Source organism: Schistocerca cancellata, chromosome 3 (assembly GCF_023864275.1).
Source record: "Schistocerca cancellata isolate TAMUIC-IGC-003103 chromosome 3, iqSchCanc2.1, whole genome shotgun sequence".
Classification (NCBI taxonomy): Eukaryota; Metazoa; Arthropoda; class Insecta; order Orthoptera; family Acrididae; genus Schistocerca; species Schistocerca cancellata.
In genome coordinates, this window is record NC_064628.1 from 384,324,926 (window position 1) to 384,613,283 (window position 288,358).

A 288,358-nucleotide genomic window follows, 5' to 3' on the forward strand; every position below is an offset into this window, starting at 1 on the left:
CGCTTGGGGCCGGAAAGTCATATGGTAAAGTTCCAAAGCATTTTGAGATACTTCGCATTCTTCAGTACGGTTTGCGTCAGTAGTAAACTAAATAACTGTCAAAAATCTTAGCTATACACGATACTCTTGATTTTCTAACGCGCATATTGTGTATACTGACCCTAGTGTATGAACACATCCCCAACGCGAACATGCGCTTAACTCGAAAAACCGTTCATGAATACGGAAAAAGAGTCCACACGTCTTGGTATCGAGTACTTCCATCTCGACAGTGGTACGTTTTTACTCATAAGTCTTCAACTGATATAGCAGATGTATCGAATGACTCTACTTATATTGCGTTTTTATTGTTTACCCAAAGGTTTGGTCGCATAACTCAGCTCCAATACTTTCAACAACTGAACGCGCGAGAAGCAACATACTAACAGTTCAACGAGCGGTGTGCGTGCAGGCAACAGAGTGCTGCACGAAAATATTTGCGACGTTTCGCCAACTTGACAACGTTCTATTCGCGGTTCGTTAACGTGGAACCCATTTGTTCTCAGGATTCGACTTACTAGACCTATTTCATAATGATTAAAACAGTGTACGTTAAAGGAATACCGTATTAACAGACAGAAAGGTGCCTACCAAAAGTGAAACTTGGCATTTTTGATAAACTAGATAATGATGAAGTGAGGTGGAAAATACGTTTCAAAAATTTGGAGTCTTAGGAAAATACTTCAAACCATGAAAAGCATTTAAGAAAACGCCCCACCACAATAACAAGGCAAAATTATTTTTCTTATGAATATAAGTAATGAACTTTTGTTAGCAAAAATACACGAGTGGAAAGAGGGCGTAAATGTATTTTTCAGATAATAGAGTTCCAAAAATTATGATATTAAAAATATGGACTGTACTAAATATAGCACAGGATAGCATAAATATAGCATAGCTAAATGTAGCACACCTGTGTGACTACTATGGGCTAATTCTTTAAGAGCAATGGAGAGAGATAAAAGTTTCATTCCCCTAGTTGTATAATCTATCCAACGAGTACGTGATACTTCATAGCAGCATCTGTGCACTTCAGGCGTTTATTTTCAAAGCCAGGCAACAAGTTGTCAGAATCACGCAATAGTTATCAGCTAAACGACTGGATAAAATGCTGTTTTTGTGTAACTGTACACAGGAAAGTTGCGAAGCTTACGTATGACATAGTTTATTTATTTTTCGGTCCTATTCACATCTTTTTTTCTGATAATGTTACGTACAATCGTATTTCAGGGTTGAATTCTGCTGGGGATACTTTCATTTAGGTGTGTGAGTGTCTATGGAGGACTGGCGGCCCATTCTTCCTCAACAGCCGAATCCAGAGAAGGTAGTGATGTTGGTCGATAATATATGGAAGGTGCTTCGAACCATTCTCAAATAGTATCTGTGCAAGATCCATATCGTACAGCAGCTTGAACCACAGAACGCACAACGACATGTTGACTTCGCTCTCCACATCCTCGCAGGGATTGAAGTTGACGAGGCCTGACCCTGTACCATCGTATGGACAGACGAAACCCATTTTTCTCTGACGGGCGAGGTGAACACACAGAATTGCCGAGTGTTGGGATCTTCACTTCCAGTCAATGTGTATGAAGTTCCTGTGCGCACTGAACGTGTCACCGTTTGGTGTGGCTTCACGGCTACGTTCATCATTAGCTCATTGTTTTTTGAACAGGCTGGAGCTCAGGGACCAAACGCGAGTAGTGTGATTGGCTAGCGTTATTGTGATACGCTTCGCCAGCATGTCATAGCCGCCCTATAGGCGAGAGACGCATTGGACTCAACAGTTTTCATGCAAGATGGGGTCCCACCGCACATCGGTCGTGAAGCTCACTTGCTTCTGTGAAACACATTTGGAAACGATTGAATTATCAGCCGATAGTTTCTAAATGCTTGGTCGGCGCCATCACCTGATTTCACTCCCTGTGATCTCTGGTTGTGGGGCTAGATGAAGGACAGGATTTACCAGAGGAATATTCACACATATGCTGGTCTGAAGCGCAGCATATCAAGAGAGGTGGCCAGCATACATAAGTAAATGCTTCGTTCTGTTGTGCAGAATGCAATCCTGAGCTTTCAGACTCTTCTGGACTGAGCCTCGTTTGTAGCTGTAATGGTACCGATAAGTAATGCTATGATGTACCGCAGCAGCACATTAAAAGTGTTTCAATTGAATTGATTCTGCATTATTTCTCTTCCCCATGTCCTTGACATTAATGCTACCAAGTTTGGTCCTTATACGGTAATTAGTTTCCGTGTTATAAGATGTTAAATAGGGAAAGTTTAATTATAATCACCTGGTAATACGGAATTGAGCACCAGATGCCACGAGAAGCGTATAGCCAGTATACTTGTCACTAGGCAAGCAGTAATGGCGAAATGGGTCAAACAGGAGAACTCAACGACTTCGAACGTGGACTAGCCACTGAATGTCGCCTGGCAACAAATCTATCAGACATTTCAACCTTTCTAAAGGTGCCTAAGTCGACTTTTGGCGACATGACTGAAGTTGAAACGCGAAGAAACACCTCAAGACCTCAATTACTAACGGACGGAGACTGTCGAAAATTGCTGAGGGTGGTTGCAAAAAATTTTATATCATCAGCAGAAGGAATCGCTAGTGTGTTCCAAAGTGCTGCCATCAATCCAACTAGAATAATGACTGTGCGTTGGGAGTTAAAGTGAACGGAATACATTGGTCGTGCAGCTCGTCATAAGCCACACGTTTCTGTGGTCAGTAGTGCTGGGCGACGCTTGAGGTGGCCTAAAGTGCGATGCCATTAGAAAGTGGATGGCCTGAAACGAGCGATTTGAGCCGATGAATCGCGCTATACCATGTAGCAGTGCGAGGGAAGGGTCTGGATTTGGCGAATGTCTTGAGAATGTTGCCTGCAATGAATTGTGGTTCCAACGGAGGAGGTGTTGTTACGGCCTGGAAGTGTTTTTCGTGGTTGGATGTGATCTTATCGCGCTTGTTGTTGTTGTGGTCTTCAGTCCGAAGACTGGTTTGATGCTGCTCTCCATACTACTCTATCCTGTGCAAGCCTCTTCATCTCCGAGTAACTACTGCAACCTACATCCCTCTGAATCTGCTTACAGTATTCATCTCTTGGTCTCCCTCTACGATTTTTACCCTCCACTCTTCCCTCCAATACTAAAATGGTGATCCCTTGATGCCTCAGAACGTGTCCTACCAACCTATCCCTTCTTCTAGTCAACTTGTGCAACAAATTACGATTCTCCCCAATTCTGTTGAGTACCTCCTCATTAGTTACTTGATCTACCCATCTAATCTTCAGCGTTCCTCTGTAGCACCACATTTCAAAATCTTCTATTCTCTTCTTGTCTAAACTGTTTATTGAGCATGTTTCACATCCATTCTTGGGTACACTCCATAAAAATGCTTTCAGAACAGACAGTAACTTAAATCTATACCCGGCATTGATAAATATCTCTTCTTCAGAAATGCTTTCCTTGCTATCGCCAACCTACATTTTATATCCTCTCTACTTCGACCCTCCTTAGTTATTTTGCTGCCCAAATAGCAAGACTCATCTACTATTTTAAGTGTCTCATTTCCTAATCTAATTCTCTAAGCATCGCCTGATTCATTGGACTACATACCATTATCCTCGTTTTGCTGTTGTTGATGTTCATCTTATATCCTTCTTTCAAGACACTGTCCATTCCATTCAACTGTTCTTCCAGGTCCAATGTCATTGGCGAACCTCAAGGTTTTTATTGCTTCTCCTTGGATTTTAATTCCTACTCCAAATTTTTCATTGGTTTCCTTTACTGCTTGTTCAGTGTAAAGATTGAGAAACACCGGGGATAGGCTATAACCTATCGCGCTTATGGAAGGCTACATGCGGAAGGACATAAACACATTTTAAATAGTTGTGCAGTGCGTACAGTAGAGGAACAATTAGAGGACGATGATTGTTTGCATCAGCATGAGAATGCACTGCGTCATAAAGCAGCGTCCAAGAGACAGTTGTTTGTGGATAATAACGTTCCTGAAATGGACTGGCCTGGCTAATGAACGCAGCGGAACTCCTGTATGGCCGACCGGTGTGGCCGAGCGGTTCTAGGCGCTTCAGTCTGGAAACGCGCATCCGCTACGATCGCAGGTTCGAATCCTGCCTCGGGCATGGATGTGTGTGATGGGCATGGATGTGTGTGATGTCCTTAGGTTGGTTAGGTTTAAGTAGTTCTACGTTCTAGGGGACTGATGACCCTAGATGTTAAGTCCCATAGTCCTCAGGGCCATTTGAGCCATTTTGAACTCCTGTGGGATGAGTTAGAACGTTGACTTCGTTACAGATATCATCGATCAACATCACTACCTGCACAGCACGCGCTATGCCTGACGATCGGGAACTGAATGCAGCGCTGCCTGTCATTGCAACAGCGATTTCATCAACCACCTGTGGTGCAACCAATCGACGCCCAGTTCTCCAGTTGATTTGAACTTCTTCGTCGTGCTCCGCACAGCAGGTGGAGGAAGAGCACCCTTCCGTAATCCTTTCCGCCGGTGATATTCTCGAAGTGCAGCTGCAGCATTACTGTTGTTTTGATAACAGAGCTTCAACAATAATGCCCTGCTCCTTTCGTCCAAGTTCATGTTGAGACGTCAACAAGTGTGACTGGCCAGGTGCGTGAGACTATGTATCACGACGACTGATCACTGCACCTAGTGGCCATAGTTGCAACTGGACGGTGGCGCTGTGACGCATGGAAATCATGAGCCATACTCTGAACATTAATGCTGCAAATCTGGTACTCATACAGTAATTAGTTTCCATGTTATAACGTGTTAGATAGGGAAAGTTTAATTATAACCACCCGGTACAGGGGCTGTCAGGACACTTTTGTCAGATAGTGTATGTTACTAAACAGCTAATACGGTTGAAGAGTGACATCACTCTGTAGTGTGCTGGGAACGCTAGGGCATGAGTGAGTGGTGGTGAGAGCCCGTGGGGCACAGGACAAACATTGCTAAAGTTTCAAAAAACTTTATTGGTCTTGGTACATGGCGTATTCAGGTGGGCGCTCTCTCCTTGCTGACCCTGGCTGGAGCCGATTAACAGGCTTCCTCCTGGTGCTGCTGGGATGCCACCTCGTGCTCGTGAGGCCGGCAGCCTCTGTAGGCCACGGCCGCCAACCTCAGCGGCGCTTCGTGTTGTGTTGCGATAGTGCCCAACTCTGGAGACGGCCACGTGCAGAGCTAGGGCCATTCCCAGAATGGAGCACCATCGCAGCACTCTGAGGAGACTGATGAGCTGCTTCCCTGGCGTCGTGTAGACCCGGCGTTCCCTCACCCCCCCTGACCCTGCCCCCTTCTCGTCACCGAGACGGTACTCGAAGACGGCTGTGCCTGGGGTACGGCTCGCTGATGGCCGGCATTATGGTGATGAATCCCACTAAGAAGCTAGCGTCGGAGTCGGCGGGGCAGCAGATCGGTAGGTCGGAGACGCCAACTCCCGTGAAGGACCTAGAAAGAACGCCTTTAGTGTGAGGTCGCAAATTCGATCTTTAGTAACGCACATTTGAAACTTGTTGTGACTTGGCAAGACAGCCAAGCCACTATGATTGGTAGCCGAAAGGCACGCGTAAGCTCACGCAGGCTGGCGTGAGGTCTGGAACATTTAAGGAAGTTAGACTTTAGCAAAAAAGGTCGTAGCTGTTGGAATACTTAACTTTAATCCATAATTGGTGAACATCGGTCTGACGGTACATGCATCACAAGATAAATAGCAAATGATAATGGCGCCTTGCTAGGTCGCAGCAAATGACGTTGCTGAAGGCTATACTAACTATCGTCTCGGCAAATGAGAGCGTAATTTGTCAGTGAACCATCGCTAGCAAAGTCGGCTGTACAACTGGAGCGAGTGCTAGGAAGTCTCTCTAGACCTGCCGTGTGGCGGCGCTCGGTCTGCAATCACTGATAGTGGCGACACGCGGGTCCGACGTATACTAACGGACCGAGGCCGATTTAAAGGCTACCACCTAGCAAGTGTGGTGTCTGGCGGTGACACCACAAAACTGCTGTGTTAACAGTTATGACAGGGAAAATATTAGCTGCTGATGACTTACCATGTGCTTCAGGAGAACGACAGAAAATGAGTGTCTGGAAGGTGCAGAGACTCATTTACTCAGCTGTCTTGATGTCCTGCCCATTTTCGAAGCTAATGGTCTAACCGTACGAGAATTCTCTTTCTCGAAGACAAATATGTTTTTACTTTTATGGCGATTTGTCCACTAGTAAATTTCTCGCTCACTAAGACAGCTATCACCATACCTCAGCTGCAGTCTTCACAGCTTCACTCACTTCAAATACAGAAAACGGATAACTCCTGTCATTTCTGCCTCGGCGCATATGGACGACAGAGCACATACATGAAATGCTCCGAAATCACTATACACACAGTTATTCCCTGAACTAGCGCAGATGCTCCTCAAGAACAACAATGAGATTAAGGTGCGTCTTTGTTGAGTCCGTGCTGCCAACATACGAGACAGGAAAAAAATGCCATTACTAACTGACGTGCCCTCGTAGATGCACACTACTGAACATTAAAATTGCTACACCACGAATATGACGTGCTACAGACGCGGAATTTAACCGACAGGAAGAAGATGCTGTGATATGCAAATAATTAGCTTTCCAGAACATTCACACAAGGTTGGTGCCGGTGGCGACACCTACAACGTGCTTACACGAGGAAAGTTTCCAACCGATTACTTATACACAAATAGCAGTTGACCGGCGTTGCCTGGTGAAACGTTGTTATGATGCCTCATGTAAGGAGGAGAAATGCGTTCCATCACGTTTCCTACTTCGATAAAGGTCCTATTGTAGCCTATCGCGCTTGCGGTTTATCGTATCGCTACATGCTATTCGCGTTGGTCGAGATCCAATTACTGTTAGCAGAATATGGAATCGGTGGGTTCAGGAGGGTAATACGTAACGCCGTGCTGGATCCCAACGGTCTCGTATCACTAGCAGTCGAGATGACAGGCATCTTATCCGCATAGCTGTAACGGATCGTGCAGCCACGTCTCGAACCCTGACTCAACAGATGGGGACGTTTGCAAGACAACAACCATCTGCACGAACAGTTCGACGACGTTTGCAGCTTCATGGGCTATCAGCTCGGAAACCATGGCTGCGGTTACCCGTGACGCTGCATCACAGACAGGAGCGCCTGCGGTAGTGTACTCAACGACGAACCTGGGTGCACGAATGGGAAAACGTCATTTTTTCGGATGAATCCAGGTTCTGTTTACATCATCATGATAGTCGCATCCGTGTTTGACGACATCGCGGTGAAAGCACATTGGAAGCGTGTATTCGTCATCGCCATACTGGCGTCTCACCCGACGTGAAGGTATGGGGTGCCATTGGTTATACATCTCGGTCACCTGTTCGCATTGATGGCACTTTCAACAGTGGACGTTACGTTTCAGATGTGTTACGACCCATGGCTCTACCCTTCATTCGATCCCTGCTAAACCCTACATTTCAGCAGGATAATGCACGACCGCATGTTGCAGATCCTGTACAGGCCTTTCTGGATACAGAAAATGTTCGACTGCTGCCTTGACTAGCACATTCTCCAGATCTCTCACCAATTGAAAACGTCTGGCCAATGGTGACCGAGCAACTGGTTCGTCACAATACGGCAGTCACTACTCTTGATGAACTGTGGTATTGTGTTCAAGCTGCATGGGCAGCTGTACCTGTACATGACATCCAAGCTCTGTTTGACTCAATGCCCAGGCGTATCAAGGCCGTTATTACGGGCAGAGGTGGTTGTTCTGGGTACTGATTTCTCAGGATCTATGCACCCAAATTGCCTGAAAATGTAATCACATGCCACTTCTAGTAAAATATATTTGTCCAATGAATACCCGTTTATCGTCTTCATTTCTTCTTGGTGTAGCAATTTTAATGGCCAGTAGTGCATTAAAAAGATTCAGTGGTTCTGTGAAGGTGTCCACACAAAACTACGGCAAATACACTGACGAAAAAATAATCACAACACCCAGAAGGAGTTTTGCGACATAAACGAAACTTCGTAGGCGTGTCTCTATATCTGAAAGATGATGTTTATTCAAATTTCGCGCCAGTTGCGTAAGAATGGCCTGGTAGTACCACTAGCGGGATACAAATGAGGTTTGCTTTAAATACACGCTGTAACGGTCGTGAGCGTCAGTTACCTTTGAGACTGGCCGTGTTGAGTTGAGATTAGTCAAGAATGCCTTTAAGGCGACACAGACGCCAGTATCAACACCTCACTGAGTTTAAACGAGGTCGTGTAGCAGGGCTACGAGAATCTGGACGTTCCTTCTGCGATATTGCAGAAAGACTTGGCAGAAATGTAGCCATCCTACATGACTGCTGGCATCGGTGGTCACGAGAATGTAACGTCGCAAGAGGACCGGGCTCTGGACGGCCACGTGGCACTTCCGAGAGGGAAGACCATCGTGTTCGGAGTATGGGTCTGGCGCATCGTACTGCATCTGCAGCAGTAATCTTAGCAGCAGTTGGCACCACAATGACACAACGAAATGTTACAAATCGGTTACTGCAAGAAGCCACATGCCCTGTAGGATGTACTCCACTGACCTCAAACCACCGCCGTCTGCAACTTCAGCATTTTCAAACGAGACCTCATTGGAAGGCAGGGAAGAGGTCTGTTGTGTTTTGTAATGAAAGCTACCTGTGCCAGTGAATCCCAAGTGTTGCTTTAAGGAGACCAACTGAGGGCCTTCAGTCAAGCTGCCTGCGTGCTAGACAAACTAGGCCTACGTCTGGTATTATGGTCTTGGGTCCGATTTCGTATGACACCAGAAGCACTCTCGTGGTCATCCCATGCACCCTGTTTGCAAATTTGTAAGTAAATGTGGTGATTTGACCTGCTGTGCTGCCATTCATGAACAGCATTCCAGAGGGTGTTTTCCAACTGGATAACGCTCGCCCACACACTGCTGTAGGAACCCAACATGCTCTGCAGTGTCGACATGTTGCCTTTGCCTGCTCGATCATCAGATCCGTCTCCAATCGAGCACTTATGAGACTTCACTGGGTGAGAACTCGAGCGTCACCCACAAACAACTTTAACCGTCCCTGTACTGACCGACCAAGTGCAGCAGGTATGGAACATCAAGTGCAACAGGCATGGATTTCCATCCACAAGCACATCCGGCCATTCATGAACAGCATTCCAGAGGGTGTCTTCCAACTGGATAACGCTCGCCCACATACCGCTGTAGTAACCTGTTGTGTACATAGTTCCGCGTAGTCAGCGTGTACACAACTTACCCACTAGAGCGCGCCCCGCTAAGCACAACAGCGCAGGCGCAGCGCTCATCTGTCTCCACACTACGAGATGGCGCTGCAATAGAGACGGACCAAATTCTGCTTCCGCCGATCCGCGTATTAATATGTAACGTAGCCAATGAGATTGCTGCTAACGTAGAACCTTTTCTCCTCACGGATCACACTCGTGCAGTGGTGCATGAACACACGAGGTATTATAACGAGTGTACAGACCTCCGATTAGTCAGTCTGCATTTGTCTGCACCAGTCTGCATTTGTCTGTACCAGTCTGTACGAGTTCTACATTTGTCTGTACCAGTCTATAGTCAAGTTTCAGTCTGCGCCTAATAAGATTACCATATTCCTGTACATAGCCATGAAGATAAATTTATAGACACTTTTGCCAAGTATCAGAGATATATGTGAGAATAAGATTAACGTACCAATACCAAAGGAACTTCAGATTGTCAATTGTAAATAGCATCCAGAACCAAGTTAAGTAATTTTTATGCTTGTTATTATTTTAATAAATGTGTGTGATAATTAATCAAGTTCTGTTTAATGTTGGTCACCGTCAATCTGCTACTCTAAGCGTGCAAGTGGCATTTCTATCTTCTGACCTAACAGCAGAAGATACACACGCCACGATAAGACCACGAGACATATTGCTGACACTCGCCTACTTCGTTAGAGCGACAAGTCAAATAATCTGATGGTGTGTGTACCGAAGGTCTTACAGTACGCTCACCACATAACCCAACATGCTCTGCAGAGTGTCGACATGTTTCCTTTGCCTGCTCGATCACCAGATCGGTCTCCAATCGAGCACATATGAGACACCACTGGATGACAACTGCAGTATCACCCACAAACAGCTTTAACCGTTCCTGTACTGACCGACCAAGTGCAACAGGCATGGAACCCCATCCCACAAACTCACACCCAGTACTTTTACAACACAATGCATGCACGCTTTCATGCTTACAATCAACGTTCTGACGGTTACACCGGTTATTAATATACCAGCATTTCACATTTCCATGGCTTTTCGCTCTTACAATAACGTGTGATCAAGCAATGTTAAATGACTTAAATATGTTACCTAGACAAATGTACTCCAAAAAGTTCATTACTTTACATTAACTGTTTTTTGGTGTGTGAGCAAGCGCAGCGTTCGTTCGCAGTGGCCGCGAATGAGCGCAGACAAGCCATGCCCGGGCTGACCTCGAGCTCCGCGTCGGAATGAGAAGGCCTTTGGCGGCGACTGTTATCTGTTTCCGGTGGTACAAAACTCGCCGGAAGCGGAACTATAAACACTGTTCACTGGCGGGGCGACCTTTGTACACCAGGCTATTTCTCACCAGCAGCATTACTACTAGATAAAATGCGGCATACGTAATTGGAGACAAGGCGCACATCGTAAATAGCAGTGTAACGTAAAATGCACCCGGGGCTCGTGGCAATAAAACTGAATTTGCATTACTTCTTAAAACGTCTACTTCTATTCGTTATTTTAATAACACATTACGCAACTGATAACTTATGTCCTGATTGAGAATAAGATTTTAATAATATAATTTTTCACCTTTCTTATAAGACCTATGTTATGTTATGCTATGTTAATCGGGGACCTAGAAACGACGGAGAGGCTCCGTCCCCGCCGCAGCCGCAGTGGTCTGCAACCCCACGACGACTACCGCAGTCCACTTCACCCCTCCGCCGCCCCACACCGAACCCAGGGTTATTGTGCGGTTCGGCCCACTATGGACCCCCCAGGGAACGTCTCACACCAGACGTGTGTAACCCCTATGTTTGCGTGGTAGAGTAATGGTGGTGTACGCGTACGTGGAGAACTTGTTTGTGCAGCAATCACCGACATAGTGTAGCTGAGGCGGAATAAGGGGAACCAGACCGCATTTGTCGAGGCAGATGGAAAACCGCCTAAAAACCATCCAAAGACTGGCCGGCTCACCGGACGTGGACACAAATCCGTCGGGCGGATTCGTGCCGGGGGCCGGCGCTCCTTCCCGCACGGCCAACCGGGCGGCCCTCTATGAGATCTAAGTGTGCAGCCGACGGTTCCATGGCGCATCCGTCACGCGCGCGTTTATGGATGTTCCGATATAAGTAAATACTCGATGCTTTTGTTTCGATACCGAGCACTCTTAGAATCGAGTCATTCTTTCGATACTTACTCGGTATCGAAAGAAAAGTAGATTTTATGCGATATCCGAGTAGTCCATCCGGCCTGTACATCTGCATTTTTTCATTTCATTAATTTATAAAATTAACGAATATGAATAATATTAATTAGCGATATCTTACGTGATTCTGAACGTAAATGCTGTTAGCAGGTTGCCTCTGCCGGCACTGTGGCCTAGTCTACCATCTATCAAAAATGTGCGACGAAGCTAAGCTGATTTTGTGTGTCTTTCTTGACATGTCACTGTTGCTTCATTTATTAGGCCATGTTGTGAAACAGGTATGCCTCGTCATATTTTAAGCGTATGTTTTCACATCTGTGAAAGTAATATATTTTCATTATGACAGATTTTGTTGTTTTAAGATGTAAACCGTCCACTAGCTGTATTCTTTTCCCTTGTTTTGCTGCAGGTCTAAGGATTGTCACTATAGACCGAAACCGGTAGTCTAAGGACCAAAATATTTTGGAAATTTGTGGTAAGGTCTTATGGGACCAAACTGCTGAGGTCATTGGTCCCTAAGCTTACGCACTACTTAATATAACGTAAACTAACTTACGCTAAGGACAACACACACATCCATGCCCGAGGGAGGACTCGAACATCCGACGGGGGGAGCCGCGCGGACCATGACAAGGCGACTTACACCGCGCGGCTACCCCGCGAGCCAAAACGTTTTGTGGTCATTGATGGAAATAAAATAAATTTATTCTATGGTTCTTTCTATTCCTGTGATTTATCACTTTATGGTACAACAATGGATTCGTTCACCTGCTTAGCAGGATTACGTTAGATACACATGGAGGTGACAAAAGTTATGGGATAGCGATATGCACATATACAGATGGCGGTAGTATTGCGTACACAGGGTATAAAAGGACAGTGCATTGGAGAAGCTGTCATATGTATTCAGGTGATTCATGTGAAAGTGTTGATCCACAGTGTCAAGAATGTGCAGAGAATACCAATTTTCAGGCATTCTCTCTCACCACAGACAACACATTGGCCAACCGCATTGGCGAACGCCCTTCACTTAACGACAGAGAGCAGCGGCGTTTGCAAGCGCCGCAAAATTTGGCGTTAACGGGCTATGGCAGCAGACGACCGCCTCGAGTGCCTTTGCTAACAGCACCATATCGCCTGCAGCGCCTCTTCTAGGATCGTGACAATAGGGGTTGGACCCTAGACGACTGTAAAACCGTGGCTTCATCAGATGAGTCCCGATTTCATTTGGTAAGAGCTGATAGTATTGTGCGCACACCCCACGAAACGAGGGACCAAACTTGTCAACCTGGTCGTGGCTCTATAATGGTGTAGGCTATGTTTACATGGAATAGGCTGGTTCCTCCGGTCAAACTGAACCCATTATTGACTGAATGTTCGGCTACTTGGAGACCAGTTTGCAGCCGTTTATGGACTTCTTAACAATGCGCCATGTCACTGGGCCATAAATGTTCACGAGTGGTTTGAAGAAAATCTGGACAATTCGAGCGAATGGTATGGCCACCCAGTTCGCCCGACATGAATCCCATCGAATATTTTTGGGACATAATCGAGAAGTCAGTTCGTGCACAAAATCCTGCATCGGCAACACTTCCGCAATTATGGGCAGCTATAGAGCTCAATATTTCTGCAGGGGTCTTCCAACGACTTGTTGAGTCCATACCACGTCGAGTTGCTGAACTGCGCTGTGCAAAAAGAGGCTCGACACGATATTAAAAGGTATTCCATGACTTTTGTCACCTCATTGCATTTAAGGTAATGGTCAACTGCCAGCCGCTGCAGCAATCACTGACGCTCTGCAGATGGACCTGCGTTTCGCTGCAGGTCTCTGGCATTAAAACTTACACGTGCAAACAATAACATTCTGAATAACATTATCTGCGGACACCCTCAGTATTTTCCAACGTTAGCTACCAGATCATTTATACAAGTCATCCACGGACATCCTCAGGAGTTTCCAGTGTTATCTGCCATATCATTTACACAGGGTGAGTCACCAAGGACAGGCTACCTAAATAAACTAACCACTTTTAGTGATAGAAGAAAATCTTTCAAACAAAAGCTGCTTAGCGTCAAGGGGGCCATGGTATAGTGTTCATTTTTTTTTTTTTTTTGTATGTGGAAGGGTAAAGAAGATATGATACTCAGCTTTGTCATTTTAAATGGACTGGAATGTTTTATTATTTACCTTTAAATAATACTTTTGACGACACGTACGACACATTAGGTCGTATAGCAATTATCTTACACCAGATCATGCTGTGGATCTTTTACAAGCGCATTTGCAAACGCATACGATGAGACTTTGATGAAATATACAGTAAGCAATTTAATGGCATCAAATGGCTCTGAGCACTATGGGACTTAACATCTGTGGTCATCAGTCCCCTAGAACTTAGAACTACTTAAACCTAACTAACCTAAGGACATCACACACATCCATGCTCGAGGCAGGATTCGAACCTGCGACCATAGCAGTCGCGCGGTTCCGGACTGAGCGCCTAGAACCGCTAGACCACCGCGGCCGGCAATGGCATCAGAGAAGGTTGTCACAACACGTATTCAAAATGCTTTCCACTAGCAGTCACACGTACTGTTTAACGATTGGATGTGAACAATACTGCACGTTGAATTTCGTCCGAGTTGATACCAGAAGAAGCTCGTGTAGAACGGTCTTTTATGACTTCACCCGTGGTTGGAATTTCGTTGTAAATTCGTTGTTTCAATTTCGCCCACGAGTGACAATTCGGAGCCCTTACGTCTGGCGAATGTAATGTTATAACAGTACTTTGCGGGCAGGCGTGTCAATTAACATCATATTAATTAAAATCGGGGATAAATAGACTTTATTTTGGAAGAATTAAAATAGGGGAAAGTAATGAAACTTTAATAACTGCACAGTATTACTAAGAAGCAATATAATGAAAAGTAATAAAAAGCAAAGTAGCAAAGACCAAGCGGGACAAAAAGATATAGGGGCGCGTTTGTTTTTTAATACATATAAAAGAACATGTAACACATTATTGAGCTTGCTACCTTCAGTTATCGCGATCGGGCTAGTCGATGAAAAAGTAGTACGCAACTGCGAAATTCGTTGAGGAGATTATTTAAAGACTCTTCAAGCACGTTTAAAATACATTACGTGTGACGAAGTGATCAGAGACGTTTATTGTCGGGTGAAGTGGAAATGATTCCGACAATATAATTCGAATTTTGTGTTAGCTAGGAAAAATACTCTTGGGAAACTATTATGGTTGTGGAACCCACGAAAGTTGTACGCAATGGAAAGCTATAGATTACGTAATTCTGCATTTTATAAAATTGTGAAACGCGAGTGCGCGGAACATTAAGAGAATCTTATCCTTGGACGGTTGCTGGGGTAACTGATACAAACAACGCGCCAGCATAAAAATAGTTCGCTTATTAACTACCAGATATTAATTAACGGGGACCTAAAATACTAAAAACAGTGCATACACCGTTAAATTGAACACTGCGTGTGAAAGACAATCACATCGAACATTTCGAGAACGAAGAATAGACATTTAAGTGCCGAATTAATAGCCTGGGTCGTGTCGATATTTGGACATTATATGACACGCGTTATTCAGAACACGATATCGCCCATTTTAATACTAAAAAGAAGGATAGGCTCATCACCCCCAATCCCGATTCATATTTCATATTTAGTTAGTGAAAAGAAATGTGTTAATAAACAAACTACATTTCAATTTTATCCACGATTTTGGCTTCATTACGTAGTCTTGACTACATGATAAACAATATCTGTGGAAATTGTATACAACGTATCGTCATAATATTTAGCCAACCAATATTGGGGGACACCAAAAAATGTAAATGCATGAAATTGTTCTTACAGCGGATGTATAATGTGTAGTGCGACGTACTATATTGAGAAACTGAACATCCATTACGTACTTGCATGTTTATCTGCGAAAATGGTCCTTGTCGGTACATCAGCATAGAGTTCGAATAGAATCGCTGGAACATCGCAAACCATTCAGATTAACCGAACATCTAAAAACGCATAATGCTGGTATCACCAGGATGTGTTCTTTCTCCTCACCCCCGTGGCAGTAATTGAATTAAGAGTCAGCCGGGAATAACATTTAAATCAATTGACGACCAGTGAGCTAGCGTCACGAATTTTCAAACGTCTACTGCCATGTATGAAGGCGTGTGACATCATGAGTGCTAACGTCGATCGAGGGGTGTCGTCGTGATCGTATTGAATGGCATTGAGCGGTCACAATGTGCAGGTCATTTTGTGCTGATGGACCGACCAATCCAACGACCTACAGGTCTATTGTTCAGAACCTCTGTAAGTCTCAGCGCAAAATGTGCGGGAGATTGATCGTGTTGGTATCACCCGACATGACTTCCATTAAAACTCACAAATAATTGGACTGTTCTTCCTCATATATCCTACAGCCAGGATCTCGCACCTTCCGACCTCCATCTGTCTTACCCAGTGAATGAAGTGGAATTTGTTGATGCAGCAAGACGTTGGTTCCGACGTCGACCAATAGCGTGTTCTGTGGTGTCACCGCCAGACACCACACTTGCTAGGTGGTAGCCTTTAAATCGGCCGCGGTCCGTTAGTATACGTCGGACCCGCGTGTCGCCACTATCAGTGATTGCAGACCGAGCACCGCCACACGGCAGGTCTAGAGAGACTTCCTAGCACTCGCCCCAGTTGTACAGCCAACTTTGCTAGCGATGGTACACTGACAAAATACGCTCTCATTTGCCGAGACGATAGTTAGCATAGCCTTCAGCTACGTCATTTGCTACGACCTAGCAAGGCGCCATTGCCAGTTACTATTGAGATTATGAATAATGTACCATCAAGAGCGATGTTCACCATTTATGGATTAAAGTTAAGTATTCCAGCAGCAACGTACGTTTTTTGCTAAAGTCTAATTTCCTTGTCCTGTTCCAGACCTCACGCCAGCCTGCGTGGGCTAAAACGCGTGCCTTTCGGCTTCCTCTAGTAGTACCGGGTTGGCTCTCTTGCCAACCCACAACATGTTCCATGCAGGCACACAGAGCCCTTCATTTAGGTGGCGTAAGGCCGTCGGACTGAACGGAACTTACGTTGAAAAACAGGGTTTCGCAGCCAAAAGAGTGGGGAATCATATGGCGTATTGGAATCCTGAATAAAACCAGCTTTCAGAAAAAAGTACGTTGCATTAGTTATTTAACGCCCCTCGTATTCTAAGTTCAAGCATTATAACACACCGGGAACAAATTAGTCTTCTCAGTGGGTATCATCACGACTTCCGAAAACATCGATCGCTGTAAACTGAAGTAGCGCTCTTCATACATGATTGGCTTTATCACATTGGCACGGATTCTGTAGTAGGTATACCAAGTGTCAGGCTAGTTAGTAGGATACTGCATAATCTATACACTGTCTAAAAAAAAACAGATTACATACTAATCACTTGCAGGCACATGACAGAATACCGTTCAAGTGTATAGATTCCATATATAGCCGGACTAACAGGCGATACGAATTGCCACAGACTTGTTTGGTCGGCTAAGGACAGACACTCGAAGAAAATACGACGTACAATTAGCGAGAATCTGCTTAGAAAAGTTCAATACATATCTGCAGGAACTATGCATATATTTTTCATCTCACTACGTGCCTCTGCCGTAGAGCTGGTGAAGATAGAAAACGGATAACAGCTCGCTGCTCTTTCCACGCTCTATCTGTGAATGGAGAGACAAGAAACCATACAATGTTGTTGTTGTGGTCCTCAAAACAAAGACTGGTCTGATGCAGCTCTCCATGCTACTCTATCGTGTGCAAGCCTCTTCATCTCCGAGTAACTACTGCAACCTACATCCTTCTGAATCTGCTTAGTGTATTCATCTCTTGGTCTCCCTCTACGATTTTTACCCTCCTTGCTTTCCTCCAGTACCAAATTGGTAATCCCTTGATGCCTCACAATGTGTCCTACCAACCGATCCCTTCTTTTGGTCAGGCTGTAACACAAATTTCTTTTCTCCCCAATTCTATGCAGTACGTCCTCATTAGTGACGTGATCTATCCATCCAGCCTTCAGTATTCTTCTGTAGCATCACATTTCAAAAGCTTTCATTCGTTTCTTGTCTAAACTGTTTATCGTCCATGATTCACTTACATACATGGCTAAACTCCATACAAATTCTTTCAGAAAGGACTTCCTGACACTTAAATCTATACTCGATGTTAACAAATTTCTCTTCTTCAGAAACGCTTTTCTTGCCATTGCCAGTCTACCTTTTATATCCTCTCTACTTCACCCATCATCAGTTATTTTGCTTCCCAAAACTCATCTACTATTTTAAGTGTTCATTTCCTAATCAAATTCCCTCAGCATCACCTGATTTAATTCGACTGCATTCCATTATCCTCGCTTTGCTTTTATTGATGTTCATCTTATATCCTCCTTTCAAGACACTGCCCATTCTGTTCAACTGCCCCTCCAAGTCCTTTGCTGTCTCCAAATTTTTCTTTTGTTTCCTTTACTGCTTGTTCAATATACAGATTGAATAACATCGGGTACAGTCTACAACCGTGTCTCACTCCCTTCTCAACCACTGCTTCCCTTTCACGCCCTTCGGCTCTTATAACTGCCATCTGGTTTCTGTACAAATTGTTAATAGCCTTAGAATTTGAAAGAGAGTATTCCAGTCAACATTGTCAAAAGCTTTCTGTAAGTCTACGAATACTATAAACGTAGGTTTGTCTTTCCTTAACCTATTTTGTATGAGAAGTCGTAGGGTCAGTATTGCTTCGCGCGTTCCTACATTTCTCCAGAATCCAAACTGATCTTCCACGAGGTCGGCTTTTACGAATTTTTCATTCTTCTGTCTGCTATATGGTGCAATAACCTACGCCATACACTTGACAGTGAGTAGCAGGGTGTAGATGTAGATGTAGTTGTAGACGTACTATACTGTGTTCAGTTTTTATCAACATACAGCTGCTGCCCTTCTGCTTCTTGTAAACATCCTTTTTACTACATTTGACATTTCATTCCCCGTCCCCATCGTGAAACTACAGATGTCTGACGTCGACAATCACAGTAAAACTTAAAAAGAGCATACGACGATTCAGCAAATTACGGTACTGATATGAAGCGACGTATGAATGAGTAGCATGCATCCGTTATTGTGAGATGCGGGGGAAGTAAAGATGGAACGATTTAAATCCCAACTAGGACGGGAAAAAAACACCCGAAGGCAGAGCTCCTGACAAATGCGGCAGCTGGCCTCGCAGGGGGAGGACGGCGATATGGGGCAGCTTGTAAGCTGAGAAGTGGACTCATGCTAGTCTCGGAATGGCCACGGGAGGAGGAGAGGGTGGGAGAGAGGGGTGGGGGTGCCCGGAGCAGGTGGCTGGTTTTTGTGTGGCACCTTATCTGGACGTCGGCGGGAAAAACGCCTAATTAAGCTTATTTACGCCGGTCGGCCCTCCATCGCAGCAGACAGTTTATGACGGGCTGCGCCGGGGTAGATATCGGCTGCGACTTACTGCTGGGATAATGGCGGGCCATCGCAGCCCCCTTGTATACTGCTAACGACTAGGCCAGCAGCCTTAATAACAGCCAGTCGGTAAGGAAAGCGGAGGGGGGCGGCCAGATGCTGCAAGACCCAGTACAGCGTCTCACATCGGCACACGGCACTTAATAAAGAACAAGACGACACAATGGATGTGCGGCTACAGCAGAATCGGCGAAAGACCGTCCGAGACAGTTGCAGCGGCTGTGTCGTCTACTTCAGCCCCTCGTAACACGACTTTGTGCACGTTTCTATGACAGCGCCCCTGTGTTGTTGCAGCTCTATAGACTATAATTGTTTTCTCCTTTAGCCGTTTCCGCTTCCTAGCTGAAAACAGCCAGCTGTGAGGTATTTTCTTACGGCGACTCCGCTACAGTTCTACAGGCAGCGGACTACGCATACCGTTCAAGTTGATAAATGACTACGTAGATTTTATCTAACCAGCTCTTGTGATCTACAGAAACTCAAAAATCGGGCTCACTACCAATATCAAGAATTTCTTAGACTACCTTCAGCATATTCGTGCACTTTGCTTTCTTCCATGCTGGTTTGATGAGAAACAAAACTGAGCTGCTCCTCATAGACAACAACGATAACTTTTCCTTCTGCGGTATTTACTGATGTAAAATATTTATACTCGGTAGATTTAGAAGCTCATACACAACTGCTGAATGAGATTTTCACTCTGCAGCGGAGTGTGCACTGATATCAAACCCTGTCAGATTAAATATATGTGCCTGACCGGGACTCGAACTCGGGTCCTTTGCCTTTCGCGGGCAAGTGCTCTACCATCAAAATGCCTAATTAAGATGGTAGAGCACATGCCCGTGCAGGCAAAGGTCCCGAGTTCGAGTCTCGGTCTGACACACAGTTTTAATTTGCCAGGAAGTTTCATTTCAGCGCACACTCCGCTGCAGAGTGAAAATCTCATTCTGGAAACATTCCCCAGGCTGTGGCTAAGCCATGTCTCCGCAATAACCTTTCTTTCAGGAGTGCTAGTTCTGCAAGGTTCGCAGGAGAGCTTCTGTAAAGTGTGGAACGTAGGAGGAGAGCTACTGGCAGAAGTAAAGCTGTGAGGACGGGACGTGAGTCGTGCTTGGGTAGCTCAGTTGGTAGAGCACTTACCTGCGAAAGGCAAAGGTCCCGAGTTCGAGTCCCGGTCCGGCACCCAGTTGCTATATGGTACAAGGACATGAGTTCCTAGATAACAGAATGCATCATGTTATTCTCAATGGAGAGAAGTCTTCCGAAGTAAGAGTGATTTCAGGTGTGCCGTAGGGGAGCGTCGTATGACCATTGCTATTCACAATATATATAAGTGACCTTGTGGATAACATCGGAAGTTCATTGAGGCTTTTTGCGGATGATGCTGTAGAATATCGAGAGGTTGTAACAATGGAAAATTGTACTGAAATGCAGGAGGATCTGCAGCGAATTGACGCACGGCGCAGGGAATGGCAATTGAATCTCAATGTAGACAAGTGTAATGTGCTGCGAATACACAGAAAGAAAGATACTTTATCATTTAGCTACAATATAGCAGGTCAGCAACTGGAAGCAGTTAATTCCATAAATTATCTGGGGCCAGGCATTAGGAGTAATTTAAAATGGAATGCTCATATAAAATTAATCGTCGGTAAAGCCGATGCCAGACTGAGATTCACTGGAAGAATCCTAAGGAAATGCAGTCCGAAAACAAGTGAAGTAGGTTACAGTACACTTGTTCGCCCACTGCTTGAATACTGCTCACCGGTGTGGGATCCGTACCAGATAGGGTTGATAGAAGAGATAGAGGAGGTCCAACGGAGAGCAGCGCGCTTCGTTACAGGATCATTTAGCAATCACCAAAGCATTACAGAGATGATAGATAAACTCCAGTGGAAGACTCTGCAAGAGAGACGCTCAGTAGCTCGGTACGGGCTTGTTTGAAGTTTCGAGAACATACCTTCACCGAGGAGTCAAGCAGTATATTGCCCCCTCCTACGTATATCTCGCGAAGACACCATGAGGATAAAATCAGAGAGAGTAGAGCCCACACAGAGGCATGCCGACAATCTTTCTTTCCGCGAACAATACGAGACTGGAATAGAAGGGAGAACCGATAGAGGTACTCAAGGTACCCTCCGCCACACGCAATCAGGTGGCTTGCGGAGTATGGATGTAGATGTAGATGATAAGAACATTTACATTCGATCAAATCGAGACCCGCAGTCTTACAAATCCAGGTGTACATGAGAAATGGTACTGTTTACATATCCAGCTGACGAATTGTTTATAGGTACATTAACTACCTCGTCAGTCAACGAGTTTCATAGTTCTACAACAGGCGCAAAGAGGCGCATGACATTCTCGTTTTCAAGAAGGGTCACCTAACAAACGATTATAGACGGTCCAGTCGCATTAATGTGATATCCGCCCATGTTCGACGTCTGCGTGCAATAACCAGACTCGGACGGCAGATGGCAACACTAGCAATGGGGGAGGGAGTGGTGGATAAAGCATTTCGGGGGACCGCGGAAAACAGTCGTTGTCATAATGCGAAAACGCAACGTTTTATCTATCGATCAAAAAGACATGATCACTGGCATTTCCGAGACCGCTAAGTTCGTATATTGTTAGCGTGAAGCCGTGGTTAAAGTACGGGGTGTTCAAAAAGTCTCCGCAGTGCCGTACGATTGTTAGCCGCGAGTGCCGTTTGATTGTTCGCCTCCTTGGGTTACTTCCCTTGAAGTGGGGGACACTTTCAACATTTAATGTGAAAATTTTGTAAGTAAAAATGAATATTCAATAAATAAATAACTTGTATTTCACTGAGTTTCATTTCGGTATATACACTGCGGCATACGGCACGCGCGGCTAACAACCAAACGGCACTGCGGAGAGACTTTTTGAACAGCCCGGATATTATGCATGGCAAAATTGCGCTATCCAAAACCGACGTCGAGGCAAATGTGTTGCACCACGGCAATAGATGACAGGGGTGAACGAAGGCTGCGGAGATGTGCAGCTGTTGGGCAACTGACCGCACAGGTGAGCCAAGGGGCTACCAACAATGTCTCCTCAACGACCGTTCGACGAACGTTGCTACGTATGGGGATGAGCAGGAGGCTCCTCATTCAGGTACCCATGCTGACTGCTGTTCACCGACGATGCAGGCCGGAATTTGCACACCGAAACAGCAACATGGTGTCCCCTGAGAGGCGAAAGGTGACGTTTCCGGATGAATCACGTTTTATATCATCAGCGTTAAAAATCTGAAAGTAACGGCCCTGCAACAATCGTCAGGCAGGAATAGGGAACGTTATGATCTGGGAAATATTTCCGTGGTATTCCCCGAGTGATCTCGTAATTCTGGAGGGCACTACGGGTCACCACAAGTACTCTACTGGCCATTAAAATTGCTACACCACGAAGATGGCGTGCTACAGAAGCCAAATTTCACAGAAAGGAAGAAGATGCTGTGATATGCTAATGATTAGCCTTTCAGAGCATTCACACAAGGTTGCCGCCGGTGGCGACACCTACAACGTGCTGACATGAAGAAAGTTTCCAACCGATTTCTCATACACAAACAGCAGCTGACCGGCATTGCCTGGTGCAATGTTGTTGTGATGAATCGCGTAAGGAGGAGAAATGCGTACCATCAGGTTTCGGACTTTTATAAAGGTCGGATTGTAGCCTATCGCGATTGCAGTTGGTCGTATCGCGACATTGCTGCTCGCGTTGGTCGAGATCCAATGACTGTTAGCATAATATGGAATCGGTGGGTTCAGGAGGGTAACACGGAACACCGTGCTGGATCCCAACGGCCTCGTATCACTAGCAGTCGAGATGACAGGCATCTTATCCGCAAGGCTGTAACGGATCGTGCAGCCACGTCTCGATCCCTGAGTCAACAGATGGGGACGTTTGCAAGACAACAACCATCTGCATGAACAGTTCGACGACGTTTGCAGAACCATGGACTATCAGCTCGGAGACCGTGGCTGCGGTTATCCTTGACGCTGCATCACAGACAGGAGCGCCTGCGATGGTATACTCAACGACGAACCTGGGTGCACGAATGGCAAAATGTCATTTTTTCTAGTGAATCCAGGTTCTGTTTACAGCATCATGATGGTCGCATCCGTGTTTGGCGACATCGCGGTGAACGCACATTGGAAGCGTGTATTCGTCATCGCCATACTGGCGTATCACCCGGCGTGATAGTATGGGGTGCCGTTGGTTACACGTCTCGATCACCTCTTGTTCGGTCACCTGTTCGCATTGACGGCACTTTGAACAGCGGACGTTACATTTCAGATGTGTTACGACCCGTGGCTCTACCCTTCATCTGATCCCTGCGTAACCCTACATTTCAGCAGGATAATGCACGACCGCATGTTGCAGATCCTGTACGGGCCTTTCTGGATACAGAAAATGTTCGACTGCTGCCCTGGCCATCACATTCTCCAGAATGAAAACGTCTGGTCAATGGTGGCCGAGCAACTGGCTCGTCGCAATACGCCAGTCACTACTCTTGATGAACTGTGGTATCGTGCTGAAGCTGCATGGGCAGCTGTACCCGTACACGCCATCCAAGCTCTGTTTGACTCAATGCCCAGGCGTATCAAGGCCGTTATTACGGCCAGAGATGGTTGTTCTGGGTATTGATTTCTCAGGATCTATGCACCCAGATTGCCTGAAAATGTAATCACATGTCAGTTCTAGTATAAAATATTTGTCCAATGAATACCCGTCTATCATCTGCATTTCTTCTTGGTGTGGCAATTTTAATGGCCAGTAGTGTATGTATCTATCCTTGGTGACCATATCCACCCCTACATGCACTTTTTTTTCCCTCGGCACGATGGCATCTACCAGCACGAATTTTCAGTGTGTCACACAGCTCGTAGTGTACGTGCGTTGTTCTACCAGCAGCAGAATGAGTTTATCGTCCTTCCCTATTTCCGAATTTAAACCTAATCGAGTATTTGTCAGACCACCTCGATCGGTGTGTTCGCGCCATGGATCCTCAACCAAGAAATCCAGCGCAGCTGTCCACATCACTGGAATCGCCATGGCTCCACATCCCTGTCGGTACCTCACTCTCTTCGCCTTCCGCTGTGGCCGAGCGGTTCTAGGCGCAACAGTCCGGAATCGCGCTGCTGCTACAATCGCAGGTTCGAATCCTGTCTCGGGCATGGTAGTGTGTGATGTCCTTAGGTTAGTCAGGTTTAAGTAGTTCTAAGTCTAGGGGACGGATGACCACAGATGTTAAGTCTCATAGTACTCAGAGCCATTTGAACCATTTTTGAATTTTGACTCTCTTCCTGCACGTCTCTCAGCGGTCCGCACTGCGAAAGGAGGTTAAAAATGGTTCAAATGGTTCTAAGCACTATGGGACTTAACATCTGATGCCATCAGTCCCCTAGACTTTGAAATAGTTGAACCTAACTAACCTAAGGACATCACACACATCCATGCCCGAGGCAGGATTCGAACCTGCGACCGTAGCCGCAGCGCGGTTCCGGACTGAAGCGTCTAGAACCGCGCGGCCACAGGGGCCGGCGCGAAAGGAGGTTATTCATGCTTTTGACAGGAAGTCACATTAAGCTGACTGGACTGTGTAGTTTTATATTTCTGATGCCAGTACGTCGTTAAATTATACAACACGCTCACACATCATGACTTTACGGTAACAATGCTCCACTCTGGAACTATATCAATTAATGGAGCTCCTCTTACCAATGTAGGCAGGTCTAGGTTTCCGACTACAGAGTGACAGTTACTTGAATGATAATGTGTCAGCAAGAATCAAAGCGACCTGCATGCCATACAGATATGTTGTAAGTAGGCTGTTTAGGTTTTTATATTGGTAACGCCACGTATCGCTCTGTATGAAAATCACTGGCTGTGCTGTGTGCAGTCTGTGGCTGGTTGGCATTGTTGAAATATTCGCTATTGTAGTGGTGGGCAGTTGGATGTGAACAGCGCGTAGCGTTGCGCAGTTGGAGGTGAGCCGCCAGCAGTGGTGGATGTGGGGAGAGAGATGGCAGAATTTTAAGAGCGGACGATCTGGACGTGTGTCCGCCAGAGAGAGTAAATTTGTAATACTGGATATCATGAACTGATATATATATTATGACTTTTTAACACTATTACGGTAAATACATTGTTTGTTCTCTATCAAAATCTTTCATTTCCAAACTATGCCTATCGGTAGTTAGAGCCTCCAGTAGATAGAATCTTTTATTCAGCTGGCTGTATTGGCGCACGCTGTATTGCAGTAGTTTGAGTAACGAAGATTTTTGTGAGGGAAGTGATTCATGAAAGGTATAGGTTATTGTTAGCCGGGGCCATTCTTTTGTAGGGATTTTTGAAAGTCAGATTGTGTTGCGCTAAAAATATTGTGTGTCAGTTTAAGCACAGTCATTTATAATTTTTCTAAGGGGACGTTTCAATGTCACTGGTATTCTTTGTGATAAGAAGTTGCCTATCCACCAAAAATCAAAAACAGGCCACATAATGATAAGACCAGATGAATTATATGGCACCTAGGAATGCTTAGCAACCACTACATGTTATGGTAATGCGGATACTGAGAAGATCATTAGACATGTCCTTGCTCAAACATATTAGAAATGCGACGATCCGACAACTAGCTGGAGTTGTTCCAGCCAATGAGAAGTGCAAGAATGGAGACTTCAGTGGTACAGACACATCAATCGGGCACCACCTACTTCACTCACCAGCTCAACCTGTCATCTCAATGTCGAAGGCCAGTGACAATGTGGAAAATTACAGTGGCTAGGCACTAAACACAGATCTAAGATTAAGTAGCCTAGATCCACAGGAAGCGTTAGAGCGTAAGAAATGAGGTGCATTCACACAAAAAAGTGGACCCCTTTCCAACGGGACGTTGCTAAGAAGAAGAAGATAGCCCGCTCTATAGAAATCTGTATGGATTCCAAAACACAGATCTTGCGAAGCTCAGCTCGTACTGTTCGTCCATGATATCTACAGGGCAGTACATAACGGCGTCCAGGATGTGCTATATTCCTTGACTGCGGGAAGGCACTCAATACTGTGGCGCTTGAAGAACAAAACGTTATAAAATTAACTTCGAGAGTTCACCAAAGGAATGTTATAGGACCTTTTGTGTTTACGATATACATAAATGTTGAAGAGAATACGTTGGGAGCCCAATGAGGCCGTTTGCTGACGATACAGTTGTTTATAAGAAGGCTGCAGCGCCAGAAAACTTCAGCGCAATGCACTAAGAGCTACAGCGTATCGACGGGGCAGGGACCATCAGCTGACCCACAACGTAAACAAACGTAACACATTATGCATGGACAGGTGGATGGATACATTACTGTTCAATTACACTCCTGGCACAAACTCATTGGAAATAGAAATAATCGTAAAATACACTGAAGCGCCAAAGAAACTGGTGTAGACGTGCGTATTCAAATACAGAGATATGTAAACAGGCAGAATGCGGCGCTGCCGTCAGTAGCGCCTATATAAAACAAGTGTCTGGCGCAGTTGTTAGATCGGTTACTGCTGATACAATGGCAGGTTATCAAGATACAAGTAACTTTGAACGTGGTGTTACAGTCGGCGCACGAGCGATGGGTCACAGCATCTCCGAGGTAGTGATGAAGTGGGGATATCCCCGTACGACCATTTCACGAGTGTACCGTGAACATCAGGAATCCGGTAAAACATCAAATCTCCGACATCGCTGCGGCCGGAAAAAGATCCTGTAAGAATGGGGCCAACGACGACCGAAGAGAATCTTTCAACGAGACGGACTACCGCAAATTTCTGCAGATTTCAATGCTGGCCATCAACAAGTTTCAGCGTGAGAATCATTCAACGAAACGTTATCGATATGGTCTCTCGGAGCCGAAGGCCCACTCGTGTACCTTAATCTAATCTTTACGCCTCGCCTGGGCCCGTCGACACCGGCATTGGACTGCTGATGACTGGCAACATGATACCTGGTCGGACGAGTCTCGTTTCAAATTGTATCAATCGGATGGACGTCTCCGGGTATAAAGACAACCTCATCAGTCCGTGGACCCTGCATGTCAGCAGGGGACTGTTAAAGCTGGTAGAGGCTCTGTAATGATGTGGGGTGTGTGCAGCTGGAGTGATATGGGACCCCTGATACGTCTAGATACGACTCTGACATGTGACACGTACGCAAGCATCCTGTCTGATCACCTGCATCCGTTCATGACCATTGTGCATTCCGACGGATTTGGGCAATTCCAGCAGGACAACGCGTCACCCCACATGTCCAGAATTGCTACAGAGTGGCACCAGGAAAACTCTTCTTAGTTTAAACACTTCCGCTGGCCACCAAACTCCCCATACATGAACATTATTAAGCATATCTGGGATGCCTTGCAACGTGCTGTTGAGAAGAGATCTCCACACCCTCGTACTCTTCCGAATTTACGGAAAGCCCTGCAGGATTCATGGCGCCAATTCCCTCCAGGACTATTTCAGACATTACTCGAGTCCATGCCATGTCGCGTTGCGGAGCTTCTGCGTGGTCGCGGGTGCCCTGCACTATATTAGGTAGGTGCACCAGTTTCTTTGGCTCTTCAAAGTATCTAAGAGTAACCATCCGCATCTAAAGAGGAACAACCACATACAATTAGTTCTAGAAAAAGGAGATTCCAGGGTGAAATTCACTGGAAGAACCGTAAGCAAATGCAATACATCGATGAAAGAAGTGTCCTACAAAACACTAGTTTGAGCAAAAAAACTTACCTACAACGTAAACAAACGTAACACATTGTGCATGAGCAGGTGGAGGAGCCCGTTATTGTTCGATCACATTACTGCCATAAGCTCTGTGGAAATAATTATAAGCGTAAAATAGAAGAGTGACCGTCCGAATCTAAACAGGGACAACGACACAGAATTAGCTGTAGAAAAAGCAGATTCCAGGCTGAAAATCATTGGAGGAAGCACCCTGCAAAACACTGGATCGACCTATTCTCGATCATTCGTCGCCACTCTGGGTCCGTAATCAGGTAGGATTAATAGAGAAGAAACGAAGAGCCAAAGACGTCGGGGACTGATTGAGTAGATGCGAGAACGTTACGGAGATGCATAATTAACACCATTGGTAGGCGCTACAGGAGAGGCTCTTTGCATCATGGAGAGGTTTAGTGTTACCTTTCCGAGAGCATACGTTCCACGAAGCCGCGAGCAAAACAGAGGGTAAGAATAAGTCTCTTTGTGATTACAAGAAATTATTCCTAAGGAACTATACCGAATGCAGCTATGCCGTTTTCTGCAAAGGGTACCTTAACTCATATTTTTATGGATATAATTCCACATATTACGCGGTGTTTTGCCAATGGTCACTCACTCGTGAAGTTCTTCTGCGTATGTGCTCTGACAGCATCTGATATCTTTTCTCCCTCTCTCTTGTTACAGGCAGCGTAAAATTTAGGACTGCTACTGTCACAATGACAGGGGAAAGTGAAATGTGTTTTGCGTTTTCTTGAAACACGGTCGCCTACCACATTACAGTCACAGTTCCGAAGCGCTTACGGTCGAGATCCGACAGAAGTGTAGAGCATCAAAGGACAGTATAGAAAGTTTAAACAGACTGGCAGTGTCGGTGGCAGGGCAAGAAGCGTCACGCCTAGCATGAGTGACGACACCGTTGATACCGTGCAGACAGCATTCCACGGCAGGCCGCGGGAATAGACGCGTCGTGTTTCCAGAGTAAGAGGCATATCCCAGACCACTGTGGTGAAAATTTTACACAAACCGCTGCATTTTGAGATGTTTATATTCTCCCACCTCCGCGTTGCAAATGTTTTGAGAGAAATGACCAGTCGATGCACTGTTGTTTTCACGTCAGTTCTACCAACATTGAGAGTTGTTTAGTTCTCGGGGTTTTGTAAAATTCCTGGATTCATGTCTCGTCGCTGTGCAGCCTATGAAAAAGATTGCGGAAGACTCCCAAATAAATTCCCAAGTACAGTGCAGTTTTAACACCAATATATTTCTAGGACTCTGGTGTCCGAGCCTGGTGAACTGTACCGGTTGCATCACATGTACCCAAAGTTGACATCAAACGACACAGTGTCCACAACAATCAACAAACGATGTGAGCATACAATACATTTGCTCGCAACCCTAGCCAAAAAACGAGTGCCCCAAGGCGCCTGCGTGACCTCTTTTATACTTTTGTTAACAATTACCTACAATGAAAATTACAATTTTATGTAAAATCACAATCACAACTTAAACCGAATATGAGATACACATTGCTAAAAATTTACAATCTCAATGCTGAACAAGGTGAACCTATTTTCAACTTAGTTACGAGTTAATATAACATTTTCTGACTAATTATGTTACAGGTAACAATTACATTTCTAAATTTGTTTATAACAAATCAACTAGTGCCTGAATTTTAGTGCTAACATACACTCCTGGAAATGGAAAAAAGAACACATTGACACCGGTGTGTCAGACCCACCATACTTGCTCCGGACACTGCGAGAGGGCTGTACAAGCAATGATCACACGCACGGCACAGCGGACACACCAGGAACCGCGGTGTTGGCCGTCGAATGGCGCTAGCTGCGCAGCATTTGTGCACCGCCGCCGTCAGTGTCAGCCAGTTTGCCGTGGCATACGGAGCTCCATCGCAGTCTTTAACACTGGTAGCATGCCGCGACAGCGTGGACGTGAACCGTATGTGCAGTTGACGGACTTTGAGCGAGGGCGTATAGTGGGCATGCGGGAGGCTGGGTGGACGTACCGCCGAATTGCTCAACACGTGGGGCGTGAGGTCTCCACAGTACATCGATGTTGTCGCCAGTGGTCGGCGGAAGGTGCACGTGCCCGTCGACCTGGGACCGGACCGCAGCGACGCACGGATGCACGCCAAGACCGTAGGATCCTACGCAGTGCCGTAGGGGACCGCACCGCCACTTCCCAGCAAATTAGGGACACTGTTGCTCCTGGGGTATCGGCGAGGACCATTCGCAACCGTCTCCATGAAGCTGGGCTACGGTCCCGCACACCGTTAGGCCGTCTTCCGCTCACGCCCCAACATCGTGCAGCCCGCCTCCAGTGGTGTCGCGACAGGCGTGAATGGAGGGACGAATGGAGACGTGTCGTCTTCAGCGATGAGAGTCGCTTCTGCCTTGGTGCCAATGATGGTCGTATGCGTGTTTGGCGCCGTGCAGGTGAGCGCCACAATCAGGACTGCATACGACCGAGGCACACAGGGCCAACACCCAGCATCATGGTGTGGGGAGCGATCTCCTACACTGGCCGTACACCACTGGTGATCGTCGAGGGGACACTGAATAGTGCACGGTACATCCTAACCGTCATCGAACCCATCGTTCTACCACTCCTAGACCGGTAAGGGAACTTGCTGTTCCAACAGGACAATGCACGTCCGCATGTATCCCGTGCCACCCAACGTGCTCTAGAAGGTGTAAGTCAACTACCCTGGCCAGCAAGATCTCCGGATCTGTCCCCCATTTAGCATGTTTGGGACTGGATGAAGCGTCGTCTCACGCGGTCTGCACGTCCAGCACGAACGCTGGTCCAACTGAGGCGCCAGGTGGAAATGGCATGGCAAGCCGTTCCACAGGACTACATCCAGCATCTCTACGATCGTCTCCATGGGAGAATAGCAGCCTGCATTGCTGCGAAAGGTGGATATACACTGTACTAGTGCCGACATTGTGCATGCTCTGTTGCCTGTGTCTATGTGCCTGTGGTTCTGTCAGTGTGATCATGTGATGTATCTGACCCCAGGAATGTGTCAATAAAGTTTCCCCTTCCTGGGACAATGAATTCACGGTGTTCTTATTTCAATTTCCAGGAGTGTATATCGGAGATTCAATTAACATGCTTTATTTATATGTTCTATTTAAGTTGCTGTAGTAATTTTATACTGATAGGTTTACTGGTACGTCCTGACCATGTGCTACATTTCTTTCGATTAGTTAGAGTATTAATTTCACATTTATATTGTGTTTCTCACATAAGAGCAATGTTAATCAGCAAAGCATCGTTTTCGAATTATATGTATACTGAAATAGTGGTTATTTTTGTATGTAATTTGGAAACAGGTCACTTTACAATTGGACAATTAGGACTGGTGTTTATCTTTAATGCTCACCGAGGGGTTCTGATAGGTAGCAATGTAGCAATGAGATACAGTAATATTTCAATTTCCATCCATACAAACTGCAGCTCCTGTAAGCTTTGGAGCCAAGTGCTAGACCCATACGTGCTGAGTTTGCTAGCAACATACTGGGAAAAAAACGATGCAGACTTTGACTTCCTGAACAGGTAGTACTTGAATAATGATAAGAAAACCAGTAGCTGTATTTGAATCTACTCTCGTTTCTTCTTTTTAATACATGCTACCAGTTTCGACACCTCATAGTGTCATCTTCAGGTCCCGAGCGTAACCTGCCATCCACAATCATTTTCTACCATGCTGGACTTGTTGTTACCACGGAATGTACGGAATCCAGTTAATTTTGGCCCGCTGCATACGATTCTGTTCATTGGTCATGAAAACAGTTGTGGGTGGTAGGTTACGTTCGCGGCCTGAAGATGACACCATGTGGTGTCGAAACTAGTAGCATGCATTAAAAAGAATAAACGACGGTGGATTCAAATACAGCCGCTGTTTTTGTTATCATTATTCAAGTACTACGTGTCTCGCTGCAGTCCCACTTTTCTTCGTGGATTACCAAGTCCTGAACATTTTTTTTTTTCAATGAAGCAAGTTCTCACATAGCTAGCAAAGTAAAGAGGCGTAATGTCCGGATCTGAGGGCCAGAGAATCCACATACCACGGTACGACAGATTAGGGACAGTACGAAAGCAAATCTGTGGCGTGGCTAATTCACAACACAATTCCTAGATCGTTCTTTTCACTGAGAGTAATATCAAGGCAAAACTTTAGCACAGGAAATGTTGGAATTTTACGTTGAACCTCATTCACAGGAATTTCAACCATGGGTAGAGTTAACCCACAATGTGGGTTATTTGTTCGTCATTTGTCGAATGAAACGTTTTCGGACAAATGGATCACCAGAGACGGTCCAGCATTATGGCCACCTCGTTCACCATGCATATCCCTCTTGACTTTTTTGTGGGGTCACGTTAAGGATAAAGTGTTCCAGCTCAACAGTTCCTGAAGAGCAAACTCTTACCGCGGGAATACGAGATGCTGTACATGCGGTGGCGCGAGAGATGCTGGCAAAGACACGGATAGAAATTGAGTATCGCCTAGACGTTCTACGGGAAACAAACAGGGCACATGCGGAAGTGTATCCACAAAAAACTATTAGTAAAGCTGCCGTTTGTTACTAACCGCATAGCTATACATAAAATAGTTCCTTAGAAATACGAGGATGGTTTGATAAGTCTGGTAAATTTCTACGAAAGAATGGAAATTTTTTTTGCGCCTTCATGGTTGGTAAGCCTGGTTATTCTAACGACCCTATAAAGAATTTCAAGAATGGACAGCGAACATTTCAGTGTTGACAGCAATCTGAACTAGTCAGTGTGTCGACTACTGAAAATGGATAAAATCGGGTTTCATGCTGGTATTAAACATTTTCATTTGAAGGGTTGGACTGCCGCACAGATCAAAACAGAATTGGATGAAGTTCACACAAACTCTGCACCATCATTGAAGACCACTTACTTTTGGATTAAAAAATATAAACGTGATCGGACAAGCATAGAAGACGAAGCGAGCTCCTGCCGTCCAATTTGGACCACCACAAACGAAATCCCTGACAAAATCCATAATATATTAATCCGAGACCACCGAATAAAGAAATTCGTGAGATTGGTGAGACTGTAGGCATCTCAACTGAGCGAGTGCATAACATCCTGCACGGATAATTGGTATGAAAAAGCTATGTGCGAGGTGGGTGCCACGATTGTTCATAGTCGACAAAAGCGCATCTGGCACAACAGTTGTACACAATGCTTGTGCTTGGCTATGTTTAATCGCAAGCCGCAACAATTTTTGTGCCGATTTATGGCTTTTGATGAAACCTGGATCCATCATTGCACACCACAGTTAAAACGGCAGTCTGAACAATGGACAAAGACTCGTAAATATGCACCGAAGAAGGAATGACCGTTTCGTCAGCTGATAAAGTGATAGCCACTATTTTTTGGGATTCCTAAATAATAATCCTCATAGATTACTTGGAAAAGAGCAAAACCATAACTGGACCCTATTATGCTCCATTGTTGGATCATTTTAAACTTGCGTTGGCTGAAAAAAGACCATAATTGACATGCAAAACAGTTTTCTTTCGCCAGGATAGTGCACCATCCCACACATCATCGATAACAATGGCGAATGTGCATGAATTTGGCTTTGAATCGGTACCTTATCCATTCTTTTCACAAGACTTCAAGTGACTTCTTCCGGTTCCGTAACTTGAAACAATGGCTTGATTGAAGAAATTTTCATCAAATGGGGAATTAAAGGATGCAGCTAACAAGAATTTTGCAGAGTTTGATACAACCAATTTTTCAGAAGGGATGAAAAAGCTGAAAGATAGCTGGACAAAGCGTATGTTCTTCAAAGCAGGCTATGTCGCGATGTATGGTGACGGTTTACGAAGCAAACCACACTTATCAAACCGTCATCACAAGTGTTTGCAATCAGTGAAAGACTCTATGCTCACACTGTATTACTTCTTCCCACATATATCGCGTGAAATGACGACGACGGAAAAAATCAAAGAAATTTCTGCTCGTCTGGAGTCATACCAACAGCAGTTCTACAGGGCACTGATTCAAATAAAAAAGGCAAAACAAGTAGTCGGATGCCATACAAGTAACTGATCTCAATGAGGAACATCTAAACGACGAAACTATGAAGGACTTGGTAAAGGACTAAATTTTTCACCCACTCCATTTAATAATCCACTAGAAAATTATAGCAGCCCTATGTGATTCGATGCAGCTTCACTCCCGAGAGAAATGACAGAACGGGTTTGCCATGGAAACTCTATAGCCTAACGTCTCCAAAAAGAGTGTCACTTAAGAGAGCCACGGGAGGACTGGAAAACGGTTGACGGTTGACAGGGGCTTCGCTACAATCACAATGTCTCGGGTGTATCATAAAAAAAAGATTTTCGATCTGTTGAATGATGTTACCTAAAGACAAAGAGAAGTCAACACCACTAGTAAAACTGACAAGAAAATGTCTGTCCTAGGTGCTGCATGATTACCAATTAATGTCTTAGAACAGGAACACACGAAGAGCTTAGCCAGAACAGCTGTGTGGGCTTCCTGAGGGTACACGAGGAAGGCATCCTCGTCGCCAAACAAAAGACGTCGATTGAAACCCTGTTAATGGTAATAAAATATTCGTGTCCGTTATTCAACGTAACATTTTTGTTTGACCTTAACTGGCAGCTGCCGTATTTTATTGAGAAAAGAGTGCGAAATACAGAATGAACGTCGGCGTAGGGAAGTAGTCTGAGGCTGGAGGAACTAAAAAGCAATATGCAACACACAAGGCTTTTACACTACTGCGTCACATGTTTACTTGCACATTAACAGAAATGACAGCTGAAGCTAAGAATGTAAGTTTTTATTTCTGTGTATGTTAACATTTCTATTTTGAGCTGAGATTTGCATGTAACTACTTTTTGTTTTTGGGAATTTCAGTGCGCCAGACAAAATGACGAAAAGTAAATGACTGTGTGATTTATACCACAGGGGCGTTCAATTAAGTAATTCAACACTTTTTTCTGAAAGCAGGTTGATTTCATTCAGGATTCCAATATACCATATTACTCCCAACTCATTTTTCAACATAATCTCCGTTCAATACAACGGCCTTAGGCCACCGTATAGGGAGAGCCTGTATGCCCGCATATTACCACTCTACTGCTCGACGGCGGAACCAACGATTGATGCATCAGTAACCTCCCATCATCAACGTACTGCTTCCCGCGGAGCACCTGTTTCATTGCGCCAAACAGATGGAAGTCGGAAGGAGCGAGGTATGGGGTATAGGGATGATAAGGTTTCGCGAGCTCCTCTTGGATGCTCAGAGTTGTGCGGTACCTTGTGTTGTCATGGAGAAGTTCGTTTGCACTTTTGTGGCGACAAACACGCTGAAGTCATTTCTTCAGTTTCATGAGGGTAGCACAATACACTTCAGAATTAATCGTTGCACCGTGAGAGAGGAAATCAAACAAAATAACCCCTTCAGTGTTCCAGAAAACCGTCGCCATGACTTCACTGACTGAGGATGCGGCTAAGCACTTTTTCTTCGGTGGAGAGGTGTAAGGCGTCAGTTCAAGGATTGCCGTTCTGTTTCCGGTTCGAAGTGATGAACTCGTGTTTCATCGTCTGTGACGATGTTAAAAAAAAAATTGTCACGATTAGCCTCGTAACATCAAGCAATTCCGCATAGATAGTCCTTCGTTGCTCTTTATGGTCTTCTGTTAAGCGCCGAGGAACCCAACGCCACATACCTTTGAGTGCCCCGAATGGTTGATGACTGTGTCAGCAGTACCAACAGAGACGTCGAGTTGTGCAACGAGACGTTCGATTGTTTTCTATTGATCACTTCGAATGAGAGTGTCCGCACGTTCCAACAATGCAGAAGTCACAGACTTGCGCGGCCGGCCGGCACGCAGGAGATCCGACAGGTTTGTGCGACCTTACTTCAATGATGACAGACGCCTTGCCCAACGACTCACCGTGCTTTTGTTCAATACCATGTCTCCGTAGACATTCTGCAAGCGGCTATGAATATCTGCGACGCTCTGGTTTTCCGCAAAAAGAAACTCACAGGCAGCTCTTGCTTGGAACTCATCTTCGTTACAGACGCCATTTTGAAGGCTGTGTACAGCGCCGCCACCTATCGGAGCTTCAAGAAACTATGTAGGCCGAAGCTGGAAATTCCGCATTTTTAAACCGAAACTAGCCGAGGAAAAAATGTTGCATTACTTACTGAACGCACTCGTGATGTACAGTAATAATTTACGTGTACCAGTCCAAAAATGGATAAATGTTTTATAAATTCGATAGAAAAAACAATACAGCAGACGCCGAGGTTCTTCAGTTCTCATTTTCATACTTACAGGCACGTCGTAATCAACGGTGTGTGTGTGTGTGTGTGTGTGTGTGTGTGTGTGTGTGGTTTGGGAACTTATGGGCGACCAACGGCGAGGTTATCAGTGCCCTGACATCGATGAAAACAAACGAATGTGGATAAGAACGAAAACTGTCCTGCACGCATGCACACAAAACGACCACACAATGACTATCGCACAGGCACTCTCCCATGCATTAAAACCAATGTGGAGGCAAGATAGCTAATCAAGAAATTAAAACAGAGGGAAAACAAAACACAAAATAGCTAAAAGAACAGCACAGGGAAATGAGACTGGCTGACCACTTACGAAAAGATTTGGGTGAGCCAGCCACCCCATTGACACATTAAAAATATCTCCCCAAAATCTTGTTAAAAATGTGGGACAAATCACAGAACTTTAAAACCCGAACCACATTCGTTTGAGTATTGCATAAAATAGACTGCAGATCAGCCGGCAAATCCGCTGCAGTCCGCTGGTCAGCAAATAAAATGCAGTCTAATAAAATGTGGGGCCCCGTGATCTGCACGCCACAAGCACCACACATCGGCGGGTCCTCTCGCCGGAGTAAAAATCCATACGTCATAGGGCTGTGGCCTATGCGAAGACGAGTAAGGATGACCTCGTCCTGTCGACGTAGCTGGAAGGAAGTACGCCACGGCCGAGTTGTGGGCTTGATCACAAGGAGCTTGTTGTCGGTCACTTCTAGCCACTTACGTTCCCAACGACACAGGGCTTTATACCTCAACAGCGATGTGAGGGCATGCAGTGGGGTAGCACACTGAAAGACCTGACGGTCACAACACGCCTCCTTGGCTGCTCGATCAGCCCTTTCATTCCCCAGGATTCCCGTGTGCCCTGGTACCCAGCAGAAACACACCTGCTTCCCCAGTCGACGTAGTTGGAGGAGGGCGTCGTGGATAGTCAGGGTTCCTTTATCTGCTGGAGACAAACGCTGGAGAGAGTCTGCTCCAGTGCCCGCAAGATGGCATATAATTCTGCGTCAAAGATGGTAAATTCGGGAGGCACTTTGACCTTGAAGACACGAACCGGAAAGACAACAGAGCAACCAACAGTCACCCTGCTTAGACCCATCCGTAATAACAGCTACATAGTCGTGATGCTCAGATAAAACGGCAGAAAAGACCCGATTAAAAACGGAAGCAGGAATGCTATCTCTCCTTCCACTTACCTTAAGGCGCACACGAGCGACGGATCGCAGCGATCCCCTCGTGTGCGATGTCGCCTGCTATCGGTCGCTCGCCTCGAACACTCCATCTACGAGCGCATTGCCAAGCAATTTTAACCAGTATTACGTACGCCACTGGGTCGAGATGTTTTGCTGCATTAAAGGGCCTGATATGTTTAACAGTGGTGGTAGTTGATCTCTGTATCACCATGAATAAATAAAACGGGAATTGCAATTTATTAAACTTGTTTTGAAACGATATTCTTGGGAACAGTAAGTTACAGAGTATACAGAATATACTACTTTTTTCGCTGACACCAAGTGGGTTGTGTTCATCTTGCTAGTGTACTAATACAATTCGTTTTTCGTTTATTAGTCTTGAATTCGTATTATAGTCATTGGTCCTATAGCTCATCCCGAAGTAGTTACTGTACACAATTTGTTTTGCAATCTAAATGTGTCTATAGAAATGTTGTCAATAGCAGCACTGCTGATTATCACAACTCCCGTTACAAATTATTATGTGGAACAACAAGGGACTTGAGTATAGCAGTATAACAGATCTGATTTAAACATTTAAATTAAAATGTACACTTAACGTTACGGTATCTGTAAGTCATTCTGTTTAGAAATTAAAAACTTTAATGATACGTGTACATAAAACAGATGGCAGTTATAAAAGTCGAGGGGCTTGAAAGGGAAGCAGTGGTTGGGAAGGGAGTGAGACAGGGTCGTAGCTTATCCCCGATGTTATTCAATCTGTATATTGAGCAAGCAGTAAAGGAAACAAAAGAAAAATTCGGAGTAGGAATTAAAATCCATGGAGAAGAAATAAAAACTTTGAGATTTGCCGATGACATTGTAATTCTGTCAGGGAGAGAAAAGGACTTGGAAGAGCAGTTGAACGGAATGGACAGTGTCTTGAAAGGAGGATATAAGATGAACGTCAACAAAAGCAAAACGAGGATAATGAAATGTAGTCGAATTAATTCGGGTTATGCTGAGGGAATTAGATTAGGTAATGAGACACTTAAAGTAGTAATGAGTTTTCCTATATGGGCCGGCCGGGTTGGCCGCGCGGTTCTAGGAGCTACAGTCTGGAAACGCGCGACCGCTACGGTCGCAGGTTCGAACCCTGCCTCGGGCATGGATGTGTGTGAGGTCCTTAGGTTAGTTAGGTTTAAGTAGTTCTGAGTTCTAGGGGACTGATGACCTCTGAAGTTAAGTCCCATAGTGCTCAGAGCCATTTGAACCATTTCCTATATGGGGAGCAAAATAATTGATGATGGTCGAAGTAGAGAGGATATAAAATGTAGGCTGGCAATGTCAAGGAATGCGTTTCTGAAGAAGAGAAATTTGTTAAAATCGAGTATGGATTAAAGTGTCAGGAAGTCGTTTCTGAAAGTATTTGTATGGAGTGTAGCCATGTATGGAAGTGAAACATGGACGATAAATAGTTTGGACAAGAAGAGAATAGAAGCTTTCAAAATGTGGTACTACAGAAGAATGCTGAAGATTAGATGGATAGATCACATAACTAATGAGGAGGTATTGAACAGAATTGGGGAGAAGAGAAATTTGTGGCACAACTTGACTGGAAGAAGGGATTGATTGGTAGGACATGTTCTGAGGCATCAAGGGATCACCACTTTAGTATTGGAGGGCAGCGTGGAGCATAAAAATCGTAGAGGGAGACCAATAGATGAATACACTAAGCAGATTCAGAAGGATGTAGATTGCAATAGGTACTGGAAGATGAAGGAGCTTGCACAGCATAGAGTAGCATGGAGACTTGCATCAAACCAGACTCTGGACTGAAGACCACAACAACAACAACAACAATGATACATGTAATTGTTTCATAAATAACTCAAAATCATCAGATGTAACCCAGTGTATTGCAACAATTACTATAAACTTCCCATCAGTTCTACTTCTTCAGCACAAGATTGAAAATGATCACTGCAAAATCGGGGTATAATTTTTGTATTTTTTAATATAAATGGCAAGTCCGGCCTCCATAATTTTAACGATAAGGTTTTACTAAATGTAGGCAAAGCGAAACGGAACAAAACCACACTTACTTATTAGAGAAACGAGTCGCATTGCAACACATTACTGCTGACCAGTAAGGCAGCGATATTGCGTGCACGAAGAGCACTCGATCCATCAGACTGCATGGAATTTTGACCGATCACTGCGATTTGCCAACATGCATGCAATCGCCCGTCGCTGCGAGCCGTCGCTTGTGGGTGGGGCCCTTAATACGTCATTGATTCGAACAACGAATAGAACAATCAACATGCTCGTTAAGCACCTAAACAACATTTCACAGACTTTCTCTTACAGTGGTGCATAGGTTATGAACAAACATGAAAATGCTACTATGTAACTGTCTTCGGAGATTTCTTTATTATGTATTACAGTATTTCGGAAATGATCTTGTACCTTTAGTTATTTAGAAAGAAAAATGCATTACATATGGAGCGAATGTTGGCTACGTCTGTAGACCATAGATGAGATAGACACCGTGTGATGTCGTTATAAAAAAAAAAAAAAAAAAAAATATCATAATCAGCTGACGGGTGCATAGCGTTTACCGGTAACTTACTGAGTAAATATTAATTTTTCTTCATTGCAGTGTTTTTCAGTCATGATTTTATCATTGCAATGGTAAAGCTTTGTGTAGCGTATGGTTGCACAGAAAACTGTGTGGTAGGACACAGCTTTTCTTTCCACAGTTACATTTCTTTTAAAAATTCAGAAACATTCTAACGTGTTTTTCCAAATTACAGGCTGAAACTAAGGAGCGATATCGCTACCAAGCTGATACGAATGATCATTTAATTTAAGAATGTTTATTTGTATATAAATGATGCGAATTTATTTATGAAGGTGCTACATATCGGTCTTGTAAAAATACGAGCGAAAATGTACTGAATAGAAAAAACATTGACTTCCTTTCTGCTGCCAACATTATGAACTTCGTTTTACGTTACAACCAACACTGGTAACAGTTTTCTCATTGATGAAGTGCGAAAGGATGTTTCAACCTTTACATTGAAAAGGAAAATATTTTAAGCCAAAGGAGTATGTTTCAAAATTACCAAAATACTGCTAACAAGTTTTTCGAAATACAGTCACTGACTTATAGTTATACGCAGTAAAGATTAATTTACAGTTGTTGAAAAGAAAAACGCCTTTCACATGCTGAATGTTAAGTTATTTTTATTTATCTCGTGCATTTAGACGCGTTTCACCTTAGCTTCAAGGATCTTCAGTGGGCATCCTGAAATATTACATGGTTTTGTCGTTTGCATATACAGGTTCGCACTTATAGGTTACAGATTTTAAAAAGTTCGTTCAGCGTTTTATAATAAAATGGAGAAGTACTTACGCATCAGCGTCTTATTCATTATTGTTAAACCATACAGCCTTCTCTCACGTGGTAAACTGGTTGGAAGTTCGCCGGCCGCGGTGGTCTAGCGGTTCTAGGCGCTCAGTCCGGAAGCGCGCGACTGCTACGGTCGCAGGTTCGAATCCTGCCTCGGGCATGGATGTGTGTGATGTCCTTAGGTTAGTTAGGTTTAAGTAGTTCTAAGTTCTAGGGGACTGATGACCACAGATGTTAAGTCCCATAGTGCTCAGAGCCATTTGAACCATTTGATTTGGTTGGAAGGTGCCTTTCCCTTTAGCTAATTTTTTCAGCGTTCAGCAAAACACCTGCCATTTGCTGTGGGTATAATGTCATTTGTTTCGGTAAGTGTTGCCAACTTTCCGTGGTCTTGCTTTCAACTGATTATTCTTTTATGACTATATGTGTGGTGACGTAAGTTCACACACAACAGAACAACAATGACACAAAGGATTAACCAAAACAAGATTCAAGATGGTATACAATGACCTACAAGCATAAACTCACACATAAAATAACAAACAATTTCAAAAGACAAAGCAAAAACATAGCATTAAAAACAGACAGTTCAATCCAAAAGTACATTCCAAAAATAACAGAAGACACAGACATCTACCGGAAAGCAGGAATATACCAACTACAATACTATAGATGTGATGGAAGATATGTACGACAAACCAGCAGAACAGTCGACACCTGGAACAAAGAACACAGCAAAGTATGGAAATATGGAAAAAGCCACTCAACTTCCGCAGAAAATTTGAGAAAATTGTTAGAATAAATAATGAAAGGCACCACCTAACCTTCCAAGAAAATTACTACATATACAAAACAAAGACTGAAAGGAAGATACTACTAAATGGCCAAGTGAATATGACTAAGTACTCTCTGTTTACAATGGCTGATGTTAAAATAGACATTAATCCCAATAGATCTTTCACAAATCCCATCCATTTCTCTCCCAAGAATATCAGTGTATGCGAAAAAAATTAAATTAAAAAGTAGACACACACACCCATCCACCCACACACACACACACACACACACACACACACACACACACAAACACACCTCCTATCACCACACATATAGTCACAAAAAAACAAAAGCAAAACCTGACAAAGTTGGCAACACTTACAGAAACAGATGACACTATACGGTACACACAGAAAATGGCAGTTGAATTTCTGTAGCAGAAAAAGATGACCAAAAGGAAAAGTGCAAACTTTCACCCAATTTGCCACCTTAGAGAAAGCTGTGTGGCTTAAAAATAATGAATTAGACCTTGATGTCTAAGTACTTCTCTATTTTATTATAGGAAACCTCAACGAACTGTTTTAAATCTATAACCTATAACTGCAAACGATTACCCGTATGTGTAAACGAAAAAAATCAGTTAATATTTCAGACACCCACCGAATATGCCTTGAAACTAAGGTGAAACGCGTCTGCGTGCTCAAGATCAACAAAAAATCTTAACGTGCAGATACAAAAGGTGTTTCTCTTTTGAAGAACTTTAAATTATACAGGGTGAGTCACCTAACATTATCGCTGGATATATTTCGTAAACCACATCAAATACTGACGAATCGATTCCACAGACCGAACGTGAGGAGAGGGGCTAGTGTAATTGTTTAATACAAACCATAAAAAAATGCACGGAAGTATGTTTTTTAACACAAACCTACGTTTTTTTAAATGGAACCCCGTTAGTTTAGTTAGGCACATCAGAATATATAAACAAATACGTAATCAGTGCCGTTTGTTGCATTCTAAAATGTTAATTACATCCTGAGATATTGTAACCTAAAGTTGACGCTTGAGCTTGAGCACCACTCCTCCGCTGTTCGATCGTGTGTATCGGAGAGCACCGAATTACGTAGGGATCCAAAGGGAACGGTGATGGACCTTAGGTACAGAAGAGACTGGAACAGCACATTACGTCCACATGTTAACACCTTTTTATTGGTCTTTTTCACTGACGCACATGTACATTACCATGAGGGGTGAGGTACACGTACACACTTGGTTTCCGTTTTCAATTACGGAGTGGAATAGAGTGTGTCCCGACATGTCAGGCCAATAGATGTTCAATATGGTGGCCATCATTTGCTGCACACAATTGCAATCTCTGGCGTAATGAATGTCGTACACGCCGCAGTACATCTGGTGTAATGTCGCCGCAGGCTGCCACAATACGTTGTTTCATATCCTCTGGGGTTGTAGGCACATCACGGTACACATTCTCCTTTAACGTACCCCACAGAAAGAAGTGCAGAGGTGTAAGATCAGGAGAACGGGCTGGCCAATTTATGCGTCCTTCACGTCCTATGAAACGCCCGTCGAACATCCTGTCAAGGGTCAGCCTAGTATTAATTGCGGAATGTGCAGGTGCACGCGTTTCCAGTGGGACATTTTCGAGCAACGTTGGCAGATCCTTCTGTAGAAACGCGATGTATGTTGCAGCTGTCGGAGGTTTCAAGCGTCAACTTTAAGTTACAATATCTCCGGATGTAATTAACATTTTACAATGCAACAAACGGCACTGATTACGTATCTGTTTATATGTTCAGATGTGCTAACAAAACTGACGTGGTTCCATTTAAAAAATCTAGGTTTGTGTTAAAAAACATACTTCCGTGCATTTTTGTATGGTTTGTACTAAACAATTACACTAGCCCCTCTCCTCACGTTCGGTCTGTGGAATCGGTTCGTCAGTATTTGATGTGGTTTACGAAATATATCCAGCGGTAACGTTAGGTGACTCACCCTGTATACAGCTGCTGCGAAACTGACCAGCACAAGAAACGTGCAGTAAAGGTTGTTCACCCAAATGTTTCGGGGTCGGAAAAAAAGAAGTTTAAGTCAGACGGCATACTCGTATTATAAACTTTTATTTTTCCTCCGTATCTAGCACTTCAGGAGAAAAAAGAGAAAACTGCCATTTCAGAGAGTTATGGAAGAAGAGTCGTCTGTAACGGATAATGAAATATCATACGCATTTTATCTATGCTTCAATACATACGACTGTAACGGAAGTTGTCATTTGTTTAAACATACAGCTTGATTGAATACGAAATTACGTTTAACTCAAGACTGGTTCACTTTGGATAAAAGTATGATGATCACCAAAACAAGCTTTGTTAAATATGATCTGCTATTATAAGAACGTTGAAGTCAGGATACTGAGGGCAAAACGTCAGCAGCACACTGTTTTGTATATATTTTTAGCAGTTAGTAGTCAGATTGAATCAAGAGTAATTTTCGATACTAGAAATCGGCTTTGACTCGTGATCTGTGACAATGCCTGCTACTGCGCCACTTCTTTGTGCATATTTTGAGTTTGCATTTGTGTCGCATTTGTAGTTTTCACATTTTGGCTGAGTTCGAAGCAAATTACTCTTTAATCTGCCGTGTATGAGGAAAGGTACAATAGTTCTCGCTTCTGTGGTAATTCTAAGATTTCGTAGAGCTGTCAGTTCTTTTTATTGTGAAATGTGGAGGTAGTCGCCAGTCCGAAAACTGTGCCTGACACTGCTGATAGTTTCGAAAATAGCGGGAGTATTGATCTTGGAATTCTGGATGTGCGTTTCACTACTCTGTAACTGAACGAGGAGAGCAGAAATCTGTTGGCCGTCATTAGCAGCTTGAAAATGTATGTCATGTAGCAATAAAAACTTCCGTTTACGTCTGATACATAGACATGTTCGTAGACACCACTTGAGTTGTCTAAAGTCTATATTGAGATACTAGCTACGATTATTTTATTACAAATGTTTTTTGTTTAGCTTGTGTACATTTTTTCTTGCAATGTACACGTTGTGCATAAAAAAACCGTCTGTTTCATTGCTTTCACATTCATTGGCTTCAGCAAACTATCGTCTTCCAAATAGACCTCATGCTACGGTACATATTAGTTTATATGTAAACTGAAGGAGGAGAGGGGAAGGGGGAGAAAGGATTACTGATGTCAGCTGCATCGGGACATTACGCGGAATCAGCGGCGACAAGTGAAAATACGCACCGGACCAGAATCCACACTCGGGATCTGCTGCTTACGGGACAGATGCGTTAATCACTGCGCCCTCCACGACACAGTTTTATCGCAACAACGTGGACTATCTCGACACGCCTCACGGCCGACCCTCACTACCATCGAGCGCCACCTACGCGCAGCCGCTGTCCACTTCCTCCATACCGCTACTTTGAGATTCCCGCAGGAGATCGGACGTACTTGTCCCTCCGTACTGAAGAAGGTGGATACATTGCCCGTCTAGGCGAAATAATTATAGCAATGCGTGGTGTCTGCTCTTCCGGACATGTCCGAAAGAACAGATACCACGCATTCATATAAACATACACTACTGGCCATTCAAATTGCTATACCACAAATGATACACGGGTATTCATTGGACAAATATATTATACTAGAACTGACATGTGATTGCATTTTCACGCAGTTTGGATGCATAGATCCTGAGAAATCAGTACCCAGAACAACCACTTATGGCCGTAATAATGGCCTTGATACGCCTGGGCATTGAGTCAAACAGAGCTTGGAGGGCGTGTACAGGTACAGCTGCCCATGCAGCTTCAACATGATACCACAGTTCATCAAGAGTAGTGACTGGCGTATTGTGACGAGCCAATTGCTCGGCCACCATTGACCAGACGTTTTCAATTGGTGAGGGATCTGGAGAATGTGCTGGCCAGGGCAGCAGTCGAAAATTTTTTGTATCCAGAAAGGCCCGTACAGGACCTGCAACATGCGATCGTGCATTATCCTGCTGAAATGTAGGGTTTCGCAGGGATCAAATGAAGGGTAGAGCCACGGGTCGTAATACATTTGAAATGTAACGTCCACTGTACAAAGTGGCGTCAATGCGAACAGTTGACCGAGACGCGTAACCAATGGCACCCCATACCATCACGCCGGGTGATACGCCAGTATGGCGATGACGAATACACGCTTCCAATGTGCGTTCACTGCGATGTCGCCAAACACGGATGCGTCCATCATGATGCTGTAAACAGAACCTCGATTCATCCGAAAAAATCACGTTTTACCATTCGTGCACCCAGGTTCGTCGTTGAGTACACCATCGCAGGCGCTCCTGTCTGTGATGCAGCGTCAAGGGTAACCGCAGCCATGGTCTCCGAGATGATGGTCTATGCTGCTGCAAACGTCGTCGAACTGTTAGTGCAGATAGTTGTTGTCTTGCAAACGTCCCCATCTGTTGACTCAGGGATCGAGACGTGGCTGCACGATCCGTTACAGCCATGCGGATACGATGCCTGCCATCTCGACTGCTAGTGATACGAGGCCGTTGGGATCCAGCACGGCGTTCCTTATTACCCTCCTGAACCCACCGATTCCACATTCTGCTAACAGGCATTGGATCTCGACCAACGCGAATAGCATGTCGCGATACGATAAACGGCAATCGCGACAGGCTACAATCCGACCTTTATCAAAGCCGGAAACGTGATGGTAGGCATTTCTCCTCCTAACACGAGGCATCACAATAACGTTTCACCGGGCAAAGCCAGTCAACTGCTGTTTGTGTATGAGAAATCGGTTGGAAACTTTCCTCATGTCAGCACGTTGTATGTGTCGCCACCGGCGCCAACCTTGTGTGAATGCTCTGAAAAGCTAATCATTTGAATATCGCAGCATCTTCTTCCTGTCGGTTAAATTTCGCGTCTGTAGCACGTCATCTTCGTGGTGTAGCAATTTTAATGGCCAGTAATGTATTAGTCACCACATCCGTTAATAAAAAAGTTAACCTCATGTTAAAGTTATCGTTAACTCGTAACTGTAAGCTTTACGTTGTGGATGTAACGAAATGAGCAAGTGAATAAAACATATTACGGTTGCTTCAATAAAAATGCCAGTTGCTGCAATGCCAAAAGACTCCCCAATGCTTCTCTGTCGTATTCTTTTAATCGGATTACTGCTTCTGGCTCCGCTGTCGATATCTGAATCCTCAAGATTGATATTCTTCTTGGTTTTCGACGACCGGACCCTGCCTTTACTGTTTCTTCAAACTGTACATACCGCGATTCATGTGCTCTTATGTGATGTTACAAACAATATTAAACAGCCAACAGCTATTTATTCTCACTAGCACTCAATTGTTCATATCAATCGCGTGCATCCTGCGTAGCCACACACCTACATGACTAGAACTTGTCAAACAGGTTTCAGCGCGCGAGTCATTTTTGCCAGAAATGATAGGTATCTAATTAAAGATTATGTAGTCAGAGAAAAGTAACGTTTATTAAAATTAACTTGAGAGTTAATTAAGGATTAACGTATTTACGGTCTTGTACCCGACTACGGCGTTTGCGCTACCGACCACTATGGGACTTAACATCTGAGGTCATCAGTCCCCCAGAACTTATAACTACTTAAACCTAACTAACCTAAGGACATCATACACATCCATGTCCGAGACAGGATTCGAACCTGCGACAGTAGCGGTCGCGCGGTTCCAGACTGAAGCGCCTAGAACCGCTCGGCCACACCTGCCTGCCGAATTTTGAAACGTCACTCATCTCTCGGTTGTTGAAACCAATGGTCGACTTCAATCGTGACTGGAAAAACACGGACAGTCAGTACCACTTCGCACAGGGTTGCCATCCGTACCGATACATCGTGACCGTCTCCGTTACGGACATCCCGCCAAGACCAAATTTTGTCCCGATTTTGCAGAAGACTGTTACGAGCTTGGTTCAGGTACTGAAGTAACGCCATCTCTTAGTGCATCATGTAAATGCATCCTCAGTTAGTTTAATTTATGTCTGTAAGTTTATGTTGACAAGGTCGTCTCACAATGGCATTGCATGTTGCGTATCCTGTATAGACGATGCAGTCATCTTCTAGACCTAACGCCATCATTCGAGGAAATATCAGACTTCTCCGGAACTACAGGGCTGTAGCTATTTTAACAGCCCCACGCAGAAGAATCGGCAGTTTCCATTTGAATAGCGATATTATGTGACGATTCTTTCTAAACTAAATACGAACGACGAGTACACGTTAACAATGTTTGGGTTGTTACTGCAGGTATATAGGGCTTGAAGTTTACCTTATCATACCTTACTAAAATGCCTAAGGATGGAAAGAGTAAGTGTCACTTCTCTAGCGATTACGTAAAAAAGTGTTTTTTTGTCAAGAAAGAACGTAAGGATCAGGAAGCGTTGAGGGAGATTCGTAGCTGTTTCATCTCAGTAACTCACGAAGGTAAGGCAGATGTGAGGCATCATATTTCTACGAAGAATCATACAAACAGATTCACAGTAGTATCAACATGAAAGGCTATTTTTACATTCATGAGTAAAGAAGATACCCAGAAAGAACTGCTCGTTGCTATTGCAGAAACAACAACAGCTTATAAAGTTGTCAAGCTTTATCAACCCTTCAGGTCTCTTGATTGTACCGTAAAACTGAATGCCGCAATGTATCGTGACTTCAACTCGCCGCAACACACTCTACAATCAGGACCAAAGCTACAACTATTGTTACAAATATTCTCGCACTGCCCATACTCTCCACAATACTATATATGCGCTGCTGGAGTCTTTAACTGTCGACATTGAAATGATCGTCATGAAAATATTTAATTATTTTTCAATATACACTGTTAAGGACAGAGAAGCTGAAACAGTTCTGCTTATACGTTGATGTCAATCATCAGACGCTTCTGTATCACTCAAACAGAAGATCCCCGGTGTTGAGAGAATTCTTAAGCATTGGATTCCAATAAAACAATTTTTGACGCCCAAGACAGGCCACCTAAAATAATTTCAGATTTTTTCAGCAGTCCGATCAGTGAGATTTACTTCATTTTTCTGCAGTCAAACTGGGCTCTGTTTGAAAAAATAAATAAAAAGCGTGGAGAAGAATAAAGTGTCGATAATTGAAATAAGAAATACGTTAATCGACACTCAAATATGTCTCAATGAAAGGAAGACTGCCACTTTTAATGACATGCAACCGAGATGAATTTGAACAAATAAAGATTGATTTTGAAACCTGAGGAAGAGACAACGGCTTTCTATTCCATAACATTTGATAACAGAGAAATGGGCTATTTCTTTTAATAAATATCAAGTATTTGATTGGATGACGTTATCCGAAACCCCAGATTGGGTAATGACTGAAAACACTATCGTATACCTGACTAAAAATGTGTGAAGATTTCAGGCGACAATTGTTTTCAGAAATGTGACTCAGTGGAATGGAAGTATAAACAATCCGTGGAAGAAAGGTGGATTTACTTTGTTAAGGAAACCGGAAACCCTCACCGCAAATAACGCCACTGTGGAAAGAGTATTTTCCCTGATGCCGGTCCAGTTGACTGATGAAGGAAATCAGCTGCTGCCGGGGACAGTGGTATCAGTCTTACAGTGCCAGTTTAACTACAAGTTGACTTGCATGGAGTTTTATAAATACGTAAAAGGGAAAAGAGACTTGCTGAATAGGGTGAAATATTCCGCATAATATGGTGTACCGACAACTTCTGCCGCAACTCGTTTCACGTAATTGAGTTCTAAATAAAACGTAATTATATTAAATAAATTTTTTACTTCATTTCTACACGCCCATCTCAGAGTGTCCCGACGAGGTCCCAGCTAGATATGGTAACCCTAACTTCGGATGACGGTTAATGACTACGACTTGCTTTGTCCCACCCGTCATGTGACCTTGATGTTGGAGTCAAAGCTCAGCAGATTACAATGCTATTTTAATCACACAGAATGTATCCCGCCCTAGCACCAATTAATGTGTTAATATTTTTTAGCTGTACCTTATGTGCCTATGTGGCTATTGTAAAATAATGATAAATATTGACCATATCCTTTCTATCGTAACGTTTCATTGTAATGTTTATATTTGTATCAAGTTGCTACCGCTATATTTCAATAAACAGAACCCAAATAAATAGGGAAAAAATCACAATGCGACGTAAATAGCAGCAAGTGCGGTCTAAATCTATGAATCTGGTGCCTATTATAGATTAGATCCCAAATAAAAAATGGGCGAATCAGTCATAAAAGAAAGGTCGCATACCTTTATAATGCAGTGTATTAAATAAGGACAATTTCGAACGTAAACTATATGCCTCACAACAGATCAGTGTGCCACCACAACCAATACTTCATTCGGGAGAGGATAACTCTAACTGGACGAGCTATTATGAAATAATACATTGGAACGATATAGTAACACTTAAAGATTTAAAACTGGAACACAAAGTAATATGATTTCTCTGGTTAGATTCAATACGGACGCGTCACCATTTCGTTAACGATTGAATTACTTTATGTGAAAAGAAAATCGACTACGAAAACATAGACAAGTTTGTGGACAACTGATTTCTGTAAGCATGCCATTAATTTACATTCATCAGAAGTACAGTAGGCATAAATGAATTAAGATTTAACTAAGTATGCTTTTAAAAACTAAACTTTTCCAGTATGTTTAATCTAGAAATTTTTAATAATGTTTGCACGTAGCATTAGAATAATATCTGAGTAAATAATTTATATTAATGTTTGTGACGTATTCCTGTTCAAAGGCAACTTGAGTGGTGAAATGGAAGCTCGACGCTATACATTTAGAGTTCGTGACTGCTCTACTATTAACTAGTTTCATGGCAAAGAAAAGGCTACGCCAGTGCGTGACTTACGTGTTTTGCAGATCTTCGTTACTATTCTCATGCTTGGTATTTCGCAAAACCAATGAAACCTTTCTTGCAAGTCATCAGCTCATGACAGAACTTCTAAAGGCTAAACAACAATGTCCGGTTATCGTCGATATCAAGAACAGAGCAGTGTGGCCAACCCTAGTCTCGCTAAGAATTCTGTAGCGGCAACCCATTACTTATTTGTTTCTGTATCTCTAATCTGACAGTTTTACGATTTGATCTCCGTGAATTTATTGCTGTAATGGGTCTCTAATTCTATCAATATTTCAGCTTGTAATTTTCACGAAAATAAATGTCTACTGAAGGAGAATCGAAAAAAAGTGAAATAAATGAACTGTCTGGTCCTCAAAAGAGTATCGATGGCTTTTTCGAGGTACATGTGGGAGTATGCGTATTTCATTGCTAATGTACAAGACATTCTACTTTCTAGTAGATAAATGTTGAAACTAGGCTTCGTAATTCAGTTCGCATATGCGGTGCGGTAATTTAGCAGAGATTTCACTAATCAGCAAACAAACGTAGAATGGTCTATGATGAGAACTGTCATTCCTAAACAGTACAGTTCCAAGAATTCTAAGCGAACAAATTCCTAAAAATGAAAATTTGCCATTACTGCAGCAAAAAAAAAAAAGTTTCACTTCCTGTCCAGCTACGCATTTCATGAACAACTATTCCATTAATCAATGTTCGACAACCAAAACATGGTTCAAGTGGCTCTGAGCACTATGAGACTTAACATCTGAGGTCATCAGTCCCCTAGACTTAGAACTACTTAAATCTAACTAACCTAAGGACATCACACACATCCATGCCCGAGACAGGATTCGAACCTGCGACCGCAGCGCGGTTCCGAACTGAAGCGCCTAGAACCGCTCGGGCACAGCGGCCGGCTCGACAACCAAACTTTGAATGGAGTTATCTCATAACATACTAACGGTGGTAACTACATGACATGTGCAAAAAGCGGCTAACATTTGTGACTGTAGAACACTGAAACCAACGTACGAATTTATCTTCTCAATGCGTACCCAACATACTTTCTGAGCCGAAGTCGCTAGGCATTATGACATGTATATGACAATGCACAAAGGCTTACAGATTTTTCCTTTCAAATACATCGAGAATTTGAATAAAGCCATTAGTTTACCGAATAAACTACGAGGAGTTTTCTTTCTGCTGTATATTTCCACCCCTATCTTCCGTGAACTTTGATGTATCTACTTCGGCGTGATTTACATCATTATACAAGTGCTGCCATTAACTTTAGCTCCACAGTATTGAGGTTTTCGTTCCTTGTTGAAGGCTGTTAAACAAAACAATGTCATCCGTTAATTGTAAATTATTCCGCCAGCATCTCCCTCTTCATCACTCTGCATTATTGAACTGAAAACATGTTCCAAATCCACTGAGAAATGTTTGGGTGAAATAGTTCTCTCATCAAGCTCCTTTTCTTAAATAAAATTCCGAATCCTCCAATGCCTTAGAGTGACTGAATTAAAGCTGTAATGCTATTGTGGATGTCGCTTAATAAATCGATATATGTCAATTCGATCCCCAGTTTCTCGAGTGTGATTTTGAGGAATCGTTATCGCCCACTCACAAATCATTTACCCTAAATGCAGTAATAAAGGAACGCCACCAGTGATGCGGTATGAGTCATGTTGTACATGTACAGGCAGAAGGAGCCACTGCTGATCACATTTAAAGTAAACCAACAACGAATTGCGACTAAAACTTATTAAAGCGATATGGACAGTTTTATTCACAAAGTGGGTCTTTGAGCCTTCGAATCCCGAAGCACGTCCTTAGGAAATGTACTGCGTATTGTTTCGATGGTCACTGTAGTACGTAAGTATTTTTTAAAAATATTTTTAGCTGGAAGAAGAACAAGGTTCTGTTTAATAGATCATCACGATTTTAAATATAGTGCTTAGTAACATTTGCTCCACTGGAAACAGAAAATATCATTGCGAAAATGTTATTGAAAAACTTAAAGTGCTTCATTTCTAAGATCTTCGTCACAGGCGGTAGATATGAAAAAAAATGTATTGCTACATATGCCTCTGCTACATACTTCATTACTCAAAACCAGGCTTTTAGTTATGAATAAATGTTGATCCCTCCCCCAAAAACCTTGGACTTTGCCGTTTGTGGGGAGCTTGCGTGCCTCAGCGATAGAGATAGCCGTAACGTAACCACAACGGAGAGGCCAGCCAAACTTGTGGTTCCTGGAGAGGGGCAGCATCCTTTCCAGTAGCTGCAGGTAACGTCAACCAAAACGGCCTTGCTGGGCTGGTGCTGCGAAAGGCTGAAACCAATTTTTTTTTCCCGAGGGCATGCAGCTCTATGGTGTGGTTAAGTGATGATCGCATCCTCTTGCGTAAAATACTCCGGAGATAAAACAGTTCCCCATTCGGATCTCCGGGCGGGGACTACTCAAGAGGATGCCCTCATCAGGAGAAACAAAACTGTCATTCTACGGATCGGAGTAAGGGATGCTAGGTCCCTTAATTGGGCAGGTAAGTTAGAAAATTTAAATAGGGAAATAGATATGTTTAATTTAGATATAGTGGGGATTAGTGAAGATCGGTGGCAGGAGGAACAGGACTTCTGGTCAGGTGAATGCAGGGCTATAAATACAAAATCATGTAGGCGTAATGCAGGAGTAGGTTTAATAAAGAACAAGAAATCAGGAATGCGGGTTAGCTACTATGAACAGCGTAGTGAACGCACTATTATAACCAAGATAGACACGAAGCCCACACCAACCACAGTAGCACAAGTCTATATACCAAGTAGCTCCACAGATGATGAAGAGATTGAAGAAATTTATGACGAGTTAAAAGATCTTATTCAGATGAAAATTTAATAGTGATGGGGGACTGGAATTTGACAGCAGGAAAAGGAAGAGATGGAAAAACATTAGGTTCATATGGACTGGGGGAAAGGACTGAAAGAGGAAACCGTACTGGTAGAGTTTTGCACTGAGCATAATTTAATCATTTATAACACTTGGTTTAAGAATCATGAAAGAAGGTTGCACATGTGGAAGAGACAAGGAGACACCAGAAAGTTTCAGATTGATTATGTAATGGTTAGACAGAGATTTAGGAACCAGTTTTTAAATTGCAAGACATTTCCAGGGGCGGATGCGGACTCTGACCACAATTTACGAGTACTAGTTACGAACTGTATTAAAACTGAAAAAGCTGCAAGAAGGTAGGAAATTAAGGAGATGGGAACTGGATAAGTTCAAATACCCAGAGGTTGTTGAGAGTTTTAGAAAGAGCATTAGGCAACTATCGACAAGAACATGGGAAGGAATACAGTAGAGGACGAATAGGTACCTTTAAGAAAGGAAACAGTGAAGGCAGCGGAGGATAAAATAGCCAAAAAGACAAAGCCTAGTATAAATCCTTAGAGAATACAGAAGATACTGAATTTTCATCTTCAACTTTTTTAGTCCTGTCTTCCTCAGTTGCGTGTAATATTACGATATACGAGGTGCATTCAGGTTCTAAGGCCTCCGATTTTTTTTCTCCGGACTGGAAAGAGATAGAAACATGCGCATTGTTTTAAAATGAGGCCGCGTTCATTGTCAATACGTCCCAGAGATGGCAGCACCGTACGGCAGATGGAATTTTACCGCCAGTGGCGAGAATGAGAACTGTTTTAAATACTTAAAATGGCGACGTTTTCCTTACTTTAACAGCGTGCAATCATTCGTTTTCTGAATTTGCGTGGTGTGAAACCAACTGAAATTCGTCGACAATTGAAGGAGACATGTGGTGATGGTGTTATGGATGTGTCGAAAGTGCGTTCGTGGGTGCGACAGTTTAATGAAGGCAGAACATCGTGTGACAACAAACTGAAACAACCTCGGGCTCGCACAAGCTGGTCTGACGACATGATCCAGAAAGTGGAGAGAATTGTTTTGGGGGATCGCCGAATGACTGTTGAACAGATTGCCTCCAGAGTTGGCATTTCTGTGCACACAATCCTGCATGACAACCTGAAAATGCGAAAAGTGTCATCCAGGTGGGTGCCAAGAATGCTGATGGACGACCACATGGCTGCCCGTGTGGCATGTTGCCAAGCAATGTTGACGCGCAACGAAAGCATGAATGGGACTTTCTTTTCGTCGGTTGTGACAATGGATGAGACGTGGATGCCATTTTTCAATCCAGAAACAAAGGCAAGTCAGCTCAATGGAAGGACACAGATTCACCGCCACCAAAAAAATTTCAGGTAACCGCCAGTGCTGAAAAAATGATGGTGTCCATGTTCTGGGACAGCGAGGACGTAATCCTTACCCATCGCGTTCCAAAGGGCACTACGGTAACAGGTGCATCCTACGAAAATGTTTTGAAGAACAAATTCCTTCCTGCACTGCAACAAAAACGTCCAGGAAGGGCTGCGCGTGTGCTGTTTCACCAAGGCAACGCATCCGCACATCGAGCTAACGTTACGCAACAGTTTCTTCGTGATAACAACTTTGAAGTGATTCCTCATGCTCCCTACTCACCTGACCTGGCTCCTAGTGACTTTTGGCTTTTTCCAACAATGAAAGACACTCTCCGTGTCCGCACATTCACCAGCCTTGCTGCTATTGCCTCAGCCATTTTCCAGTGGTCAAAATAGACTCCTAAAGAAGCCTCCGCCGCTGCCATGGAATCATGGCGTCAGCGTTGTGAAAAATGTGTATGTCTGCAGGGCGATTACGTCGAGAAGTAACGCCAGTTTCATCGATTTCGGGTGAGTAGTTAAATAGAAAAAAAATCGGAGGCCTTAGCACTTGAATGCACCTCGTATTGATAATTTTTACTTATGGACCGTCTGACAGCAACTGAATAAACCACAATTTTAGTGCCATACGCGTTTCACCTTTATTTTCTGCAACGTATCATCAGTGGCAGATTGCATGGTCAATTTCTTACATGTTACGCTCTTGTTCCATTTTTTGGTGCTGTTCTGCTTCTTATGAATGCCAATTTGCGGTTTTTTCCCACATTCCACAGCACTATGAACTGAACGCTTGGTTCAATGCAATGTTTTGGTTTCTGTTGCCGACTGTCAACCAAAAAATTGCATTGAAACAAGCATTCAGTTTATAGTGCTGCGGAATATGGGGAAAAGACCGCAAATTGGTATTCATAAGAAGAAGAACAACACCAAAAATGGAACAGGAGCGTAATATGTAAGAAATTGTCAATGCAATCTGCCACTGATGATACCTTGCAGAAAATAAAGGCGAAACGCGTATGGCACTAAAATTGTGGTTTATTCAGTTGCTGTCAGACGGTCCATAAGTAAAAATTATCAATATACCGTAATACTGAATTTAATTGATGAAAGAAGAAAATATAATAATGTAGTAAATGAAACAGTCGAAAAGGAATACAAAAGTCTAAAAAATGAGGGTTGACAGAAAGTACAAAATGGCTAGGTAGAAATGGCGAGAGGACAAATATAAAGATTTAGAACCATATATCACAAGGGGGAAGGTCGATACCGTCTACAGGAAAATTATGGAGGCCTTTGGAGAAAAAAGAAGCAGCTGCATGAATATCATGAGCTCAGATGAAAAACCATTCCAAAGCAAAGAACGGAAATCTGAAACGTGGAAGGAGAGGCGTATACAAGGCCGATGTACTTAAGGGCAATGTATGGAAATGGAAGAGAGACGGGGGATACGATACTGCGAGAAGAATTTGACACAGACTTTAGACGGAACAAGGCCCTGGGAGTAGGCGACATTGGCAAAACCAGTGGTAGCCCATGGAGAACCAACATGACAAAACTCTTCCATCTAGTGTGCAAGATGGATTTGACTTACGCAAGTAGTAGATGAGCTTAGCTCCTTTGGAAGCAAAATAAGTGATGACGGCCGAAGTAGGGAGGATAAAAATGTAGACTAGCAAGAGAAATTTGTTAACAGCGAGTATAGATTTAAGGGTCAGGAAGTCCTTTCTGCAAGTATTTCTGGAGTGTAGCCATGTATGAAAGTGAAACATAGACAATAAACAGTTAAGACAAGAAGAGAATAGAAGCTTTTGAAATGTGGTGCTATAGAAGAATGCTGGAGATTAGATGGGTAGACACGTAACTAATGAGGAGGTACTCAACAGAATTGGGGAGAAGCGGAATTTGTGGCACAAGTTGACTAGAAGGAGGGATCGGTTGGAAGGACACATCCTGATGTATCAAGGGATCACCAGTTTAGTGCTGGAGGGAAGTGGGGGGGGGGGGGATTAAAATTATAGAGGGAGACCGAGAGATGACCACAGTGAGCAGTTTTTAAAAAGGGATGTAGGTTGCAGTAGTTATACGGAGATGGCTTGTACAGGATAGGGTAGCGTGAAGAGCTGCATCAAACCAGCCCCCGAAATGAAGAAGACAACAACAACAACAACAACCACAAACGTCGGTGGTCACTGGATAAAACGTGTCACTTTAAGTCCAGGTACGTGCCCTGCCAGCCTCTCGTCCTCGTAAAGCTTGACGAAGTGTTTCTCTACTGCTTTAATTCGTTTGTTGGATAAATTACACTCAGTGGCACATCTTTCACTGTGTTAAATGTTTCGTAAAGTAGTTCATTGTATGACCCTTTTTTTGCAAAATATTTCTGAGAGCGACCGAGCGATATTTCGCGGTAGTAAGACGGGCACTGGATTCGCGTTCGGAAGGTTGTTGTTGTGGTCTTCAGTCCTGAGACTGGTCTGATGCAGCTCTCCATACCACTCTATCCTGTGCAAGCTGCTTCATCTCCCAGTACCTACTACAGCATACATCCTTCTGAATCTGCTCAGTGTATTCATCTCTTGGTCTCCCTCTACGATTTTTACCCTCCGCGCTGCCCTCCAATACCAATTTGGTGATCCCTTGATGCCTCAGAACATGTCCTACCAACCGATCCGTTCTTCTAGTCAAGTTGTGCCACAGACTTCTCTTCTCCCCAATTCTATTCAATACCTCCTCATTAGTTATGTGATCTACTCATCTAATCTAATCTTCAGCTTTCTTCATTCGGAAGGATGGCGAAGGATGGCAATTCAAAGCTCCGTCCGCCCATCCAGACCGAGGTTTTCCGTGGTTTCCCCCGGATCGCGTAATGCAAATGCCGGAATGGTTCATTTGAAAAGGACACGGCTAATTCCTTTTCTGCCGGCCGCGGTGGTCTCGCGGTTCTAGGCGCTCAGTTCGGAACCGCGCGACTGCTACGGTCGCAGGTTTGAATCCTGCCTCGGGCATGGATGTGCGTTATGTCCTTAGGTTAGTTAGGTTTAAGTAGTTCTAAGTTCTAGGGGACTGATGACCACTGATGTTAAGTCCCATAGTGCTCAGAGCCAGCCAATTCCTTTTCTCACCCTTCCTGCGCCTGAGTTTGTGTTCCTTTTCTAATGACCTCGTCGGCGGGTCATTAAACCCTAATCTCCCGTTCTTATTTCTGACAAGGCCAATCCTAAAAAGTCAAATACTGCTGCGTCGTCCATACTCTCAGACTATGAGGCCCAAGGTAGTGTATTCATTCTTTTTAGTAGTTTATACTGAATTTGAAAAGGGTGAGATAATGTTTCTAAAATCTGTTGCTACACATCGTTCGTTACTTTTCTCATTCTTACGAATTACGTTTGTCAGAACATTAAGAACGCCAATGAATCTCCCAGTGTATATGGTTTCTTACCTGTCAACATAACGTGTTAGATTGCATGTCTTTACCTTGGAAGCATTCACGGGAAACGTTTTCAGTCCTGCCACCGTAGCATGCGTGGGCCAAAAATATTCTAGAAATTCTCAGTTGTTTCGAACTATATGGCCGTTTCTTGATTAGCTTCTACTGCACCATTAAGGGCAAAACATAAATGTGATTCGATTTTTCTTACTCATCATTGTATACGATACTCACGACAGATACTCCGTTATAGCCTTGGTCAAAAGACTTGCTCACATTTAGTCCCTTTCGTTCTTTGGATTCACTTAACTGACGTTTGAGTTTCCGCCTCACATGGTTGTGCTGCATTTTACGTTTGCTAGCGCTTTGTGATTGTTGAATCACGTGTCTTTTCTGTGTCGTTTCAAAGAATTTTTTGTTCTTTACTGTTGCAAAAATGACATGTGACAATGAATTTTCATCATTGGAGTAGAAAGTGGTCCCGCAGTTTGGGTTTCGGGAAATAAGGATTACAGCAATAAGATCGAAAAACGTAATGCACATTGAAGTGAATATCTGAGAAATCGGCGAGGCAGCTTTTCGTTGATATTCGTATATATGTTGCAGTCAAAACGCGTTTTTAGTTAGAACGCGTTCTTACTAGTTAAAACTACTTTCTACTGAGCCACTTCGTCAAAACGCGTTTTGCCTAGTTAAAACTAGTTTTAACTGACTTTCGCTTTTGACCAGCAGTAAATTCTAGTTGCAACTAAGACTATCAGTATCAACTAGTTTCAACTAGCGAGAACACGTTCTAACTAAAAACGGGGTTTGACAGTAACATGTGTTATGGTATACTCGACAAATTGTATTGCAGGTATGTATTTCTGAATGATTTCAATAATTAAGGACAAATGTCAGACATATTCATTACTTCAATGATTTAATGCTCTGAAAATGTTGCTAACTATTCAAGTAATTAATTAATATTTTAAGTTTTAATACTTACATTGTAATATATTTTATAATATGTATTAAATACCTATCGCCTTTCAAACAAGCTAATTAAAAGTTCTCTTCCAGATCCGAATTCGACGTTTCCGAAGAGAAATTCTTGCTGCTGGAGGACGTGCCAGAATCAAAGGTATCATTAAGAGCTGCTGCCAAGATGGCAGCCTTAGGATCAGGACTAGGATTTGTTCGCTGTGTGTGTACGAAGGCATGTATTTCAAAAAGGTGCTTTCGTAGGAAAAAAGGAAACCTTTATAACTCAAAATGTCACGACAGTTTGCCTTGCAATAACAAATAATCAAAATTTAATTGTTAAATTTTTTTGGTATATTTCCTTTTTATTAAGACTGTAGCAATTTTATCAAATGTATAAATAATTAATATACTTTTACTGTATGATTACTTGGTTTCACTTTCGTAACTAATACTGTTAATACGGCTCTGTAATCTTTCTTACAATGTTTCTTCAGTGTATGGTTATTCTTGTATTGCTGTAGTTAATATGTATGATCAATATTCTCAATAAATATTGCATTGCATGATACAAAAATGCTGTTTTTTATTTCAATCAACACGTAGTTGATCTTAATTTTAATATTTGCCCCTAAATAAATTAAGTGAAAACTAATTCTGTCTAGTTTAGTTAGAACGAGTTCTAGTTGAAACTAGCTGATACTGATAGCCTTTGATACAACTAGAATTTACTGCTGGTCAAAAGCGAAAGTCAGTTAAAACTTGTTTTAACTAGGCACAATGCGTTTTGACGAAGTGGCTCAGTATAAATTAGTTTAACTAGTAAGAACGCGTTCTAACTACAAACGGGTTTTGACTGTAACATATACAGTGTGGCCTACAGCACAGTTAAACCTGTATCACCGTAGGATCAACAGATGTGAGTAGCGTGAATGAATACTACACTCATGTTTAGAAAAAAAAATAGTACACGTTGGACCACTAGGGATAGGACGTTCATATTCACAGGTCATGTACATTAGTATGTTCTGCAGAAATGATTAGCATTTGAAATGTGGTGTCACAGCCAGACACCACATTTGCTAGGTGGTAGCCTTTAAATCAGCCGCGGTCCGTTAGTATACGTCGGACCCGCGTGTCGCCACTATCAGTGATTGCAGACCGAGCGCCGCCACACGGCAGGTCTACTCTAGAGAGACTCCCTAGCACTCGCCCCAGTTGTACAGCCGACTTTGCTAGCGATGGTTCACTGTATACATACGCTCTCATTTGCAGAGACGACAGTTTAGTATAGCCTTCAGCTACGTCATTTGCTACGACCTAGCAAGGCGCCATATTCAGTTACTATAATTACTTCAAGAATGTATTCTGAACAGATAATATTGTGAATCATGTATCGTCAAGAGCGACGTTCATCATTAATGGATTAAAGTTAAGTATCAAACTAATTATGTCCGCTTTCTGAATTCTCATTCCTTATTATGTTTCAGACCTCACGTCAGTATAGTTCTTCCCGCTTCACGCCAGCCTGCGTGAGCTAAAACTCGTGCATTTCGGCCTCCACTCGTAACACGGTGTTGGTTCTTCTGCTAACACAAAATGAACCATGTCGGCCAGCGGGTTCAAAGTCAACATCGATATCGTGGCGCAACACCACCCATCGGTAAAATGTGCTTGCAGCTCTCGTTGTCCGTATAAACCGAAGGTAATGGATCAGTGTGACTTGAGCAGACGTACAAGATGCTTCGCAGACGTACGCGCGAACCGTACCGTCAACTGAGCGATTTTGAAAGAGAGCGCATTATTGGCGAGAGAGAATGTAAAGCATCCATCGGGGAAACTGCTGCTCGTGTGGGACGAAGTGTTTCGGCAGTGCAACGGGTGTGTTCAGATTGTTCACGGAAGGCCGTAGAACGCGACAAGATGGGTCAGGTAGCACCACACGGCCCACGCCCGAGAACATCGACACTTCATCGCAGTGGTATTGCAGGACAGATCTGCATCCCCCTCGGCTCTGGCGCAACAGTGGAACAGTGTAATACATCGCACACTGTCAGGTGTGACAGCCCGTCACCGTTTATTACAGCACGGATGATGGGCGCGTCGTCCACTTCTCCACCTATCTTTGACGAATGTGCAGAAACATGCTAGACGGCAATGGTGTAGGGGACGACGTTACTGTGGACAGGAGTGGCATCCCATAGTGTTTCCGGACTAATCCCGGTTCTGTTTGTTTGGAAACGACGACCGCAGTTTCGTTCGCCGCAGACAGGGGAAGCGGCATCGCAGTGACTGGATTCGCACAAGACATACAGCGCCGACTCAAGGGCTTATGGTGTGGGGTCCTATTGGGTCCAACCACAAATCACAGTTGGTGCGTGTACAGGACGCAGTGACTAGTATGACCTACGTGAATGACATCCTTTCGGCACAACACCCCAGACGCCATTTTTCAGCAAGAGAATGCAAGACCACATGTTGCTGCGCGAACACGTCCCTTCTTAGTATCACAGGATACCAGCCTTTTGCCCTCCCCCGCCAGATCACCAGACTTGTCGGCAATCAAAAATGTGTGGGGTGTGGTGAAGCACTGTGACCCAATCCGAACTACCACAGATGAACTTTGGAACCAGGTGAATGCAGCATGGGTGGCTATACAACATGACGCCATTCTCGCCTTAATAGCGTCGATGCCGTCACCCATGCAACAAGTTATCACGCATGGCCCATGGTGGACCCTGCATCTGCTAGGCAACAGGACACGTGCTGAACCGAGCTGACTGAAATGCTAATCATTTCTGCCGAGCTGCCGGCCACGGTGGCCAAGCGGTTCTAGGCGCATCAGTCCGGAACCGCGCGACTGCTACGGTCGCAGGTTCGAATCTTGCCTCGGGCATGGATGTTTGTGATGTCCTTAGGTTAGTTAGGTTTAAGTAGTTCTAAGTTCTAGGGGACTGATGATCTCAGATGTTAAGTCCCATAGTGCTCAGAGCCATTTGAACCATTTAAATATCATTTATCATTTATTCGATAGTACCCCAAAACTGCACTCTATGTAGCGATGCCCCCTCGATAACATTAACAACAAACTTTTCTTTTCTCTGTGAATTTTTTTTCCAATGTCTGGACGTTGCATGTTGTCTTCATGAGCAAACGCTTTACCTCCGACAAAGAAAGGTCGAAGCTTTGGCAAATTTAACTCAACAACAGCAAATCTTCAAAAAGTGGTAACCCTGCGGAATAAAACATCAAATATATATATATTGTTATGTGCGGCTGATCCCGGCGGAGGTCCGAGTCCTCACTCGGGCATGGGTGTGTGTGTTTGTCCTTAAGAAAATTTAGGTTAAGTAGTGTGTAAGCTTAGGGACTGATGGCCTTAGCAGTTAAGTCCCATAAGATTACACACACATTTGAACATTTTGATATAGTTTGTTATGCTAAATTTCCTATCACATGTAATTACCACTAAACCATTAGAGTTAGAAGAAGCAGAAGTAAGAGAGAAAGGATGAAAGAGGAGGAAAAATTGTTTCAGGTGCTTGCAGCAAACATTAAGAAAAAAATTCATCGAAACCTGAAGCAGATAATCCTGACAAGCATTCTCTATTGTCATTAGTTGATGGTTTTAAGTCTGTGCCATAGCATCTGAAAATGGACGCCAAATTTGAAATAGTGTCAGTTTTGAGAAAATAAATCTTTCAGTTGACTAGAAAATTTTCAGTTCGATCCACACATACATGTATCTGTATATTCAAATCCGCCCATAACTGTTCTTGCATCCAACCCAAGCCCAAATATATCAAATCGCGATGCCGCGTTTTCACCTGACATCTGATTCAACAGTAGTCAATGATTTATTCTCTGAATAGCGCAAATTGGTTCACTGTATTTTGATATTATACATCGGAACAAATTACTGTTAAACCTGCGTTAAAAATAAGTGTACTCGTAAAAAGAGTATTTTATTTACCTTGAAATAATCATCAGTCTTTCATCTGGTGATATACTATTGCTCATTTGCGCTTTTTCTTTATTAGATTAGCCCTCAGCACATAACGTACCTCATCGGAAAAAGTCACACAATTACGAAATAGTTGAAGAATTTTGCAGAGTTTTTTCTCAATTCCTTATATATATTGTAAAAAAAAAAAAAAAGTCCTTGTTTCTCTCGAGTAGTTAACATAGGACGAATCCAACACTTCCGTTGACGTCAGTGGCTTCCGTATTTCCTGTTCAATAATAAAGCGAAACTTCATTTCGTACCTGGCTCACACAAGCACGCAGACAGATCTTGCTATAGAGCTTTTGCTGCGCGCTTCAGTCCTATGTCTGACGATTCAACCGCGCGGCTCAGAAGTGTAATAGTCGCACATTGCAGCGATTGAACCGCTCGGCTGAATGGCCGAGACGAACTCGCCAGGTTGAATGCAACCTAGAGTAAGCAACATATCATAACGTGACGCAGTTCTCAACAATAAGGGGTTCCCCGCAGTCGTCAACGCCGTTGCTTAGCACCAGTTTGAAACGAGACGAGTGCTGAGCGACACTAACGTGTCCATCCCCGGTCAGAAAAATCTTAGGAAAACTGAAATTCGATAAGAACAAAGAGCAACAACAGCAGTCAGAAGGTAAGCCATCAACAAACATCTGAGTTTCGTCAACCCGTCGCACTCAAAACAGACATTGAATCGACTGCACCTTTCCTCGAATGCATAACATAAATGGATGAACACAGCTAATGTATATGGAGATCTTCCACACTGATGTTATGTTAACGACAATTTGATTCTGCAAACTGTTTGTCTAGACTTTTTACCAAGATTTGTCTGTGGCGAAGAACCATGTACTTTATAAATCTTGTAATTACAGGAAAATCAGAATACTGCAGATTATATCTTCTGTTACGAAGTGCCAAGTGATCTCTATATTCGCTGAAACAGACATTGTTGGACAAGTCAAGCATTTCATCGTTGTGTCTTGAAACACACCCTTTCCACGCACATATCATTAGAAATAATACACTTTTATTAGAATTCCTAACGATTATAAACGAATTTCAAATATTAAGCTGTATTTTTGTCAAGTAACTGATTTGTCTTTTAAATGAGAGGCGCCTTATAAACGGAATTCAATGCGTTCTGAAATTGTTGTTTCTGCTTACGCACAATTAAATAAGTTGGATCACATTTTGTCTTTTTTACCAGTGCAGTTCCCATCCTCAATCCCAGTGTACTGCTACCACATATTCTTGACTTCTCGTCTTCCTAGTACTGAATCGGTAAAGCTCGTTGCAACTGCAGCTGCTAATATGTTGGTTCGCTCTCTCTGCCAACTTTCGCAAACAAATGATAATGTGTGCAATGGGCCTGACACTATAGTCGTCATTATTTTATGCAGTGGTTCATTCCGGTTATAAGGAATTTGTAGCAGTGGGTATCATTTGTAAATTACCTCTTACGCCACTGTGTGCGTCCTGACGTGCCACAACAAGCATTAATCTTTCACTAAACGACTCTAGCAGTAGAGGCTGACGCGAGTAACTATTTCGATAAAAGTCGAAAGGTTGTGTATGACTTCGGACTTATATTCAGTTGTTTTCGGTCACAAACAGTCTAAATTTTCATGCTGAGTGCGAAGAGTATCCTCATTGTACGTATCGATATATTTAATCGATTTCTAATTCAGTTATAGATAGCATTTCTGTGATTTTAACTCTGCCTCTTAAATGTGATTTCGTTTACAAGTACATACTCTTTGGCGACGTTAACTTGACAGTTTCGCTAGTGCTGCCAGAAGCGGAGAAAATCAACTCTAACTGTAGGATGTTCGATTGTCTCCGAGCGCTGCGAGTCTTAAGTTGCTCCGAGACGCGAAGTATTACTGTGCCCATTGAAAGGATTGTGTCGACGGCAATTAGCTTCTGCAAATACTCACTGAGTGCCAGAATGAGATTTTCACTCTGCAGCGGAGTGTGCGCTGATATGAAACTTCCTGGCAGATTAAAACTGTGTGCCCGGCTGAGACTCGAACTCGGGACCTTTGCCTTTCGCGGGCAAGTGCTCTACCAACTGAGCTACCGAAGCACGACTCACGTCCGGTACTCACAGCTTTACTTCTGCCAGTACCTCGTCTCCTACCTTCCAAACTTTACAGAAGCTCTCCTGCGAAACTTGCAGAACTAGCACTCCTGAAAGAAAGGATATTGCGGAGACATGGCTTAGCCACAGCCTGGGGGATGTTTCCAGAATGAGATTTTCACTCTGCAGCGGAGTGTGCGCTGATATGAAACTTCCTGGCAGATTAAAACTGTGTGCCCGACCGAGACTCGAACTCTGGACCTTTGCCTTTCAAACATCCCCCAGGCTGTGGCTAAGCCATGTCTCCGCAATATCCTTTCTTTCAGGAGTGCTAGTTCTGCAAGTTTCGCAGGAGAGCTTCTGTAAAGTTTGGAAGGTAGGAGACGAGGTACTGGCAGAAGTAAAGCTGTGAGTACCGGACGTGAGTCGTGCTTCGGTAGCTCAGTTGGTAGAGCACTTGCTCGCGAAAGGCAAAGGTCACGAGTTCGAGTCTCGGTCGGGCACACAGTTTTAATCTGCCAGGAAGTTTCACTCACTGAGTGGTTTATCGTAGCACAAAAACTTACACAAGTTAAGTTCTTCAAGTCGCCGAGGCCAGTTAATGTTAGGGACTTGTTGCGCAAGTGTAGTCGTTCTTAAGAACGAGAGCAGTCGTATTATTATTAGTGAATAAAAATCGTGATGAAACACATAAACAGTGAAACAGAGAAAACGTTAGGTGGAAGAAATGGATTCAGAAGTGTACATATAGATGCCAGCTATAGTTGACTAAGTGATTCGTATTTCTATTCGTCAGAATGATTTCCAAAATCGAATTTGATTATTTTCATACAGAGCAGAATTGATTGGTCTATCTTCCTAATTATTACGTTTTAATTTTCGCTGTTCTTTTGCGGTTTTCGGTTGCCAGGGGCTTCCCAACAGTTAATAGGTTACTGTAGCTTAATTATGGCGTTGCCGTTGACACTAGAGCAGCCAAAAGTAAATGGTGCAGCCCACTGGCAAACTTGAGTACCGTGTCGTAATTGGTTTCCGTTAACATCAGTGATGTTATAGGTGCGTCAGTCCAGTCCACGTGACAACTCTAAGAGGATTGAATTTACCTGACGCAGCTGCAACACATCCGCTGCTTCCGAAAATGAACTAACGCACGATACTCAGCTTTAACAAAGGGCTCCACCATATTGTTGTGGCTCATCTAGCGGCGTGTTACAGTACAGTGGAGCGGGAACTTCCAAGGCGTACCACAACTGCAGATCTGTAGTCTGCAAACATCTACATCTACGTGATTACCCTGCTATTCACAATAAAGTGCCTGGCAGAGGGTTCAATGAACCACCTTCAAGCTGTCTCTCTCTACCGTTCCACTCTCGAACGGCACGCGGGAAAAACGAGCACTTAATTTTTTCTGTGCGAGCACAGATTTCTCTTATTTTATCTTGATGATCATTCCTCCCTGTGTAGGTGGGTGGCAACAGAATGTTTTCGCAATCGAAGGAGAAAACTGACGATTGAAATTTCATGAAAAGATCCCGTCGCTACGAAAAACGCCTTTGTTTTAATGATTGCCTCTCCAATTCACGTATCATATCTGTGACACTATCTCCCCTATTTCACGATAATACAAAACGAGCTGCCCTTCTTTGTACTTTTTCGATGTCATCCGTCAGTCCCACCTGATGCGGATCCCACACCGCACAGCAATACTCCAGAATAGGGTGGACAAGCGTGGTGTAAGCAGCCTCTTTAGTAGACCTGTTGCACCTCCTAAGTGTTCTGCCAATGAATCGCAGTCTTTGGTTTGCTCCACCCCTAATATTATCTATGTGATCGTTACAATTTAGATTATTTGTAATTGTAATCCCTAAGTATTTAGTTGAATTTACAGCCTTCAGAGTTGTGTGACTTATCGCGTAATCGAAATTTAGCTGATTTCATTTAGTACTCATGTGAAAAACTTCACACTTTTCCTTATTCAGGGTCAACTGCCACTTTTTGCACCATACAGATATCTAAATCATTTTGCAAGTCGTTTTGTTCATCTGATAACTTTACACGGCGGTAAATGACATTATCATCTGCAAACAATCTACGACGGCAACTCAGATGTCTCCTATGTCGTTAATATAGATCAGGAACAACAGAGAGCCTATAACACTTTCTTGGGGAACACCGGATATCACTTCTGTTTTACTCGATGACTTTCCATCTATTACTACGAACTGTGACCTTTCTGACAGGAAATGACGAATCCAGTCGCACGAGTGAGGCGATATTCCGTAGGCACGCAGTTTGGTTAGAAGACACTTGTGAGGAACAGTGTCGTAAGCCTTCTGGAAATCTAAAAATATGGAATCAATTTGACATCCCCTGTCGATAGCACTTATTACTTCATGAGTATAAAGAGCTAGTTGTGTTTCTCAAGAACGATATTTTCTGAAACCGTGCTGACTATGTGTCAATAAATCGTTTTCTTCGAGGTACTTCATAATGTTCCAATAGAGTATATGTTCCAACACCCTACTGCAAATCGACGTTAGTGATATAGGCCTGTAATTCAGCGGATTACTCCTACTTCCCTTTTTGGATATTGGTGTGACTTGAGCAATTTTCCAGTCTTTAGGTACGGATATTTCTGTGAGCGAGTGGTTGTATATAATTGCTAAATATGGAGCTATTTTATCAGCATACTCCTAAAGGAACCCGACTGGTGTACAATCTGGACCGGAGGCCTTGCCTTTATTAAGTGATTTAAGCTGCTTCGTTACTCCGAGGATATCTACTTCTATGTTTCTCATCTTGACAGTTAATCTTGATTGGAATTCAGGAATATTTACTTCGTCTTCTTTGATGAAGGAGTTTCGGAAAACCGTGTTTAGTGGCGCTGTCATCAGTGACTTCACCGTTGTTATCGCGCAATGAAGGTATTGATTGCGTCTTGCCACTGGTGTGCTTTATGTATGACCAGAATCTCTTTGGATTTTCTGCCAGATTTCGAGACAGAATTTCGTTGTGGAAATTATTAAAAGCACCTCGCGCCATATTTCGAACTTCTGTAAAACTAGGCCAATCTTGGGGATTTTGCGTTCTTTTAAATTTGGCATGCTTTTTTCGTTGCTTCTGCAACAAGAATCTGACAATTATTAATTTATGTGGTATATCTCTCTCAGTTGCTGTCTAAACTATCTCTTTGAAAACATTCCACAACTTTTCTACACTTACATGATCGGATCGGAAGGAGTGAAGACTGTCTCTTAAAAAGGCGTTAAGAGCATTTTTATCAGATTTTTTTAAATAGATATATTTTCCGTTTCTTTTTGACGGTTGTAGGTGTTACGGTATTCAGCCTAGCAGCAACTGCCTTGTGGTCGCTAATCCCTGTATTCGTCACAATACTCGCTATTTGTCCAGGTTTATTTGTTGCTAAGAGGTCAAGTATGCTTTCGCAACCATTTACGCTTCGAGTGGGCTCATGAACTAATTGTTCAAAATAATTTTCTGAGAAATCATTCAGTACAATTTCGGATGACGTTTTATGCCTGCCGCCGCCTTCCTGCATATCGTGGGTAGATGGAAGTCACCACCGACTATAATTGTATGAGCGGAGTACTGTTCAGCAACTATATCTTCTGAGTCGGGGGGGGGGGGTAAAGCGATCCAATTAATAGTTTAGTCCGAATGTCTGGTATAACTTCTACCCATACTATTTAACACGAACTGTCTACTTCAATTTCGCGGCAAGGCAAACTGCCTCTGACAGCAATAAATACTCCACTACCAATTGTATTTAATCTATCCTTCCTGAACACTGTTAGATCGTTTTAAAAAATTTCGGTTGAACTTATTTCCGGCTTTAGCCAGCTCTCTGTACCTACAAATATTTGAGCGTCAGTGCTTTCTATTAGGGCTTGGAGCTCTGGTTCTTTCCCTAAACAGCTACGACAATTTACAACTACAATACCAATCGTTTCTACAACTACCTTACTGTGTTTTACCTGCCCACTTTTAGACAGACGTCCCTTCTGTGGTTCCCTGAGACCTTATAACCTAAAAGCCGCCCAGTCCCTTCCACACAGCCCCCACTACCTGTGTAGCCGCCTGCTGAGTGTAGTGGACTCCTGACCTATTAAGCGGAACCCGGAAACCCACCAGCCGATGGCGCAAGTCAAGGAATCTGCAGCCTACATGGTCACAGAACCGCCTGAGACTCTGATTCAGACCCCCACTCGGTTCTGCACCAAAGGACCACAGTCGGTTCTATCGACGATGTTGCCAATGGTAAGTTCTACGTTAATCTCGGAAGCAAGACTGGCGGTCTGTACCATTTCCGCAAGCCGCCTGAAACCAGATAGAATCTGCTCCAATCCAAAGCGACACACGTCACTGATACCGACATGAACCACCACTTGCAGTTGGCTGCACCCTGTACTCTTCATGGCATCCGGAACCACACTTTCCACATTCGGAATGAGTCCCCCCGGAATGCACACGGCGTGCACACTGGCTCCCTTCCCCTCCTTGGTAGCTATGTCCCTAAGGAGCCCCATTACGCACCTATCGTTGGACCTCCCAACTACCAGCAAACGCAGCCTCTGTGAATACCCAGACCTTGGGGGCCGAGAAGCTTCCTCTGGAACAGTTTGGACGACTGCATCCGGCTCAGGGACATCGTCAGCGACAGATAACGCCCGAAACCTGTTCGTCAAACGAACTGGGGAGGCTCTACGATCGGTCCCTGAGAACGTTTTTCGCTGCCTGTCAGACTTTGGAATAATCTCCCACTCGACCTGGGGCGGCCACAGCAGTGGACCGATCGGAGGACACGTGGGACGTGCTCGACGTCCCTCCTATCCCCGCGTTCGAGCCCCCGCAGTGACGCCCCTTGGAAGCAGCCTCAAGCTGTGTGACGGAAGCCAAAGCAGCCTGGAGCTGTGAGCGAAGGGTCGCCAACTCAGCTCTCATTTGTACACAACAATCACAGTTCCTATCCATTACTACACTCCGCCTATTTGAAGCCCATAAAAATATGTAACAAGCGAACGGTGTACTCGCCTTAATATCGATCTCTGACATGGAACAGAGGTAACTAAAAGTCTGAATACAGAGTTATCTGTTAAACTTCTCGCGAGGTGGCTGACAAGTATGTCAGTGGGTTTCCTTCAGTATTTCATTTATTGTATGTCAACAAAATTCCACTCGTCTTGTAGGAGGATATGAATACTAGTCTTTGCGTGTTTTTATAATTGAGACAATATATCAAGAATTCATTTGATATAGTGTTCGACGAAAGACAGACTTTGAAAAAAACGTATTGTTTCAACATTTTGTGTTTATGTTGAAATAATTTGTAAAAGATATCAGGAACAAAATACAGGGAGCGAAACGTACGTATAGATTCCACAGAAATCACGTTGCAGTTACAAGAACCATAGGACATGAAAGTGAAGAAGTAACTGAGAAGGTAGTGAGACAGGCTTGTAGGTTATCCCCAATGTTATCAACGTGCAAACTGAGTAATCAGTAAAGGAAACAAAGAAGAAATTTGGAAAGGGAACAAACTTCAGGGAAAAGGAGTAAAAGCTTTAACGTTCTCCGATAGCACTACAATTCTTTCAGAGACAAGGTGAAATCTTTTGCATGCCGAAGTATGTACTACTTACAGGAAACAAGGAAGCAAAGTTGTGCCTGTCAATATTGATAACTTTAACCCTGACGAAGTACAGCTAACATGTGGTACCCTGATAGCTGATTTAGAAGAACTAGATAAAGACAAACTGGACAGGAATAACGCATTAAATTACACTACACTGGGGCAATGTGTCAGCTAACCCAGTTGCAGGTTGCCTATCTAACAGTTCTGGGGATAACGAGAATTTGATTTTCAGTGGTTCGCACAGTTGTTGACCTTATTTAAAAATTTAAAATGCTGCCATAAACTACTTACATTAAACGTTTAACACAGTGAGACAATTATTACGGTTTGAAACTAGGGGTTTGTCTTGAAGTTACGTAACTCATAGCACACAAATTACCAAGACTATATATATACAGTATCTGAGAATCACAGCACTTAGCGATTTTCAACAAACTTTGCATATGATTCCAAACCTTTACCAAAATCTTTCTCGCTGACTACCCCCCAGAAAAGGATGAAGGGAAAAAGTTTATAGCTTACTACACTTTCGTTGTCCGTGCAGTAAAACTGCAGTGTCAGACATAACTTTTAGATTTATTACTTATTTATAACGCATTTTGCAGACATTTACGACGTATACTGCTGAATGTAGGCGCAAAATTATATCACCATACGTTACATGGTTCAGGAGATAGACGTCATAAACATTGAGAAGTATGGAAAAGTACACTGCACAACAAAATTAAAGATCACTCTTTTGAAATGCCATAATGTCTCCCATTCCGACAGATATGTTTGAAATTTGCCTCAAAGACGCCTAAAACATTCCTCTGTAATGATGCAAACGCGATGAGCCCTGTGGCGTCACTCTTGGGTTCAGCGACGCTTCAGATAGCAAGGCGTCGACAAGTGGGAGAAAAAGACCACAGCTCACAAGCTCATGTGAGCTTCAAGGCGGGTTAATGATGGCACATTGGCACCAAATCTTACCATAATTCCACTCAACACCACCGTGGACATATCACACTATAGGAAGCCCGTCATAACCAGTCTAGCCCACATTTCACTCCTCCTCTTGCCGCCTCTGCGCTGGAGGTCAAAACCGCGACTCTGGTAAACTCAGCGTTGAGCGTCCGCAAGCTCCAAGACCGCAACACCCAGCGTTGAAATCACATGGTTTTCTTTATGGGTGGGTGAGGGAAACATTCCAGAATCTCTTAAGGACATCTTTGGGGGGTGGCACCCCACTGAATGTGGTCTGAACCCTTTGGAGTGTAACGAGACTGCAACTTTTGCACTGATATACTACGGTGGAATCACTAGGAACTGTAGAAAACCATTGGACGAAATTTGAACGCGATCCGAAGAAGCAAAGATGTTTTATGCTTTTCAGCCCTTTTGTTTCGCGCCATTCTGTGGTGTGATCACAGGGGGTGAGGAGGGGGGGGGGAGGAGGAGCTTACATTAACATGTGCTTGAACAAGATGGCAAAGGCCCCTTCTCCACAACACCGTCGGTACCAACCACGCAATTTTGTTGAGCACTTTAGAAATGTACCCATCCGAAACTTTGACACCAATTGAGTCTAGCGCCTGAATGTAGGAAAGCCCCATGTAAAGTGTGTGGAACGGGGTTGCCTAGCCCTCAGGCATTACAGCAGACGCGAGACTAAATTGGTGTCGATGTTTGTGGCAGGTATATTTTTTAAGTTGCCTACAAAGGTACACGGGGGTCAGCGAGAGTGTTGCTCAGCTGGGGGTCTTAGAGGGACCCATTGCCATATTATTCACGCACATGATAAATGATAAGCCTGCCCCCCCCCCCCCACACACACACACCCCCTCCCCGCCCTGCCACAACGGGGTTCGTAACGGAAGAGCTGAAAAAGCATAAAACGACTTTGCTGCTTCAGATAACGTTCAAATTTCGTCGAATGGTCTTCAACAGTCCATAGTGGTTCCACCGTGTATACCAGAGGAAAAATTACGGTCGCACTACCCTCGAGAGGCGCCAGATCACGTTCAGTTGGGTTCCACCCCTGGATGTCCTCAGAAAACGGTTGAAGCACTCAAGAGGATGGTTGCTGTGTCGAACGTTGAGGACAAAGCCGTTCTGTTACTCATCGCATGGAAACGGTCGTTTTCGACGACGTACTGTGTGGAAGTCAAAATGTTACCCTCGCCGACCCATAAGGAAACCGCATAATTTCGGCGCTGGGTGTCGCTGTTCTAACTTCCACCACAGAGGCGGCAAAAAAAGGTTGAAATGTGGGTCACAGGAGCTGTACGACTCTTCCATCGTGTGACACGTCAACGGTAGCGCTGAGCAGAATTGTGGTGATATTTGGTGCCAGTGTGACATCATTAGCACACCTTCCACATCCGTCAAGTTCTGGTTGTGGCCTGTTTTCGCATGATGGCTGTTTGAAGTGCCACTGTGCCTGAGGGTGACGTCAGAGGGCGCCTGACTTCTGCGCCGTTACAGAGGAAGTTCGTAGGCACAAAAGTTTTTCTGACACATAGCGGATGTGGGCCAGCAACCAGAAATACACAATGAAGAAACTAACAATCTTGGTTGCAAATTATTATTTATTTACCAATGACGTGTTTCACCTGACTCAGGCATCTTATGATATTAGATGGTGTTAGGCACATAGGAAACCGGGGATACAAAACATCCCAGCAAATAGCTGCCCTCGTCAAATATTCGGTAACATTGCCCGGTGTCCTTTTTGAGGTACGCATCGTAGTCCAGTGAATACAAAACAGGACCATGCCTACCTTCGAGGGTTGCCCAGAAAGTAATGCACCGCATTTTTTTTTCTCAGTCGAAAACAATGCTACGAATGCGGAACGTTACGTATGTGTTATTTGAAGTCTTCGAGCGAACGCGTCAGGTTACCGTCACTTCCGACCGATAGCGTAACTGCACGACAGTTTCAAAATGACGTCTGTAGGCGATGTACGTTAGAAGCAACGTGCCGTCATTGAATTTCTCACTGCAGAGAAAGCAACTGTGGGGAACACTCACAAACGCTTATGCAAAGTCTGTGGAGCATCTGCTGTCGACAGACGTACAGGGTGAGGTAATCAGCAGGCGGTTCGGCAGAGCTCCACGATTTGTCGGGTCGGGTAAACCTTCCATGGCTGTCGCACGTGATCTAGCCCCCTCGGACTTCCACCTGTTTGAGCCATTAAAGGATGCCTTTCGTGGAAGACATTTTGAGGACGATGAGGAGGTGATTCACACAGCGAAGCACTGGTTCCATCACCAGGACAAGGATTGGCACCGACACGGTATACACGCCCGTGTTTCGCGCACGAGGAAGGCCGTAAACGGGATGGAGATTACGTGGAAAAATAGTGTATGTAGGTAAAACACCATTATTTCGTGTGTGTAATTCTCATTATGTGCAACAAAGAATTGTTGAAGAAAAAAACGCTATGCATTGCTTTCTGGACAACCCTCGTAGATCTGTCACCATGTAAACAAGTTGGAGGTGTAGTTGCTGCCTCACTTAATTGGTAAATAAATAATAATTACAATGCTACAACCAAGATTGTTTCTTCATCGGTTGCATGCACTTTTGAGGCAAATTTCAAGCTTAGAGCCGGCCACGGTGGCCGAGTGGTTCTAGGCGCTTCAGTCCGGGACCGTCCGACTGCTACGGTCACAGGTTCGAATCCTGCCTCGACATGGATGTGTGTGATGTCCTTAGGTTAGTTAGGTTTAAGTAGTTCCAAATTCTAGGGGACTGATGACCTCAGATTTTAAGTCTCATGGTGCTCGGAGCCATTTGAACCATTTACAAACTTAGAGGAGAAGGTCCTAATATAGGGTAGCTTAGATTTTTACACAGTAACATGTTTCTGTTAATAATTAAATTATTGATTGTACCCTGGGTTGGTGCAATAACATGTGGCCTTCAAAGTTTTCTAGGATGTAACAATTAAAAATACATTCTTCTTATTATAAATAATTTATTTCAAAAATCAATACAAATACGCCGATCTTTTTTCTTGGGTCCTAACATGGACTACCTTTAACATAAACGGAAAAATATCTAAAAATAAGTATTAAGTGCAAGTCTATTTGCAATAATCACAAAATAAACTCCATTGTCCATCCCTGAACACTCAGTATGCATCCTCATACGGCAGTGGATACACTGAATCCAAATTTCTACATTGGTATCCGCTGAAAATGGGCTGTCGTACAATATGCACGTTACATCTGTCGCAGAAGGCGTTCTGTGTTCAGAAATCTAGAAATAACTTTCCTTGTCGTCTAGAGTAGGCTTATCCTCATTAGATAATTAGTCAAACGAAGATACGTCTACTTTTTTCTTCTGTAGAGTTTTTTTGTCTCTCCTGCCTTCTTTATTTGATTTCTGAATCTGCTTCAATTTTTGATCAGGAAAAGTTGGCTCTCTCTTCAGTGGCCTGTCCCAGGAACTTGTGAGCTCTTCCTTGTACAGTGATCCTGTAGTCAAACAAGCCTTTGCACATTTCCGACCTCTATTGCTTGTTTTCCTTGCAGACAAAAGCCGAAGTTCCTGGTCGTGCATCTGAAGAAGAAGAAATGAGCAGAGGAAATTCTGAAAACGTTTCTGGCTGCGGAGAGGATGACCGCGAATTTGTTGGTAGATCTGCTGTTGGAGGTTGTGTGTTATCTGTTCACGGCGATGCTGGCTAGGGGTTGGGTGCTGTGCTGGTGCCTACATTTTAGCAGCATCCGATAGCACTTCAATAGAGGCAATCAATGACAGAAAGTTACAAGATTTTTGAGCTTCCTTTTGAGCAGCCAGATAATCGGCGTCATTGAAGAGATGCTCGTTCAAAGGATAAATCCCTGTGGCTTTAAAACCTCTTACTGCAATCTGACCAGTCTGAACTTGCAGATAATCTTTCCTGAATAGATTCATTACCTCATATGTTGTAATAGGTTCCTGACCGTACTTTAATAGGGGGTCTCATGAAAGCTTTATCGAGGGACTGCAGCTCGTGTGTTGAGTGGGGTGGCAATGAAATGAGACAAATATTGTTCATACGGGCCTTACCAGTCACTCCATAGTTGCAAACACGACTGCAGTGTCCATCTAAGGCAAGGAGAACTGGTGAATCTTCAGCTGAATTAACCGTTTTGATGAAGTGGTTGAACCACTCTGTAAACAAATGAGTTTGTAGCCAACCAGAAGGGAGGGCTCGGCCGATACTTCCTAGAGGAGCACCGTTCATCAATAGGTCCGACGTTCTAGTTCTGGGAACGTCCGACCCGTCAGTCGGCAAGACTCACCGGAGGAGAAACACCCCTCTGAAGATGTCCAGCGCAGCTCTGGACGAAACGTTAGGAGCTGAAGAGTTTCATGGACCACGACCTTACATCCCGGAAGGTTTACCAGAAGATAGTTTTTGATGTTGCTGAGCAACAGTCATACTATAATTTTTAAATGAACACACTGCCATTTGACGGTATTGTTGTTTATTTAATTACGACCCAGGTTTCGGCCTTTCATGCCATTTTTCAAGTGATTGAATTTATGTCATTAACATATATTGGAGGACATCTAGCTCAAAATTGGTCGTAAATTAAGAAAAATATTCACTTCCCACGAAATGCCAGATGTAAAATCATCATCTTGTAAAAAGATCAATAAATAACAGTGGAAGAACGTCATATTTAATAAAAAAGATTTACTTTGCTATATAAAAGATGAACACATGTCCTCGAGTGTAATCAAAGATTTAATGTCACACTGATAGTGAAATCAAAGATGATGATTTTACATCTGGCATTTCGTGGGGAGCGAATATTTTTCTTAATTTACGGTCAATTTCGAGCTTGATGTTCTTCAATATATTTTAATGACATAAATTCAATGACTTGAAAATGTCATAAAAGGCCGAAACCTGTGTCGTAATTAAATAAACAACAATACAGTCAAATGGCGGTGTGTTAATTCACAAAAAAGTCATAGCCGAACCTCTTTCAGCAGAAGTAATTGCCTCTTTCCCTTTCTGCCAATTGCTTATGGTATTTTACTCTGCACAGTACTCAAACCTGCCTCATCAACGTTATATATGCAATCCGGTGGGTAGTGGCGTTTATTGTAAGCCTTTTCTAATAGCTCGTAAAAAGCTGTAACATATTCTCTTGAGGAGAAAGCATCGCAGAGCTTACGAACCGATAGGCGAGATGAATGGCGATTCAGAAAGAAGATCCGCCCAACATCCCTCAGCTGCCTAACGGTGAAAGGTGCGTTAATGACATTCATTTCAAACCGGACAGAGTATAACCAAAAAACCATTGTTCCATAGTCAACGAGCAAGAAACAAGCTATTCTTCCAGACGCAGTCCTAAAACAGGAGGGCTACGTAGCTTAGCGCTGGTAGCAGCAGTTTGAATGAAGAGCTGATTTGCCGGCCGGAGTGGCCGAGCGGTTCTAGGCGCTTCAGTTTGGAACCGCGCGGCCGCTACGGTCACAGGTTCGAATCCTGCCTCGGGCATGGATGTGTGTGATGTCCTTAGGTTAGTTAGGTTTAAGTAGTTCTAAGCTCTAGGGGAGTGATGACCTCAGCTGTTAAGTCCCTTAGTGCTCAGAGCCATTTGAACCATTTTTATTTGAAGAGCTGATTTCTTTCTTAAAGTGTGCGGGGTAGAGCGGCATGCATCATATAGAGCCATTAGAGTTCCAATTTTCTTCGCCCTCACAGTAGTGATAGCTTCAGTTATCTTCAACGGGTCCCACCTCTTCCTTTTGCCCTTGGCTTGATATTTAGGCCTGCTACGTTGCATCCTGTAAAGCAAATCTTGAGTAGATTTCAAATGAAATTATAGGAATATAAATTGATCCAAAAACGGGCTAACCCTTCGCGGTACCCATATCTGGACCACACAGTGGCTCCTGCAGAATGGCACTAACGGTCATTAGGAAATGAAAACCGGGAAACAGATACTTTAACATATCAGTAATGCATTTCTTCGAATTGCATTCAGAGCTAAATCAAATTCTAAAGACACTGGTTAAGTACATACCTGTCGATAGAGCGCAGTTCACAGAATCGAGGTTTTGACACTCGAAATCTCACTGCAGCCAAATAAATTGTTTACAGTCGTCCTCGGAGGCGGTGGGAGACAGAGTTACACGCGCCACGGCCAGGTGGCAGCACTGTCTGTGCCCCGAGGCCTCCTAGCCCGTATTTACCATAGACCACAGCCGGTATTTGGACCTTCTCCTCTACACGGCGGAATAGTAGACAGTTAAAGGGTTTCGAAAAAGTGATCCTTTAATGTTGGTGCACAGTGTAGCTTTTCTTACAACGGAGCTTTTTTTATAAATGGGAGAATACGATTCGCTAATATATCCGTGGTGCCGGTGGAGATGGGCATCACTAATCGCTCCCAAACTCGTTAGTGTCGTCGTGCGGTTCTAGACGCTACAGTCTGAAACCGAGCGACCGCTACGGTCGCAGGTTCGAATCCTGCCTCGGGCATGGATGTGTGTGATGTCCTTAGGTCTTAGGTTAGTTAGGTTTAATTAGTTCTAAGTTCTAGGCGACCGATGACCTCAGACGTTAACCTGCATAGTGCTCAGAGCCATTTGAACCATCGTTAGTGTCTTTTCAAATCGCCGGGAAGCGCGACGCGCCGTGGCGCCTTTCTGCAGCGGTGCGCATCGTCAGGCGTGGCCGCAGAGGACGCTGGCCGGTGACCCCGCGCGGCTAACGGTGGCCGCGGGTCAGCGCGCGCAACGGTACCGCACGCGGACCTCCAGCTCCGGACTTCCAGGCCCCTCCAGACTTCCAGCAGTTCGCGAGCCGTTGTCCGCAGCTGCCTAATAACGCGTCGCCGCCGAGCCGTCCCCACGGGAAAGACGGCCGGCGCGCTGTTCCGCATACCCCTGCCACCTGTGTGACTTATCCCCACGCCTGACTCACTGGGTACCGTACGCAGCGCCCCCCGGCGCCCGCTGACGTCAAGCGATCGGGCACGTGGCCGCCGCTGTCATCGCGCTAACGAACCGTCACTTACTATACCTACCTCTTGTTATCATCCGCACTAAGGCACTAAAAGACCATATGAATACCTGTTTTACATCCACACCCCGCAAAAGCCCTCTACAGTGTCCACATCTTCATAAGCACTCTGGAGGCCATGGCGGAGGATACAGGGTATAGGTAAAATGACGTGAACCGTGGTAGTGACGGGATGGTTGTGTTTGACAGTCAACAACGCATATAAGGCACGTGTCGCGCTGGACTGTGCGTCTTCAGTACGGACTTGGCATCACTGCAGGTTGTTTACGAGTAGTGCAAGCTTCGTATTTGCATTCAGAGGCCGAGGTCGAAATTAGGGCTCATACGGAGGCATATAGACAGTCGTTTTTCCCTCGCTCTGTTTGCCAGTGGAACATGATAGTAAATGACTAGTAGTGTACAGAGTACCCTCCGCCCCGCACTGTACGGTGGCTTACGGAGTACAAGGTGGGATCCAAAATTTTCGGGACTGGTGCTGCCATCTGGAAAGTAGGAGTAGTAGATCTTTGCACTGCTAGGTGGCGAGAGCTGCATATCTGATGAGTCAGTGTGTGGAGTGGCATTCAGCTGTGAGGACGTGTTGCGTGTCCACAGTGTTTTCCGTAATACTCTGTTTGGTGTGTGGCGATTTTACGATGGATTAGCGAACAGAACAGCGTGTCAGATCGCATCTGATGATCCAACCTTCTTGTCACGGGTTATCACCGGCGACGAGAGCCTGGATTTACGGTTATGACCCAGAGACAAAGCAACAATCATCCCAGTGGAAGAGCCCGGGCTCTCCAAGACCCAAAACGAGAGACAGGTGAAGAGCAAAGTGAAGAGCATGATCATCGTTTTCTAAGATACCAAGGGAATTGTGCACAAAGAATTCGTCCCACCCAACCAAACAGTCAATTCCGTGTACTACTGTGACGTTTTGTGACGGTTCCGTGAAAACGTGATGAGACGACGGCCCCAACTTTGGCGTCAAGGGAACAACAATGAGCCCTGTCACACGTCCTTGCTCACCAGAACCTTTTTGCCAAAAAACAACATGGCGGTTGTACCGCACCCACCGTACTCGCCAGATTTAGCACCTTGCAACTTGCGCTATTCCCAAAACTGAAACTGAAGTTGAAAGGCCGTCAGTTCGACACTCTAGAGAGGACTGAAGAAGCATCACTGGCAGTGATAAACACCCTCAAAGAACAGGACTTCCAGAAAACGTTTGACCAGTGGCGGGAGCGCTGGGACCGGTGTGTATGTGCGGATGGGAACTACTTCGAGGGTGATGGTGACCATTAGTCCAAAGGAAAGGTTTTCAACAGATGGCAGCACCAGTCCCGAAAATTTTGGATAGCACCTCGTATCTATGTAGATGTAGAAAAGAAAAATATGTGCTCTTATTTTGTGCTGGTCAGTTTGTAAACAGAACTGCAACAGCTTTGAAAGTAAGCAGAAACATTGGTGGAACGATAGGGAAAAGACAGTACAGTACAGCACAAAGAGTTTCTGCATCTGTACAATTCCATTTTGAAAAATGAAGAAACCGCAGAACATACTTTTCCTGTTTGTCTTCCTTGTCGCCAGCAAAAGGGAACGGTTGTTTGTGTCTCTTTTGTCCCATTTACACTTTTGACTCCCATGACAACACTGGGTTGAGGATGACCTCAGATGATTAAGTCCTTTTATTGTTTTACACCACATGATGGAACTTTAAGTGTAACGAAAACTAGTCGTGGACACAGTACAAAAAGATTGTGGATCAAGCAACTGTTCTGCAGTTTCTTCATTTTTCAAAAAGTGCAGTATAGATTGTGATGAGACAGAGACAGCAAGGCTGCCGAACTGCCCAGGAGGAAGCAGATGGCTGCTTTGGACGATTTTCAGAAACACACTATACATTGTCATATAGAGGGCGGACCATAGATCCACCGACAAAGTTTCACGTGTCGTTCAAGGACACGTACTGAGTATCTTGGTGTAACAGCCCCACAGTCTCTGGCAGCTCATTACAGAAGTATTTCATTATGTTTGGTTTCTTTTGACAGTTAGCTTTATAATATCCTCTTCTTCGTCTTTTACTCGTGCCTTGTGCCGCAGTTTGCGCAGTGTCGGCATTGTTACAATCGGATTTGGCAAGGTTAATTTAAAGTGGTGGCCAGATACCATTCCTGCCTCCACCCCATACCCCCCAGGACGGAATCAGTGTACCCCAGCTGCCTGCGTTTAGTGTAAACCATGAAACAGTGCGAACATGTTACAAATATCTGCGAGTCGTGTAACTGAGGCGGGATGTGGGGACCATCCGTGTATTCACCTAGTGGGATGTGGAAAACCGCCTGAAAACCACATCCAGGCTGGCCGGCACACGTCGTTAATCCGGCTGGCGGATTCGATCCGGGGCCAGCGCGCCTACCCGTGTCCAGGAAGCAGTGCATTAGCGCTCTCGGCTAACCTGGCGGTTTCTAGCTTTGTAATATCTACTGCACTGAAAATGGTGCACAACAGAGTAAAAATCGACGGTATGCACTGTGTGTCTAGGTTACATTCGCTAGTGGTCCCTGCTGTTGACAGCAATTACATTCTCCTTACCGCACTGCCTTCAAGTTCGCATTCAGTAATGCTCAGTTCTGCCTAAAGTTTAGTTGTCTGGCAGTGCCAGTTGTGGATTAACACTGGACACACAGCAGTACTGATGATGAGTTGCCCGACATACATCTCCTGTAAGGGTTCACTGAATGCAGTGTTAGAATCGCGCAAAGACGGTATACGACCACATCACAACACTTTTGCATCGCCTGAGGTTGCACTGTGTTATCTGTATTACGTACCGTATTGGAAATCAGTATAAAGACACGGTCCCTTCGCAAGTAATAGAACAGTATTTAAAGTAGAAACGTATTGTATTTATTATGAAAGTAGTTAACACTTATAAGACAAACAGTCTCGATGGAATTTCATAGCTTCTCTCATAAAACAAGTAACGAATAAGCCGTTAGCTTTTACTGAAAATTGGTATTCTCTGTTCTCTTGTGTTACTGCATTGTTAGTTCTTTGTTCAACCTCTGTTCTTCCCAGTTACCACAAAAATTCTCTTCGGCATTGATTTTATTAGGGCTTGCAGTTCTTGCAGTGAAATTGTCATATACTCTTCTTGCATCGCTCTTTTCATCTCACATACGGCCTCAAATTGCCTTCCATTGTGATAAACACGCCTTTGCAAGAATTCCCCAAAGGTCTTCCACAGGGTTCAAATCCGAGTTATGAGCAGGCCAGAGCAAGACATCCATAACGACATCTTCAAATAACGTTTTGAATGTAGCAGAAACATGCACACACGCATTATATTGTTAAAATATTAGACTTTCGTCCCCTAGGTCTTCATACATTCTATCCAGTTCTGTCTCTAATATCTCAGTGAACATGTAAGAGTTCATTCTAGTATTCAGCCAACCAATGCAAGGTATACTTTTAGCGCAGAAGGCTGCCCAAATCACAAGAACTTCCATCCCTCAAAATTCCAGCCCATTCTTACCTGCTGCTCTGTTATCAGATCATGCCAATAATATTGAAATCCAACTGTCCCATCTAAATTAAACTTCTTCTCAGCACTGATGATCGCTTTATTCCATTCTGAAGCCCATGACATGTTTTTTCAGGAAACTCCAATCTAGCCTGTTTACGTTTGGATGTTAAGTGCGGGTTTGTGAAGTCGTTTCTTGAATGCAAGATGTTTGTCATGTGACAAAAATTTGTCGCGCACGTCTGGCTGTTACTGGGTTGAGGAGAATAACGGTTTGTGGTCCTTGCTTCGCGCAAAAGCGAGCGTTTCGAGGCCACAGATAATTTTCTACTTTGCCACATTTTATGTTCCGTCCATATCGTGCGTCCAATCTTGAACGGTTCAGGCTCTTGGCAATTTGAAGATTAGAACGTCCCATTTCCTTGTACCCATAGATTTTTGATTTTTCATCACATAAGTGTTTTCCACGTATGATTGTGACAATCGTGGTTTATGTACACAACAAGCACTGTCACTAATGGTGTCGGCTTCCTATCAGCAGTAAAGGGACGTACGCACTAACACTGCACACAGCCTTTGTACCGAGTTCATACTTCTACCACCTGCATCGCTGATGTCTTGTTATATACTGTACTACTGACATTAAATGCTGTACCATTTGACTGCATTTGTCGGTGTACTGGAGCTCATACTATTGCATGTATACTGTGCAAAATTATTCTCAGCTACAATATTAATTTTCGTATAAATAACCATGCCTTTATACTGATTTCCACTACTGTATTAGTGATTCCACATTAGAGGACTTTTATTTCCTGTTGTAAAGCTATTTCCACAGAAACAAAATTTGACTGAGGTAACAAATCAAACAAATCATAATTACATTATTATTCTGTAAAGAAGCGCCGGAGGTTGTGGTTCCATGATACCAAAATACTCAGAAGGTACCCCTGAAAAACCTCTGTAAGTTTGTCAGTGAAGTTCTGTCTCACCCTGTAATATAACCGGTATGAACAAATGGAACATCCAGCATCGTTAAACTACTCTTGTCGCTTCAGAATAACCATCATTTTTACGGCTGCAAATTTGCATTACGTGAAATAATCGAAAACGTAGGCTTCAGCTGGTCAACTATTAACTCGTATTATTGTGGAACGCAGATGTTGTCAGTCTGGAACCGCGCGACCGCTACGGTCGCAGGTTCGATTCCTGCCTCGGGCATGGATGTGTGTGATGTACTTAGGTTAGTTAGGTTTAAGTAGTTCTAAGTGCTAGGGGACGATGACCTCAGATGTTAAGTCCCATAGTGCTGCCATTTGAACCATTTTGAACCATATGTTGTTGCATGGTAGTGCAGATTTGTGCGCACGATCACGGGTGTGAAACAGTATGGAGTGGCTAGATGAACCAGCCGTTCGTCTACAACTACACTTCGCAAACCACCTTACGGTGTGTGGTTGAGGGTACACTTCCTCCTGTCCTGTCCCAGACATAGAGAGTTCGGGGGAAGAACAACGGCCGGTAAGGCTCCGTGTGGGCTCGGATCTCTCTAATTTTACCATCATCGTCTTTTCTCGAGATACACGTAGGAGGAAGCAGTATACACAGAAGAGCGAAAGAAACTGGTACGCGTGTCTAATATCGTGTAGGGCCCGCGCGAGCACGCAGGAATGCCGCAACACGGCGTGCCATGGCCTCGACTAACGTCTGAAATAGTGCTGGAGGGAACTGACACCTAGAATCCTGCAGGACTGTCCATAAACCCGTAAGAGTACGACAGGGTGCAGATCTCTTCTGTACAGCACGTTGCAAGGGATCACAGATATACTTCATAATGTTCATGCCTGGGGAGTTTGGTGGCCAGTGGAAGTGTTTAAACTCAGAAAAGTGTTCCTGGAGCTACTCTGAAGCAATTCTGGACGTGTGGGGAGTCGCATTGTCCTGCTCGAATTGCGCAAGTCCATCGGAATGCACAATGGATATGAATGGATACAGGTGGGCAAAAAGGATGCTCACGTACGTGTCACATGTCAGAGTGGTATCTAGGCGTATCTGAGGTCCCATATCACTCCAACTGCACACGCCCCACAGCATTACAGAGCCTCCACCAGCCTGAACGGTCCCCTGCTGAATCCGTGGATTCATGAGGTTGTCTCCATACCCGTACACGTCCATCATCTTGATACAATTTGAAACGAGAGTCGGCCGACCAGTCATCAACAGTCCATTGTCGGTGTTGTCGGGCCCAGGCGAGGCGTAAAGCGTTGTGTCGTGCAGCCATCAAGGGTACACTAGTGGCCCTTCTGTTGCGAGAGATCATATAGATGATGTTTCGTTGAATGATTCGCACGCTGACACTTTTTGATGGCCTACCACTGAAATCTGCAGCAGTTCGCGAAAGGATTGCACTTGGGTCACGTTGAACGTTTCTCTTCAGTCGTCGTTGGTCCCGTTCTTGCAGGAACTTTTCCGGCCGCAGCGATGGGGATTTGATGTTTTTCCCTATTCCTGATATTCACGGTACACTCGTGAAATGGTCGTACAGGAAACTCCCCATTTCATCTCTACCTCGGAGATGCTGTGCCCCATCGCTCGTGCACCGACTATGACACTACGTTCAAACTCAGTTAAATCTTGATAACCTGTCACTGTATCAGCAATAACCGATCTAGCAAATGCGTCAGACACTTGTTGTCTTATATAGGTGTTACCGACCGTAGTGCCGTATTCTGCCTTGTTACATATCTCTATATTTGAATACGCAAGCCTATACCGGTTAGCTGGCAGCGTTGGCCGAGCGGTTCTAGGCGCTTCAGTCCTGAACCGCGCGACTGCTACGATCTCAGGTTCGAATCCTGTCTTGGGCATGGATGTGTGTGATGTCCTTAGGTTAGTTAGATTTAAGTAGTTCTAAGTTACAGGGGAGTGATGACCTCAGATGTTAAGTCCCGTAGTGCTCAGAACCATTTGAACCTATACCAGTTTCTTTGGCGCTTCAGTGTATTTCTTGGCTCTTCTAGGGACGCACGCTCTCGGAACTTTAACAATAAATCATACCGTGGTGCAGAACGCCTCTCTTGCAGCGTGTGCCAGTGAAGTTCGTTCATCATCTCTGTCACGCTTTCGTACTTACTAAATGAACTCGTAACGAAGCGCGCTGCTCCTCTTTAGATCTTTTCCATTTCTTGCCTCAGTCCTATCAGGTATGGATTCCACACTCACAAGCAGTATTCAAGATCGGTCGAAGGAGTGTTTTGTGTGCTACTTCCTTTGTTGATGGACAACATTTCCTGAGGGTTCTTGCAGTGAATATCAGTTTGGTGTCTGCCTTACCCGCAGTTATTTTTTCGTTGTCACTCCGCTTCGGATCGTTCCGTATGTGCAGACTCCTAGATATTTTATGGAAGTAACTGCTTCCAGTGATAGTTCTGCAATCGTGTAATCATCTAATACCGGGTCTTTCTGTCTATGTATTCGCAGTGTATTACGTTTGTTTATGTCGTGAGTCAATTGCCGCTCCCTGCGCCAAGTGTCGACCCTCTGCAGTACATAATAACATCATCTGCGAAAAGCTTCGAGGAACTTCCGACGCTATCTGATTGGTCGTTTATATAAAATGTGAAAAGTAACAGTCCATCAACAGTCCCTTAGGGCACGCCAGAATTTAATTTTGTGTATGAAGGCTTCATCACGTGAAAGTCTAAGTGAAGGAACCCTCAAGGTGCAGAATGGCTGTGTCTGTTGGAAGAGGAGAGCGTATCATTGTATTACATGCCAATGCTTTGAAGAGTTTCGAGCTAAATCGTTAAATCGCATGTTAATGTTTCGTTAAAATATTGCAGGCGATTGTCGTGGAAAGACGAACAATATAATTTTTCAGAAGTGATTCGAAACATCGCTTATGGCAAGTCTCACAAGACCATCAGTCATTCTTACCGATAATCGACACCTACACGGATACTCCGCAAGCCACCGTACGGTGCGTGGCGGTAGGTACCCTGTACATTACTTGTCATTTCTCCTCCTGTTCCACTCGCAAACACACGACGGAACAACAACTGTCTGTATGCCTCCGACCGAGCCCTAATTTCTCGTATCTTATCTTCGTTGTCCTTACGCACAATGTATGTTGACGGCAGCACAGTCGTTCGACAGTCAGCATCAAATGCCGATTCTCTAAATTTTCTCAATATTGTTTCTCGAAAAGAACGATGCCTCCCGTCCAAGGATTCCCATTTGAGTTCCCGAAGCAACTCCGTAACACTGGCGCGTTGTTCGAACCTAATAGAAAAAAATCTAGCAGCCTGCCTTTGAATTGCTCCGTCTTGTATCTTCCTACATTCACTCAACTTCAACACCCCACCGTACACCAATGCATCATCAGCAAACAACCGCAGATTACTGCCCATCCTGTCCACCAAAACGTTTATATATACAGAGACAAAAACGGTCCTATCACACTGCCCTGAGGCACTTCTGACGATACCATTGTCTCTGATGAACACTCGCCGTCGAGGACAACACACTGCATTCTATCATTTAAGAAGTCTTCGAGCCTCTCACACATCTGTGAACTTCTTCCATATTCTCGTACCTTCGTTAACAGCCTGCAGTGGAGCACTGTGCCTAGAAATATTGAACATGCCTGTTGCCCTTCTACCTCCTCCTTCGTTTATTACATATTTTTACGAGCTTCAAACAGGAGCGACTGCAGTAATGGATAGGAAATGTGATTGTTGTGTACAGATACGAGGTAAGTTGGCGACCCTTCTCTCACAACTACAGGCTGCGTTGGCTTCCGTCACACAGCTTGAGGCTGCTTCCAAGAGGCGTCACTGTGGGGGGTCGGTCGCGAGGATGCGAGGGACGTCGAGCACATCCCACGTGTCCCCCGACGGGTCCACTGCTGTGGCCGCCCCGGGTACTGCCTGCACTGAGGTTGACCCTCACCCGTGGTCGAGTGGGAGATCATTTAAAAGTCTGACAGGCAGCGAAAAACTTTCCGAGGGGCCGATATTAGGGCCTCCCCGGTTTGTTTGACGAACGGCTTCCGGGTGTTATCTGTGGCTGACAATGTCTCTAAACCGGATGCAATAACCCACACTGTTCCAGAGGAAGCTTCTCGGCTCACAAGGTCTGGGCATTCACAGAGTGTGGGTTTGCTGGTAGTTGGGAGCTCCAACGTTAGGTGCGTAATAGGACTCCTTAGGAACATGGCTACCAAGGAGGGTAAGGAAGTCAGTGTGCACTCCGTGTGCATACCAAGGGGAATCATTCCGGATGTGGAAAGGGTTCTTCCGGATGCCATGGAGAGTACAGGGTGCAGCCAACTGCAGGTGGTGACTCATGTCGGTACCAATGACGTGTGTAGCTTTGGATCGGAGGAGATTCTCTCTCGTTTCGGGTGCTAGCGGAAACGGTAAAGACTGCCAGTCTTGCTTCCGAGATTAAGGCGGAGCTCACCGTCTGCAGCATCGTCGATAGAACCAACTGTGGTCCTTTGGTGCAGAGCCGAGTGGAGGGCCTGAATCAGAGACTCAGGTGGTTCTGTAACCGTGTAGGCTGCAGATTCTTTGACTTGCGCCATCGGGTGGTGGGTTTGAGGGTTGCGCTCAATAGGTCAGAGTCCACTACATAGAGGAGGCGGCTACACGGGTAGCGGGGAGCTGCGTGGAAGGGACTGGGCGGTTTTTTAGGTTAGAGCGCCTCAGGAAACCACAGGAAGGGCGTACGTCAAAAAGGAGGTAGGTAAACATAGTAAGGTAGTTGAAAAAACGATCGGTATTGTAATTGTAAATTGTCGTGGCTGTGCTGGGAAAGAACCAGAGCTCCAAACCCTAATATAAAGAATTGAAGCTGAAATAGTTATAGGTACAGAAAGCTGGCTAAAGCCGGAAATAAGTTCAGCCGTAATTTTTTCAAACGATCTAAAAGTGTTCAGAAAGGATAGATTAAATGCAGTTGATGGTGGAGTATTTATTGCTGTCAGAGGTAGTTTGCCATGTAGTGAAATTGAAGTAGGCACTTCCTGCTAAACAATATGGGTAGAGGTTATACCTGACAATCGGACGAAACTATTAACTGGATCATTTTACCGACCACCCGACTCAGAAGATATAGTTGCTGAACAGTTCAAAGAAAACTCGAGTATCATTTCAAGTAGGTACCCCACTCATACAATTACAGTCGGTGGTGACTTCAATCTGTCCTCGATATGCTGGAGAAATTATACGTTTAAAGCCGGAGGCAGGCATAAAACGTCATCCTAAATTGTACGGAATACTTTCTCAGAAAATTATTTTGAACAATTAGTTCATGACCCCACTCGAAGAGTAAATGATTGCGAAAGCATGCTTGACCTCTTAGCAACAAATAAACCTGGGCAATTAGGGAGTATCGTGACGAATACGAGGATTGGCGACCACAAGGGAGTTGCTGCTAGGCTGAATACTGTAACTCCTACAACCATAAAAAAGAAACGCAAATTATATCTATTTAAAAAAAGCTGATAAAAATGCTCTTAACGCCTTTTTAAGAGATAGTCTTATCTCCTTCCGGTCTGATCATGTAACGGTAGAAAAGTTGTGGATTTGATTTCAAAGAGATAGTATCGACACAAATTGAGAGATATATACCACATAAATTAATAAGTGATGGTCTGATCCCCCATGGTACACAAAACGTGTCAGATCGTTGTTGCAGAAGCAACGGAAAAAGCATGCCAAATTTAAAAGAACGCAAAATTCCTAAGACTGGCAAAGTTTTGCTGAAGTTCGAAATATAGCGCGTACTTCAATTCGAGATGCTTTTAATAATTACCACAACGAAATGATGTCTCGAAATCTGGCAGAAAACCAGAAGAGATTCTGGTCATACATAAAGCACACCAGTGGTAAGACACAAACATTACCTTCACTGCGCGAAAACAACGGTGAAGACACTGATGACAGTGGCACTAAAGCAGAGTTATTCATCACGGTGTTCCAAAACTCCTTCACCAAAAGTGAAAATGCCGTGTGGCTAGGGCCTCCCGTGGGGTAGACCGTTCGCCTGGTGCAAGTCGTTCGAGTTGACGCCACTTCGGCGACTTGCGTGTCAATTGGGATGAAATGATAATGATAAGGACAACACAACACCAGTCCCAGAGCGAAGAAAATCTCCGACCCAGCCGGAAATCTAACCCTAACCGTTACGTATGGCATTCCGTCGCGCTGACCACTCAGCTACTAGGGACGGACCCTTCACCACAAAAGACGTGGTAAATATTCCTGAATTCCAATCAACAACAACTGCCAAGATGTGAAACATAGAAGTAGATAATTCTCGGTGTAACAAAGCAGTTTAAATCACTTAGTAAAGCCAAGGCCTCCGGTCCAGATTGTACACCAGTCAGGTTCCTCTCAGGTAGGCTGATACAATAGCTCCATATTTAACAGTTACACTCCTGGAAATGGAAAAAAGAACACATTGACACCGGTGTGTCAGACCCACCATATTTGCTCCGGACACTGCGAGAGGGCTGTACAAGCAATGATCACACGCACGGCACAGCGGACACACCAGGAACCGCGGTGTTGGCCGTCGAATGGCGCTAGCTGCGCAGCATTTGTGCACCGCCGCCGTCAGTGTCAGCCAGTTTGCCGTGGCATACGGAGCTCCATCGCAGTCTTTAACACTGGTAGCATGCCGCGACAGCGTGGACGTGAACCGTATGTGCAGTTGACGGACTTTGAGCGAGGGCGTATAGTGGGCATGCGGGAGGCCGGGTGGACGTACCGTCGAATTGCTCAACACGTGGGGCGTGAGGTCTCCACAGTACATCGATGTTGTCGCCAGTGGTCGGCGGAAGGTGCACGTGCCCGTCGACCTGGGACCGGACCGCAGCGACGCACGGATGCACGCCAAGACTGTAGGATCGTACGCAGTGCCGTAGGGGACCGCACCGCCACTTCCCAGCAAATTAGGGACACTGTTGCTCCTGGGGTATCGGCGAGGACCATTCACAACCGCCGGCCGAAGTGGTCGTGCGGTTAAAGGCGCTGCAGTCTGGAACCGCAAGACCGCTACGGTCGCAGGTTCGAATCCTGCCTCGGGCATGGATGTTTGTGATGTCCTTAGGTTAGTTAGGTTTAACTAGTTCTAAGTTCTAGGGGACTAATGGCCTCAGCAGTTGAGTCCCATAGTGCTCAGAGCCAGCCATTCACAACCGTCTCCATGAAGCTGGGCTACGGTCCCGCACACCGTTAGGCCGTCTTCCGCTCACGCCCCAACATCGTGCAGCCCGCCTCCAGTGGTGTCGCGACAGGCGTGAATGGAGGGACGAATGGAGACGTGTCGTCTTCAGCGATGAGAGTCGCTTCTGCCTTGGTGCCAATGATGGTCGTATGCGTGTTTGGCGCCGTGCAGGTGAGCGCCACAATCAGGACTGCATACGACCGAGGCACACAGGGCCAACACCCGTCATCATGGTGTGGGGAGCGATCTCCTACACTGGCCGTACACCACTGGTGATCGTCGAGGGGACACTGAATAGTGCACGGTACATCCAAACCGTCATCGAACCCATCGTTCTACCATTCCTAGACCGGCAAGGGAACTTGCTGTTCCAACAGGACAATGCACGTCCGCATGTATCCCGTGCCACCCAACGTGCTCTAGAAGGTGTAAGTCAACTACCCTGGCCAGCAAGATCTCCGGATCTGTCCCCCATTGAGCATGTTTGGGACTGGATGAATCGTCGTCTCACGCGGTCTGCACGTCCAGCACGAACGCTGGTCCAACTGAGGCGCCAGGTGGAAATGGCATGGCAGGCCGTTCCACAGGACTACATCCAGCATCTCTACGATCGTCTCCATGGGAGAATAGCAGCCTGCATTGCTGCGAAAGGTGGATATACACTGTACTAGTGCCGACATTGTGCATGCTCTGTTGCCTGTGTCTATATGCCTGTGGTTCTGTCAGTGTGATCATGTGATGTATCTGACCCCAGGAATGTGTCAATAAAGTTTCCCCTTCCTGGGACAATGAATTCACGGTGTTCTTATTTCAATTTCCAGGAGTGTATATACAACAGCACGCTTGCAGAAAGATCCGTACTTTGCTCATAATACACCAATACCCAAGAAGGGAAGTAGGAGTAATCCGCTGAATTACAGGCCCACATCACTAACGTCGATTGGCAGTAGGGTTTTGGAACATATACTGTATTCGAACATTGTGAAGTACCTCGAAGAAAACGATTTATTGACACGTAGTCTAATGTTATAAAATAAAAATTATTTGTGACTGATTTCTTTGCTATTAGTGTAATGTAATAGAATGAATATGAGCCGTGACTTATATATAAAAGAAACACACATTAATGCAGTGGCTCAGCATAAAAGAGAAATAACTAATGTAGGAATATTATTAACGGTGTAATATGTTGTTTAATTTAGCCCGATGTGTATAAGCACTCAGTAAACCAGCTCAGTTCTCGGGGTAGTTACGTAATCGTCGATAATTAAATGTCCTTTTCTTATTTGCCAACACTACAGATATTATTTCAGGCTCGTGAGAAGTCGTGTGCTTATTGCACCAGAGAATATTTGCCAAGTCTGTTCGATGTACACTACTGTAATACGTAACTTAGCATCGCGGTTTCGTCTCGATTCCCCAGTATAAGATAACAAGAGTAGCATCTACAAATGAAATCATATAATGGAACTGGAATCCTGTGACCAGACTTTTTCTGCCTGGGATGTTATTTCGTTATATAAAGGAAACCTGTAAGTAAAATTGTTAAATTATTAGTAGCTGCCTCCGGTCTCGTGGGATCTGAAATAAGGTTAATTGTCCTAACCGACGGCACGTCTCGTAGATGAGCTAAAAGAAAAATGTTAAAAATTTTTCTAAGATGGCGCCTAACAATGAAAATTCTTTGTTAAGGCCCATATCTTCTTAAGACAATCCAGGTATCAGACTACCAATTGATTGACCACGTACACAAATTCTTTTGACAAAATAATCGTTATATTTTTCGGGTTTTAAGTACAACTTACATTATCAGCTGGTACAGCAAGATGAGCTTTAAACAAAAACGTCCTCTTAGGTCTGAATCCAAGCACATAAGATATGTGAAAGACAAAGGAAAGATAATTCATGCATATAAACGCAAGAGTCCATGAAATAACATGTCCATTGTAGTTCTATCTCTTCTTATTTGGCGTACTTGTCGATTATTTATAAAATTTATCGTAATATTTAGTGTACATTTATTTTAAACCCAAGTCCACCCAGGAGAAACTGTACAGTAGTCAGCAGGGATTCAGAAAATATCATACTTGTGAAACACAACCTGCTATTTATACTTACGAAGGAGTGAGTGCTATCGACAGGGGATGTCAGATTGATTCCATATTTTTAGATTTCCAGAAGCCTTTCGACACCGTTCCTCACAAGCGTCTTTTTACCAAACTTCGTGCCTACGGAGTATCGCCTCAGTTATGCGACTGGATTCGTGATTTCCTGCCAGAAAGGCCACAATTCGTAATAACAGACGGAAATTCATCGAGTGAAACAGAAGTAATACCCGACGTTCCCCAAGGAAGTGTTATAGGTCTTCTATTGTTCCTGATCTATATTAACGAAATAGGAGGCAATGTGAGTAGCCGTCTTAGATTGTTTGCACTTGATGCTGTCATTTACCGTCTTGTAAAGTCATCATATGATCAAAACGAATTGCAAAATGATTTAGATAAGTTAACTGTATGGTGCGAAAAGTGGCAGTTGACCCCGAATAAAGAAAATTGTGAAGTTATTCACATGAATACTAAAAGAAATCCGTTAAATTTCGATTACGCGATAAGTCACACAAATCTGAAGGCTGTAAATTCAACTAAATACTTAGGGATTACAATTACAAATAACCTAAATTGGAACGATCACATAGATAATCTTGTGGGTAGAGCAAACCAAAGACTGCGATGAATTGGCAGAACACTTAGAAGGTGCAACATGCCTATTAAAGAGACTGCTTACACCACGCTTGTCCGCCCTATTCTGGAGTATTGTTGTGAAGTGTGGGATCCGCATCAGGTGGGACTGACGGATGACATCGAAAAATTACAAAGAAGGGCAGCTCGTTTTGTATTATCTCGAAACAGGGGAGATAATACCACAGACATGATACGTGAATTGGAGTGGCAATCATTAAAACAAAGCCGTTTTTCATTGCGACGGGATCTTCTCATGAAATTTCAATCACCAGTTATCCCCTCCCATTCCGAAAACATTCTGTTGGCACCCACCTACATAGGGAGAAATGATCATCCCGATAAAATAACTGAAATCAGTGTTCACACAGAATAATTTAAGTGCTCGTTTTTCCCGTGCGCCGTTCGAGAGTGGAACGGTAGAAAGACATCTTGAAGGTGTTTCATTGAACCCTCTGCTAGTCACTTTATTGTGAGTAGCAGAGTAATTACGTAGATGTAACTGTAGATATCATGTCAGAAAAGGGCAAGCTGAGCTTCGTACGAGCGATGCTTTCTAAAACTATGCTGATTCGTGGACATAAGCTTCTTAGTCTCAATAAAGTTTATTGTATTCGAACTGAGAATATGTTCAAGGATTCTGCAGCAAACCGAAGTTAGGGATATTGGCCTGTAATTTTGCGAGTGCTTTCATTTCCCCTTTTATATGCTGGAGTCACCTGCTTTTCTCAGTCGCTTGGGACTTTGTGCTGGGCGAGAGATTCACGATAGATGGAAGCTAGGTAAGCGGCCAATGCTGCAGAGCAGTCTTTGTAAAATTGAACTGGAATTCCATCCGGACCTGGTGATCTATTTGCTTTCAAATTTTTCAGTTGTTTCTCTGCGTCAGAGCTGCTTATTTCTATGTCGTCCATACGGGAGTCTCAAAATGGTTCAAATGGCTCCAAGCACTATGGGACTTAACATCTTAGGTCATCAGTCCCCTAGACTTAGAACTACTTAAACCTAACTAACCTAAAGACATCACACACATCCATGCCCGAGGCAGGATTCGAACCTGCGACCGTAGCAGTAGCGCGGTTCCGGACGGAAGCGCCTAGAACCGAACGACCGGCGCATACGGGAGTCTGTCCGATGGTCAAATGACGGAATGTTTGTGCCTTTCTCCTGTGTGGACGATTTCTTGAAACTGAAATTTAAATCTTCGGTTTTTTTTTTCTATCTTCAACTGCCATACCAGACTGGTCAACACGGGACCTTAGCGATTACGACCAGAATTTTCTCGGGTTCTCTGCCAGATCTTTAGCTAATGTGTGACGGTGGTAGTTGTTGTATGCTTCGCACATAGATCTTTTCACAGACCCACGAATCTGTCTAACCTTGGCTTGTCGTCATTTGTGCGTCCCCGATTGAACCTAGAGTACAACAGCCTCTGCTTCCTCAGCATCCGCAGAATTTCGTTATTAAGCCATAGTCGGTCTTTTCCATCCTTCATCAGCTTACATGTCCCGTGTCATTCAGTTGTTCAAGATAAAACACCAACTTTGGCAACAAAGACTTCAAACGGTTCTGTCCTGCTGTACAGTAGTTTGGCCAAGTATGCCTGATGAAAGTAAGAAATATCTTGCTTTAGTGGATTCACGATGTTCTAACAAAGATCATGCGTTGTCTGCTTCCGAAGTACCTGAGGGGTAAAGTCCTACAAAGAGAACTGGAACCTGAAGGAAGTACTGAAAGACGAAATTGTTCAGTAGTCGAAAAGGAGAAATGAAAGTATAATTGAAGAAGGCTGGAATGCTGGAAATTGTGGCAAAAAAACACAATTTCCAACATACTGACACATACCAAAACGACCTGTGTGTTCTCCAGTTTTGGCTTTTGCAGCTTGAGTCCGCGAGTAGTAGCGACAAGACACGGGGTGCCGTAAACCACGTACGTCAACTCTGCGACCTAGGCACCTGATCTGTCAGTACCAGTCAATCATTCGTCTCACGGATTTACAGATCTCAAGCTGCAGGCGGTTTACCGCCTCATTGGAGGGAGCGGAGGGCCGCTCTGTGCGTGACGTCACTCGTGGGGAGCGCTAGCAGGTGCAGCGGAAAGCGCCACCACCAACCCTGACGCACATACTACGGCCCTGCAGTAATTTGAATCGTCTGCACATTTATATTCAAATACCCCGGACAGCTGCCGGAACCGCCGGCTTAGTTTCTGCCCATCCACTCTTAATATCGTTTCACTTTCAGAGTCCCACATAAAGTGACAGGTATTGCCACGGCTGGAAAGGAGTCTCGTCAAACGGGTTGTTGACTACTGTGTCACACCGGCTGGCGGGTAGCTGAGGGAATGTGTAAAGACAGTCCCGTCCGCTTTATTCGCAGCTGTGGCACGAAAACACACAGCTGCCTTAACGAACCACAACGTGTTTAGGAACCTAAAATTCATCATTACACGGAATGTCTCTTTCGAACGCTACCATTCTCATTTAGCCTTTCTGTTATTTCCCTGAAAAAGTAAAGACAAATACTGCGGTAGCTCGTGTAATAACTGTTCCACGTGTAATGATCTTGCCATGGAGAGAAGGCAGCAACTGTACAGTGCATCGTGATGGCCAAGGTACATAAAAAAAGAGATAGGGTATTCCGGCTCCTGGGGAGGAAAAAATTACCAGGCGCTCTTGCACGCCGTGACTTCAAGCAGAAGACCTGCGCGTTCAGCAGAACGCGGAAATCCTGGTGTGCATCCAAAGAAAATTACTCGTTTCGTGTTAGTATGAGCAAGGTTTACTATAATTCCGCTGTGGCACAACGCATTAAAATTACTAGAGAGACAACAAACGTAATTTCTCACTTTTATTTTATTTTTTTAAATTCTATTTTACACGTCTACTTCCGTAGGACCAAATTGAGGAGCATATCTCCGAGGTCACGGAACGTGTCAATACACGAAATTACAACATAAAAGTAATAGCAGATAAAATAAAGTGTTTATGAACCCAAAAAAAGACAAGCGGTAAGTTTATGTAAGCGCAATCAACAATACTGTATAACAAAGGAATCAACTTAATTTTTCAAGGAACTCCTCCACAGATTATAAAGAGTGACCCGTGAGAAAATCTTCAGTTTAGATTTGAAACCGCGTGGATTACTGCTACGATTTTTGAATTCTTGTGGTAGCTTATCGAAAATGGATGCAGCAGTATACTGCACTCCTTTCTGCACAATAGATAAAGAAGTGCGATCCAAATGCAGATCGGATTTCTGCCAAGTATTAAGTGAGTGAAACCTGCTAATTCTTGGGAATAAGTTGAAATTGTTAATAAGAAACGACAATAAAGAATATATCGGACACTTTAACGTGATGGGTACACACTTAAAAACAGTCACGTTATCGAAAGCGGCAGCGTAACTTGGTGGCTGAGACACGTTTCCCACAAGCTGAAGGTTGTAGGCTTGAATCCTATCAGGTGCTCTTACACTTTTATTTTTAAATTCTCATCGAAATAGTTTTGATCATCATTTTTATTCAGTTAGTTACTCTAAATGTAATTTTTTTTATTTCTAATCTTTTCTGAATCGTTTTAATCATCACATTAACTTTTTTATTTCCCTTATTATTTCTCCCTATCATTGTTTTTTCATTTGAAATCTTTGGACTTCTCATTTTAATTATTTTTATTTATCTGTCGTAACATTTTAACTTTTGAAAATGCTGATCTATTGGTTATAAAACAAAAGCCGAAATAACCTGTTTATATTGACTGTGCAGTGTTTTTCGTTACAAGATCTACATTTTTTTTAATGGTAAACATAACATAACCACTTAAAATATGAATTCTAGTTGCACTATGGAAAAATTAACACAGATGAAGATTTAAACTGAAGAAGGGATTATAAATAAACCGAAATTCAAGCCACATGAGGAATAAAAATAATGAATGCGACAACATGAACGAAAATATAACATAACTAGGAAGAAATTTAATTACAGTTAATACATAGAAAATACAATCACATGGACAAAACTTTCAAATGAAAAATGATCAGAAATTTAAAAATCACATTTAAACTAATTTATTGAATAAATACAATGACCAAAGATATTTCGATAAACATAAAGAAACAAAATTTGCTAGAACCTGAAGAGATTACAACCTTCAGCATGGAGAAACGTGTCGAAAACACCATGCTGCGCCAACACTGTGGGAAACAATATTAATGTCAGAAATATGCGAAATGCCAGAAGCTGCGAAAGCGGAAGAAAACTCATTAACAGATGTGAGAACAGTGTGTGATGACTCCGTACTCTCGGATATTCTTCCAGATGCGCTGAAATACATTGCAGGCTACATTGGGCTTAAATGACAAAACAATGATAAATCGTTTGGTTTTCCAGCAACAAAATGTAAGATAGGGGAGCCTAATATAGACGCAACATGAGTTATACCTCGTTCAAGTCTTTACTATCCAAAGCCAACATGGAAAAACAAAGTGTTATACTTTGAAGGAGAATTTGTTTCTTTTGTGTGCAAATAAAAACAAGCGTAAAAAACTCCAAACAATTAGCAATTTCGCCAGAACATTGCCGGATCACGATTCACCTCAATCCACCCGCGTGTATTCGTCCTTCAGAGGGACCTCTGCAACGTATAAAGTGCTCACCGCAACAATCAGAGCTTATTCAAAACATTGTCAGCGGGCAGCGATTGCTGTGGGATTCTAGCTCGAGAAAACCAGAATGACTGCAACATACACACTGCGATGAAGCAGTTCCATAAATTTACTCTCAAAAGTTACCCATAATGGCAAATATTTTGACGTGTGACAATATAGGATTCTCACATTTGGAAGTCATGAAAAAATGTGCCACAAGGAGGAATTACATCTTCATCTGATAAATGGCAATAGAAATACGAAACAGGCTACATAAGCATCTGCTTCTTCGTGAAATCAGTACTTCATATTTCATCTTAATTATCGTTTGTTTAGTCATTAGTGTGATATAAGGAGTGATCAAATAGTTTCCGTTCTAAGGCCGTACAGTCCAGAATCGGTATGCCAATCAAGCAAAATTGCCGTGAGCATTGAGGCTGCTACCGACACGCCAGGTTGAGGAGGCGCGTGGGATAGCCGTGCGGTCTTGGGCGTCTTGTCACGGTTCGCGCGGCTCCTCCCGTCGGAGGTTCGAGTCCTCCCTCGGGCATGGGTGTGTCTGTTGCCCTTAGAGTAAGTTAGTTTAAGTTAGATTAAGTAGTGCGTAAGCCTAGGAACTGATGATCCCAGTAGTTTGGTCCCATAGTCCTTACCACAAATTTTCAAATTTTTTTCCTGGTTGAAGATACCCGTTTGGTATAACATATTGTTCTGTTGCGTGGATAAGTCAGTAACTAGCTTTTGCGCAACCTCGTCCGACAAGATTCGTCGACCATTCAAGGTCTTTTTTTAAGGGACCGAAAGCGTCAAAATCGCACGGGGGAAGATCAGAACTATAGGGGAGGTGTTCGAGTGTCTCACACTTAACGTGGCGTAGCTTCTGCTATATGGCGACGTGCGTTATCATGAAGTTTGCGTAGCATTACACAACGGTGTTTTCGACAGACACGTTCACGTTCCTCATTCCACGATGAGGAAATCTAGCGGTGTTTTTCCTTCGGAAGGTCCTGTTTGGTCGCATTTCGTAATAATGTTGCCATAGTTCACGTTTCCGCATGTACCAAACGCACGTCGGAAAAGCACGAATGCTACACTAATCCCTTGCCTACTTGTCGGTGCTTATACACCCGCATCAGAGTTTCCCTGCAGTGTTTATACGCTGCGAAAACTCTCTCAAGTGTTAACTTTTTATGATCACCCCTCACACATCTGTCATGCCACTTGATTTGATTCGCCCCACCTATTACTGAAACTGACCAAAAGGAAGACGAACGAGTAATACGCCGCGGCGTCGGTGGAGCAGCATATTTGCCGTGTAACCACACTGCTGCGCTGTGCTACTGGTCTTTGCTGTGACGTCAGCGGCTATTGGTTAGTACTTCGTTCCAATTGTATGTCAGTTGCGTGTTGGGAGAGCAAAAAATGACTGCCAATGTAACCTATCAGTCCAAAAAGATCCGAGACTGGATTAATTAAAACTGAGAAAGTTAAAATGGTGGTTTTAATGCTTCACGTGTTCTACATAGTCTCCCCTCACGTGAGCACAACGCACAAAATGTACGTACACCATGTGAAACTGTGAGAAAAGTCCTTCTTTGGAATGTAGCGCTACTTACGCATTGTATTGGCTTGAATGTCGGTGATGTCGTCAAAGGTGAGCACGCGTCGTTCGGGAGTCAAGGTGAGCGAGGAAAGCTTTGCACACACTTTTCTCTCCTTCAAAATATTCTGGTGAATGTCTTCAAGAGCTAATTTGGAGACGTTGCATCACTGTGATATGTGACACCACAGCTTTGATGCACTACGGTCCCACATTCATTACTTAACAATGGCCGCTCACTACCTAGGGCTCGAATGCACGTTCGCTGTGTGCAGTCGTTAAGTTCAAGCTGCAACAGTAGTTACTGCGGTGACGTAGCTTGTACACCGGAAATAAAATCAGCCTCGGAACTTTTTGGACGCATTGTGTATGTCTGTACTCGTCCGCAGATACTCGATGGCATAACTCAGGGCAATTTAAAAGTGCGTCGGCCAACAGGCACTGCCGCATTGGAAATATCTTAGACGTTGTAGCGACAAATAGGCCGGACCCTATCGACAATGTCACTATAGAAACGGGGATTAGCGATCATGATGTCATGATTACCATTATGATTACGAAAGTTAATAAATCAGTCAACAAGGCTAGGAGAATGTTTCTGATAGATAGAGCAAATAAGCCGTTGTGAGCATCTCACTTAGGCAGTGAACTGACGTCACTTAGTTCCAGTAAGATGGATGTAGGGGAAATAGGGCAAAGTTCAAGCAGACTGTAAGTCGCGGTCTGGAGACTCACGTGCCTAGTAAGTGGATAAAGGACGGAAGAGATCCACCACTGAGTAATAACGAATAGCAGAGGCTGTTGCACTCTCGGTTCCAAAGAGAACGCACAAATGACGACAAGCGAAGATTAGTAGAGATTCGAGCGACTGTGAAAAGATGTGTACGCGAAGCATACAACAATTACCACCTATTTTATCACACCTTAGCAAAGGATCTGGCAGGGAACCCGAGGGAAATCTGGTCTTATGTAAAATCGCTAAGCGGGTTCAAATGGTTCAAAGCACTATGAGACTTAACTCAAAATGGTTCAAATGGCTCTGAGCACTATGGGATTAACTTCTGGTGTCATCAGTCCCCTAGAACTTAGAACTACTTAAACCTAACTAACCTAAGGACATCACACACATCCATGCCCGAGAGAGGATTCGAACCTGTGACCGTAGCTGTCGCGCGGTTCCAAACTGTAGCGCCTAGAACCGCTCGGCCACTCCAACCGGCCGCTAAGCGGGTCTAAGGTTTCCATGTAGTCTCCTGTTGATCAGTGTGGTGCGGCAGTTGAAGACAGGGAAACCAAAGTCGAAGTTTTAAATTTCACGTTCAAGAAATCGATCATACAGGAGAATCGTGCAACATACCGTCACTTGACGATTGGCCAGACTCCCTATGGACGACATAGTAATAATCATCCCTGGCGTAGAGAAACAGCTGAGAGATTTGAAAGCAATAAATCACCAGGCCCGGATGGGAAACCAGTACGGTTTTACAAAGAGTATTCTATGGTATTGGTCCCTTACCTTACCTGCATTTATCGTGAATCTCTCGCCCAACACAAAGTCTCAAGTGACTGGTAAAAAACTCAGGTGACTCCAATATATAAGAAGGGTAAGAGAACGGACCCACAAAATTACAGACCAGGATCCCTGACTTCGGTTTGCTGAAGAATCCTTCAACATATTCTCAATTCGAATATATTAAATTTTCTTATGTCCACGAATCAGCGTGATTTTAGAAAGCACCAATCTTGCGAAATGCAGCTTGCCTTTTTTCACATGATATATTGAGAACTATGGATGAAGGGCAACAAGCAGATTCTATATTTTCAGATTTCCGGAAAGCATTTGATACGGTGCCCCATTGCAGGCTGTTAACGAAAGTGCGACCATATGGAATAAATTCACTGATATAAGAGTGGCTCGAAGACATCTTAAATGATAGAATGAAGTATGTTGTCTTCGACGGCGAGTGTTCATCAGAGACAAGGGTATCGTCAGGAGTGCCGCAGGGAAGTGCGATAGGACCGCTGTTGTTCTCTGTATACATAAATGCTTTGGCGGACAGGGTGGGCAGCAATCTACAGTTGTTTGCTGATGACGCTGTGGTGTACGGTAAGGTGTCAACGTTGACTGACTGTAGGAAGATACAAGGCCACTTAGATAAAATTTCTTGTTCCGGCGTATCGACTAGCGCCGACACGAAGACGAAGATCGCAAGTGCAAAGAAGGCGGTGAGACGACGCCAGCCAATAGCCCGCTGACAAGGACCGCGCCACGACAGAAGCGACCTCTGCGAGATGAGAATGTAAGTGCCACTCCTGCCAGCCTCGGCCGGACAGTATTAGCACAGTACTACACTCATGCCCATAAATTAAGGATAATTGCAGAATGTGGTGCCACACAACGTGGCATCAGTATGGGATATGATCAGCATGCACACGTACACAGGCCGCACAACGGGTTGGCATACTCTGGATAAGGTGGTCGAGCAGCTTTTGGGGTATAGCCTCCCATTCTTGCACCAGTGCCTGTCGGAGCTCCTGAAGTGTCCTATGGGTTTGAAGAAGTGCAGCTATACGTCGACCAAGAGCATCCCAGACGTACTCGATGGAGTTTAGGTCTGGAGAATAGGCAGACCACTCGATTCGCCTTATATCTTCTGTTTCAAGGTACTCCTCCACGACGGCAGCTCGGTAGGGCCGTGCGTTATCATCCGTCAGGAGGAAGGTGGGACCCACTGCACCCCTGAAAAGACGGACATACTGTTGCTAAATGACGTCCCGGTACATCTGACAGTTCCTCTGTCAAAGACACGCAGGGGTGTACCTGCACCAATCATAATCCCACCCAACACCATCAAACCGCGACCTCCATACAGGTCCATTTCAAGGACATTAAAGGGTTGGTATCTGGTTCCTAGTTCACGCCAGATGAAAACCCGGCGAGAATCACTGTTCAGACTATACATGGACTCGTCCATGAACATAACCTGGGACCACTGTGTAAGTAGGCTGTTTATGTTTTCTTATCGGCAACGTTACGTAGCGCTCGGTATGACAATCACTGGCTTTGCTGTGTGCAGTCTGTGGCTAGTTTGCATTGTTGTCTGCCATTGTAGTGTTGGGCAGCTGGACGTGAACAGCGCATAGCGTTGCGCAGTTAGAGGTGAGCCGCCAGCAGTGGTGGATGTGGGGAGAGAATTGGCGGAATTTTGAAATTTGTAAGACTGGATGTGATGAACTGCTATATATATTATGACTTTTGATGACTATTAAGGTAAATACATTGTTCTCTATTAAAATCTTTCATGCTAACTATGCCTATCAGTAGTTAGTGCCTTCTGTAGTTTGAATCTTTTATTTAGCTGGCAGTAGTGGCGCTCGCTGTATTGCAGTAGTTCGAGTAACCAAGATTTTTGTGAGGTAAGTGATTTATGAAACGTATAGGTTAATGTTAGTCAGGGCCATTCTTTTGCAGGGATTTTTGAAAGTCAGATTGCGTTGCGCTAAAAATATTGTGTGTCAGTTCAAGCACAGTCATGTATAATTTTTCTAAGGGGACTTGTCATATGTCGACCCTTAGCCTAGGATACCTCACTGGAATCTTCTGATTTTTTTCTTGCAGTTTGTGTAATTAGTGTAGCTATTGTTTATTGCTAGTGCGTAATTGTAGAGAGAATCTCCTTCGTAGTTGCAGTGTTTCATTGTTGTACAGTAAAACAGGCATGCATATAGATTTGCACTAAGTATTTCGCAGCTACGCTTGCAATTAACTAGATATTATTTTCAGTGCTATGTTAATGTGTTCTCTTATTTTTGCTATTCAAATTGTGCTTTTCTGTGTTATCGTGTGAAATATTGTGACAATAATGGCGTGTGAAAAACGTAACACTCGGCTCCAAAGTAAATTGAGAAATGACAGTGAAGACGAAAGCAGTGTGTTGTCTGAGAAATAATAGTGACGACGAGCGTAGCTTATCAGCACCACTGTGTAGCGAATTAACAGACATTCGAAGTAGTAATTTGGTAATTGTGCATAGGGAAATGGAGCGGGCGGCAAATAATGGTGTAGACGGTGAAACAATTAGTGAACAGGGAAGCATTATCGATCGATCGGTCGGCAACAGCTCGCCTCAGGAATCCGAAATGACAGAACACAATATTGCAAATACTGTAGACTTAGGTTTTGGGTCCTCACCGTTTTCTCAAATGAGTCAAGACACATTTTCTGCTTGTCAAAATGTGAATGTTGCCGGTGATAATGCACTGCCAAAAATCATAGAGAAACAGATTCCAGACACTAATACATTATTATTGCAATTAATGCAAAAAATGGAACAAAATCAGAAACAAACACAGCAACAGTTAGACACAATGGAACAAAATCTTCAAAAGTTAGACACAATGGAACAAAATCAGAGACAAACACAGCAAAAGCTTCAAAAGTTAGACACAATGGAACAACACCAGAGACAAACACAGCAACAGTTAGACGCAATGGAATAAAATCTTCACACCACGCTTGAACAAACACATGAAGATTTAACTACTGAGTTACATAACATTGAATCGAAATGTCAAAAAGTCTGTAATGACGTAAAAACACAAATTTGTGAGCATTTTCAACCTATTTTTTCGCGGCATGAAAATGCATTACAGAATCACGAAGCAGCCATAAAAGAACTGCAAACCATTGTTCATGAAAATCATGAGACCTTGTGGGCTAAAATTGACTCAGCTGCATCTACCGATTCGGTTACGCAACTTGCAAAAACGCAGGAAAACTTAAAGGACACAGTAGATTCGATTTCAACACAAATGGACACTCTGAAACTTGGTTCAGAAAAACGCACTGAGGAAATGTGTTCACTATCGGAGAAAGTAGCCGAACTTTCGGATCAGGTCACTAACTTATCTACAAAGGTATATGATGATCTGAATGACACAAGACCCGTAGCCTTCACTGACACAGAAGAGTATGAACAAATTAGAAAATTCAAACAAAATCAAAATCAAATCAATACACAGTACAAAAGAGAAATCCGGGAAGTACAAGATCAGTTGACGCAGGTAATACAAGAATTACGTATTTCAGAGGGCACTCGCACTCCAATACAGGAAGAGGGACATAGAAATACGGAACAGCCACAAAATAATAACACAGGGCACTTCGGAAATTATGAAAGAAATTGGCAAGGTACACCGAATTTTGAGATGGAACCGCCGAAACGACGTAACAATGACCGACATTCGACTCGCTGACATGATGATTTTGATTATAAGCTGTTCATTACTACACGTAAATTCAAAACGTTTAAGAACTCTGCCAACGACATTCATCCACAAGCGTGGCTCCATCAATTCTCTCATTGTTTTCCTCCCAACTGGTCATTGGAGCACAGATTAGAATTTATGTGTGGCTACTTGGAGAATGAACCAGCTGTAAGAATGCGATCGGTCATTCACGATTGTCACAGTGAAGGAGAATTTTATCATGCCTTCCTCTCAGCGTATTGGTCTCAAGCTACACAAGACCGAGTAAAACATAGCATCATAATGATGAAACGTTTCGAACAATCTGAATTTTCCAGTCTTATGAAATATTTTGAAGACATGTTGCATAAGAATCAGTATCTTTCAAACCCATACAGCCCCTCAGAACTCATCCGCATTTGCTTAATCAAACTGCCTGAACGTTTACGACATATTATTTTAGCAGGACGTTGCAAAGACGACATTGAAGCTTTTCAGGGACTGTTACAAGAACTGGAAATTGACACTGACAATCGCGGAACGCGAAAACAGGAGTACAACAATTACAGGTCACATCTGTCGCAATTCCGCGATGAAAAAAATAATAACTGGACACGACAAGGCTATTCTCACAATAAAAATCGTGACCAAAACAGACACCACCCGTATGACAACCGTTGGCACAGTAGTAATAATTACAGGGAAAGATCACCTCTCCGCGGTAATGAATATGACAGAGATAACCATAGAAACAGACAATATGGAAACCAAAACAATTATTATCAAGGGAGACAGAATAACTTCAGATGCAACAGTTCAGCGCGCAGTTACGATTCCGGGAGAAATTCTCCACCACATGACCGACAAACAAGAAACTATGTAAACTACCAACAAAACAACAGACCTGAATTCCATCAGAACTGGCGGAATTCAAACAGAGCAGGGCACTCTCGACAAGGTGAATTTGTAGAAGTTAGGTCTCCTAATCCCAATAACGACGCACGCCAACAAAGTGACAGACAATGACTCGCACCGCAGGCAGCCACGTGCGCCGGCTGGCTCAGGGAAACATTACATAGACGCTAACGTTGAGAAAAATTCCAGTATTCTTTACCAACGTATACCACATGATTATTGCGTCGAAGTTCAAACTCTGCACACTAGAAAGGGTAAAGGATTGCACCACATTTCACATGTAAAACCGTTTCTTGAGAGATAATCTGCTTTTAAACTTAGTCTTTGCTATAAAATGTTTCACTTCACGTCACTAGTAATCTTTGTCACACTTACAAACTGTTAACACACAACTATGTTTTAAAATAAACTATCCAGTCTAGAACCTAGGGAACATATTTAGACAGTAATTATGAATGCATTGTTATTGTGAACAGACGACACAGTGTTATTGTGTGTTTACATTCTTGCTTGTTAGTTGCACGATTACGTAACGACTACAAGGCTCACATACTTAGAACATTTACCAGTACTGCTAATGAGATTCTAATGCAACATTTTGGTTTACTTGAAGATACATTCTGGATTTAAAGTACTTTCTGTGAGATACCAGATGACACAGTGGTCAGTTTATGTGACAGCTACACGATTTTATCACGACGCTACTAATGAGTGACAATTTACAATGCTGCTTTTGCAGTGTTTCTGTTTTATATCTGCACAGTTTTTCTGAATTATTCTGGAAAGTAAAACATGTTTTAGTAGTAACTTTTGTGGTATAGCTACAATGTGACAGCCTTTTCCGTAGCACAACAATACGTTACAGCACAGAACTTTCTTCATCAAGGCAATAAGCGTAATAACTAAGATATCTATATGCAAAGCATTTCACTTTTGTTTATCATGAGGTAAATACATTGACTTTTGCAGAACTTAGCTTTAGGAGGACGATAACTACAACACTTCCACAGAGATTATCTTACAACAAGACGCACAGTTTAGCGCTACAGTACATGTATTTGAGTGATTAATTTTGTACTTAAAACATTTATTTTTCAAGATATTTGAAGTACAATGATACAAAGGTTTTCCGTGACACATTTCATTCCATTGCTGCAATCTGTAACACCTGAGGGTATAATTACATTAATCCTCAGGGGGGTACACGCTTACTTTGTGTACCATGTGTTTGGCAAGCACAAGGGGCCCTAGCTAATATGGTATTTGCTTATACAGCTTTACACATCGGTACAATATTTCTCTAACACAGAATTACACAGCTATCTGATTATTTAATAGAGAAACAAACATTTTTTTTACTACATCAGTGACAGATGTTTACGTAATTACACCGTTGGATAACTTCACACTTATGAAATTGTATTTTGTCTGTACTTTGTGAACTGTTCATATCTTTTCAGAACCATTGTGATACTATGAGAGATTTAAATGATGTATTTGGTAAGGGAGAGTGATTTTAAAGTACGTTTGAGGTAGATGACACTATTGAAATGAGCAGAGAATTTTCTTTAGGTTTTGAAATTATTGCAAAAAGCTACGACGTTTTTGAGATTTGACTGAGGTGTTATGATGTTATTATTACGACGACGATGTGTATTATGCTGTTGAGGAATGTTTATTATGATATGTATTTATTATGATGAATTGTTGAAGACGTGTTGATGAATATGTATATGTGTAATAAGGTAAGGAATAAGGTGTAGTGGTTAGGGGCTCTGACTTGTGAAAAAGGATGTTGGAAACCGAGAATCGTACTTTAAGAGTTATGAAATGTGTGTAAATGCGGGAATGTATCACAATGCAGGCGAAAATTTTTTGCACACTGTTATATTCATAGGATTTTGTTTCTACGCATTTGTAACATAAATTTTCGACCTGTGAAATTTTCATATGAGACTGTCAATGTAGCGGAAACTGCTGTCGTAAATGTTTCCGTAAAAAAGTTAAGTGACCACCTGCACGTGCGTCATGGGCACCCAGCTGTGTCAAACGCCTGGAGAACAAGCCATTAGAGTGCGTGCCTTTTCAGAGGCACAGGTAGAAAAGAAAAAAAGGGGAGGCCATTATCCTCGCTTTTGACATTCCTTTGTAGAAAGCACTGCAAATACGACACGCTTACATCTGCACACCTCATTATGACAAGCGTCTTTCTCTAGAATTGAGGGAATTTTTACTGCGTTATGAAATGCCATATGGCCAATGAATGATGTTTCATGCCGTCCTTTGTACATATTTGCTCATTTTCTTTAATATCTAGTTTCTAGCTGCACTGCAGCATTGGTTAAAATAAAATTTAATATAGGTACTAACATAGTTATTTTATGTCTACAGATCCAGTCAATAAGAAATTTATGATCTACTTCCATGAACACGAGGGCACATAAATAGACATTTTCCTTCACAGGAATTGCATAAATAATTTCTTTACGATTTGGTAACTTATCTGCTAGTGTAAGTTCTCGTGATGCATCACTCTAGTGTTAAGATGTGACATAGGTATTAGACATGGCCATTTTAGTGTAATATTTTTTCTGCTTGAGCTATGTCATGTTTAGGTATAAGTTATTGCTGTTTGCCAGGCATAGTGTTACTGAATTTGACTTTGTGTTACTCTGCTAAGCCAGTTTACTACTGATTTATTTTTCTTGTTTGCTGCACACTGCCTTATATTAGTTGTAGTACTGCAATTGCTTTGCCTATTTAAAATTTTTGTCCTTGATGTTTGTGTTAATTGTTTTATGCTGCTGCATTGCCTCGTCCCTTAGTTTAGCATCTGAGCTCAATAGATTTAAGTTAGCTTAAGAGGGGGTAGCCTATAAGAGAATGAGTTGCGATGAATTTGAAGACATGCACTGAGAGGTTATACGAGAAAAATACAGAAAGCATGCTTGAATAGGATTTTTTTGGTGGAAGCAAAGGTTGAAATAAGACGAACGATCTATGGAATGAAGTTTTGGGTTGGACTGCAGTACCAAATGTTACACTGAAAACGAACCCTGTCCTTTCCTTTTGTGTTATCCCACTATGTGTTTGTGTACTCTTGTGTATTTGTTTTCTTCCTGTCTCTGTGTAGTTTCATAGAATTTTTTCTTCTTCTAATACTAAGCTACATTCACTATGATGAGGAATACTGTTATCCTCAAATATAAATGGCATTAATAATATGTTATTTACCTTGTAAATATGCTTAGACATTATTTATTCTGTTTTCTTTTAATGCTCATGTGTGAAGTTGATGTTTCAAAAGTTATTCTGATCTTTTATGTATGTACTCATGTCATAATTCCTGTAACACTGATATATGTGTTATTTCTATTCTTTTGTAAAGCCTGTATTACTGCAAATGTTATCTGTATTGTTATGTTTTTAATGATGTATTTTGTACCTTTGTTATTGTATTCTTATGTTATAAAATTGTAATTGACACCAGTTTATCACATTAAGCAACTTGTAAGCATTCATTTCACTGCACACATTTCTGTTGATCATAGTATATGGACAATATGTGAGAAGTAAGGACTGTTAGTGTTTGCACGTGTGTTAATAATTGAGCAAGGGACTGGATAACAGCATTGCTGGTTCTAAGGACAATTCCAAAAAGTTCGTGAGTGTACAAGTGGTGGTTTATGGACTTGCTATGTTGTCTGCAAGACTTCTAAGGACAATTCCAAAAACTTTGGTGAGTGCACAAGTGGTGGTTTATGGACTTGCTATATTCTCCGCAAGACTCTTCGATGGTGATTGTGCACCTGCACAGTCACAACAGATGGCTGCTGGCCATCTCTACAAGGACTACAGTGGGTCTGCATCTTTGATGACCCACCAATACCATTATTTCTACAAGGACTACAGTGGGTCTACACCTTTGCTGACTCACCAGTACCATTATTTCTACAAGGACTGCAGTGGGTCTGCACCTCTGGTGGCCCACCAATACCGTAATCTCTACCAGGACTACAGTGGGTCTACTCTGTGATGACCTACCTACCAATATTCTTCCAAACTTCGACTGACTCTGCTGTGGGTTTTCTCTGTTGTGGCTCATTACCTATCAGCATGTCAAGAGTCAGCACTGTCTTTCCGTTGGAAGGACAACACTACTTCTTCAAGACTGCATGGAAATCCACTATTTCTGTGTGCAATTTCTTTTACTAATGAGACTTTGTGAAAAAAAACTGTAATTACTATTATGATGAATGATCAGGGCTATCTTTATGGACTGTGAGAAAATTTTAGCTTTTGACCAACATAGTATCAATAAGTGTGTGCATTTGATTTCTTTGTTATTGTAATTACGATTATGAAAAATTTTAACAAATATGTATTGCCCACTGCCCAAAACAATTTGTAAAATTTTTTTGTGGGGAGCATGGGGGCTGTGTAAGTAGGCTGTTTATGTTTTCTTATCGGCAACGTTACGTAGCGCTCGGTATGACAATCAGTGGCTGTGCTGTGTGCAGTCTGTGGCTAGTTTGCATTGTTGTCTGCCATTGTAGTGTTGGGCGGCTGGGCGTGAACAGCGCGTAGCGTTGCGCAGTTAGAGGTGAGCCGCCAGCAGTGGTGGATGTGGGGAGAGAAATGGCGAAATTTTGAAATTTGTAAGACTGGATGTGATGAACTGCTATATATATATATTATGACTTTTGATGACTGTTAAGGTAAATACATTGTTTGTTCTCTATTAAAATCTTTCATGCTAACTATGCCTATCAGTAGTTAGTGCCTTCCGTAGTTTGAATCTTTTATTTAGCTGGCAGTAGTGGCGCTCGCTGTATTGCAGTAGTTCGAGTAACCAAGATTTTTGTGAGGTAAGTGATTTATGAAACGTATAGGTTAATGTTAGTCAGGGCCATTCTTTTGTAGGGATTTTTGAAAGTCAGATTGCGTTGCGCTAAAAATATTGTGTGTCAGTTCAAGCACAGTCATGTATAATTTTTCTGGGGGACGTTTCAACTGTTCTAATGACCATGTACTGTGTTCTTGACACCAGGCTTTACGGGCTCTCCTGTGACCAGGGGTCAGTATAATGCACCTTGCAGGTCTCCGGGCGAATAAACCATGTCTGTTCAGTCGTAGCCAGACTCTCCAACACACGCCGCTGCTATTCTTCAAAAGAAGTAACCTCTCTCTGGTTCTTACAAAGAATATGGTTATATCGATACTTTAGAGGTTGAGTACAGTTATCAAATTCGCAACTTCATTGATATCTTTGGCCAGATCTTCGTGAAAATCGTTATGGCAAATAGGAGAGTCGTCTTCCACAGGCCTGGTAACAGCACTGAACACAAACAACACCAGTCCTCTCTGTCTCAGAGAATTGTTACTCTAATCGCTTACATACCCGCCGATGGTGGTACGAAGTTACATCGACATCCGACCATGTTCTCTAGGTGCCCGATTTTTCCTATCAGGCAGAGTACTTATTTATTATACAGGAGGATACTGATTTGGGGTAGCTTGTTCCAGAGACGGGCAGCAGCAGTGGAGATGGAGTTGCAGAATTTTCTTTTTCTTTTATGGGTGGGTGCAGCTAGTGTACCAGATAAATGAGCATGCTGGTGTTATGATGAGGTGACAGGTACTTGACGTGTGACGGGAGGTAGTTGGGTACGTGCATAGTGCGGAGCAGATGAAGCAGAAAAAGCGTAAGCGTATGGTACTCAGGTCAGTTGTCTACAGAGGTGTAACTAGCGTAATTGGTGCCACGGCAAACAGAATTTACGCCCCCCCCCCTTTCTATACCTTGGAGACGTTTCACATTGCTGCTTCATCTGTTTATTTACCTCAACACGAGTTTACCGTTAAATAAGAAGTGACTTACAGTAACTCTTGTTTTATATGACACAGTTCAAAACTTGGAGCTACACGTAGTCCAAAGCCGCATTGCATCTAACAATAACGCGATACCTTTCTCGTTATTTCATTTTCTATCAATGAGAAACCGTAACAAACAAAACACCAAACGTAAAATATAAGTTACTTTTTAGACTTTCGTAGCGTTGAATCACTTGGCATAACGAGACTGGCTCCATTTAGTAAGAAACAAGAAACAAGCGGGAGGCAGATCTTAAAGAAATGTTACTCAGCACATTCTAATCTAAATCTCCCCATGATAATTTTTATACAATTCGAGCGCTTTTCCATTCCAATGTTCTACAATCCTCTCCCTTCTTTCTTCATCTTCTTCGACCTCCTTCCTCTCGTTTTCTTTTGACATTCGCCATCTTTTTTTGCAAGTGACAGAACTGTGCCCACACAGAAAATACGCCCAGAGCTCGCGCTCCGAATGGCATACCTTAGTTACGTAGTTCCTTATCAACATCAGCATCATACTCCGCAAGCCACCTAATGGTGTGTGGCGGAGGGTACTTTCGGTACCACTATCTGATCCCTCCAACCCCGTTCCACTCGCGAATAGTGTGTGAGAAGAATGATTGTCGGTAAGCCTCTGTATTGGCTCTAATTCCCCGAATTTTCTACTCGTGGTCAATACTCGAGATGTATGCGGGGGGGAAGTACTATGTTGTCTGACTCCTCCTGAAAAGCGCTGTCCTGAAATTTCAATAATAAATCCCTCCGTGATGAACAACGTCTGTCTCGTAACGTCTGCCAGTGGAGTTTGTTTAGCATCTCCGTAACTCTCTCGCCAGCTAAACGATCCCGTGACGAAACGCGCCGCTCTTCGTTGGATCTTCTATATCTCCTCTATCAGTCCTACCTAATAGGGAACAATACTCAAGAATTGGGCGAACAGGCGCCTTATTAGCCACTTCTTTCGTGGATGAGTTACGTTTCCTTAAGATTCTTCCGATAAGTCTGAGTCTTGTGTCTGCTTTCAAATGGCTCTGAGCACTATGGGACTGAACTGCTGAGGTCATCAGTCCCCTAGAACTTAGAACTACTTAAACCTAACTAACCTCAGGATATCATACACATCAATGCCCGAGGCAGGATTCGAACCTGCGACCGTAACGGTCTCGCGGTTCCAGACTGCAGCGCCTAGAACCACTCGGCCACTCCGGCCGGCGTGTCTGCTTTTCCCACTATCTGTTTTATATGGTCATTCCACTTAATGTCATTTTCGATAGCTACGCCTGGATTTATATCACCGCAAGCATCCTAATTATGCGTACGAAGCACTTAGATGGTGCGACGTGGCACCACCTCTGAGCGCAATCAGACATTAGCTAGTACCCCCGCCCTCGCCCTCCTCCTTCCCCCCCCCCCCCACCCCCCACCACCAGCGACCTCACCGCCAACGGTTGCCCCCGTTTCCCTTATTATCGTCAGCTTGAGTGTTCTTGGAACACTTTTATTTTTAAAATGATGTAAGATGAATGATATTTAGTTTGTGTGTGTGTGTGTGTGTGTGTGTGTGTGTGTGTGTGTCTGTGTCTGTGTGTTAGAATTAATGACGAAGAAATCCGTGGTGCATCGCAAGTGCCACCCACAACTCCTTCTCAGATAAGAAAGCTAACTATCCACAGTGAGGGCGCACACTTGCTACAAAACACGCTTCCCCTGCATTACTCCTCTCCATTGCGGCACTTGCTTGATCTGCACACTGCAACCCTATTTAAAATCGAACAAGTTCAGATGTGTGCACTCTGCTTGCTGTTCGTAAATAACTTCATTGCTGTACTCCTTACTACTGAACTGGCAGAAATTGGACAGCTTCACGCTGTTAATGGCTTTGTGTCTAACCACTCTAATAATAATAATAATAATAAACTCGTGTACAGCACTATAGCACTATAGCAACCCTTATGTACTTATTGCTGTGTCATGCTGTGAATTCATTTATTTCTTTCGAAGCGAGTAATGAAGCAGTTTTTGGACTACTACTGGTACTATCTACAACCTGGAAAAGATATTTTTATGAGATATTTAGTATTTGTTATGTATATGTCTCAGTTTTATCACCAGCAATGTACTGAACTGCCGACCGCGGTGGTCTAGCGGTTCTAGGCGCTGAGTCCGGAACCGCGCGACTGCTACGATCGCAGGTTCGAATCCTGCCTCGGGCATGGATGTGTGTGATGTCCTTAGGTTAGTTAGGTTTAATATAGTTCTAAGTTCTAGGGGACTGATGACCACAGATGTTAAGTCCCATAGTTCTCAGAGCCATTTGAACCATTTTGTACTGAACACATCACAACATATGTGTGTACTGGGTGGAATATGTGAGGAACCTGTAACCTCCGCCGTATTAATGCTACTAATTGAGGAAAAATAATAATGGATAACTTATATAATCAATATTAGAGTCTTACAAAATTGTGATAACAGTAATGACTGTTCGAAAATAATTTAGTTTCGTGACTGAAACAGAATCGAATCGTTTAGTTTCTACCCTTCAGAAAATTTCGTTTAATCCATCAGGGGGTAACTACCACCAGGTTGGGAACTGCTGATGTAGAGTTTTCACTACTCGCGTGTGTTGAATTGCATCTTGTGCTGGAGGTACGATACGCGAATTGGACGAAAATATGGCAACATAACAAGAAATGCGAGTCTGGACATAAATTCAGATGCTGACTAAGCCTGCAGGTTGCAGTGTTGTAACTGAGAACGAACGCCGCAGGTACAGTGTCCTCATTACGCTGCAAGAGTCACTCGTGGTCAGAAGAGTGTTCCGTGTAGTTGTGAGTGCATCACGTAGGAGGTACATGAATTCTAAAGTGCACGCACTGTTAGTGCTAGCCGGCCGAAGTGACCGCGCGGTTCTGGCGCTGCAGTCTGGAACCGCGAGACTGCTACGGTCGCAGGTTCGAATCCTGCCTCGGGCATGGATGTGTGTGATGTCCTTAGGTTAGTTAGGTTTAACTAGTTCTAAGTTCTAGGGGACTAATGACCTCAGCAGTTGAGTCCCATAGTGCTCAGAGCCATTTGAACCATTTTTTTTGTTAGTGCTAGTATGGTGGCTGCTTCCGCAACCGAGGCAACCCAAGTGTTTGGTGCCTCAAGAGACACCGTATCGAAGATTTATACCGCATACAGCGAAAGTGGAAAAGCATTGTCCGCTAAATCACAATACTGGTGAACATGTGTGTTGAGTGATCGTGACACACGATCATTGAAGAGAACTGCGGAGAAAAATAAGAGGACGACAGCTGCAAAAGTCACTGCAGAACCGAATGTCGCACTCGCGAACCCTGTCAGCGCCAAAGTGACACGGAGGGAGTTCCATAACTAGGGATTTGCAGTGCGAGTTGGAATTCCAAAACCATTCGTCAGTGATTCCAATGCTTGTAACAGGGAAATGTGGTACCGAAGCCAGGAAACCGTGATAATGGAGCAATGGAACGAAGTCATTTGGTCGGACGAGTCTTGTTTTACACTGTTGTTGATAATTCTTCCGGGTTATATGGCCGTGGTCCACGGAATACTTCTATTCCTAACGTTTCGTCCAATACTACGTTGGACATGCTCAGAGGTATGGCTGGTCCTGTTGAGTCCTGCCGACTGACGAGTCGGGCGTCGGAGAGCGGCCTAAATACTGAGGAAAGTGAGCGTGGTCTAGCTTGCACATAGTGGTAGAGAGAAAACTAGTCAAAGATAAAATGTAACTATCGATAATAGTCCGACATAGATAAAAAGCACTTATAGATTCTGTAACGCCACGGTCCACATCTCGCCTAGTAAGGTTACACATCTAATCGGCAAAATTTTGCTGAAACATAAAGTGAAACCGGTATTCAAACCTACCAGAAAAATAGGACAAGTACTTCGTTCTGTTAAAGATAGAAGGCCACCATTATCATCTAGCGGTGCGTATAAAATTCGGTGTACCTGTGGCAAGGTCTATATTGGTACTACGAAAAGAAGTGTGAATACGAGGGTAAAGGAGCAAAAAAATCTTTGCCGACTGGGTAAAATAGATAAATCGGCCGTTGCGGAACATGCACTTCAGTCCGGTGACCATGTAGTTAAGTTTTCTGAAACTACAGTTTTAAGTGCTACCACGAACTATTGTCCACGACTGTATAAGGAGGCTATTGAAATTTATAAATATGAAGATAATTTTAATAGAAAAGAAGAGGCCTTGAAATTAAGCGAGATATGGACAGTGGCGTTACAGAATCGATAAGTGATTTTTATCTATGACGGACTATTATCGATAGTTACATTTTATCTTTGACTAGTTTTCTCTCTACTACTATGTGCAAGCTAGACCACGCTCACTTTCCTCAGTATTTAAGCCGCTCTCCGACGACCGACTCGTCAGTCGGCAGGACTCAACAGGACCAGCCATACCTCTGAGGGTGTCCGACGTAGTATTGGACGAAACGCTAGGAATAGAAGTATTCAATGGACCACCGCCTTATAACCCGGAAGAATTATCAACAACAGTACCATCCCGTCGTGAAAGCCTTCATTGTATGATTAGAAGACTCTACGGGGAGAATGTTTCGAAATCAGTTAGACCTGTTTTACACTGTTTTCACCCTCTGGTCGAGATTACGTTCCAAGTGTGAAATAAGGCGGGAGTTACGTGATGATTTGGGTAGCTACATCGTGATATTCCACTGACACTATGGTTACTCTGCGACGTCACTTTACTTCAAGGATTTGTTATCAGTTTGGGTCATCATGGCTATCCCATGATACAATGTTTCTTTTCCAATGGCGATGCTGTGTTCCAAGATGGCAGGGCCCCTGTTCACACAGCTCGTGTCGTCCAGGACTGGTTCTGTGATGGACGAGGATGAACTGTCGCCTCTCTCCCTGTCACCACAGTCACCGGATGTCAATATCATTGAGCCTTTGTGGTTTGCTTTGGAGACAATGCTGCGTGATCTCCATCCACGTCCATCATCATCATTAGCTGAAATTACCACTATTTTGCAGGAAAAATGTGTAAGGATCACTTGAGAACCGTGCATGACCTGCATTTATCCAAATAAAGTGTCAAATCAAAAACACCTTCAGGTATCTGTATTTCCAATTTCATTTTATTTTCGCTATTATTTCGGCGTTACATTACGCCATTTTCAGGCCCCCTGACCGACTTGTAGGAAGAATCCCACCTCTCGTGCATTCGAAATAGGAGCCAGCATACAGTGACTGGTATCCGTAGATCACTTCGTTTATCAATTGCAAACCGTCAGACAAACATTCAGACCAAAATGGGCAAAGTTTTTTTTGTGTCTTTGATGCTTTGCTTTGAACGTTTGTCTAATGGTCTGCAGCTGATGAACGACGTAATCTACAGATACCAGTCACTGTATGCTGACCCCTGTTTCGATTGTACAAGAGGTGGGTTTCTTCCTATACCTCGGTCATGGGGCCTGAAGATGGCGTAGTGTAACGCCGAAACTGGTAACAACAATTTCATATTGAACAGCCGACGTCCCACAGATAAAAAATGGTTCAAGTGGCTCTGAGCACTATGGGACTTACCATCTGAGGTCATCAGTCCCCTAGAACTTAGAACTACTTAAACCTAACTAACCTAAGGACATGACACACATCCATGCCCGAGGCAGGATTCGAACCTGCGACCGTAGTGGTCGCGCGGTTCCACACTGAAGCGCCTAAAACCGCTCGGTCACTCCGGCCGGCTCCCGCAGACATCCCGTACAAAGATGGACTTACAGAGACTGTATTTATCCATTCTGAGACCACTGGAAGCTTTTTTTGAACGCTAACCGGTTTCCTACGCTGCAGAGCCAAAAAGTCTAGTACACCTGCCTAATATCGTGTACAGCCCTCGCGAGCACGCAGAAGTGCCACAACACAACCTGGTACTCACTCGACTAATGTCTGAAGTAGTGCTGGAGGGAACTGGCACCACGAATCCTGCAGGGCTGTCCATAAATCCGTAAGAGTACGAGAGGGTGGAGATCTGTACAGAACAGCACGTTGCAGGGTATCCCCGATATCCTCAATAATGTTCGTATCTGGGGAGTTTGGTGGCCAGCGAACGTGTTTAAACTGATAAGAGTGTTCCTGGGGCCACTCTGTAGCAATTCTGGGCGTGTGGGGTGTCGCATTGTCCTGCTGAAATTGCCCAAGTCCATCGGAATGCACAATGCACGTGAATAGATGCAGCCGATCAGACAGGATGTTTACGTAAGAATCACCTGTCAGAGTCATGTCTAGATGTATCAGGGGTCCCATATATCTCTCCATCTACACACGCCCAACACCATTATAGAGCCTCCACCAACTCGAACAGTCTCCTCCTGACATGGAGGTTCCATTAATTCATGCGGTTGTCTAAATACCCGTACACGTCCATCCGCTAGATACAATTTGAAATGAGACTCGTCTGACCAGGCAACATGTATCCAGTCATCAACAGTCCAATGTCGGTGTTGGCGGGCCCAGGCGAGGCGTAAAGTTCTGTGTCGTGCAGTCATCAAGGGTACACGAGTGGGCCTTCGGCTCCGAAAGTCCATATCGATTATGTTTCATTGAATGGTTCGTACGCTGACACTTGCTGATGGCCCAGAATTGAAATCTGCCGCAATTTGCGGAAGCGTTGCACTTCTGTCACGCGCGTGTGTGTTGTTTGAGGTTTTCGGGCGCTAAACAGCGTGGTCATCAGCGCCCAAACGCATAGAAACAGGAACACATGCGGTGAAGGGACGAAGACGGACAGCGAACAAGGAGAACGGCTAAAAGACACAGGCCTGACGCAGTTCCAAATCCTCACATACAGAGGCAAAACAAGTGGAAAAGAAACGCACTAAAAAAGGAAAGGAAACACAAGGAAAAGAGAACAGAAATCGAAGTGAAACAAGTAGGTAATCGTGACTGGCGGACCTCTTACCTAAAACCTGGGTGAGCCAGTCACCCAGCAGCACATTAAAATCCTCTCCCTAAAATCCGAGGCAACATATTGGACAGGACACAAAACCGTAAGACCTTAACTACAGTCGTTGCGTCGTCTTGCAAAATAGAGGGCAAATCCGGTGGCAAGGAAACCACCGCCCTCTGGTCAGAGAATAAAGGACAGTCAAGTAGAATGTGGCGGACAGTAATCTGGACGCCACAAGCACTGCAGATTGGGGGGTCCTCCCGCCGGAGTAAAAAACAATGCTTTAAGGGACTGTGCCCGATTCGGAGGCGAGTAGGAGAACCTCATCCCGCCTGCATAACTGGTAGGACGTACGCCATGGCCGTGTGGTGGCCTTGACCAGACGCAGCTTATTTTCACCGACTGCCAGCCACTCCTCTTCCCATTGACGCATAACACGATAACGCAAAAGGGAGGTAACAGCATGGAGGGGGACGGCACATTCAACAACGTGATGGAGGGAACATGCAGCTTTGGCAGCCACATCCGCCAGTTCGTTTCCCCTAATACCTACGTGCCCCGGCACCCAGCAGAAAGAAACCTCCTTCCCCTGCCGTTGCAGGTGGAGTAGGGCATCGTGGATGTTCTGGACGACCGTATCCGCTGGGTACAAGTGTTGCATGGTCTGAAGGGCACTCAGGGAGTCAGAACAGATGAGAAACTGAAGACTGGGAACACATCTCATCCGCTCCAATGCCCGCAAGATCACAAACAATTCGGCATCAAAGATGGTAAACGCCGCAGGAAGCCGTAACTTGACGACTCGATCAGGGAAAACAACAGCACAACCAACAGAGTCCCCCTGTTTAGAGCCATCCGTAAATACTGTTACATGGTCGGAATGCTGGTTTAAAATATCGTAAAATAAGGAGGTAAAAACAAACGCAGGAGTGCAGCTCCTCCGGTACTCTGACAAGTCTAAAATGACGCAGGGCCTCTGGAGCAACTAGGGAGGCAGACGGGTAAAACCCTGGAGTTGGGGTGCCACACGCTCCACACCAAGGGACTCAAGCAAATGCTTGGCACGAATCCCAAATGGTCTCGCTGCCCTGGGACGACTGGGAAAGAGACGTTCCATAGGCGGTCGGGCAACAGTAGGGTACGCAGGGGAGGTAGGACAGGCAAGGAATTGACACACCCGTCGCACCATGAGGAGTTTCCGCCGGATGGCGAGCGGCGGTTCCCCTGCCTCAGCACACAGGCTGGGGATGGGACTGGTACGGAAGGCACCAGTAGCCAGCCTGATACCCTCATGGTGTACTGCGTCAAGAATCTTCAGATACGAAGGCCTCGCTGACCCAAACACGGTGCATCCATAGTCAAGACGCGACAGGACGAAAGCCCTATAAAACTGCAGCAGACGCAGCCGATATGCTCCCCAGGACCGATGGCTCAGACACTTCTAAATATTCAGTGTCTTCAGGGCCCGCACCTTGAGGTCTTTAAGGTGCGGCAACCACGACAACTTGGAATCAAAAGTGAGGCCCAGGAACCTCAGGAAGAATGGTGTCTCTCAGATGCAATTCAGGGGAGGTAAAAGCACGTCGAGAACGATTAAAATGAACACACACAGATTTGTCTGCAGAAAAGGTAAAACCTGTTTTCGCAGTCCACGCCTCTAATCGCTTTATCGTAAGCTGCAGCTGCCGACTAGCAGTGACAAGACTGGAGGAAGAACAGAAAACAGCAAAATCGTCCACAAACAAGGAGCACTGGGCAGGACTCCGGATAGTGGACGTGATACTGTTAATGGCGATGGCAAAGAGGGTGACACTTAAAACGCTTCCCTGAGGAACACCATTCTCCTGCACGTACAAATCAGATAGCACATTACCAACCCGATATCGAAAGAGCCGGCGGGAAAGAAAGTACCGAATGAAGATGGGGAGATGGCCACGAAAGCCCCACTGATGGAGTTGATTGAGGATAAGGCGGCGCCAAGTAGTGTCATACGCCTTATTAATGTCAAAGAATACACCTAGACAATGCTGGTTACGTAGGAAGGCCTGCTGGATGGCCGCCTCAAGCAGGGTCAAGTTGTCTATAGTTGAACGACATCTCCGAAAACCACACTGAGAGTGGCTAAGGAGCTGCTTGGTCTCGAGCAGCCAAACCAGGCGACGATTGACCATGCGTTCCAATGTCTTCCCGACACAGCTCGTCAAAGCAATACTCCGATAACTACTGGGATGCATTCGGTCCTTAACCGGTTTGAGGAGGGGAATCAAAATTGCCTCCCTCCACGAGTCAGGGAACGTTCCGGATGACAATATCATATTAAAACAATTCAGGAGAACTTCCTTGGATGGCAGCAACATGTGCTGCAGCATGCTGTACAGGATTTGATCATCACCTGGCGCAGTATCATGAGCCACAGACAGCGCCGAATCCAGTTCCCACATTGTGAAGGGGCAGTTGTAGGGTTCAGAATTTGGAGACCGGAAGTCCAAGAGATGGCAGTGCGGTAGCGGCAGAAATCTGGATCACAGTTAATAGTGGCAGTAGATTCCGCAAAATGCATGGCCAGTGCCTGGGCAATGTCTCTCGGCGTCGTGAGTAGACAACCCTGATGCAGCAATGCCGTGACAGGTAGTTGGCTGCGTTTCCCGGAAATCCTCCTGATGGCTTCCCATACTTTCGTAGAACTAGTGGAGCGGGAGATGGAGTTCAAGAACGATTGCCATGACCGTCGTTTGCTCTCTTTAATCACTCGCCGCGCCTTGGCCCTTGCCGCCCGAAAGGCCGCGAGATTGTCAGCTGAGGGACGGCACTTGAAGCGGCGCAGAGCTGCACGGCGGGCTCGGATGGCTGAACGGCACTCAGTGGTCCACCAAAGGACAGGACGCCTGGGATCGACAATTCAGCAGCATGGGAGATCACGGCTGTAACATGGTCGACCCATTCGTGGACACTGGCACGGTGTTCCAAAACAGCCGAATGGCTGAAAAGTGTCCAGTCAGCTCTGCAGAGGTGCCACCTGGGCGGCACTGGTATTGCCACAGCCTCATCCAGGAGGCGAATCCAAAGGGGGAAGTGGTCACTAGAATGGAGGTCAGCGGCAACCTCCCACAGAGCAGGATCCGCGAGTGCTGTAGAGCAAAAGGAAAGGTCAATAGCTGACGACGACCCAGAAGCAGTACAGAAATGAGTGGGAGCACCAGAGTTGAGGATGCACAGTTCTTCGGACGCCATGAGGCTTTCCAGAACGCGACCCCTGGGGCAAGTTGTCGTAGAGCCCCATAAGACATTATGAGCATTGAAGTCTCCCAGAAGGAGAAATGGGCGGGGGAGTTGGCTAATAAGGTCTGTGAGAGCCTCCGAGTCTATTGCATCCTGAGGCGGTAAGTAAACGGAACAGATTGTGAGCCTCCGCCGCACAAGAAGGTCAACTGCAACTGCTTGCAAGTCCGTAACGAGAGGCAGCTCAGATGAGTGGTGCATCTCACGGACAAAAACCGCAACACCACCCTTTGCCCTTTTCCCCATCAGATCATCTTTTCGATACACAGTATAGCCCCGTGGCCCGAAAATGTGTCTCTTGGAGACATAAGCACAAGGGGCGCTCTCGTACAAGGAGTTGTAATTCGGCCACATGCGTCCTGAACCCATTCAGGTTCCACTGTAATATGGGAGCCGGTGATCAGGGTGGCTGAATTTTCACCCTGCCTCTGTGCTTAGGAGGAGAGCCCGTACTGGCCGGAGATTTATTCCTGGGGCGAGAATATCGCCCCCGGTCGACATCAATGTCCATCAGCTCCGATGACGACCCAAGGGAGATGTCAGACAGTACGATGGCATCGTCATCGGACTGACCCTGACTAGTCTCCTCAAGTGGCAAAACCTTCACCTTCGGCGTCTTCGTCTTGGGGGGCTTAGAATGCAGAACCTTGTCAACAGTTGGAGCTTTACTCGCCTGGGCAGAAGGCGCCATATGGGGAGGGGCAGGAAGTACCCCAATGTCAGCAACCACGGCCTTGTCCAACGTTGTGGGGAGAGCTGCAGGTTGCAAAACATCCGCAGCAGCACAAGTGCACTGGCAAACGCAGGTATTAGTGCTGACACTAGCAACCTCCGTTTGTGTAGCAACAGTGGCCAACTGTACCGGTTTTTGCAGAGCGGAAGCGAAAGATTTTGTAAACACAGGAGGCTGCATGGCCTTAAAGAACTTCTTGGCCTCACCATAGGGGATGCGCTTAGATGTTTTGATCTCCTGTATCTTCCGTTCCTCGAGATAGATGGGGCAGACCCGGCTCCAGACAGGGTGACTCCCAGAGCAATTCACGCACTTCACAGGCGATGAACAATCGGCTCCTTCATGGTCAGGCTGATCACATTTACCACAAGTGGCTATCCCATTGCACCCCAACGTAGTATGCCCAAAGCGCTGACATTTAAAATAGCGCATTGGGTTAGGGAAATATGGCCGTACCGGCAAACGTAAGAAACCCGCTTTAACATGCTCTGGGAGTCTCGGGCAATTGAACGTGAGAATAAACGAGTCGGATTTGACTAGGTCCCCATCGACTCGTTTCATAATATGCTGCACGTCGACAATACCTTCGTCAGCCCACTCAGATTTCAACTCGTCCTTGGGGATATCCACCAAGTCCCTACATGTCACAACACCCTTACTACAGTTCAAAGTGGAGTGGAGGTCGGTCTCGATAGCGTACTCTCCGAGACAGGTTGCTTTTCAAAGAGAAGTGACTTGACGGGAACTAGAAGTTTCAACTAACAGAGTCCCATTGCGCAGTCGCTTCACAGATTTCAGTGTTCCTGCAATTCCCTCAAGACCCTTGTGGATGTAAAAGGGAGAAACTCTCTCAAAGCTACCTTCCTTCCGTTTGACAATCAAAAACACATTCTGGTTATCAGCATGTGCTCTGTTACGACAGTCTGATAAATCTCTAGTAACACCAGGCGCTGGAGGACTGGCAGCACGAAGTCGCTTTTTCGATGGGGTGTGTTTTCCTACCAGTGGCCCACCCAATCCACTGGTAGGGGGAAACGTAGAGGTCGAAGGGTCCATTGTGGTCCCACGAGCAGCTAGGGAACTAAAGGTCCGCTCAGACAGAGCCCCGCGTGCCTGAGTAAGCCTGATACAACTGGGGTGCGGCAGGCGCCCCAGAGGTTGCCCGCTTGCGACTGTTCCACCCCAACAGCCATGCATCTTATAGGCGCGCAGCACACCGTAAGATTGAGGGGTTTTTATAGAGGTTTACCTTCCTCGCAATCCAGGCGATCAAGCCAAGATTACCATTCCCCGCAGCACACAACTTTCCACCGCCGCGCCATGCGGTGGTCGCTGAAGCATGTCCGGGGCTTACGGTGTCAGGAGACTGGCGACGCTGACCAGTCCCCAGCTCAGGACCCCGGGATCGCCAAGCCCGTACTCAGCAAATGAATGCTGAGCCCCTGGGGGGACTTCTGTCACGTAGAACAATTCTCTTCAGTCGTTGGCCTCGGAGATTTGATGTTTTACCGGATTGCTGATATTCACGATACACTCGTGTAATGGTCGCACTAGAAAATCCCCACTTCATCGCTACCTCGGAGATGCTTCGTACCTTCGGTAGTGCGCCGACTAAAAAACCACGTTCAGACTCACTTACATCTTGATAAACTGCCATTGTAGCAGCAGTAACCCACCTAAAAACTGCGCCAGGCAGTTGTTGTCTTATAATGGTGTTGCGTAACGCAGCGCCGTATTCTGCGTCTTTACATATTTCTGTATTTGATACGGATACCTATACCAGTTTCTTTGGCGCTTCAGTGTATATCTTATTAGGAATGATAGTGCGTTGTGTTTTTCGTGTTTCCGTATTTTTGTCTGGCATCTGTAGAACGAGTGATTGAACAAGTTTACATTTCACAGCCAGTGGAGCAATTTCCAGAATTTCTGGAGGTCATAGGGGGAAGAAAAAGTCTCTTCCTCGCCGTGGCGAGAATGTTTCCTGTCACGCTGAAATGCTCATCCAAAGTTATAACTAATAGGGATGGGAGACGATTGTTCTACGGAAGCAGTTAAAGCCTTGTGTGACTACTGGCAGGATAGAGTGGGGGAGGGGAGGGGGGCAAGAGAGCGCCGAGCGCCGACGCGTCGCTACTTACGTGACGGGGAGTGGGCGTCACGGCATCTCACGCCTTCTTCTCGTAGTGGGCGGCCCTGCAAACGAAAGAAATCCGTGTCAAGGAGGGGCAGAACGGGAAGCGGCGCCGCCTCATTCCGCGTGACTCATCCGCCTGCAGCTGGGCTCTGCCTCTGTATCTCAGCACGCAATCACGCGTCTTGTCAGGCTCTGCCTAGCGCTTGTTTGTGCGCATGTGTGGGTGAGAGAGAGACAGCGGTACAAAACAGGTCCTCTGTCGGCAAGACAAGCACCTCTTCTCCCATCTGCGTTAGCTGTCCACGTTCCTCCTGCTGAAAGAACGGGACAATAAATTAATTCATACGTCTGCAACAGCATTGCTCAATAACACAAATGGCAAAGGATAATCTATTCAGGTGTGACTCGGTGGCTCAAAAACCTCCTCACCCGGAGATTGTCGGTCTCCTTCAATACCCCACTGTGCCAGATTGGCATTTAACAGCCCTTATGCAGGTTAATTAGTAACGCATTACTATACACTACTGGCCATTAAAATTGCTACACAGAGCATTCACACAAGGCTGGCGCCGGTGGCGACACCTACAACGTGCTGACGTGAGGAAAGTTTCCAACCGACGACCCGTGGCTCTACCCTCCATTTCATTACCCTACATTTCCGCAGGATAATGCACGACCGCATGTTGCACGTCCTGTACGGGCCTTTCAGGATACAGAAAATGTTCTACTGCTGCCCTGGCCAGCACATTCTCCAGATCTCTCAACAACTGAAAACGTCTAGTCAATGGTGGCCGAGCAACTGGCTCGTCACAATACGCCAGTCACTACTCTTGATGAACTGTGGTATCGTGTTGAAGCTGCATGGGCAGCTCTACCTGTACACGCCATCCAAGCTCTGTTTGACTCAATGCCCAGGCGTATCAAGGCCGTTATTACGGCCAGAGGTGGTTGTTCTGGGTACTAATTTCTCAGGATCTATGCACCCACGTTGCGTGAAAATGTAATCACTTGTCAGTTCTAGTATATAACATATTTGTCGAATGAATACCCGTTTATCATCTGCATTTCTTCTTGGTGTAGCAATTTTAATGGCCAGTAGTGTAATTTACATTCGGTCCTTGGCTATTGTGTCATCGCTGCTAGTCATACTCTTAAAGACCTGCCGTGCTCTCTCACAATGACTTGAGGCTACTGGCAAGGTAGTCCAGCATACACTGATGGAAAAAAATGACAACATCTAGACGGAGTTTTGCGACATAAACGAAGGTTGGTAGGCGTGTTTCTGCATCTGGAAGATGGTGTCTATTCAAATTTCGCTCCAGTCGCATAAGACTAGCGCTAGTAACGCCACTATGAGGATACAAATCAGCTTTTCTCATATAAGCTGTAACGGTCGTGAGCGTTAGTTACCTTTTGACGTTAGTCAAGAATGCTTTTAAGACGACAAAGATACCATATCAACATCTCACTGAGATTGAACGAGGTTGTGTAATTAGGCTGCGAGAAGCTGAATGTTCCTTTTTTGCAAAAAGCCTTGGCAGGAATGTAGCCACTGTGAATGAATGGTGGTAGCGGTGGTCACGGGAACGTATGATCGTAAGAAGACTGGCACCGGATGACCACTGCACTACCGAGAGGGAAGCCAATCGTGTTCAAATGGTTCTAAGCACTATGGGACTTAACATCTGAGGTCGTCAGTCGCCTAGAGTTAGAACTACTTTATCCTAACTAACCTAAGGACTCCACACACATCCATGCCCGAGGCAGGATTCTAACCTGCGACTGTAGCAGCGGCGTGGTTCCGGACTGAAGCGCCTTGAATCGCTCGGTCACAGCGGCCGGCTGCCAATCGTGTTCATCATATGGCTCTGGCGCATCGTACTGCGCCTGCAGCAGCAATCTGAGTAGTAGTTGGCACCACACTAACACACTGAAATGTTACAAATCGGTTACTTCAAGGACAGCTCCGAGCCAGACTCACTGTAGCGTGCATTCCACTGACCCCAAACCACCGCCATTTGGGACTTAAGCGGTGTCAAGCGAGAGCTCATTGGAGAGCAGGGTGCAGGTCTGTTGTGTTTTCTGAGGAAAGCTGGATCCGCCTCGGTGCCAGTGGTGGCTATGTGTTGGTCAGAAAGAGGTCAGTTGACTGTCTGCGCGCAAGACACACTGGACCTGCACCTGGAGTTATGGTCTGGATGCGATTTCGTATGATAGCAGGAGCACTCTCCTGGTTATCCCACGCAACCTGACTGACATTCTCTACGTCAGTCTGATGATTCGACCTGTTATACTCCCATTCGTGAACAGCATTCCGGGGGTGCTTTCCAACAGGATAACGCTCGCCAACATGCTCTCAGAGTGTCGACATGTTGCCTTGGCCTGCTCGATCACCAGATCTGTCTCCAATCGAGCACATACGGGACACCATCGAATGACAACTCCAGCGTCATCCACAAACAACATTAACCGTCCCTGTGCTGACCGACCAAGAGCAACAAACGTGGAACTCCATCCCACAAACCGATATCTGTCACATTGTAAGTAGGCTGTTTAGGTTTTTATGTTGGTAACGCCACGTAGCGCTCTGTATGAAAATCATTGACTGTGCTGTGTGCAGTCTGTGGCTGGTTGGACTCATTGTTGAAATATTCGCTTGTGTAGTGTTGGGCAGTTGCTTGGGAACAGCGTGTAGCGTTGCGCAGTTGGAGATGAGCCGCCAGCAGTGGTGGACGTGGAGAGAGAGATGCCAGAGTTTTGAGAGGTTGCTATAAGCGGACGATCTGGACGTGTGTCCGCCAGAAAAAGGAAATTAGTAAAGATGGATGTCGTGAATTGATAGATATATATATATGATGAGTTCTGAATATTATTAAGGTAAATACATTGTTCTCTATCAAAATCATTCATTTGCTATGCCTATCAGTAGTTAGTGCCTGCAGTAGTTACAATCTTTTATTTAGCTGGCAGTATTGGCGATCGCTGTATTGCGGTAGTTCGAGTAAAAAAGATTTTTGTGAGGTTAAGTGATTCAGCCGGCCTGTGTGGCCGTGCGGTTCTAGGCGCTTCAGTCTGGAACCGCGTGATCGCTACGGTCGCAGGTTCGAATCCTGCCTCGGGCATGGATGTGTGTGCTGTCCTTAGGTTAGTTAGGTTTAAACAGTTCTAAGTTCTAGGGGACTGATTACCTCAGAAGTTAAGTCCCATAGTGCTCAGAGCCATTTGAACCATTTTTCAGTGATTCATGAACGGTATAGGTTATTGTTAGTCAGGGCCATTCTTTTGTAGGGATTATTGAAAGTCAGATCGTGTTGCGCTAAAAAAATATTATGTGTCAGTTTAGTGATGATCGGATTAAGTAAAGAGAGAACTGTCTGAGTACGTTCAGTTTTACTCAACTGTCTTTGTATCAAATAACGTAAAAGTTTACTAGCACAGTCATTCATAATTTTTCTAAGGGACGTTTCAACCTGTACAACACAATGCATGCACGACTGCATGCTTGCATTCAACATTCTGGCGGTTACACTGGTTATTAATAAACCAACATTTCACATCTGCAGTGGCTTATCTTTCGCCTACATTAACCTGTGATCTTGCAATGTTAATCACTTAAATATGTTATCTAGACAAATTTCAGTATTCTACGTTACTTATTTTTTGGTGTTAAGAATTTTTTCCTTCTGTTTACTTCACCCTAGTCACTGCCTGCGCCGGCCGGTGTGGCCGTGCGGTTTTAGGCGCTTCAGCCTGGAACCGCGAGACCGCTACGGTCGCAGGTTCGAATCCTGCCTCAGGCATGGATGTGTGTGATGTCCTTAGGTTAGTTAGGTTTAAGTAGTTCTAAGTTCTAGGGGACTGATGACCACAGATGTTAAGTCCCATAGTGCTCAGAGCCCTTTGAACCATTTTCACTGCCTGCCTGAGACACGATGCATTTTAACCGACGGTACCATCCTTCCGAGAAGGCATAGAAAGAAACAGTATTAGAGAATAAAATGCCGTCGACGACGAGGTAATTAGATGTGGAACACAAGGTCGGATGGAATAGGTACTATCTGGACTTGTGCTGATCGGCAGCATTCTGTTGTTTGATTTCTACAGCTATGGCGAGAGACGGCTGGCAGTTTTACGATAGTGCCTCAGTATTTCAAGCAAAATTATTATCATACGATGTCAACCGGCAAAATCTACCATCCAGGTGTTTTATCTAACTACAGTGATGATCACTGGTCTGAAGAACATCGACATATCAGTATCGAGGTAGCCCCGTTTGCCATGGTTCTCCAACACAGCCAAAGAGGATTCTAATTTGCCTTGTAACTGTTGAATTGCAGCCAGGAAGATACTTGAAAGATTTACAGTCACTTAAAGCAAGCAAAAAAACTGTGTGAGAAGAGAGAGGGACCATTTTTATAGGCTGTTGGTTTCCAGACACAGCACATTCGATTAAAATTTCCACGAGAATATTTATCATCCACTAGAATCTATAAAAGTGCCTGTTAATCACATGCGAACACCTACATTACCGACAGTAGCATGGAATCCATGGACAGACATTAAGGAGAGATGACATAGCAAAAAATAGTTCAAATGGCTCTGAGCACTATGTGACTTAACTTCTTAGGTCTTCAGTCCCCTAGAACTTAGAACTACTTAAACCTAACTAACCTAAGGACATCACACACATCCATGCCCGAGGCTGGATTCGAACCTGCGACCGTAGCGGTCGCCCAGCTCCAGACTGTAGCGCCTAGAACCGTTCGGCCACTCCGGCCGGCTGACATAGCATGGCTCAACATTTACTTCCCTTTTGAACCAAGGCTAGACGAGATATAAAAATTAATACGGTAGAGTTACTATGCACCAACATCATATGGTGATGACATTGGACAGTTGCTTAGAGAATGTAACTGACATAACTGGAATAACAGTACACTTACAGGGTGTTTCAAAAATGACCGGTATATTTGAAACGGCAATAAAAACTAAACGAGCAGCGATAGAAATACACCGTTTGTTGCAATATGCTTGGGACAACAGTACATTTTCAGGCATACAAACTTTCGAAATTACAATAGTTACAATTTTCAACAACAGATGGCGCTGCGGTCTGGGAAACTCTATAGTACGATATTTTCCACATATCCACCATGCGTAGCAATAATATGGCGTAGTCTCTGAATGAAATTACCCGAAACCTTTGACAACGTGTCTGGCGGAATGGCTTCACATGCAGATGAGATGTACTGCTTCAGCTGTTCAATTGTTTCTGGATTCTGGCGGTACACCTGGTCTTTCACGTGTCCCCACAGAAAGAAGTCACAGGGGTTCATGTCTGGCGAATAGGGAGGCCAATCCACGCCGCCTCCTGTATGTTTCGGATAGCCCAAAGCAATCACACGATCATCGAAATATTCATTCAGGAAATTAAAGACGTCGGCCGTGCGATGTGGCCGGGCACCATCTTGCATAAACCACGAGGTGTTCGCAGTGTCGTCTAAGGCAGTTTGTACCGCCACAAATTCACGAAGAATGTCCAGATAGCGTGATGCAGTAATCGTTTCGGATCTGAAAAATGGGCCAATGATTCCTCTGGAAGAAATGGCGGCCCAGACCAGTACTTTTTGAGGATGCAGGGACGATGGGACTGCAACATGGGGCTTTTCGGTTCCCCATATGCGCCAGTTCTGTTTATTGACGAAGCCATCCAGGTAAAAATAAGCTTCGTCAGTAAACCAAATGCTGCCCACATGCATATCGCCGTCATCAATCATGTGCACTATATCGTTAGCGAATGTCTCTCGTGCAGCAATGGTAGCGGCGCTGAGGGGTTGCCGCGTTTGAATTTTGTATGGATAGAGGTGTAAACTCTGGCGCACGAGAAGATACGTGGACGTTGGCGTCATTTGGACCGCAGCTGCAACACGGCGAACGGAAACCCGAGGCCGCTGTTGGATCACCTGCTGCACTAGCTGCGCGTTGCCCTCTGTGGTTGCCGTACGCAGTCGCCCTACCTTTCCAGCACGTTCATCCGTCACGTTCCCAGTCTGTTGAAATTTTTCAAACAGATCCTTTATTGTATCGCTTTTCGGTCCTTTGGTTACATTAAACCTCCGTTGAAAACTTCGTCTTGTTGCAACAACACTGTGTTCTAGGCGGTGGAATTCCAACACCAGAAAAATCCTCTGTTCTAAGGAATAAACCATGTTGTCTACAGCACACTTGCACGTTGTGAACAGCACACGCTTACAGCAGAAAGACGACGTACAGAATGGCGCACCCACAGACTGCGTTGTCTTCTACACTCCTGGAAATTGAAATAAGAACACCGTGAATTCATTGTCCCAGGAAGGGGAAACTTTATTGACACCTTCCTGGGTCAGATACATCACATGATCACACTGACAGAACCACAGGCACGTAGACACAGGCAACAGAGCATGCACAATGTCGGCACTAGTACAGTGTATATCCACCTTTCGCAGCAATGCAGGCTGCTATTCTCCCATGAAGACGATCGTAGAGATGCTGGATGTAGTCCTGTGGAACGGCTTGCCATGCCATTTCCACCTGGCGCCTCAGTTGGACCAGCGTTCGTGCTGGACGTGCAGACCGCGTGAGACGACGCTTCATCCAGTCCCAAACATGCTCAATGGGGGACAGATCCGGAGATCTTGCTGGCCAGGGTAGTTGACTTACACCTTCTAGAGCACGTTGGGTGGCACGGGATACATGCGGACGTGCATTGTCCTGTTGGAACAGCAAGTTCCCTTGCCGGTCTAGGAATGGTAGAACGATGGGTTCGATGACGGTTTGGATGTACCGTGCACTATTCAGTGTCCCCTCGACGATCACCAGTGGTGTACGGCCAGTGTAGGAGATCGCTCCCCACACCATGATGCCGGGTGTTGGCCCTGTGTGCCTCGGTCGTATGCAGTCCTGATTGTGGCGCTCACCTGCACGACGCCAAACACGCATACGACCATCATTGGCACCAAGGCAGAAGCGACTCTCATCGCTGAAGACGACACGTCTCCATTCGTCCCTTCATTCACGCCTGTCGCGACACCACTGGAGGCGGGCTGCACGATGTTGGGGCGTGAGCGGAAGACGGCCTAACGGTGTGCGGGACCGTAGCCCAGCTTCATGGAGACGGTTGCGAATGGTCCTCGCCGATACCCCAGGAGCAACAGTGTCCCTAATTTGCTGGGAAGTGGCGGTGCGGTCCCCTACGGCACTGCGTAGGATCCTACGGTCTTGGCGTGCATCCGTGCGTCGCTGCGGTCCGGTCCCAGGTCGATGGGCACGTGCACCTTCCGCCGACCACTGGCGACAACATCGATGTACTGTGGAGACCTCACGCCCCACGTGTTGAGCAATTCGGCGGTACGTCCACCCGGCCTCCCGCATGCCCACTATACGCCCTCGCTCAAAGTCCGTCAACTGCACATACGGTTCACGTCCACGCTGTCGCGGCATGCTACCAGTGTTAAAGACTGCGATGGAGCTCCGTATGCCACGGCAAACTGGCTGACACTGACGGCGGCGGTGCACAAATGCTGCGCAGCTAGCGCCATTCGACGGCCAACACCGCGGGTTCCTGGTGTGTCCGCTGTGCCGTGCGTGTGATCATTGCTTGTACAGCCCTCTCGCAGTGTCCGGAGCAAGTATGGTGGGTCTGACACACCGGTGTCAATGTGTTCTTTTTTCCATTTCCAGGAGTGTATATCTTTCACATCACTTGCAGCGCTATCTGTTGTTGAAAATTGTAACTACTGTAATTTCGAAAGTTTGTCTGCCTGAAAATGTACTGTTGTCCAAAGCATATTGCAACAAACGGTGTATTTCTATCGCTGCTCGTTTAGTTTTTATTGCCGTTTCAAATATACCGGTCATTTTTTAAACACCCTGTATCATACTCACAGGAGATCATCTACCACACCTAATAATGGGCGTGTAATAGTCCGAAACCGGTTGTTGTCTAAACACTGAACAATAAAAAAATCCTACAAGTGAAGTGGTATTTTCATCTCTACCGTTAAATTAAATACACATTGCATATTTATACACTACGTTAATAAACACACTGCTTTTAGGAATGAATATCAATTCTCAGCTGAAGTAATGTGAGTACATCTACCAATCAGTTGTGTACATAAAAAATAACACTGATAATTACTGCACAAACAGCTTTGTCCAAGATCATCGAACAAGATCTGGTCTGAATTCACATTCACCAAGAAAGCATAAACATGAAACTCGAAAGAGCATTTAGTACCTGGGAATAAAACTGTACAATGAACCGCACAACCAAACGAAACAGATTACTAAAACAAACATGCTTAAATAAAGACAGTTAAAAAGTATCAGCTAAGAAATAAATTCGATAAATAGTAGGATTACTTCGATAATAACCACTAGGGGTTTGGTAAAAACGTAACGTAAATAAATAATAATAACGGTAACACAACCTACATCATTTCACTTAACACTTGCAGGCTGTTTTCCTTCTTCTTTGTTTCCCTTTTCTCTTTTCTAGGAACCATACTCCTAAAGCTATACTATGTATAATCTTCTACGTCTACATGGATACTCTGCAAATCACATTTAAGTGCCTCGCAGAGGGTTCATCGAACCGCCTTCATAATAATTCTCTATTATTCCAATTTCGTACAGTGCACGGAAAAAACGAACACCTATATCTTTCGATACCAGCTCTGATTTCCCTTATTCTGTTATGATGATCGTTTCTCCCTACGTAGGTCGGCGTCAACAAAATATTTTCGCATCCGGAGGAGAAAGTTGGTGATTGAAATTTCGTGAGAAGATTCTGCCGCAACGAAAAACGCCTTTGTTTTAATGATGTTCACACCAAATCCTATATCATTTCAGTGACACTCTCTCCCCTATTTCGCGATAATACAAAACGTACTGCTCTTTTTTTTAACTTTATCGATGCACCCAGTCGATCCTATCTGGTAAGGATCCCACACCGCGAAGCAGTATTCTAAAAAGCGTAGTGTAGGAAGTCTCTTTAGTAGCTCTGTTATATTTTCTAAGCGTCCTGCCAATAAAACGCAGTCTTTTGTTAGCCTTCCCCACAATATTCTCTATGTGTTCTTTCCAATTTAAGTTTTTCGTAATTGGATTTTCTAGGTATTTAGTTGAATTTATGGCCTTTAGATTAGACTGATTTATCGTGTAATCGTAGTTTAATTGATTCCTTTTAGCACTCATGTGGATGACCTCATACTTTTCGTTATTTACGGTCAAATGCCAATTTTCGCACCATACAGATATTTTTTTCTAAATAGTTTTGCAACTCGTTTTGATCTTCTGATGAGTTTACTAGCCGATAACCGACAGCGCCATCTGCAAAAAAACCTAAGACGGCCTCTCAGATTGTCTCCTAAATCGTTTATATAGATGAGGAACAGGAAAGGACCTATATCACTACCTTATCAACTTGTCCACTAACAACTGAACTCAACATCTCACTCAATACAGAGGGATGCTGACTCAGTGTTTCAGGCTAGGAGATGGGAAGTTGTTTCGCATAAAACGGATACCAGACATCGTCGCTATGGTGCTAACGTCAGCTGATGGTGTTTGTCGTGCGGGTGGGGACTGGGAGTGAGAAATGATCAGTGTAGCACCAGTCATTTATGTTACTAAATAACCTTCCAGAACTGATTTTCACTCTGCAGTGGTGAGTGCATTGATACTATACTTCCTGGCAGATTGAAACTGCGTGCCGGCTCGGGACTCGAAGCTGAAACCTTCCCCTTTTGCGGGCAAATGCTCTGCCAGCTGAGCTACCCAAGCACGGCTAATGAACCATCCTCCCAGCTTAACTTCCACCAGTACATCATCTGCTACCTTACAAATTTCACAGTTCTCCTGGGAAACATGCAGGACTAGCACTCGTGGAAGAAAGGATATTTCGCAGACATGGCTTAGCCAGAGCCTGGCGGTGGTTTCCAGAATGAATTTTCAGTCCGCATTAGAGTGTGCGCAGATATGAAATTTTCAGTGGAATGAGTTGCAGCTGAAAGCGAAACCTGGTGTAAGTGATAGCGCGTCCGGTGACATTTGAACACAAGGTAGGAGCTATAAACCATTAACAGCCGCGTTTCGCACACAGAGAAGGAGTCAGAGGTCGCAATTGCGTTGCGCTGCTAGGCAATCACCATAAAACAGCAATATCTCAGTGAGCACGACTTTGTACTGCCACCTGCCGGAAGTAACTTCCTACACACTCTGCTGCCCAGCGAATACATTCAGATGCTTTTTACGAGATTTTCCTGGGACTCGCAATTTCGGACAGACCAGCAGGCAGCTGATATAGACTGCAAAACCAGCTTTTGCATGCTGCTCCGTTTTTAAATGCACATGAAGCTATGGGAATACACTAAGAGCTACAGCTGTTCATCATCAATAGTGAATATAACGTATTAGTTGTAAATATACTGGTGTCCAAAATTAAAGCAACAAACTAGTATTTCCCCGTTCTGTGTTTAATTCGCGATATAATCGTGCAAAATGTCAGCAGGTGTCCAGCACGGAAGTCGGCATTCTGGCCAACGGACAACCACGCCAACGATGACGTCAGGACACCTATCAAACAGGATAGCGTTTGCCGGGTAGTCCCACATCCGCCGTCGCTGTGTACACAGTCACAGACGGTGCTGTGTGGCACAGAGAAGACGCCTGCCGGGTTCTCTGCGCTGGAGCGCCTTAGGAAGAATGGAAGCAGGACAGTCGCAGACCATTGTGGCCCGATGGCTTAATATGAGTCGTTCTGTTGTTTTTCGGATATGGCGATAGTTTATAGAGATCGAAACTGTATCCCGAAGACCGGGGCTTGGTCAACTACGTGTAACATCTGAAAGAGTGCACCGTCATTTGGCTGTAAGCGTCTTAGTACTGCACTGCACAGCATCCGACCACGCAGCATCAAATGGTTCAAATGGCTTCAAGCACTATGGGACTTAACATCTGAGGTCATCAGTCCCCTAGACTTAGAACTACTTAAACCTAACTAACCTAAGGACATCACACACACCCTAGCCCGAGACAGGATTCGAATCTACGACCGTAGCAGCAGCGCAGTTCCGGACTGAAGCGCCTAGAACCGCTCGGCCACAGCTCGCAGCATCCACTGGACGTGTTGTACAGAGGCAAACTGTGTACAGAAGGCTTCTGAGACCTGCTGCTTGCATGCCTCTGACGCGCCTCCACACAAGGCAACGTCTAGAGTGGAGCCGTCAATATGCCACTTGTACAATCGAAAAGTGGGCCAATGTTCTTTTCGTATATGAGTCCCGATTTGGTCTGGACAGTGATTCTCGGCGGATTCTCATCTGGAGGGAACGTAGAACACGATTTCGGAGCCCAGCCATTATGGAAAGAGATTGGTATCGAGGACGATCCCTAATGGTGTGGGCAAGGATTATGTTGACCACTCTAACACCTCTTCATGAAATTCCACGGTTAAATCGGCAAGGTTTGACCACTGTCAGGTATCATGAAGAGATCTTATGCGGTTGCTGCAAGGTGCTGTGGGCCCTGATTTCGTATTACTCGACCTGATAAGAGCACAGGTGGTTGACGTTTTCTTGGAAACGGAAGATATTGCACACACGGCGTGGCCTGCTCGCTCTCCCGATTTGAATCCCATACAGCACGTCTGCGATGCGCTAGGGAGACGGGTTGCATCACGTCAGCATCCGCCAGCCACTCTCCAAGACTTGCGAGCAGCGCTGTAGGAAGACTGGGCGTTATTGCCCCAACGTGAGATTGATGAGATCATTCACAGCATGCCCAGTCGTTTGTCAGGGCTGTATTGCTGCTATAAATGGTCACACCCCATATTGAGCGCATTAACCAGTTGTTGGAATGTGTGTGTAAGCGCCATCAATTTGGAAAAAAAACGAAGAACATTTTTGTCTACCGTTGTGCATGGTGCATTTGTGTATGTTCTGTAATCTTTATATTGTTTCTACTCTACTACCACCTGATAATACTGCTTCGTGGCAAAATAAACGCAAGCTTGCAAAATTTCGGTTTGTTGCTTTAATTTTGGACACCAGTATATTTTAAGGGGATAGTTCCCTTTGAAAATTAAACAAAAAGATATTTTGCTTAAAATGTTCTCTGGGATGTCTACTTTATTGTGCTGTTTATCCCCTGTTCAGCAGAAACTCCGTAATCGAGTTACAAAACGATTTATGGAAATGTGTCTCCGAATACCATTCACGGCGGGACAAAATAGTCAACATCGCGTCCAATGTGACAGCATGTAATTTCAACGAGGCCTAACAGCCATTATGGAAATTACGAGCGGCCTCAGACTTGGGTTCGGGCCAACTGCTGCACAGAAGTGCATCAAGAGAGAAAAGCTGCGGATGACGAAAGCTACCAAATAGGCGCACAGGACCACCACGGCCACCAAGAAGATGGAGGAGAACCTTCTTCTGGATCTGGGAGAACGGCTGTGTGGTGTAGAGATGGCTGACTACAGTGATGTTTAATTTACCTACAAAAAAAAAAAGTAACCCAAAACTTTAAACGCGTTTTTCTGGAAACCGCGTTTTTCAAATTGGCGGGAAACATAACTTGAGAACGGTACATGCGATTTTCATACCAGAGTTCTAAACTGAATTCTCCATCAGAGTACTGAGCCGCTTAGAGATATCTTCAAAAGTCTTATTTTCGGTGCACGCTTTTGTCCCGATTTTGTGGGCGAAGAAAATAACATTTGTTTCAACACGTCATCATTTTGTTAGGACTTAACATTTTAAAATTATCCTGTGTATACTGATTTAAAATATATTGAAAATGACGTTTACTCGAATTATTTTGTTACCGGACTAGTAAGTAGACTTCGAGAATTCTCTCCCACTACCTATGGTCCGGCTGTTAAGGGTCCTTCCGCATGGTGCAGCGCTTACAGGGAGCGTCCGATTTGGACACAAAAATGATTTCTTAAACGGAAAGAATAAAACTGTAACATCAGATTTGCCATTACTTTATATTTTACTCGGAAAAAATATCACGAAAATCACCTATGTTTCATGCGTTCAAAGAGGGCTACCTCTTCTAAGGAAAAACATTATTAATGTTAGACGTAACCCTAAGAACAACTGGAATCAATTAAACACTCATTTTTATTAAAATATGACATGATTCTACTAGGAAACTGAGGTCGTACTGGAATTTATAACAGGATAACATAATCTACTTACTCGACCATTGCTGGAATGACAGAGTATAACAGTGTATGGACAAGTAGATATAGATTGGACATTCCGTTTCTATACGTTACTGTTGTTAGCCTTGCATGTCTAGCCACACAGTATGCTTTAGTATTTGTTCTTACTTGAGATAGTAACAAGCTCTGTAAGAGACTGCATTTTACAGTGATATTTTTGGTGAACTGCAGCAAACAAATTGTGCTTCTTTATTATGTATCTGTTTTTATAAGTGTCTTTAATTCTTCCGGAAATCCTTTTTTGTTTTGGGTTCCATACAGCTCAAGAAAACTTTCTGTGATAGTGAAAGCAGGTCATTAATTGTCATGCGAACAAAACGGATTAGTCCTGCAGTAAAAAAGATGCAAATATCTAGGATGGGAGAGATGTATATTGCGAACCAAAGCACCATATAATCTTAACTGATGTTAACGCAGATGTGAGAGAGATTTCTTTGGCGAAATGCACGTGTAAGATATCCCAAAAGGAGATATTTTATGAAACTCTCAAGCAGTCCATAATTGCGTTTCTTCTAGGACCATCATGAACTTGAAATAACGCAAGAGACAGCGTTTAAGGAACTGCAGTGAGAGATGCTACAGGCAAGAGGTGTGCCATGTAACGTGCTATTTTGAAAATACTTAGAGCAATGTGTTGAAAATCTGTGATGTTATACCACAGGTTAAAAATCAGAAGAACCGGTGGTAAATAGTTATAAATAGAGAGTGGTCAAAATAATACAGACCGGGAAAATATTTCGTGCCCCTAGAGCTAGGCAACCCATCTTACATCATCGTTACACCGGGCATCTGATGTAAGCTGGGTCTCCTATATGAAGGCGGATGAAATATTTTCCCAGTCTACGTCATTTCACACTCCCTGTATGTGACGATAAATTATAAGTAGCGACAGGAGAGAGTGGAACATCACGATATTAGCTGCTCGTCTATCTGCTCCCGTATCAGAGTGTGTGAGGCAAACACACGCAGCTTTTCGTCGGTTCAAAACTTCATGTAAGATCCGCAAAACCACCGTTTTACGAATATTTATTGTTTCGTCTGTCACCCGTCACGTCAAATCCTGATCATTTTTCATCATTTTAGCGGCCGCTTCCGTGACCTAGTCTTTATCGTTGCAGAAAAATGGTGCAGAGGGCCCTTTAACGGTTCTCTGACTTTTCCCACCACCCAAACATTTAATTTGTAATTAATTACCTCTATTAACAAATCCACTTTGCAATGAGAAAAAAAGCAGTTCATAACAGAGTATTTTTGCTCAATCATACACTACAACGAAATTTATACAATTCAAATCATGTCTGGCCAACGGCCTTGCCGCAGTGGTAACACCGGTTCCCGTCAGATCACCGAAGTTAAGCGCTGTCAGGCTGGGCTAGCACTTCAATGGGTGACCATCCGATCTGCCGAGCGCTGTTCGCAAGCGGGGTGCACTCAGCCCTTGTGAGGCAAACTGAGGAGCTACGTGCTTAAAAAGCAGCGGCTCCGATCTCAGAAACCGACATACGGCCGCGAGAGCGGTGTGCTGACCACACGACCCTCCATCTCCGCGTCCAGTGACGTCTGTGGATGAGGATGACACGGCGGCCGGTCGGTACCCTCGGGCCTTCATGGCCTGTACGGGAGGAGTATATCACGTCAGTTGTGTACAATTAGACAATTACCAGCTACACATCCTAGCTTCTTCCACAAAATAACATTCGTTTTTGAATCATGCACCATTTATTTGCTAGCTCTACACTGCCAAAGTTACACAAATGTGACCACCCGTTAAAAGTGTGAATAACCACCTTTTTTTAACGTGGACCGCTGCAGTGCGTGCAGAAAGATAGTCAGTGACCTTCTGGAAGGTATCGCTACTGATGTGGAGCCATGCTTTCTCCAGTACAGTGGCCAGCCGTGATAGATTTTTCGGTCGAGAATCCGTGACGTCAACAGCCCGATCGAGGTGCTCCCATAGATTCTCGATTGAGTTTAAAGCCGGGGAGTTTTGTGAGCGGGGGAGTACGGTAAACTCACCCTGGAGCTCTTCGAACCATGCAGGTAAATGAGAGCTGTTTCACATGTTGCATTGTCCTGCTGGTAGATGCCATCGTGCCCAGGAAGAAACATTCTGCATGTACAGGTGGACATCGTCCACAAGGATAAATGCATATCTGTGTTGATCCATTGTGGCTTCTAGAATGACGAGATCACCCAGGGTATGCCATGAAAACATTCAAAATGGTTCAAATGGCTCTGAGCACATAAGGACTTAACATCTGAAGTCATCAGTCCCCTAGACGTAGAACTACTTAAAGGTAACTCATCGAAGTACATCACACACATCCATGCCCGAGGCAGGATTCGAACCTGCGACCGTAGTGGTCGCGCGGTTCCAGACTGTAGCGCCTAGAACCGCTCTGCCACACCGGCCGGCCAACATTTCATACACACCGCCGCTCAGAATCGAAACGAAAAGGCCTCAGGGGATGGCGTAAAGGATATCAATGAAACGACCGCTTTCCCTGAGGTGTTGATTCACACACATTTCGCGATCGGAAACGACAGCTCGCAGTACGATGAGCAATAGGACGGCTTTCTTGACAAGCTTTGACACGGCAAACACCCTCGGACGTTTCAACCCTTCCCTACGGACACTGGGGCTGCATCTCCGCTGAACGTCATTCCACCCCTTTGGAGTGCAACACGGCGGAAATTTTTGCTCTCGTGTACAGGTCGGAACCACTAGGGACCGTTCATAACTATTCGACGAAATTTGAACGCGATCCGAAGCGGCAAATGGTACTCACGCTTTTTCAGCACTCCTGTGACGTGATCACGGGGGAGTGGAAGACTAACATCTGCGCGAATAAAACGGTAAAGGGTCGCCGTTATAAAATCCCCAGTTCGGCTTCACCCACCCACCTTTGTTTAGCACGTTACAAATTCAAATGGTTCAAATGGCTCTAAGCACTATGGGACTTAACATCTGAGGTCATCAGAGCCCTAGACTTAGGACTACTTAAACCTAACTAACCTAAGGACATCACACACATGCATGCCCGAGGCAGGATTCGAACCTGCGACCGTAGCAGCAGCGCGGTTCCGGACTGAAGCGCCTAGAACCGCTCAGCCATGAAAACGTTCCCCAGGCCACAACGCTTTGACGATTGTTGCACGGTGTTTGCTTTCTGACGTTTCATGCCTTAACGCCAACGGCCATCCATCCGATGGAGCATAAAACGTGATTCATCTGGAAAGACTACCTGTCGCTACTCAGTGGAAGTCCAGATGCGGTATTGGCGTGCAAATTCCAGCCTTCGTCGCCGATGAACAGCAGTCAGCATGGGTGCATGACCCAGGCGCCTGCTGCAGAGGCCCATACTCAGCAACGTCACTGAACGGTCGTTGAGGAGACACTTGTGGTAGCCCCTTGGTTCATCGCGGTCAGTCGCTCAACAGTTTCACGTCTATTCACCCGTACACATCTCCGCAACATCGATCATCCCTGTCACCTATGGCCCGTTGTGCACCCCAGTTACCTTGAAGCCGGTTTTGTAGAGCGCCATTTTGCCGCGCATGGTATACTGTAACCACAGCCGGACGCGAACAGTTTAAAAACGAAGCCATTTCGGAAATGCTTCCACCCTTGGCCCAAAAGCCAACGATCATATCGTTTTGCACGTTAGCTAGATAGCTCAGTTTCAGCATTACAATAGCGACTGGACTGTTTTCTGTGCGCCACGGGATCTTCATTAGGGGTGGTATTCTGCCCGGTTGTGTATGGAGTGTCCAGGCTTCTACATAATTACTCTGCAATTCACATTTAAGTGCTTGGCAGAGGGTTCATCGAAACACAATCATACTATCTCCCTACCTTTCCACTCCCGAACAGCGCGCGGGTAAAACGAACACCCAAACCTTTCTGTTCGAGCTCTGATTTCTCTTATTTTACTTTGATGATCATTCCTACCTATGTAGGTTGGGCACAACAAAATATTTTCGCATTCGGAAGAGAAAGTTGGTGACTGAAATTTCGTAAATAGATCTCGCCGCGACGAAAATCGTCTTTGCTATAATGACTTCCATTCCAATTCGCGTATCATATCTGCCACACTCTCTCCCCTATTACGTGATAATACAAAACGAGCTGCCCTTTTTTGCACCCTTTCGATGTCCTCCGTCAATCCCACCTGGTAAGGATCCCACACCGCGCAGCAATATTCTAACAGAGGACGAACGAGTGTAGTGTAAGCTGTCTCTTTAGTGGACTTGTTGCATCTTATAAGTGTCCTGCCAATGAAACGCAACCTTTGGCTCGCCTTCCCCACAATATTATCTGTGTGGTCTTTCCAACTGAAGTTGTTCATAATTTTAACACCCAGGTACTTAGTTGAATTAACAGCCTTGAGAATTGTACTATTTATCGAGTAATCGAATTCCAACGGATTTCTTTTGGAACTCATGTGGATCACCTCACACTTTTCGTTATTTAGCGTCACCTGCCACACCATACAGCAATCTTTTCTAAATCGCTTTGCAACTGATACTGGTCTTCGGATGACCTTACTAGACGGTAAATTACAGCGTCATCTGCGAACAACCTAAGAGAACTGCTCAGATTGTCACCCAGGTCATTTATTTAAATCAGGAACAGCAGAGGTCCCAGGACGCTTCCCTGGGGAACACCTGATATCACTTCAGTTTTACTCGATGATTTCCCGTCTATTACGACGAAATGCGACCTTCCTGATAGGAAATCACGAATCCAGTCGCACAACTGAGACGATACCCCATAGGCCTGCAGCTTGCGGCTTCTCCTCCTGAGTCTGAGTTGGAGCCGGCCGCGGTGGCCGTGCGGTTCTAGGCGCTGCAGTCCGGAACCGCAGGACTGCTACAGTCGCAGGTTCGAATCCTGCCTCGGGCATGGATGTGTGTGATGTCCTTAGGTTTAAGTAGTTCTATGTTCTAGGGGACTGATGACCACAGATGTGAAGTCCCGTAGTGCTCAGAGCCATTTGAACCATCTGAGTTGGAGAGACATGTGGACGTCGTAGGACGGTTGTCTTCTGGGTGATCCGTCAGTGGAGTCCTTCACTGGCGAGCCGAACCATTCGACTAGGAGGTCCGGCCACCGGGGTGACGCTCGAAAGTGAATTTTCCTCCCAAGCGCTCGCATTTTCGGATTGTTCGAAACTTGCGACTTCTGATAGAAGAGTTGTGCCGTCTCGCAGAAACGTTCTCGTAGCCGCGGGACTCCGGCCATCAGGTGTGCAATAGCAGAAGGGAAGTTGCGATCCACGTGGAGTGCAAGCCGCAGCGCTCGATTTTGCAGGGCCTGCAGCTTCTGGGCGTGATCGTCAGCAGCATTCCCCTCTTTTCTGCGGTTTTTTTTTTCAATAAGAGGTGGAGCCCCTCCACGCCCACATCGGCATGATGGCCAACTCAATAGGTCTACTGCCATCTCTGCATAAGGGTTAGTATTCACTAAAGTGAGGTGTCGCAGGATGTGGGTACTGCGATGTTTGCGTACGTCTGGTTAAGGTTAACCATTAATACGCGCTCATCTGGTGATAGATTGGGTCGAAGTCGAACGAAGGGTAGCGGTTTGAAGGGCAGAGGAAAAAAAGTGCCGAGGCAAGAGCCAAGGGAAAAAAACCTCTGCGATAGTTAGGTCGGGTGGTAAGAGCAGTAGCGGATGTCTTGCTGCCTGCAATAGGTCGTGCAAGGGTAGGCTTTGTTAGTAGTGGGTATCATGCATGTCGATACCTTTGACGTTGTGCGGTTGTGATGCTCGGAGGCTGGCGCTGGGTGCCGGTGTAGAGCTCTCGTTCAGCGGCAGCAACCTGCAACAGTTAGGTTTATTATCGTTTTTGTGTCCGATAAGTCATATATCAGATGCACAGTGTAAGGTAATGTTGGCGGTTTGTTTGTGCGTCAGTGGGCGAGCTCGTCGGTGTCCCTGCTGTGGCCTGTTGGTCCGCTCTAAAAAATGGTTCAAATGGCTCTGAGCACTATGGGACTTAACTGCAGTGGTCATCAGTCCCCTAGAACTTAGAACTACTTAAACCTAACTAACCTAAGGACATCACACACATCCATGCCTGAGGCAGGATTCGAACCTGCGACCGTAGCGGCCACGCGGTTCCAGAATGAAGCGCCTAGAACCGCACGGCCGGCGGTTGGGTCTAATAGCAGCTGGTAATTACCAGTTAGTGTTGCTGATATGCAGGGGCTTGCCGACGTTTGTCGCTTGTTTGTATATGTTAGTTTACCATAGGTGGCTATACCCTAGCTAGCAGTGTCTTTGGCCGCTTGTGCTTCCACCTATGGTTGTGACCGTAGTTTCCCAGAGTGAGGATGAAAGGATTGTTCGAGTGTCTCATGCTCCTGCGTCTCCCCGACACGCTTTATACGCCCTCCACTGCTAGTGCTGCCACCTGCGGTCTGGCAGTGGTTATTGCACGTTGACGTCGAACATAGGGGGTGGTTACGTTAACGGCACTGGACCGTGTATTTCTTCTCTAGCCATTTTCATCTACTCTAAAGCGATACCATGCAAAAAAAAAAAATGTTATTTTGTTTACAGGTGTACTTATTATGTAAGTAACGCTAAATGATTTTGTTACATAGTACTCCCGAAATTTCTCTCAAAATGTTTCCAATTTTTCTTTACATGTGTGAATGTTTCGTTTTGTCTTTGTTTTAGCACGCGAACAAGATCAATCAAGTACTCACAAAAATTGTATTGTCTCAAAAAGTGATACCAAAATAGTGTTTCATACGCCGCAAAAAACAGTGAAAATGAACGATTATGGTACACACTAACTGAACAAAATCGCCTCGACATACAAATCAAAACAACTGATTCACCTTTCTAGTTTACTTAGTGTTTCGTGTACAGTTGGCTCCAGTTCTTCTTGTCTAGGGGTCTGATTGTTGAAGCTGAAAATGTCACATTTTAGTTCCTCACAGTTGGATTGGAATAAATAATTTTGAAAATTGTTGTAGCAGAACTTTTCTTTTTACGTTAATATATTTCCTCACATTTTAGTATATGATTTTTCACATTAACAAATCCGAAATTATATTGTTCGCACAAAATAACAAAAATACGTCCGATCACATCAGAAGCATACTTAGAACTCCCACAGTCTGGAGAAATAACAATATTCCAAAAGGTTTACAATTTTTCTTAACAAATCAGTTTCTACTAGTTTCTGTCACATTTTTAATTCCGGTTATTATATAATAAAGGAATCCAGATATATAGTAAAGAGTGCAGGATTGCGTAGTTAATAATAGAAATTTTAAGTGCGCAAATATTTCGCAGTTTCAAATGTTACTGAAAAAATAATTTTAACTCGACATTCAGAAGTATTTATCGATTGTAACATCGAAAAAAAAACTTTTTAATAAACTAAATCCTTTTTGTAAGTTTTAGCTTGAAATATAGCATACTGTGTATAAAATTATATGAAAGTTTTCAGAAAAGCACTGTGGTAATGTTGACGTATCCAAAATTCGAATAATAATACTGGTATCGGCAACTACTGTTAAGGAAAAGCAATGCTAGAGGAAGATGTCCCGTTACAACTTGTTATTTGCAACTATGTATACTTTTTAAAGGTAAGAATAAAAGGTTTTGTTGTTAAAACAGAACAAAAATTCGATCCTTGTTAACCGCCTTAGACTTCTATAAGGTGAAGAAGTGTAGAAAAGGGTCACCGCAGACTTCTGACACCAACCATCCCTAATGATCAAGCTTTGACGGGGCGTCAACCTGTAATCTTCCTTTTTTCTTCCTTTCGTGAAGACAAATAAGAAGTTAGTCTATAGAATAAGCGACTAAAATGACACGAGAACCGTCGAAGTGGCGTCAAAGCGAAAGGTTCCTACATTAACTATTTTTTTCTATTTAGCGATAGTTACAGTGGTCTCGCTTGTCCAGCCTACTGTCAGCCTACCAACGCGTTCGCCATCCTTCACTGTCCCTCAGCCGGCACGAAGACATTTGTATCACCATGTCCGTGTTCATCCACTGTGCGACTTCTGAATCGGCTCAAAACCTTTGTCGCGGAAAAAGCGTCTTGAGTCAAAGTTCAATTGCTACCACCTGTATCACCTTATCTCCCATCTCTCCAGTCTGATACACACACACACACACACACACACACACACACACACACACACACACATATACACTCCTGGAAATTGAAATAAGAACACCGTGAATTCATTGTCCCAGGAAGGGGAAACTTTATTGACACATTCCTGGGGTCAGATACATCACATGATCACACTGACAGAACCACAGGCACATAGACACAGTCAACAGAGCATGCACAATGTCGGCACTAGTACAGTGTATATCCACCTTTTGCAGCAATGCAGGCTGCTATTCTCCCATGGAGACGATCGTAGAGATGCTGGATGTAGTCCTGTAGAACGGCTTGCCATGCCATTTCCACCTGGCGCCTCAGTTGGACCAGCGTTCGTGCTGGACGTGCAGACCGCGTGAGACGACGCTTCATCCAGTCCCAAACATGCTCAATGGGGGACAGATCCGGAGATCTTGCTGGCCAGGGTAGTTGACTTACACCTTCTAGAGCACGTTGGGTGGCACGGGATACATGCGGATGTGCATTGTCCTGTTGGAACAGCAAGTTCCCTTGCCGGTGTAGGAATGGTAGAACGATGGGTTCGATGACGGTTTGGATGTACCGTGCACTATTCAGTGTCCCCTCGACGATCACCAGTGGTGTACGGCCAGTGTAGGAGATCGCTCCCCACACCATGATGCCGGGTGTTGGCCCTGTGTGCCTCGGTCGTATGCAGTCCTGATTGTGGCGCTCACCTGCATGGCGCCAAACACGCATACGACCATCATTGGCACCAAGGCAGAAGCGACTCTCATCGCTGAAGACGACACGTCTCCATTCGTCCCTGCATTCACGCCTGTCGCGACACCACTGGAGGCGGGCTGCACGATGTTGGGGCGTGAGCGGAAGACGGCCTAACGGTGTGCGGGACCGTAGCCCAGCTTCATGGAGACGGTTGCGAATGGTCCTCGCCGATACCCCAGGAGCAACAGTGTCCCTAATTTGCTGGGAAGTGGCGGTGCGGTCCCCTACGGCACTGCGTAGGATCCTACGGTCTTGGCGTGCATCCGTGCATCACTGCGGTCCGGTCCCAGGTCGACGGGCACGTGCACCTTCCGCCGACCACTGGCGACAACATCGATGTACTGTGGAGACCTCACGCCCCACGTGTTGGGCAATTCGGCGGTACGTCCACCCGGCCTCCCGCATGCCCACTATACGCCCTCGCTCAAAGTCCGTCAACTGCACATACGGTTCACGTCCACGCTGTCGCGGCATGCTACCAGTGTTAAAGAATGCGATGGAGGTCCGTATGCCATGGCAAACTGGCTGACACTGACGGCGGCGGTGCACAAATGCTGCGCAGCTAGCGCCATTCGACGGCCAACACCGCGGTTCCTGGTGTGTCCGCTGTGCCGTGCGTGTGATCATTGCTTGTACAGCCCTCTCGCAGTGTCCGGAGCAAGTATGGTGGGTCTGACACACCGGTGTCAATGTGTTCTTTTTTCCATTTCCAGGAGTGTATATTTCTCCAAGTTGTCGTCCGAAAAACGGAGTTAATGCGAAGGTCGCAAACCTATGGACCACACTGTGCACACAGGTCATTTTTCTAGTTACCGTATATTTTTCACCGTATTTTTTAAATGTGTACTCATACATTACATCCGAGAACAAGTTGATTCTTTGGTAGTACAGCCATTTACTTCCCGAATCTTATACATCTACATCCTCCTCCTATACTCTGCAAAATCACTATCGGGCAACGCGTTACCTCCTCCCACATACGCCTCACGAAAATGCCTTGTCGGATCAGAGGACCCACCACAGTAGCCTTACCTGATCGCCGTTGACGATGGCAAAAAATAATTTGTGCGTGTGTTTGGGGGGTGGGTGGGTGGAGGGAGGGGGACAGTGATACTCGAAGTACCCGTCAACAAACACTGACAGGTTGGTTGCAGAGTGTAGATTGTAACACCCCACCCGTCACTTATCTGGTTTTGGCGTGTGCTCATCCCAGCTAATTGACTAACAGATCAACAGAGAGTGTAAAACTGCCGCATTATAGGATAACGCGAAAAAAGTAATAAGGCCCTGTGACTCCTGATTGAACTGCGGTGGCAGTGTTGACATTAATTGATTCAGAATTGGTCACTTTTAATTAAAAAGGGGTGCACATTGATGTTATATTCAGCTATTGAACACCAGATGCAAATGTTGAACATAAAATTAATTAAGAAAGTGACTTGGGATTTCAACTACTTGATTGAAAACAGATGCAGTCGATTAGCACAAATTTATTTTAACTCAAGACCTTCAATCATCACATTACGAGACTCTCCTATCAGGCAGTGGTAATAAATTGCGTTTGCGTGGAGTAAAGCGCGATAACTCAAAAGTAATTCCTATCAACTGACCCAGGCGTAATGCGCAGTGCAAGAAGAATTCTACAATACACTGCCCGCGAAACCCTTGTGGAAACTTTGCCAACGTGATCCAACAAATTAAGCAGTGGCCGGAGTGGGCGCAATATCACCGAATACAGTGTGGCGGAGCGTCGTCGTTGTGTGGACGTCAGCCGACCTCGTAGTGCTGCAAGGCTGCACTCGTCTATTCACTCTTAGCTATCTTGCTCAGTACATACTGAACCAAAACTTCCAATGTCCAACTTCAATCGTTCCATTTGCTAAGCCCTAAACTGCAGAGATGCTCACTCCTTCTCAGGCAAGCTGAGTAAATAATGTAACGTCCGCACTCTAGGCAAGCTGGGAATGGAAGACTACTACGGAGACTTCTCACAGCCTGCTCTTCGCCTCGGTTTCCCCTCCAGCAAAATCACTTGCGCCAATTGCAGCGCAAGTCGTGTTAATTATGCATCGCTTCCCAGCGCCGACCAATGCCTGCTCTGGAAAGTGAACAAATTTCCCACAAAATTTCCCTTCCTCTCAACATCTGCTATTTAGCTCCTCCCAGGCCACCCATCAAGATTAGCGTCTGCACAAAACACCAATTTTTCCGGAATTCTGACTCCCAGGAGAGTACTTCAAATTCCTTGGTCCTATGTTCCCATCGGAGGCTGGCATATTTCATTCTGTCGCTCTTCACCTGATTTACTTCAGACTCTGTGGACTGTGAATTCAGCGTGAAGTTGCTATAGTCACGAACACACATATTTTGGCCTCTGTTGACCGCTCCACCATAGCTTTGCACGGCTTACTCGCATGTTTCACTGAAAACAGGATGACGGATATTTATCAACAGGCGTACAAGTTCTCTGTCTGCTTCCCGGTACAACAGCATGGGGTCAACCACCCACTCACTATCACTGATCTTAAGGCAACTGGAGGCTGCACCCTGTTACCACTTTCTCAGAGCTTGAGCCGCCCTAAGCTGCCTATTGTCGCTTCCCTTCGCCGCTCCCCAGCCAGGCATGGTCAACTCTGTATACTTCCCTGGGATAAACTAGCCTCCAGTAAATCAACGCATTTCCACAAAGTTTTCATGTCATGTGAATTACTTTAAAACCATCACCCAACATTAATTATTCCAATACGTCCATACTATACCCTCTACAAGATGCGTTGTGCCTTGTCAGTCATTTTTGTTCAGCTCTACTGTTCGCTCAACGTGTGTTAGGTGATCTTTAATGACTTCATGTAAGGGGCATAGTTCTTGCCATCTTACAAGATATCCGCATTTGGTCCATCCTACTTACCCCTGACTCAATGACCGCCTGTGGAAAAAAATCTGGCGACATCTCGTCGTCTCCGTCTACACCTACACTGACGTGACAAAACTCATGGGACAACGATATGCATGTATATAGATGGCAGTAGTAGTGCAGACACAAGGTAGAAAAGGACAGTGCATTGGCGGAGCTATCATTTCTACTCAGGTGTTTAATGTGGAAACGTTTACTACTTGATTATGGAACTAGGGAATTAACAGACTTTGAATGCGGAATGGTAGTTGCAGCTAGACGCATTGACATTACATTCCGGAGATCGTTAGGGAATTCAATATTCCGAGATCCGTAGTGTCAAGAGTGTGCCGAAAATATCAGATTTCAGGCTTTACCTCTCAACACGGACAAAGCAGTCGCCGACGGCCTTCACTTAACGACTAAGAGCAGCCGCGTTTTCGTAGAGTTATCAGTGCTGACAGACTAGTAACACTGCGTGGGATAACCACAGAAATTAGTGTGGGACGTGCGGCGAATGTATACGTCAGGAAAGTGCCGCAAAGTTAGGGGTTAATGGGCTACGGCAGCAGACGACTGGCTGAGTGCTTTTGCTAACAGCAAAACATCGCCTGCAGCGCCTCTCCTGGGCTCGTGACCCTAGACGACTGGAAAACCTTGACTTATTCAGATCCGGTTTCAGTTGGTAAGAGCTGAGGGTAGGGTTCGAGTGTTGTGCAGACCCCTCAAGGCTATGGATCCAAGTTGTCAACAAGCCACTGTGGAAGTTGGTTGTGGCTCCATAATGGTGTGGGTTGTGTTTACGTGGAATGGCCTGGGTCCTCCGGTCCAACTGAACCGATCGTCGACTGGAAATGGTTACGTTCGACTACCTAGAGACTTTTTTCAGTAAACAACGATGAATTTATATGGATGACAATGCGCCGTGCCACCCGGCCACAATTGTTCGCGATTGGTTTGAAGAAGATTCTTGACAATTTGAGCGAATGATTTGGTCACCCAGTCCGCCCGACAATAATCCCATTAAACATTCGTGGGACATAATCGCGAGATCAGTTCGTGTACAAAATCCTGCACCGGCAACACATTCGCAGTGATGGACGGCTATAAGGCAGCATGGTTCAGTATTTCCGCAGGGTACTTCTAAGGACTGGTGGATTCCGTACCATATCGAATTCTGAACTATGCCGCGCAAAAGGAGCTCCGACACGATATTAGGAGCTATCAAATGACTTTTATGACCTCAGTCTATACTCCGGAAGCCTCCATATGATATATGGCGGACAATGCTACCACCCACCTTCCCTATTGTAGTTGCGAATGGCGCGCGGTTAGCACGAAAAAAAGTCGTGGTGGCCAATGCACAGGCACAAGCTGGAAATAATTTTAATGAACGTTAAGCATCTCAGATAATAGTTACATGAGTCTGGGACTGCTTCAGGCTTGTGCTAAACTTTTGAGGGCCGAAAAACCATGAAATTGTTAGCCTTTTTCAGTTTTTCGCTCATAACTTAAAAAGACACAGCCTACAGAAAATTTCCAAATCTCCAAAATGAAAAAGAGTATAAAATTGTGCGTAGAACAACCTACTTAAAAGTTAAGATCGCTTCAGCATTTAGTACAATCTACCGTCAAAGATCAGCAATTTTTCCCGTCTTGGCGGAAAAGTGAGTTATGCTTATTTTCCAACGCTTTTAACTCAAAATCGGTTACTCCAAATGAAAAGTGTGGTTTATGAAAATTTTAGAGCATCAAATTCGGCGACAAAAGAGCTCTTATATTTTAAAATGCACTCACTCTTTTGCGAGGGTACAAATGAAAACGTGAAAGCATTCGAAACGGTAAGTTCCAGCTAACACTTCTTTTCGAAGTCATTTCTAAGCCCCAAATCATCGAAATTCGTACAAATATTCAAATATAAGTACAACTTAGTTTTAGTGAGGTACCTACGTACCTAGGCAGTTAGCTCTATGTATTAATATTAATTAAGTATCATGTCAGTCCAAGATGATAACAAATGGAATTAAAAATTAAATAAACGTATCAACTGAAAGGTTTCATTAATGGAAAAATTCTTTAACCACAATATAAAACTGACGAGAGAGAAACTTTTTGCCAACATTCTTTAAGCCATTATTGTTCTGTATTTACGTTCATTTACGACATATTTATCTTTTTATGTTTTTCTGCGTTTCGGGGAAGAGTGCCGACCTTTGGCGATAGATTGTGGCTAAATCGCTGAACCGACTTTAACTTTTTACAATGTCATTCTACGCTCATTTTTATGATCTTTCATTTTGGTATTTTGGAAATTTTCTGTAGGATATATCGGTTTCGAGTTATGAGTGAAAAACTGAAAGGAGTCCAACAATTCCATGCCTCCGTTAAAGTGAGAGGAGAAAGTACAAACTGGATCGAACTAGGAAAAGGAGTGAGACAAGTGGCGCTGAGCAAGTGGCGCTGAGCACTATGGGACTTAACATCTGAGGTCATCAGTCCCCTAGAACTTAGAACTACTTAAACCTAACTAACCTAAGGACATCACACACATCCATGCCCGAGGCAGGATTCGAACCTGCGACCGTAGCGGACGCGCGGTTCCAGACTGAAGCGCCTAGAACCGCTCGGCCAAACTGGCCGGCGGAGTGAGACAAGGACGCTGTCTATCACCTACCCTTTTCAACCTCTACTTGGAAAATATGATTGACCAATGCTCATTAGATGACAAAGGAGTGGAAATTGGAGGAAGAAGAATAGAGCGTTTGAGGTTTGCTGACAACATGCTCCTTCTAGCCACAGGGGAAAAAGAATTAAAGGATTTAGTGGACACCATTGAAGCTAACGGAAAAAATTATGAAATGAAAATACACCCCACGAAAACAAAAATATTGGCACTAGGAGGAAATAAAGAAATAAAAGTTATGCTGAATGGAGAAATATTAGAACAGGTGCAAAATTTTAATTATCTTGGAAGCACGATAGACACCGACTGGAAGTGCAGCACAGAAATTAAAATAAGGATAGCAATTGCAAAAGAGGCATTTTACAAGAAAAGGAGAATTTTCTGCAGCAGTTTGGACAGAGAAGACTCATAAAACGTTTTGTATGGAGTGTGCTTCAGTATGGCGCTGAAACATGGACTTTGAGAAAGAAAGACAGAGAAAGTCTGGAGGCTTTTGAGATGTGGACATGACGGAGGGTGGAAATAATAAGTTGGATGAACAGAGTAAAAAATGAAGAGGTACTGAGAAGAGTGGGAGATAAAAGACAGTTATTAGATGTAATAAAAAGAAGAAAAAGAAATTGGATTGAGCATATATTAAGAAAGAATGACGGACAGATAAAAACAGTTTTAGAGGGATATGTAGAAGGGAAAAGGAAGCGAGGAAGTAAGAGATTTCAGATACTGGATGATATGATGGACGGTACAACATACAGCAGCCTTAAGAAGGAAGCAATGAATCGCATAAAATGTAGACGCAAAGGACCTGCTAATACAGCAGAAAACTGATGATGATGATGAATCACTACAAGACATATACGCCCTGGACTGAAGAATATTCCCAGTTTCCTCTCGCACACTTGGTACTTGGACTTTTGTCACCACGTTCTTGCGAGTTCTTCGGGTATTTCTTTGAGCGTCTGCGTTCCAGTAATGTTCTCCTGCCACTCAAATATGCGTATGACCATTCACAACACCCATCTCCGTATATCCTCGATGTCGTCTGTTAGCATCACCTGATCCCATACACTACAGCAGTAGTAAAGCATGGGCGCCAGAAGCGTTTTGTATGTAACTTCTTTTTCGGACGAACTGCAATTTCCCAATAGCCAACCACTGTATAATACGCTGCCATTCATTTGCCTACAAATGATCATATATTCTTGTTCCACTCCATATGTCTGCTAATTCTTAATACCGAATTTTTGCATGACGAGACTGTTTCAGTTGTGCTTCATTAAGCCTGTATTTGAAGGATACCAAGATTTTATGTTTCTCGAATAACAAGACTGTACTAGGTGCCAGTCTTTTCACCTGTCCGATATTTTCTCGAGCTCTAACTGGATATTACTGCAATTCTATAGGAATAGAATTTCCCCTGGGAAAAGTCCGATTTTTCAATTAACACTATCCGCAATGTCATTAATGTACAAGGTGATTCCAGAATGCCGGCCGCGGTGGCCATGCGGTTCTAGGCGCTTCAGTCCGGAACCGCGCGACTGCTACGGTCGCAGTTTCGAATCCCGCCTCGGGCATGGATGTGTGTGATGTCCTTAGGTTAGTTAGGTTTAAGTAGTTCTAAGTTCTAGGGGACTGATGACCTCAGATGTTAAGTTCCATAGTGCTCAGAGCCATTTGAACCATTTGTTAAGTCCCATAGTGCTCAGAGCCATTTGAACCATTCTTCTATTGCCAGCTCTTTGCATTCCATATTTTGGAACGAGGTAGCATGGACCAAAACAAGAAAAAAATGCCCAGTTAACATGTGCGCTAAAGAGCATAGCTTAAGAGCTATGAAGACTTGTTCAGTATAATAGAAGTATTTCACACTAGCAAAGATGAACAAATGCTCGTAGCTGTTAAGGTATGCACTTCAGAGACCACGTCCAGTAGATAATTACTTCTTCTTCCTCCAAAAATATTGAAAGCAACGATCTGGCAGTAGAAGAAGTCCACTATCAAAGGCATCGGAACGAGTTTCGCTTATAAAATTTTTGTTCCTTACCTTAAATTGGTACAGTTACGCTGCTCCATGATCCCTGAAAATCTGTAATAACATCACGGAATCATCCTGCACAACATCAACTGCGGCGGTCCTAATAGACGCCCCTGTGACATACTAGATTGTGTGACTTCAGTGTGCGTAGATGGCTCTCCATACTGCTGAGTCCTACTTGTCAGGAAATTTTCGATGCTGTCGCAAATTTGTTTGGTTATCTCTCATGCAAGATGTTTTCCCCCAGAGGGCGAAAATGTGGTAGTGAATTAAAGGATTTTCGGAAAACTAGAACACCGACTGAAGTTTGTTCTACCTACGGCACGGAGAATGTTGTGTGTGAAGAGAGCGAGCTGAGTTTAGCATGGTGAACTTATTTTTAATCCATGCTCATTTGCAATTTTCTGGCCGTACAAACGCAGGTGGTAACAGGCGGTAGGTGGAAGTGGATGGACCAGGATCGAAGTCAGGTTGTTCCAGCTTCCCAAAATCCAATGGGGTATGGTTTCCATGGTATGGCATGTGTAAAAGTGAACTTAATGCACAATAACAATCCACTTTTTTAATTTTTTAATTATTGGAAATCAACGTTTCGTGCATACTGCTATCTTTAGTTTGTTGGCCAACATATCACATCATTTCGCTCTATTGATCGTGCGCCCCTCTTACAGGTAATGTTCAACAACAGGGTCTGTTGAGAGCCAGGAAAGACTTAACCTCACCCATTCCGTACAAAACTGACTTTTGAATTTATTCTTTGTTGGCTATCCCGTTCGGTGCCGCCGCATACTGTGGTATTTTAATGCTGGCTCCCCATAGTGGCGGATCCACACTTCGTTTGATACTACTTTTCTGCTACAAATGTTTCGTCTTTGTTGTAGCTCCCGGGTAATCGTTGTCTTGCCTCAAAGCTATTGCGCATATTCACGATTACGAACTCTGTGGCAACTATTTTTCACAAACTTCAAGGAAGCGACTCTTGTTATTAAAGACGATGTCACGGACAGAGCTCAGAACACCAATCTTCATTCTTTTTCTTGTAGGGAAGCAATCTCGTCGCGGTTGATTTCATCGGCAGAACATAACCTGATTGCACCAGGTCAGTAATTTAATCCACCAGGCAACAATTAGCATATTGGACGAAAGATGGCAAATGGCAGAATGTGTCTTCGGGCGCTGTTTAGTTGATGCTCATGTGTTAACTCTTGTAGAGTATGTACGGCAAGTCGATCCAGAAGACGACGGAATAACGCAATATATTTTGCAGTAACACGTATTATGGGAAACGCAGAAGGAGAGATTAGAAATGAAAAGACGAAAAAATGAACACAGAATGGGTTTCGTGATGCCATAATGTGATTTTAAAATAAAAAATACATAAATAATTCGAGTTTCTCTTCTCTTTTTTTTCAGTACATCGATGAAGGTCATCTCGGCTGCTCAATTTTTGTTCATTGGGAACTGCACATTCCACAAGCACTGCCGCTCCAGTAACAGCAACATTTGCGATTGTATCGCCACACAAACGAACGCGCTGGCAGTCTACAACAAACAGAGCGTGACGTAGCAGATTCTTACGAGTTGTCTTCTTCCATTGAACGCGCAGCTTGCTGTGGCCCCGGGAGGAGAGCAAATTTTGGTATTCTCGCTCTCATAGCTGACGCTGGTTACTACGCTGGTAGAGCGGCGTACTTGACTAATAGTGCATGCAATACGTTTCACATTCTCTCTATGAATCTCAAGAAGTACTACTAAATATTAATCGATCTTTTTGATACTTAGTATATCAAATTCTATGGATAACACTATCATTCTGTTGAAATTTCATAATCAATATATTCAATACTTTCGAAGATAGAAATTTTTACCTAAAACACATAATAACCCTGCTGGCTTTGTGAAACCGAGTTAGGGATTGTAATGTATTCATCTATAGTATCAATGGAAACTACAGCCAAGAGGATAGCCCCATATAAACTAATTTTCTGGAATTTTCTTTAGTTTCATTACCACAGATTTCTGACGTAGTTAAAAGTACTTTGGAAAATTATTATTTCATCGTGTTTTGGTTGGGTGAGTGTTTTGGAGGGATTGAGATAGTGAATGGAGGACACACGTAATGTGAGAGTATGATATTGTATTAAGACTACGTGTGAGAAAGTTAGTGTGCAATACGGGAATTTATGACGCACGGCCGAGTAAGCTTGATTTTGTAAAATGCATCCAGAAGATGCTTCGAGTATTAAATTTAATAGGAATTTATCTGTGGAAAGGAATCGTAGTTTTTCTTTAAATTTTATTTAGTTTCGGAATCGCGAAATTTCTTGTCTAATGTCTAGAGTAATGTGATAGCCTGATATTAGAAACACCGCGAGTATAGAAGTGCTCGAGATGATCTGATGGGCTGCTTAAAATACTAGCCAATAGGAATTTAGCGTTTCCCGTGCGTTTGAGTAGGGCTTTGTGCCTCAGATCTATGAGTATAGTCGCTCGAAAGCGACTTTCTGGTAAACACCAATGTTAAATTCCACTGATCGAATTTGTACCAAAATGAAGAAGTCCGCGCGTTTGATCGATTCTCGTATAGTTGATAAAAAGCGACTACAGTGTTGAGTGTTTTGTGAAAGTTTGGGCCTTGTGAGTGGTTTATTTAAGCAGAGATTCAAATGGTTCAAATGGCTCTGAGCACTATGGAACTTAACATCTGAGGTCATCAGTCCCTTAGAACTTAGAACTACTTAAACCTAACTAACCTAAGGACATCACACACATCCATGCCCGAGGCAGGATTCGAAGCTGCGACCGTAGTGGTCGCACGGTTCCAGACTGTAGCGCCCAGAACCGCTCGGCCACAACGGCCGGCAAGGAGAGATTCGCCTGTGAACATTTCGTCATATATATAGGGCGACAATTATTGAACTATATAAAAATACATAAATTAGTTACAAACTACAGGGTGCAGGCACTTTAACCAGCATGTAAAGGGCACTACAGATATTCGGATTTAAGTTATGACATGTTCGATATGTTTGCTATCATTGGCGATGATGTGGCGCACACGAATTCTGCATGGCCCGCTGAAGTGTCGGAGCATCCATGCCCTGTGGTATCTGCCCCGGGCGGCAATTTCGGGGGGCGTCAAATTCATATTCTTGAAGAAAAATAATCTTGCTTCACAAAGCGCCTAGCATCCAGTGCACGTTAGTCTATCGATTATTCATATGAGTTTGAAACACATCCCAGTTGGTTTTTGAACATTTTTGAACACGTTCTGAGTTGATTTCTGAACGAATCATAAGCTGATTTTTGAGTTCGTGCATAGTGTGCGTGATGTCACTACCAGGGGAATCCCCGCCGCATCTAGAACTAAAAAAAATTCCCAATGACAGGAGGGGACGGGGCTACACGAGTACACGATCTGAGCCCGAATAAACCCAAACGGGTGAATGCCAATCGCTGTTTGTTTTTGCGGTTGATTAGCTGTGCGAATGATCAGCACTGTTATAGTTATTAGAGAAGTCCATAGATTCAGACTACCAGTGTGGAAATGAACGACAAACAGGAATAACAGGTAAGAAAGATTACATATTATCTTCTCGGTGTATCCAAGAAAATGAAAATCTGACAAAAATTTTTGCCAGATCGCTACATTACTAAGGACTAGTTGTACAGTTCCCGCTTAGCAGCCGCTTTAAGTTCTGTTCTCGGAAAAGCGTGGAAAACGCGTTCCACGAACGCCTAACAACGCCAAACCGGAGAATAAACGGGGAATAACTGAACCGGTGATTCTGGCAGAGTTAGTGAAATATACAGGAGAATAAGTTTTCACAATGGCAGCAATAGTTACAGAATTAGTGATAACAAGATTATTTGTTAGGACGAGGAAGGAGAAGAAAATGGCTCTGAGCACTATGGGGCTTAACATCTGAGGTCATCAGTCCCCTAGAGCTTAGAACTACTTAAACCTAACTAACGTAAGGACATCACACACATCCATGCACGAGGCAGGATTCGAACCTGCGACCGTAGCGGTCTCGCGGTTCCAGACTGAAGCGCCTAGAACCGCACGGCCACACCGGCCGGCGAAGGAGAAGAAACAGGTACATCACACAAATTATATGGAAAAGTATGACGATTCCAAATTTATATAAAAATTTCATACAACCACTACTACTACAACTACTACTCTTCGGTCTCGTGTTTCAGAAAATGGAGCGTATGAATGAAATGCGTAAAAGGCATTTTATATTGGTACTGCTTGAATTACATTCTGTCGTGCTATTCAAGTAAATGAGGTAGACAAAAATGACCATTTGTGCTAAAACAGTCTTGCTGCAATATTGGAAAGGCCTATTTCATTTTATCTATCAGACAAATACAAAATAGACGTAATCAAATCGAAAAACACCACCCGTCTTGGGTACTATTCGTATTGACGGCTTTTTCAGCATTAGACAACGACATTTTGATTTTTAATGTAACAAAAAGTTTGACGAACTTTGATGAGGTAATAGATTGTTTCACAGAAAGGAAAGCGCGCCGAGTAAAGCTGTAGCAAGAATAGAGAGAAAAAAACTGCTGGGACCTAAGGTTTGAAGAAATGTGTACCGTCTTGCTTGTCTCTTTTTAATTTTATGTCACACAAAAGAAAAAGTTATTATCCAATAATCAATAAAGGGCGCAAATTTTCTGAAGAGTTCTTATTCTCCAGGTCACAAATAATCCCACCCAATATTAATTGTGAGATTTTTTTTAAGGGCTAGGATGTCATCTACATCTACATCTACATCTACATTTATACTCCGCAAGCCACCCAACGGTGTGTGGCGGAGGGCACTTTACGTGCCACTGTCATTATCTCCCTTTCCTGTTCCAATCGCGTATGGTTCGCGGGAAGAACGACTGTCTGAAAGCCTCTGTGCGCGCTCTAATCTCTCTAATTTTACATTCGTGATCTCCTCGGGAGGTATAAGTAGGGGGAAGCAATATATTCGATACCTCATCCAGAAACGCACCCTCTCGAAACCTGGCGAGCAAGCTACACCGCGATGCAGAGCGCCTCTCTTGCAGAGTCTGCCACTTGAGTTTGTTAAACATCTCCGTAACGCTATCACGGTTACCAAATAACCCTGTGACGAAACGCGCCGCTCTTCTTTGGATCTTCTCTATCTCCTCCGTCAACCCGATCTGGTACGGATCCCACACTGATGAGCAATACTCAAGTATAGGTCGAACGAGTGTTTTGTAAGCCACCTCCTTTGTTGATGGACTACATTTTCTAAGGACTCTCCCAATGAATCTCAACCTGGTACCCGCCTTACCAACAATTAATTTTATATGATCATTCCACTTCAAATCGTTCCGCACGCATACTCCCAGATATTTTACAGAAGTAACTGCTACCAGTGTTTGTTCCGCTATCATATAATCATACAATAAAGGATCCTTCTTTCTATGTATTCGCAATACATTACATTTGTCTATGTTAAGGGTCAGTTGCCACTCCCTGCACCAAGTGCCTATCCGCTGCAGATCTTCCTGCATTTCGCTACAATTTTCTAATGCTGCAACTTCTCTGTATACTACAGCATCATCCGCGAAAAGCCGCATGGAACTTCCGACACTATCTACTAGGTCATTTATATATATTGTGAAAAGCAATGGTCCCACAACACTCCCCTGCGGCACGCCAGAGGTTACTTTAACGTCTGTAGATGTCTCTCCATTGAGAACAACATGCTGTGTTCTGTTTGCTAAAAACTCTTCAATCCAGCCACACAGCTGTTCTGATATTCCGTAGGCTCTTACTTTGTTTATCAGGCGACAGTGCGGAACTGTATCGAACGCCTTCCGGAAGTCAAGGAAAATGGCATCTACCTGGGAGCCTGTATCTAATATTTTCTGGGTTTCATGAACAAATAAAGCGAGTTGGGTTTCACACGATCGCTGTTTCCGGAATCCATGTTGATTCCTACATAGTAGATTCTGAGTTTCCAAAAACGACATGATACTCGAGCAAAAGACATGTTCTAAAATTCTACAACAGATCGACGTCAGAGAGATAGGTCTATAGTTTTGCGCATCTGCTCGACGACCCTTCTTGAAGACTGGGACTACCTGTGCTCTTTTCCAATCATTTGGAACCTTCTGTTCCTCTAGAGACTTGCGGTACACGGCTGTTAGAAGGGGGGCAAGTTCTTTCGCGTACTCTGTGTAGAATCGAATTGGTATCCCGTCAGGTCCAGTGGACTGGCCGACTGGGAGCAGGACAGGCACCACAGGACATTTTAATTTCCTCTCTCCTGAATATGGATTTGATGGCTTCCATTACCAAATCTACACGTTTGAATTCCACAGAGTGAAATACAGTGGCGTGCGATAGAAGAATGTTGTGCGAAGAGGCGTGACACTGCACGTTGGTAGACTTAAGCCCAAATAACATGTCTTACATTTCCTCGAACATATACAGAGTAGTCCATTGATTGTCACTGGGCCAAATATCTCACGAACGCTTTCTGACAGATGGCGCTGTAATAGTCACAAACGTATAAGTACGTGGTATCACTTAACATTCCGCCAGTGCGGACGGTATTTGCTTCGTGATACATTACCCGTGTTAAAATGGACCGTTTACCAATTGCGGAAAAGGTCGATATCGTGTTGATGTATGGCTGTTGTGATCAAAATGCCCAACGGGCGTGTGTTATGTATGCTGCTCGGTATCCTGGACGACATAATCCAAGTGTCCGGACCGTTCGCCGTATAGTTAAGTTATTTAAGGAAACCGGAAGTGTTCAGCCACACGTGAAACGTCAGCCACGACCTGCAACAAAGGATGATGCCCAAGTAGGTGTTTTAGCTGCTGTCGCAGCTAATCCGCACATCAGTAGCAGACAAATTGCGCAAGAATCGGTAATCTCAAAAACGTCGGTGTTGAGAATGCTACATCAACATCGATTGCACCCGTACCATATTTCTATGCACCAGGAATTGGATGACGACGACTTTGAACGTCGTGTACAGTTCCGCCACTGGGCACAAGAGAAATTACGGGATGTATCGTGCGGCATTATGGGAGGAAGGATAATTGGCCCCCATTTTGTCGATGGGAATCTAAATGGTGCAATGTATGCTGATTTCCTACGTAATGTTCTACCGATGTTACTACAACATGTTTCACTGCATGACAGAATGGTGATGTACTTCCAACATGATGGATGTCCGGCACATAGCTCGCGTGCGGTTGAAGCGGTATTGAATAGCATATTTCATGACAGGTGGATTGGTCATCGAAGCACCACACCATGGCCCGCACGTTCACCGGACCTGACGTCTCCGGATTTCTTTCTGTGGGGAAAGTTGAAGGATATTTGCTATCGTGATCCACCGACAACACCTGACAACATGCGTCAGCGCATTGTCAATGCATGTGCGAATATTACGGAAGGCGAACTACTCGCTCTTGACAGGAATGTCGTTACACGTATTGCCAAATGTACTGAGGTTGACGGACGTCATTTTGAGCATTTATTGCATTAATGTGGTATTTACAGGTAATCACGCTGTAACAGAATGCGTTGTCAGAAATGATAAGTTCACAAAGGTACATGTATCACATTGGAACAACCGAAATAAAATGTTCAAACGTACTTACGTTCTGTATTTTAATTTAAAAAACCTACCTATTACCAACCGTTCGTCTAAAATTGTGAGCCATATATTTTTGACTATTACAGCGCCATCTATCACAAACCGAAAGAAGTGGCCCAACTAAATCATTCATATTTCTTTACGTACTACACGAATATGTAATAAAAATGGGGGTTCCTATTTTAAAAAACGCAGTTGATATCCGTTTGACCTACGGCAGCGCCATCTAGCGGGCCAATCATAGCGCCATCTGGTTTTCCCCTTAAAGCTAGACAAGTTTCGTTCTTTGTAGTTTTTTCGTTTGACTCTTATTTCGTGAGATACTTGGCCCGGTCACGATCAATGGACCATCCTGTATACTTTAAATTTCAAACGCGACAGAAAGATGTGCGCTTCAAAATGAATATATTTTTGAAATATCGATTTTTTAAACGTTTTGACGTCCTATCTCAAATGCTCGCGGGAGGGAGAGGGCGGCGCCACTATCGAGTTTTGCCGCGGTTCGGAGATATCGTAGTGAGGGGCTGGCAGGTAGTATAGTGAGGCCAGTGGAGGTGTTAGTTGAAAAGAGAAATAGCAGCTCAAAGCTTTGGGAAACCGACGACGGCCGGGTGAGCGGTATACTGCTCTCATGCCGTCAGAACCACAACCCAGTAACGAGACTGCCAGGCTATGAAAATGCCTCACGTCACCAAAGAGTGGCTCATAAGGCCGGAATGCTGATTAGTAACTAACTGGTGCTTGTTCATCCGGAAATGTGTCAGCATCGTAGGTCATAGGACTAATTACTTCAAAAAATTAAAATTAAAAACCGGCAATTGCGAGTATGTTTACAGCTGTGAGGATTCCGTACAAACTTAATTATATACGTAGATAGTTCATCTATATTAAAGCAGAGTTACTAAACACAGTCTTCCGAAATCCCTTCACCAGAAAAGAAGAAGTAAATATTACAGAATTCGAATCAAGAACAGCTGCCAACATGAATAACGTAGAAGTAAATATCCTCGGAGTAGTGAAGCAACTTAAATCACTTAATAAAAACGAGTCTTTTGGTCCAGACCGTATACCAATTAGGTTCTTTTCAGAGTATGCTGATGCAATAGCTCCGTACTTAATAATCATACACAACCCCTCGCTAGACGAAAGATCCGTTTCCATAGACTGGAAAGTTGCACAGGTCACACCAGTATTCAAGAAAGATAGGAATAGTCCACTAAATGACAGGCCCATATCATTAATGTCGATATGCAGCAGGATTTTGGCACATATATTTTTTTCTATCATTATGAATTACCTCGAAGAAAACGGTCTGTTGATACACAGTCAACGTGGGTTTTGAAAACATCATTCTTGTAAAACACAACTAGCTCTTTACTCATACGAAATCTTGGGTGCTATTGACAAGGGATTTCAAATTGATTCCTTATTTATAGGTTTCCAGAAGGCTTTTGACACTGTGACACACAAGCGGATTGTAGTGAAATTGCGTGCTTATGGAATATCGTCTCAGTTATGCGACTGGATTCATGATTTCCTGTCAGAGAGGTCACAGTTCGTAGTAATTGACGGAAAGTCATCGAGTAAAACAAAAGTGATTTCTAGCGTTCCTCAAGGTAGTGTTCCCTATCTATGTAAACGATTTGGGAGACAATCTGAGCAGCCCCATCAGGTTGTTTGCAGATGATGGTGTCGTTTATCGTCTAGTAGAGTCATCAGAAGAGCAAACCAAATTGCAAAACGATTTAGAAAAGATATCTGTATGGTGCGAAAATTGGCAATTAACCGTTAATAATGAAACGTGTGAAGTCATCCCTATGAGTGCTAAAAGGAATCCGCAAAACTTCGGTTACAGGATAAATCAGTCAAATCTGAACGCCGTAAATTCAGCTACATACCCATGAATTAAAATTATGAACAACTTAAATTGCAAAGAACATAGAAAATGTTGTGGGGGGAAGTCAAACCAAAGACTGCGTTTTATCGGCAGAACACTTGTTCTTGAGAAAAAAGGGATATTAACAGGCGGACAGACAAAGGAACAACGAAGTGACCCTGTAAAGGTTCCGTTTTTACAGATTTAGTTACGTAACTTAAAAATGCGAGGAAGAAAGTACTGGGGGGCTGGCATTTAATAACAATGGCGTGGTGGTGGCCGTTGGGTCTTGCGAATCTATCCGATAGACTACACCATCAGATACAGGACCGCAGCGTGTTTTCTCAATATGGGATGACTGGAAAATGTAGCTACCATAATAGGGGAAGAAATAAGAGACAAACGTCAGTCAAAGAGGTGGCGGTAAACGGGTACGGGATAGCAGTGACCCGGGCCGGAGAGCTTATACCTTATTTCCCAACATCAGGGAACGGTTGTAAACGTTTTGTTTCATACAGAAAATTGTAATTTTGGTAATATTTTGGATCTCACGCGGAAAAACAACGCTTCAACAGCGGCTCAGTAATACACGGCAACTTCTCTGCCAAAGATGTTACGCTGCGAGAGACTTACGAGGACCATTGTTTAGGAGTGGAGTGCAGTCCTAAAGAGAGAGAAAGAGAGAGGGGGGGGGGAGGAGTCGAGATGTATCTTGTGATGGAGTAACATGTGTTTATGCCGTGCTGTGTGCTGGCAATAATTTTCTTATATTATTTTTCATTTATGGAGAGACATGTTGTAAATTCACTCAGAGGACTTCAGAAGGTTCTGTAATAGCGCATTTGCCTAGTCAGTCAAGTGTAGTAATTAATTTGGTCAGAGATTTAGAACTGGAGATTTTTATGATAATGTAACAATGTGTGATTAACTGATCTTTCTTCAAAGATGGCTAGCATACGTGTTTCAAGGAAAGTAAAGAGAATTTGTTTTTCCACTATTAATGTGAAGTGAATTTTGTCTTACTGATGTAAGGTTTTGCTGATACAGTTACTTTATTGTTTTTCCACTAATCAGCATTCGTTTCTTTATTTCAAGTTTCACATACATCATTTTGTTTTCCCAAGTTTCTTCGTAACAGAACATTAAAATGGTTCAAATGGCTCAGAGCACTAAGGGACTTAACATCTATGGTCATCAGTCCCCTAGAACTTAGAACTGCTTAAACCTAACTAACCTAAGGACATCACACAACACCCAGTCATCACGAGGCAGAGAAAATCCCTGACCCCGCCGGGAATAGACCCCGCCGGGAATAGAACCCGGGCACCCGGGCGCGGGAAGCGAGAACGCTACCGCACGACCACGAGCTACGGACTAACAGAACTTTCATTGACAATGGTCATTACAGTAATGAGATTTATCAGCACAGAAGTTTTGTGGATTTTTCTATAGCTTAATGAACGCATTGCACATCGCGTTGCTAGTAGTTTGAATTTTTATTTTCTAACTAGCGTTGCAGCAGCAGCCACAGTAGTTAGGAGGTAGCAGCAACACGGAATTTATTCATTGTGCAAACAGGGAAGCTATTTATAATTTACGTGTGATACAATTAACTTTCCAACAGTGACATACTTTTCAGGCAGGTAATTTTTGATAGCTATTCATGTTTCATATTTTTCTCGCAGTCAGATTGTATTATTGCTAACAGGACAGTTCTTAAAATTTAACAGAACACACTGTGCTCTCGCCACGAGCATTGCAGTACACAGTTTAATGTTGCATTTCTGATTAACTTTTGAATTGCTGATCACTTTTCAAGAATTACGAGATTACTTACGAACTTAAATACGAGCTTAACTGTTTCTCTAACCACGAGTTGAACTTCACATTACGACGCAAATAAAATACTAGTAAATAGAACTAGACATTGCCATAGAACAAAAACAAATCATTCGCTTTCACGGTTAGAAATGAGACAAGTCGACCCCAGCAAAGGCATGATCCACTTCCTGATTGGACATGACCACTACCCGATGCGTTTAAACCGCATGCGTCTTATTGTTAGTGAAAGAGAAGTGTGTACTTGTGGGGAGAGAGGTTCCACAGAGCACGTCGTAATGGACTGCACACACTTCTCAAGGGGCCAAATGACCAGAGCACACGTAGGGGGACTTGCACAATGCGGTTAGAGACGAAACAGCATGGAAAGAAACTGATAGCACGGTAGGCTCGTTCTAAGAGGTCCTACACCTTCAGCACATAAGAGAACGACGAAAACGGCATAACATGACAACCAAGGCACAACAAACACTCACGTGACAACATCTCAGAGGAAGATGGCGAAACTGACCAAGCAATAATATGCAGGACGATGACAATTTCCTTGACCAAATTACCTAGTACATGGACCGTGATATGTTATTAGTAACCACACAAACCAGCTGTAAACGAATGGCTCGGTTTCTTTCAGAGGTATCTCCCCTCCACCCAGCTAGACTTGGATAGAAGTAATCTATGACTCACGTGTAGCCTTTCCTATCCTTCAGTTTCAACGAATTTCTAACATCTTACTTAACACCACCCATTTCCGTCAGTCATTACTTACATTTTCATTGTAGCTCACTATTATTACCTCAGTTTTTAATGCTGAAAACAGCAACTGCTTTTGATATGGCACAATTTATGCTGCCAAACAAAAAATTGTAAAATATACGACCCATTTTTAAAATACTAGACAACAGGCCTCTAAATATACAACTGAACAAATGAAATTAAAAGAAAATGAAATGTTCGTTAGGGTGGTGGTGGATGGGGGCACTTCTCACAGCCGAAAGATGATGCAGCAGTACCTATTGGGGGGGAGGGGGACAAAAAATATGAAAACACCCAAAGCACGACATTTTACCACGCCTTATACGATGTAGGAAACACACACGCCGCGCGGGGTAGCCGCGCGGTCTATGGCGCCTTGTCAAGGTCCATGCGGCTCCTCCCGTCGGAGGTTCGATTCCTCCCTCGTGCATGGATGTGTGTGTTGTCCATAGCGTAAGTTAAAGTTAGATTAAGTAGTGTGTAGGCTTAGGGACCGACGACCTAAGTAGTTTGGTCCCATAATACATTACCACACGTTTCATTTCAAACACACTGACACTCAAAACAGGTTCCAATCGTATCGTGATGGATAAATACAGGTCCTTTATGGTTTTCAACAGAATCTTATACCATTCTTACTGAAAATAGTGGGAAGCTCACGTAACGATGATGAAGGTGGATAGCGATCCTGAACCCTTCTCTACGAAGAAGACCATGATCCAGTGACTGTGGTGGGCAGAGGAGATTCGACAATTCGTGTTTGTACCAAACCAACCAGTCCCGGATAATGTGAGCTGCGTGCGGTCCTGAAACACAGCGTCACCGCTGAGCAACAAACATTGTAGCGTGCGATGGAACTGGTCAGCCATATAATCCTTGGCAGTGATTGCAGATTAACATGAGGCCCGTGGAATACCACTTTATGGCTGCCCAAATTATCGCTGAAGTCTAACCGTGTTTCAGTCTTGAGACGTAAACTCTGGCAGATGTTGGGAACATTGTGGAACAAGATTCATCTGATCAAATGACTCTCTTCCCCTGCTCCATTCTCCAGGTTTCACGGCATACGCACCACATTTCCCTGTTACCGGCATTTGCATCACTGATGAATGGCAGTTGAATCCCAGCTCGGTCTGAAAATACCTGCTTATGGAACTCCTGTCATGTAGTTTTGGTGCGAGTGCGCGTGCGACATTCAGTTCTGCAGTGACTTTTGGAGCTGTCGTCCTCCTATTTTTCGTCACAGTCCTATTCAGTGACCGTCTATGACGACGACTCAACACGCCCGTTCGTTTGCGTTGTGACTTAGCGCATGATGATTTCCCGCATTTCCTGTATGCAGGACAAGGAAGGAAGAGTGAGTTTAACATCCCGTCGACATCATTAGGGACGGAGCACAAGCTCGGATTGTGTCAAGGATGTGGCAGGAAATCGGCCGTGCCTTTTCACAGGAACCATTCCGCCATTGGCTCAAATGGTTCAAATGGCTCTGAGCAATATGGGACTTAACATCTGTGGTCATCAGTCCCCTAGAACTTAGAACTACTTAAACCTAACCAACCTAAGGACATCACACACATCCATGCCCGAGAGAGGATTCGAACCTGCGACCGTAGCGGTCGCGCGGTTCCAGACTGAGGCGCCTAGAACCGCACGGCCACACCGGCCGGCCCGCCATTGGCATGGGTCGATTTTGGGCAATCACAAAATACCTAAATCAGGATGGCCGGATGCGGGTTTGAAGCGACGTCCTCCTGAATGCGTGTATGCTGTGTAAATCTTCGCTAGGTACTTCTTAAAACACCAAACACTTCGGCTAGCTTGGTTACCGAAGCACCCAAACAATACGCCCGCGTTCGAATTCAATCACCTCTTACGTAATGCACTCAAAACTACACAGAGCACTGTTCCGACTGCTACCGACACCTGCAAATTATTGAGGACATTGCGCAGGCGTCTTTCACCGTCAAATCTATCACCATCTGCAGGCTTAGCTAAGATCTGCATTCATGTTCAAGCATGCATTTCTCGCCCTGTTTCCGTATTTGTACCCACCCTGTGCGGGGAAATCGTGTGGCCAAACACGCTCGGTGAGCACGTGACCTGTGGAGTCAGACTGGTTGGTTCGAGCAAAGGGAACATGCAGAGGTCTGTGTCGTGTCGAAATTTGCACACGTGCACTCCAGGATAGCTCGCGAATGCATTGCGTGCTCATTCCGGATTCCTGTACTCACTCGGCACTGGTGCTTACCTTGAAAGGCACAGAAATTCACACAGGGCGGCTGAATGCAAACACAGTGTGCGAGTTGGAGCTGTCGCGGTGGCCTGCACAGTGGAACACGTGTAGCGGTCGCGGCGCAGTTTGGCGCGCAGAATCGGCACTGGCTGCGTAGCAGTGCGCCCCACCTCCGGCCAATTACCGCGGCGGGTGTATTTATAGCGGCCGGCCGCTATTGTTTTCTAATCGCGCAGGTAGGGGGTGACGCCCGCCGCCACAGCGCACCAGCTGCCCGGCTGTGGAAGAGCGCTACGGCTCCTCGCGTCCAAACAACTCAGCCGGCCTCCGCACTGCAGTATCACTGTGGGCCGTGGAGACGGTTTCTGGACAGGCATCAAGTCGGAGGCAGGCAAACCCAAGAGGAATACTGTCAACAGAGAGTGTCTGCATATGCGTTACAACGCTCTGGGTGGCAACAACACTGGCCCGTGTATTTAAATCTTCATCTGTTGTGGCTGACCGGTGTGGCCGTGCGGTTCTAGGCGCTTCAGTCTGGAACCGCGTGACCGCTACGGTCGCAGGTTTGAATCCTGCATCGGGCATGGATGTGTGTGATGTCCTTAGGTTAGTTAGGTTTAAGTAGTTCTAAGTTCTAGGGGACTGATGACCACAGATGTTAAGTCCCATAGTGCTCAGAGCCATTTGAACCAAGCCATTTCGTCTGTTGTGGTCTTCAGTCCAAAGACTGGCCTGATGCGGCTCTCCATGCTACTCTATCCTGAGAAAGCCTCATCATCTCCAAGTAAATAACGCAGCCTACATCATTCTGAATTTGCTTAGTGTATTCATCTCTTGTCTCCCTCAACGATCTTTACCCTCCACGCTTCTTCTCCAATACTAAATTCGTGATCCCATGATGCCTCAGAGCGTGCCGTACCAACCAATCCCTTCTTCTAGCCGGCCCTGTTGACTCAGGGATAAAGACGTGGCTGCACGATCCGTTAAAGCCATGCGGATACGATGCCTGTCATCTCGACTGCTAGTGATACGAGGCCATTGGGATCCAGCACGGTGTTCCGTATTACCCTCCTGAACCCACCGATTCCATATTCTGCTAACAGTCATTAGATCTCGACCAACGCGAGCAGCAATGTGGCGATACGATAAACAGCAATCGCGATAGGTTACAATCCGACCTTTATCAAAGTCGTAAACGCGATGGTACGCATTTCTCCTGCTTACAAGAGTTATCACAATAATGTTTCACCAGGCAACGCCGGTCAACTGCTGTTTCTGTATGAGAAATCGGTTAGAAACTTTGCTCATGTCAGCACGTTGTAGGTGTCGCCACCGGCGCCAACCTTGTGTGAATGTTCTGAAAAGCTAATCATTTGCATATCACAGCATCTTCTTCGTGTAGGTTAAATTTCGCGTCTGTAGCACGTCATCTTCGTGGTGTAGCAATTTTAATGGCCAGTAGTGTATAACACGAAAAAATGTTTTTGTCATTTTTCATCCGTCTGTCTTTATATCCGTCTGTTAGGACCCCTTTTTCTCTAGAAGAAATTAGTTAGTTAGTTACATGTTCCACGGATCATTTTGCACTATATAGCGTAATAATGTGGAACGAGTCACTTTACATTCACATCGTAAATTAATTTACACATACGATTACATTGTAAACATTTCTAAGGACTTTTTTTTTTCAAAAACAAAAAAAGACATACAGATGTGAGATAGTAATTTATACCCACCACTTTTACACATTACAATAATAGAAATATAGAAATTCTTCTATAAGGAGTTGTCAAGGAGAAACTTTATCGGCCGGTCGGGGAGGCCGAGCGGTTTTAGGCGCTACAGTCTGGAACCGCGCGACCGCTACGGTCGCAGGTTCGAATCCTGCCTCGGGCATGTGTGTGTGTGATGTCCTTAGATTAGTTAGGTTTAAGTAGTTCAAAGCTCTAGGGGACTGATGACCTCAGAAGCTAAGTCCCATAATGCTCAGAGCCATTTCGAACCTTCATCTAGTCAACTTGTGACGCAAATTCCTCTTCTCCCCAATTCTATTCAGTACCTCCTCATTAGTTACGTTCAGCATTCTTCTGTAGCGCCGCACGGGAGCGCCGTGCGATCTAAGGCGTCTTGCCACGGTTCGCACGGCTTCCCCGTTGGAGGTTCGAGTCCTCCCTAGCGCGTATGTGTTTTCCTTAGCGTAAGTTAGTTTAAGTTAGATTAATTAGTGTGTAAGCCCAGGGACCGATGACCTCAGCAGTTTGGTCCACTTGAACGTACCACAAATTTCCAAATACTTCTGTAGCACCACATTTCAAAAGCTTCTATTCTCTTCCTGTCTAAATTGTTTATCGTTCATGTTTCATACCCATGATTACATTCCACACAAATACTGACACTTTAATCTATACCCAATGTTAACAAACTTCTCTTCTTCAGAAACGCTTTTCTTGCCATTGCCAATCTGTACTTCATATCCTCTCTCCTTCGAGCAACATCAGTTATTTTGCCCCAAAATAGAAAAACTCATCTACTACTTTAAGTCTCTCATTTCCTAATCTACTTCCCTCATCATCACCTGATTTAATTCGACTACATTCCATTATTTTTTTTTACCGAGCGAGGTGGCGCAGTGGTTAGACACTGGACTCGCATTCGGGAGGACGACGGTTCAATCCCGCGTCCGGCCATCCTGATTTATGTTTTCCGTGATTTCCCTAAATCGCTCCAGGCAAATGCCGGGATGGTTCCTTTCAAAGGGCACAGCCGCCTTCCTTCCCCATCCTTCCCTAATCCGATGAGACCGATGACCTCGCTGTCTGGTCTCCTTCCCCAAACCAACCAACCAACCAACCATTATTTTTATTTTGTTGATGTTAATCTTATATCCTCCTTTCAAGACACTCCATTCTGTTCAACTGCTCTTCCAGGTCCTTTGCTGTCTCTGACAGAATTGTAGCGTCATCGGCAAACCTCAAAGTTTCTATTTCCTCTCCATGGATTTTCATTCCTACTCGAAATTTTTCTTTTGTTTCCTTTACTGCTTGCTCAATACACAGACTGAATAACATTGGGGATAAGCTACAACCCTGTCTCACTCCCTTCTCAACTACTGCTTCCCCTTCATGCCCCACGATTCTTATAACTGCCGTCTGATTCCTGTACAAATTGTAAATAGCCTTTCACTCCCTGTTTTTGACCCCTGCCTTCTTCAGAATTTGAAAGAGAGTATTCCAGTCAACATTGTCAAAAGCTTTCTCTATGTCTACAAATGCTAGAAATGTAGGTTTGCCTTTCCTTAATCTATCTTCTAAGATAAGTCGTAGGGGTCAGTAGTGCCTTGCGTGTTCCTTCATTTCCACGGAATCCAAACTGATTTTCCCCGAGGTCAACTTCTACCAGTTTTTCCATTCTTCTGTAATGAATTCGTGTTAGTATTTTGCAGCCATGGGTTATTAAACTGACAGTACAGTAATTTTCACTCCTGTCAGCACCTGCTTTCTTTGGAATTGGAATTATTATGTTCTTGAAGTCTGAGGGTACTTCGCCTATCTAATACATGTCGCACACCAGATGGAATTATTTTGTCATAGCTTTCTTTGGAATTGGAATTATTATATTCTTGAAGTCTGAGGGTACTTCGCCTATCTAATACATGTCGCACACCAGATGGAATTATTTTGTCATAGCTGGGTCTCTCAAGGCTATCAGTAGTTTTTAACGGAATGTTGTTACTCCTGAGGCCTTGTTTCGACTTGGCTCTTCCGTCTTCTGTAACATTCTTCACGCAGTATCATATCTTCCATATTGTCTTCACCTCCGTCCTCTTCTATTTCGATAATATTGTCTTCAAGTGCATCGCCCTTGTATAGACCCTCTATATACTCCCAATTTTCTGCTTTCCCTTCTTTGCTTAGAACTGGTTTTCCATCTGAGCTCTTGATATTCATACAAGTGTTTCTCTTTTTTGCAAAGGTCTCTTTAATTTTCCTGTAGGCAGTATCTATCTTACCCCTAGTGATATATGCTTCTACATCCTTATATTTGTCCTCTAGCCATTCCTACTGAGCCATTTTGCATTTCTTGTCGATCTCATTTTTCAGACGTTTCTATTCCTTTACGCATGTTTCATTCACAGCATTTTTACACATCTTCGTCTCTACTCTACAAACCAACGCGAGGCGCATGGCAGGGGGTGCATCTCATTGTACCAGTTATTAAGGTTTCTTCCCCTTCCAGTCATGTATGGAGCGCAGGTGGGAAGAATGATTGTTTTAATGCCTCTGTGCATGCTCTAGTTATTCTAATCTTGTTCTCAGCATCTGTATGCGAATGATACGTAGGAGTGTATTCCTAGAGTCACCATTTAAAACCGCTTCTTGAAACTTTGTTAATACATTACTCGAGATAGTTTACGTCTATTTTCAAGAGTCGGCCAGTTCATATCATTGAAAGGATTGTGTCCACTAGCAATCAACTTCTGCAAAAACTTACTGAGGTGTATGTGTTAGCACAAAAACTTATTCAAGCTAAGTTGTTCATGCCGCTGGGCCAAGTTAATTTCAGGACTTCCTACAAGTACTTGTTACCGCAATGTGCTTAAGAACCAGAGCAGATGTCACCGTTGTTGCATTATTATTACTGAATAAAAATCGTGATTAAACACAAAAACAGAAAGAAAAAGAAATTTTGTGCTGAAGAAATGGATTCGGAGGAGTACATACAGACGCACTGAACGCAGTCCTCTGCTAGCTCAAGTTGTCTAAATGATTCACATTTCTATACATCAGAATGATTTCCGAAACCAACTTCAATTATGTTAAATAGAGTGGTATTGTTTTGACCGATGTTACTAATTTTCACATTTTAATTTTTGCTGTTCTTCCGTTTTCGTTCATTCGGGTGTAACGGTCTGCTCAAGAGAATGGACCATGGGGCAGTGCCCTGGTTGCTCCAATTTCTTTACGCCCTTGTAATTCTACGTCTACATCTACATCTACATCTATACCCTGCAAACCATTGTGAGGTGCATGACAGAGGACAAGTCCCATTGTACCAGTTTTAGGGTTTCTTCCCGTCCCATTCACGTAAACATTGTTTGAATGCCTATGTGGTTGCAGTAATTATTCCGATCTTATCCTCACGATCCCTATACGGGCGATACGTAAGGGATAGTAGTACACTCCTAGAGTCACCATTTAAAGCCGGTTCTTGAAACTTTGTAAGTTGCTTTCTCGAGATAGTTTATGCCTATCTTCAAGAGTCTGCCATTTCAGTTCCTTCACCAAGCCTGTAACACTCTCCCACGGGTCAAACAAACCTGTGATTGTTAGTGCTGCCCTATACGTTGAACATTCCCTGTTAGTCCTATTTGGTACGGGTCCCACACACTTGAGTTATATTCTACCATGGGTCGCACGAGTGATATTTAACCAATTTCCTTTGTAGGCTGGTAGCATTTCCCGACTATTCTATAAATAAACCGAAGTCTACCATCTGCTTTACCCACGACTAAACCTGTATGATAATTCCATTTCATATCCCCACGAAGTGTTACACCCTTGTATTTGTATGAGTTGGTCAATTCTAACTGCTACTCATTGATATTATAGTTTTGTGAAGTGAATAGTTTTACATTTCTTAACATTTAAAGTCAGTTGCCAATTTTTACGTCATTCTGGAATTTTTATCGCGGTCTGACTCAATATTTATGCAGCTTACTTCTGACAGTATTTAATTATAGGTAACTGCATCATCTGTATAAAGTTGGACGTTACTATTAATGTCGTCCATAAGGTTTTTAATAAAGAACCTGAACAGCAAGGATCCCAACACACTTCACTGGGGCACCCCCGAAGTTACTTCTACATATGACGGCGACTCCATCCTGACGTCCCAGATCCGAAGATTTCAGTATTTCATATGAGAAAAGTGCGAGTTGGGTTTCGCATGATCGATGTTTCCGGAATCCTTGTTGGATGGCATGTATGAAGTTATTTTGTTTCTACATATCTTTTTATGTCTGAGCCTAGGGTATGCTATAAGTTTTTCAACAAATCGATGTCAACGATATTGGACGGTAGTTTTGTGGATTACTTATGCTACACTTCTTGTAGACGGATGTGACTTTCTTCCAACTACAGGACACGTTTGCTTAGTTCGAAGGATCCACGATAGATTATAGTTTAAAGAGCCGCTAACTTAGCAAGGAAGTGAATATAGAATCTGATAGAGATCCCATCAGGCCCTGGAGCTTTGATCAATTTTGATATTTTGTAGCCTCAGGCACACCGAACATTTAAGCTGGGAAGATGCAACAGATGTTGGAAAATCATATGTTTTGGCGATCACAAAATAATTTAAAAGTACTTTTGTTGATCATAAATCACGCCCACTGTACATTCGGCGCGCACATGTATTAATCGTAGTAATGAAACGATCTAAATGTCGTATTGTAGCTAAGTGGCAGTATGTTTTTACTTCTAATATTTCTTGTACCTAACTTCAATATTTGCCAAATCTCCGCATCGTATTTTCTAGAACTTCATGGTCATCTGGAAGTCAGGCAGATGACGTTAGTAAATTACACCTCTCTACTGCAATTAGTGTGTGTCAGTGTATCGTGAATACATCTGTTTCTCCACAGTGAAATTACTTGCTGAGCAATAACTACAATAGGCAAGTCGGCCATGTACGTACTTCGTATATAAACTGTAATTAAGCTTTTTTTTCTTTTTTGTATGTACAGAATTCCTTTGAAAGCCAAAGAACGAACACAACGATGCCGGCCTCTGTGGCCAAGCGGTTCTAGGCGCTTCAGTCCGGAACCACGGGGCTGCTCCGGTCGCAGGTTCGAATCCTGCCTCAGGCACGGATGTGTGTGATGTCCTTAGGTTAGTTAGATTTAAGTAGTTCTAAGTCTAGAGGACTGATGACCTCAGATGTTAAGTCCCATAGTGTTTAGAGCCATTTGAACCATTTTGAACACAACGATGAGTAGCCGACATAAGTTACAAACACGTGGCGACCTATGCAGTACAATTATATACGTTCTTTTCATCTTAGGAGTTCTGGTAATTACTCTTTTCCAAGAAACGAAAATCCTAACACAGTATGACATGAAACACATCAGTACTTACTCCAGTTAGAGCTGCTGAAAGCAGGACAAAAAAAATAACATGACGCCAGAACAAAAAATTCAATCCCAAATATTTGGAATTCTCCTCAAAAGGAGCGATAATTAAACTTTCGAATCACGTATTAATATGTTTATTTACTTCTGCTAACGTTAACTGTCTCTATCAATACCAATGACGTATGTAAATATATATTACTCATAAAACATAAAAGAGAACTTCCTAGCGTGAAAAACGGGTAACTAGACAAATGTGTGTGTTTACGTTACAGTAAAGTCACCAGAATAATGCAGTAACTCCAACATAGCAAAAATCACGTTTGAGATACCATACTACACTAAAACGCATTACACACTGGGAATTATTTCCCAAAAAGCGTCGTGCGGGCAATAAACAAAGAAAAATCACAATTGGCAGCAGCAGACGTTACTGTATAACGTGCAGAACCAAATGATTCTTTACTAGAAAGCTGTTTGTATCACTCAGCTTGACGTTGCAAAACCTGGCCGTTAAGACTCCAATTGGCTTCAAATATAGCGTCTCCTCACCCAGTCTGGGTTGTATATATACTACGGGCGTTCAATAACTAATGCAACACATACATTTTTGGCGGTCAGTTTATTGTCGGACATCACGAAACATTCCTGCTTCATCTCCTATAGTTTCATGAATCTCCGCTAGGTGGCAGCGCTGTATGTAGCTTTCAAAATGGAGTCTGTAATGGAGGTGCGTTCCAAGCAGAGACCTGTCATTTAAGTTTCTTTTGGTGGAAAACCAGAGCATCGCAGATATTCATAGGCGCCTGCAGAATGTCTATGGAGACCTGGCAGTGAGCAAAAGCACGGTGAATCGTTGGGTCTGTCGTCATCGCAACGAGGTCGTACAAACCTGTCCGAACTCCCGCGTTCCAGTCTGCTGCACACAGTGGTGACTCCTGCAACGTTAGAAGGTGCGGACAATCTCAGTCGAGATGATCAACGGATCACAATCAAATGCCTCGCTACACAACTGGACGACTCTGTTAGTGGTGCTGACACAGTCGACCACCAACTGGGGCACTCAAATGTGTTTGGCCGCTGGGTTCCTCGCCGCCTAACAGAAGACCACAAAGAGCTACGAAGGACCATGTGTGCGGAACTGCTTGCTTGTTACCAGACTGATCGTGACAGCTGGAACGTCGTCGCAAGCGATGAAACACGAGTTAAACACTTAAAACTGGATACAAAACGGCAATCCACCTCTCCTCCACAGAAAAAGTTCAAAGCCACACCCTCAACCGGTAAAGTCATGGCGACGGCCTTTTGGGATGCTGAAGAGGCTCTTCTGTTTAATGATCGACACTGAAGTGTATTGTGCTCCCCCCAGAAAATTTAATAAACGACTCCAGCGTGTTTGTCGCAACAAAAGTGCAATCGAACTTCTCCTTCTCCATGACAATGCAAGGCCTCACACAAGTGTGCACACCCGAGAGGACATCAAAAACTTCATTCGACTGTTGTTCCTCATCCACACTACCGCCCAAATCTCGCATCTTCGTCCATCAGTTTGGCCCAATCAAGATTGCATTCCACAGGAAGTGAAACGTGGATAATAGAGACATTAAAGTGCAGCAAGATGTTGGCTCCGACGTCGACCAATAGAGTGGTAGCTTAAGAGTGGGAAACAGTATGGTGCACTGGAATACTGAATAAAATCAACCTGCTTTCAAAAAAGAAACGTATTGCATTACTTGGTAAATGCCCTTCATAATTCCCCCAGCAATACGCGATACAATTCAACTACATTGCATTATCATTCTTTTGCTTTGGTTGATGCTCATCTTATATCCTCCTTTCAAGACGTTGCCCATTCCGTTTAACTGCTCTTCTAAGTCCTTTGCTGTGTCTGACAGAATTATGTCAGCTGCAAACCTCAAAGTTTTTATTTCTTCTCTCTGAACGTTAAATACTAGTTTGTTTTTTTGTTTGTTTTACTGCTTGCTCGATGTACCGATTGAATAACGTCGAGGAAAGCTTACAACCCTATCGCACTTCCTTCTCAACAACTGCTTCCCTTTCATGCCCCTAGACTCTTCTAACTGCCATCTGATTTCTGCACAACTTGTAAATAGCCGTTCACTCCCCATATTTTAGCCCTGCTAACTTTAAAATTGCAAAGAGATTATTCCATTCAGCACTGTCAAAAGCTTTCTCTAGGTCTACAAATGCAATAAACATAGGTTTACCATAATAGTAGGACAACCTTTAACTGGCCCCCACCGAGCGAGGTGGCGCAGTGGTTAGACACTGGACTCGCATTTGGAAGGACGATGGTTCAGTCCCGCGTCCGGCCATCCTGATTTAGGTTTTCCGTGATTTCCCTAAATCGCTCCAGGCAAATGCCGGGATGGTTCCTTTCAAAGGGCATGGCCGACTTCCTTCCCCGTCCTTCCCTAATCCGATGAGACCAATGACCTCGCTGTCTGGTCTCCTTCCCCAAAACAACCAACCAACCAATTGGCCCCATTGTGCATTGTTGCCAAATTTATTCAAGATGTTGGATCCAAGATGAAGACAGATATGTCAACGTCGCATGATGGCATGAAGTTCAAATTTTGGTGGGAAAACAGATCAATTGAGGTACCTCTGATAACCTAACGCCCCCCCCCTCCCCTTCCTCCTCCCCTCCCACCTCCCCTCACCCAAAAAATGGCAGGAAGTTCAAATTTTGGCATAAAAAAGGTCACTTGGGCTACCTCCACTAACCTAAGAAAGTGGCAGGAAAATAGGTCACTTGGGCTACCTGCACTAACCTAACTCATCTGACCGCCACCTCTTCCTTGGAATTGGCGGGAAAAGGACTCAGCCTGTGCTGGGCTGCTGGACAGGGTGGACATAAGTCTTTATTTTGTGGGCAGTCTTTATTTAAACAAAATGAGACAGTAGCTCCATTCAGTGTGTTCACAATGAGGTCCGGAATCCAACTGACCTAGCACACAGTACTGCCACCAGAGGGCTCTGTCGTCCCTTCCGTGATGTAATCCAAGACAGCGGGAAAAGGACTCACCCTGTGCTGTGCAACTGGAGAAAAGCAGTGTACTTTATTTATTTTGGAACATTTTATTAAGGGATGGAATTCACGTAGTTTATTTATTACACTGATACGAAACATTCGCTCTGACATGCTTGGGGTCACAATACACAACATACAGACCTGCAAACTAGTCATAAATTATCGAAAATAATGCAGTACACTGAAGTAGAAACACGCAAACAACTCGCAAATTACCGAAATAATGCAGTGCACTGATGCCCAGACATGCAAACATCTCGTAAATTGTCAAAATAATGCATGTAAAAGGCTCTGCAAACTCGCTCACAGCACTTAAGCAGCCGAAAATAATGCAGTACACAAACTCTCCGTGCACGTAAAAAACGCTTTCGAGCTATCATAAACCGCGACGTATCAGCGAACTCTTCCCTACAAAGGTCCAAATGCGTGCACGAGCTGACGCTGCCGGCTCTGGATGCAAGCTACTGCCGGAGAGACGAACGCAGGGGTGTAAGCCATTGCTCTCTTTCCGCTGCCACCTACAGCCAGCAGGTGAAAGTCGGATCTGTTTTCGGGTATACAGTTAGAATTTTTCGAGTGTTATACTGACGTCACTTGTCTATGTAAATAAGAGCCAAGTCACCCTCAGGACGCGCGCGTGTTTTCCGTTGCTAGTGCGATGCCTTTCAACCTGCAGGCCAGTGGACACCTAACTGCCGATCGACTCATCATCGCAGGCGCAGATAAAAGGTTGTTACTGTTATACTGATGTCACAGGTCTATGTAAATAAGAGCCAAGTCTCTCCTCTGAGTCCGCAGCTCGTGGTCGTGCGGTAGCGTTCTCGCTTCCCACGCCCGGATTCCCAGGTTCGATTCCCGGCGGGGTCAGGGATTTTCTCTGCCTCGTGATGACTGGGTGTTGTGTGATGTCCTTAGGTTAGTTAGGTTTAAGTAGTTCTAAGTTCTAGGGGACTGATGACCATAGACGTTAAGTTCCATAGTGCTCAGAGCCATTTGAACCATCTCTGAATGTGCTATAGAAATCTGTTGCAGTGCTTCCTAGAATAGCACAGGGTGCATTCTCCCTAGCAATCCTAATGGGACATGCGAGACACTTCCGGCTGCATACGTGTTTACCCAACCATGACGTGGATCTGCTGGTCCAGTGCACTCACCCATAAAGGCACAGCTAAAAGGTGGTCAGTGTTGTACTGATGTCTCATGACTATGTAAATAACAGACAAGTCGTCCCCCCCCCCCCCCCTCTGGATGCACTATAGAAATCTGCATTGCTTTCAGAAACCGTTAACGAAAACAGTCCAGAATAACACTGAATGCATTCTTCCTGATGCTTCTAACGGCACAGCCTGTCCATCAATTATCAGCACCTCAAGGAAATCGTAAAGCGTCGCGGACATAGTTAACGGTCGCTTTTGTAGGAGTTTTCGTGATGTCTCAACTTGTCTGCATGGAAATTCCTCTCCTAACAGGATCTGTTTACGAAAGTAGCTCAGAATAATGCCGAATGCATTCCTCTTGATGGTCCTAACATGGCACCCTTTCCATCACGTGTTACTCTTTCTGGAAATCGTTCAGTCCTGCTTTCAACAAACATCTCTGTAATGCAAACGTTCTCACCGTTATGTAGAGGCTCCTATGTCCTAGCACAAAGGATGTCTTGCGAATGAATGGAGCATTCTGATCAGCTCTTACTGAATTTACCCGCCAAATCACTGAAGCTGCCGGTGTGAAAGTACTGTCCGCCTTTTTCTTTCTGAAGATGAGACATTCACCAACAAAGCTATATTTTACATATCACCATATTGCACTGACAGTTAAACCCTACAAAAGTAGCCTAGAGATCATCAAATACAGGAAGACTCTTGCTCAATTACACTGCTCTTCCACTTAGGACGGAAACTTGAATATTTCAGCGTGGAACCGATCTCCACGCATCATATCGTGTAGTAAACATGCAATTCGTATCTTGTGACATACAAAATCGCCCCTTTTGCATCATGCATGTAGCTATTTAGTACCAGACGCTCGTACATACACTATGTGATCAAACGTATCCGGACGCCTGGCTGAGAATGACTTACAATTTCGTGGCATCCTCCATTGGTAATGCTGAAATTCGGTATGGTGTTGGCCCATCCTTAGCCTTGATGACAGCTTCCACTCTCGCAGACGTACATTCATTCAGAGGCCGGAAGGTTTCTTGGGGAATGGAGTGCTGGACTGAGGAGAGTTATCAATGTCGGTCGGTGAGGTCTGTCACGACGTCGGCGTCCAAAACATCCCAAAGGTGTTCTACAGGATTCAGATCAGGACTCTGTGCAGGCCAGTCCATTACAGGGACGTTATTGTCGTGTAACCACTCCGCCACAGGCCGTACATTATGGACAGGTGCTCGATCTTGTTGAAAGATGCAATCGCCATGCCCTAAATGCAATTTTACAGTGGGATCAAGAAGGTGCTTAAAACATCATTGTAGACCCTTGCTGTGATAGTGCCACGCAAAACAACAAGGGCCGCAAGCCACCTTGTAACGGAACTGAAATGATGGTGGGCTGACAGTAATTTGGAGCCCGCGCGTCTGAAACGGGCGCGCTTGTGTGAGACTGCCAGGGAGTGCACCCTGATGCCATCTATTGGCGAAACTGGGAATTAGCGCTGCCTGTCAGACAATGCACTAAGCTCTCGGAGTCAAATGTATTCTTTTTCTTGGTAATTATAAGTTATTACTGTATAATTTAATGTTGTAAAGCGCTAGTAGTAAATTATTATGACTGGTATGGACTCCAGGGTAATAAATATAAATATTCTTAAATACTAAATGATTTCGGTAAAAAGGTGGTAGGGGAACGCCCCCACTCTTGGTGATACGAGCGTAGCTAGGGGTAGCTGGAGACACAGGGACTGAACAATGGGATGGCCTGGGGAGTGTTGGAGTAAAACGCGACGAATGGTTGTTGAAGCCGCCTCTATGCCACTGGGGCTGATTGTAAGAGTTCCTGTGCCCAGATTTTATGGCGGACGTGCAGTAGCTTATACGAGTGCTACAGCTCATAGTTCCAGCCGCCATTAAGGGCATGAGGCGTGAAGAGCTGCGTTAGCCACATGCATCTCACCACCAGCAACGACACGTCTACCCAAGGCAACACTGCTTGCAATTGTTAAGTCGAACTTTGTATACATGTAAAAGGAGAATACCAGTTTTCTTTTATGCAAGTGCAGAGGACAGAATATAGTAATGAGTAAAATTACGACGCATGTTGTTCATTGTAAAGTGTAGTAACCTCAAACATAGTATAGTGAAATCAGACTGAGGCCACCATCGCCTCTTTCATTTACAATTCTTTTGGTTGTAGAATACTTTAGCGTATAAGAATGTTGAAAAGAGCAATGGTCACACCAGAATGAGTCGCCTATTTATAGTTACTTAAATTTTTCTGAGCAACCTTTCAAGTAAAGCCACTTAACTAATTCTGTATCAATGGTCCAAAGAGTAATATCCAAAATCATTAAATAAGTTGAAGGATAGAATTTTGTTAACCGAAGTTGCATAAACTGTCTTGGTAGTAATTACCAAGCCAACTCACAGAAATTGAGAGAGTATTTGCTTTGTAGAATCATCTAGAATGATCAGAAATAGTAATATTCAGAATTAAGTTTAAATTCAACTCAAGCCATTTCACTTTGAAACGAGCCAAAAATTGATTTATTCTTTTGCTCCTTCAGAGCTGGCGACCGTAGTTATAAGTATTTTCAGGAGGATTCGACGGTAAGTCTGCTGCTCTCGTCGTGCTGATAGGATTATCCACTGCTGCTAGCAGTGGTGATTGGATACATAAGCTCACTACCAAGTTAAGTGGGTCAGGTAGGCAGTGTTACCGTGTGAACTGTAGGGCACTGTAGGCCGTGGATCGAACCCGTTCAATCATCACAGCTCTTAGGGAAATAGTCCGGTTAGGAGTGTACTAATCATTAGGTAAATACTGGCGAGTAACGGTCAAAAATGTATATGCAAGTGAATTTAGCAAGGTCCACGTAGCACCTAGTTAATGTGGTGCAATGGCGAGGGTAGGAGTGGAGTAAAAGTGAGCTGAGCTTGTGGCAGCTGTGCTGGATTCAAATATTAACTATGTGAATTCACTACTGCCTCTTACCATTGGGACTGAGCTATTTACAGTTAAAATACGTAGCAGTAAGCGCAAAGGCGTGACAGCTACAAGTCCGTATTGGTTTTATACATACGGAATTGGGAAGTGGGTCATTCCGTCAGTGGAGGGGGTTAAAACAACCGAGTCAGTGGAGAACATACCCCATTTACTGATGGAAAGATTCAGCGGTTCGGTCGCATGTGGCGACCGTGACAGGACATGGGCGTGGGCTCATGAAAGAATACTGTGAAGGATGGTTCAAGCGTTTGGAGTATCTTAAAGATCGTAGATCAGAATCGGAGATAGTGTGGGAGTTGTGGAAAAAGATACCTGACGATTCAAAGCGTTATGTAGGAGGCACTCATCGAACATTCGATGAATTTTTAGAAAAAATCGAGAATGAAGATAGGTGGCGTGAAACTAGAGAGTTTCGAGGTTTCAGAAATCAGAATGGAATAGTAAAAGGTGGTAGGAATGAACCTCAAATTAACATGATGAGAGGAAGAGGTCAAGAAGGTAACTCTCAGCGAGGGAGAGGACACTATCAGGGAAACAGGATGCATTATCAAAATCAGGAAAACTAAATACCGCGCAGGTCAAGGGCCTAACGCGCGCGGAAAGAAAGAAATGGCCCAAATATAGGGAAGATCGGAGTAGTCAGTACTATAGTAGGATAGTGCGTCGTTCGCCTGAAGAGCAGTTACATAAACGAAACTTTGCGAAGTATAATTCAGGGATACAAACAGAGGAGAGAGAGCAGGGAGGAATTATTAAGGGAAATGAAGTAGGAAAAGAATATCGGTCGGATGTGAATTCTCACGTGAATGAAAGAAGTACAATTCGAGGTCAGAGTGACGAATTGATGAAGGAAGAGTCAGAGAAGGCGTTGTTTGTCGGTAGGGATGGCAACTGTGCAGAGAGGCAGGGGCAAGGGAGGAGTGATGTGACTTATGGTAAAAGGTTCGTACGAATAGTCGACGAATCGCATCGAGAAGTAATTAAAGAGGAAAGGGTGGATAAGAAAAAGGGGCATAGTGCAGAGACGCATGCCGATTCAGAAATTACCTCGTATGCAGAATATATACATCAGCTCTAAAGCCAGCCAGCACAATTAGAAAGATCTTCCACTCAAGTGATTAATTTGGACCCGAATATGACAGTGTTAGAGAGCCATACCGATTATGATGTGTACCTAGTGACAGCAAGAGTACATGACTGTGATGAAGATTCTTTTAAAGAAATTAGAGAAAGTGTATCTAACCAAGAGAAAGAGTGTTGTGATCCCTGTAGTACTGAAGCAAATGAGTTGAGTGAGACTGGAATTCCATTAGTAGGGGAAAATAATGAAAGTAAGAGTGGCGAATGCACTATCCAACAAAGGGAAAGTATTGAAATGGATTATAATTTGCGAGAATTATTTGAACCCGAAGACGGTCATATTTCTAAGGAGGAGGAATTATCGTCAGAATCATCAGAAAGCATCCAGGGAGAAAAAGAAATAGAGGAAGTTTCCGATTCCGCAACCGAGAGTTCAGGCATGACAGATTCGAATGAGAACGTGATGGCATTAAAGAGCCTAGACGAAGGACTATTGGAAAAAGTGGTGAAAGAATTTAGGATGAAAAGGAGAAAGAAACCTCCGGATGGAATGGTCAGTATAAAAACCGGAAAAATAATATGGCAAGACTTGGCGGTGGAAAAGGATTTATTATGGGAAGATAAAGAAAGTATGAAAGAGGACAATAGGATGCAAACAATCCTACCTATTAATGTATGTGGGTACGATTTATATGTATTGTTGGATACGGGTGCTCAAATAAGTGCTATTTCGCACGCATTTTTTGAGATGATCAAAGAGCAACGAGGAGTAGTCATGATGCCAGTAACAGGTGTTAAAGTGATAGGGGCGACAGGGAAATGTAGTAAACCTGTTAAACATCAAGTGATGATGGAATTTAAGATAAAAAACAAGCTATTTTCTAATGCATTTTTAGTAGTTCCAGAGCTCAGTGCCGAGATCATTTTAGGCATTGACTGGTTAATAAAACAAAAAGTAATTATAGATTGTGACAAAGGGATAATAGTTTGTAAAGTTGATAGTGCGGTATTAGAAATACCATTTGAATCATCTAGAGTAATGGAAGAGAACCAGCTGAGATGGGTAGAATTTAGAGATGATCATGATTCAGGAATAGGTCAAAAATTCAATTGGTTTCTGGTGAGGCAGATAGTTGAAGATGGAAATAAGGAGACACTCCTTCGAAATGTAGTGGATAAAACGGAAGAACTATCTGATGCCTAAAGGGAGGATCTATGGCAAATTCTGAAAGAAAATCAGGAGGTATTTTCGTACAAACCGGGACGAGTGATAAATTATGAGTGCTGCATGGAGGTAGAGGAGCATGAACCTTTCTTTAAACCACCATATAATGTACCCTGAACCTGAAAAAATGCGAGTTTGTGAAGAAAGAAATAAAGTTTTTAGGTCACATAGTAACACCAGAGGGAATTGAAAAGGATCCCAATAAAGTCAAAGCAATAAGAAATTGTCCGGCTCCCATGAATAAAAAACAACTAAAGTCGTTTATAGGACTTTGTTCCTTTTATCGTAAGTATGTGGATGATCAGGTGTTCAATAGCCCACATCTGAACAACCTACTTAAGAAGAACAGTGTGTATATATGGACTGAGGAATGTGAAACAGCATTCAACCGGCTAAAAGACAATTTGGCTAAAAACATAAAGTTATGGCACCCTGACCTGTGTGAACCATTCCACATGGCAACAGATAGTTCAGATTATGGATTGGGAGTATCCATATTTCAGGAGGTAATGATAGATGGGGAAAAAACTCATAGACAAATAGCATTTGCGAGTAGAACCATGTCTAAGTACGAAAGAAACTGTACAGTTTCAGAGAAGGAGGCTTTAGCTATAGTATGGGGTTTTAGGAAATTTCAACTTTTCTTATGGGGACATAAGACTGTGGTCCATACAGACCACAAAGCTTTAATATTTTTGAAGGACTGCAGATTGTTACATAACAGGTTGACCAGATGGGCGCTGTTTTTACAACAATTTGATATAGAGATCAAGTATGTTAAAGGGAAAGAACATGCAGTACCGGATGCTTTGTCGAGATTACCGGAAGTATGTGAGACACTAGAAAGTGTAAAGAATAGGGAAGATGTTTTTGAGGTGAATTACTTCTCAAAAGCTGAAGGAAGAGAAAAAATTAGGGAAATATGTCGGAATATGCGAAGATATCAAAGTGATGATGATGCACTCAAGTCGGTAAAGGTCAAGTTTGACAATCCGGACGCAACTAACATAAGGGCTTCATATAAAATACTTAAAGGTGTACTGTATCTTCAAAGATTAAATAATCCAGGGAAGTGGAGAGTATGTTGGCCGGAACAACACACTGAAGTGCTGATAGATTATGTTCACTTGGCATATGGCCATTGTGGTGCACGGAAGTGTACCGATAAGTTAGATGAATGCATTACCTTTAACAACATGGCACGAAGGGTAGCACAGAGGATAAGATCTTGTGATCTATGCCAAAAGGCGAAAGTAACAAATGCAACTAATCAAGGGCCCATGCAAACAATAAAACCTGATGAAGTATTAGAAATAGTAGCAGTAGATATCTTTGGACCATTACCGAAAACCATGTGGGGTTTTGTGTACATATTTGTAGCAGTTGAACTTTTCTCAAAGTATATAAAGCTTTATCCCTTGAGAAAAGCTACTGCCAGAGCTGTGTATGATAAAATGGTGTGTGATTATTTTGTGAAAGTAGGGAAGTCAAAGAGAATACTATCAGATAATGGTGTTCAGTTTTGCTCAAAAATGTGGAAGGATGGGATAACTGAGAAACAGGTAGAAGTGGTACATATCTCAGCTTATCACCCATCAAGCAATCCAGCAGAAAGATATATGCGGTTATTTAGGACGTACTGCCATAGTAACCACAAGAAGTGGGGCATGTATGTGAGTGAATTCAAAGAAATCATGAATTCATTAACAAACGAGAGCACTGGATTTACTCCAGAAGAAATCCTGAAAAAGACAAGAAGTAAAAGTCTAGTAGAAGACCTACTAGAATTTCCAAATAGAGTTGAATTAGATTATGATAGTAAAAAGAACTTAGTAAAAGACAAGATGAGAAAACAAGCAGATGCGAGAATTCGTCGTCACGACGAAAAAGTAAGGAATCCCAAATTCAAAATAGGTGATTTCGTTCTTGTAAAAACACATGAAAAGTCAAGTGAAATTAATAACGAGATCAGCAAATTTAAATATATATATAATGGACCATTTAAAATAGTGTCCACACCCAATGTGAATGCTTATTATTTAGAGTACCCAGTAACAGGCAAACGCCTGGGAGTAAGAAACATAGTGGATCTCAAAAGGTATGAACCACAAATTCTACCAGATTGAAAATAAATATTAAAGTAAACCAATATGTAAATAGTTGTGTTTCTTTTGTTCTATGTGAAAGGTAAATGCTCACTAAAATATAGTGCAGTATTCTAATGAAACTTCTAGGTTAAGTAGAGACTAAACGGACTGGGAAAGACTGAGCTTCTAAGAAAGCCTTAATAGATGTGTAAATAAGTGTTCTGGAAGAGGTAGAAAAGTGAGGAGGTAAAGTGAAAAGGGCGGGCTACAAAGTAATAGGCGCATAACGTGTGTTTTACTTGCCTGAGATAAAAGAAGTGTATTTAAAACTTTGTAAAAAAAAGATGTTTAAAGTGTACTGTGTTTAGAAGTAAGAAAATTGGAAAGAATATATGTAAATCATTTATGTAATGTTTAGCAGGAAAGAGAGAAAGAATTGGTGTTTAATTTTAAATATGTAATATAAGTATCGAGGTGTATCAGTAAGAAAGGGAAAACCCTTGGTAAAAAGCTTATCGAACATTTCAGATTCATTATAGGAGAGACTTCTTATTGAATTATCACTGTAAGATACTTCAATAAGAAGTGGGGCATGTGTAACAGAACTGAAATGATGGTGGGCTGACAGTAATTTGGAGCCCGCGCGTCTGAAACGGGCGCGCTTGTGTGAGACTGCCAGGGAGTGCACCCTGATGCCATCTATTGGCGAAACTGGGAATTAGCGCTGCCTGTCAGACAATGCACTAAGCTCTCGGAGTCAAATGTATTCTTTTTCTTGGTAATTATAAGTTATTACTGTATAATTTAATGTTGTAAAGCGCTAGTAGTAAATTATTATGACTGGTATGGACTCCAGGGTAATAAATATAAATATTCTTAAATACTAAATGATTTTGGTAAAAAGGTGGTAGGGGAACGCCCCCACTCTTGGTGATACGAGCGTAGCTAGGGGTAGCTGGAGACACAGGGACTGAACAATGGGATGGCCTGGGGAGTGTTGACGTGATCGGACGTGCGTAACTGTGCTCACGCAAAAGTGATTGTGCAACAGCGAAGAGGCAAATATCGTCGCCGTTTTTGGAGTAAAACGCGACGAATGGTTGTTGAAGCCGCCTCTATGCCACTGGGGCTGATTGTAAGAGTTCCTGTGCCCAGATTTTATGGCGGACGTGCAGTAGCTTATACGAGTGCTACGGCTCATAGTTCCAGCCGCCATTAAGGGCATGAGGCGTGAAGAGCTGCGTTAGCCACATGCATCTCACCACCAGCACCGACACGTCTACCCAAGGCAAGACTGCTTGCAATTGTTAAGTCGAACTTTGTATACATGTAAAAGGAGAATACCAGTTTTCTTTTATGCAAGTGCAGAGGACAGAATATAGTAATGAGTAAAATTACGACGCATGTTGTTAATTGTAAAGTGTAGTAACCTCAAACATAGTATAGTGAAATCAGACTGAGGCCACCATCGCCTCTTTCATTTACAATTCTTTTGGTTGTAGAATACTTTAGCGTATAAGAATGTTGAAAAGAGCAATGGTCACACCAGAATGAGTCGCCTATTTATAGTTACTTAAATTTTTCTGAGCAACCTTTCAAGTAAAGCCACTTAACTAATTCTGTATCAATGGTCCAAAGAGTAATATCCAAAATCATTAAATAAGTTGAAGGATAGAATTTTGTTAACCGAAGTTGCATAAACTGTCTTGGTAGTAATTACCAAGCCAACTCACAGAAATTGAGAGAGTATTTGCTTTGTAGAATCATCTAGAATGATCAGAAATAGTAATATTCAGAATTAAGTTTAAATTCAACTCAAGCCATTTCACTTTGAAACGAGCCAAAAATTGATTTATTCTTTTGCTCCTTCAGAGCTGGCGACCGTAGTTATAAGTATTTTCAGGAGGATTCGACGGTAAGTCTGCTGCTCTCGTCGTGCTGATAGGATTATCCACTGCTGCTAGCAGTGGTGATTGGATACATAAGCTCACTACCAAGTTAAGTGGGTCAGGTAGGCAGTGTTACCGTGTGAACTGTAGGGCACTGTAGGCCGTGGATCGAACCCGTTCAATCATCACAGCTCTTAGGGAAATAGTCCGGTTAGGAGTGTGCTAATCATTAGGTAAATACTGGCGAGTAACGGTCAAAAATGTATACGCAAGTGAATTTAGCAAGGTCCACGTAGCACCTAGTTAATGTGGTGCAATGGCGAGGGTAGGAGTGGAGTAAAAGTGAGCTGAGCTTGTGGCAGCTGTGCTGGATTCAAATATTAACTACGTGAATTCACTACTGCCTCTTATCATTGGGACTGAGCTATTTACAGTTAAAATACGTAGCAGTAAGCGCAAAGGCGTGACAGCTACAAGTCCGTATTGGTTTTATACATACGGAATTGGGAAGTGGGTCATTCCGTCAGTGGAGGGGGTTAAAACAACCGAGTCAGTGGAGAACATACCCCATTTACTGATGGAAAGATTCAGCGGTTCGGTCGCAACCTCCATGAAAAACACGACCACCCCATAACACCACCGCCTCTGAATTTTACTGTTGGCACTACACACGCTGGCAGATGACGTTCACCAGGCATTCGCCATAACTACACTCTGCCATCGGATCGCCAAATTGTGTACCATGATTCGTCACTCCACATAACGTTTTTCCACTGTTCAATCGTTCAATGTTTACGCTCCTTACACTGTGCGAGGCATCTTTTGTCATTTACCAGCGTGATCTGTGGCTTATGACAGCCGCTCGATCATGAAATCCAAGTTTTCTCACCTCCCGCCTAACTGTCATAGTACTTGCAGTGGATCCTGATGCAGTCTGGAATTCCTTGATAGATGTCTGCGTGTTACTCATTATGACCCTCTTCAATTGTCAGGAGTCACTGTCAGTCACCAGACGAGGTCGGCCTGTACGCTTTCGTGCTGTACGTGTTCCTTCACGTTTCCACTTCACTATCACATCGGAAACAGTGGACCAAGGGGTGTTTAGAAGTGTGGACATCTCGCGTACAGACATATGACACAAGTGACACCCAATCACCTGACCACGTTCGATGTCCGTGAGTTCTGCGGAGCGCTCCATTCCGCTCTCTCACAATGTTTAATGACTAATTTTCCCCTTGGCACAAAGGCGTTACTGTTTCTGGCCCCGACCTGCTTGCTTGCTTGCTTTCTACACCCATCTCCAGACTCTGGGATTGCAAGAAAACATGTAATTTCACATGGCAACATCGCTTGCACAGCATAATTCCGAAGATATCGAATGGAAATTATTTCTCTAGAAACACGAAACTTTAGCGAGGTGGAGTGGAATGCAGCGCTGTTAATATTCCAATGTAAGAAATACATTTCCAGCGCATGACATACATCCTTCTTGCAGGTTTCTCTACGATAAACTATGGTAACAAACTGTAAAATGAAAAAACTACTTCCTTAAAATATCGATTCTGAATTATATGTGCACAATATAGCTTTCCAGAGATGGGAGCAATTCGCGACACAAGCACATACACAGACATACAGAAAACAGAGAAAACGCACTGCAAATGCGGAATATGTGGGGTGGAGGCGACTGGATGAAATCGAGTACAGTGCTATGCTATGCTTCCCGATCAGAAAAATAGTGCATTTGCGCTAGATGTTGGCAGCTGTACTACATTTACAAGCAATTTTAGAATACGGAACGAGAGGTGATGTCATGATAGCATGGGAAAAACTAAACATAAAATCGATAGAATTGCGAAAAATTATGGAAAATACGTATAAATTGAGGGAATATACACCGAAATGCGGGGAAATTGAGGAAGTTCTTGCGTGTCTTCTGGTTCGTGCAGAACAATTTCTGCATGGGAACAAGTATGTGACAGCAAGGGAAATCCGAGAAAACGTCGCCAGGGAAACGAAGAGAATCAGGGAAATAGCCACTTTTTATCTGGCAAGGCAGCATTCTAGTGTATATCTATTGAGGTAACAGTGATACATGCGAGTTGACTACTGTATTTGACGGTTTTCAGGAAAACAGAGAACCATCTGCCTCTAAACTTACAGGCATCTGCGTTAAAGGATAATGGAGAGTGTACAAAATGGTTCAAATGGTTCTGAGCACTATGGGACTTAACAGCTATGGTCATCAGTCCCCTAGAACTTAGAACTACTTAAACCTAACTAACCTAAGGACAGCACACAACACCCAGTCATCACGAGGCAGAGAAAATCCCTGATCCCGCCGGGAATCGAACCCGTGACCCCGGGCATGGGAAGCGAGAACGCTACCGCACGACCACGAGCTGCGGACAGAGTGGACAGAGTGATGGGCATTGTACGCTGTAACGAAGTACAATTTAATGGCAGACTCATGATGCATTCTAGAGAGGGAGATGTTGCTGCAGGTTATTTGACTATTTTTTCCGCTGTTCTGTCAGGCTGCATCAGCTGCGTCACATAGTCTGTATTCTACTTGTATACAACCACGTGTTCTGTATGTGACTTAGAGCTCTGTCTATTTGCGATCGTTAACAACAAACCTTTTGGTCATCGTAGGACTTCCATCACATGTGTAATAAAACGTGACCACCCTGTCTCGACACATTCCTCTAAACAAACGAAGATTTATGCGATTTACTCTACTCCCCTGTCGCATCTTGGGTATAAAATCGTGACTTCAGTTTCGTAAGTAAGAATATTCTAAGTTAGCGATAGGTGTTTGTGAGACACTGCAATCCCCGTGTATACATCTGCTTGACCGACATACTGTTTACAGAGTTAGTGGCGGCATGACATGTAATTTCACATGTCGGATGCCGCAGCTGTGCGTTTATCTGTTTCCTTGTAAGAGGTATTCTCCGTTACTAGCGATCATTTTATGTAGCACTAACGCGGGCATAGCATAATTTCTGAACCGTGATCGGATGTGAACAGTGGACGCTATACAACTCTGGAAAGCTATATTTTGCACGTATCACTCAGTATTGATATTTTAAGGAAGTAGTTTTATATTTTACAGTTTGTTACCATACATTATCGCAGAGAAACATGCAGGAAGGATGTATGTCATGCGTTCAAAATATATTCCTTGCATTGGAAAATTAACAGCGCCGCATTCCACTCGACTAATAGGTCGGAACTGAAGTGATCTAACATTATAGCCTGCTTTAAGTGCAGAACCGTGTAGCTTTAGGAGTGTGTGTGTTTATGTTCCCTCTCCTGGTACAGATCCTAGACACTAGAACAATACTTTCGAATTGATAGCGTAGTTGATTTATGTAAAATGCTACGAACTCCATCCGTCTGGAGTTCCATCATGCATAGAAACCACCAGTTTCTTGTTGTACTTAACCGCCTGCTATTATATCACAACACTTTCAAATCTACTACTATACACCGATAAGGGGTGCTAACCTTCTCGACATGGACCCATCTGGGGAAATCTTGTGCACTTGGATGGGCGAGGACTCGGAGAGCTCCATTCATTCATGAGACGCGGAATGTGGCAGTCTACCCTGGTCAGCTGCAGCAAATTAAATCGGTAACGGTGCTGCAGGGCAGGTTGTTCAAAGTCAGTGCGAGGGGATCTTTCTGTCTCTAACTTTATCCTACGACTGCGAGAATGCCTTGTGACTCTCCATCTGCATAGCAAAAAAAAATGGCTCTGGGCACTATGGGACTTGGTTTTCCGTATTTTAGGGGGGAGGTAGTATGGACCAAATTAAGGGAAAAAAGTCCAGTAAACATGGGCACTAAAGCGCATATCTCAGAACCTCTGAGCACTTGATCATCTTGGCTACTGTGAAAGACACCTCTTCTACTCAACGTGTGCTCATAGTTTGTAAGATACGCATTAGAGAGCCCCATCAAGTGAGGTGGCGCAGTGGTTAGCACACTGTAATTCGGGAGGACGACGGCTCAAACCCGCGTCCGACCATCTTGACTTAGGTTTTCCGTAATTTCCCTAAATCTCTTCAGGCAAATGCTGTGACGGTTTCCTTGAAAAGGCACGGCCGATTTCCTTCCCCATCCTTCCATGATCCGATGAGACCGTTGACGTTGCTGTTTGGTCCCCTCCCGTAAATCAATCATTACAGAGCCCAACTTCACTGGACAATTTTTGCTTGTTTTACTCCATTGTCCCTCCTCCCAAAACATGAAATGCAAAGAGCTTGCAGTAGAAGTGATTCGTTTCACAGTATCGGAGAAGTGCTGACAGCTCTTAAGGCAGTGCTTCCCAACGTTTCTGAGACGATTACCCGTGCGTTATATGAGATATTAGCTAGTAACCCCCCCTCTCTAGCCCCCCTCCCCCCCGCCAATCCCTACCTTCATCAACATTACCGCTACGAGTAACTCTGGAACGAAAAAGAATTTTCTTCAGACACTTTCATATTTTAAATCATAAAAGATTAATCGTATTTAGTTTTTGTTAGAATTTTATTAAACCACGAACTGATATGTCTATGAGACAATTGGTGCTGCTCATTGCATGTAAGCTTTCACGGCCGGCGTCTTCATTGATTAAAACTTCCGGGCTGAATTGCCGTGGTCCATATATAAAACTTCTTTATATATGGACCACGGTAATTCAGCATGGTGCAAAACTTCTTTATATATGGTCCATATATAAAACTTCTTTATACATATATAAAACTTCTTTATATATGGACCACGGCAATTCAGCCCGGAAGTTTTAATTAATGAATTGGTACTGCTGTCCGCAGCTCGTGATCTAATGGGCTAGCGTTGCTACCTTTGGATCACGGGGTCCCGGGTTCAATTCCCGGCCTTGCTAGGGTTTCCTCTGCCTGGGGACTTGGTGTCTGTGTTGTCCACATCATTATCATCATTCGCGACAGTGGTTCGATTGGAGTGTGTACAAATTGGACTGTGTAAAAATTGGGACTTTGTACGGGCGCTGATGACCGCGCAGTTGACGCCCCACAAACCAAACATCATCACCATCAATTGGTATTGCTTATTTCTAAATACTTCTTTTTCATCCCGAGTGCTATCTACAACTCCTCCTCAGAAAGGAAAGGTATCTATCCATTATGAGGGTAGACACTGTTACAAAATATGCTTCCTCTGTACCAAAGCTACACTTGCTTCACGCACACTCTGTATCCCATTTACAATCAACCAAGTTAAAATGTATCCACTGTGCTTCGGCCTCCCGTTTGTAAATCACTTGATTTGTAGACTGCTCACTTCTGAACTGGCAGAAACTGAAAGACTTTAGGCTGCCAGTGCTTTGTGTCTGACCTCTACCACTAATAATAATGATGATGATGAAGTCAAATACTCCGTGATGGAGCGTAGGGGAACGATGCGGGAGACCCGCACCGCCGTACTAGGCAAGGAGGTGGTTTGCCATCGCCTTCCTCCGACCGTAATGGGGATGAATGATGATGATGAAGACACTACAACACCCAGTCATCTCGAGACAGGAAAAATCCCTGACCCCGCCGGGAATCGAACCCGGGACCCCGTGCTCGGGAAGCGAGAGCGCTACCGCGAGACCACGAGCACTAATAATAATAATAATAGTAATAATAATAATAATACAGTGTCAGTCCTAAAGCAATATATTAGCCATTACGTAGATACTGTCGTACTGTCAATTAGTTCGTGTATTGTTGCAAAGTGAATAATGAAAGAATTCGGGTCTACTGCAGCAACTACCTAAAACTCGGAGACGACATTTTCATGAAATATTTGAGCCTATGTGGTGCATATGTCTCAATTTTACTGTCACAGACGCTCGCTAGAAAGTCTGTGTGCAGTGGGTGGACTATGTGAGGAAGATGTTGTTCATACACTCATTTCACAATCTATAACTTGAACCACATTGTGTCGTGGGTTAATTCTAGTATTGAAAAACAAACGTAATTATTGGTAATTTGCATTGTCACCGTTACAGTCTTATGACACAGTCTAATAGTAATGAACTTATAAAAATAATTTAGTTTCATGACCAAAAAAGAACTGGACCCTTTTGTTTTTACCCCTCAGAAAATTGCATTTTATCTTTCAGTGGGTAATTAACCGCGGGTTGAGAACCATTGTCTTAAGGTGAGCGTATTACATCTACATCTACATCTACGCGATTACTCTGCTATTCACAATAAAGTGCCTGGCAGAGGATTCAATGAATCACCTTCAAGCTGTCTCTCTACCGTCCCACTCTCGAGCGGCACGCTGGAGAAACGAGCACTTATATTTTTCTGTGCGAGCACGGATTTCTCTTATTTTATCGTGATGATCGTTTCTCCCTATGTAGGTGGGTGCCAACAGAATGTTTTCGCAATCGGAGGAGAAAACGGGTGATTGAAATTTCATGAGAGGGTGCCGTCGCAACGAAAAACGTCTTTGTTTTAATGATTGCCACTCCAATTCACGTATCATGTCTGTGGCACTATCTCCCCTATTTCGCGATAGTAAAAAACGAGCTGCCCTATGCCCTATGTCATCCGTCAGTCCCACCTGATGCGGATCCCACACTTCACAACAATACTCCAGAATAGGGCGGACAAGCGTGGCGTAAGCAGTCTCTTTGGTAGACCTGTTGCACCTTCTAAGTGTTCTGCCAATGAATCGCAGTCTTTGGTTGGCTCTACCCACAACATTGTCTACGTGATCGTTCCAATTTAGGTTATTTGTAATTGTAATCCCTAAGTATTTAGCTTAATTTACAGCCTTCAGATTTGTGTGACTTATCGCGTAATCGAAATTTAACGGATTTCTTTTAGTACTCATGTCAATAACTTCACACTTTTCTTTATTCAGGGTCAATTGCCACTTCTTGCACCATACAAATAACTTTTCTAAACCATTTTGCAATATGTTTTGGTCATCTGATGACTTTACAAAACGATAAATGACAACATAATCTGCAAACAATCTAAGACAGCTACTCAGATTGTCTCCTATGCCGTCAATATAGATCAGGAACAAAAGAGGGCCTATAACACTTCCTTGGGGAACGTCGGATATTACTTCTGTTTTACTCGATGACTTTCCGTCTATTACTACGAACTGTGACCTTTCCGACAGGAAATCGCGAATCCAGTCGCACAACTGAGGCGATACTCCGTAGGCAGGCAGTTTGGTTAGAAGACGCTTGTAAGGAACGGTGTCGAAAGCCTTCTAGAAATCTAAAAATATGGAATCAATTTGACATCCCCTGTCGATAGCACTTATTACTTCATGAGTATAAAGAGCTAGTTATGTTTCTCAAGAACGATATTTTCTGAAACCGTGCTGACTATGTGTCAATAAATCGTTTTCTTCGAGGTACTTCATAATGTTCCAGTACAGTAAATGTTCCATCACCCTACTGCAAATCGACGTTAGTGATATAGGCCCGTAATTCAGCGGATTACTCCTACTTCCCTTTTTGGGTATTGGTGTGACTTGAGCAATTTTCCAATCTTTAGGTACGGATCTTTCTGTGAGCGAGTGGGTGTATATAATTGCTAAATATGGAGCTATTTTATCAGCATACTCTCAGAAGAACCTGACTGGTATGCAATCTGGACCGGAGGCCTTGTTTTTATTAAGTGATTTAAGCTGCTTTGCGACACCGATGATATCTACTTCTATGTTTCTCATCTTGGCAGTTGTTCTTGATTGGAATTCAGGAGTATTTACTTCGTCTTTTTTGGCGTAGTAGTTTCGGAAAACCGTGATGAATAACTCTGCTTTAGTGTCACTGTCATCAGTGATTTCACCGTTGCTATCGTGCAGTGAAGGTATTGATTGCGTCTTGCCATTGGTGTGCTTTACGTATGACCAGAATCTCTTTGGGTTTTCTGCCAGATTTCTAGACAGAATTTCGTTGTGAAAATTATTAAAAGCATCTCGCATTGAAGTGCGCGCTATATTTCGAAAGTATGTTGTTTGGTTGGTTTTGGGGAAGGAGACCAGACAGCGAGGTCATCGGTCTCATCGGATTAGGGAAGGGCGGGGAAGGAAGTCGGCCGTGCCCTTTGAAAGGAACCATCCCGGCATTTGCCTGGAGCGATTTAGGGAAATCACGGAAAACCTAAATTAGGATGGCCGGACGCGGGATTGAACCGTCGTCCTCCCGAATGCGATTACAGTGTCTAACCACTGCGCCACCTCGCTCGTTGACTCGAACGTCTGTAAAACTTTGCCAGTCTTGGGGATTTTGCATTCTTTTAAATTTGGCATTGTAACGTTGTTGGTTTATTTTGTGGTGTAAGCGGTGCTGATAGACAATAAAAGCAGTTTAAAAGCTATGAGCTGTCTGGGGAAGTTAACCTTGCATTACTGCGCAACTGTTTCACCAGGTATCCAATCTAGCTTACCAAATTCCCGACCAGACTAACATTAATTATAATCTTTTAATAGTCATACGACAACCGGTGATATATACACTCCTGGAAATGGAAAACAGAACACATTGACACCGGTGTGTCAGACCCACCGTACTTGCTCCGGACACTGCGAGAGGGCTGTACAAGCAATGATCACACGCACGGCACAGCGGACACACCAGGAACCGCGGTGTTGGCCGTCGAATGGCGCTAGCTGCGCAGCATTTGTGCACCGCCGCCGTCAGTGTCAGCCAGTTTGCCGTGGCATACGGAGCTCCATCGCAGTCTTTAACACTGGTAGCATGCCGCGACAGCGTGGACGTGAACCGTATGTGCAGCTGACGGACTTTGAGCGAGGGCGTATAGTGGGCATGCGGGGGGCCGGGTGGACGTACCGCCGAATTGCTCAACACGTGGGGCGTGAGGTCTCCACAGTACATCGATGTTGTCGCCAGTGGTCGGCGGAAGGTGCACGTGCCCGTCGACCTGGGACCGGACCGCAGTGACGCACGGATGCACGCCAAGACCGTAGGATCCTACGCAGTGCCGTAGGGGACCGCACCGCCACTTCCCAGCAAATTAGGGACACTGTTGCTCCTGGGATATCGGCGAGGACCATTCGCAACCGTCTCCATAAAGCTGGGCTACGGTCCCGCACACCGTTAGGCCGTCTTCCGCTCACGCCCCAACATCGTGCAGCCCGCCTCCAGTGGTGTCGCGACAGGCGTGAATGGAGGGACGAATGGAGACGTGTCGTCTTCAGCGATGAGAGTCGCTTCTGCCCTGGTGCCAATGATGGTCGCATGCGTGTTTGGCGCCGTGCAGGTGAGCGCCACAATCAGGACTGCATACGACCGAGGCACACAGGGCCAACAGCCGGCATCATGGTGTGGGGAGCGATCTCCTACACTGGCCGTACACCACTGGTGATCGTCGAGGGGACACTGAATAGTGCACGGTACATCCAAACCGTCATCGAACCCATCGTTCTACCATTCCTAGACCGGCAAGGGAACTTGCTGTTCCAACAGGACAATGCACGTCCGCATGTATCCCGTGCCACCCAACGTGCTCTAGAAGGTGTAAGTCAACTACCCTGGCCAGCAAGATCTCCGGATCTGTCCCCCATTGAGCATGTTTGGGACTGGATGAAGCGTCGTCTCACGCGGTCTGCACGTCCAGCACGAACGCTGGTCCAACTGAGGCGCCAGGTGGAAATGGCATGGCAAGCCGTTCCACAGGACTACATCCAGCATCTCTACGATCGTCTCCATGGGAGAATAGCAGCCTGCATTGCTGCGAAAGGTGGATATACACTGTACTAGTGCCGACATTGTGCATGCTCTGTTGCCTGTGTCTATGTGCCTGTGGTTCTGTCAGTGTGATCATGTGATGTATCTGACCCCAGGAATGTGTCAATAAAGTTTCCCCTTCCTGGGACAATGAATTCACGGTGTTCTTATTTCAATTTCCAGGAGTGTATATAAAAAGAGAATTTAAATACAAAGAAATAAACCAGTTTATATTTGGAAATTTATTTTAACATTGATCATTGAAATTTCAGCATATTAAACCTTAGTCATAACTAAGCTGGTGCCTTATTTAGGATTGTGGAAAATGTGAGTTTGTAATCTTACAGAACATATCAAATATGGAGCCAAGATTGGGAGACTGCATACAACACTGCATTCATAAAATAACACACGAAGAACGATGAAACATATGCAAGAGGAAATTAACCACAACCAACCGATTCAACTTTCACCCAAAGAAGTTACGTTCGTAGCACAATCCTGTCCGTCATGTAATTACCAAACACTGGTATACTAAATTCATACTAACTTTCTGTGAAATCTTCCCGAAAAGAATAGCTGAGGGCTACTTTGATGATTACTCCACATGCTTCACGTGGTCAACTTGGTTTACACAAAGAGTGTAACTCCACAATAATTTTGATAATTAAAATAAATTAGATCGAAAAGCAATTTACAAAAGAAAAACCTCGAACTGGTTACTATCTTCTTACTATTAACGTGATGGGTCAAACAATTGTATAAGCACGTGGTACTGGTCTCACAAAGTACACCCCACGTGGGTTGAACATAAAGGAAAGTTGCTATATTGAAAAATATTGTCAAGACGTGATGTTATAATCTCACGCACATTCGCATTTAAGATTGATGAACTTAGTTAGAGTTACTGATCAGCACGTGGTTCCACTTTACTCACAAAGTAGTGACAAGGCAACTACCGGAATATATTCTGAACTTCACACTCGAATTATACTGCGCTGCAATTTAAGATAACATTAGATATTTTAGAGCTAAACCTGAAATAAAGGTGATTAAATTTTCAGTTAGGCTGAACTTAAGAAATCCATTGTCCTACGGACTTAGCAGACACGCGCTTAGCCGGTGATCTTACCACTTCAGACGCTCGCCACGGACAGACTGACCTGGTCCCTTTCTGAGGGAGGCTCACAAATACAAACGGAAGTGGCCAGAGGGGCAGCTTCCTATACCAACATGACAAATGACGGACAGACAGGACCATACTAAGGATACAAACCTCTTCGCTTTTAGAAAGCGTAGCTACCTGTTCCGACGTTGGTCCTACTGTTCTCTAGCAGACAGGCTTGTCTGCTACCCTCAAGCATGCAACTAGAAATACATTTGCTCATTCATCCTCTCACACAGAAGGGAAGGGGAATGACAGTATCTTATCATATACAGTATATAAAAGAAAGCGGATGTAGGTTCCGTATGAAACTGTGTGACATGAATTACATATAAACTGTGTTTTAAAGTGTAGTAGTGTGACAGATCGTTCTTGTTTATGTGTAAAAGTAACACGTTCCACTACTCACTCTCCTCCCAGATAGTCAGAAACGCCACAGTAAATTTAGAAGAGGAATTTATGCCGTAAATGACAACAGATTTAAGAAATTAACATGAAAGGAGTCCAACAGAGTCCTTTCAGCATGCTTTTCTCATTGCTTCTGCAACAGCGATCTGACCCGTTTTGTGTACCATGGGGCATCAGTACCATCACTTATTAATTTATGTGGTATATATCTCTCAAATGCTGTCGATACTATCTCTTTGAAAACATTCCACAAATTTTATACACTTACATGATCAGATCGGAAGTAGTGAAGACTGTCTCTTAAAAGGCGTTAAGAGCATTTTTATCAGCTTTTTTTTTTTTAAATAGATAGACATTGCGTTTTTTTTATGGTTATAGGTAGAGTCCATATTCAGTAGAGTTGTGGCGATTCGTGAATGAGTCGTTCATTTGAACGACTCTAAATAAAGAATCGTAAGAATCGAATCGTGATACGGACGAATCGTCGTTCAAAAGAATCGTGGGAACGATTGCGTGTTTCCGAGTCGTGACGATTGCAAGTTCCAACGATTCATCGATTCTTAGTACGCTATGCTTCGAAGGCAACTTCCGAATCATGCCGAGTCGTGCCGAATGATTACGACCGCCAGATGGCAGTCAAGTGGAGGGTGCGTGTGAGCAAAGGAAGCAATTTTGCACCACCTTTCGCACAAATCGACTCCCCTTTCCTGGCATACTGAAATAAAACAATAGATGCAATCAAATCAAATGTGACCTTTCATCAATTAAGGCATTACACGTATAAATCGAGAATCACACTTGTAACGTCATATGCATGTTTACTCATAAATAAACTATTTCTGGCATATATTATCATGACACAGTTCGATTCTAACCCCATTGACTATTTCAGACATGTCCTGCCATCTGTGAGTAAGATGTAGAACTTTTTGCCTTCCGTAAGAATCGTGCCATCGCAGACTAGAATGAATCGTGAGAGAATCGTGAACGAATCGTAGGAATCGATTCGCAATGTGAGATGAATCGTAGGAATCGAATCGGGAAAAAGAATCGTGTCGCCCAACTGTTAATGCTCAGTAGACATTTCAGCTTGGAATGAGCGTTCCTGCCACATGCCTGAACGACGATCATTGCTCCTGGCACGGCGAGCAGAGGGAGTCACTGCCCGGTCCGGGCGCCTGTGGCTAGGCGTGGGCGCCGCTCCCGGAGCGCCAATTGGAGGCAATTGTGTGCCGCTACGGCTGTCGCAGCGGCGGCGGCAGCTGGCGGCCGGCAGCTGGGAGAGCGCGTGTGTGCTTAGTTAGGCTGCCTCTCCTACCGCTGCCTCTCCTTGCCGTGTCCGTGTGTGTGTGTAATAAGTGTCGCGCCGCGTCGCCTGCAGACCGCGTCGCCGGAAGCGGCCGGCCGCGCCATTCATTAGCAGGCGCAAAAAGGAGCACCATACACACACACAGTACAGTAGCTGGCGAGACCGACCGCCACAGCCGGCTCCTTACTGACAGCCTCTCCCAGCCGGCAGTCGCTGCCGCTACACACAGCAGGCGCCCCACTGCACCACTATCGCGCGGCAGGGCCTGAGCTTAGCCGTGTCAACCGAGACCGCAACTAGAAATGGCCAAGTGCGGGGAGCACTCGCGAGTCGAGGTTTCTGTCCTGACTTACAGAGAGACGGCACGACCGTGGGGTCTGGGATTTGTCCGATATTTTGTGTGGTGAAAGAGGACCCCTAATACCTCACGTGGTTAAAATATTAGGACGCACTACCCGGAAAATCCCGAGGAAAAGTCGATCCAAAGTTTCTTAGGTGCGTTATGAGTATAAAATGTTAGTCCGCTGCTAAGCCACCGTTTGGCCTAGATGGCCAGGGCTCGGACTCTTACGCCAGAGGTCTTGGGTTCGATTCCTCCGCGCCGGCACGGTAGCTCAGCGTGTTCGGTCAGAGAGCTGGTTGGCCTGTGTAATATAAAACTGAGTGAAAGGATCAGCAACGAACATGAACGAATGTTTGAAAAAAAAAAATAATGCCGGCACGGTAGCTCAGCGTGTTCGGCCAGAGGGCTGTGTGCTTTCTGTAATAAAAAAAACTGAGTCAAGGAATGAACGATCAACTTGAACGGATGGCTTGTGACGTCCGCCCAGAACAAACGCAACGAACAATACAAAAAACAAAAAAAAGATGGACAGGGCTCGGACCCTTACGCCAGGCACTTTTTTTCCTTCTGTTCTTCTTTTGTTAATCCATCATTATTCGAAAAGTTTCTCGAACCTACATTATTTTTAAAACATTATTTTAGCTCAAGAACGTAAAGTTTTTCATTCACTGAAAAATATTCGTGCTCGTTGTTCTGTATCGTTTTATGGGGTTTTCAAGGTTTAAAGGGGCTTTGTAAGGGTCCCCTTGGGATTATAACGGTCATCTGCGCATAGGACTGTGCGCGAGCCGTGAGAAGCAAACGGCAGTTTGTTTTTCGATTTCGTCGTGAACAGACGTGCCTGTTTCAAATTTCAACGTGTTATTCCGATCCGAGGTTAAACATGTCGACTGAAGAAGTTGCTGGCTCATCTGGAATAGGAGAAGAAATTCCTAAAGAATCCATTCATAGTGATCTATCAAAATTACGATTGAAGGACGCACTGGTGTAGTATGAAAAGCTGTTGACGGAAAATAATTTCATATCATCGACATCTTCGGAAGAAATCTCTCGCGATGCTATGTTATTGGCCGAAGAAAAAAAAAAAATTTGCTGGAGGAGGAATCGAACCCAAGACGTCTAGCAGAAGAGTCCGAGGACTAACCACATCTTTTTTATCTTTTTTTTTTTTAATCTCATTTTGTTCGCTTTCGTTCGTCACATCTGCTCGGGGCGGACGTCGTAAGACAACCGTTTAAGTTCGTTGTTGACCGATTAACTCAGTTTTTTATTACAGATGGCAACTAACCCTCTCACCGAACACGCTGAGCTACCGTGCCGGCGGACCATCTAGGACAGACGGCGGCTCAGCAGTGGGCTAACATTTCATACTCATAACGCACCTAAGAAACTTTGGATCGATTTTTCCCGGGATTTTCCAGGTAGTGCGTCCTAATATTTTAACCACGTGAGGTGTTACGGGTCCTCTTTCACCACACAAAATTTCGGACAAATCACCGACCCCACGGTCGTGCCATCTCCTTGTTAGTTATGCCAAAGAAACTGGTACACCTGCCTAGTGACGTGTAGGGCCCCCCGCGAACACGCAGAAGTGCCATAATACGACATGGCATGGACTCGACTAATGTCTGAAGTAGTGCTGGAGGGGGAACTGAAACCATGAATCCTGTAGGGCGGTCCATAAATTCGTAAGAGTACGAGGGGGTGGAGAACTCTTCTGAACAGCACGTTGCAAGGCATCACATATATGCTCAATAATGTGCATTTTTAACTTATCGCGGCGTAATGAATAAATCATTAAATTTCGGGCATGCAGCCGCGCAAATAAAATTTCCTCCACTAATATTTCGGCCGCGTATCGTCCGGCCATCCTCAGAGTGAGTCACAAGACTGACGACAATTTTTTTTTTTTTCACTTTTCATTCCCATCCCTGAGGAGGGTAGGCGGGCTGCTTGAGGGCTTGCATTGCCCTTTTCAGCCTTTTGCTGCACAAGTACATTCGTTTATTTATTAATTCAATATTTCTTGCAAAAGTGCATTTGGTCATATTTACAGCATTGAGTATACAAAAATATAAAATATACCAAGATACGGCCGGCCGGCTTGGCCGAGCGGTTCTAGGTGCTTCAGTCTGGAACCGCGCGACCCCTACCGTCGCAGGTTCGAATCCTGCCTCGGGCATGGATGTGTGTGATGTCCTTAGGTTAGTTAGGTTTAAGTAGCTCTAAGTTCTAGTGGACTGATGACCACAGCAGTTAAGTCCCATAGTGCTCAGAGCCATTTGAACCGTTTTTTATACCAAGATGCAAAAATATAAAATAATGCAATAATACAAAATATAAAATAAGTACAAAAATATTATATAAAATAAGATATATTAAAAATAAGTTAAGTTAGAAATTGAGGTTTTAATATTAAAGTTTTTATGTCGTACTAAAATATAGTGTATATATTATACAATATTTTGCGTTATGATTATTCCGTAAATTCTTCAAAAGGTTCAAATGGCTCTGAGCACTATGGGACTTAACTGCTGTGGTCATCAGTCCCCTAGAACTTAGAACTACTTAAACCTAACTAACCTAAGGACACCACACACATCCATGCCCAAGGCAGGATTCAAACCTGCGACCGTAGCGGTCGTGCAGTTCCAGACTGTAGCGCCTAGAGCCGCTCGGCCACTCCGGCCGGCCGGTAAATTCTCTTTGAATACGTTGGTGTATATAGCGGTTGTAGCATACGATAGTAGTACAGTAATTTTTATGTGTATGCTACTTTTAATGTTTAATTTGTTATTTCTATGCTACTTTTTAGGTGTAACTTGGGTCTACGGTTCTTGTGTGTGTGTGTAAGTGTGTGTGTGTGTGTGTGTGTGTGTGTGTGTGTGTGTGTGTTCTGGGATTAGTTTCTGTGTCTTTGGGTCAGGTGTGGGGGAAGTGGGATGCCTTGCGTTAGTGGTTCCATGGTGGGGGCGAGGTCTGGGTATTCTTGGCTGGTGTTTTGTGCTACTGTACGCGCTGGTTGGGTATATTTAAATTTTGGTCGTCTGTTCACTCGTGGTCTTGTTGTCAAAATGTCTTCCATGTCTGGGCGTTTCGTTAAAATGAGTCTCCCGTAGTTTGCTCTGAGTTTGGTCAGTCTGTTTTGTAGCGGCTTCACGCCTGTGATGTCATATACGTCGTCACAGAGCGTGAGCCTTGGCAGTCTACAGATGCTGCGTAAAAGTCGTCTTTCGGTCGAGTAAAGTCGTTCTGCTACCGGTTTGTGCAAGCCTCTTAAGGGGGCTGCTGCATATTCTATCACTGGTCTAATGTACGTCTTGTAAGTGTGGATCGCCGTGTGGTCGTCACATCCATGGAAGCGTCCTTGTACTTGTCTGATTAGGCATTGTCTTTTCCTCGTCTTGTTTAACAGGTAAGTAAGGTGTGTCTTCCAGTTTAAGTACTTGTCTAGGTACACTAGATGCCAAGCGGGGCCTTACATGCTCCACCGCGGCGGTACTGCGCATGCGGGTCACAGATGCTGGTCGGCGGCAAAGAAGTGCGCTTACACATGCGCCGCCTGTGGCGAAGGCGTACAGACATTCGATTCGCTTATCGATGTATGATCGGCAGCGGTGACACGATGACGACTTCTCTGCAGTTTAATTACTCCAAGAACCGGATTCCATGCTTTGTCCAAATTAAAACCATTACCTCTATTTATTAAATTGTTAGCTAATCTATTTTATATAGCTTCCTTGAAGACAGATTCCCGAAAAGAAGAGGTGGATGTAAAATCTTCGCATCACTGTAATTCATGGAATGACCTGTATCAATACAATGTTCGGCCACAGCTGACTTGTCTGGCTGTAATAAGCGTGTGTATCTTCGATGCTCCACACACCTCTCATGAACGGTGCGTGTTTTTTGGCCTGTGTACGACTTCTCACAATTCCCGCAAGGAATTTGATACACACCCGCCTTACGAAGTAATAGATCATCCTTTACAGAGCCGAGTAAAGCTGCTCTGGGGGGCCGGAAGATCACCTTAACACAGTGATTCTCAAGAATACGGCCTGTTAGCTAACAATTTAATAGAGATAATAGTTTTAATTTGGACAAAGCATGGAATCCGGCTCTTGCAGTAATTAAACTGCAGAGAAGTCGTCATCGTGTCACCGCCGCCGATCATACATCGATAAGCGCATCGAATGTCTGTACGCCTTCGCCACAGACGGCGATTGTGTAAGCGTATGCCTCTGCCGCCGACCAGCATCCGTGACCCGCGTGCGCAGTACCGCCGCGGTGGAGAATATAGGGCCGCGGTTGGCATCTTGTCGTCAGTCTCGTGACTCACTCTGAGGATGGCCAGACGATACGCGGCCGAAATATCAGTGGAGAAAATTTTTTTTGCGCGGTGCATGCCCGAAATTTAATGGCTTAAGCTCAATAATGTTCATGCCTGGAGAGTTTGGTAACCAGGAAGTGTTAGAAGAGTATTCCTAGAGCCATTCTGTAGCAATTCTGGACGTGTGGGGTGTCTCACTGTCCTGCTGGAATTGCCAAGTCCGGCGGAATGCACAATGGACGTGAATGGATGCAGGTGATCAGACAGAATGCTAATGTACGTGTCACAGGTCAGAGTGGTATCTAGACGTATCAGCGGTCCCATATCACTCCAACTGCACATGCCCCACACATTACAGGGCCTCCACCAGCTTGAACAGTCCCCTGCTGAAATGTAGGGTCCATGGATTCATGAGGTTGTCTCCATACCCGTACACGTCCATCCGCTCGATACAATTTGAAATGAGGCTCGTCCGACCAGGCAACATGTTTTCAGTCATCAATAGTCCAACGTCGGTGTTGATGAGCCCAGGTGAGGCGTAAAGCTTTGTGTTGTGCAGTCATCAAGGGTACACGAGTGGGCCTTTGGCTCCGAAGGCCCACATCGATGATGTTTCGTTGAATGGTTCGCACGCTGACATTTGTTCATGGCCCTGCATTGAAATCTGCAGCAATTTGCAGAAGGGTTGCACTTCTGCCACGATGAACGATTCTCTCCCGTCGTCGTTGGTTCCATCCTTGAAGAATCTTTTTCGGCCGCAGCAATGTTGGAGATTTGATGTTTTACCAGATTACCGATATTCACGGCACACTCGGGTAATGGTCGTACGGGGAAATCCCCACTTAATCGCTACCTCGGAGATGCTGTGTCGCCTCGCTCGTTCGCCGACTATAACACCACGTTCCAACTCACTTAAATCTTGATAACCTATGTTGTAGCAGCAGTAACCGATCTAACAACTGCGCCAGAGTATATATCAGTATTTCACAATTACTCCGAGAAATGTCGATGGGAAGAAAAAGGTATCTTGAGGAAAGGAATGAGGATAGGAACCCGTGTGCAGCAAACATCATCCAACGACGCGACAGAGCATCGAAGTTACAGGCGCCGGCGCCTGTGAATGTATGTATACAGGGCTTTTCCGCACGTGCAAAAATGTAACATGACGTAGAGAAAGCTCCAATGAACAACGTGAGGTATGGAACCTGGAGTCGGAAAAGCCAGCTTACGGAGATATGGAAGTAAACTTGTCTACCGCTTTCTCTAGCATTACTGTTTTCCGGCTTATTTACAACCAAAATGCGTACAAGTTTGCACTTACTGTGCTGTTTGTTTATTCGTACATTTTTATTTCTTGCAAGAAACAAGGAGGACGAGCCTAATTACCAGGAAGTCATGCTGCAGCTTTTATTTACTTTACTTGTCCTTAAGGTGGCTCTGTTGTATCGTATATACATTGTCCCGTGACAGAACGTGCTATGAATCAACGACAGACCCATTCATTACACAGCACTATTCAGTGACGTACAGTACGATACGATCGAGCAATACCAGTACAGTATTTCCTTGTCTTTGGATTGGAAGTGGAGGTCCTATTCCATGGCCTGCGACGACACCTGGCCTGTATGCCCTTGATTATTTGCTATGGGGATATCTAAAGTCACTTTTTACGGGATCTGAGTGCATACGGAGATGGAATTAGTTGCCAGAATTGTAGCTGCCTGTAATGTGATTCGAAAACATACTAGGGATATTTGCTAGCGTGCGTCAGAATCTTTTTTTGCCGATGTCATGCTTGCACTGAGGTTGACGGCAGTCAGTTTCAGCACATTTTCTAACATACAGTACAAATGGTACGTTCATTGCGTTAGTGATGGTGTTTGCAATTAACTGTAACTAACGTAAATTAAAAAGTACACAGTTATGTCATTAAAATTCCTATTATCTCCCTAAGCTCGCTTCCGCTACCCGAAGCACCCTACCTAAAATTGTTCAGTGGAGCATCCTCTATGCCCTGTTAAATGTTTGCACGCTCTTACGGAAACACCCCGTATACAGGGTGTTTCACGATTTCCAGTAAACATAACCTCTAAAATGCACATCATAGGAGCTATGAGCACTTTTTCATCTTCGCTGCTGTGAAACAAATCTCTTCTACTGAACAAGTGCCAATAGGACTCAAGTTATGCATTTCACTGGTTTTTTTCTGTTTTTTTTTGTTTGTTTTTTTTGTTTTGGTCCATACAACCTCCTCAGAAAATGAGGAAATCAAGGGCAAAAAAGGCCTGCTGTAGAAGAGATATACGGGCGCTGGCGTCCATGACTTCGACGCTCTGTAGTCGGATGACGTTTCCGGGCACGGCTGCCTGTCCGCATTCTGTTTCTCAAGACGCCTTCTACGTCCCCTCGATCTCTGCTGTCAGAGTATCTACACTACTGGCCATTAAAATTGCTACACCAAGAAGAAATGCAGATGATAAACGGGTATTCATTGGACAAATACATTATACAAGAACTGACATGTGATTACATTTTCGCGCAATTTCGGTGCATAGATCCTGAGAAATCAGTACCCAGAACAACCAACTCTGGCCGTAATAACGGCCTTGATACGCCTGGGCATTGAGTCAAACAGAGCTTGGATGGCGTGTACAGGTACAGCTGCCCATGCAGCTTCAATACGATACCACAGTTCATCAAGAGTAGTGACTGGCGTATTGTGACGAGCCAGTTGCTCGGCCACCATTGACCAGACGTTTTCAATTGGTGAGAGATCTGGAGAATGTGCTGGCCAGGCCAGCAGTCGAACAGCAGGACCTGCAACATGCGGTCGTGCATTATCCTGCTGTAATGTAGGGTTTCGCAGGGAGCGAATGAAGGGTAGAGCCACGGGTCGTAACACATCTGAAATGTAACGTCCACTGTTCAAAGTGCCGTCAATGCGAACAAGAGGTGACCGAGACGTGTAGCCAGTGGCACCCCATACCATCACGCCGGGTGATACGCCAGTATGACGATGATGAATACACGCTTCCAATGTGCGTTCAACGCGATGTCGCCAAACACGGATGCGACCATCATGATGCTGTAAACAGAACCTGGATTCATCCGAAAAAATGACGTTTTGCTGTTCGTGCACCCAGATTCGTCGTTGAGTACACCATCGCAGGCGCTCCTGTATGTGATGTAGCGTCAAAGGTAACCGCAGCCATGGTCTGATTAAGTATCTGTTCTGCGTTCAGTCGCCACGGGACCTCGCAAGGACTGGCCAGATTATTGTCTACCAAGCCGGCCCAAATGTTGACAGCAAAGCGATCTTGCTAATCGCGAAGAAAGGCGGTGGGCAGATTTTCCGGTGCCCGCGCGAGTTGATTGGGGCTGCTGAACATACCCTCTTGTGTAAAGGATGTCTCATCCGTAAAAAGAACGCTGTTCGGAAAGTTCAGCTGAATGGCACACCTTTTACAAAAATCATTGGCAGAATTCAGTTCGACGTGGAAAATCGTCTGGTTTAAGACGTGAACCTTCAGAAGGCGATAGGGGTACAAATCATCTTCATGCCACACACGCCAAATTGTGGAATTGGCTACACCCGTTTTCCGTGCAACACGCTGCGAGCTTGCTATGGGTGTGTTCCCCAGCAGTGCTAACGCCTCCTCTTCAAGCCCTGGTGTAGCACTGTGCGTTGACGACCGCGTCCGTCAGGCCTCCACACCTGTCACACAAAATGAATACACCGGGTTGCAAACTAGGCCTTTAATGCACATGTGCCATTACGAGAACTTGCCAGTGGAAAACGTACCTCAAGTGAACCTGTCTCAGGTAGGCACCTGTGGATGGCAGTAAATGTGGGTGGATCTTCCACTTGACGATTCGGAATCTGCCGAAAGTACAAACGTTGGCAGCTTGAGCATTTCCATCTGCCGCACCGTAAGCACAGTGCAAGTCTGTCCTTTCCTCCCAAGAATAGCACCCCATTTCCTGCCCGCTTCACTCTGTCATAAACACAAGAATGTCCCCGCCTGATGTAAAACACGCAGAGCGAACCAGAATCCGCAGTGTGCACAGCTGCTGCACTCTATACAACACCTCTCAAACAGGCATCTGCGTAGCCAAAAGCAACGCACTCATATCCCAGTAAGAGGCGGAAAAACCTCTAGTGTTGTCCCGCCTGGAATATCCGAAACTACGTCGACTACAGCGTTTGCAAATAAAGGTCATAAACTCTCAACCCGAGGTCTCTCTTACCTTGATGCCACAAATACATCGAAATCATCGCCCTGCAGACCTGATACCACGACAGCTCGCATGGCACCTTGTGCGCCTACCCTCTTGGCGGCACGCGGCGCTGTCCAACGACGCCTAGAGCCTTAGCGTCTAAGGCATGCGGACATGGGTTGCTAAGTAAAAAATGTTTGTTATCACCCATTCTGCCAGCCCTCTCATTTTCTACATTCATTTGAGATACACCCTGTAAACATATATATAAGGGGTGTCCCAACAAACACCGACAAGCTTTGGTGACAAGTTCCTTACATCAAAACAAGAAGAAAGTCTAGTAAATATGGGCTCTAAAATGCATACCTTGAAAGCTATGAGCACTTGTTCAGTAGAAGGGATGTGTTTCACATTAGCGAAGATGAACTAGTGCTCATAGCTTTTAAAGGATGCATTTTTAGACCCCATATGTGCTGGACATTTTTTCTTGGTTTGGTCAATACTATATCTTCCCAAAATCTGGAAAGGAAAGTCCTTACAGTCGAAAATATCTGTTTCATAGTATGTATTTTAGAGCCCATGTTTAGACTTTTTTGTTGTTTTAGTGTAAGGAACCTGTGCGTAAAGCTTGTCGGTGTTTTTGGGGACACTCCACGTCAATCGAGGATCTCAACAATTTTTGCCTGTCTTCGATACAGATACTGGCAAGATATCGGTACCACGAATTCCAAGAACGTATCAAAATCTCTACGGGAACTTTAGATTATAGATATTGTTACAGAATATTTAATAAAATATTTTTATCAACTTAAGAAAACTTGCATTCCGTAATATTCCTCTACTATGCTTTTGAGAGATGATGAATGAATACAATATACTGGCTGCTCAAATGGCAAAAAGATATTTTTATGTGATATAATTACAGTTTAACAATTTTCAGATTGTTTTACTTTACTTGTACTGTGAAACCTTGCTTCTTGCCAAACTTCATGATTCTAGAACTTGGTGAGCCACATAAATTCCAATTTGATACGCCATCCTGTCCACGAGAAAAAGGGGTCTTAAAGACTGACAGACAGGCAGACGCATAAAAGTGACAAAGACATATTTGTTGATGCCATATAATAAAAAATTAACAATTTTCGGAATTTTCCTTTACTTGTAGAGTGAAACTGTTCGTCTTTTCAAATTTCATGATTCTAGGTCGGCGGGAAGTACCCTATAGGTTTCGATGAGTGTGTTTTCGTGTAGCAGAATATGTGACATAAACTGAATTGACTTCAAATTTTTAAACCGCCAAGGCCTTAGTATGTGACATAAATTTTAACTCTGTACGCTACTTGCTCATCTTCCCTACTGGGAAAATTTTGAACTATTTATGAGGAATCTGTATTCTTAACTGTCCTATCTGTCAGACCGCAACTAGCAGTTAATAGTCTGTGGTGACTTCAGTGTAGATTTTCTAAGAGATTCGGAAAGGAAAAATTATCTGGAGACCTTATTTGAATACTATAAGTTGGTCTCAGTAATTAATTTTCCACTGGTAGGAGGGGGGACCCTAACTGATGTTTTCTTTGATGAAGCTGAAAGTACGAAAATTGCTGTTTACCCAGCAACAAATTCGCTATCTGATCATGATGCATAGTTAGTTAAGATAAATATCATAGCACATTACATTATGGATCCTCCGCAGTGGAAATCAGAAAAATTAATGATTCCAGGACAATCGTTTTTAAGAAGAATTTACAGAAGATGAAATGGGGTGTAATTTTTAATGAACCAAAAGCTAATGTAAAATTTAATTTTCTCCATGACAAATTCATATCAATATTTGATAATAGCTTTCCGCATAAGCTAATCAGAAAGGACACTAAACAACCGTGTGAAAAGCCATTGATTACTAGAGAGATTAAAGCATCTTGTGAAAGGAAAAAGAAAATGTATGGCAAGAACAAGTAGAGATCCTACAATAGTTACACACAACTGCTCAAAACTGCTAAAAAAGATTATTAAAAAATCAAAGAACATGCACATAACGCCAAAAATCACTGCTTCCGACAACAGACTTGGCTGTACGGAATGTAGTGAAACGAGAGACAGAACAAGACAAAATCCCTATCGAACTGAATTGAAGGGCTACAAATGATGAGTCATAGGCAGAAAATTCATTCAATAATCATTTCTTAAATATGGTAGACACCATAGGGACAAACAGTTCAACAGCAAAATCACAGCAGTATGTTAAACACGTAACTTTCATAAAATTCAGTCACATGAATGTATCACCTATTTCTCGTTCTGAAATTAAGAAAATTATACATTATCTCAAAAATAAAAGCTCATCTGGTTTTGATGGTGTTTCCAATAGAGCACTAAAAAATTGCTCCCATATAATAAGCCCATTCATATCTGCGACATGTAGTGCATTGCTAACTCAAGGCATTTTTCCAGAGAGAGACTGAAACATGTCGTTGTTAAATCTCTCTTTACGAAAGGTAATACGAAAGATGTCAATACCTACCGACCTGTTTCACTGCTGATATCATTCTCCAAAATTTTTGAGAAGACTATGATTCTAGAATAGTATCTCACCTTGGCAACAATAGTATCCTTAGCAAATCACAGTTTGGGTTTCAGAAGGGTTGCTCTACTGAGAATGCCATTTACACGTTCGCTCGCCAGATTTTACAAGCATTAAATAACAAAATAGCGCCAGTTGCTATTTTTTGCTACCTATCTAAGGCATTTTGCTGTGTGAATCACAATATTATCCTAGATAAATTGACATTTCATGCGACTGATAGTATAGCCATCTAACCAAAAGAATGTAGAACGTTGTACTTCGTAATTCAAGCAATATAGTCCGGTGACATAATTCTGACTAGGAGAAATCACTTATGGGGTTCTCCAAGGTTCAATCTTGGTCTACGAGTGTTCCTCATATATGTAAACGATCTTCCATCTAGTATACAACAAGCAGTATTAGTTCTTTTTGTAGATGACACTACTACTGTAATCAGTACAATCCTATGTACAGAAACAGAAGACATGGTAAACAAAGTTCTTAAAACTATCGTTGACTAGTTTTCTGCGAATGGTCTCATACTCAATTTTAAAAACACACAACATATTCAGTCCTACATATCTACAGGCTCGACACTAACGACAAGTACATCACGTGGTGAGGAAATAATAAACAGGGTACTAACTTCAAAATTCTTAGGGGTCCATACTTATGAGAATGTAAACTGGAAAAAGCACATTCTGAAACTCCTAAAACAACGTAGTTTAGCTACATTTGCGCTTAGAATCATTGCGAATCTTGGGGAGATACAAATCAGTAAGTTGTCATATTTTTCATGTTTTTATTCAGTAATAATGTCATGTGGAATAACGTTCTAATATAACTCATATTCAAGAAAAAAGTCTTCATTCCACAAAAACGTACTGAAAAAAGCAATATGTGGTGCTCACCCACAATCATCTTGTAGACATCTGTTTAAGGAGCTGGGCATTCTGACCACTGCTTCACATTATATTTATTTCCTCATGAAGTGTGTTGTAATAATCCACTACAGTTCAAAAGGAACAAAGTGGTACATAATTACAATACCAGAAGAAAAAATGGCATTCATTATTCCACACTTTTTAAGATTATTATTAGCACAAAAACAGATGGACAATGCTCCAACAAAAATTTTTGATCACTTACCCGGTGATATAAAATGTCTGACAGACAGAAAAGTATAATTTGATAACAAACTGATAAAGTTTCTCCTTGACAACTCCTTATAGAAGAATTTCTATATTTCTATTACTGTAATGTGTAAAAGTGGTGAGTATAAATTACTATCTCTCATCTGTATGTCTTTTTTTGTTTTTGAAAAAAAAATCCTTAGAAATGTTTACAATGTAGTTGTATGTACAAATTAATTTACGATGTGAATGTAAAGTGACTCGTTCCACACTATAACGCTATACAGTGCAAAATGATCCGTGGAACATGCAACTAACTAACTAATTTCCTCAAGAAAAAAAGGGGTCCTAACAGACGGACATATAGACAGACGGATGAAAAATGACAAAAAATGTTTTTTCGTGCTATATAATAATAAATTTATAATTTTCGAAATTTTTCTTTACTTATGCCGTATAACCTCGGTTCTTGCTAAGTATCATGATTATAGGTCAACGGGGAGTAGCGTATAAGTTTTGATGACTGAGTTTTCGAGTATCAAAATATGTGACGTAAATGGCCATATCTTTTGATTGAATTGACTTAAAATTTTCACGCTGCCAAGACACCATAGATCTTAATATGTGATCTTAATTTGAACTTCATACGTCTACTCGTTTCTGAGAGAAAGGCTTCTTAATAGTCGGATAGATAGAAAACAGACAGACAAAGTGATCTTATAAGGGTTGTGTTTTTACAGAAACGGTTCAATAGGAGAAAAATCGCGCAGTCAACAGATTTTTGTTCGCTGGTAGGAGGGAGTGTCGTCAACAACAAACTAAACATCCCGACTGGTGGAATGTAAGCATGGTGAGCATGGTGGATGGAGGAGGGACGAGGGACGCTTAAACCTCACTTTTGTATGTTTTCTTTGAATAATTCGAAAACCGTGGCTTCTAACGAAAATGTTTCCCAGTAAAAAATAGAATTACATTACATTTCCCACAAAGAATTGTCCCACGTTGCAGGAGATAGGAAAATCCGAAATAGAGTTTTAACGGTATAAAATTACTGTTTGCTGTTAAATGATGTGAGTTAACATTAAATCTGTGTATCACATTGAGTGCAGTGCAGCTGTATTAAGGGGTAAGTTGTGTTCTGGATGTGTAACAGGGTGGAGGAGGCAGAGGTAGAGGATAGAAGCGCGAGGGAAGATACAATGGTGTAAATGGCTCTGAGCACTATGGGACATCAGTCCCCTAGAACTTAGAACTATTTAAACCTACCTAACCTAAGGACATTACACATATCAATGTTCGAGGCAGGATTCGAACCTGCGACCGTAGCAGCAGCGCGGTTCCGGACTGAAGCGCCTAGAACCGCTCGGTCACAGCGGCCGGCTGTAGGTTTCAGTTGTTATTTGGAGTGAAGATGCTTGTACAGGATAGTGTAACATGGAGAGCTGGATCAAACCAGTCTTCAGACTGAAGACCACAACAGTAACAACTCATTTGTAAAGTAATAAGACGTCTGCATCTGTTTCATTCGTGGGAATTGGATTCTTTGATGAACTGGGAATGGCAGTGGGGTTACTGATATTTGTTATTTCTCAAGCAAGAAGTTGAGTAATTCTTATGCATGCGTGCAAAGCAAGAAAGAATAGGTGTGAAACATACATCATCATCATCATCATCAGTGTTCTGCCTAAAGGCAGGTTTTCACATGGTAGTTCTCCAGGCTGTCCGGTCTTCTGCCATCCTCTTCAGGTCTGCATAATTTCCTCTTCCCTTTATGTCGTCTATCACCTTGTATCTCCTTCTTCCTCTCAGTCTTCTCCCACAAACCAATCCTTCCAAAGCATCTACTAGCAAGCACTCCCTTCTCAATGAATGTCCCAACCAGTTCTTTTTCCTTTCTCTTACAACCTTCAGCAGACATCTTCTCTCACCAATCCTTTCCAATATTCTTTCATTACTCACTCTTTCCATCCAGCTTATTCTCTCCATTCTCCTCCACATCCACATCTCAAATGCTTCTAACCTTTTTTCATCCTCTCGTCTCAGTGTCCATGTTTCTGCCCCATAGAGTGCCACACTCCAGACAAAACATTTGCCAAGCCTTTTCCTTAGTCCTTTATCTAATTTGCCACATAAGAGTCTCCTCTTTCTGTTGAATGCCTCCTTCGCTATGGAAATTCGAGTTTTCACCTTTCTTCAGTTATTGTGCTTCCGAGATATTTAAATTCACTTACTTGGCTAATGGTAGATTGTCCTATTTTAATATTGGACAGTCTGCGTCTTGTACTGATGACCATACTCTTTGTTTTTGCTGTGTTTATTTGCATCCCATATTCCACACAAGCTTCATTCAGATCTTTGAGCATGTTATTCACTGTCCGCTCACTTTCTGCCACTAATACCATGTCATCAGCAAATCTTATACATTCTATCCTCTTTCCACCAATACATATTCCTCTTTTCTCATCTAAACTTATCGCAATAATCTCTTCAAGGTATACGTTAAACAACGGTGGGGAAAGGCAACAACATTGTCTAACACCTCGTCCAATGCTGCTTCCTTCTGATATTTCATTTCCAATCCTTATCCTTACTTTCTGGAGTAAATATAGATTCAGTATCAGTCGTCTCTCTTTCCAATCTACTCCTTTCCTCTTCAAGATATCCATCAGCTTGTTCCACTGAACTCTGTCAAAAGCCTTTTCTAAATCTATAAAAACAGCAAAGATTTCTCTATCCTTTTCCATATATCTTTCCCCTATAGTTCTTAGCATGCCAATAGCATCTCTTGTTCCTTTTCCTCTTCTAAATCCGAACATTCAAATGAGTTTTGTTTATTAACGGTGCAGAATTGTGCCGAAGGCTGTCCCGGAAGTCAAGACGGGCGGTATCAGCCTTGTCCCGGTCTATTTACAACCCGCTGGAGCTCGTGAACGAACAGAGTAAGCCGAGATTCACACGCCAGGTGCTTTCGCAATCCGCCTCGTCCTATGCGAGCTGGTTTCCGCGGCCGAGACCGCTTCGCACAGCGTAAATAAACACAGATGTCTGTTCGTGGAAGATAGGAGGACAGGAGGAATGAAGGCGGTAGGGCGAGGCTGAAGAGGACTGGGGGAGGGGGGGGGGGAGGCGGTGGTTGGGAAGGATCGCGGCGTGTCGTGGGTCGTGGCTGGGACGCCCCCGGCTGCGAGGTCGCCGGGGATTCTCGCCTCAAAGGTCGCCCGCTGGTCGTGACACCCATATCTCAAGCCGCCGGGAAGAATAACACGCGCTCCAGTCTTAATCTCTGAGCGGCTAATCTCCTTCAAGTATCTGGCCTGCCTATCGCGTTCGGAATCGCAAACGTGTTTATTTGCAGCATCCGGCTGGAGTTGGTTCCTTCCAGAAAGTCATCTGTGACCGCGTGCGAGGGCTCTGCTGGCGATAGCGAAGTCTGAACCGGGCCATTCAGTAGCAAGGAAAACTGGAAGAGACGAAGGAAGAAGATCAGGATTTTACGTCCCGTCGACATCGAGGTCATTAGAGTAGTTCAAGGATGGGGAAGGAAATCGGCCGTGCCCTGTGAAAGACACCTTCCTAGTATTTGTCTGGAGCGATCTGGAGAAATCACGGAAACCATAAATCTGAGTGGCCGGACGCGGACCTGTACCATCGTCCTCCGGCATGTGAGTCCACAGTGTGTTAACCACTGCGACGCCTCGCTCTGTGCAAGGGAACCTGTCAAGGGAAATGTTGCGAGGCTTGCGCATGTTGGTGGAAGCTTGACAGAGTGTGACAAGGCCTCTTACTCGTTAGCACACTTACTTGCCAGTTTTCCTTGAATAGCCCATCGATCTGTAGTAATGTACTCAAGAGTAGTCACACACTTTCATGGAAACAATTTACTTAGCATATCACAGTTTAGATTCCAGAAAGATTGCCCAACTGAGAATTCACTCATCAAATAGTACAAGCCTTAAATAATAATATATCGCCAGTTGGTATTTTTTGTGATCTCTCCAAGGCTTTCGCTCTTAGAAAAACTCAAGTTTTATGGAATTGATGGCTTTACATACAACTGGTTTGAATCATACTTGACAAACAGAATGCAAAAGGTTGTGCTGAATAATTCAGACTATCTCCGAAACATAGAAAATATTGAAACTTCCTGGCAGGAAGTTTCATATCAGCGCACACTCCGCTGCAGAGTGAAAATCTCATTATAGAAAATATTAGTCATTGGGGTAAAAATCACAAAGAGTCCCACAGGGTTCAATTTTGGGTCCATTTCTATTACTTATATATGTGAATAACCTTCCACTTACCATTCAAAAAGCAAAATTGATACTTTTTGCAGACGATACTAGTGTTATTATAAATCCTATTAGAGAGAAAGCAACAGAAGAGTTAGTAAATGATATTTTCCAAAGAATTATTAAGTGGTTTTATGAGAATGGACTCTCCCTAAATTTTGAAAAAAAAAAACACACTTCATTCAGTTATGTGCAACAATCAGAGACATACCAACAGTTGATGTAGCACATGAACAAGAGTCATTAAATAGGGTAGAGTGCTCCAAATTTTTGGGTCTACATGTCGACGAAAACTTGCCCTAGGAGAAACATTTTACTAAGTTTCTCAAACAATTAAGTTCAGTTACTTTTGTTCTTCGTATAACTGCTGATCTTAGAAAAACACTATCATCCTCTTGACATATTTTGCACATTTTCACTCAGTAATGTTGTTCGGAATATTATTCTGGAGTAACTCATCACTTAGAAACAATTGACTCCACAAGAGCGAGAAGTAAGAATAATACACTGAAGAGCCAAAGAGACTAGTACACCTGCGTAATATCATGTACGGACCCCGCGAGGACACAGAAGTGCCTCAACATGATGTGGCATGGACTGGACTAAAGTCTGAAGTAGTGCTGGAGGGAACTGACATCATGAATCCTACAGGGCTGTCCATAGATCCGTAAGAGTACGAGGGGTGTTGGGATCTCTTTTGAATAGCACGTTCAGTGTAGCTTCCTTAGTACATCGCTTTAACATAACTTACAAGGACAATAGTTTACACGACGTAAAATCGAAGTGTGCACTCACCACTATCAGTGTTTCAGTACTGTCTACATCTAGATCTATACTCTGCAAGACACCTAGTGGTATGCGACAGAGGGCATTTTGTGTTCCGCTGTCATTCCCCACCTCTTTCTGCTCCAGTCGCGAACAGTTCGCGGGAATGATTGCCAGTAAGCCGTCGTATTGGCTCCAATCTCTCTTAATTTTATCTTCATGGTCTTTCCGCGAGATATACGTAGGAGGAAGCTATATATTTGTTGAACCTTCTAGGAACGTACGCTCTCAGAACCTTAGCAATAAAACACGACGTGATGCCGTCGGAACGAAACAAAATTTCGATGTAGACCTCCATACGCGGTATGTCACAGGTCTGTCGGCTCGTCTGAAATCAAAATTGAGTTGACGTTAACGACGTATATAAGATTCTTTAGGAGTTGTACCTCGCTCAAGTTATTTCGACCATAGGAAACAAAATGACGGCCATCTGAAAAGAAATAGGGTTTTTTCCACCGATTTTTCGACTTCGTCGGCCAAGTAAAAATATTTATAATTGATGGCTCGGAACAAAAGTGGTACAACTCCTAGACAATTTAGTTAGCTTCGTCGGAAACAAAGAATCATGCCAATCGGTTCAGTAGATTTGAAGTTACCATACCGCGCGATAAAAACAACGTCATTTCGAGAAAAACGCGTTTGAAGTTTTGACTACATATAAATGCAATATTATGCAACTTACGTTCAATCTGCTATTCCGGGTCCATAAACTAGTCCTTCCTCTTCCTCACTGAGGGCGTTCTGCTCGATCTGGGGCATCCTGCGCTGCTCCAGAGGCGCTCGTACGGCCGGTGACAGCGGTTTCGGCCGCTTGAATCCGGTGGTCGTCCGAATGCTCGACGAACTGCGTCGAATAGAGTCCCAGGGTGACGTCCATCATTGTAATGGTCTCCATAATTGCTGAATACCCTTCATTGAGGGGGAGGAGATTAGTGTTTAACGTCTCGTCGACAACGAGGCCATTAGAGACGGAGCGCAAGCTCGGGTGAGGGAAGAATGGGGAAGGAAATCGGCTGTGCCCTTTCAAAGGAACCATCCTAGCATTTGCCTGAAGCGATTTAGGGAAATCACGGAAAACCTAAATCAGGATGGCCGGAGACGGGATTGAACCGTCGTCCTCCCGAATGCGAGTCCAGTGTGCTAACCACTGCGCCACCTCGCTCGGTACCCTTCATAGAATCTGCTCACTGCCAGGAAAGTCGCAATTTCCACAGTCTTCGCGCCAGAATGCAGATGCTTGGGAGCCAACTTCCAAAGACACGTGTTCAAACTTTCATTTGAATTTTGTGTTTTTCCTCCCAAGCACCGGTATAATTATTCGTCCTCCGAAAGAAAAAAACTGGTGCGTGAAAAATGCCGATTTCATGCAGGTGCAATTTTTTTGTTCAACCGCTAATAACAAATATTTCCGCTCCGTATTCGGTAAAACAGTTTCAGGGGTGGACTCTAAACACTTTCATGGATCCAAAAATGCAATTTAAAAAAAAATCGATTGTCTGAACCAAAAGATAGTAAACCTCCCCTCAATTGAAATGCAAAATGCGTATAGTTCTTTACGGGAAAAATCATCAGAGGTGACGAGACCTGATACTGTAAATACGAACCTATCACAAAACGGCACAGTGAGGAAACTGACATGAAGGGTCAACACTTTGACAGCATAACCGACATTCAAGCCAATGTGACTCGTGAACCTTCTATGCGTTGTACTGCAGTGGGGGGAGCCAACACTACAACAGCTGCAGCATTAAGGTCACCATCTTAACTTTTCTCTTTTTTTAATAATCCAGTCTCGAAACTTGTAACTTGTTGGACCGACGTGGTAGACGGCACTACACGAGAACTAATAATGGGAATTCTGACAGAAAAAGGAAAGTGTGAGATTCGAGCAGCTCTGTGGGAAGAGTTTGAGATCAAGACTAGTGTCAAACAGGGAAATGGACTGTCACCAGCGTTTTTCAACATAGCGCTGGAAAAATTTATCAGACAGTTAAGAGCATTAGTGGGCGAATGCTACAGACGCACATTGGGCAAAAAGGAGAATAGGCCCCATGCCTTTGTGAACGGCATACCGATAGTGAGACGGAAGAAGACGCACACAGACAACTCTAAAACCTGAGCAAGGTAGCAGGAAGGGTGGGACTAAGGATCGATTACAAGACAAAGCCATTGGATACCACTGCGGGTTGAGAAACACCAGTAAAGAACCACGCAATATGTGGCCAAATTGAAATATCTGGTTTAATATATAAGAGGAAGAAATATGAGCAATGACGAAATAACAGAGGATGAAGTTGAGTTCAGTCTTCTGTATGACCAGAGATATGTACAATAAAAAGAAAATATGTACAGACGCAAAGAGCGGACACTACAAGATACCGGCGAGGAATGCGGTACCATATAGGACTGTTGATAAAATATCGAAATATATCGGCATTACCTTTTTTAACGGCGTTATCGAGTCATGATATTTTTATTTTATATTATATTTTTCGCAGTTTTCGACAAATGTTTGAAATTGTTCGTTTCAAATTGTAGTAGAACATAACTTTACTGTCACTGTGCGAAGGAGTCTTACTACTTTTTCAGCTTTCATCACGTCGAGTCTTTCTGTTTGACTGTGTGAAGTAAATATAGATGGGAAAAGAATAAGTCCGATTGCATTGGCGGATGGCGGTGTGAATGGAATGACAAGGTATCCAATGTCAAGAAATAGCACACCAGTTGCGTTAAAAAAAAAGAAAAAAGAATTTAACGCAACTAGTCTGCTATTTCTTCACATCGGCATTCTTCAACTACAATAGCTGAAACAGATGACAAAAATCTAAATGACAAGATTGATCTTTGCGGTGGGCGGGTACATGGGAGGGGAAAGGCTGTAGTAATCTGCATTCGGCGCTACCAACACGAACTGCAACCTTTAACCTCACTACGCAATTTTGACACTAAAACTGCTAGATCGCTGACGTTTGCAGAAATGAAAAAAAAAAAAATGTTTCAAATGGCTCTGAGCACTATGGGACTTAACTTCTAAGGTCATCAGTCCCCTAGAACCTATAACTACTTAAACCTAACTAACCTGAGGACATCACACACATGCATGCCCGGGGCAGGATTCGAACCTGCGACCGTAGCGGTCGCGCGGTTCCAGACTGTAGCGCCTAGAACTGCTCGGCGACCCCTGCCGGCGCAGAAATGAAAACAAATAAATAAATAAAACAGGGAAGTAGACATGAAGCTCATACAATGTAAGCTTTCACGGCCGGTATTGTCTTCACTTAAAACTTCCGGGCTGATAGGCCGTGGTCGAAGTACAAAACTCTCTCCTGACGTTTCGTCTCCGACTGCGGGAGACATCCTCGGAGGTACAGCGGCGAACTCCGAAGAAAACTCGAGGAAGCGCTGATTATATAGGCAGTACGGAGGGCGCCACTGTCGATCACGTGGCGTCGGCTATGAGATTGTCTCTGGTAATGCCAACATTCTCGATTGAAAGTAATCGATCCTCACGCTTGCGGTATAACGGTGACAGTCTGGAACCGCGTGACCGCTACGGTCGCAGGTTCGAATCCTGCCTCGGGCATGGATGTGTGTGATGTCCTTAGGTTAGTTAGGTTTAGGTAGTTCTAAGTTCTAGGGGACTGATGACCTTAGAAGTTAAGTCCCATAGTGCTCAGAGCCATTTTTATAACGGTGACATCCAAATTTCATGCAGTTTAATACCTTCGTCTTTCCTGTTAAAATTATTACGGTGTTTATCAATCTCGATAGCCTGTCTATACATGCGTGCATAATAATATGAGGTTTTTGATAAGACGCTCGTCTCGCTCTATTTTATTTCATGATCACCTTCCTGGTAAACATGTTCCGCTATGGCCGATCTATCCGTGTGACCCAGGCGGCAATTCCTCTTATGTTCAACAAGACGGGTGTTTACACTTCTCTTTGTGCTGCCGATATAAACCTGGCCACAACTACAAGGAATTTTATATACCCCCGGTGTAGCCAAAGGGTGTCGTGCATCTTTTGCCGATCTTAAATATTCTTTTATTTTCCTGGTGGGTCTGAAAATAGTTTCCACCCCATATTTGCTTAAAACTTTCCCAATGCGATCTGTGACCTTACTAATGAACGGAAGGAAAACTTTGCCCTCGGGCGACTGTTGTTCGTCGTTGCTCCTGATTCTCTGCCTAGAGCGAAGTGCTAGAGTAGCAATTCTTCACAAAAGTTGACCGAAGATGTTCAATCTAATCTTTTAAATAAACAGGTTCACAAATTTTGTACTCTCTGTCTACCAAGGTTTTCATTACACCTCTTTTTTGTCTAGGGTGGTGGTTTGAATCTTTATGTAGATAACGATCAGCATGTGTGGCCTTTCTATACACCTTATGGCTCAACGTCAGGGGAGAGTTTTATACACTCCTGGAAATTGAAATAAGAACACCGTGAATTCACTGTCCCAGGAAGGGGAAACTTTATTGACACATTCCTGGGGTCAGATACATCACATGATCACACTGACAGAACCACAGGCACATAGACACAGGCAACAGAGCATGCACAATGTCGGCACTAGTACAGTGTATATCCACCTTTCGCAGCAATGCAGGCTGCTATTCTCCCATGGAGACGATCGTAGAGATGCTGGATGTAGTCCTGTGGAACGGCTTGCCATGCCATTTCCACCTGGCGCCTCAGTTGGACCAGCGTTCGTGCTGGACGTGCAGACCGCGTGAGACGACGCTTCATCCAGTCCCAAACATGCTCAATGGGGGACAGATCCGGAGATCTTGCTGGCAAGGGTAGTTGACGTACACCTTCTAGAGCACGTTGGGTGGCACGGGATACATGCGGACGTGCATTGTCCTGTTGGAACAGCAAGTTCCCTTGCCGGTCTAGGAGTGGTAGAACGATGGGTTCGATGACGGTTTGGATGTACCGTGCACTATTCAGTGTCCCTTCGACGATCACCAGTGGTGTACGGCCAGTGTAGGAGATCGCTCCCCACACCATGATGACGGGTGTTGGCCCTGTGTGCCTCGGTCGTATGCAGTCCTGATTGTGGCGCTCACCTGCACGGCGCCAAACACGCATACGACCATCATTGGCACCAAGGCAGAAGCGACTCTCATCGCTGAAGACGACACGTCTCCATTCGTCCCTCCATTCACGCCTGTCGCGACACCACTGGAGGCGGGCTGCACGATGTTGGGGCGTGAGCGGAAGACGGCCTAACGGTGTGCGGGACCGTAGCCCAGCTTCATGGAGACGGTTGCGAATGGTCCTCGCCGATACCCCAGGAGCAACAGTGTCCCTAATTTGCTGGGAAGTGGCGGTGCGGTCCCCTACGGCACTGCGTAGGATCCTACAGTCTTGGCGTGCATCCGTGCGTCGCTGTGGTCCGGTCCCAGGTCGACGGGCACGTGCACCTTCCGCCGACCACTGGCGACAACATCGATGTACCGTGGAGACCTCACGCCCCACGTGTTGAGCAATTCGGCGGTACGTCCACCCGGCCTCCCGCATGCCCACTATACGCCCTAGCTCAAAGTCCGTCAACTGCACATACGGTTCACGTCCACGCTGTCGCGGCATGCTACCAGTGTTAAAGACTGCGATGGAGCTCCGTATGCCACGGCAAACTGGCTGACACTGGCGGCGGCGGAGCACAAATGCTGCGCAGCTAGCGCCATTCGACGGCCAACACAGCGGTTCCTGGTGTGTCCGCTGTGCCGTGCGTGTGATCATTGCTTGTACAGCCCTCTCGCAGTGTCTGGAGCAAGTATGGTGGGTCTGACACACCGGTGTCAATGTGTTCTTTTTTCCATTTCCAGGAGTGTACTTCGACCACGGCCTATCAGCCCGGAAGTTTTTCAGTGTCGACATGAAGCGTTACAGACACATCCGATATCTGACGAAACCGACGACGGACCAATGGGACACCTTTCATTGTACCACTTACGTGCAGTTACCATTGTTAGCAAAGTGGTTATCACCAAGCGTGAACGTGCGTCGCTTTCCTTTTAATTCGAGCTCTGAGGGGGATAAGCAGACTGGCAGCTTGTTGATGTTCAGAATGTATATTAATAAATCGATATTTCAACATACAGCTCTAAAACTGCCATTATATTTACAATGTGCAGCCGATATTTTTGTGGGGCGGGACATCGACGTTGATATTTTTTCCGTTGATATACGTACTATCGATGAACTTTCTCGATATATCGAGAACCGATAATGATATTGCTATAAAAATCGATATAACGGATTCCCGATATTTTTAAAAATATCAACAACCCTAGTACCGTATGCGGCTGAGGCGATAACACTAGAAAGAAATGGTGCAAACCATTTAGAGACAGAAAAGAAAAAAATAATGAGCAAAATACTATAACCTAAAAGCGGTGGTGAAACATAGTTGCGAAGACCTAAGGAAGAATTTACCGGAGCGTGAGGACGTTACCAGCAGAAATCAGAATGAAAAGGGCAAGATTTGCTGGATGATGATGATGACGTTTGGTTTTTGGGGCGCTCAACTGCGCGGCCATCAGCGCCCGTGCAAAGTCCCAATTGTTACACAATCCAATTCTTTACACAGTCCAGTCGAGCTACTGTCACGAATAATGATGAAATGATGAGAACAACACAAACACCCAGTCCCCGGGTAGAGAAAATCCGAAACCTAGCTGGAATCGAACCCGGGACCCCTCTGCTCCAGAGGCAGCAACGCTAGCCACTAGACCACAAGCTGCGGACCAAGATTTACTGAACATATACCCAGGATGAATACGGATAGAGTGACGCAAAGAGTATGGGAAAACGACAGGGAGGACAGGAAGAAAGAAAGGAAGCGATGGATGCTGAATTCTGGAAGCATTGGCAGGGACTGGCGATTAAGGTGGAAGGAGAGGAAAATTAGAGACGCAAGTACACGCCGACCAAAATGCCAGAGATCGACGACAGAGAAGCGTACAGTAAAAGCGCAGAACCACCAGTGGAGCAGGCAAGAGAAGAGAATATTGAATACATCCGAAGAAGAGTGGCAGGGAAGAACAGAAAGAATAAAGAAACTCTTGAAAGAGCAGAGGAAAATGCAGTCCATGAAGAGGCTACTCGTAGTACTACAGATGTCGTAACGCTGGAAGAAGAAGAAGAAGAAGTTTAACATTCCTGAAGTCGGGAGTCAGTGATATCTCGTGACGCGCAAAGGTATTTTATCGATGCGTTAAACCTGCAGGAATTCACAATGCGTTCCCGTTCACGGGCGTGTGATTTTGCTCCGTCACTTTCAGATTTTCTGGGCGTTTGTTGCGGTTATCGACTCTACAAGTGATCGGTAGCCAGATGTCGCATATGAGGGTGTGGAACGGTTAGCTAGCTAGAGGTGATGTTAACCGAAAGAGACGGACTTTAGTGAGGTCTGACTAAAGGACAATAAGTTACATTTGTTTTCGTGGAAATCTGAAGTGAGGTGTTATTTATTGTGTGACTCTTGAACCGTAGTCTGGTTCAAACCCGCGTCCGGCCATCCAGATTTAGATTTTCCGTGATTTCCCTAAATCGCTTCAGGCAAATGCCGGGATGGATCCTTCGAAAGCGCTCGGTGACTTCCTTCACCAGTCTTCCATAATCCGATGAGAACGATGACCTCGCTGTTTGGCCACCTCCCCCAAATCAACCATCAGCTAACCTGTTGTCTCTGAACCGTTATCCTGTTTTGTTACTCTGGAAATTATCTGTGTAATTTGCTAGGAATAGGCTGGAGTCCGTGTACCTTTTCCCCTTTTCCTGTCCAGAGGTCGAATATCGGAGTTTTTCTATATGCACTTGAAAATTGCTTGTCACAACGACAAGTTTCAAAACTATTCAGTGTTTCATGCATTCTGGATCACAGGCAGACTGCAAAGGTGTTCTGTACCAAATGATCGGGTACTGAAGGTATTTCAGTCTTTGACTAGTTGAGAAGGGAGAAGCTTTGGCGAGTTGATGTGGTAGGTGATGGCTTCCGCGAGGTCTTGGTGTGCGCGCCCCTTTGAAGCACACAAAAGCAGCCTGGTCGTTTCCTGTCGGAGTTTACAGATGGTCTACTGCGAGCGATCTTGCTGTTGCTCCAATCTTTTCTGCTATGGACGAGAGATGCAGTAATCTGCTTTGAAGTTGCTTTCTGATGGTCTTTCTCACGCAACAAGTTACGGAAAGTAGGGTGAGACTGCAGCATGCACCGTGGAGCATGACGTAATATTGCCAGCAGCATTTCAGATCTTTAACGTACCTTTACTTCTGGTCAAACTTAATGTTCGTTGTTCAGTGAAATTGCTACCTTTCGATGCGCATGGTACAGAATCGGGGTTTTCATTAATCCAAGGGATCGCCAGTTTAGTATTGGAGGGTAGCGTGGAGGGTAAAAATCGTAGAGGGAGATTGAGAGATGATTACACTAAGCAAATTCAGAAGGATGTAGGTGGCAGTATGTACTGGGAGATGAAGAAGCTTGGACAGGTTAGAGTAACATGGAGAGCTGCATCAAACTAGTCTCTGGACTGAAGCCCACAACAACATATTTATATAGTTGACAGGGATTGTCCAACATCACAATGCGTGGCTAAATTCTCACTAGCGGTTGTCTGAAACCTTCTCTACTTAAATACCATTTAGAAACTAAACGCCCCACCCACGTAAACAAATCTGCTTGTTCTTTTTTTTTACACTAAAAACTAACGAATGGATAAATGTTTTGACTACTTTTGTACCCGCTGCAAACAGGACAGTAAGAATGATCTTGAAACGACTTATCGCCGTAACTACAGAATTACTAAAACCGCAAAACCTCATTCAGTAGCTGAAGATTTAGTGCGGCCATGTATAAATGATGTACGAGTGGCACAGTGCATGCTTCGAGAATCTTACGCAAAAAAGTCAATATGATACCATTGTTCGACAATACCATCAACTGCCAGATTGAAGACATGTCAAATTATATCGAAAATGAAATTTTGGAAAGAGTTCGTGTCGGTTCTTCTTTTGCGAGTCAACTTGACGATTCGACACATGTTACCAACCATTTTCTTACTTTTTGTCCGTCTGTAGAAGAGGAGTTACTGTTCTTCAGACCCTTAAAAAAAGAGAACTACGTGAAGAGATATATTTAACCCACGAATGCTTTTGTGAAAAACCAGGAGAATGGACTGGCTGTATAGGCATTTATTCAGATGGTGCGAAATCTATGACAGGAACTTATGTTGAGTTTCTTTCCGAAGTGAAATCGCTAGCGCCGAACGATTCTTGGACACATTGCTGTATTCAGTGAACATGATTAATTTTATTAAGGCTCGCCCTATAAATTCCCACATCTTTGCAGTGCTTTGAGAGCAAATGGGAAGCATTTGTGTTTTTTATCTCACACTCAAGTTATGTGGACACCTCGAGGTAGACTATTTCCATACTACATGAGTTTACATTTTTCCCACCGGCCATGCCTTGCACAAAGCAAAGTGTATGGAAGATGGAATCTGGCTTCAGTCTTAACGTGCTTGACAGACATTTTTGCAAAAATTAGCAGTTTAAGCTTTTCTCTCCAGGCATCAAATATAAACGTTTATACTGTGCAAAATCGTATCGAATTATTCATTAAAAACTTAATTTTTGGGAAATGTGTTTCAATAGGAATCAAACAAAGTGCTTTGATAACCTTCACGACTTCTTGGTGGAAAATCATCTTTCTTTGGACGAAAATATCAAGAACATGGTTAAAGAACATTTGAAGGGACTTGGAAAACATACAGAGATAATTTCTCTGCTATATATAGTAATAAAAATTGGATTCAAAATCGCTTCTAAGAGTGAACAGTTTTATAATCCACATTAAGCGTAAATGAAAAGGGGCAGTTTCTTGAAATTTCCACTGATTTTCAGCTACAGAAGAGTTATAAATCTTTGTCATTAGTCTGTTTTTGGTTAATGTAAAGGTGTTGCCATTGTTACCGAATAAAGCCATAACGCCTTTGTTACCATTATCATCCACATATTTATGCGAAAAGTCGTTTTCTTCATAAGTCTATTTAAAAAATAAATACAGACTTTGTGCTGAAAGTGATTCGAGACTTTTTTTAACTTCTTTAGTTCTTGATTTCAAATCTCTGTGCCATAGAAAACATACCCAACCTTCCCTCTGAATCCCGAAGAAGAGGTGATCACTGTAATTAGGCATGCACGTTGTGTAACTTGTAAGCCGTAACTAGAGTATGCTTAGGTTTTAGCCGGCAAGCGTCAAGTTAATTTAAGGTTATTAAACCTCTTTGCTTGGAATTAAATTTTATGCGTGTCTGCTGTAAGTATATTTAAAAGTCAGTAGTTTACGCAATTTATATTGTTGTAGAAGGGATTCGCGGGTCGAAAAAGTTTGGGAACCGCTGGTCTACCAGAATGCGGGCTAGCGTTATCATGGAGTGATATCACTTCACGCAGTCTTCCTGGTCGTTGTTCTCAGATTGCGTCTGTAAGACGTCTCGGTTGTTGGCAATGAATGTCAGCAGTGATGGTTGCACCTCGGGGAAGCAATTCGTAGTACACCACACCGTCGCTGTTCCACCAGATGCATAACATAATTTTTTGTTTATATGAAGATGTCCGAAAGAACAAATACCATTTTCATATATAGTCATTGCCCTTCTTCTTCTGTGCTGGATGCACATGCATTGCCCGAACTCTTACGGGACTCAGTAAGATTGTCTGCCGCGAGTAATGAGTGTAGTGGGCAGGGGCACTTCGGATGTAGTGTGTGGACATTACGTTGGGAATGTGGGTCTCACGGGGAGCGTGCGAGGGATAAATCCCTGCAGTCGCACTATCATCTATGCCCTCGGTGGCTCAGATGGATTTGCAGCTTTGTTTGGGCTCAAACATGCCGGCACGGTAGCTCAGCGTGTTCTGTCAGAGAGCGGGTTGGCCTCTATAATAAAAAATCTGAGTGGAGGGATCAACAAACGAACTTTAACGGAAGTTATGTGACGTCCGCAACGACCATACACAACGATAAAAAAAAGGAAAAAAAAGATGGATAGAGCGTCTGCCATGCAAACAGGAGATCCCGGGTTCGAGTCCCGGCCGGGGCACACATTTTCAACTGTCCCCGTTGATGTGTATCAAAGCCTATCGACAGCTTAGGGTCTTGATTTAATTATCATTTAATTTTTTGTGGGCGCGCGCAAGTCTTTGTACGGGCTATTGCTGCTTTGTTTGGGTTTAAACATTCCTTTCTTTTCCTTATGTTAGCATAAATACACCAATTGTCGTCACCTGTAACGACGTAGGCTGGGAATAGTCTGTGTTGTTCACGAGCTAGCAGAGATGCACCTATGGCCACCTCTTGATTTTTATGACTATGGCTTAGAGCATGCGGTACCCATACACTCAATATTTGAACCTTCCCCACTGCATCAAATGTTGCACTATGGTGGAATGATCACAGTTCATTACATTTGCCAGTTCTCGAGTACACTAACGTGGATCATTGTGGATTAATGCGTTTAAACGATCTTCGTCAAGTCACGGATGTCTTCCTGAACGTGGAGATCTTTAACCATGTCAAAACGATCCTCCTCAAAACGAGAAAACCATTTTCTTGCCTAACTCTGTCCATTCGCATTATCCCCATACAGGGTGCAAAGGTTTCTGGCTGTCTCCGCTGCTGTCGCCCGTCTACTGAACTCAAACATAAGAACATGTCGGAAATGTTACGATTTCTCTACTTGGCACTCCATTTCCTAGCGCCCACAGTTCCACTCACTACCTCTAAATGACAATGTGTAAACTCAGATGGTAACAGTGAATGACAAATAAAAAACTTACAATCGATCAATAAACCCATAGCAACCGGAATACCAACATGCAAAACAAAAACACTACGAACTTATGCACCAACCTAATATGCTATAGACAGTTCAATTGCCAAAGACGTTTCTATCCTGGTCTGTAACATCTTGACTACTCGCTGTTTATTGTTTCATGTTCGACGTTACTTATGCTTCTTTATGTTTTAGGTTTTTAGATAGAAAAGTGTTTGGTAATAAGACTCAGCGACGTATGTTCATTGCACATAAATCGCCTATAAGGGGGAATATTTACATGCTCTCGAAATCAAGTTATGAGTTTGTTAAAAGTGAGTGGGATCATAAAATCCACTCAAATATTGGTTTATGCCTGCAATCTTTTCCGTTGCGAAAGGTAAGCATTAGCTTCAGTCGATTATGTTTCTTTAAATATTGTCATATTACATTATAAATCATTTCTTGGGTCTAAACTTGTAGAGCCAGAGTAATTTATTCAAGTCATACTTTCAGAAAACGTATTTTCATGCACTCTAAGACAAAAAAAGACGCAGCACCATGAATTATTCGCATGGGGCGGGAATCGGTAGATGCGATGTACATTTATAGACAAATTACAATTTCAGATCTATGATTTATTCTAGAGAAATAGGTTTACAAATTGAGCAAGTCAATAACGCGTTGGACCACCTCTGGACCTACCAATTATTGATTGGTAGAGTTGTTGGATGCACTTCTGAAGGATAACGTAACACATTCTGTCCAACTGGCGCGTTAAATCGACGAAATCCTGGGCTGGTTGGAGGGCCGTGTCTACAACGCTCCAAACTTTCTCGGTTGGAGAGAGATGTGGTGACCTCGTTGGCCAAAGTAGGGTATGGCAAGCACGAAGACAAACAGTAGAACCTTGCTCAAACGTAAGCCCAGAATGGCTTGCCATGAAGGGCAACAAAACGGGACATAGAATATCATCCACTCTCCGCAGATATGATACTGCGTGAAGAGTTTGACAAAGCACTGAAAGGCCTAAGTCGAAACAAGGTTCCTGGAGTAGACGACATTCCATTAGAACTACTGACCGCCTTGGGAGAGCCAGACCTGACAAAACTCTACCATCTGGTGAGCAAAATGTATGAGACAGGCGAAATACCCTCAGACTTTAAGAAGAATGTAATAATTCCAATCCCAAAGAAAGCAGGTGTTGACAGATGTGAAAATTACCGAACTATCAGTTTAATAAGTCACGGCTGTAAAATACTAACGCGAATTCTTTACAGACGAATGGAAAAACTGGTAGAAGCCGACCTCTTAAAATCCATGGAGAAGAAATTAAACCTTTAAGGTTCGCCGATGACATTGTAATTCTGTCAGAGACAACAAAGGACCTGGAAGAGCAGTTGAAAGGAATGGACAGTGTCTTGAAAGGAGGATATAAGATGAACATCAACAAAAGCAAAACGTGGATAATGGAATGTAGTCGAATTAAGTCGGGTGATGCTGAGGGAATTAGATTGGGAAATGAGAAACTTAAAGTAGTAAAGGAGTTTTGCTATTTGAGGAGCAAAATAGCTGATGATGGTCGAAGTAGAGAGGATATAAAATGTAGACTGGCAATGGCAAGGAAAGAGAAATTTGTAAACGTCGAGTATAGATCTAAGTGTCAGGAAGTCGTTTCTGAAAGTATTTGTATGGAGTGTAGCCATGTATGGAAGTGAAACGTGGACGATAAATAGTTTGGACAAGAAGAGAATAGAAGCTTTCGAAATGTGGTGCTAGAGAAGAATGCTGAAGATTAGATTGGTAGATCACATAACTAATGAGGAGGTATTGAGTAGAATTGGGGAGAAGAGGAGTTCGTGGCACAACTTGAAGAAGGGATCGGTTGGTAGGACATATTCTGAGGCATCAAGGGATCACCAATTTAGTATTGGAGGGCAGCGTGGAGGGTAAAAATCGTAGAGGGAGATTGAGAGATGAATACACTAAGCAGATTCAGAAGGATGTAGGCTGCAGTACGTACTGGGAGATGAAGCAGCCGGCAGAGGATAGAGTACCATGGAGAGCGGCATCAAGCCAGTCTCAAGACTGAAGACCACAACAACATCTCCGCTGTGCTGAAACGGTGCTGTGAATGGCCACCAAAAGGGTCCTGCTAGAAAATGAAATGGCGCCCCAGACCATCATTCTTGGCTGTTGGCCCGTATGGCGGACGCCAGTCATCTTTGCGTCCCACCGCTGTTTGGGGCGTCTTCATACACGACTTCGGTCTGGAATCTCATTTGCTGGAATAGAAATGTATTCACTTATGATTCCCGTTACGAACTGAGGCCTGATGACCAAAGATTAGGTGCGTGGAGACGCCCCAGACAGCAGTGGGATACCAAACTGGTTGTCGCCTATCATACAGCCTGACAACCAGGACTGATGGTGTGGGGTGCCATCGCTTTTCATAGCAGGACCCCTTTGGTTGTCATCCGCGGTACCCTTAAATCACAGCTGTACGTCGACGCTGTTCTCTGCCCCGTTTCATTACCCTTCGTGGCAAGCCATCTCGGGCTTACGTTTCAGCACGATAACGCCCGCCTGCAAAAAGCGAGAGTTTCAACTGCTTGTCTTCGTGCTCGCCAAATCCTACTACGGCCAGGAAGGCCCCTCGCCAATATAGAGCGTTTGGAGCATTATGGGAGAGGTTTTCCGGAATTCCACAAGGCTAAAGGATCAAAAAATATGACTACATCGAATTGAAAGGAAAGATACATTTTCTTACTAGCCTGCTAGACTACTTGCAATAAATCAACATTTCTCTCATTGTGGATTACTCAGCAGTGAAGTTATATATTCCAATACATAGCACTCACACTGTATGAACGCTTAGAGCGTAATTGGTAGCGTGTTTAACTGCTACGGTAAGAATTACAATACCTTTTTCCTTTCGTTTTTCTTTGTTTAGTAATACTGCCTTCTCAAGTTTACTTTATTCGTAATACAGTTATGTAGGAGCTCTAAGTTGTATATGATATTACATTTTGACATCTACACTCCTGGAAATGGAAAAAAGAACACATTGACACCGGTGTGTCAGACCCACCATACTTGCTCCGGGCACTGCGAGAGGGCTGTACAAGCAATGATCACACGCACGGCACAGCGGACACACCAGGAACCGCGGTGTTGGCCGTCGAATGGCGCTAGCTGCGCAGCATTTGTGCACCGCCGCCGTCAGTGTCAGCCAGTTTGCTGTGGCATACGGAGCTCCATAGCAGTCTTTAACACTGGTAGCATGCCGCGACAGCGTGGACGTGAACTGTATGTGCAGTTGACGGACTTTGAGCTAGGGCGTATAGTGGGCATGCGGGAGGTCGGGTGGACGTACCGCCGAATTGCTCAACACGTGGGGCGTGAGGTCTCCACAGTACATCGATGTTGTCGCCAGTGATCGGCGGAAGGTGCACGTGCCCGTCGACCTGGGACCGGACCGCAGCGACGCACGGATGCACGCCAAGACCGTAGGATCCTACGCAGTGCCGTAGGGGACCGCACCGCCACTTCCCAGCAAATTAGGGACACTGTTGCTCCTGGGGTATCGGCGAGCACCATTCGCAACTGTCTCCATGAAGCTGGGCTACGGTCCCGCACACCGTTAGGCCGTCTTCCGCTCACGCCCCAACATCGTGCAGCCCGCCTCCAGTGGTGTCGCGACAGGCGTGAATGGAGGGACGAATGGAGACGTGTCGTCTTCAGCGATGAGAGTCGCTTCTGCCTTGGTGCCAATGATGGTCGTATGCGTGTTTGGCGCCGTGCAGGTGAGCGCCACAATCAGGACTGAATACGACCGAGGCACACAGGGCCAACACCCGGCATCATGGTGTGGGGAGCGATCTCCTACACTGGCCGTACACCACTGGTGATCGTCGAGGGGACACTGAATAGTGCACGGTACATCCAAACCGTCATCGAACCCATCGTTCTACCATTCCTAGACCGGCAAGGGAACTTGCTTTTCCAACAGGACAATGCACGTCCGCATGTATCCCGTGCCACCCAACGTGCTCTAGAAGGTGTAAGTCAACTACCCTGGCCAGCAAGATCTCCGGATCTGTCCCCCATTGAGCATGTTTGGGACTGGATGAAGCGTCGTCTCACGCGGTCTGCACATCCAGCACGAACGCTGGTCCAACTGAGGCGCCAGGTGGAAATGGCATGGCAAGCCGTTCCACAGGACTACATCCAGCATCTCTACGATCGTCTCCATGGGAGAATAGCAGCCTGCATTGTTGCGAAAGGTGGATATACACTGTACTAGTGTACCGAGCGAGGTGGCGCAGTGGTTAGCACACTGGACTCGCATTCGGGAGGACGACGGTTCAATCCCGTCTCCGGCCATCCTGATTTAGGTTTTCCGTGATTTCCCTAAATCGCTTCAGACAAATGCCGGGATGGTTCCTTTGAAAGGGCACGGCCGATTTCCTTCCCCATCCTTCCCTCACCCGAGCTTGCGCTCCGTCTCTAATGACCTCGTTGTCGACGGGACGTTAAACACTAATATCCTCCTCCTCCTCCTCCACTGTACTAGTGCCGACATTGTGCATGCTCTGTTGCCTGTGTCTATGTGCCTGTGGTTCTGTCAGTGTGATCATGTGATGTATCTGACCCCAGGAATGTGTCAATAAAGTTTCCCCTTCCTGGGACAATGAATTCACGGTGTTCTTATTTCAATTTCCAGGAGTGTATTTTCATTTATTAGCCTCATTTTCTACCTGATCTAATTGAGATGAACCACAAGGATGTTCTTAAGAAACTGCATTTCATACTTATTGTGGCTCTTAACCTGAAGAATCTGAGAAACCACTCAACAATTTCCGATCATATTATCTTTCCTGAACAAGTCGTTGACGTCATTGATTTGCCGCTACAATCAGAGCCTGCAGTAAAGGTTACGGCTGTGACAAGAAAAAAAAAAAAATGAACATTGCTTGGAACCTGCGAGAAACTGTAACACGACCAGTGCTTTACGACAAAATGAGAGTTGGTCCTGCTTAAGCACTCTTAGATCACAGTGTTTCAGCAGCAGTTACGTGTGCAGTGCAAGAACAGGTACTTCAAGGTTCTACTGGGTCACTTGCATCTTTTATAGAAGTAATTTCCCGGTAGTTTAAATTAGTGACACGGAGGATTAGAAAAACTGCAGTATGTAAAGCTGTTAAAGGCAAACACGATAATACTCTACAGTTCCCTCACGGGTGTTATTACGCTGGTTGAGAATTTAAAAACTTGGGAAAGAGGTACCTGGAAAACAGTAGTAGTTCTGTCAACATCCACACCAATTAACAATCACAATTAACTTTTGAGTGAAAGAGCTTTCCACTGCTATTCACTGGTTTACCCGTAATAAGAGGTTATAAAATGCCAATATTTCAGTGTCGAAGTTACGAAAGCTGTCAGTTTCTAGCTTTATCTTTCCAGCGGAAACCAGGAAACAAATAAAAACTGTAGTTCGTTGTTTACTTTACGCAAAAATTGGTTCAAATGGCTCTGAGCACTATGGGACTTAACATCTGAGGTTATCAGTCCCCTAGAACTTAGAACTACTTAAACCTAACTAACCTAAAGACATCACACACATCCATGCCCGAGGCAGGATTCGAACCTGCGACCGTAGCAGTCGCGCGGTTCCGGCCTGAAGCGCCTAGAACCGCTCGGCCACCACGGCCGGCTTACTTTACGCACTAGGATATCACGTGCACATATACCGTAGTCCCTTTCACCTCCTCGTAAATGGGACAACAATAGTTCTGTCCATAGCGCTGCTGTAGCTGCTTGGGTCCAAAATCGCGGATTGCACCTACGCGCGTATACGGTAAGCCACTAGAGCGCGTACTCTCAGCCCCGCCGCATAATGTACTTTTTTTACCATACGAAGTACTCAAAATTGGGTGCACATAAGATTCGATGGCGCATTAGATTCGAGTACAAAATTGAATCGTTCACTGGTATTGCTCTATGTGATCTGATGCAGCAAAACATTTATTAAACTCCAACAAGAAAATATAGGTACTGTATATGTGAATTAAAGAAAGGAAGTCGTAAATCGGGTGCGAGGTTATCGAGTTAAAAGAGCTGGTATATATTTCCAGTTCTGAATTCTGTTCGCAGGCGCCAGAAAAAAAAAAATCCATTACTGCCACGAGAGGAAATTTTCTTTACTCGGCGGTTCAAACAGAACGTGTCGTGTTTTTTGTTTTGTTTTTTATTTGTTCGTTGAAATTTAGATACTGTCCCGTACATTAAACGCATTGTTGTACTTCTCAACCTCGTTTCATTGTTGTTGGTCTTCTACAGTATTTCGCATTGTATTTGCATTAAGTAGTCACGAAATGGAACGCGAGCAGAGAAGAAAATCTTATGAAGCTACTTTCAAGCGTAAAGTAATTCTTTATGATGAAAAATATGGTAACAGAAGGGCAGGAAGAGAGTTCAATGTACACATGGCCATTAAAATTTCTACACCATGAAGATGACGTGCTACAGTCGCGAAATTTAACCGACAGGAAGAAGATGTTGCGATATGCAAATGATTAGCTTTTCAGAGCATTCACACAAGGTTGGCGCCGGAGGCGACACCTACAGTTGACCGGCGTTGCCTGGTGAAACTTTGTTGTTGCCTGGTGAAACTTTGTTGTGATGCCTCGTGTAAGGAGGAGAAATGCGTACCATCACGTTTCCGACTTTGATAAAGATCGGATTGTAGCCTATCGCGATTGCAGTTTATCGTATCGCGGCGTTGCTGCTCGCGTTGGTCGAGATCCAATGACTGTTAGCAGAATATGGAATCGGTGGGTTCAGAAGGGTAACACGGAACGCCGTGCTGGATCCCAACGGCCTCGTATCACTAGCAGTCGAGATAGGCATCTTATTCGCATGGCTGTAACGGATCGTGCAGCCACGTCTCGATCCCTGAGTCAACAGGTGGGGACGTTTGCAAGACAACAACCATCTGCACGAACAGTTCGACGACGTTTGCAACAGCATGGACTATCAGCTCGGAGACCATGGCTCCGGTTACCCTTGACACTGCATCACAGAAAGGAGCGCCTGCGATGGTGTACTCAACGACGATCCTGGGTGCACGAATGGCAAAACGTCATTTTTTCGGATGAGTCCAGGTTCTGTGTACAGCATCATGATGATCGCATCCGTGTTTGGCCACATCGCGGTGAACGCACATTGGAAGCGTGTATTCGTTTTCGCCATACTGGCGTATCACCCGGCGTGATGGTATGGGGTGCCATTGGTTACACGTCTCGGTCACCTCTTGTTTGCATTGACGGCACTTTGAACAGTGGACATTACATTTCAGATGTGTTACGACCCGTGGCTGTACCCTTCATTCGATCCGTGCGAAACCCTATATTCAGCAGGATAATGCACGACCGCATATTGCAGGTCCTGTACCGGCCTTTCTGGATGCAGAAAACGTTCGATTGCTGCCCTGGCCAGCACATTCTCCAGATCTCCCACCAACTGAAAACGTCTGGTCAATGGTGGCCTAGCAACTGGCTCGCTACAATACGCTAGTCACTACTCTTGATGTACTGTGGTATCGTGTTGAAGCTGCATGGGCAGCTGTACCTGTACACACCATCCAAGCTTTGTTTGACTCAATTCCCAGGCGTATCAAGGCCGTTATTCCGGCCAGAGGTGGTTGTTCTGGGTAACGATTTCTCAGGATCTACGCACCCAAATTGCGTGAAAATGTAATCACATGTAAGTTCTAGTATAATATATTTGTCCAATGAATACCCATTTATCATCTGCATTTCTTCTTGGCGTAGCAATTTTAATGACCAGTAGTGTAGTTGAGAGTAATGTTCGCTTATGGAAGAAACAGAAATTGGGATTATTTGCAACTACCGCTACTAAAATAAATTCATTGGACCTCGCAAAGGAAGACATCCCGACGTTGTAAATGTTTTGCAATTCGTCCGAGAAAGGAGGAAGAATGGGCAACGTGTGACCAGTCACACCATAACAAAAAAAAGCAAATGAGGTGGCTGCAGCTCTAAATATACCGAAGCAAGAAATTAAGGCTAGCCGGGCACAGGTTGATCGCTTTATGAAACGAGCGGGGTTATCTCTGCGACCTCGTACATCAATATGCCTAAAGCTTCCACAGGATTTTGAGAAGAAACTTCAAGAATTTCAGCGGTATGTTCCCACACTTCGGAAAGAGAAGAATTTTTCGATGGGTCAAATAGGCAACGCTGATGAGATTCCAGTTTGGTTTGATATGCCAGGTAATTACACGATTGATGAGAACGGTACAAAAGAAGTTACCATCAAAATATCTGGATGTGAAAAACAGCGTGTAACCGTAATGATGGCAGTCACAGCAGATGGGAACAAACTTCCCCCTTTTTTTTATCTTCAAGCAAAAAACAAGCCCCAAGATTCCAAAAAATGAAAAGCTGCTCCCTGATGACGCCATTGTTCGGAATCAGGAGAAGGGATGGATGACTGAAACTTTGATGCTTGACTCGCTCCGAAACGTGTGGGAACTCCGTCCTGGTGGGCTTTCCAAGCAACCATCAATGATTTTTTTGATGCATTTCGTGGTCATCTGACTGACGACGTAAAAAAGATTCACAGCCTATCCAGTGACCTTGTTATTATTCCTGGAGGAATTACTTCTGTATTACAACTCCTGACGTTAGTATAAGTAAACGTTTTAAAAGCTACTGAAGGAACAGTACGTAAACTGGTTTTGCGAACCAAATCGTGAACTGACTCCGACAGGAAAAATTAAACGTGCTGCACCCTTCATTATTGCGCGCTGGGTTTCGGCTCTCCGGAAACGCATCGAAGCACCAATGATCGTAAAATCATGCAAGAAATGCTGTATTTCAAATGCTCTGGATGGCAGTGAAGATGATGTACTCTGAAACGACACCAAAGATGGCGGGGGAAGGAGGAAATGAATTTATTTCCGATGTAGACTCTTCCGAGGATTCCAGTAATGATGACATTGGTGAATATTGATGAATAACGCCTGTAATTTACAGTATGTAAATTTAGGCGTTCTTTTTTAATAATGAAAATGTCACTTATTACCGTAATGAGTAACTTAAAAATAAGTTATTGTTGTTTTTTAAAGTTCATGTATACATTCACTATTGTTTGAAATAAAGTTAGCATTGTAAAATAAATTTCAACAGTACAAAAATACCCTACCAGCGATGTGCCAAAATACCTTTTTTTATTAATTTAATTTTTAAAATTGGGGTGCGCATTACATTCGATGGCGCATTAGATTCGCATAAATAGGGTGTTTTCAGTAACTTGTTGCTGCAATACAGCGAACATAGTGTTTGTTGTCGTGCCTTACAACAATGTTATTTTTTAAACAAGTAAATACATCTATATGGAAACATCAGATAAAGTAGACCAGGACGTGAAGACTAAAAACATTTGTTTAGTTCCGCATCGATTCCAGTTATATCCTCTTTTATGAAGCCAAACAACTCGTGAAATGACAATTACCTGTCGTCCACGCTTAGATCGTTAACACTGGGCAATACAATTCTCTGGTCGCTCGTGTAACACACATTTTCCTAACGTTTCGGTTTTTCTTTTTAATGAAAGACTGAGAATTAATCTTTCAGGCAACGTCATTCCCTCAACTGACTGTTTCCCAGTGAGAAGTGAGCAGTTTTAAAAAGCGACGCCGCAAGTTACCCGGTTCATGAAATATCTGACAACTAGCGAGGTCACATGTCGCCGGTCGGACGAATCTCGTTTGAAATTGTATCAAGCGGATAGACGTATACGGGTAGAAAGACAAACTCACGAATCCATGGACCCTGCATGTCAGCACAGGACTCTTCAAGCTGGTGGAAGCTCTGTCATGGTGTGGGGCGTGTGCAGTTGGAGTGATATGGGACCCCTGATACGTCTAGGTACAGAGTGGCTCCAGTAACAGTCTTCTGAGTTTAAACACTTCCGCTCACCACCAAAGTCCCCAGAAATGAACATTGTTGAACATATCTGGGATGCTTAGCAACGCACTGTTCAGAAATGATCTCCACCCCCTCGTACTCTTACGGATTTATGGACAGCCCTGCAGGATTCATTGTTTCAGTTCCCTCCAGCACTGCTTCAGACATTAGTCGAGTCCATGCCACGTCGTGTTGCGGCACTTCTGCGTGCTCGCGGGGGCCTTTGAGTTAACGGGCAAGTTGTGGCGCCCTGGAAATACCAGGTGATCAAAAAAGTCAGTATAAATTTGAAAACGTAATAAACCAAGGAATAATGTAAATAGAGAGGTAAAAATTGACACACATGCTTGGAATGACATGGGGTTTTATTAGAACCACCCCATATTGTTAGACTCGTGAAAGATCTGTTGCGCCCGTCGTTTGGTGATGATCGTGTGCTCAGCCGCCAATTTCGTCATGCTTGGCCTCCCAGGTCCCCAGACCTCAGTCCGTGCGATTATTGGCTTTGGGGTTACCTGAAGTCGCAAGTGTATCGTGATCGACCGACATCTCTAGGGGTGCTGAAAGACAACATCCGACGCCAATGCCTCGCCATAATTCCGGACATGCTTTACAGTGCTGTTCACAACATTATTCCTCGACTACGGCTATTGTTGAGGAATGATGGTGGACATATTGAGCATTTCCTGTAAAGAACATCATCTTTGCTTTGTCTTACTTTGTTATGCTAATTATTGCTATTCTGATCAGATGAAGCGCTATCTGTCGGACATTTTTTGAACTTTTGTATTTTTTTGGTTCTAATAAAATCCGATGTCATTCCAAGCATGTGTGTCAATTTGTACCTCTCTATCCACATTATTCCGTGATTTATTCAGTTTTCAAATTTACACTGACTTTTTGATCACTCGGTATTATATGTTCGGAGTTGGGGCGACCGCATAGGAGGTTCGTCAAAGTCGCGGCCGGGCAGCGACCACGTGGTGCTAAATTTTAGCTTAGCAACCGCGTGATGCCACACAGCGGCCGGTCCAGCCGCGTGGCTGGGAATTCCGCTGTGACGAGGGCGGTGTTTTGTGCTGATGAAGGAGACACGCTGGGAGTGCCAAAGATGGCGGAGTTTGTGAAACCATCATGGCAGACATTTCACAGTTCGTATAGAAATTAATGGTAGCCACATGAATCATGATATCTCAAAAAGAAACATGTACATTACTCTTATTTGGACGACGAGTCTGGTGGTGTAATCAGATTTTCAATATCTTTATCTGTTTAAAGTTTAGTATCTGACGGTAAATTATACAAGTAACACCCAGCAACGAATTTCCAAAATATAAACGCTTCATCCGATTTTGTCAATCGCCGTGTCTTTAGAAAGCTATTAGTGTAAACCTAAATTGGTATAAATTAGAGGTATGTAACTTGAATAATACTTGAGTTATTGGAGGTCAAAGTGGCCGATTACTATCGATCGTGTCAGGCCATCAGTACTCCACAGTTACGGTAGCAGCGTGCTTATAAATATATTGATTCATCCATATCTTTGTTAATATTCGATATATGCTATTCATGAAGAAACTGGTCAATTATTTACTGTGTTTTAGAAAGCACAGATACATTAGGCTCATGGCCTACCTTTTGCTTTCTTTCTTTTGATATATGTTTATTTAATTGTTTATGTATTTAATAATGTGTGTTAGAGCGTGTTTATAGTCTATGCGTAGGAATATTTATTTAATTTCAAGTTATTTAAATGTAACTCCAGTAATTCGTATGTGTTTAAATATGTGTGTGGGTGCGTTGGCTTGAAGACATAGTGCGAGCGCTCTAGCCAATCACAGCGCTCGTGAATGGGGAGACTGGATGGAAGCGAGTTCGGGGGAGGAGGACACGATACAGTTCTGGGCAGGACGGCACAGGACACGGACGGTACGACAGGACACGAGAGTGAATGCTGGACGCGGGCAATATAGCGCGAAGGACGTACAGTCAGCGGAAAGATTTGGACAGTGAAACAGTTTGCGCGTGGTCGAGGGGGATAGAAATATTTCGGAGTGCCGACCTGTGCTCTGGTGAGATTTCCGTGGCTTCTACAGTGAAGAGGTGTGCATTTAGAAGTGAATTTCCCGCGAGCTGTGTTGTTGTTCACAACTAATTACGTGCTGTCGGAATCTATTGTTTCCCTGTTATTCAACTTATATTTTATTTAATTGCTGAACCATCAACACCAATAAGTGTTTTGCAGAAATATACCACATTCTCAAAAGTACTTCTACTATCGTACTCATCATTTAAAGTCGTTATGATAGTACCTGCAGATTTTATTTAATTGAAATCTTTCATTTATAAATTTCTATATTAATTCGCAATTGCCTAGTGATAAGAACCTTCGACCATTCCTTGCATGTGTGTATTCATATAGTATACTATAGACTCAGCAGTATTTGGCCTGTAATGCGGCAACTACGTATTCCAGCCCCTAGATTAAGGAAAGGCAAACCTACGTTTTTAGCATTTGTAGACAGAAAAAGCTTTTGACAATGTTGACTGGAATACTCTCTTTCAAATTCTAAAGGTGGCAGGGGTAAAATACAGGGAGCGAAAGGGTATTTACAATTTGTACAGAAACCAGATGGCAGTCATTAGAGTCGAGGGGCATGAAAGGGAAGCAGTGGTTGGGAAGGGAGTGAGACAGGGTTGTAGCCTCTCCCCTATGTTATTCAATCTGTATACTGAGCAAGCAGCAAAGGAAACAAAAGAAAAATTCGGAGTAGGTATTAAAATCCATGGAGAAGAAATAAAACTTTGACGTTTTCCGACGAGATTGTAATTCTGTCACAGACAGCAAAGGACCTGGAAGAGCAGCTGAACGGAATGGACAGTGTCTTGAAAGGAGGATATAAGATGAACATCAACAAAAGCAAAACGAGGATAATGGAATGTAGCCGAATTAAGTCGGGTGATGCTGAGGGAATTAGATTAGGAAATGAGACACTTAAAGTAGTAAAGGAGTTTTGCTATTTGGGGAGCAAAGTAACTGATGATGGTCGAAGTAGAGAGGATATAAAATGTAGACTGGCAATGGCAAGGAAAGTGTTTCTGAAGAAGAGAAATTTGTTAACATCGAGTATAGATCTAAGTGTCAGGAAGTCGTTTCTGAAAGTATTTGTATGGAGTGTAGCCATGTATGGAAGTGAAACATGGACGATAAATAGTTTGGACAAGAAGAGAATAGAAGCTTTCGAAATGTGGTGCTACAGAAGAATGCTGAAGATTAAATGGGTAGATCACATAACTAATGAGGAGGTATTGAATAGAATTGGGGAGAAGAGGCGTTTGTGGCACAACTTGACAAGAAGAAGGGACCGGTTGGTAGGACATGTTCTGAGGCATCAAGAGGTCACAAATTTAGCATTGGATGGCAGCGTGGAGGGTAAAAATCGTAGAGGGAGACCAAGAGATGAATACACTAAGCAGATTCAGAAGGATGTAGGTTGCTGTAAGTACTGGGAGATCAAGAAGCTTGCACAGGATAGAGTAGCATGGAGAGCTGCATTACACCAGTCTCAGGACTGAAGACCACAACAACAACAACAGATAGCTTATGAGAACAGAAAGAAATTTTCACTCTGCAGCGGAGTGTACGCTACATTTACATCTACATGGATACTCTGCAAATCACATTTAAGTGCCTGGCAATTCTCTTTATTCCAGTCTCGTATAGCGCGGAAAAAATGAACACCTACATCTTTCCGTAAGAGCTCTGATTTCCCTTATTTTATCGTGGTGATCGTCCCTCCATATGTAGGTCGGTGTCAACAAAATATTTCCCATTCGGAGGAGAAAGTTGGTGATTCGAATTTCGAGAGATGATTCCGTCGCAACGAAAAACGCCTTTCTTTTAATGATTTCCAGCCCAAATCCTCTATAATTTCCGTGACACTCTCTCCCATATTTCGCGATAATTCAAAACGTGCTGCCTTTCTTTGAACTTTTTCAATGTACTCTGTCAGTCCTATTTGGTAAGGATCCCACACGCGCAGCAGTATTCTAAAAGAGGACGGACAAGTGTAGTGTATGCAGTCTCCTTAGTAGTACTGTTACATTTTCTAAGTGTCCTCCCAAAAAACGCAGTCTTTGGTTAGCCTTCCCCACAGCATTATCTATGGGTTTCTTCCAATTTAAGTTGCTCGTAATTGTAATACCTAGTTATTTAGTTGAATTTACGGCTTTTAGATTAGACTGAGTTATCGTGTAACCGAAGTTTAACGAGTTCCTTTTAGTACTCATGTGGGTGACCTCACACTTTACGTTTTTTTGGGTCAACTGCCACTTTTCGCACCATTCAGATATCTTTGAACTTCCTGGCATATTAAAACTGTGTGCCGGACCGAGACTCAACTCGGGACCTTTGCCTTTCGCGAGCAAATGCTCTATCGTCTGAACTACCCATGCACGACTCACGACCCCTCCTCACAGCTTTACTTCTGCCAGTACCTCGACTCCTACCTTCCAAACATTACAGAAGCTCTCCTGCGAACCTTGCAGACCTAGCACTCCTGGAATAAAGCATATTGCGGAGACATGGCTTAGCCACAGCTTCGGGGATGTTTCCAGAATGAAATTTTCACTCTGCGCAGATATGAAACTTCCTGGCACGTTAAAACTGTTTGCTGGACCGAGACTCGATAGAGCTCTAGCCTGCGAATGACAAAGGTCCAGCACATAGTTTTAATCTGCCAGGAACGTTCAGCTTATGAGAATTTCTCTCTCTTTACTATGATTATTTATTGACGGCTTTGTACCTGTATTTGGCGCCACCAAGTGGCGGTTATCTTTACTAGCGCCATTAGTCTTTTCTATCATTATTGCGTATATACTTCTTGATCGCAAATCAGCGCCTCGGGATTTTGTTCCGAGGTCATTTTTACAATGAATGGGCGTGGTCTTATTCTCCGCTGCTATGAAAGATGAACCACACCGCAGGAGGCAAACCGTCGGTACACTATTTAAGTATTCTTCTGTAGGTTTATTCTAGATAGTTTTTAAACGATCTTCTACGGTATTCTTTACGTTCGTTTACCGAGTATTTTGGGCGAATTTGACGAGTGCTTTTTGGTAGTAATTATAATACACTCCTGGAAATGGAAAAAAGAACACATTGACACCGGTGTGTCAGACCCACCATACTTGCTCCAGACACTGCGAGAGGGCTGTACAAGCAATGATCACACGCACGGCACAGCGGACACACTAGGAACCGCGGTGTTGGCCGTCGAATGGCGCTAGCTGCGCAGCATTTGTGCACCGCCGCCGTCAGTGTCAGCCAGTTTGCCGTGGCATACGGAGCTCCATCGCAGTCTTTAACACTGGTAGCATGCCGCGACAGCGTGGACGTGAACCGTATGTGCAGTTGACGGACTTTGAGCGAGGGCGTATAGTGGGCATGCGGGAGGACGGGTGGACGTACCGCCGAATTGCTCAACACGTGGGGCGTGAGGTCTCCACAGTACATCGATGTTGTCGCCAGTGGTCGGCGGAAGGTGCACGTGCCCGTCGACCTGGGACCGGACCGCAGCGACGCACGGATGCACGCCAAGACCGTAGGATCCTACGCAGTGCCGTAGGGGACCGCACCGCCACTTCCCAGCAAATTAGGGACACTGTTGCTCCTGGGGTATCGGCGAGCACCATTCGCAACCGTCTCCATGAAGCTGGGCTACGGTCCCGCACACCGTTAGGCCGTCTTCCGCTCAAGCCCCAACATCGTGCAGCCCGCCTCCAGTGGTGTCGCGACAGGCGTGAATGGAGGGACGAATGGAGACGTGTCGTCTTCAGCGATGAAAGTCGCTTCTGCCTTGGTTCCAATGATGGTCGTATGCGTGTTTGGCGCCGTGCAGGTGAGCGCCACAATCAGGACTGCATACGACCGAGGCACACAGGGCCAACACCCGGCATCATGGTGTGGGGAGCGATCTCCTACACTGGCCGTACACCACTGGTGATCGTCGAGGGGACACTGAATAGTGCACGGTACATCCAAACCGTCATCGAACCCATCGTTCTACTATTCCTAGACCGGCAAGGGAACTTGCTGTTCCAACAGGACAATGCACGTCCGCATGTATCCCGTGCCACCCAACGTGCTCTAGAAGGTGTAAGTCAACTACCCTGGCCAGCAAGATCTCCGGATCTGTCCCCCATTGAGCATGTTTGGGACTGGATGAAGCGTCGTCTCACTCGGTCTGCACGTCGAGCACGAACGCTGGTCCAACTGAGGCGCCAAGTGGAAATGGCATGGCAAGCCGCTCCACAGGACTACATCCAGCATCTCTACGATCGTCTCCATGGGAGAATAGCAGCCTGCATTGCTGCGAAAGGTGGATATACACTGTACTAGTGCCGACATTGTGCATGCTCTGTTGCCTGTGTCTATGTGCCTGTGGTTCTGTCAGTGTGATCATGTGATGTATCTGACCCCAGGAATGTGTCAATAAAGTTTCCCCGTCCTGGGACAATGAATTCACGGTGTTCTTATTTCAATTTCCAGGAGTGTAGTTAATACGTGGAATTAGTCATTTACGGCTTACATTTTTACGTTTTTGGGTTACACTTTTGTCATAGTAACTCAGGACAGGACCACGCCCGGTCCCTTATTATGTCCATTTTTCATTATTCTTCCAGATAACCTGATGGTTCCCTACCTGGGTGAAACGCGTCGTTTTTGAACCAATAGAGCATTGTGTAACATGGAACTGGTTTTTTATGTTAATCACAATTTGAGGTTGCTGAACCACTGCGCCAAAATGGATTGGAATAAATTTTATGTCCACTAATAGGTGTTCAGGGACATCAGATCAGGAGAGTGCGTTAAGGAGAGATATTAATTTTGGAATTCTTCGAAAAATGGAATCCAAAATTCAGGTGCGTCTTATACTCGAAATTAACATAAAAATGTCCAGTATTTGATTTAAAATTCCCACCAGTCTTAGAAATGTCCATATCATCGATGTCGCGCGGGAAACCTGTCTCCATCTGGCAATATTGGATTCAACTGCAGAAGTGCACCGATGCGACGAAAATGAGTTGCGGAGATTCACAAGCTTGCTGACAGCCCCCCTCCCCCGCGCCCCCCCCCCCACCCGGGCCAGGCCATCACAAACCCGGAATATTGTCTAGCCTTGGACACATCATTGCAGTCTACGGTGCCACTGAACGTGAATTGAAAGTAATTTGTGTTGTCAGTAACAGTACAATATTTTTATTAATAGCTAGTTTCTAATAGAAAAAAATAGAAGATATCCATATGATGTGGGCTATAAAGTGAAAGTAACAGCATATGCAGAAGAACATGGAAACTCAGCAGCTGAGCGGCATTTCGGCCCTTCATCAACAGAAAAAGCCATTTCCTATTGGCGGGCTAGGCAAGGAGAACTGAAAAAAACGAGGAAGACTAAATGTACAAATAGAGGACAGACTGCAAATTGGCCAAAACTAGAAGATGACGTGTTGAAATGGATTCAAGGACACCGTCAAAATGCCATTGGAATTAAAACAAAAATGATTAAAATACACACTCGTAAGCTAGAGCAACAGTGGAACTTGACAGACTTTAAGGGTGGAGTTGGTTGGTGCTGATGTTTGAAGCCTCATGGACTTAGCATGCGACCATAAAGCAAAATACTTCAGAAAATGCCACAAGAGTATGAAGAGAAAATATTATCTTTCCGTCCATTTGTAAGTAGGCTGTTTAGGTTTTCATGTTGGTAACGCCACGTAGTGCTCTGTATGAAAATCGCCGACTGCGCTGTGTGCAGTCTGCGGATGGTTGGACTCACTGTTGGAATATTCGCTTGTGTAGTGTTGGGGAGTTGGATGTGAACAGCGCGTAGCGTTGGGCAGTTGGAGGTGAGCCGCCAGCAGTGGTGGATGTGGGGAGAGAGATGCCAGAGTTTTGAGCGGACGATCTGGACGTTTGCCCGTCAGAATAAGTAAAAAGAGAATTGTCTGAGTACGTTGTATATTATTCAGCTGCTTCTGTATCAAATAACGTAAGAGTTTTTCCAGCACTGTCATTCATAATTTTTCAGAGGGGACGTTTCACATTTATTATTCAACGTTGAAAGGAAACCAGTGTGGAACTAAGCCAAACAGCGAATATGGAAGAAACTCCTCTGACATTTGATGTGCCGTGTAAGAGAGTGTTGACACGAAAGGTGCTGAAATTGTAACTACAGAAACAAGTGGACAGGAAAAAATGACACTGTTGTCCTCTCATGTTGTGCTGATGGTACTAAACTTAATCCATGATCATTTACAACAGCAAAACAATGTCAAAACCTTCTAAAACACCGCCAGGTGTTGTTATTCACGTACACGAGAGGATTTGGATGGACGAGTCTGGTATGAAATTATGGATTAACAGAGTGTGGGAGAGAAGGAAAGGTGCTTTATTGCAGAAGTGTTCTCTTCTTGTGCTACATCAGTGTAGTAGTCATTTGAAAAATTCTATGAAAGAGAAACTGACTCTTGGGGGACTTGCTTCGTAATTGTAGCCTCTTGATATCTCGCCGGCCGGAGTAACCGAGCGGTTCTAGGCGCTTCAGTCTGGAACCGCGCGACCGCTAAGGTCGCAGGTTCGAATCCTGCCTCGGGCATTGATGTGTGTGATGTCCTTAGGTTAGTTAGGTTTAAGTAGTTCTAAGTTCTAGGGGACTGATGACCTCAGATGTTAAGTCCCATAGTGCTCAGAGCCATTTGAACCATTTGATGTCTCGATAAACAAACCATTTAAAGTGTATGTGAGAGAGAAATGGAACAAATAGATGATGGATGAAACCCAACATGCACACTGAAGGAAGCTTTAAAACGACGTACAATCAAACAAGTGTGTCAGTGGATAAAACAGCCGTGATCTAGAGTGAGAGGAGACATTAATGTTAGATCTCTTTAAAGTTTTTAAAGGGTGGAGCCCCTCCACGCCCACACCGACGTGTCTGTTAGTTACTAATCGAGGACGTCACGGGATGTGGGGCCGTGCGTCTGGGTAGGATTACCGACTAACACGGTCGCATCGAGGTGACAGAGAGTGGGCGGGGAAAAGGGAAAGCGGACAAAAGGTAGCGTGCGGTTTCAAGGGCAGAGGGGGGGGGGGGGGGGGGGAGGGTGCCATGGCAAGCGGCAAAGTGGAAAAAACCTCTGCAATAGTCGGGTCAGGTAGTAACAGCAGTAGCGGTTTTCTTGCCATCTGCGACAGATCATGCAAGGGTAGGGTGGTTGTCAGTTTCAGGTATCGTGCAATGCTCGGTACCGTTATCATAGCTTAGGCTGTCATAAAGAGTGTCAGTCCTTTAGAGGAGAGGTACTGCTGGGATGGGCACCTGCAGAGTCTCCTGGGCCAGCTGCAGCGTCTGTACCCGTAACATGCCGAGATTGTCACACAAGTGGTCGATTGGTCATAATTCGATCACTGTGTAAGTGTTTTGGTTGGGTTTGTTTGCGTTTAGTGTGCAATACGGCTCCCCTGCGTTGCCGGTTGGTAGGCTAGTTTACACTTGGCGGTACCAGTTAATTTTGCCCAGCTGCAGGGGTTTAGCAGTATTCGTCATCTTTGTGTGTTGATGTTGTTGTTGCTGTTGTGGTCTTCAGTCCTGAGACTGGTTTGATGCAGCTCTCCATGCTACTCTATCCTGTGCAAGCTTCTTCATCTCCCAGTACCTACTGCAACCTACATCCTTCTGAATCTGCTTAGTGTATTGATCTCTTGGTCTCCATCTACGATTTTTACCCTCCACGCTGCCCTCCAAAGCTAAATTTGTGATCCCTCGATGCCTCAGAACATGTCCCACCAACCGATCCCTTCTTCTAGTCAAGTTGTGCCACAAACTTCTCTTCTTCCCAATCCTATTCAATACCTCCTCATTAGTTACGTGATCTACCCACCTTATCTTCAGCATTCTTCTGTAGCACCACATTTCGAAAGCTTCTATTCTCTTCTTGTCCAAACTAGTTATCGTCCATGTCTCATGTGTTGATGTTATCCGTGGCCAATTGTCCGTAGGTAGTAGTTCAAAATGGTTCAATGGCTCTGAGCACTATGGGACTTAACATCTGAGGTCATCAGTCCACTAGAACTTAGAACTACTTAAACCTAACTAACCTAAGGTCATCACACACATCCATGCCCGAGGCAGGATTCGAACCTGCGACCGTAGCGGTCGCGCGGTTCCAGACCGTAGCGCCTAGAACTGCTCGGCCACACCGGATGGCTGGGTAGTAGTGTTCAACACGTGCGGCATTAAGTAACGCTGTCAGTGGTAGTGAAGACCATACTATACATGAACAGGACAACGCTGACGACAAAGAGGAAGAAGAAGGAAGATCACATGGTGATTTTTTGGAGTTTTAAAGGTCAGTTCGGTTTTCAAGACTAAGAATTTTTTTAGTCTGGCTTTGCAATCTAATAAGAAAAATCTGAAAAATGTTATTTAAAAAATTACTTAAATATTAAGGTGCGTCTTATACTCCGTAGCGTCTTATACTCCGTAAAATATGCTACTTTCTACCTCCACATCTACCGGGTGATCAAAAAGTCAGTATAAATTTGAAAACTGAATAAATCACTTAATAATATAGATAGAGAGGCACAAATTGACACACATGCTTGGAATGACATGGGGTTTTATTGGAACCAAAAAAATACAAAAGTTCAAAAAATGTCTGACAGATGGCGCTTCATCTGATCAGAATAGCAATAATTAGCATAACAAAGTAAGACAAAGCAAAGATTATGTTCTCTACAGGAAATGCCCAATATGTCCACCATCATTCCTCAACAATAGCTGTAGTCGAGGAATAATGTTGTGTACAGCACTGTAAATCATGTCCGGAGTAATGGTGAGGCATTGGCGTTGGATGTCTTTCAGCATCCCTAGAGATGTCGGTTGATCACTATACACTTGCGACTTCAGGTAACCCCAAAGCCAATAATCGCACGGACTGAGGTCTGGGGACCTGGGAGGCCAAGCATGACGAAAGTGGCGGCTGAGCACACGCGCGCAAGAGATCTTTCACGCGTCTAGCAATATGGGATGGAGCGCAAGAGATCTTTCACGCGTCTAGCAATATGGGGTGGAGCGCCATCCTGCATAAACATCGTACGTTCCAGCAGGTGTTTATCAGCCAGGCTGTGGATGATGCGTTTCTGTAACATATCGGCGTACCTCTCACCCGTCACGGTAGCAGTTACAAAACAAGTATGACGCATTTCCTCGAAGAAAAAAGGCCCGATAACCGTAGATGTGGTAAATCCAATCCATACCGTGACTTTCTCGTCGTGAAATGGAGTTTCCATGGCAGTTCTGGGATTTTCGGTAGCCCAAATTCTGCAGTTGTGGGCGTTGACAGACCCTCGGAGTGTGAAATGAGCTTCATCGGTCCACAACACGTTACTCAACCAATCGTCAACTTCCGCCATCTTTTAAAACGCCCAAATCGCAAATGCCCTCCGCTTTACTAAATCGTCAGGTAACAGTTCATGATGCTGATGGATTTTGTACGGATAGCATCGGAGGGTACGCATAAGTGCCAACCAAACAGTAGTGTATGGAATGCCGGTGCGACGTGCGACTGCACGAGCGCTGACTTCCCCGTGCATAGACGTACCCACTACAGTCTCCATTTCTTCCTGAACTGTCTCAGCAGCATTACGCCTTGTGCTCGGTCGGCCACTACGGGGTCTATCGTCTAACCAACCCGTGGCTTCGAACTTCGAAATCGTTCTCGCCACAGCTGCATTTGTCAACGGACCTTTACCCGTTCGAATCCCCTTCCTATGGCGATAGGATCGTAACGCTGAACTAGCACATTCCCCATTCTGATAATACAGCTTCACTAAAAGGTCAACATGCTGCGACTGCTGGCGCATCTGATTCTCTATCTCATTACAGCTCCTTTTATACACGATTACCATGCGCTGTCACTGACGTTTTGCTGTCCAGCACCATCTGTCGGACATTTTGTGAACTTTTTTTTTTGTTCTAATAAAACTCCATGTCATTCCAAGAATGTGTGTCGATTTTTACCTCTCTATCTACATTATTCCGTGGTTTACTAAGTTTTCAAATTTATACTGACTTTTTGATCACCCGATATACTCTGCAAACCACCGTGAGGTACATGGCAGGGGGTAAGTCCCATTGTACCAGTTGCTAGGGTTTCTTCCTGTTCCATTCACATATGGAAAGCGGGAAGAATGATTGATTAAATGTCTCTGTACGTGCAGTAATTATTCTAATCTTATCTTCATGATCCCTGTGTGAGCGATATGTTCGGGGTTGTAGTATACTACTAGAACAATCATTTAAAGCCGATTCTTGAAACTTTGTTAACAGACTTTCTCGGGATAGTTTACGTCTGTCTTCAAGAGTCTGCAGTTCAGTTTCTTTCGAATCTCCGTGACATTTTCCCAAAAGTTAAACAAAGCTGTGACCATTGGTGCTGCCTTTCTTTGTATACATTCAATATCCCGTTAGTTCTATTCGGTACGGGTCCCACAGACTTGAGCAGTATTCTAGGATGGGTAACACGAGTGATTTGTAAGCAATCTCTTTAATAGACTGCTTGCACTTCCCCAGTATTCTACCAATAAACCGAAGTCTTATCACCTGCTTTACCCACAAGTGAACCTATATGATCATTCCATTTCATATCCCCACAAAGTATTACACCCAGATATTTGTACAAGTTGGCCGATTCCAACAATGACTCACTGATATTATAGTCATAGGATACTACGTTTTTTCCTTTTGTGATTACATTTCTGAACATTTAGCGAAAGCTGCCAGTCTCCGCACCACTTTGATATCTTATCAACATCTAACTCGATATTTATGCAGCTTCTCTCAGACAATATTTCATTATAGATAACTGCATCATCTGCAAAAAGCCTGATTTTACTATTAATATTGTGTGCAAGCGCAAGGCAATACTGACCTAACGAATTTTCTTAGAAGATAGGTTCAGGAAAGGCAAACTTACGTTTCTAGCTTTTGTACATTTAAAAACAGCTTTTGACAGCGTTGACTAGAATACTCTCTTTCAAATTCTGAAAATGGCAGGACTCAAATACATGGAGTGAAAGGCTATTTACAGTTTATACAGAAACCAGATGGCAGTTATAAGAGTCGAGGGGCACGAAAGGGAAGCAGTGGTTGAGAAGGGAGTGAGACAGGGCTGTTGGCTATCCCCGATGTTATTTAATCTGTATATTGAGCAAGCAGCAAAGGAAATAAAAGAAAAATTTGCAGTAGGAATTAAAATCCGTGGAGAAGAAGTTAAAACTTAGAGGTTTGCCGACGAGATTGTAATTTTATCAGAGACAGCAAAGGACCTGGAAGAGCAGCTGAACGGAATGGACAGTGTCTTGAAAGGAGGATATAAGATCAACATCAACAAAAGCAAAACGAGGATACTGGAAAGTTAAAAAAACATGGTTCAAATGGCTCTGAGCACTATGGGACTTAACATCTGAGGTCATCAGTGCCCTAGAACTTAGAACTACTTAAACCTAACTAACCTAAGGACATCACACACATCCATGCCCGAGGCAGGATTCCAACCTGCGACCGTAGCAGTCGCGCGGTTCCAGACTGAAGTGCCTAGAACCGCTTGGCCACACCGGCCGGTTACTGGAAAGTATTCGAATTAAATCAGGTGATGCTGAGGGAATTAGATTAGGAAATGAGACACTTAAAGTTATAAATGAGTCTTGCTATTTGAGGAGCAAAATAACTGATTATGGTCGAAGTAGAGAGGATGTAAATGTATAGTGGCTATGGCAAGGAAAGCGTTTCTGAAGAAGAGAAATTTGTTAACATCGAGTGTAGATTTACGTGTCAGGAAGTCTTTTCTGAAAGTATTTGTATGACTGTCCATGTATGGAAGTGAAACATGGATGATAAACAGTTTATACAAGAAGAGAATAGAGGCTTTCGAAACGTGGCGTTACAAAAGAATGCTGAAGATTAGGTGGGTAGATCACGTAACTAATGAGGAGGTGCTGATTAGAATTTTGTAGAAGAGGAATTTGTGGCACAACTTGACTAGAAGGAGGCATCAAGGGATCACCATTTAGTATTGGAGGGAAGCGTAGATGGTAAAATTCATAGAGGAAGACCAAGAGATGAATACATCAAGCAGATTCAGAAGGATGTACAGGGTGGTGCACGAAATGTGCTACACTTTTGCTTTTGAATATAAACTTTATTGTCAATACACTCTGAAAGGAGCATATACTACAATGAAAAGCCGTCCATGGAGATTTTTTCTAACTCAGCACATGCTCAATATGTCCACCATTTCGTTTCCTAACTTCCTTCAAACGAACACTGAAGTTAGTGATTACCCTACGGCACATGTCTTCCGTAATTTCACTGCAAGCTTGAAGAATAAGTCTTCTGAGCTCCATTAAATCACGTGGACGTTTTGGGAAAATTTTTTCCTTTAGGTACACCCAAAGAAAAAAGTCACATGGATTGAGGTCTGGACTATTGAGGGCCAATTTCGTCCGTTATTGAGGCGACCTGGAAACCTGAGTGAAATGATCCGTATGTCTAAATGCTAGTCTAAAAACTCCGACACAGAGTTTGCGGTATGTGGCCTTGCTCCGTCTTGCATGAACCACTGCGTGTTGAAGGACAAGGCAGTAGCAAGAAGCTGTGGAATGAAGCTATTGCGAAGCATGCTCAAATAACGCTCGCTGTTCACAATTTCTTCAAAGAAAAAGGGTCCAATTAGTTCGTGACTGGAAATTGCTGCCCACGCTGTAATCCTCGGAGCATAATGTTGTCGTTCATGAAGCACTTGTGGGTTTCCAGTGGCCCGAAAGCGTACATTTTGTTTGTTAACCACCATCTAAATGAAAATGCGCCTCGTCTGAAAACCAAACGTTGTTGAGCGTTTCTTCTCCATCCTCCGTCCACTGAGCAAACAGTAGTCTCTGCTGCTTGTGTTGTTCAGTGAGCTTCTGTGCACAGGTCATATTGTATGGGTACATATGGAGGTCACTTTTAAGAATGCGTTGAACGGAGCGTCTGGATATTCCCAGTTGTACTGCTGCCTTTCTACACGATTTTCTGGGATTTCTCTGTACAGCAACTCGTACTAGTTCAATATTCTCCGGCGAACAAACAGGCTTAGGCCGAGGTCGCTTCGCTTCCAATACTGTTCCTTCCTGTACAAATTTATCGTATAACTTGTGGATGGTCTTCTTGCAAGGGACCCATCGTGTGTTAAACTGTTGTCGAAAACGCCTCTGAGTCACAACAAGGCTTTTCGTTTCATGAAAAAGTAACACAATTGCCGATCGTTGCTGTCTTCCATTGTCAGCCATTGTTGCTTACTAGTCTCCTAGCGGCAGTATCGTGAATTACACGTCATTTCGTAACTCATTTGTTTTTCCATGCTCTGCTGGTACTGCTGTAGAGATCCCAGCGGGATATCTAATGTACGTCGTAAATTGTGAAAGAAAAAATTGGTAACACATTTGGTACGCCACCCTGTAGGCTGCAGTAGTTATTTGGAGATGAAGAAGCTTGCACAGAATAGAGTGGCATGGAGAGCTGTATCAAACCAGTCTCTGGACTTAAGGTCACAACAACATTGGCTGCAAGGTCGTTAATACACCAAATGAACAGCAACGGTCTCAACACACTTCGCTGGGGCACACCCGAAGTTACCTCTACATAGTTCTATTCCATAATTTAGAAATGGAAGAATGACGGCGAGTAAGTAAGCGTAGTTAACGAATATCAGGATACGTCAGAGCGTTGCGCACTTTGTGGAGGACTCAGCTGCTTGGCGGTTCCTGTTCCGCCGCGACGCGAGATACCAGTCGTTGTGTCCAGGAACCGCACGCACGGAGGCGCGCCGCAGCAGACGGCGGCAATTGAGCTCGTTTGAGCTGACTTGTCCGGCCGCTGGCGCGCGTGCTGGCATCGGCGCGTGGCGTGGCTTGCTTGTGTGCGCCGGGAGCGATTTCCCATCGCGAGCTCCCAGGGGAACCTGTTCACGCTCTGCGAGGCGCCTAGTCCCACGTTCCAACTCCTTGTAGCTAACAACGAGGGACTGTCTAAACTTGATACGTGCTGATGGGGTTATGTCCGTTGAACATAAAAATAAGAGAACAGGCCGCATGGAACTGGGTCTCTAAAGGAAGGGTAGATAAGACCAGGGACAGTTTGGGGGTTCAGGTAGGAGATAAGCGTGCTATCAAAAGAAGGGGGGAGGAGTTATGGCAAACATCTTGGGAAAACGAAGAAACTGGCAGAAGGGTCTTTCAGCTGCTACCTAACATCAAAGAGCGACTTGAGATGACCTATTTTGAGCCAAGTAGGGGACTACTGCACTTTCTCACGGGACATGGGACATACCCGACATACCTATGTCGGTTTGGGAAAAGAGCTACACCAGCGTGCGACTGTGGCGCTCAAGACGGAACACCTGAGCACACAACCTATGACTGTGTTATACGAGGGCTATCCACAAAGTACATTACGTTTTGGAATTAAAAATAAATAAAGTATTCGAATTTTTTTTTCAGATGAAAGCCACACTTAAATACTACTTTTCTACATAGTTGCCATTTAAATTAAGCGATGGACGAGCTTGCAAATTCCTTCATCGTAAAATTCGGCCGCCTGCGCCTTCAACCACGTGGTTATCTCTTCTTGAAGCTGTGCGTCGTCATCAAAACGCTGCATAGCCAACCACTTCTTCATTGCTGGGAATAAGTGGAAGTCGCTCGGTGCCAGGTCGGGACTGTACGGCGGATGAGGAAACAACACCCACTTAAAAGATTCGAGAACTTCACGAGTGGCATTTGCCGTGTGGGCCTGGGCGTTGTCGTGAATCAGCAAGATCTTTGAGCCCAACTTTCCCCTACGCTTGTTTTGTATTGCTCTTCTGAGGTTGTGCAGAGTTTGGCAATACCTTTGAGAGTTTATTGTAGTGCCTCTTTCCAGGAAATCCACAAAATCACACCTTTTCTGTCCCAAAAGACAGTCGCCATCACCATCCTTGCCGACATTGTCTGCATGCATTTCTTGGGTTTTTGGGGGGAATTTATGTGCCCCCACTGCATTGACTGCAATTTTGTCTCGCAGTTCACATGCTTAACCCATGTTTCGTCACCATAACGATGCGATCGAATAATGAGTCGCCATCTTTCTCGTAAGCGTCCAAAAACGTTAACGCTGCAGCCATCTCTGTCAAGATTTTTGGTATCCATCTTGCACAAAACTTGTGATAACCAAGCTTTTCGGTAATGATTTCGTGCAACAAATTTCGTGAAATTTGTGGAAAACTCATAGAGTGTTCCGTTACTGTGAAATTACAGTTTTCACGGACCGCGGCATCGACTTTTTAGACAAGTTCGGCAGTCACTATGCTGGGTCTTCCACTTCGCTCTTCGTCGTGAACGTTAGTTCGGCCATTTTTAAATTTTATGACCCATTGCCGGCCACGGTGGCCGAGCAGTTCTAGGCGCTCAGTCTGGAACCGCGCGACTGCTGCGGTCGCAGGTTCGAATCCTGCCTCGGGCATGGATGTGTGTAATGTCCTTAGGTTAGTTAGGTTTAAGTAGTTCTAAGTTCTAGGAGACTGATGACCACAGATGTTAAGTCCCATAGTGCTCAGAGCCATTTTTTATGACCCATTGACGCACTCCACCTCCAGTGATTATGTTGTCCCCATACACTTCACAAAGCTGCCGATAGATTTCTATCGGTGTACAGTTTTTTGCAGTCAGAAACCTTATTACAGCACGCACTTCACACTTCGCGGCATTTTCAATTAACGCTGACATTTCAAACTGTCACAGTAACTCAACGGAGTATAGCACGAACCTCTCACTAGCAGGGCAGGATGCCGACTGAGCGGAAGAATGCCATGACACCAAGATGGCCGCGCTAGCCCCGCCCCTAACGGACACAAACGAAAACGTAATGTACTTTGTGGATAGTCCTCGTATGATGATGTGCCGCATGATCTACGAGCACAACTACCCGACAACGACACTTATGCCCTAATACGACGTGCCGATACCTTCAGTATTCTTAACATACTGGCAAACGAGGTATCACAAAAGATCTTGAGAGACTTTCTAAGAAACCAAGACGGATAATATCAAACCCGGATTAGATTGAGATGTACTCGCCATACCGCCGAGTGCGGAACAGGCCAGTCTCTCATGACTGGAATCCGTCGCACTACCGCACCAGGACAGCGAGTGCATCACCCACCAGGCTACAACAATTGCACTCTACTTTAGATATAGAACTAAATAATTAGTAGTAGTAGTAGATTAGAACACTAACAAACACTAACAAGTAGGGACTGCAGCGACAATACAGACTTGGCCAGCCCAGTGCCAGGGGTACGCTCACATGGGTTTAGCTCAGTGAGCAGGCCTTTAATAGTAGGTTTATACATCAACTGACACATTTGTAATCGCTGCAGAATAAACTAGCAAAGTAGGATAGCCTAACAGATTAACCTTGCTCATAAACATCCCCCAGGCTGTGGCTAAGCCATGTCTCCGCAATATCCTTTCTTTCAGGAGTGCTAGTTCTGCAAGTTTCGCAGGAGAGCTTCTGTAAAGTTTGGAAGGTAGGAGACGAGGTACTGGCAGAAGTAAAGCTGTGAGTACCGGGCGTGAGTCATGGTCAGAGAGCCGGTTGGCCTCTGTAATAAAAAACTGAGTGGAGGGATCCGCCACCGAACTTGCACAGGATGTCTTGCGACGTCCACAACGATCAACAACGAACAAAATGAAAAAAAAAAGTTGGTAGAGCACTTGCCCGCGAAAGGCAAAGGTCCCGAGTTTGAGTCTCGGTCGGGCACACAGTTTTAATCTGCCAGGAAGTTTCATATCAACGCACACTCCGCTGCAGAGTGAAAATCTCATTCTGAAAACCTTGCTCATAGTTATGCCAGTTACAGAATAATGAAATGTAGAAATTGCTGTATTTTGTAGTAGTATAATATGTAGACCCACTAATTATTGAGGTGGTGGGTTATTTTGTATCTTCATGTTGTTTGATGTATTGTGTTAATAAAGAATTTTAAAAAAACTTGATACGTGAGTACACTTTCCAACTGCTAAATACATGCATTTGTAGACCTAGGGAAAGTTTTTGACAATGTTGACTGGAATACTCTCTTTCAAATTCTAAAGGTGGCAGGGGTAAAATACAGGGAGCGAACGGCTATTTACAATTTGTACAGAAACCAGATGGCAGTTATAAGAGTGGAGGGGCGCAAAAGGGAAGCAGTGATTGGGAAGGGAGTGAGACAGGGTTGTAGCCTCTCCCCTATGTTATTCAATCTGTATATTGAGCAAACAGTAAAGGAGACAAAAAAAATTCGGAGTAGGAATTAAAATCCATGGAGAAGAAATAAAAACTTTGAGGTTCGCCGATGACATTGTAATTCTGTCAGAGACTGCAAAGGACTTGGAAGAGCAGTTGAACGGAATGAACAGTGTCTTGAAAGGCGGATATAAGATGAACATCAACAAAAGCAAAACGAAGATAATGGAATGTAGTCGAATTAAGTCGGGTGATGCTGAGGGAATTAGATTAGGAAATGAGACACTTAAAGTAGTAAAGGAGTTTTGCTATTTGGGGAGCAAAATAACTGATGATGGTCGAAGTAGAGAGGATATAAAATGTAGACTGGCAATGGCAAGGAAAGCGATTCTGAAGAAGAGAAATTTGTTAACATCGACTATAGATTTAAGTGTCAGGAACTCGTTTCTGAAAGTATTTGTATGGAGTGTAGCCATGTATGGAAGTGAAACATGGACGATAAATAGTTTGGACAAGAAGAAAATAGAAGTTTTCGGAATGTGGTGCTACAGAAGAATGCTGAAGATTAGATGGGTAGATTACATAACTAATGAGGAGGTATTGAGTAGAATTGGGGAGAAGAGGAGTTTGTGGCCCAACTTGACCAGAAGAAGGGATCGGTTAGTAGGACATGTTCTGAGGCATCAAGGGATCACCAATTTAGTATTGGAGGGCAGCGTGGAGGGTAAAAATCGTAGAGGGAGACCAAGGGATGAATACACTAAGTAGATTCAGAAGGATGTAGGTTGCAGTAGTTCCTGGGAGATGATGAAGCTTGCACAGGATAGAGTAGCATGGAGAGCTTCATCAAACCAGTCTCAGGACTGAAAACCACAACAACAACAAATACATTGGCTAACGAGGTATCACGGAAAGTTTTAACAGAATACTTGAGGGACATGAACTAAATAACTGAGACAACCAACACCGATTGCGTCCAGAGCCCTATTCCCATACCGCCTGTGCGTGGACTGGCCGACTTTCCATCATAGTTGGAATCCGCCACGTGCAGGATTAGGGGAAGTGGGGGTCAATGCTACCGATAAGGGCATGCACCGGAAATGACGTAGGATAAGTTAGTTTGTAGGACTTAGTTTAGGAAAATTAAGTTAGGGAACTGCAGCGAATCAACACCGTGGCCTGCCCAGTGCCAGGGGCACGCTCTTCGGGCTTAGCTCGATGAGCAAGGCCATCAAAGTAGGTTTATATCTCACTGGCACACATGTGACGCTACAGGCGATAGGAACTAGTTATAAGAAATAGATATAAGTCCTAGGTATTAGATATTAAGTGCCCATTGTATGTAACACTAACTGTAGCTCACTTGAAAATTGCAATTAGCTGCAACATAATTAAGCTAGTTGTATATTTATTATGACCCACTAATCAGATAAGGAAGTGGGTTAACATTCTATAATTATTATTATGGTTTGTAATAAAGATTTTTTTTTTTTAAATTTGAATCCCCCCCTCACACACACACTACTTCCTAATGTATTCTCTGTACTGAAGGCAACTCTACACTCACATGTGGAAGTGCCATAGAGTAGGGATACGTATGGAACGAGCATTCAACTGTGTGAAACTGACTTTTCTTTTTGTTGTCGGCATACACTGAATATGCCTTGGGGTCTAGGACTGTTGATATTTTTAAAAATATTGTGTATCCGATATATCGATATTTAAAAATTGACGTTATCGTCTCCCGTTATATCGACAAGATTTATGGAGATATCGATATACCAACGGAAAAAATATCGGCGTACCGGCAAAAAAAAAAGAACAAAAATAATTATCAACTGCACATTGCAAATATACTGTCAGTTTTAGAGCTGTGTATTTAAGTACTGATTTATTGTCTGATATTCTGCACATTAACAAACTAGCAGCCTGCTTATCCCCCTCAGAGCAAGAATTGAAATGTAAACTATGCACGTTCACGCATGGCGATAACCACTTATCTAACAATGGTAACTGCAGGGATGTGGCGCAATCAAAGGTGTCCGATGGATCCGTCGTATCGGATTTGTCCGGAACACTTCATGTCGACTTACTTTTTTTTTATTTTTTCAAATGTCAGCGACCTAGCACTTCTAGTGGAAAAATTGCGTGGTGAAGTTGAACGTCGCAGTGTCTTTAAAGAGCGCCTAGCGTACGTCAGCATTTCCCCTCAAACGCCTCCGCCCAGTGCAGAGACGGATTTTGCCATTTATATTTTTGTTCATCGGTTTCGGCAATTGTTTTTGCAGAATGCCGATGTGAAGAAACAGCACAGTACCTGCGTTAAAAAATGTTTTTTAGCGCAGCTGGTCTGCTATTTCTTCGCCGGCCGGGGTAGCCGAGCGGTTCTAGGCGCTACAGTCTGGAACCGCGCGACCGCTACGGTCGCAGGCTCGAATCCTGCCTCAGGCATGGATGTGTGTGATGTCCTTAGGTTAGTTAGATTTAAGTAGTTCTCTAAGTTCTAGGGAATTGATGACCTTAGAAGTGAAGTCCCATAGTGCTTAGAGCCATTTTCTTTTGAAACCTATATTGGACTGAGGGAAATCTTGTTATTCCTTTCACACCACCACCGTCTTGTGCAATCGGATTTCTTCTTAGTGCCACCTACATTTGCATTACGCAGTCAGAGAGAAAGACAGCGCAATGGAAGCTCAAAAAGTAATAAGACATCTTCACACACTGAAAGTAAAACTATGTTCTACTATAGTTTCAAAAGAAAAACTTCAAACATGAACCGATAATTGTGAAAAAAATATAATGTAAAATAAAAATATCAGCACACGGTACTATTATTTCCACATCGATATATTGGCGAGAAAGCCACCGCCGACATGTATCGATATTTTTTGCAAATACACTCCTGGAAATTGAAATAAGAACACCGTGAATTCATTGTCCAAGGAAGGGGAAACTTTATTGACACATTCCTGGTGTCAGATACATCACATGATCACACTGACAGAACCACAGGCACATAGACACAGGCAACAGAGCATGCACAATGTCGGCACTAGTACAGTGTATATCCACCTTTCGCAGCAATGCAGGCTGCTATTCTCCCATGGAGACGATCGTAGAGATGCTGGATGTAGTCCTGTGGAACGGCTTGCCATGCCATTTCCACTTGGCGCCTCAGTTGGACCAGCGTTCGTGCTCGACGTGCAGACCGCGTGAGACGACGCTTCATCCAGTCCCAAACATGCTCAATGGGGGACAGATCCGGAGATCTTGCTGGCCAGGGTAGTTGACTTACACCTTCTAGAGCACGTTGGGTGGCACGGGATACATGCGGACGTGCATTGTCCTGTTGGAACAGCAAGTTCCCTTGCCGGTCTAGGAATGGTAGAACGATGGGTTCGATGACGGTTTGGATGTACCGTGCACTATTCAGTGTCCCCTCGACGATCGCCAGTGGTGTACGGCCAGTGTAGGAGATCGCTCCCCACACCATGATGCCGGGTGTTGGCCCTGTGTGCCTCGGTCGTATGCAGTCCTGATTGTGGCGCTCACCTGCACGGCGCCAAACACGCATACGACCATCATTGGCACCAAGGCAGAAGCGACTCTCATCGCTGAAGACGACACGTCTCCATTCGTCCCTCCATTCACGCCTGTCGCGACACCACTGGAGGCGGGCTGCACGATGTTGGGGCGTGAGCGGAAGACGGCCTAACGGTGTGCGGGACCGTAGCCCAGCTTCATGGAGACGGTTGCGAATGGTCCTCGCCGATACCCCAGGAGCAACAGTGTCCCTAATTTGCTGGGAAGTGGCGGTGCGGTCCCATACGGCACTGCGTAGGATCCTACGGTCTTGGCGTGCATCCGTGCGTCGCTGCGGTCCGGTCCCAAATCGACGGGCACGTGCACCTTCCGCCGACCACTGGCGACAACATCGATGTACTGTGGAGACCTCACGCCCCACGTGTTGAGCAATTCGGCGGTACGTCCACCCGGCCTCCCGCATGCCCACTATACGCCCTCGCTCAAAGTCCGTCAACTGCACATACAGTTCACGTCCACGCTGTCGCGGCATGCTACCAGTGTTAAAGACTGCGATGGAGCTCCGTATGCCACGGCAAACTGGCTGACACTGACGGTGGCGGTGCACAAATGCTGCGCAGCTAGCGCCATTCAACGGCCAACACCGCGGTTCCTGGTGTGTCCGCTGTGCCGTGCGTGTGATCATAGCTTGTACAGCCCTCTCGCAGTGTCCGGAGCAAGTATGGTGGGTCTGACACACCGGTGTCAATGTGTTCTTTTTTCCATTTCCAGGGGTGTAATATCGGTATGTCCTTATTTTATCGACAGACCTATTGGGGTCCACAGAAATTATTAAATTTTTAATGATATCAGTTTGCCGCACTGTCTGTTATTGTTGGATTAAACTATACTTTTATTTTACTGAGCGGGGCGGCACAGTGGTTAGTACACAGTGCTCGCATTCGGTACGACAACGGTTCATACCCGCGTCCAGCCATCCAGATTTAGGTTTTCAGTGATTTCCTTAAATCGCGCCGGCCGGGGTGGCCGAGCGGTTCTAGGCGCTACAGTCTGGAACCGCGCGACCACTACGGTCGCAGGTTCGAATCCTGCCTCGGGCATGGATGTGTGTGATGAACTTTGGTTAGGTAGGTTTAAGTACTTCTAAGTTGTAGGGGCCTGATGACCTCAGAAGTTAAATCCCATAGTGCTCAAGCCATTTGAACCTTAAATCGCTTCACGCAAATAGCGGTATGGTTCCTTTGAAGGGGCATGGCCGATTACATCCCCATCCTTGACACAATCCGAGCTTGTGCTCCGTGTCTAGTAACCTCGATGTCGACAGGATAACAAACCCAGTCTTCCTTCCTTATACATCTACATCCATTTAATTTTGTTCCTAACTAAGTAGTTTCTGCTGTGTAGCAATTCTCAAGTGTAAAGTATGATCCATCAAACGCATCTACGTTAGTTAAAGTTAACACAGTTGTCTATACAGTTCTGTGGTAGAATGTCAGTGGGAGCTAAGCCACAAATTGTTAAAGACGAGTTACTGACGTACACCGTAAGAAAAAAAAAACTGTGCGCCACGAAGGAATTATCTACATCTACATTTATACTCCGCAAGCCACCCAACGGTGTGTGGCGGAGGGCACTTTACGTGCCACTGCATCACCTCCCTTTCCTGTTCCAGTCGCGTATGGTTCGCGGGAAGAACGCCTGCCAGAAAGCCTCCGTGCGCGCTCGAATCTCTCTAATTTTACATTCGTGGTCTCCTCGGGAGGTATAAGTAGGGGGAAGCAATATATTCGATACCTCATCCAGACACGCATCCTCTCGAAACCTGGACAGCAAGCTACACCGCGATGCAGAGCGCCTCTCTTGCAGAGTCTGCCACTTGAGTTTGATAAACATCTCCGTAACGCTATCACGCTTACCAAATAACCCTGTGACGAAACGCGCCGCTCTTCTTTGGATCTTCTCTATCTCCTCCGTCAACCCAACCTGGTGCAGGTCCCACAGTGATAAGCAATACTCAAGTATAGGTCGAACGAGTGTTTTGTAAGCCACCTCCTTTGTTGACGGAGTACATTTTCTAAGGACTCTCCCAATGAATCTCAACTTGGCACCCGCCTTACCAACAATTAATTTTATATGATCATTCCACTTCAAATCGTTCCGCACGCATACTCCCAAATATTTTACAGAAGTAACTGCTACCAGTGTTTGTTCCGCTATCATATAATCATACAATAAAGGATCCTTCTTTCTATGTATTCGCAATACATTACATTTGTCTATGTTAAGAGTCAGTTGTCACTCCCTGCACCAAGTGCCTATCCGCTGCAGATCTTCCTGCATTTCGCTGCAATTTTCTAATGCTGCAGCTTCTCTGTATCCTAATGGGACGGAAATCAGTTGATGTGATATTCATGTACAGACATTCAAATGATCACCGTTTCAGAAAAATTCGATGATTTATTCAAGAGAAAAGCTTCACAAACTGAGCAAATCAATAACACATTGGTCCACCTCCTGCTTTTATGCAAGCAGTTATTCGGCTTGGCATTGATAAATAGAATTGTTGATGTCCTCAAGAGGGATATCGTGCAAAATTCTGTCCAATTGGCGTTTTATATCGTCAAAAACTCGTGGTGCTTGGAGGATGCTGCCCGTAATGCTCGAACGATCTCAATTGGGGAGAGATGCGGCTACCATGTTGGCGAAGGAGGGGTTTGGCAAGCATGAAGAAAAGCAGTTGGAACTCTCATCATGTGTGGGCAGGCATTATCTTACTGAAAAGTAAGCCCAGGTTGGCTTGCCATGAAGGACAACAAACGGGTCGTAGAATGTCGTCGACGTACCGCTATACTGTAAGGGTACCGCGGATGACAACCAAAGGGGTCCTACTTTGGAAAGAAATGGCACCTCAGACCATCACTCGCGGTTTTTGGGTAGTATGGCGGGCGTCAGTTAGGTTGGTCCGGGGAGTCTCCAAACATTTCTTCGCTGGTCCTTGGGTGCTCAGTTCGAAGCGGAACTTACCACTGAAGACATTTCTACTCAAGTCAATGAGATTCCTCGGCAAAACAGGTCTGAACGCAGATGTTACGCCAATTCGAGTGGGAGACACTGGGCAGCCCCTCCCCCCTCCCCCTATAGTCTTCATCTCTCTCCAAACAATTATCACCCCTTTGGCCCCTTAAAAAAGACCTTGAAGAGTCGACAATTCCAGTCGTACGAGGATGTGCGACAGGCAGTTACGGACTTCTTCACGCAGCAGCAGGGCACGCTGTTCTACCAAATGGTTATCTTCAACCTGGTGCGTCTCATCTACATCTACATTTACATGGTTACTCTGCAATTCACACTTAAGTGTCTGCCAGAGGGTTCATCGAACCATTTTCGTACTAGTTCTCTACTATTCCACTCTCGAATGGCGCGTAGGAAAAAGGAACACCTAAATCTTTCCGTTCGAGTTCTCATTTCTCTTAATTTATTATGATGATCATTTCTCCCTACGTAGGTGGGTGTCAACAAAATACTTTCGCATTCGGAAGAGAAAGTTGGTGATTGAAATTTCGTAATAGATCTCGCCGCAAAGAAGACCGCCTTTGTTTCAGTTACTGTCACCCCAACTCGCGTATCATGTCAGACACACTCTCACCCCTATTGCGCGATAACAAGAAACGAGCTGCCCTTCTTTGCACTTTTTCGATGTCCTCCGACAATCCTACCTGCTAAAGATCCCGCACCGCGCAGCAATATTCCAGCAGAGGACGGACAAGTGTAATGTAGGCTGTCTCTTTAGTGGGTTTGTCGCATCTTCTAAGCATTCTGCCAACAAAGCGCAGTCTTTGTTTCGCCTTCCCCACAATATTATCTATGTGGTCTTTCCAATTTAAGTTGCTCGTAATTGTAATTCCTAGGTATTTAGTAGAATTGACAGCCCTTAGATTTGTGCGATTCATCGTATACCCAAAATTTATCGGATTGCTTTTAGTACCCATGTGGATGACCTCGAACTTTTCTTTGTTTAGTGCCAATTGCCACTTTTCACACCATACAGAAATTCTCTCTCGATCATTTTGTAACTGGAATTGATCGTCTGATGATTTTACTAGACGGTAAATTACAGCGTCATCTGCAAACAATCTAAAGGGCTGCTTAGATCGTCTCCTAGATCATTTATGTAAATCATGAACAGCAGAGGGCCTATGACACTACCTTGTGGAACGCCAGATATCACTTCTGTTCTACTCGATAATTTACCGTCCATCGCTACGAATTGTGACATCTCTCAGAGGAAATCACGAATCCAGTTACACAACTGAGACGATGCACCATATTCACGCAATTTGATTAATAGTCGCTTCTGAGGAACGGTATCAAAAGCCTTCTGGAAATCTAGGAATATGGAATCGATCCGATATCCCTTGTCGACAGCACTCATTACTTCATGGGAATAAAGAGTTAGGTGCGTTGCACAAGAACGATATTTTCTGAATCCGTGTTAGTTATGTATCAATAAGTCATTTTCTTCAAGGTGATTCATAATGTTCGAGTACAGTACATGCTCCAAAATCCTACTGCAAAGTGAGGTCAGTGATATGGGTCTGTAACTCAGTGGGCGTCGGTGAGGTGATTGCCTTTCGCTCACAGCGATTTCGTCTGACTGTCATACGAATTCTGGATAGTACGGCTTTCGAACGGCCAGCAAAATAAATGATGATGTCACACGTAGAGAGAATGCAAAATGCAGACTGGCGGTAGCAAGGAAAAATTTCTGAAAATGGTAAGTATGTTAAGATCAAATATATATTTACTTCCTAAAGAGTCTTTTCTGAAGATATACGCCTGCAGTGTAGCATTGTACATTTGCGTGCCTTGTCACGAAGCAGCACCCCTTGTCGTACCATTCCACTACGGTGATTTCCGACAGACATGCCGTCCCCATACATTTTCTTCGTTCTCCGATGGCTGTGTAACGGTGTTTGTCCTTCTGGCAAACAAGAAAAAAAAAAAAAAAAAAAAAAAAAAAAAACAGTACGTTGATCCCGTTTCGATGCACTTGGTAATAACGTCGCCATAGTTCATGTTGCAGCATTTACCACACCCACATCGGAAAGACACTAATGCCGCAATAATCCCTTGCCTACACGTCGGCGCTTGTGTACCAGCATCAGAACCGCGCTACGTTGCATACGCTGCAGCAACGCCGCCAAGCGGAAACTTTTCGATCCTCCTTTGTAGTTACGCTCATCACCAACTTTTAATGTCTCATTTCCTAACCTAACTCCCTTAGCATAGTTCCATTTAATTCGTCTGCGTTCCGTTATCCTCCTTTTGTGTGTGTGGGTCACGTCTGCAGCACCACAGACTGACTCAAATGGTTCAAATGGCTCTGAGCGCTATGGGACTTTACATCTGAGGTCATCAGTCCCCTAGAACTTAGAACTACTTAAACCTAACTAACCTAAGGACATCACACACATCCATGCCCGAGGCAGGATTCGAACCTGCGACCGTAGCGGTCGCGCGGTTCCAGACTGAAGCGCCTAGAACAGCTCGGCCAAACCCGGTCTCTGACTCCACGGTGCCATTGTTGTGACTACCCTTGAGGCGGCAGCAGAGAGAGGCGCGCCGACAGGGGTGCAGGGAATGTAGGGATGGCGGTTATCGCTGAAACAACCGGTTTTCGGTAATATCGTTTTTTTCGACACGAGTTTAACCTCACTATTAAAACCATTAAAAACAACCGGTTTCTGATACAACCGATTCTTGTTTCTTTCCAGTTATTTCCGCATTAAGCGTAGATATCGAACACAGTTTGAAAAATTTTGACTCCCTCAATGTCAAGATACAAAGAATCAAAATATTAAATTAAAGAGGAAAGTAAAAGAAAACTTAGTCCGTCCACCGTTCGCTGCTTTTCTCGAAAAGTGAAAGTGATTGAATACTATGAAAAACCATCAGTATTCTCCTATCGAATGTAATTTTTAAAAATTCTGTTCAAAAATCAGGTTGTAATCGGGGATCCTACCGATGTTTGGGCATTACTAATAGCCAATGCTGAAGGGCGAAAATTGAGGTCGAATAACTCTGTTCTTTGTGTTCGTCTTCTGCTTTTAGTGTTCAACCCTGAGATTGGTTTGCAGCAGAGCGCCATTCCCCTATTCTGTTTGCCTTCCTCTTCATTTCCATGTACGCGTTACATCCAAGGTCATTCATGATCCAAGGTCATTCATGATACGTTGCATGTATGATATCCTTGGTCGCCGCTACCGATTCCTTCTGCTATTATTCCAGTGATGATGTGTTTTAGGATGTGCCCTACAAGTTGGTCTCTTCTTGTTTGGTTGTGCCTCTACATAGATCTGGTTTCATGTACTCTTCTGAGCACCTCCTCATTTATTACTTTGTCTCTCCAGCTGATCTTCATCATCCTTCTATAGTACCACATCTCTGGGGCCTCTAACCGTCTTCTCTCTTCTCTTGCCATTGCCCATGTTTCACATCCGTATAGGGCCACACTCCAAACGAAAGTTTTCATGATACGTTTTCTTATTTTCAGACTGATGTTCTTGCTGGTGAGCAAGTTCCTCCTCAGATTAAATGCAATTTTCGCCTGTTGTATTCTTTGTCTATTTCGAAAGGTCTTCAAGAAGATAATCGCATATTATGTAGAAATAGGTGACAGAACAGCTAGATTCTACAGTATTTTCTTTGTATACTATGGATAAATTGTTGTTACATTTTTAATTTATTACTGTTTCCATAATTTCCTCCCTCTTTTATAATTTCGTAGAAATGGTAGACAAATTTTTACAGCAACCAAAGCATTGTTCTCCTATGCTACGTCACTTCTTAAATATATTCCCAGACTAGGGTTGGTGCCCTTCTACAACACAACTGACGTCCGGCGACAACAGCCAGAAACTAACGTATAGACCAGGTGGGGGCAAGTCTTGCACATTGCACGTACATACGTACCTTAAGCCACGACATGACTATGGCCTGGATTTTATCGACCTTCAAAACAGCCAAATATGCAAGCATTTATGAATTAAAACTTATATATGAGCTTGAGAAATAAAATATGACTTTATATAAGTTGATATAAAATCACCCTCGCTGGTTTCTTTTTTCGTACGGCATGTAATACAAAATTCACTTCTGAACAAATGGTGAGTATAGCAGTTACTTTTTGCAGTTTTTGAAACAAACTAGCACTTATTTAAAAAAAAAAAAACGAAAGACAGTAAAACAATAATGCCTATCCAAATAATAAAAAAAATGGTTCAAATGGCTCTGAGCACTATGGGACTTAACATCTGAGGTCGTCAGTCCCCTAGAACTTAGAACTAATTAAACCTAACTAAGAGCATCACACACATCCATGCCCGAGGCAGGATTCGAACCTGCAACCGTAGCGGTCGCGCGATCCAGACTGAAGCGCCTAGAACCATTCGGCCACTTCGGCCGGCCCAAACAATAGAACAACGACAATAAAACAACGTTTTTACCACTGCACTCCAGTTTTTAAAGTATTCCCAATTAGTTAACATGTCCCGTCGATCTTCAGTTTCTGTTGAGTTGCACTGGACTACAAGGTCCATTTCCAGGTTTTCCGCTTTCAAAGATTTACATTGTCGCTAGGGAGAGTTTGGTACCTGGAAAAGTTCCTCTCCACATTATAGGGTGCCACAGTAGCATATCTGAATGCGGCACTCACAGAAAGACTGTTACTAATTTTGCACACTGTAGAATATCCAGTACTCCGCTTTGCGGTTTGTTGTTGACTTTGTCAACAATGCGACCCAACTCAATCTGCACATGTTACGTAATAGTCCAGGGTATCACGCTGCTGAGTACCAGTAGCTTCCAGTCGTGTGATGGCTTTTGATAACACTGAAAAGTTGGCACTGATGTATGTCAAGTTCCATACAAGATTTCTGTAAACCTCATGATTCATTAATATCAATCTCACAAAAGACTGTCTTTATTTTGGTGTAGCTGGTGCAATAATACTCAACAGCATTAAGCCAAGAACTCCCATCATACAAGAACAGACTTGGGGGAGGAGGCAGTGAAAGTGCGTGTTCCTCGAATTTCTCCACCTGTAGCGGAGCTCCTACAAAGGCTTTCTTGCCACAGAAAATTAATTTGCCCACATTAGGATAATTTGATCACACCTCTTCTGCAGCTCTGCATAACGCATATGCACGGCAGTTGACATACACCATACTGGGGTTGTGAATCTGAAGCCCGTTGGCTGCTTTAGCCATGCGTGATGCACCAGCAGCGAAACTTGTCTCTGTTCACACTGTCAAAGACTGTGCACATACTGCGATTTGAAGTGGAACAACCACATGAAACTAATGGTGGATAAGACAGATTCATTGGGACAGTTCTCAGAAATGTAGTTCATCAACAAAGGAGGTATGTTACAAAAAACTCCTTCGACCAATACTTGGATACTGCTCGTCAATGTGGGATCCGTAACAGATAGGACTGAGAGCACAAACAGAAAAGATCCAAAGAAGAGCAGCAAATTTCGTTACAGTTTCATGTTGTGAGGCAGATCGTCAGAAAGATGTTCAACCAACTCTAGTGATAGATGCTGCAAGAAAGGCATTATGCATCACGGTGAGGTATTGTGTTAAAGTTCTGAGAATGTGCCTTCCTGGAAGAGTCAACCAACACACTTCTTCCTCCTACATATGTCTCGCGGAAAGACCATGAAGATAAAATTAAAGAAAATTGTGCCCACACGGAGACTTACCGTTAATCGTTCTGGAACATGAAAAGGGGGGATTGACACTGACACAAGAAGTATCCTTTATACCCATTGCCAAGTAGCTTGCGGACTATGCGTTGTTCAGCATTTTGACTGAGTTTCAGAGCTGGGTCTCTCCATGGCCGCCCACAATACCGAGATGCATTGCGAAGTCTGTTTCATTAAATTTAGTTGGGAAAATAGCCGTTCGTGACGTTTATGAAGTCATTGTTTGTCGTGGTGGCAGTCTGGTCACAAGACCGTTAATCCGCTAATCGTTAATTAATTAAGTTTAATTTTCCAAGAACTGGATTAACTTTAAAGTTAATTACAAAACGTTAATAGACTCTTTAACTTATCACGCCCCACCACCGGTGGATATCATGTTCTGACAAGTTCGGGTCATGTGGGTTGGTGGCTGCGCTGTGGTGTGCGTGATTGATGTAAACCATGGGGTCCGAGCTTGAATAACTACGGGTTGCACACGTTTACTTGGCCCCCGTGTGACCAGTGGAAGTCGGCTTAGTACGTGCCGCTGCGGAATGTTTACCCTCGTTACCAGTGTTAGTACGTAACGGTATTGTGCCCTGTAACAATAAGCAGCCATTGTGAATGTAGTGTTGATTCTTGTGTAGCGTTATGAGCAGTGATTGTTAATATTATTTACAAGCGTTGGCTGCTTATTGTTGTTTGTTTACTGATTTCGAAAAAATGGGACTTAACATCTGAGGTCATCAGGCCCCTAGAACTTAGAACTACTTAAACCTAACTAACCTAAGGACATCACACACATCCATGCCCAAGGCAGGATTCGAACTTGCGACCGTAGCGGTCACGCGGTTCCAGACTGAAGCGCCTAGAACCGCTCGGCCACAACGGCCGGCTTTACTGATTTCGGATTAATTACAACTTTTGTTAGTACATTGAATGCGCAAACTAAATCACGGAATCAAATTCCAGCTTTACAACTGATGAAAATCCGTGGGTGCATTTAAGTGATTTACGTTAATTTTGTATCCAGATCTGGAGACAAATACTTTTCGATTGAAAGCTGTGCTTGAGTACAAAATCAGCAAAACAATTAGAGCTCACACTTAAGAGTGTCTTTTTTATGTATCTTGTGTCCTTCTTAAATTTCCCCCCAACCAAAACATTTTTACTTGAGCAACGGTACTATGTTTGATTCACTTGCTCGTTTCAAAACACCCACAACATAAAGTTTACTGTTACGGTTTAACGATTAACCTTAACTTCTGACAGATCTCCTGTAAAGTAACGCTTTAACATTCACCTTTTTTGGTAACGGATTAACGATTAGCGAAGTTAATTTTTTTATTAATGTTGCCCAGCTATCTTGGCCAGTGTTCCTGGGGATAGTAGCTGCAGATACTGCTGTCATCTGTTCCAGGGCTAGGGTTGTCCGTTCAGATACAGGGTGAAGCGAAATTCGCGCACTCAGGCTTCGCAGTGCGACTCCTCACATGGCAGCGATAAAAAAATGTCTCTCCCAAAATTTCGTCTAGCGAGCATATCTGGCATAAAAAGGGTGTTAAAGAGTGGCAATCTGGCAACACTGTGACAAACGTACGGTAACTACATCTGACAGGACATTTTAATACTGCTGCACAGTTGGCGCAGTGGATAAGAGTTTTGGGTTAGCATGAGGAGGTTGAGGGTTCTATCCTGGGTTGGGGTGCATTATTTTAATTTGCCAATTTCATTCTGACATTTAATACTGTAATATACACCGTTTCTTATGTCACATGTACCCTAAATTTACAAGATTTTGTAACGCTGCACGAAACAAATACGCAGTTAAACAAATAAGAAATAGACGTTGAAACAATTAATGGGACCATGGTGATAACACATACAAATAGTAACCGAGTTTGGACATTATTTACAAAGCACGTTGCTAGTCCTATTGGTAATGTAAGGCCCTAACGAAATGTAATGGACCTGAACGAGGCAAGAATAATAGTTGGTACTAATCTATGTGACCATTAGAGGAGGGTACAAAGAAAACAGATTTCGCTTCTAGTAGTGGAGGTAGTGCGAGTAAATTCGAGCTGAGCTCATGACGTAGAAAGGGCATCTTTCAAAGCTGACCAATGTTCCAATTCTACGACTGTCGTATGTACTGCAAATTTTTTCCAGAAGACCCCGCTGCAATCACTATTGACGATACCGTACCACTTGGACTACATTTACAAAATAAAGATCACATGCTTGAACCCAGGATCGAACCCTCGACCTCCTTCCTGCACGCTAAACTTAAACTCTAGCCACTGCACCAATTGTACAGCACAACTACGATGTGTTGACAGAGCTAGATACTATAGATGTGGTTACAGTGTTGCCAGATTACCACTCTTTAACGTCCTTTTTCTGCCGGATGTAGGCTACTCGCCGGACGAAATTTTGTGACAGACATTTTTTTTTTTATCGCTGGCATGTGAGGAGTTGCGCTGCGAAGACAGAGTGCGCGAAATTCGTTTCACCTTGTATATCAGGACCGTCACCGTTATGTCCCGGCATGTCCCAATTTTGGCCCGATTTTTCAAAATACTGTTACGAACTTCGCTCATGCACTGAAGTAACGCCAGGTGTTAGTGTAACATGTAAATGCAGCCTCAGTTAATTTATGTCAACAAGATTATATTGGCAGGGTCGTCTCACAGACGGCGTTGCACGTTGCGTATCCAGTACCGAAGATGCAAGCATCTTCTGGTACTAGTGCCATCATTCGAGAAAATACCAGACTTCGCCAGTAGTACGGGGCTGGAACTACTTAATTAGCACCACACGGAACAATCGGGCAATTCCCGTTTAAATAACGATCTGATAAGACGATTCTTTCTCTGCGTAATACGACCAACGAGCGCAACTTGGTAATGTCAGAAGAGTTTACTGCGGGCATATAGGGGGTGACGTGTGCTTCGATGACTAAAGTATTATTGTCGACTGTTTACCGTCTAATAAAGTTATCATAGCTTAGGAAAACGCCTAAGAATGGAAAGAGAGTCGCTTTTTGAATGATTATATAAAGGAGTGGTCTTTTGTCAAAAATGGACGTACGGATCAGGAAACGTTGTGTGAGACTTGTAGCCGTTTCATCTCAGTAACTCACGGAGTTAAGCCAGATCTACATCTACATCTACATTTATACTCCGCAAGCCACCCAACGGTGTGTGGCGGAGGGCACTTTACGTGCCACTGTCATTACCTCCCTTTCCTGTTCCAGTCGCGTATGGTTCGCGGGAAGAACGACTGTCTGAAAGCCTCTGTGCGCGCTCTAATCTCTCTAATTTTACATTCGTGATCTCCTCGGGAGGTATAAGTAGGGGGAAGCAATATATTCGATACCTCATCCAGAAACGCACCCTCTCGAAACCTGGCGAGCAAGCTACACCGCGATGCAGAGCGCCTCTCTTGCAGAGTCTGCCACTTGAGTTTGTTAAACATCTCCGTAACGCTATCACGGTTATCAAATAACCCTGTGACGAAACGCGCCGCTCTTCTTTGGATCTTCTCTATCTCCTCCGTCAACCCGATCTGGTGCGGATCCCATACTGATGAGCAATACTCAAGTATAGGTCGAACGAGTGTTTTGTAAGCCACCTCCTTTGTTGATGGACTACATTTTCTAAGGACTCTCCCAATGAATCTCAACCTGGTACCCGCCTTACCAACAATTAATTTTATATGATCATTCCACTTCAAATTGTTCCGCACGCTTCTTTTGGCGTTCTCCAGATGTAAACCCGGTCAGATTTAGGAAATAACAAAAACAGATGTGAGGCATCACATTTCTACGAAGAAACTTACAAATACAGGATTAGGCAAAATAATGAGAACACCTGTACGTACTTAGGAATGGTTTTAAATAAGGGGCTGGACCCCCATCTGCCTGTAATACAGCTTCAATTCTTCTTGGAATACTGGCATATAATGACTGTATAACCTCCCGTAAAATGTTATGCCACTCTTCGATCAGGACCTCTTCTAACTTCTGTAGTGACGAAGGATGCTGAAATCTACTCCAGAGTCTGCTCCAACACCGCCCACAAGGATTCGATAATGTTCAAGTCCAGAGATGTGCTGGCCAGGAAAGACGCTGCAGTTCAGTTGCATGCTCCTCATACCATGATAGTACTGTCCTGGCTGTGTGAATGGATGCATTATCGTCCTGAAATATGGCATCATTATTGGAAACAACATCTGAATCATGGGGTGCACCTGATCATCTAAAATGTTCACATAATCGTTGGCTGTTACACGGCCTTTGAGAGTAATGATGGGACCAGCAGGATACCAAGATATGGCTACCCACACCATCACATTTCCATCTCCATGCTTAACCGTCGGAATCAAGTAATCGGGATTGTAGGCTTCTTTTGGCGTTCTCCAGATGTAAACCAGGTCAGATTTAGGAAATAACAAAAACGTTGACTCGTCGGACCATATATGTTTCCAATATTATGGAAAACAAACATTAAAAATTTATTTTCAGGTGCTCAAACACTTTTTAATGACAAGAACAAAATTTATTGATGGTATAGGGCTTATGATGAGACCAACAGAAAAAAATATAAACGGTGCGAAAAAGTAAAGTCTTGGATTGGAAAAACAATTATCATCTGTAAATGTTTTGCTCCTACTGATATAATAATCTGCAGTTGCCCATGACTAGACATATGTGATGTATATGATAGTAGAATGTGGGAATTTTAGTGTGAAAATATTAAGTGGAAAGACAAACGAGTTTATGCAGACAGGATATCTTGCCTGAACCCCATCCCCTACCAATGATATGAGGTGATGTAGCTGTCAACAGGTTAAGAGGGACCAAAAGTAAAAAGTGTGTATATGAGAACATATGGACTCAGTGACTGAGAGAAAATGTAGATACATGAACCCAGAAAAATAATGTAATACCATGAGTGGAAGTGGAAATATAAGCTGTAAATAATTGTATATAAACCAATGTGTGTTCCAGTGGAATTGGAACCATAAGTCAGAGATCAGAACTGCAACGATGGTGCAGCCAGGCAGCAGGTGCTGGTCACTGAACTGTGGGATCAGCTCTTGTGTTGTCAGACTACAAGTGCTGAAATCAGGTCACAAGTCAGCAGTCACCCAACTTGATCAGCACCCCTCAGCAGCAGCACGACTTTCATGACACCCTTCCAGGTGTCAATGCACTGTGACCAGCCTCCGAGAAGCAGTGTCGTCAGAGCGCACTGCTAATTCTGCCAGACACCAGCCATCTTCCTGTTCCAGATTGTTTGCACTGGCTAACAAATGCAGCCCTTCACGAATTCTGTACCAAGAACCAGAATTTAAATGCTAGCCTAGCAGAGTTTGTCATGTTTGGCATGGCACAGCCATGTACAGCAACTGCCCTGTCAGCTGGGAGTCTTCACCATAAACTCTGCCACCGCTGCATTGCAAATGAAGGACCACTGCCTGACTGCCCAGCCCAGGCAGCCAACTCCCCTCCAGCTGCCAGTCCCTACTCTTCAGTGTTGGTCCAACCTTCAACTCGGGGCAACGCCGTCGCCATGCTGCGACCTATTGCAGTAGAGAAGACGTGGTGACCACCCTTGACTGCAACCAGCTACCTCAGCTTTCCCTCCACGTCGGAGACACCAGCACAGCACTCTGTTCCCCTGGCAGTGTGAGCACACTGCTCACCATACATAACTGCCTACAGCTCAGTGTGCAGTATTACAATATAGTTTGCAGTGTCAAACTAAGATATGAAGACTGTCTTGATTCAGCCCAATCTTAGGGTTGCTTTAGGAAGTTTCTCTCAGTTCATCTACTTGTAGCACACTGTACACAAAGAACTCAAAAATGTAGCTTTCAAAACACATTTTATTCAACTTTCTTTTCCTCTACTTTGAGATCCATCAGTTGGTGGCAGTTTTTCTGACTACTTTTATTCATACCAATAGGATTTCTTTAATAGATCTGATTTTTTCCCTACTTTTGATTTTTAATTTTTAGTATCAACCCCAACACTATTGGCATGTCAATAAAAATAGTGTTTCTCAACATTTCCTAATTTGTTGGATATGTGTTACTGAATCATATGAGGATGTAACTGCAGATGACTAAGCGAAAAAGGTGGCATCCCTATTGATAGTGTCAAATGATGTATTATAAATATGTGTCTACCTTTTAGGTGTCAAAGTAATCTACCTCCACAAATACATTAAGTGGCTAATTATCAAACATTCGCAAAATTAGGAAAAGGACAGTTTGCTACTCACTAGAAAGGTGACCTGTTGAGTTGCAGACAGACACAATGAAAAGACTGTTACACATTATAGCTTTGGCCAAAGCCTTCTTCAGGAAAGAAAACACACACATTCATATTTACACAAACAAGCACACCTCAAATAAACACGACTGCTACCACAAACAGCTGCAACTGGATTCCAGATATGTCAATGATCGAGGTCATGGGTATGTGAGGTGTGCTTGCTTGTATGGAAGTTGGTTTTTTCTTTGCTGAAGAAGGCTTTGGCTGAAAACTATAATGTGTAACAGTCTATAGGATTCTGGATACAGATCGTAATATATGTAATAAACAGTTCCCAAGTTTTCTATATACACATATATTTTACCATAAAGACTGAAACACATGAACACTGCATGAAGTACAAGGGCAGACTGAATTAAACATGGCAGCTCGTCAGAGCAGTTGATGTTCTGAAGATTGTAATTTGTGTGGTCGATGTGACCTATCGACACCCTCCCCCTCCCACCCCCCACAGCACGGCCTATGAGCCCTAAGGGGGGGGGGGGAGGGGGGGCGTGTGGGTGTCAGCGTCGGCGTGAGTGGTGCGAGGTGACAGGTGGACGACCGGAAGCTCCATCTCCGTTGGGTCGGTGTGTGACTGTGAGGTGTGCGGCGGGTGGCCGCTAGCCCAACTAGTAATCCGAAAACCAGCGGGGGAGGGGGGGGGGGGAATGATGCGTTGGCCAATCAGGAGTAGCGGTATGGGAGAGGAGACGGCATGTGAGCATGCCTTCACTGATGCATACTGAGCCATCCAAAGAAATGAAAGCTCGAACACATTACAGGTCGCACTCTTGTGGGAGGGACAAGCTGTGCACTATCTTGACGTTGAGTTCCTCGGTGAGGGTTGGGTCTGTGCTGTCGGTGAACAGTACAAGCATACGATTATCTGACACCAGGGACGGGCAAACGTTGCACGTGGCTCATGAGCGCACAGCGCTGCACGTGTGCTGCTCGCGTGCAATCGTCTACCGGGTCAGTGGCTACAGCCGGCAGGTTGCGGCAGTGCATTACCAGGCTAAGATACGGATGTTGATGTGAAGCGACCACTACGTAGTGAACGTTGTAATTGAAGAACCGGAAAATGCAGAGTGAATCAAGGAAACGGAGAAGTGGAGATTTTCTTTTACAAAGGAATGGGAGAATCATTTTTTCTTTGTGCAAAAACTTGAAAATTCGAAATGTTTAATATGTGGCAGTATTCTCGCTGGTCAGCGGAAGTTTATTATTGAACGCCATTATAATAAGGTTCATAAGGACGAGTACAATTTACTGTAGGATTCTGAGCGGATGGGGAAATTGACTGAGCTTAAGAAGAGCGATCTCACGATACTAGATGAATCTGATGTAAGTTGCTGTTGTCACAAGAGATCTGCGACTTTCTTCCGTCATGTCTCTCATCCAACTAATTTAACATTTTATGGCACACTGTTTTCAATTATTCAGGACGACAGCAATGATAGCCCAGCAGTACGTGCAAGTTATACGACTGTGCTTAATATAGCGAGAGCTGGAAAACCATTTGCTGAAGGTGAGTTTATAAAGGAGTACATCAATGACGCTACTGATTTACTTTGCTCACTGAATGCAAATCAGTTTCGAGCTATCACTCTTTCTCGGCGGACTGTAAGTCATCGTATAAGTGCCATGGCAGGTGACATTTACCGTCAATTAAGGAGTGCAGTGCAGGACTTTATTGCATTTTCCATCGCACTTGATGACTCCACATATATTTCAGTTACCGTGGACACTGCTCTGCACATAACACAGGATTTTTTTAGATATGATATCTTTAAGAAGCACGACCACCGGTGCGGACATCCTAAAAGCCGTTGAAGAAGCTATCGATTCAGCTGGCTTAAACTGGGAACGTTTGGTGTCAGTGACAACAGACGGAGCACCTGCAATGAAAGGGGAAAAATGGGATTTGTTGAATTACTAAGAAAAAAGCTACAGCGTACAGAAGAATCATTGTACAGCATCCACTGCATTTTGCACCAAGAAGTACTCTGTGCAAAAGCAGCAAAACTGGGGTACGTCATGCAAGTGGTTATTCGGACAGTTAATTATTTGAGATCCCACGGGCTTACACATAGACAGTTTCACACCTATTTAACTGAAATTGGGGAAGAGTACGGTGACATATCATACCACAGTGAAGGCCGCTGGCTTAGTCGCGGTAATGTACTCAAAAGATTTTTTGAGCTGAGAATACCAATAAATCAGTTTTTAAAGGACAAAGGATGGTACGACCTCAAGTTAGAAGATCCAGAGTTGGTTGCCGACCTTGCATTTTTAGTGGACATTACCGGACACATGAATGCGTGGAAGACAAGTTTGCAAGGAGAATATCACCTAATTTGTGAAATGGCTGAAAAGGTGAAAGCTTTCACTAGCAAGCTCGAGCTGTGGGAATGACAGCTCTCGTTAGGGAATGCAGTGCATTTCCCTACTCTGTCTACTGTGCAAGAACAGAACTGCAAAGAATATGTTTCCGTACTTAGTGCAATAAAAGAGGAATTCCTCAAGCGATTTGGGGATATATCACATTTATCCCTTCTTTTGAATGGTTCTCGAGACCATTTTCTGTTTCCGCAGATGATATTCATCCCAATTGGCAAATGGAATTAATAGATCTACAGTGTAATTCTCGTCTGAGAGATACGTTCCTGTTGGGAAGACGTGTAATAGACTTATCACGACTTTTGACAGCAAGAGTTTCCTCATCTCCATCGCGAAGCCGCAAAGATAATGTCAATGTTTGGCTCGATGTAGGTCTGTGAGAGATTTTTTTCTGTTACGAAAATTAATAAGTCTCGGTTAAGAGCAAACATCAGTGTTGAAAATTTACGTAACTGTTTGCGTTTGTGTGTAGAAATTTTGTTCCAGACATTAAACGTATTGTAAAAACCACCTGTGATAATTAAATAAAACGTATCGTAGGCAACAGGTACTCTTTCAAACCATGATTTCTTTCAAGCACTCCTACTAACCTTATTCCTTCATTCAATAAAGCAAGCTAGGAAACAAAACAAAGTACAGAGAAAGGAGTGGAGATACAGTATGGTGGGGAGAGGACAGAAGCAGGTGGCCAGTTTGCCCCTGTGTGCACGCAGAAGACCTGTTAACTGCATTCGTGCAAGTGCACCGCACACGTGCAGGATTTCTGCCCGCCCCTGTCTAACACCATAATCGACATGTCACTGATGCGATCAGGTGGTACGTTGCAGCGCAAAATGAAGGATGGGGCATCTGCGTCTCTAATACCTGAAATGTCTTCAAAACCTGTGAATGGGGATGATGATGACATGCCTGAGGAACCCATGAACTGCGGTGGTAACTCATTGGGCAGAGGAAACACAACTGTAGGTAGAACGGACTCGGTAGCGGGTTCGTCGAAAGAACATGTGCTCGGGCAGTCCGACTGGGGCAGCAGAGGAGTTTTGGAGTCTACGGAGGCAGGTTTGAGCCTTTGTAGAGAAACGATTTGCGGGTGATCTTTTATCATAATGCCGAACATCATTTCACCCCTCCGGAATACTTCGAAGGGGCTGTGGTAAGGGGGTTGTAAGGGTTGTCTGACAGAGTCATCCCTGAGCATGACATGTGAGCAAATGCTGAGTGCAGTTGGCACGTAAGTGTCAGGTGGGGAATGTCTGGCAGGTGGGTGTAGCTGGGTGTTTCTAAAGAGTGCATGCACCCTTCCAACAAAGTCTGGGAAGGAGGGGGAATCTTGGGGGAGAATTAGTTCCCCAGGTAAAATGTGGTTTTCGCTGAAAACGAATTTGGAAATCGTCCCATGTAAATCTGGTTTAAATGTAGAATGTAGAAACAGCAACACCCAAGGAAGTGCCTCGGACCAGAAACAGTTGTGGCACCTGTGTGCAGTTTTAAGGGTGCGGTGCCATCGTTCCACCAACTCATTACTTTGTGGGTGGTAGGCAGTTGTATGGATTTTTTAAATACCGGCAGAGATTACAGAGAATCGTAAAAAGTGCAGATTCGAACTGTCGACCCTGGTCGGTTGTGATGGTAGACGGGCAGCCGAACCTAGTGATCCAAGAAGAAATGAATCCTTTGGCCACATTTCAGCTGTGATGGTGAGTTAGGGGACAGCTTCCACCCAACAAGACATTCGGTCTATTGCGGACAGGATATACCTGTGGCCCTCCGACAGAGGCAGGGGACCGATTAGGTAGATTTATACATGACAGAAACATCCCTTAGGGATGTCAAACTTGTCAAGTGGTGAAGAGGTGTGACGTCCTATTTTGTTTCGTTGACAAGAAATGCAGCTGCATGCCAATGTTTGATGCTCCCGTTTCACATCTTTCCACAACAAACGTTCGGTGATAAGGGGAGTGGCGGCTCGGACGCTGGGTGGGCGAGATTATGCAAGGCGTTGAATACCTGTTGGTGCAGTGTGGGCGGGAGCAAAGCCACAGAATGCCTGTAGAAGAGTTGCACCATACTTCTTCCAAAATGCCGGGGTAAACACGAGCGAAGACTGCGGGTCTGTGAGCAGATCCTGAGTGTCCTCATCTGAAGCCTGTAGAGTGGCGAGGTCTGATAAATCGACGATACTTGAAACAGAATTGATCCGCGACTGGAAATCAGCAGGGATTTTCTTCATGCCTTTGATATAGCATACGTCTGTAGTAAATTGAGAGACCAGGCCGAAGTGATGAAAGCGAGGGAGGGGGAAAGGATCCTCTGGTGGTTTGCAAAAGGTGTCCGCCAGCTGTTTGTGATTAGTAAGAATGAAGAAAGGATGGCCCTTGATGTCAGTGCGTAAATGTTTGACGGCCTCGTACACTGCCAGAGGCTCTCTATCAAAAACAGAATATTTCTTCTGTGCTGTAGACAGTCTTTTGGAGAAGAAATGAAGTGGTGAAACTGTGTCACCTTTGCTCTGTTGTAATACTGCCATGACCGCGATGTTGTGGCGTCCGTAGTGATGAACAAATCGGCGGACGGATCAGGGTGGGCGAGTACGTCTGTGTGAGCTAAAGCGGTTTTAAGTGCCCTGAAAGCCTCTAGCATCCAATCCAACGGACTGGTTTAGCGCCCAAAATTTGTTTGCCAGAGATTGAGTCCGTCAGCGGGGCCTGCACGGCGGCGGCAGAAGGAAGACGACGGCGGTAGTAATTTATAGTACCTAGGAAACGTCTGAGTTCTTTGTACGTAGCTGGGGGTGGCAATGACGTGATAGCCTGTACGCAGCATTTGGGAGGCTGTATTCCATCTGCAGAGACAGTGTAACCCAGAAATGTCACAGAAGACTGACACAATTGGAATTTTTCTTTGTTGACCTCAACACCGTTGGATGCCAAAGTCCGGAGGACCTGGGATAAATGATCTTCAGTTGATTTGCTGAAAATGAGGAAGTCATCCAGGTATGCTAAGCAGAACTCGAATAGTTGTAAGACTGAGTCAATGAAACATTGCCATGTTTGTGCCGCGTTCTTTAAACCGAATGGCATGAAGTTCTACTGGAGCATACCGAGCAGCGTGATGATTGCAGTCTTTGGAATGTCTTCCGGCACTACAGGACTCTGGTAATAAGCACATTTGCAATCAATCATACTGAAGATTGTGGTGCCCGATAACATATGAGTGAAATTGTTTGTGTTTGGCACGGGGCAATTGTCCATGACAGAGCAAGCATTTAAATGTCTGTAATCACGACACATTCGAAAAGAAGCGTCGTATTTGGTGACGAGGTGAATCAATGAAGACCAATTGCTGTAGGATGCCTGTCTCCAGAAGTTCGTTAATTTCCTGCCAGGCCACGTGCAACTTAATGGGGTTGAGGCGTCTAACCTTGTGTCTAATAGGAGGGTCGGCAGTGGTAATTATCTTGTGTGTCATTCCGTCAGTGATGGAAGAGACTGAGAACTGCACACAAGGCTGAGTAACGTTGTGATGTGGAGTTTTGGGATGAGTGGGGCGCGATGAGGCATAACCGTTTGCGCGAAAGGGAAAAGGCAGCACGAAAGTCACATGCCTATTACGCGAGTGTGGTGTGCGCTTGTTTGTAGAGGTCGGCTGCACGTGCAGCAAGAAGCGAAGTGGGACGACTGTCTGTTGTTAACTTTGCCTTTGGACATTGGAGGAGGAGGAGATTAGTGTTTAACGTCCCGTCGACAACGAGGTCATTAGAGACGGAGCGCAAGCGGGTGAGGGAAGGATGGGGAAGGAAATCGGCCGTGCCCTTTCAAAGGACCCATCCCGGCATTTGCCTGAAGCGATTTAGGGAAATCACGGAAAACCTAAATCAGGATGGCCGGAGACGGGATGGAACCGTCGTCCTCCCGAATGCGAGTCCAGTGTGCTAACCACTGCGCCACCTCGCTCGGTACCTTGGGACATTGATGGCTGCCAAGTTGCTTGGCTGGTGTACAGGAGAGGGGGAATGTTTATCAAGTGGGGTGGCTGCCTGTGTAGTGGGCGTGGTCGTGCTGTGCGAGCGACTGTTATTAGATGATGATGTTCGGTTTGTGGGGCGCTCAACTGCACAGTCATCAACGTCTGACTGTTATTAGAGACACTGATTGAAACACGAGGCACTGTGCATAGTGGGCGCTTGGGTAGTGTCGAGATCACTGAATGTGAATCGTCAAACACAATGCATGTTTTTGAACTAACCTCATGAGTGTTCGAACTGATGCTTGGTGATGAAGTTAAATCCTGTGAAGGAAATGCAGATTGCAGTTTCAACAGTGAGGTGCGGGTCGCAGCAAGCTCGTTGTAAGTGTAAGCAATGCGTCGTTTCAGCTCATCGTTCTCCTGGTGGAGGTGCACTGCTGAGTCGTATTCTGAAAGTGAGTCGTATTCTGAAAGTATGTTAGTGACGCAGGTCACAATCTTGTCCACAAGGGCAGAACACTCACGAACTAAATCCCATATTGCGGTGGAAATAGAACGAGGAGAATGGGTGTTGGAGCACGGTATCTGAGTGTTAGATAGGTGGTGTAACACTGAACTACGCACGGGGAGAGCTTGTAATGGGACAAAAAATCCATACCGAGAAGTCTTTCCATTACACCTGTCTGTAACACAACTGACCATCTTTCTGGTGAGTAGCTATCTATCCTTTTGCTAATATTGTTGATATTCCAACCTCCAGTTTTCATTGTTTAATTATCAAATGTATCATTCAGTAAGTACTGCATACCTGATGTTAAATTAGTTCATAGGATACAACACATTCTCAAACTTATGTAATCAGTTATATTAAAAACAGCAATTTCAGAATCTTACCCGCTCTTGAAAGTACACAGAAGAGTCACGTCATTTTAAGTACACAGAAGAGTCACGTCATTTTCAAGTTGCATCCATCTTCTAGTTTGTTTTCCGTCTTTCCTTCCCTCACATGGTTTCCATTTAGATTCTTTTCAGTCATCAATTATCAACCATTAGTTGGGGGTAACCATAGCAAATTAATATTTTGCTATCTATGGCATAAAAATATTGTCTATTTCTCCTATAATGTCCCATATTCTTTCATTTCTGACATGTTTTGGTCTGGAGATGTGACATCATCAAAAAATCCATCCCAAGGGAATTCTCCTGTTTGGTTAGCTCCCACATTTCAGTGACACATTTCTATGACTGACTTGTACAGTAAAACAAATTTTGCAAAACTATAGTACTTCTAAGTATCTAATGGAAATGAAGTCCCATGCTTCTTGACAGAGCGTAGGGGAATGATGCGGGAGACCCGCACCGCCGTACTACGCAAGGTCCAAATGGAGGTTGTTTGCCGTTGCCTTCCTCCGACCGTACTGGGGATGAATGATGAAGACACAACATACAGCCCAGCCATCTTGGGACAGGCGAAAATCCCTGACCCCACTGGGAATCGAACCCAGGACCCCATGCTTGGGAAGCGAAAATGCTACTGCGAGACCACACGTGGCAGCCACTTCTAAGTATACTTTATTTAAAGTCAGAGCTAATGAACACCCTTGTCTTAGTCTCTTATTTATAGAGAATTGATGGGAAATTTTGTTACCTATTTTAAACATACTGTTGTGCCCAACATATGTTTCTTATTGCCTAAACATATCTACTACTGATACCAAAATTTTATATTGCTATCTGCAGTTTATTAGGACTGTAATGCATGCCACATGTAAAAGATTTACCCTTGTAAAATCCGATACTTCTTTTGATAATGAAAACTTTGTAGTCCTATTGTGAGTTAAAATTTGCCACAAAGTTTGCATCTTCAGGGTAGAAGAAACAGTCTTGTGAATGTATTTTTGAAATACAATGTATTTATTCCAAAATAGACAAACCTTAGGGATATATTTGATTGGTTTCAGAGGAAATATGTTATTCCAACAGCAGAAATGGAGACTGCCAGGTTTCTTTGCAAACTGGAGGATTATCTATGAAGGAATGAACCTGAGAATACTTCCATGTTCTCAGAACTGACAATGCCAGCACATATGAAAAATACCAGCACTTGTTATCAGTAATAAATTGCATTACCAATAATCTTTCTGTTTTGGAAAATGGACAAATAAATGCCTAGGCTCTAAGACAATTTTCAATGAATAAAGAAATATTTTCAGGTAGTAAATTTCAAACCAAAGTACATTATTTGGATTCTGTCATGTCAATAC

General features: G+C 44.1%; 1 long non-coding RNA gene and 1 pseudogene across 1 annotated transcript; one reads left to right on the forward strand and one right to left on the reverse strand.

Moving 5' to 3' along the window:
* Positions 1-5,361: 5,361 nt before the first annotated feature.
* On the reverse strand, positions 5,362-169,102 carry LOC126175090 (uncharacterized). Its single transcript, XR_007535522.1, has 4 exons — positions 168,999-169,102; positions 143,882-143,958; positions 124,862-124,916; positions 5,362-5,533 (listed from the first exon to the last, which is right to left on the reverse strand). It is a non-coding gene; the product is annotated as an uncharacterized LOC126175090 (long non-coding RNA).
* Positions 139,435-139,552, forward strand: LOC126177882 (5S ribosomal RNA; annotated as a pseudogene).
* Positions 169,103-288,358: the final 119,256 nt, after the last annotated feature.